This window comes from Rana temporaria, chromosome 1, assembly GCF_905171775.1.
Source record: "Rana temporaria chromosome 1, aRanTem1.1, whole genome shotgun sequence".
Lineage (NCBI taxonomy): Eukaryota > Metazoa > Chordata > Amphibia > Anura > Ranidae > Rana > Rana temporaria.
In genome coordinates this window covers 157534998-157823355 of record NC_053489.1, presented here as the reverse complement: position 1 = coordinate 157823355, position 288358 = coordinate 157534998, and the positions used below count along the sequence as shown (strand labels likewise).

General features: G+C 43.5%; 2 protein-coding genes across 4 annotated transcripts; both read right to left on the bottom strand.

Moving 5' to 3' along the window:
* Positions 1-28851: 28851 nt before the first annotated feature.
* On the bottom strand, positions 28852-59557 carry PRRC1 (proline rich coiled-coil 1). Of its 2 annotated transcripts, XM_040344767.1 has the most exons (9): positions 59399-59557; positions 57113-57237; positions 55712-56116; positions 42453-42589; positions 38792-38894; positions 37400-37563; positions 34766-34869; positions 33965-34067; positions 28852-29940 (listed from the first exon to the last, which is right to left on the bottom strand). In XM_040344767.1, the coding sequence occupies exons 2-9, from the start codon at positions 57219-57221 to the stop codon at positions 29731-29733; spliced, it is 1335 nt and encodes a 444-aa protein (XP_040200701.1). In that variant the 5' UTR covers positions 57222-57237; positions 59399-59557; the 3' UTR covers positions 28852-29730. The 2 variants fall into 2 exon arrangements, with proteins under 2 accessions (XP_040200701.1, XP_040200706.1); XM_040344772.1 differs by lacking the exon at positions 55712-56116 and having other exon boundaries at positions 59399-59556.
* Positions 59558-105262: 45705 nt separating this feature from the next.
* On the bottom strand, positions 105263-285730 carry MEGF10 (multiple EGF like domains 10). Of its 2 annotated transcripts, XM_040344756.1 has the most exons (25): positions 285499-285730; positions 226588-226722; positions 222155-222256; positions 220543-220643; positions 214148-214240; positions 177671-177917; positions 174731-174851; positions 172288-172424; positions 169140-169352; positions 157259-157433; positions 151305-151425; positions 149383-149546; positions 149160-149262; positions 140390-140536; positions 138231-138365; positions 135267-135395; positions 132581-132709; positions 132203-132331; positions 129507-129635; positions 126280-126516; positions 124403-124530; positions 117223-117346; positions 115559-115765; positions 112855-112883; positions 105630-105715 (listed from the first exon to the last, which is right to left on the bottom strand). In XM_040344756.1, exons 2-24 carry the CDS (start codon positions 226698-226700, stop codon positions 112876-112878), a joined length of 3192 nt encoding a protein of 1063 aa, XP_040200690.1. In that variant the 5' UTR covers positions 226701-226722; positions 285499-285730; the 3' UTR covers positions 105630-105715; positions 112855-112875. The 2 variants fall into 2 exon arrangements, with proteins under 2 accessions (XP_040200682.1, XP_040200690.1); XM_040344748.1 differs by lacking the exon at positions 112855-112883 and having other exon boundaries at positions 105263-105715; positions 285499-285729.
* Between the last annotated feature and the right edge of the window lie 2628 nt (positions 285731-288358).

Sequence of the window (288358 nt, the reverse complement as noted above, 5' to 3'; positions counted from 1 at the left end):
TAAGAAGTCCTGTTTGCAGTTTGCAAGAAGCCATGTAGGGGACACAGCAAACATGTGGAAGAAAATGCTCTGGTCAGATGAGACCAAAATGACTATGCTTCCAGAGATATGGGGCTCCTCCTGTCAGAAGTTAAATATAGAGCGGCCACTTTAAATACAAGCTGACAGACTCTGTTTGCAGCAGACTGAGAGGTTGAGCTCACAGTGCCTCTCACTTCTTGTCAGAGGCACTGAGCTCAATGGACAGCTTGGAGTCTTGGACCAATAGTAAAGTACCATTGGTACCAGCTTTCCAATGAAAATGCTGCAGAGGAGGCATGCCGCAGACTGCAGTGTCCTAGAAGGGGCATGTGTCTGAAAGACAAATGCTCTCTTTAAGCCCAGCCTTCTTAACTACAAGGAAAAAAACATTAGCTAGATTCAGAGAGACGGGCGCATTTTTAGTTCGGCGTAACGCATCCCATTTGCATAGTGAGGCAAGGCCAGTATTCACAAAGCACTTGCTCCCTAAGTTACGTTGGCGTAGCGCAAATGGCCCGGCGTAACCCCGCCTAATTCAAATTAGGCAGGTAGTGGGCATGCTACATGTAAAGTAACCGTGACCCCATGTAAATGAGGGCCGTTGGTAGGGCGCATGCGCGCGCATGCTCAGAAAGTTGCAAATACTCAATGCTTTCGACATGAACGTAACCTACGCCCAGCCCCATTCACGTACGCTTACGCAAACGACGTAAAATACGACGGCTGTTCCGTCGTCCATATCTTGCATGGGCTGCGCCATCTTTTTGGTGGTTTATCTTTACGCTGGAAAAACGCCTTACGTAAACGGCGTAGCTTACTGCGACGGGTGTACGTACGTTCGTGAATCGGTGTATCTTGCTCATTTACATATTCAACGCGTAAATCCACGTACACGCCCCTAGCGTGTAAAGATGCAGCCAAGATACGACGGCGTAGGAGACATACGTCGGTCATATCTTGGCCAAATTCAGGCGTATCTGGTTTCCAGAATACGCCTAAAGATACGACGGCGCTCATTCGGACTTACGACGGCGTATCTACTGATACGCCGTCGTAAGTCTCTCTGAATCTGGCTATAAGTGTTTATGGGTATACGATTTACCCATAATCCCATGATTTTCTCACACAGTTAAGGGGGAAAAACTGATTCTGTTGAAAAGGTACTGTTATATTCAAGCTAAATCATATATTTATATGCTATATGTTATAACATAATAATTTATTATTTATCTATTTACTGTGAAATTACTGGTTGGAAGGCATAACTTCAAACTTCAGTAATTTGGCCGTTAAGCAGACTGCTTGAATATAGATGATGAAAATATAGTAAATGACCTTAAAAACAATATATAATAATTATTGTATATTACTTATTTATCGTAATTAACCCCTTACAAAGAAGGCCAATTCTGACACTTCTCTCCTACATGTAAAAGTCATAATTTTTTTGCTAGAAAATTACTCCGAACCCCCAAACATTATACAGTATATATACATATATTGTTTTTAGCAGACACCATAAGGAATAAAATTGTGGTCATTGCAACTTTTTATGTCACACGGTATTTTCGCAGCAATTTTTTTAACTCTGATGTGGGGGAGATGCTTAACTAGCACACAAAGGGGGTGATTTAGTAAAGACGTACTCTGTATAAACCTTTTTTCACTTTGAACACCCAATTTACATACAGAGGAATTTAAAACATATGTAATCTTCTTTTCGCAGTTGGATGATTAAAGTGAAAGCTTTAATGACAAGCAAAAAAAATATTCCTATTAAGGTCAAGTACAAAAGGTCAGGCAATGCTCAGGGTATGCTGTGATGAGAGAAATATGTACGCTGCCACTGCTGATCTCCATCTATTATTGTTAGATGCCTGGCTGTCTCCGGCTTCAGTACCTTTTGAGTCACTAACCCAGAACTACAGACCAAGCATGCAGATTAGAAGGCCAAAACTAAATTCGGAGTGCCTTTTCCAGGCCAGTACCTCAAAATGTACTGAAATCACTGGATCAGCATGACAGCCAGAAAATTTGCATTTTTTTTAGATGGAAAATCCATCCATCATGGTGCTGGGCAGGTGAAAGGCAGGGCCAGGACAAGGGGTGGGCAGAAGGGAGCACTTGCTCTGGGCGCTGTCTTAATCTGTGGTAAGGGGGGCACACTGGAAGCTTCAGCCACTGCCTCACTGACAGGAGTGATTGTGCCTTATATTCACAGCACAATGTACTGATTCCTCCATTTGACCCAACTCTTATCTCTGCTCCGTTTTGTGTGACAGACAGGCAGCTCACTGTTTCCCCGCCATTGCCAGCACACTGCCCAACTTCCCCATCCCATGCTGCTTTCGGTCCTCCACCCTGTTCATGAAACCCGGGCACACATGGCATCTCCCCAGCCAATGAGAGTGGAGGAGGGGTGTTAACAGGGAAGAAGGCAAACTTGAAGCTGGTTACTGGATTACAGAGCTTGGCTGGGTTCCTATGGGACACAAGGCGGATCAGAGCTGGACTCAGACCCAGCACACTCAAGACAGTGCAGGACTCATTTCTGCGCCCCTCTAAATGTTGTGCCTGGGACAACCACACCGGCTACCCCCCAATGCTTTTCCAGTGTATGTAGTGAAGATTTTTGGAGGGGACAGCAGATAGGAGAAGGAGAAAGGAAAAATGAACAGGGGAGAGGAGCAAGAGGGATCGGTGCTGACTTACTGATTGTGCAGGAAAGGTAGAGTGAGAGGTGTAGATGGCGGCGGGGCTAAAATGAGACGGACCAAGTGAGAGTAACAGGAAAGAAGGTAAGGAGTTCTGGGAAGGAGAGCAAGTTGAGGGCAGGAGTGTAGCTTGCTGGAGGAGAGAGTGATTAATAGCAGAGATAATGAAGAGTTGGATTGAATGGAGGTGTCAGGGAATCAGGAAATATAAGGCACAGTTACTCCTGTAGGTGAGGCAGTAGCAGTGGCCGAAGCTCCCAGTGTGCCCCTCTTACCACCGATGAAGACAGCGCCCAGAGAAAGTGTTCCTTCTGCCCACCCCTTGTCCTGGACCTGCCTTTTACCTGCCCAGCACCATTATTGATGTATTTTCCATCTGAAAATGCTACTTTTTTTTTGGCTATCATACTGATCCAGTGATTTCAGTAAATTTTGAGGTACTGGCCTGGAAAATACATGCATAATTAAGTTTGGGCCTTCTAATCTGCATGCTTGGTCTGTAGTTCTGGGTTAGTGACTCAGAAAGTACTGAAGCCGGAGACAGCCAGGCATCTAGCAATAATAGATGGAGATCAGCAGTGGCAGCGTACATATTTCTCTCATTACAGCATACCTTGAGAATTGCCTGACCTTTTGTGCTTGAATTAATAGGAATATTTTTTTTTTGCTTGTCATTAAAGCTTTCACTTCAATCATCCAACTGCCAAAAGAAGATTACATATGTTTTAAATTCCTCTGCATGTAAATTGGGTGTTCAAAGTGAAAAAAAAGTTCATACAGAGTACGTCTTTACTAAATCACCCCCTTTGTGTACATGTTAAACACCCCCCCACACCTCATATCAGAACTACCACAGCGGCTGATCATGTGGGTGCTGACAATCAGCAGCTTTATGGTTAGTTTGAAAACCTGATAGGTTGTACTACTTTTGCTCCAGGTCTTGCAGGAGACTAGCAGTGTTTTGTATTACAGCGAACCACACAGGGTAAAAATATTGAAGCTGTTATTGCCTACTCATTTATGAGTGTGTATGTTTTTAGTCTTGCATGCTTAACCTTGCTTTACCATTTTTAGCGAGTCATTAAACCAAAACAAGCACGTACCATTGATAGACTGGGATACCCAATATGCACATTGTTGCTATGCAGGTCAGTTGTTATTGATGAAAGGATAAGTATGAACAGGGCTTTTTTCTTCATAGGTGCAGGTACTCCCCCCTTCCAAGTCACCCATTGTCTCCCCCCAACTCCACCTCCACCTCCGAGGACCGTCTCTTGGTTCCACCCCCTACCCACCTCCCAGTACTGCCCCTTTTAGAGAATGCGAAACGAAGTATCATTTTGTGGTGCTAAGTAATTTGTTTGGAATGTATTATAAAAAAAAAACAGTCAAATAGATCCCAGAGCAACAAAAGATCCACTCCAGCAACAATAGATCTCCCAGCAGCCAGCATCAGTAGACAACTCCCTCAAGAACTGATCCCCAGCAACATAAGACCCATCTCCCAGCAACAAAAAATCCTCCATCATCAACAATAGATCACCCATTATCAACAATAGATCACCCATTATCAACAATAGATCACCCATTATCAACAATAGAGCCCCCAGGAACCAGCATAAACAGACTCCCCAGCACACCCTAGCACCACTTGCTACTGAATATCTTCAGTGCTGGAGGTGCCACAACTGCCACGTTCCTGCTGAAAAAATCCCTCAGTATGACAACCTAAAATCTTGAACCATAAAAAAAAGTCATTAGCAAAAGTCTGCATATTTGTTTGTTTTTTTGTTTGTTTTTTTACACATTGCTGTTTAAAACAGCTAGATGATGCAATGCAGGGTAACACACTAAACATGCATTAGCCCATTGTGTTATCATTCATTTCCAATGGCACCTGTTGATTTTATGTACTTAGGTGTGAATGGAACCTTATGGAAAACCTCACAAAATGTCTTAATAAGGCTGCATTCACATCTAGGCGGACAAAATCGCGGCGTTTTGTCCCGCGAATTGCGGCGACAAATAGCGGCGTTTTGTACCGCGATTTGCGGCGACAAAACGCCGCGATTGTCCGCCTAGATGTGCCCCTAGATTGTCCCCCTATGGAGATGGTTCCCATCTCCTATGCCGAACGCTGAAAGCCGCCTGAAAAAAAGGTCCCGGACTTTTTTTCAGGTGGCAGGCGGCAGGCGGCAGGCGTGGAGATGTGAACCATCTCCATAGAGGGCAATGTTAAATCATCCCTCTGGCGTGTCAGGGCGGCAGCGGGCGTCACACTACAGGCGACAAAACGCCTAGGTGTGAATGGGCTCTAACTAGATGAAAAGGTACAAAAAATACTAGACTATTAGTAACAGACAGGGCTTTTTTTCAGGGGGAACGCAGTTCCGGCACCTCCAGCAATTAATGTATATAATAGCAAGGAGTGTTGGGGTGTGCTGGAGGGTCTATTGATGCTGGCTGCTGGGGAATCTATTTTTGTATGGAGGTCTATTGTTGTTGGGTAGGTTTATTGCTGCTGATTGGGGTGTTATTTTGCTGGGGGGGGGGGGGTCAATTGTTGCTGGGAGGGATCTACTGTTGAGGGAGAGGTCTATTGTTGCTGGCTCCTGGAGGGTCTATTGATGCTGACTGCTGGGGATCTATTGATGCTGGAGTGGTATTTTGGTGCAGGGGGCCCATGGTTGCTGAGGGGGTCTATTGTGGTGTGGGGGATCTATTGATGCTGGGGTATCTACTGTTGCTGGGGTGGGGTCTATTGTTGCTTACTATTTTACTGTCTTCCTTGTTATCATTAACAAATTTAATGCAAATCACTTAGTAGCACAAGATGATACTTGGTTCTGTATTCTCTAAAAGGGTTGGTACTGGGAGGTGGGTAGGAGGTGGAACCAAGGGACAATACTCAGAAGTGGGCAGGGAGCAAAAACAAAGGGTAACTTAGAAGGGGGGAGTTCCTGCACCTATTTTTTGAGGAAAAAAAGCCCTGGTAACAGATAACAGTTGTGTATATTATTTGGCTATACTTGATGCTTCAAACAACTCACATTTGTAAGTAAGAGATTTATAAATGTGATTCTTAATAATTTCTCATATTAAAACAATGGCATCGTTTGTATGCTACACAATAGACTTTTTGATGAGTGGAATATGTTTTGCAATATGATTAATACACAGTTTTCCATTATCAGAATTCTGAAACTTTGTAGTTATGGCCCTCTGTAAAGTACATAACAAGGTCACTTACATAGGACTTGAAGGAATGTCTCGGACAATGAACATTCTGCATGCTAATTCCAAATGTGTGAATCATGCTCAAATATATTTGCAAATTGAAAATGTCCTCATGTATTCACTATAAGCCCTATCAACGACGTCCTTTAGATATCCAGGTCAGTTATACAAAGGAACATCTCAATGTCCCTTCGGCATCTACAAGGTCTGTATTTATTTATTTATTTATTTATTTATTTATTTTATTTTGAAGTAGGAAAGGTTTCAACTGTCAGGTATGTATTGTTGTGTTTCCATGTGTCATTCCTTTCATTTCTTGTCCCCTGGTTAGAAACACAAACTACAAAATAACAAAAAATCTCACCACAAATTGACTTTTTTTTCTGTTGCTGTTCTACGGATTGGCTTCGCAGGCTAGTCTTGCCATCCACATGGTTGATCTGGGTATATGGATGTGGTAAGCAGTAAGCAAATTGGGAAAGTGTTGCTATATGAAAAGATTTAAAGTAAAAATCATTTTTTTTTTAAACCCAACTCCAACCAAACTTTTTTTTTTTAGACTTGAATAACAGGAGAGCTAGAAACTCTGTTACAGAAAATTTTCCCTTCTATTCCTATCTCATGACAACCTACAAAAATTGGGACAAATTCCAAGGGAAAGACAGGGAGTAGAAAAGCCTAAAAGACAGAAAAGCCTAAAGGTAGAAAAGCCTAAATGACTCACCAGTCTACAAAAATGTGTTTTTCAGTACCACTAAGTAAACCAGTTACACCAGTAGTGCAACTAATGTAGGTACACAGAATTAGGGTCCTTAAACATGATTTGCTTGGGGAGGCTTCCAGTGTAATCTTCCCCCAAAAAATGAACTAGAGGAGTCAACAGAAGCTTATGTAAAAGTAAAGGGAATTGTGGAAGTTTTGCCGAAGACATGTTATATGGAATAAATGGCTGTATAATATTAGGCTGAATCTGTACTAAAAAACAAAGGTTCTGGGTGTACAGTACAGTTGGCTATGGAGCAGAAGGAAATTATGTCAATGGCTCTACTCACTCTGCTAAAATTAGGAATAAACCCCTTGTGATGGAAGCAAGACATATAGCTACAGTACGTGTGTTTTAGACTCTACTGTTCTTTATTCCTGAATCTGACATTTTTACTTACATTTTCGTGCAGATGATGGTGCCAAATGGACTATTTAAACTCAGCCAGTGCTGCTTTGTCTTTCAGCCTTCCCTGAATCCTGTTATCCTGTATTCTAATTCTAGTTGCTGACCCGTCTTGTCTGACCACTCTCTGAACTAAGCCTGCACCGACCCCAGCATGTCCTTGACCTCTGCTTCTTTCTGCTCCATTTGCTTCTATTCCATTGGTTCCAGACCCGGCTTGTACCCAGACCACGCTACTGCCTGCTCCTCTGTACCTCATTTGTGCTGCCAGTGCTTAACCCACCTTACCCGACTCTGCATACTGACACATCCTGCTGTGACTGCTGCTCTACAGCCTGCTACCAGTGCATGCCTCACCTGCCCGCTGTTGCCAGTACCAGTCTGCTTCAGTCTGCCATCCTCCAGCTGTCTACCAGCCCATCTGCTTCACTGAAGGCTACTAATTACCTCTCCTGCCTAGAATGGTTACCCGCTCTGCTACTGGCAAGACCTACAGGCACTCGTGCCACTCTGCACTCCTGTTCACACTACCAGGGGCCTCGAGTCAGAGGTGTAAGAGAGGCATTTCTAATCCTTTCTAATCCTTTCAGGCTCTGCTACCAGGTACATGATAAACATATTATTAACTCAGCAGTATCCTACCTATCGGAAATTTAATAAGAATGTCCCAATGATGTAAGTTAAAAGGAATGTAAAAGATTCAGTCTAACAGCCCTCACTCAGTATGAGCCCTGCTGTACAGTGGATTGCAAAAGACTAATACCAAGTGAAATTCAGGTACTTGCACTGCTGGCATTTAGGATTACAATTAATTATGCAATAAAGAAACATTAATTTGTGTATTCTTGGGATGAGCTTTATGTTCGAGTCAAACATGAGTTTGACTCGAACATTGGCTGTTCGCCCGTTCGGCGAACAGTGAACAATTTGGGGTGTTCGCTGCAAATTCAAAAAGCCGCGGAACACCCTTTAAAAGTCTATGGGAGAAATCAGGGGTGGACTGGGACAAAAATTTGGCCCTGGACTTCATCCAGACCGGCCCACTTAATTTTTGCAAACACACACACACAAAAAAAGTAAACTATACGAAATTGTCGGCGGTAAAAATAGCGGCGACGCTATGGGAGGCTCAGTGTGAAAGGGGTCTAATACATCAGTTACTATGACCAGTGGCAGTACATTAATAAATCAGTTACTATGACCAGCGGCAGTGCATTTACCCCCCCCCCCCGCCTTGCTGCATATTAAAAAAATCACTGACACAAACACTGCCCCCCCCCCTCCTGACACATACACTGACTCCCCCCTCCTTACACATACACTGACCCTCCCTCCTTACACATACACTGACCCCCCCTCCTTACACATACACTGACCCCCCCTCCTTACACATACACTGACCCTCCCTCCTTACACATACACTGACCCCCCCTCCTTACACATACACTGACCCCCCCTCCTTACACATACACTGACCCCCCCTCCTTACACATACACTGACCCCCATCCTTACACATACACTGACCCCCCCTCCTTACACATACACTGACCCCCCCTCCTTACACATACACTGACCCCCCCTCCTTACACATACACTGACCCCCATCCTTACACATACACTGACCCCCCCTCCTTACACATACACTGACCCCCCCTCCTTACACATACACTGACCCCCCTTACACATACACTGACCCCCCCTCCTTACACATACACTGACACCCCCTCCTTACACATACACTGACACCCACTTCCTTTCACAGTCCCCTCCTTTCTGGTATCCTTTACAGCCATCTTCTTTCTTTGCAACACAGTTCCCTTTATGTCAGTGCCCCCTCCCTTACCTTACACAGCAGGGAGAAGACAGAGGCGGCAGACGAGTCCAAGCAGAAGGCGGGAGCTGTTCAACTTTCCATGTAACAGACAGACGATTGGTTGCTAGGACTGCCCCTAGCAACAAATCACAGGCTTTTTAACTTGAAAAGTTGGACAGCTCCGCCTTCTGCTCGGACAGTCTGTCTTCTATTGCAGCCCTCAAAATTTCCACTCGCCTACTAGCATTTGGCGAGTGGATTTAAGCTGGGGGCGAGTGATGACAGGGCTGCATGACCAATCTCCCTCCAATCTGTGCCTACACTTAGAGTCCCGATGAGATTGGCGGCCGAAGAGGAAAGGTGCATGCTCGGGAAAAGTAGTCTGGTGAGCCGCGCACAGGCAGAGCAGTACACAGGTGCTCTCCTTACAATTCTCATTAAGCCATGGGACCTAACAGTATGACCTCTCTGAGCCTGCCTCCCTCCCCCGGGCCCCGACCAATGTAGCTGGAGAGCAGAAAGTAATGAGTGAGGTGGAGGATTGCAAAAATTACCACTCCGGTGCAGCGCTCACTGAAAGTTGCCCTGACATGAGAGCGGCAGCCTTCTAGTTTGTGCAGTTTTCTTCTCCTTGTGCTCTATGTAAGTTTAGCCTGAGCACTGTGAACAGACTGGTCTCAATGTGTGCTGTGCGCTGTCAGTGTGCGCTGTGCTATGGTGTCAACGGCTGTGCAGTTGTGTGGATCTCGGCGCTGGATTGTACTCCCTCCCGCTGTGCTGCAGCTCCTCTCCTCTCTGCCAGCCTGAATAAAAGGGGGAAGTGGGGACATGCAAGCGTGGAGCCGCACACACAGGCTCTGATGATGAGATGGATGGGAGAGAGAGAGAGGATGGATGGGAGTTGCAGAGGAGACAGCAAGAGAATGGGGAAGAGACACAGTTCTAGTGCCCTGTCCCTCTGGTCTGCCCCCAGTGCCCTGTCCCTCTGGTCTGCCCCCAGTGCCCTGTCCCATTTTGTTAAAGTTGTTGTTGGTAATATTTAATTTTGTAACTTGATTCTGCATAAAACATTGTCATTCCATGAGATAATCTACGAGGGCGTGTTTACGGGTGCAATTAGGCGCAGGGCAGTGTATGAATTAGTTGGGGCAACTGGTGGCGAGTAACTCTTGAGGCCTGGCTAGTAGCTCAGGACTTGAAATTTTGAGCCCTGTTCTATTGTATTGTATAGATGAAAGCGGCTGTGGGGGGGAAGGAGGAGTTACACGGGAGAGAAGAGGTGACTGTTGTCACCCTGCACATGCACTCCACCCACCATGCACTCCCTCCAGCAGCGATACTCTGCAGCCTGCACCGGAAAGGTTCACGTGCAGTAGTTGCAACGAGTGCGGCCACCACCTTCCTCCCCAGCCAGCAGTCAGACTCTGCAGCCGCACGACCCGATACCGATGTGCGGGCCCCTTTCGTCCAGTACATAGCAAACACTGCCTGTATACATTCTGACTGTCAGTGTATACAGGCAGTGTTTGCAAATGTACTGGACGAAGGGGCCCCGCACATTGGTATCGGGCTTGCTGCTGCAGTGAGAGTGGAGCTGTCAAATCTAAGCACTGATGTCGGGGATGGGGGTGCCCCCTGCATATTGGCCCCGCCCATCCCCGACATCAGTGCTTCGTTTTGACAGCTCCACTCTCACTGCGGCCGCATGCCCCCGCTTGCCCACCAATCATCACTGGATGTTTACACTCAGGGCGGACTCCGGGCTTTTTGGGGACCCATTCGGGGCTTTAGCCACCCCCTCCCGACGCCCCTGAGTGACAACTGGCCCACTGAGCCATCGGCCGGTAGTCCCGATGGCCAGTCCAACCCTGGGAGAAATCAAAAGTGTTAACTTTAAAGGTTAATATGCAAGTTATTGTCATAAAAAGTGTTTGGGGTAGCTTGATCTTCAGGGTAACTGGGTACCAGGCTCCCCGGTCTCCGTGTGTTGCTCGTCTAAATGCCCATATACCTAAGTTTACCCAAATCCTTATTCATTTTATCCTTACAGGGGCCAAAATAACCAAGGCATGGAAAAAAACAAAACCCTTTCTTTCTGATGTCATTCGGAAAGTCTCGTGGATAATGACTCAAGAGAAACTGGCCAGTATTCTAAATAACACCACCGTGAAATTTGGAAAAATATGGGAACCATGGGCTAATTATATTGGGATATCACTTAGTTGAGACGTATTTACATTCTCTCTAGACTCATCTTTATGGAGCTAGGCATGTACTCTCTGCTCTTCCTATTTCTCTCTTTATTTTCTTCCTTTTCTTTACCTTTTTTTTATTAGTACTCTTTTATAAGTCTCCCGGGGACGTGTTTAAGGATCCTATTTACAGGTTTATCCTTTAGTTTTATTATATTTATAAGCAATCATTTTGGGGAAGTACAGATGAGTTATATTGGATATTTTTCTGTTACTTAATAGTTTAAAGGGTCACTAAAGGAAAACATTTTTTTAGCTGAAATGACTGTTTACAGGGCATAGAGACATAATAGTTAACTGATTCCTTTTAAAAATGATTAAAAATTGATAAAAAAACAATCATATAATGTGCCTGCAGTGTAGTTTCGTTTTTGCTGTTGTTTGCTGGTTCTCTGATGTACAGAGAGCCACTAGAGGGCAGTCAGCCAATAGAGAGCAGTGATACTTTGTCTAAAACTCCTCAGCACCAATCCAGTTTCGTTTTACACACAGTAATCACACCTCCTTGATTAGTGACCACCGTGAGAAATCTCCCAGTACTGTGGTTATCAGGAAAAAGGCAACCAGGAAGTGTCCAGAACAGAGAGGATTTACAGCAACATCAAAGCAAAAACGAACAAAGAGGACATGAAACCAGGACTGCAGCAAGGTAAAGGAAGCTATTTAGCTAAAAAAAAAAATTCCTTTAGTGTCCCTTTAAGTTCATGTGGGGGATTGGAGGTCCTCTCTTCGGGCAAAGCATGATCCCTATAGGGGTGCCGCGGAGAGATAGGGATATCTGTTCCTCATATGGCTAGCATTTCAGGGGCCTCTTAAGCATAGTCTAGCCTCTTATTTAATGCTTAAGCTACCCTAACCAATATTCTTGTGTCTCCGATGTTATTTTTTTCCCTTTTACTTTTTTTATCCTTCCTTTTTATCTTTACCTGTTCTTCCGTTTATATTCGCTTATTGGTTGTTGATTATCCTTTCTTTTTTGTTATATCTCTCCGGGAGGTATCTTGATTACACTAAGATGTATTGTGATTTATTGTCTTTATATTATTTATTATTTCTTGAAAATAAAATACTTTAAAAGTAAAAAGTGTTTGGGGACCTGGGTCCTGCCCCGGGGGACATGTATCAATGCAAAAAAAGTTTTAAAACTGCAGTTTTTTTGGGAGCAGTGATTTTAATAATGCTTAAAGTGAAACAATAAAAGTGAAATATTCCTTTAAATGACGTACCTGGGGGTGTCTATAGTATGCCTGTAAAGTAGCGCATGTTTCCCGTGTTTAGAACTGTCCCTGCACAAAATATAGGGCTAGATTCACATAGAAATGCGTTACGCTGCGGCGGCGTAACGTATCCCATTTACGTTACACCGCCACAAGTTTACAGCGTAAGTGCTTGATTCACAAAGCACTTACCTGTAAACTTGCGGCGGCATAGCGTAAATCCGCCCAGCGCAAGCCCGCCTAATTCAAATGGGGCGGGGACCATTTAAATTAGGCGCGTTCCCGCGCCGAACGTACTGCGCATGCTCCGTCCCTAAAATTTCCCGACGTGCATTGCGCTAAATGACGTCACAAGGACGTCATTGGTTTCGACGTTAACGTAAATGGCGTCCAGAGCCATTCACGGACGACTTACGCAAACGACGTGAAATTTCAACGCGGGATCGACGGCCATACTTAACATAGGCTAGACCACCGAGGGCAGCTTTAGTTTTACGCGGCGTATCTCTAGAGCGACGGGCAAAGCCGACGTTCGTGAATCGGCGTAACTAGTCATTTGCATATTCTACGCCGACCGCAATGGAATCGCCACCTAGCGGCCGGCCTAGAATTGCAGCCTAAGATCCGACGGTGTAAGTCACTTACATCTGTCGGATCTTAGGGCTATCTATGCGTAACCTGATTCTGTGAATCAGGCGCATAGATACGACAATCGTATCTCAGAGATACGACGGCGTATCAGGAGATACGACGGCGTATCAGGAGATACGCCGTTGTATCTCATTTTTGAATCTGGCCCATAGTTTCTAAAGGAAAAAAGTCATTTAAAACTACTTGCGGCTATTCATGAATTGTCGGGTCCCGGCAATACAGATCAAAGTCATTGAAAAAAACGGCAGGGGTTTCCCCCCAAATTTCATATCATGCCCTTCAGGTCTGGTATGAATATTAAGGGGAATCCCACGCCATTTTTTTTTAATGGTGTGGGGTTCCCCCCAAAAATCCATACCAGACTCTTATCCGAGCACGCAACCTGGCAGCCTGCAGGAAAAGAGGGGGGACAAGAGACCGCCGCCCATCTGAACCTTACCAGGCCACATGCCCTCAACATGACAAGGATGTCCCCATGTTGATGGGGACAAGGGCCTCATCCCCACAACTAGGGTTGTCCCGATACCGATACTAGTATCGGTATCGGGACCGATACTAAGCATTTCCCCCAGTACTTGAACTCGGGTAAATGCTCCCATATTTCACCCGATACCTGACTTTCCCTGTATCCTCCTCCATTTCCCCCCATCCATTCTGCTCTCCCCCTCCACGCTCCGTGTCCCCCCTCCATGCCACTGCTATCCTCCTGGGTTCTGCTCTCCCCCACCATGCTCTGTGTCCCCCTTCTGTACTGCTGCTATCCTCCTTGGCTCTGCGCTCCCCCTCCATGCTCCATGTCCCCCCTCCATGCCGCTGCTCTCCCCCTCCATGCCTCTGCTGTCCCATTCCGTGCCGCTGTTGTCCCCCACTGTCCCGCTGCTGTCACCCTCTGTGCCGCGCCTTTCCCCCTCCGTGCCTTTGCTGTCCCATTCCGTGCCGCTGTTGTCCCCCATTGTCCCGCTGCTGTCACCCTCCGTGCCGCTCCTCTCCCCCTCTGTGCCTCTGTCCCCTTCCGTGCGGCTGCTGTCCCCCTCCGCGCGGCTGCTGTCCCCCTCCGTGCCGCAGCTGTCCCCCTCCGTGCCGCAGCTGTCCCCCTCCGTGCCGCAGCTGTCCCCCTCCGTGCCGCAGCTGTCCTCCATGCTCCCCCTCCATGCTCTGTGTCCCCCCTCCGTGGTGTCACTCTCCAAGTCCTCCTCCTCCACCCCCTCTGTCAGGATGGAGAGCGGCGGTAGGAGCCGCTGAACCCGGCTCCTACCTTTTCCGAATGAACAGAGTCAGTGATCACTGACTCTGTTCATTCATATAACTGAAACATCTTAACCTGTGTTTACAATGTTTTAGTTTATGAATGGATAGGAGCCTCTGTCTTCTCTCTATTAATTTTCAGTGCAGCTGAGAAAGGGACTGTCCTTAGTCCCTTTCTCTGTCTCAAAGGGGATATATCAGAGGTCTGTTAAGACCCCTGATATCTCACCAAAGCCCCCCAACAGGGCTGAATGAAAAAAAAAATTGCAATAAATCATTAAAAAATTAAAATGTAAATAATAATTAGAAAAAAACACACTGACGCTACCCCCCCCCCCCTAAAAAAAAAAAAAAAAATCACTGTAAAACAAATAGTAAAAAAAAAACAATTGTGTAAAAAAAAAAAAAAAAATACCGCCACTGTCACATGACATTAAAAAAAAAGTATCGGTATTCGGTATCGGCGAGTACTTGAAAAAAGTATCGGTACTTGTACTCGGTCTCAAAAAAGTGGTATCGGGAGAACCCTACCCACAACCCTTGCCCGGTGGTTGTGGGGGTCTGCGGGCAGGGGGCTTATCGGAATATGGAAGCCTTCTTTAACAAAGGAGACCCCCAGATCCCGGCACCCCCATGTGAATTGGTATGGGGTTTATTGTACCCCTACCATTTCACAAAGAAAAAGTGTGAAAATGTCTCTCCATGTCCAACAATGATCCATTCTCTAGCGATGCTTCAGTCTCCACTCAGTCTCCAGTGAGGAACGAAACCCCCGTGACACGTAAGAGGGGTGGGGTCACCCATCCACGTCATTGGGTAACCCCCGGCTTTCTCCTTGAGTAAGGATAGACATACTATAGACAGTCCCCAGGTACGAAATTTAAAGGAATATTTCACTTTTATTGTTTCACTTTAAGCATTATTAAAATCACTGCTCCCGAAAAAAACATCCGTTTTAAAAAAATTGTACCTCTAAACTCTGCTTTGGTCTAATTAATGACGAAAGGGCATTTTTTTCAAAATTTCCAATAAACAGGTATGTCACAACTATTGTATAAAGTTTGCCCAACCATTAATTGTTTTATGATTAGCTCTTAGCTATTAATCAGTATGAATGTACTACTTTAACTTTAGGTATCTAGACAGCTACCGCTGGGATTTTTATTCAGGTTTGCATGTCCTGCCTAAAGCATTTACTAATAGAAATTCTTTGCTGTCATTAATCACTGCGTAGATATGTCTTCTCCCACGGAGCTATATTTGTAACATTAGTACAAGTTAACCTTTTGATTTATAGAACTCAACTGTAAAAGTGATGTGCGATTAAAATAGCGAACATCATATATACGATTATAGACAATATTTATGTTTGTCAAGTAATACGTCTTATGGGTTTCTTTGACCTACTGGGTGCCATTGGTTAGTTCAGTAAAGACATTTCTATTTGTGTTTGCCAAACTACACATAGTATTGTATGTCTTATCTAAATTTATATTTTCATCTAGAACAAGGGATACACTTGGAATGTTAAATTCAAATCATCTGCTCACTTAGTCCAGTTCTGCTTTGGTACTACCTTTTATATGATTAAATGCTTTTGGCCTCTATCATATCCTATTAGGAAAATAACAAAGTTAATTATTTAAGCCTCTATAAAACTGTACTGTTTACGGTACTTAAAGCCCTATTAAAGCCTTATGTTTTTTACTTGCTATGTAGCCAGACTACTGGTCCAGGTCTTCGGCAACCCGACACTTCCCCTGCAAAGAGACCAATCAACAGTGATTTTATACTTGCATGGAGAATTTTGGCAATTCCCTGTCTACATTTTACCAATATTTCCTGATAGTAGTATTGCGTTTCAGCTAATTCCACCATTATTTCCTCACCATATAAAACATTTCATTGGCCATTACAGCACCTGAAAATATATGTTATGTGAATTATTAAGAAGATAAAAGAAAGCGATATCTCCATATTTCCACTGCTGGTTCTTTATTGTTATGGTATTTTTAGACAATGTTAAGGTACAAAGTCAAAAGTCTCGGAGTCATTTTCGATACCTACATGACAATGGATGCACAAATAGGGTCAGTAGTCAGCGGATCCCACCATCTGCTGCGCCTACTACGCAGACTCACGCCCTTTATCCCGAAAGAGGACATTGCAGTCGTGGTGGGAACAATCATCAATTCCAGACTCGACTACGCAAATGCCCTCTATCTAGGACTCCCCAAATACCAAATCACTCGTCTGCAAGTCGTTCAAAATACGACCGCTCGACTAGTGACTGGGAAAAAACCATGGGAATCAATCTCACCTTCACTGAGATCCCTTCATTGGTTGCCAGTAAAAGACAGAATCACTTTCAAGGCACTCTGCCTAATACATAAGTGTATTCAGGGCAACGCCCCCCAATATCTATGCGAAAAAATAAAAGCCCATAACCCCAATCGCATTCTGCGATCCACCAATCAAAACCTCCTCCAAATACCCAAAGCCAGATACAAGTCCAAAGGAGATCGAAGATTTGCAGTCCAAGGACCTCGCCTGTGGAATGCACTACTAACCACCATCCGACTGGAGTCGAACCACTTGGCCTTCAGGAGAAAGATTAAAACCCATCTCTTCTGAGGTCAAGGGGTTCCTTACCCAGGAAATTGATACAGCGCCCAGAGGCGATTCAGTTCGCATGTGCTGCGCTTTACAAGTCTCTCTCTCTCACAGTAAATGGAACAGTTTGTTCTTCTAAGAGCTAATAGACAAGAATATAGAAGGCGGAAGATGATGAAAAATTTATTGGCTTTCAAAGTTCCTGTAAAAGCACAAAGTGCTGTTTATACCTGTCTCTATAAATAATAATAATACCTATAATTGCAGAAATTACAATAACCTTCTGTGGGCCCAATTCACTAAGGAATATCTCATGAGATAATTAAATTGAGTGACACATTTTTTCTAATTATCTTATAAGATGCTGAAAATGTCAATTCACTATCACCTTATGAGTTTTTCTACCTCACAAACCAAAAACAGTCTCATAAAATGTTGTTAAAGTCAATTCACAAAAGGAAATAACTAAATAAATATATGGGTTAAAGGGGTTGTAAAGGTACAATTTTTTTTTTCTAAAATAGCTTCCTTTACCTTAGTGCAGTCCTCCATCACTTACCTCATCCTTCCATTTTGCTTTTAAATGTCCTTATTTCTTCTGAGAAATCCTCACTTCCTGTTTTTCTGTCTGTAACTCCACACAGTAATGGGAGGCTTTCTCCCTGGTGTGGAGTGATGTGCTCGCCCCCTCCCTTGGACTACAGGAGAGTCAGGACACTCTCTACGTTGCAGATAGATAAAGGAGTTGTGTGTTAGTGGGCATCCTGACTCTCCTGTAGTGCAAGGGAGGGGGGAGCACGACACTCCACACCAGGGAGAAAGCCTTGCATTACTGTGTGGAGTTACAGACAGAAGAACAGGAAGTGAGGATTTCTCAGAAGAAATAAGGACATTTAAAAGCAAAATGGAAGGATGAGGTAAGTGAAGGAGGACTGCACTAGGGTAAAGGAAGCTATTTAGGGATAAAAAAAATTGTACCTTTACAACCCCTTTAAATAAGTAGCAGTCCAGGCATGAGGTAGTTAAGGAATATAAAAATATAATAGCCAATTAATCTCTATCAATTTTGATCAGTTTCTCAACCGTAATGTATAGAAACCTAAATATGGAAAAAGACAGAATCATCTGGGCCGATATACTTAAAGCGGAGTTTCACCCAAAAGTGGAACTTCCGCTCATTTTTCTCCTCTCCCCCTCCGGTGCCTCAATTGCCACCTTTGACAGGTATCCCTTTCCCACTTCCGGGAGTCCGCGCAGTGGCCCATGATGTCACAGCGGGGCTCCCTCCTCCTGTCGCCGGGCTAGTAGGAAAGAGGAGCGGGGCCTCACGCGTGCGCAGTAGGGTTCCCGGCGTGAAGCTGTAAGGCTACACTACCGGGTTCACTTACCCGCAATGGCGCTTCAGTGCCGACATTGCTGGACTCCAGAACAGGTAAGTGTCCTATTATTAAAAGCCAGCAGCTACAGTATGTGTAGCTGCTGGCTTTTATTTATTTATTTATTTTGGGCAGACCTCTGCTTTAAAGTATAACTAAAGGCAAAACTTTTTTTTTAGTTTTAGATAAAGCGGAGAGGGATTAGACCCCATGTCAGGTTTTTATTGCTGTCTGTGTCCCCGTTAGGGAAATTAACCCTCTATTTGTCCTGTTTACTGTTATCACTGAAAGTGAAAGAAAAGCCCAAATTTTGGGTTGTCCCCAGAGAAGTGATAGAGGGGAAATCTTCCAATGGGGACACAAGTTCTGGTGACCTGGGCACCCCCAAGGGATTATTTTAAACTGCAGGTATTCCCTGTCCCTTCCTCTTTTGGCTATGTGACAGAAGTGAAGGGAAATCTCCCTGAATTAAAGTTGTAGGTATTTATATACAGCCATGTGTGTGATTTTTATACTATTTTGATTCAATGTTTGACATTAACCACTTGCCGGCTGTCGCACGACGATTTACATCGGTAGAATGGCAGGGGCAGGCAAATAGGCATACCTGTACGTCCCTTTAAAATTGATGCCCAGCGTCCGCGCGCACGCTGTGGGACCATGACCGCGGACCCCGCAAACTCATTGTTTGCCGGCGACCCGTGATTGTGGCGAGGAGAGGCAGAACAGGGAGATGCCTATGTAAGCAAGGCATTTCCCTGTTCTGCCTAGCAATTTGACAGTGATCTACTGCTCCCTGTCATCAGAAGTGATCTCTGTCATGTTCTAATGGGACCACCCCCCCCCACAGTTGGAATCACTCCCTAGGACACACTTAACCCCTTGATCGCCCCCTAGTGTTTAACCCCTTCCCTGCCAGTGTCATTTATACAGTAATCAAAGGCTATTTGTAGCTCTGATCACTGTATAAATGACAATGGTCCCAAAATAGTCCCAAAATAGTGTCAAACGTGTCCGATGTGTACGCCATAATGTCGCAGTACCGATAAAAATCGCTGCCATTACTAGTAAAAAAAAATGTATAATAAAAATGCCATAAATCTATCCATAAATCTATCCCCTATTTTGTAGACGCTATAACTTTTGCGCAAACCAATACATATACGCTTAGTGTGATTCTTTTACCAAAAATATGTAGAAGAATACATATTGGCCTAAACTGATGAAGAAATCAGTAAAAGATATTGCTTTTTTTTCAAAATTGTCGCTCTTTTTTTTTTTATAGCGCAAAAAATAAAAACCTCAGAGATGACCCACTACCACCAAAAGAAAGGTAGGGGGTAAATTCTTCCGGGCCGGACCATTTTACTGGTCAAAGACCAGGCCACTTTTTGCGATTCGGCACTGCGTCGCTTTAACCGACAATTGCACGGTCGTGCGACGTGGCTCCCAAATAAAATCCTTTTTTTCCCACAAATAGAACTTTCTTTGGTGGTATTTGATCACCTCTGCAGCTTTTATTTTTTGCACTACAAACAAAAATAGTGTGACAAATTTTGCTATAATAAATATCCCCCAAAAATATATAAAAAAACATTTTTTTTCCCTCAGTTTAGGCCGATATGTATTCTGCTAAATATTTTTGGTAAAAAAATAAAAAACGCAATAAGCGTTTATTGATCGGTTTGTTCAAAAGTTATAGGGTCTACAAAATAGGGGATCATTTTATTAATTTTTTGCTAGTACAAATGGCGATCACCAATTTTTATAATGACTGACTTAATGGTGGACATATCGGACACTTTTGACACCATTTTGGGATCATTGTCATTTTTATAGCGATCAGTGCTATAAAAATGCACTGATTACTGTAAAAATCACACTGGCAGTGAAGGGGTTAACCTGTAGGGGCACTGAAGGGGTTAAGTGTACCCTAGGGAGTGCTTCTAACTGTAGGGGGGATGGGCTGTGTGTGACACGTCACTGATCGCTGTTGCCCAGCCATGCCATTCTGTCGACGTAAAAGTGCGTCGGCAAACGGTTAAGATATTTTGTATTTACTTAATTTAACTTGGTTGTATTTGATATACCAGCTGTGTCCTGTGAAATCAACTTCCCTTTGCCTGATATTCCAGTCGCCTTTTTTTCTTTTGTATTAATACATATGCTGCAGGGACTGAACTGACTTAGTGATTATGCAGATCTCTACATTTTAAGGCCCCATGCACACGAGACGCAGATGCAAACTCATCTAAACACACGTTTTCAAACGCAAAAACTGGCGTTTAAAACGCCCGCTTTGCCGCGAATTTCGTGGCGTTTTACGCATTTTAGTTTATAAGCGTTTAGTTGAGAAACATCATAAGACCCCCCCCTAAGCTCAAAAAACAGTATTTAACCATTTCAGCCATTTTGTGAGACCAGAGTGAGTAGCAGCTGAGAGAGCAGCAGTATACTTGTATTTAGCGTGTCACTTGCCACATCACCTGCCACAAGCCGCGGATTGTCCACTTGCCACATCACCTGCCACAAGTTTTGAATTTCCCACTTGCCACATCACCTGCCACAAGTTTTGAATTGCCCACTTGCCACGTCATCTGCCACGCCACCTGCTACTAGAAACACCCACAGGTAGAGAGATGTATGTGATTAGCTCTCCCCTGTAGACCAGAGAACTACAGGGGGCATGAAGTAGACAGCCAGGACAAGAACCTGCAGTGCAATGCTGACAATCACACAACTGGAAGTTTAAAGGGGCTGCTCTCATTTAGAGAAGATGAATAATTGGGGGCAAGGGAACCTTGTGTCAGCCAAGTAAAGATTTACTTCAAGTTGCAATTCTGGTGTACTATGCTTCACGGTCTTTAAAGCACAAACTATCAAGACAAGATGGATATAAACAACCAGCAAATTAATTAGAAAAACATTGTGAAGCCCCTAATCTGACACAATGTGGCAGCTTGCTTGGTATTCAGAGCCAAAAGAAAAAAAAAAAAGTGTGAAAACAAAAATAATATAAATTACCAGGCAACAAATGTAGCTGTAAAAACATTTATTCAAATCTGATCCACAAGGCAAGCCACTAGTGGCAAATATATTAGTGAACGGTTTTCCACATTCGATATAAAAAGTTTTTTGTTTTGTTTTTTAAAAAGAAGAAAAAAATTGACAGAACAAATCATTGAAAAGAAGTCTGACTGCAATACAATCTAGTATTTAAGGCAAAGCATTTAAATTAAAAATTAAAGTGGCAGACAGGTGCATTGGAAACTTTTTTTAGTATCATATAAATGTATTAAAATGTAAGCGTGCAAAAAAAATAAAAATAAAAAAAACCTTGCCCATATAATTGAAAATGAAATGTGTACCTGTACGTACCACCGTTTATGAAATGGCAATTGGCAAAATACACAATAAAAACTGTAGTTAGGTCAGTTTTATACGTCTATAGATATAGCAAAACCATCTCTTTTGTACAAGTATACTAAAGTCAATTTTATCAGAGTAGCTTTGTGAGATGTTTTTGGTTCATATATTTTGAATGGAATGTAATCAAGTTATTCTCAAATTTATTTAAAAGAGGTAAATTCATTCCAAGTTGAATTCTGTTTGGGATCCTTCTCTGAAGGAACATGTAAAGCATCCATTCTGCCAAAATTCCATTCACTCCTAAGAACTACACAAACTATATCCATCTTCAACAAGGTAAATTAAAAGTTTATTGGTCCATTTCGAATATATTTTTCACCCAACGTTTACACTGGATTAGAACAATTTTCCAACTGAATCCAAATTTTAAAAATGTGTGAATCTGGGTGAACAGTTGTGTGACAAAAATTATAAAATAGACCCTTAGTGCTGTGGCATGCCCCTTCTGACACAAGTGTTTTATAAATGTGGTCGGCTACACAAAATAGATTTTATTTCATTGGCATAATTTTCATAATGTTATTATAATGCCATGTGTATAATAACTGACTGAGTAGTAATCAGCGCCTCTGCCTCACAAGAGTCATAACAATGCAATGGCACTCGATGGAACTTACTGTGGCTAAGGAGGGAAGTACCTCAGCCCTCAAACTAGAATTGGTAATTAGGCAGCAGCTGGAAGTAGAGCACCTAGTCAAATATAAAGTATAATCCAATCCACACCCCCTTGCCATCTTCTACTGAAAGAGTCCACATTAAGAAGAGCTCCAGTGTTGAATCCTACCTGGGTGGATGATCTCACAGCCCTCTCAGGTGACAGCTTTTAGGCCTGATAGCCGGTGACTTGTCCTTAAGGTTCCCCTAACGGGAAAGTTCCTCCAAGGACTGCGCAGGCGCAAACTTGCCGACGGAAATCTCCGAACCTCGTCCGGCATCCATGCTCATTCTTTAACATCCCCGTGGATTGGAGGATGTTAAAAAAAAGAGCCCGGAGGCCAAGCGAGCCGTCCGAGCGAAGCGAGGACGTGAGGCCGACTGCCCACTTTCCTCGAAATCCACGTCGCCCTGGTTGCCGGCCGAGGTTCGGAGATTTTCGTCGGCAAGTTTGCGCCTGCGCAGTCCTTAAAGGAACTTTCTCTTTAGCCGGAACCATATCGGCAGATCAGATTACGCCTGCGCAGGAACTTTCACGATAGAGGGAACCATATCGGCAGATCACCGGCTGCACACAATAGGTTTCCTTATATGCACATGTTCTCCCAAATGAAGCAGCAGAAAGACAGCTCCAGCACAGTGGGGAGGCTGCCAGGGAATGCAGATGAGAGAGTAGATCTTGCTGGGAAGAGGAGTGCTATTAGCAGACACTATCACTTTGGCCCAAATACAAAGGTGACAGGGTCTCAAAGGTTTAGAGTCAGGTGTCATGAGTCATGACAGGTACCAGAAGACTATGGCACCATTCACAAGGTGCAGCCTCATGCGCAGTAGGAAACAAGCTGTGGAGCCACAAGGCCTCATTTCTTGTTTGCCTCACTTGCTATGCAGGCACCTGCACCCAAACCGATTGAAGAATCGGCTCATGTGAGAACAATGCTGGATCCCTGGACAGGCAAGTGTCCTTATGTTAAAAGTCAGCAGTTATAGTATTTGTAGCTGTTGACTGAATTTCTTTTTTTTTTGGGGGGGGGGGCACCAAAAACATCCAAAAAAAAAAAAGGGCAATATTTAATCTCCCCATTCAACCTCGTATTGCCACTGCATCACTGTCATTTTCTTTACCACAGACACATTTAAAAAAAAAACAAAAAAAAAAACAGTATCTACCTATACAGTATATGAAACTGCTTAGCAATGTTGTATATAAACACACGCATCTTGCATCTGTTGTAAGAAAATTCTTTTTATTTTGAGGTCATGTGCATATTTGTTACATTTACCAAGAGATACTATGGAAGAGAACGGTTAATAATGTATACAATTATGATGTTATAATTTCACATATTGTATATGTGGATGCACTTTATGTCTGTATGATATTTTAAGTGTTGTCGCACAGTAAAAAGCAGCATTCCATACCCCTCTAAAACTACAAATACTAGCCCATTACAATGGAATTAAACTGGTTTTCTGTAGTAATTTGCCATAAAATATGATCTGATCCATATCAAGTCACAATAGACAAACACAATGTGCTTAAAGTGATACTAAAGGTTCCTTTTTAACCACTTAAGCCCCGGACCAATATGCTGCTAAATGCCCACAGGCGTTTTTACAGTTCGGCACTGCGTCGCTTTAACAGACAATTACGCGCTCGTGCGATGTGGCTCCCAAACAAAATTGGCGTCCTTTTTTCCCCCACAGATAGAGCTTTCTTTTGGTGGTATTTGATCACCTCTGCGGTTTTTATTTTTTGCGCTATAAACAAAAATAGAGCGACAATTTTGAAAAAAATGCAATATTTTTTACTTTTTGCTGTAATAAATATCCCCCAAAAACATATATACACTTTTTTTTCCCTCAGTTTAGGCCGATACGTATTCTTCTACCTATTTTTGGTAAAAAAAAAAAAAAAAAAATTGCAATAAGCGTTCATCAATTGGTTTGCGCAAAATTTATAGCGTTTACAAAATAGGGGATATTTTTATTGCATTTTTATTAATTATTTTTTTTTTACTACTAATGGCGGCGATCAGCGATTTTTTTCGTGACTGCGACACTTCGGAAAATTTTGACACATTTTTGGGACCATTGTAATTTTCACAGCAAAAAATGCATTTAAATTGCATTCTTTATTGTGAAAATGACAGTTGCAGTTTGGGAGTTAACCACAGCGGGCGCTGAACGTGTTAGGCTTCACCTAGTGTGTGTTTACAACAGTAGGGGGGTGTGGCTGTAGGACTGACGTCATCGATTGTGTCTCCCCTATAAAAGGGGATGACACGATCGATGCGCCGCCACAGTGAAGCACGGGGAAGCCGTGTTTACATACGGCTCTCCCCATTCTTTAGCTCCGGGGAGCGATCGCGACGGAGCGGCTATAAACGAATAGCCGTGCCGTCGTCCCGGATCGCTCCCCGAGGGAATCCGCCCGCCGCGGGGGGGGGTCCCGATCGAACCCCCCACCCGCTAGAAGGCAAGGATGTATATATACGCCCATCTGCCTGTACGTGCCATTCTGTGGACATAAATAGGCGTGCGGCGGGCGTTAAGTGGTTAAAAAAAAAAAATTAAACAACATGTTTATACTTGCCTCCACTGTGCAGCTTGTTTTGCACAGAGTGGCCCCAAACATCTTCTGGGGTCCCTCGTGGCTCCTCCCCGCTTTAGATAACCCCAGTCCATAGGCACCGAGTGTATGACTTGGCCCAGCTCCCCGCGTCATTGGATTTGATTGACATCAGCGGGAGCCAATGGCTGCGCTGCCATCAATCTATCCAATCAAAGCCGGGACTCCGTGGAGAGGAAGGCGGGACTCGCCGAGGAGACAAACATGCTCAGATAAATAAAACGAGGGGGGGTTGCTGGCGATTGCCAGGTGTTTTAATGCATTAAGGTGAAAAAAACAAGATGGAACATGAACCTTTACAACCCCTTTAAGATGATAAACACAGGAAATTTGAATTGTTTGTGTATTTTTTAACACACCCATTATTTACAGTGCTGGAGGAAAAGCAAGTGAATTCATAGACTAAATTACTTTACCAAAAGCTAATTAAATTCAGTCATTTGCACACCTGGAGTCCAATTAATGAAATGCGTTTGGCAGTCACGTTTAGTGCCATTTTGATTGATATAAAGACACGCAAACATTTTGAGATTGCTGTTCATAAGAAGCATCAGCTGATGTGAACCATGCTTCACAAAAAGGAGCTCTCTGAAGACATACATCAAGAGTAGCTGATCTTCATAAGACTGAAAGAAGATAAAGACCATCTCAAAAGTGTGTAGACATTCATCAGTTGACAGATAAATGGTCTATAAAATGGAGACCGTTTAGTACGGTGGCTAATCTTCCTAGAAGTGGGCACTCATCCAAGATGACTCCCAAGGCACAACACAGAATCCTTAGTGAGGTAAAGAAGAATGACCTCAAGAGAGCCATTCACACCAGATATCCTACAAATGTGTTTGAGTTGAAGCAATTTTGTAAAAGGAAGAATAGTCAAAAATTCCTCCTGAACATTGTGCAGGTGTGATCCACAGCTACCAAAAATGCCTGCGTGTTATTGCTGCCAAAAGCAGGTTCTACCAGCTATTAACTCCAAGGGTTCCCTTACATTTTCCTCCAGCACTGTGAATGTTCAATGGGTGTGTTCAATAAAGACAATAAAATTAGAATGATTTGTGCGTTATTATGTTTGTCTTATTGTGACTTAGATCAGATCACAATTTACTGCAGAAAATTTAATTTCCAGGAGATCACATATTATTTCTTGCCACTGTATGCAACGCCTTTTATTCTTCAGAATTACACAAAAAGTTTGTGCATACTGCTTTTCCTAAACTTAAGTTTTTGGGGCTTTGGGCATTTTATTTTGCCTAAGCCCACGAACACCTCTCAATAGACATGCAAGGCACTAAGAGGCAGTCAAAGCTCCTCTCCTGAAAGCAGAAGAATTGCGTTCAAGAGCTTTTGGGCATAGGAAAATGAGAATTGCACCCAAGCATTACCCAAATTTAAAATGTTTGCCCCGAAACCCCAAATTACACAAAATAGGTGCAGAATATATACAATACAGAGCTATTTTGCTTTTTTCTGTTACTAGTACATACACCATGACAGTAGGATTTGGAGAGAGACAGGAGTAGTCAAACTTAACAGATAAACATATTTGTTGCCCATCACAGTGACAGCTGCAGAATAGGCGAGTATGCACACTACAATAAAAACCTTAGGACTCTTCTCTCAAACAACATTTATGTCAACAGCACTACAACTTACTGTCCTGCTCATGTCAACACACCATGACTCCACCACACAAAACAAGCACCACAAAACACAGAATAGAAGCAGTGTCTTCCAAATGATAACTGGTTGGTATACGTTTTTAATAAATGCAAGTGGTAACAAAAATACAGACTGTCTGGGACTGTGGGTGGCCCAGTCATTACTGTGGTGCCCAGGGATAAAAGGACTACTAAAGAATATTGTAAGTACCCTTTCATACCCATAAACTGAGAACATCCAACCCATAAGTAGCTTCTACAAATTTGTTCTTAAGATGTTCCTCTTTAAACTGTTAAAAGGCATTTACCATTTTGCACATAAAATACAAAAAAGTATCCGAGTTTGCAACCTCCCCCGATATAGTGTGCCGTCAGCCTTGCCAACAGTAGAAATTCCCTTTAAGCTGTCAATATTTGTACAATAATTAAAATAAATTTAGCATATTAAAGTGAAATCCACCTTTAGGCTCGGTTCACATTTATGTAAATAGGATGCATTCTGAACTGCATCCATTTTGCATGTTGTGAACTGGCAGCCTTCTCTATGGAGCCGGCTCATAATATCAGCATTCTGGCTGCAGCCCATTCTTAAAAACAGTCATGTGCATTTTTCAGTCCGGTTCAGGTGCGATTTTATGTAAAAATTCACACCTAAATGGATGAACAAAACTGCACCGGACTCTTTTTTAAAACATGGAAACCCACGGCCGAACATATGCGATTAGAGTCTTAACTTTAGTTTGTTCTAAATCATTCTGAAAACATTGTTTAAGCTTTTTCTCTTGGTAAAAAAATGTAGGCAGACAAACAGCAACAAAAACAGTACAAGCATAGGAAAAAGAAATGGCAGCAACAACAACAAAATGGTACCCCCAACATATTCTTACAATATACATTCTAAGCCTGACAAACCAATGCAGTAATTTAGGTCACAGTAACCTGGAAATGTGTCTTTACTTATTGTGCCCTGTACAGAATACACTGAATAGTTTTATTTTCCAGAATACATGAATGCAGATTTGTCCAGTTTTAAAAAGAATCACTCAACGTATGATTCCAAACAGGATTTCAGAATTGAAGGATTTCCGCTGGATAAAATCCAAATCAGCAAGCGCATATTTAAATGTTGAGGCTGAGGCCCCATACACACCATAGAATCTATCCGCAGATAAATCCCATCAAATGGGTTTCTGCGGATAGATTCTATGGTGTGTACACTCCGTCGGATATTTATCCGCGGATAAATCTCCCCTGGGATGGATTTCCAGCAGATGGATATTTGCTGACATGCTCAACAAATCCATCTGCTGGAATCCATCCCAACGGATGGATCCGCTCGTCTGTACAGACTTACCGGATCCATTCGTCCAAAGGGATTCCCCGCACGCGTCGTAATGATTTGACGCATGCGTGGAATTCCTTATATGACAGCGTCGCGCCCGTCGCCGCGTCATAATAGCGGCGACGGCGCGACACGTCATCGGCAGAGGATTTCAGCGCGGATTTCAATGCGATGGTGTGTACACGCCATCGCATAGAAATCTTCTGAAATCCTCGAGAGGATTTATCCGCGGATACGGTCCGCTGGACCGTATCTGCGGATAAATCCTCTCGTGTGTATGGGGCCTGACGCTATAGAAAGGATCCGTTTGGAAGATTGATTCACTCATCTAGTTTGTCGTGTTTGTGGACCCCAACCAATTCCCAGAATGACGCTGTGCTCTATCCATAGTGATATCACATGCACAATGCCACAAGGGCACATACCCTAGCTATACTTTCCTCACGGTCATACACACCTCAGGAATAGAGCTAGCAGGCTTTGCACAGATACAATTATTCTTCCAGCAATTACAGAAACAGCATCTTTGAAAGCAAGCCTTCTCAACTGAAAGTCCTGGAGAAAAATAAATAAAAAATTGCCATAGCCATCTACAGGCTTTAATAATACAGCAGGCAAGAGCCAAGAGCTCAAAGATCTTCCTAATGAAAAACAAGGCAACAAGCATTATGAGAGTGCAATGCTGACATCTACAGCAATGGGAGAAAAAATCTAACCAGGTCAATCAATAGTCCAGCCCAAAAAAAAAAAAAAAAAAAAAAAAAACGTAGGAAGCAAGATATTTGTAGTGACTAGCAGCACCTACAGAAAAACCATCCCTTAATGTCTCTAGGTACCTTTATTTATTAATTACATCAAATAGAATGGTACATAAAAAGAAAATGTGATGCCCCTTACTTGCATTCTCAATTTTCCCTTAAAAATCAAATACAACGGTAAACTTTTGTAGTTCTAGGGGACATTCGCTCTGCTACTGCTTTCTAATAGCACATTATGCTTGCTTGGCATAACCAATATTTTCCCACAAAATTATGAACAGATAACTGGATGTTGTTTCTAAACTATTTCTGTGTAGTGATAACCAAGAATACAGAGCTGAGATTTGTAGTACAAATGTGTGACTTAACCTGCCAACAAAGCACCATAGTTATTAGTCTCACATCCAAAATATTCTAAGATCTCCATGTTGATGATAGCAAAACACTACAAAATCTACTATACTAAAAAGAAAAAAAATTAAAAGGTGAATCAAAGCCAATATATTTGTCCAGGCTACAGGATTTTCGGATATAAAAAGTGAATGAACATGTTGTTTTTTTTTTAATAACAAATGCATTGAAGAACAGTAATTAAAGCTTGATAAATACATATAATTAATTTTATACATGTTCAGGTTAACCTAGATATTGATAGGAGTCTGCCTATGAATATAAAGGCAAAGATACAACAAACTACTGGACTTGGTCAAGCTAGGCACATTGCAGGCTAAAGGGGTGGCATTTTCAAAATGTATACGTCTTTCATAACCATGATGTAACCTCTTGATTGTACTGCAAAGGTGGCATTTCCATTGAAGGCATTCTTGCAAGGTTTCTGCGTTTTCTTATAAACCTGAAAACTACAGTTTGTGCCATGTTGTTAAGTCTACTTTTCATATCTACAAAACATTAAAACAAAAAAAGCTTCATGTCCTGCTGCTTGTTTTCAAAGTATTCTTGGTGGGAGTCGCTGCTTGTACATTCCTGCCAGAGCTTTGGCTGCGCTGAAAATCATCTGCCTACGGGACATGCCTGTGAAAGCCACGTGCCAATCAGTCCTACTGACTTGTGGTAGATTTCTCTCCAGTACCTCACCCACTGTCACCGAAAGGCCAGACCACCTGAGGTTGTAGTCTTGCGGGGTAAGATTTTGGGCCTATAAAATAAAACAAAACAGTTAACTATAAAGACTCATCTGAGACAGTGATAATTTACACCTAGATTCTAAAACTGCGGGCTCCATTCACAGAATCAGATCACATGCAGTACTTAGGCGTTTTCCCCAAATACCGCATGTGACCCTGAAAATGTCAATTTACTATTTCTTTATGTGGCATTTACCGCATAAAGCAAAAATGCTTGGTCAATACTGCATAAAACAGGAGTGAAAGTCAATTTACGAAAGGAAATAAAAAATATGCATGCAGTAAATAAGTAGTGGACCCGGCATGTAATATTTAAAGGAACCGGCAGCCTCAGGTATCCTTAACATGGTTAAGGAGCGGGTGGCCGCTGAGTCCTTGACTAATGAGTCATCGGCTGTCACCAGGTAGCTCCGCCTCTAAATAATTTAAGAACTGTTGAGAGCTGTCACCGGGTGGCACGCCCCTTAGTTATTTTAACCGCTTGCCGACTGCCGCATGCTGATGTACATCGACAGAATGGCATGGGCAGGCAGATTGGAGTACAGGTACATCTCTTTAAATCTGCCGCCCAGTGCACGCGCGTGTTCGCAGGTCCCGGGAACTCGATGTTCCCGGGTGGCCCACGATTGAGGTTGGCAAAGGCAGAACAGGGGGATGCCTTTGTAAACAAGGCACTCCCCTATTCTGCCTAGTGACACTGTCACTGATGGCTGTTGCCCATGATCGGTCATCAGTGACGTGTCACCACGCCCGCTGGGGAACTCCCTACCCCTACAGCGCCACATAGTGTTATACCTTCACTGCCATTTTCACAGAAATCAGTACATTTTTATAGCACCGATCTCTGTAAAAATGACAATGGTCCCAAAAATGTGTCAAAAGTGTCCGCCATAATGTCGCAGTCACGATAATAAAATAAAAAAACGCTGCCATTACTAATAAAAAAAAAAAAAAATTGCCTACTGGCACACCTGGACCTTGGAACCATTTCCATATAGCACTACCTGCGTTTCTAGCGCTCCATCTCTAACCAGTGTGCATCATCCGAGGCTGTTCATTTCACTGGATATATGTTGTAAGGGTTTACATCTGCTTGCATAATGGTCCGTTATGGATTTTGGCGTGAGGGTTCCCCTCAAAATCTATAATTCAAAGCTTAATTTTTTCCAAGTCGGCATTTTTTTTTCTTCATTTTACATTCAGCTGCCAACCCCACTGACAGCTGATGACTCATCGGTTGTTAAGGAGTGGGCGGCTGCCAGCGTCTTTAACAACCAGCTATTTACAGCCTGTGTTAAGGATACCGGCTACTGCTGGCGGTAAATTACCGCAGGCTCATTACTAAAATACTTCATGACTTCATTAAATAACTCGAGCAGTATTTTAGTAGCGTTTAGTGAATGCCCAAAAAACTTTTTTGAAAAACCTAGCCGACGTTAGGTTCCAGTGGAGTAGTGGCACGGCACAGCTAACCAGCCAGCATGAGCACAGTCCCACCGATGCAGGATGTCCCTGATGTGCCCGTTTTATGCTATTCAAATGCGAGTTGTTATTGTATTATTTATTTTAATAAACGCCATATTATCTACACTTAGAAGAGCTACAGAGGTGTTTTCTTTCTTCAGGTTTGTGGAGTGTGCTTCTTCCTAGAAGAGGCTTGCCCCGAGTTATTGGACCATTTACATCACCTTTAGGACCTGATCAGTGGATGGACCATTCTCTATGATTTATGGCATTTTTGCCCTTTGCTTATATAAAAGGACCAATTTAAAGACTGATGGTTCCATGTCACAGCAATTACTACTGTGCGCCAAACCATACCCCCTTTTTTTTTTTTTTTTTTTTAGCAAGAACAAACACAAATACAATATTTTTTGATTGATCACACCTTAAAGCGGAACTTCACCCTCTCAATCAACATTGATTATTTTTAATCCTCATGCTGCTAGTATTAGTAAATAGACAGGAAAGTATATCATTACTTGTATTAAACTTATTTTTTTTACATTTGTGTGCAAATACTTTCTGGTTTCTTGGCTTGGCAAATTATGTCATACACAGAGTTTTTTTTCTCAGAAAATAGGTGCAGGAACTCAACCACGACCCCGTTCATATTTCACAAACAGTAGAAGGGTCTTAAAGGGGCATTAAATACCAGGATTGCATTACATACAGATTGCAGAGTTCAGGGGGGTTACACACAGAGTGCAGAGCTGTCACTTGTAATCACAGAAACCAGACTTCTGTGTTTACAAGTGATTGTGGTGAGCAGGCACCAAAGGGTCTGAGCCAGAGGTGGTGGAACCGAGTTCCCCCAAGTTCCCCCTGAAAAAAAGCCCTGGTCATACATCCCAGGAGTCATCAGGAGTGAAGGAGAGAAGGAGGGATTTTCGCAGCTAAGCACACTCTCCTGCATGCTTGAGCTACAGTACCTTGAAAAAAAAGAGTATTCATACCTCTTGAAACATTCCACATTTTTTCATGTTAAAACCAAAAACGTAAAATGTATTTTTTGGGGATTTTATGTGATAGACCAACACAACAATGAGAAAAGTGTGGTGTGCATTTGTATTCAGCCTCCTTTACTCTGATACCCCTAACTAAAACCTAAAATAACCAACTGACTTCAGACGTCACCCAATTAGTCTACCTGTGTGTAAATCTCAGTATAAATACAGCTGTTCTGTAAAGCCCTCAGAGGTTTGTTAGAGAACCTTTGTGAACAATCAGCATCATGAAGAACAAGGAACACACCAGACAGGTCAGGGATAAAGTTGTGGAGAAGTTTAAAGCAGGGTTAAAAAGCATCAGCACGACTTAGTCATGCCAATATGAATGGAAGTCATTGAAAATCGTGGAGAATGACTTTTGCAGTCCAAAATCGTGGGACAAGTCTTATGGGTGTGAAAGGGGACTTAGTCGTGCACGCCACAAATCTGGCCTTTATGGAAGAGTGGCAAGAAGAAATCCATGGAGAAATCCTGTTTTCATTTTGCGCGAAGCCATGTGAGGGACAAAGCAAACATGTGGAAGAAGGTCCTCTGGTCAGATGAGACCAAAATTAAACTTTTTGGCCTAAAAGCAAAAAACGCTATGTGTGGTGGAAAACCAACGCTTCACATCACCCTGAACACCCCATCCCCACTGTGCAACATGATGGTGGCAGTATCATGTGGGGATGCTTTTCTTTAGCAGGGACAGGGAAGCTGGTCAGAGTTGATGGGAAGATGGATGAAGCCATATACAGGGCAATCTTAGAAGAAAACCTGTCGAGAGTCTGCAAAAGACTTGAGACTGAAGCAGAGGTTCACCTTCTAGCAGGTGAATGACCCAAAACATACAGCCAGAAGTACTACAATGAAATGGTTTAGATCAAAACATATTCATGGCCCAGTCAAAGTTCAGACCAAAATCCAATGGAGAATCTGTGGCAAGACTTAAAAATTGCTGTTCGTAGATTCCACTCTAGATGTGAAAAGCTGGTAGAGAGATCCCCAAAAAGACTTGCAGCTGTAATTGCAGAAAAACATGGTTCTACAAAGTATTGACTCAGGGGGGCTGAATACAAATGCACGCCACACTTTTCACATTTATTTGTAAAAAAATATATATATATTTTTTTAATTTATTAATGTATTTATTTATTTATTTATTTATTTATTTATTTATTTAGATAGATAGATAGATAGATAGATAGATAGATAGATAGAGACTTGTTTTCCTTCCACTTCACAATCATGTGCCACTTGGTATTGGTCTATCAACATAAAATACATTTACATTTTTGGTTGTAACATGACAAAATATGGAAAATTTCAAGAGGCATGTTTAAGTGTCCCTGAACTGCATCATTTTAGGCACAGAATAAGTCTCGGAAGACAGGATAGCGCGATGAGGCATTTGTTTTACCCTGTATGCTGATCACTTTTGCTAAAGGTTTTGGAAATTTTTAAGGTGTCACAAAAGTTATTACATTTATCCACACTATTTTTAACAGTGGCTACTATACCAAAAAGAAAATGGGCGTAAACAAACCTGCTGTACATATTCCATAGGCAAAGGTGTAGCTTGTGTAAAGTTTTCTAAACGAATGCCATGAATTGGATCATCCAAAATGACGCAACCGATATCAAACCACCTAAAACACATCATCATATTTAAAATCTCAATTGTACTTCATTTCAGTGCAAATAATAAAGTAAACAATTAAATACATAGAAGGGTAACAATTTAGTTCTGCAAGCAAACAGTGAATGTATTTTAAAACCCAGACAAAAAACATTTACATTTTAGGTTTCATTTTCTTTTCTGAAAATTAGAACTATGAACCGGGTTAATTACACACAAAGTGCTGTGTACATGAGTATGTCTTCTAATGTTGCTATTCATAAGAAAGGGAATACCACTCAAGAGGAGCCATAGTGACAAATGTACAGATGACAGCATTGGATTCCCTACAAAGATGAATATAATATATATCTTTGCTTAAACTAAAGCTGGATACACACTATACAACTTTCGTTATTTGATTTCCTTTAGATTTACCTTCAACTATGTAGTGCAAGGGTCTGCCCGATTGCATACAAATTTAAAGTGTTTAGGTTTGACCTTATATTATATGGTTTTGGTAAATCTAAAAAAAGGAAAAAATAAAATAAAATGTATAGTGTGTATCCAGCTTTAGACCATAACACTTGGAAACAATCTTTCAGACCTGGGACAAAGCGTCTCACAGAGAAGGAGAATTGCTTGTCTGAAACATTCTGTATATGACTGGCTTGAAACAGTAAACTACATTCTACAAGCTGCAATTCAGCATCTCTGACCAATTCTTACTTGTCAGGCAGCAGCTCTGCAATGAAGTTTTCTACTGACACAGCAGGTTGCTTCTCATGGATCACACCACTTCTGCGTAATCCGTCTATTCTTTCCTGGGCTCCCTGAAAATAAATTGGAAGGAAAAGTGTAGACTGTCAAACTACACACCCCATGTGACCACAACAACCAGCAATAACAAGACACCGGGAAAAGCATAATCTAGATACACCTATGGCTGCTATATAGAAAATTAAATAATATTACCAGCTTTAAGCTACAGTATATCTGCACATCAACTTTCAGACTGCATTATAGAATCTCCCAGCATACAACATTTTGTATGCATTAGTGAAGGGCTTTATGGTTCCTTTAACAACTTGCCACCGCCCACCGTCTCCTCTCAATGACAGAGTGAGGAGAGCTGATCAGTGGCATCTCTTCACAGGGGGACATCTAGGTATGTAATCAGGGCACTGATCATCGGTGCCCTGATTACAATTAAGTGCCCAACAGTGCCAACAATCAATGGCCATTAGTGATGCCAGTCAGTGCGGCATATTCGTGCAGCCTCATCAGCTAAGGAGAAAAATTACTTATTTACTGACAGAAATTAATTAAGAAAAAATAGAGATAGATAGAGCCGAAAAAAAAAAATCTTTCTCAAAAGAAAGCTCTATTTGTGTTAAGAAAATAATAAAAACTGCACATTGCATGACCACGCAATTGTCATTCAAAGTGCGATATCGCTGAAAGCTGAAAAATGGCCTAAGCAGGAAGGGGGTGCCATGTATTGAGGTGGTTAAAGTGTATATTACCTTAAAGCGGGAGTTCACCCGAAAAAAATGTTTTAACATTAGATTGATGCTCATTTTGTCTAGGGGAATCGGGTGTTTTTTTTTTTTTTTAAACCGAAGCAGTACTTACCGTTTTAGAGATAGATCTTCTACGCCGCTTCCGGGTATGGTCTTTGGGACTGGGTGTTCCTATTTGATTGACAGGCTTCCTACAGTCGCATACATCGCGTCACGAGTAGCCGAAAGAAGCCGAACGTCGGTGCGGCTCTATACGGCGCCTGCGCACCGACGTTCGGCTACTTTCGGAAAATCATGACGCGATGTATGCGACCGTCGGAAGCCTGTCAATCAAATATGAACGCCCAGTCCCGCAGCCCATACCCTGAAGCGGCGGAGAAGATCTATCTCTAAAACTGTAAGTACTGCTTAGATTTAAAACAAAAACACCCGATTCCCCTTGACAAAACGAGCCTCAATCTAATGTTAAAAATTAACTTTTTGGGTGAACCTCCACTTTAACATTTTACATTTCTGATATGTGTCTGTTATGTACTAGTATGAGAAAATAACCTGTTCTCTTTGCGTTTCTTCTTGTTTGTGAAATCCCTGGTTATCCTGCCAGTCCCCTGCTTTCCTATTTCTGACTGACCATAACAGGCATGGAAGCGCATCCAATCAAGAATGGTCAGGTTGCTTCTCTGTTTAGCACAGCCTGTCTATGCTCTAAAGGTCAGACTTCTTGCACTTGTGTGTGTGTGCCCGTGCACACACACAAAAAACACGTTTTGTTTTTTTTCTATTTTAAACCGAAGGCAATCCCAACATTCCAAGAATGTAACCATTTTTAAAACGGTTAAATCGGTGTGTTTAGTTCTACTGTATGATTTCCTGCTGTTCAGCAAAAGGACAGCCTCCAGCAAGAAGAAACAGGAGCGACGCAGGCAATTTACAACACACACTAATTTTGGTAACAGAATTATTTGTGTGGAATGTATTAGTGCTGCACAATTAATCGTTAAAGAATAGAGATCGTGATTTTACCCGCCTCCTGATCTTAACCACTGAAGGACCGGCCTATTTTTCAGACTTGGTGTTTACAAGTTAAAATAATTTATTTTTTTTGCTAGAAAATTACTTAGAACCCCTAAACACCCACACCCACACTATTTGTGGCTTAGTAAAACTATATAGTTAAGCCAGGCTTTTACTGACCCAAACTCACCTCCTTTAGCTGCAAAAAGCAGCAGAGAAGTGTGAACCCATGCTGCTGCCCCAATGCTTTGCATAGTAGCATGGCAAACAGTATCCCCACTGTTGCATTCAATAGACAATACCGCCTACTGAACACAACCCATGAAACTGATGCTATTGCAGGGTTCAAGCAGGTGGTGAGGAGGAGATACATTGCCTCCTTACCACCCGTCAAATTCGCTATGAAGAGCAATCTGAATACAGATCACTCTTCAGAGAGAAAGGCTAGTATAAACTAGCCCTTATAGTTCCCACACAACTGCAGAAATGTATTCCTTCCTCACCACCCTTTAAGTCTTATGCTCACCTGTCCCTAATCCAGTGAAAGTCACATCGATACTTGCCAAAATCATCCCAGCCAGTCTTTTATACACTCTGCGCTCTCCATTCATTCCCATGGTGCATCCAAGTACTAGTTCAGACTCTGAAATCCACAGGAATGAATGCAAGTGAAGAGGACACGCACAGGCCCAACTGGGAAGAATATATGACAAAGGGCTGTGAGGTCTAGACAGCAATATCTCCCTAAATTATAGAAAGAAGAAGACAAAGATGGTTCTGGGTGCAGATGGCACGAAGATACGAACTGAATAGATCTAGCACTTACCTTTAACCCAGCAGCATATCCAACAGGCTGTGGTGCAATATTTGACTGTCCATCTTCCCCTGTTACAAGAGCCATTCCAAACACCTCCTGAAAAGCATCACGAACAGCTGCAACCTTCACCTCTTTGTTAGATGTCACTATTAGGTCAAGCTCTCCTCCAGATCCTATACAAAAATGGAAGCGTTAAAAAAAAAAAAAAAAAAAAAAAAGCTGATAGACGCACAGGTTATACTAAGTGTCAGCAACAACCACAATACCACTCTCTTATAATCACACAGGGGAACAAAACTAGCTAAAGAGCAGCCAGTGTTGCATTCCCCTCAATAGAGTAAGTAACAAGACAGTAAGCACAGTCTTCCTCCCTAACCCAACATTTGTTCCCATAGAAATCAATTCAAACAGGTGAATCCTATGGTAATGCAAAAACATACAAATATCTGCATCAAACTGCATAACCCCACTTGCAGGTGACATTGAAGAATACAAACCGTTTGCCTACAGTGTGTGTAATAAAGTTCAAATTTACAGACTAAAAAAAAAAAAAAGAAAACCAGACATTTAAAAATCTAATTACTAAAGCTGGGAACATTTTAGAACTAAAAATGGTTATTATATGTAACAGTCTAAACAAAACATATCACTGGACATGCTGTGAGCATTTATTAAAGCGGACATGATTTCCCAACCATAATTCTATCCAAACATTAAACTTCTTTTCCCATTTAGCTATCCACTAACACAGTGCTCTATACAGACTAATTCAGTTCAGCAACACTGCCCTCTAATGCCAGCACTTGTAATAACCGTCTTACTGTGTGTAGATAGGACTATCCGTCACAGGATGGGTTATTACTAAGGCCCCATACACACCATCTGAAAATTGGACGACAGATCGTCTGCCTTTTTTCACTTGCTAGTCTCAAGTAGAAATTGAATAGGTTGCTAAATTGACAAAAATTCTAGTACGACAGAATAAAAATTTAATGGTGATGCAATGTGTTTTAGTGAATTAGTATTTTCAAACAACTGTACTGATAAAAATGAAAATTGTGCGATCTGGTATCGTACCAGAAAATGTCATGCTTGGCCGATTGGATAATATTGGATGAACGGTCGTGATCGGCTATCAAATGCTGTGTACCAACAAACAGATTATCGTACAAACGCTTAGAAATCTATTTTTCTTACGATTTTCAAAACGCGTGTACGGGTCATTCTATCAAAAAATGCACTACAAGCTAAACACTGTAAAAAAAAAAAAAAAACACAACACAACTACTGGCCACAATCATTAGTTAAAAGGGCAGGTTTTCTTTATCTTCATGCATTCTATGTTGTATGCTGAAAAAAAAAAAAAAAAACGTATGCGTCTGTATTTGCTGCATCACTTACGGATATAAGGAGCCATGCCAGGGTCCAGCGTGGTGATCACACTCTCTACTGAATGTTTGGTCTTATCCAGTACAGACTTCACCATAGGATTGCCAGCCACTCCCTATAGTGATCAGAAAAGCATATTAGAACACCTCATTAGACCTGCACAAAACTAAAAAAATAAAAAAAAAATAGTTATAAATAAAATAACACTAAATAAAGCCAAAAAATAATAATAATGAATATGCACGGGAGGGAGTGGGGGCTGGTGCGTTTGTAACATGTTACATCCTGAACATGGGAGAAACGTGTTACGAAAGATGAATCTATCCTTTAAAAGTGCTTTATTCCTTTTTTTGGAATAGAACCAGTTAAACTATTATTTTTTCCCTCTCAGTGCAAAACTACATACCGCACCGCCATAGGGGCATACTTATAAAAAGGTAGCAAATCTAACGTTCACCAAACATTGACTGCAAGTGAATTTGCCAGGTGCATGCGTTTTGAAAGACAGACTAAAGTGGTTGTAAAGGCAGACATTTCTTTTTTTCATCTTAATGCATTCTATGCATCAAGATAAAAGCCTTCTGTGTGCCTCAGCTCCCTTAATACTTTACCTGAGCCCATCTCTATCCAGCGATGTGGCACGAGAGACTCGGCTGCCCAGGACTCTCCTCATCATTGGCTCCTGCTGCTGACAAAGTCAGTGAGCCAATGAGGAGGGGGGGGGCCTAGTTGGGGCTCCGTGTCTGAATGAGGGCTTGGGTGTCCCCATAGTAGGCCGCTTGCTGTGGGGGCACTCGTCAGGAGGGAGGGGCCAGGAGAGCCGAAGAGGGACACAAGAAAAAAGGAGGATCTGGGCTGCTCCCCCCCCCCCCCTATAAAAATTAGACTTTAGTATTACCTTTACGTCACCAGCAGTGAATGTTTGGCAACGATCATATTCATTGCTTTATAAATATGCCGCATTGCTTTTGCCTATGCAGTCTGGTCACCCAACCTTTGTTGGACACCACTTCTTCAGGTAGCTTGGTAACCACAGAATAGGATGCATGGATCATATAACTTAGCTGCCAAGCAGCACTGGATAGTAAGCTGGTCATGGTTGATACTAAATTCGGCTAAATATGCACAGGAATTTCTGCTTTCAGGCTACCTCTATGCATCATGTATGGGCAGGGCTAGAGCAGAGGATAGAAGTGGCAATATGTACAAACTGTATCATAGAAGTAGAGAAAAAGAAAAGCGTGATTGTGGAGAGTCAGGCAGGAGGTTTTCTCAGAGTAAAATAGTAGAACTTGGAGCACCACACAAATTTAGTACATGCTGCAGTTTCAGGATCCCAAGTAAGGTGCTCCTATTCTGCACTGACTGTATATAAAAATTGAAAAGAAGAGAAAATACTGCGCTCCCTAATGGTGACTAAACACAATACAAATAAGTGAAAAATCTAACCTAGCAGTAAATGCAATATTATGAATATAAAGCAGCAGTAAAAAAATTGTGCGACAACACAAATGATAAAGCAAAAGAAAATACGGAAACTGTGCTGTAAAGCAACATTAAAATAAAAACTGTGGAAATTATCTTAAATATCAACAATATAAATACCACACTAAGTGCATAAGTGTAAATGTACCCATATGATTTTATATTAAATGGTATAAAAGTCCAATTGCCAACAACTAAATGGCAGCAAAAAGGAAAAAAGAAAGTCCTGATATGCTTCAAACAAAAGTGATTCCACAATGACAGAAACGTGAAGAAAATCCTATGATGGCACCAATATCACATGTGTCCCTTCACCAGAAGTACAAGCCTGCTTACCAGAACACAGGCTAAATAAGCCTGGAAGTCAAACACACTCTGGACTGGAAGAGGTCGTTAGGAAGATGGACACGGGAAATCCGAACGGATCCAAAATCGATCTCCTCAATTTGGACAGCTGGAGGGTGGATGGAAGTAATCCGACCGAGTGGAAACGATTACCTCACTCACAGCAGGTATCTCGTACAGTACCGAGGGAAGAAATACTTGCATAGCATAATATTGTATGCACAAAGTTTAATGTAAAAAAAAAAATCAGATATACTTACAAAAGCATCTGAATAAAATCACGTATAAAAACAAACAGCCGGCCGGCAAGCAGTCACCTGTTCTATGGGCGAAGACGTCAGCGTGTTAACTTCCCGACGATCGTTTCGTCTCACAAAGACGTAGTCACAGGGGCTTCCCCCTGTGACAACGTCTTTGTGAGACAAAGCGATCGTCGGGAAGTTGACGCGCTGACGTCTTCGCCCATAGGACGGGTGTCTGCTTGCCGGCTGGCTGTTTGTTTTTATACGTGATTTTATTCAGATGCTTTGGTAAGTATATCTGATTTTTTTTTTTTACATTAAACTTTGTGCATACAATATGCTATGCAAGTATTTCTTCCCTCGGTACTGTACGAGATACCTGCTGTGAGTGAGGTGATCGTTTCCACTCGTTCGGATTACTTCCATCCACCCTCCAGCTGTCCAAATTGAGGAGATCGATTTTGGATCCGTTCGGATTTCCAGTGTCCATCTTCCTAACGACCCCTTCCAGTCCAGAGTGTGTTTGACTTCCAGGCTTATTTAGCCTGTGTTCTGGTAAGCAGGCTTGTACTTCTGGTGAAGGGACACGTGTGATATTGGTGCCATTATAGGCTTTTCTTCACGTTTCTGTCATTGTGGAATCACTTTTGTTTAAAGCATATCAGGACTTTCTTTTTTCCTTTTTGCTGCCATTTAGTTGTTGGCAATTGGACTTTTATACCATTTAATATCAAATCATATGGGTACATTTACACTTATGCACTTAGTGTGGTATTTATATTGTTTATATTTAAGATAATTTCCATATTTTTTATTTTCATGTTGGTTTACAGCGCAGTTTCCGTATTTTCTTTTGTATATAAAAATTGATTCAGTCTTAATCGTGTATAAAACCATAACATGGAATGGAGCCCGATTACTGTATTGCAGCATAAATTATTATAACACCTACATCTTTTGTCTTAATAGGTGTTAAAATGAGAATTACAGCCAAAGTTCGTTTGGCTGTACTTTTCCTGTGGATCATACGATCACCCGTTTTCAGCTGAAAGCAGGCTGATGCCTGTCAGCTGACGTCAGAGTCAGACAAGATAGTGACAATGAAGTCGGAATCCGCCCACATGCCTGGACCGGTACCTGGTTTAGCCCCTCAGCAAACCACTGAAAGCCTGTGCTGGACACTCCCACAGCACAACGCTCCTGTGAGCGAGGGGGGTGGCAGAGCAGACAGCAGTAACTGACAGTCACAAGCTCTCTGCTTAGGGACCTCTGAGAACCGAGCGATCGGCGGTGTTTGATCGCTCAGTTCTCAGTCTTTGAGCCGGTTGGGGACCAATGCTGCATCCACTTAGGCAAGTATGATTGTGAGAAAAAAAACACAAACACACACCTCATGCTTCTCCTTTAAAATGGACCCTTTGAAATAGCTAGTAAACATGCAAGCATGTGTCATTTATTGCCTCTGGACTATGGGAAATTATTATTATTTCCATACTTTGAATTTTACATAAGCAAGACACAAAAAAGTACATTTACACATGCATAACTGTTACTGTGTTCTATAAAAAAAAAGGAAGTTTTTCCAATGTATTAGCTCTCACCTTAATAAAGCCCCATATCCCACCAGTAGGTCCTTCATTAAGGGGTGCGTGCACCCGGGGATCATCAGGCTCCTCTGGAAAGGTAATGGATGATCCTGCAGTACTAGGACCATGTTGTATAACAGGATTTGGCAGAACTACAATACAGAGAAAACATATTAGAGACAAGCTTTACACATCCTAAGCTAGCCATACATGTCACAGGGGAGAACGTAGGCAATCATATTGTACGTTCCAAATGTGATGTGAGTGCCTATGAAACCAATCTATTCGATTTTTAACCCACTAGACAAATTCTTGCATGTCACAGATGTCAGATCTACAGAAGATTGTATGATCACAATTAAGCCAACTCAGCTTTCAGTATTGTAGGATCACAGCGACACACTGAAATCATTTTTCTATTCTAGATGGTCTTCAACACTGACCAATGAAATGGAGGCTGGCGGGTTTTAAACAAAAATGCATTATACATATGCAGGCTGCCATTTACATCCTCCCAACTATTGCGCAAGTATTTCCTAAGTCATATGCAGAGTATGGACTTGGTGCATATTTCTGGGGTCTGGATCAGCAATTCAGCATTTACAGCTGTCGGAGGATCAGTATTAAAGACAACAAGCACTTTTAAAAGACATTCAATATATATTTCTCTCAAGTTTTTAAAGACTTTACCAATACTGCCTGCAAAAACAAAAATCAATATTGCTTATATAGAAATTTAAAGCGTACCTGTATATTGGGGAAATAAGAGGTGCACTATACAGTAAGGAGAATAAAGTAGCCATAGTTACCCTTCACTCTTTTTTAATACTGATCCAATCCACCACCAGCCTGCACAAGATTCTGGCTCGGATCACACTTGTGCGATGCGGAAAACATGCAAATCCACTGCGAGTTCCCGCATCACACGGCAGTTCACACTGTTATATGCGAACGGCCGGAGTGTCAATACAATGTTAATGACACCCCCATTTCATCTCACATATCGCACTGCAAACTGACAGTTCGGACATGAATAGGTTTGCATGGGTGTTCACACTAATGCGATCCGAGTCTGGTCCGGACCAAAAAAAAACTCCTGTGCGAGTTTGGTCTGAATGCGATGCGATATCAGCCATACGATCTGTATGGCTGAAATTGTATGCGATTTTCACTGCAGTGCGAATCACATGTGATCTCGCAGTGCGCACAAGTGTGAACCGAATCTCAGAGCAAGGTTCCACTTGTGTACACTCCTCCATATGACAGCTCTAATGTCTGGCTTGATAATCAGGCATCAATCACTGTATTTTGGGGAGGCAAAATGAGTGTCATGTTCCCTCATACCCAAACTAGGTGGTTCCCAGACAGGTCCACCTTGAAACAGAACAAGTGATTGAGCAATAGGTAGGGGTGTGTGTGTGTTTTTACCCTATATAGTAAATTAAAACTGAAAAGGGGGAACTGAAGTTTCAATTAAACCAGAATTGTTCAGAATACATGCTTCTACTCTGTCTATGGAATACAAAAAGTAGCTTAAAATGTGTCAAAAGGAAGTTAACTGTACAGCAAAAGCACCAACACATCACTGTATTATCAGAAGTGTCAGAAACAGGTTATAGATACAGTAAACTGTATTTGTCCATTGACACACCAATAAGCTACCTAAAACGATAACAACTAAGCTATCTAAAGATATTACAGTACATCCTCATTCACATTTTTTAGAATTCAAATAGGATGTGGAAAAATGCTACAATTGCGATTTACAATTGTCTGCACCACACTGGATGGCACTGCATAGCAACACAATACACTACTATGAATATAAATATAATAAATAACACTTCAACTAAAAGTAAAAAAAAAAAAAAAAGTGATGCCTAGCTTTGTAAATGGCTCTTGGTTCACTATAAAGTGAATATATAAACCAGGGGTTGACAAATTTGCTTGGAATCTAGGAGCCAGCTAAAAAAGTTAGGAGCCAGAAAACGCGCCCGTCCCGACGAGCTTGCACGCAGAAGCGAACACATACGTGAGCAGCGCCCGCATATGTAAACGGTGTTCAAACCACACATGTGAGGTATCACCGCGATTGGTAGAGCGAGAGCAATAATTCTAGCCCTAGACCCCCTCTGTAACTCAAAACATGCAACCTGTAGATTTTTTTAAACGTCGCCTATGGAGATTTTAAAGGGTAAAAGTTTGTCGGCATTCCACGAGCGGATGTAATTTTGAAGCGTGACATGTTGGGTATGAATTTACTCAGCGTAACATTATCTTTCATAGTATTAAAAAAAAATGGGGATAAACTTTACTGTTGTGTTATTTTTTAATTTAAAAAAGTGTATTTTTTTCCCAAAAAAGTGCGTTTGTAAGACCGCTGCGCAAATACGGCATGACAGAAAGTATTGCAACGATCGCCATTTTATTCTCTAGGGTGTTAGGATAAAAAAAATATATAATGTTTGGGGGTTCTAATTAGAGGGAAGAAGATGGCAGTGAAAATAGTGAAAAATTACATTAGAATTGCTGTTTAACTTGTAATGCTTAACTTGTAATACCAACGGCTCGCCACCAGATGGCGCCAGCTCCCTAAAAAGCTTCCAAGCCAAGTCGCCAGGACCCTATTTCTAGTTGCCATGGCGACCTGGCGCCCGGGATTTGTCGAGCCCTGATATAAACAGTGCTCAAGTGGTTAGCTTTTCTGCCTAGCAGCACTGGGGTCATCAGTTCCAATACCAACCGCTACCTGCTACTAGTTTACATGGTCTCCTTGTGTCTGCGTGGTTGTGAATTGGGGACCTTAGATTGTAAGCTCCTTGAGGTCAGGGACTGATGTGAATACATATTAGTACTGCGTAAATTGATGGTGACACACACCCCCTAACCAAAAAGATAACTCAGAACTTGCTAACAACACTTCTTGGGATTTCTGTGAAGCTGCGGCAACAGTTCAACCAGAAAGATAGAAGCCAACCAAATTTCTGGCAGTATTGATAAGACAAAACACAGGAAGATGAGCATGTATTGCAGAGATATACTGAAGGTTTTCTTTTTCTTGTCCAGACAAACAGCAAACGTTCCATAACTGTAACGATACTAATGCATCTCTAATTTGTTATGAATAGGCTGGGATGCATCTGGTTCCATAATAATGGTGTACTTTCAGCATGAGCAGAATTGTTTGGCACTGTGACTTCTGACAGCACCTGATGCTCTGCCTTGTGGGAATAAGATCATTTTCCCTCTCTCTCTCACACACACACACACAGCTTTTCGATATATATGTGGGCTTAGGGCAAAAAAAATATTAAATAAATGAAACAATTGTCTACCAATGATTACAGTCATTACCTTTAAAACAGGGCTTGACAAATTTGATTGGAATCTAGGAGCCAACTAAAAAGACCGGAGTTAGGCTTACCGGTAACTCTGTTTCTAGGAGTCTTCCAGGACAGCCTCTTGAGACCTTGGGCTCCTCCCTCCGGGACAGGAAACACGTACACCCTTTTCTTTAAAGGGCGGTCCTCTAGATCTCCTCCTCAGTTTGCCCGAGAAATACCAGAAGATCCTGAAAGACATAGTCTACTAACACATCGTTAGATCATTTTATATCTTCACCACAATTACAGTTCCTTAACAGACACCGGGTGGGAAAAACTCCGGCTGTCCTGGAAGACTCCTAGAAACAGAGTTACCGGTAAGCCTAACTCCGGTCTTTCTCTAGTCGTCTTCCAGGACAGCCTCTTGAGATGACAAGCAAGAACTTACTGGTTTTTAGGGTGGGACTACTGTCTGGAGGACCCTTCGTCCGAAGGCCTGATCCTTGTCTGACAGCAGGTCCAACCGGTAGTGTCTTGCAAAGGTTGAGTAAGATGTCCAGGCTGCCGCCTTACAGATCTCTTCCGGGGACGCTCCTGCTCTTTCTGCCCAGGAAACCGCCACTGCCCGAGTAGAATGTGCTTTAACTGTAGGTGGTTCCCTACCCCCTAGCGTATATGCTTCTACAATCAACATCCTGAGCCATCTGGCAATAGAGGATTTTGATGTTCTGTGACCCTTGCGGGCACCTGAGAAGTTAACAAAAAGTGAGTCACATAGTCTAAATTCCTTTGTGACTTCTAAGTAAAATAAAAGACTTCTTTTAACATCCAATAAGGACAAAAATTCCCCTTCATCATTTTCTGAAGAGGAAAGCAAGGTTGGTAGGACAATGTCCTGAGTCCTATGAAAGGTAGAGGCTACCTTGGGTAGGAAGCTAGGATCCGTCCTAAGAATTATCCTATCATCAAATACAGATAGGAAGGGTTCCCTAATAGAGAGGGCCTGAAGATCGCTGACTCTCCTGGCTGAGGCTATGGCCACTAGAAAGACTGTCTTAAGGGTAACATGTTTCAGAGAAGACTCTTCCAGCGGTTCAAATGGTTTGTTAGTAAGAGCCTTTAGTACCAAGGACAGATCCCAAGAGGGACAGGCTCTAATCCTAGTTGGATTAGATCTTGTCAGACTTTTGAAAAAGTTTTTGACGAAGCGATCCTGTTGAAGAGGTACATCCAAAAAAATACTTAAGGCAGCCGCCTGTACTTTGAGAGTGCTGACTGATAAGCCTAAGTCCGCACCTGCCTGCAAAAATTCTAGCACTACTGGGATGCCAGAATGATTCATTCCTTGTTGTATCTTCCAGGAATTGAATTTTTTCCACACCTTAGAGTATATTGCTCTAGTTACCGGTTTGCGACACCCTAAGAGAGTCGTGACCACTTTATCTGAAAAACCCCGTGCTTTCAATAGTTGCTCTTCAGAAACCAGGCAGTTAGTTTCAGGTTCTTTATTTGAGGATGAAGGACTGGACCTATAGACAGTAGATCTACTTTCTCTGGAAGTGTCCAAGGTGGATACAGGGCCAGCCTCCACAGGCTGGCGAACCATGGCCTCTTGGGCCAGAAAGGCGTGATCAGAATCAGATCCGCGGGTTCCCTGAGAAATTTTTGGATTACCCTGGGAATCAACCTCACTGGAGGGAATGCGTATGCCAGGCTGAAATGCCAAGGATGTGAAAAGGCATCTATCCCCTTCGCTTTGTCTTGTGGGTGAATGGAAAAAAATGTTGTAACCTTCCTGTTCTCCTTTGCTGCGAACAGGTCCACCTCTGGTAGTCCCCAGAGTGAGACTATCTGGTAGAAAGTCTCCTGGTCTAGAGACCACTCGTCCTGACATACTACCTGTCTGCTGAGGAAATCTGCCAGGGTATTCAGTGAGCCCTTTAGGTGGACAGCTGAAAGGTGTACCAGATTTTTCTCTGCCCAGATCAAGATCTGTGTAGCTGTTGCCTGTAGGGCTGGGCTCCTTGTGCCTCCTTGCTTGTTTATATAAGCTACTGTGGCAGCGTTGTCTGTCCTGATTTGTAGATGCTGACCCACTAGATAGCCGTTCTAAAAGCCATTCAGGGCTTCAAGTGCTAACAGTTCTTTTTGGTTCGATGACCGAAGAACCTCCGAGGACGACCACTGACCCTGGGTCCAAACTTCTCCCAGGTGGGCGCCCCAACCCCCCCTGCTGGCATCGGTGGTCATTACCAGAGCCACTGGCGGATCCCAGAGAAGACCCTTGTCCAGGTTTTCTCTGGCTCTCCACCACCATAGGTTTCTTTGAATGCTCTTTGGGATAGGTATTGTGAGGTCCAAATCCTCCTTCCTGCCACTCCAAAGTTTGAGCATATGTGCCTGGAGAGGACGCGAATGAAATCTGGCCCAGGGTACCGCCGGAAAACAGGCCGACATCAGACCCAGAACTCGCATAACTTGCCTTATGCTGATCTCCTGATTCGTCTGGAGAAAAGCAACCGCCTGATCTAGTTTGAGAATTTTTTCCTGGGGAAGGAAAATCTTCTTTTCTACTGAGGATATTCTGTATCCCAGGTACATCACCTCCTGTGATGGTATCATCTGCGATTTTTCTTCGTTGACCAGCCAACCCAGGGAACGCAGGAAAGACAGGGCTACCTTCAGGTCGCTCTCTAACTGATGACCAGACGGGGCTATGAACAACAGATCGTCTAGGTAAGGCACTATTGTTACTCCTTGGAGTCTCAGTGGTGCCAGGGCTTCTGCTAGGACTTTGGTAAAAATCCTTGGCGAGGAAGACAGGCCAAAGGGAAGGGCCCTGAATTGCAGATGTTTGGTAGCAGAACCCAGTCTTACCGCTAGACGCAGGAATTTTTGGCATTCCTGACGGATCGGAATGTGTAAATATGCGTCCCGTAAGTCCACGGTGGCCATATAACACTTTGGGAAGATCAGACTGGTGACTGAAAATATCGATTCCATTCTGAACCGTTTGTACCGGACCCACTTGTTGAGGGGACGAAGGTTTAAAATCAGTCTGTACTTTCCTGAGGGCTTTTTCACCACGAAGACATGTGAATACACCCCCTGACCTTCCTCCTCCTGGGGAACTTCCAACAGAACCCTCTGATCCAACAGGTCCCCTAAAAGGAGACCCAGGGCCTCTGCCTTCTCCCGGTCTCTGGGAGGTTGAGTGACCAAAAATATTGGGGGAGGGGGAACTGAGAATTCCAGCCTGTAGCCGTTTTTTATGAGGTCGTGTACAAACGGACTGACTGTTAATTCTGTCCATTGTGAGAGGAACTCCCCCAATCTTCCTCCCACAGGGACCTGAGTGTCACTGGGTTTTGGGGGGAACCTGAGGAGGGTTAAACAAGATTCCTCCTCTTCCACGTCCCTTTTGGCCCACCCAATGTTTTTTAGGATGTGAATCCCGGTCTTTCTGGCTTTGCCTAAACCCTCGAAAAAAGCGTTTATTTTCTTTCTTTTTTCTTTCCGGGAAGGCTTTCTTTTTATCTTGTGTCCTTTCTAGTGCCTCCTGGAGACCCGGACCAAATAAGTGATCGCCAGAAAAAGGTAAGCCGCAGAGTTTTAATTTTGATGCGGCGTCACCCGTCCATGTCTTTAACCAGACCGACCTTCTGGCTGCGTTGACCAACGCTGCAGATCTGGCTGCAAGCTTCACCGATTCTGAGGAAGCATCGGCTAGGAAGCCAGCCGCCTTCAAGAGTAACGGGAAAGATTTTAAAATCTGCTGCCTGGATGTACCAGCAGTGATATGCGCTTGGAGTTGATTAAGCCAACACTCCAAGTTCCTGGCTACGCAGGTAGCCGCCAACGCTGGCTTAAGTGCAATAGTGGAAGCGTCCCAAGCCCTTTTTAAAATGATGTCACCCCTTTTATCCATTGGATCTTTAAGTGTTCCAAGGTCATCGAAGGCCAGGTCAGTTCTTTTTGACACCCTGGCCAGAGGTGCATCTAGCTTTGGAACTTTGTTCCATGGGAGCGTAGTATCTTCCTCAAAAGGATATCTACGCTTTAGGTTCCCTGCAAAAAAAGGTCTTTTTTCTGGTTGCTCCCACTCCAACAAGATCGTTTCCACCAACGACTTATGAACAGGAAAACACCTGGTTTTTACAGCACTACCTTGATAAAGTTGGTCGTGCTTAGATAGCTGGACCTGTTCCTCTCGGATCTCTAGGGTTTCATATATTGCTTTAAGCAAGTCTCCCACATCTTCTAGAGACAGTCTATATCTAGTCCCCCTGGAAGAGTCTTCTTCTTCTAGCTCAGAGCCAGAAGCTGAATCTACCTGAGAGGAAGCCTGGGACCGAGTGGACCCTCCTGCTTCCTCCTCCTCATGCTCATCCCCTTCGACCGGAGTTGCCAAGGACGGGGCACTAGGGGTCCTATATACCGGGGACGGCATCTGCATCCTATCCATCATTCCCCGGAAAGATTTGAAAGTGGATGCTAGCTCATCTTTTACAGATGATAAGACTTTTTGGCATTCTGCCACAGAGTCATCTTTGACCAGACTGGAGATGCACTCTACACATAGAGGCTTTTTCCAGCTGGAACCCAATTTTTCCCCACATACAGCGCACTTTCTTTTAGGGGCTTGTGCTGGCGTTTTGTCCTGAGATTTGACCTAAAATCAAACACAAACACCATGCTTTAGTATAAAAGACAATGCCCCCTGACAACCACCCGTGTGTCAGAAAAGGTAAGTGCTGGGGAGCCCTCCACCACAGGCCCTGCCCAGGGAGGGAGAAAAGGTCCTGAGATAATTCAGACCATGTCCCCCCAAGGTAAGTGAAGAGTCAGCCTAGCCCCCCTTACCTGGGAGACGCCGGAGCCGGTGGACCCGGAGTCTGTAGCCTGCCTCGCTTCCTCCATCGGTCCTGTGTCCTTAAACAGCCCGGCTGCGTATGGAACACACCGCTCCGTGTGCCTTCCTTCCACTGCCGCGCTTAAGTCGAATGGGACTAGGTTTCGACAGCGCCCTTTGATGACGCCGTTCCGGTGACGCACTTCCGCCTTGTGGAACGCATCCGTCCCGCCCCTCAGCGCCGCTCCGGAAGAGGATCTGCAGTGCAGAGCGGCATGGCCAGCCAGCGTCTCTCGCCGCCGCCATAGCTGATGTACCGCGCTGTGCCCTCAGAAGGAGACCAACGCAACAGGTACTGGGTACTGCGGGGGGGGATGCCGACATCAAGGGTTCCCACTCTCTCTGAGCTTTAGACAGCAGTGAAAAAACGGTGACCTTTCTCTTCCTAGCAGGAGCAGAGGGGTACCAGGCAGAGAGGGAATCCAGCATTTTAAAAGTCCCTTAAAAAACGTGCTCCTTCCCTTCTGGCAGGAAACACAATAACTGAGGAGGAGATCTAGAGGACCGCCCTTTAAAGAAAAGGGTGTACGTGTTTCCTGTCCCGGAGGGAGGAGCCCAAGGTCTCAAGAGGCTGTCCTGGAAGACGACTAGAGAAAAAAAGTTAGGAGCCAGGAAAGCGCCCCATCCCGCTGAGCTTGTATGCAGAAGCGAATGCATACGTGAGCAGCGCCCGCATATGAAAGTGGTGTTCAAACCACACACGTGATGTATCGCCATAATTGGTAGAGCGAGAGCAATAATTCTAGCCCTCGACCTCCTCTGTAACTCAAAACATGCAACCTGTAGAATTTTTTTAAACGTTGCTTATGGAGATTTTAAAGGGTAAAAGTTTGTTGCCATTCCATGACCGGACGCAATTTTGAAGCGTGACATGTTGGGTATCAATTTACTCGGCGTAACATTATCTTTCACAATATATAAAAAAAAAAAAAAAAAAAGCCCAAATTCCCAGTGTGACAAAGTGACTGCGCAAATACAGTGTGACAAAGTATTGCAACGACTGCCATTTTATTCTCTAGGTTGTCAGAATTATATATATATATATATATATATATATATATATATATATATATATATATATATATATATATATAATGTTTGGGGGTTCTAAGAGAAGGAGATTGTTGGGCAATGAAAATAGGCAGGGAAGCTCCATTAGCATTGCTGGTTGTCTTGCAATACCAATTGCCACCACAAGAGGGCGCCATATTCCAGAAAGAAGCATCGGCCAGCAGAAGGCTGCAAAGCTGTGGCCTCAATTACCAGCCGATGCGATCAGGAGGGGGGGGGGGGGGGGCGGTCGGATGCACACAGAGACAGGTTAGCCCAGCTGTGCCGCCCCAGGGGCCAGGTCGCTAATTATAGTCGCAATTGTGACCTGGCGCCCGGGTTTGTCGAGCCCTGCTTTAAAATCTATTTTTCTGCATAGCTAACCACCTTCAAAAACGATAAACAGGATTTCCACACGATTGGGATACAGGAAACTGCTGGGAGCATCTTGAAATTCATAAGAGCTCATACTGCCATATTTGAAGGGCACATGGGTGATACAGTAGAGTTTGTAGGGTGTAGACCTTGTGTGCCAATTTTTTTTTATTCATTTACTCCATGCTAAGTAACTACTTTACCTAGAAGAGCAAGGCTACTTTCACAATGTAGCCGCGCCGCAATAACCCCCGCTATCGGCTGAAGAAAGGGTTAAAAAAATGTTTTGAAGATTTACTGGCTTACAAATAGTAAAAATGTAATGAGGGGTATTTCATTTCCTGGCTCACTGCCCTTTCCTTACAATTTATAACTTCACTGATGCTGGGAAGTGTAGCTCTCTCTACAGGAGAGTCCATAAAGAATCTTTTCTAAAGTGACTGGTGATGAGTAGAAAATCATGCAGGTGCTGTAGCGTGGGATAAAGCAGAAACACCTCCACCAATGGTAGCAATGGCCGCTCACCTCACAGATATGACCCTCTATTAGATTAGGTCATATACAGCATTCCCATAAGGGTATCTCCAATAGCAAGGGAAATCCAGCAATGATACAGAGGTCTCCAAAAGGAAGGTCAGCAGTAAAGCATCCAATCCAAATGTAAAAGAAAAAGGCACATAGTGTTTCTCCGTGGAGACAGGGCAGTAAAATTTAATGAGTAAAAATGCACTTACAGAGCAAGGCACTTAGTCCAGTGCCAAGAGTAACAGGCGTGTGTGTGACTGTGATAGCGGGTGACGTCACGCTCTCCCTACCGAACGTTACGTCCCAGGGGCGGGACTTCTTCAGCGGATGTAGGTGAGAAGGAAGACGATCACCCTAATATATGTGCGTCCGTTGCATGGCAACCGCGACGCTATGCCCAGCTACGGCGAGGCAGCAGGAACAAGTACAAAGAGCAAAAAAACAAATCGTTTTTTTGCTCTTTGTACTTGTTCCTGCTGCCTCGCCGTAGCTGGGCATAGCGTCGCGGTTGCCATGCAACGGACGCACATATATTAGGGTGATCGTCTTCCTTCTCACCTACATCCGCTGAAGAAGTCCCGCCCCTGGGACGTAACGTTCGGTAGGGAGAGCGTGACGTCACCCGCTATCACAGTCACACACACGCCTGTTACTCTTGGCACTGGACTAAGTGCCTTGCTCTGTAAGTGCATTTTACTCATTAAATTTTACTGCCCTGTCTCCACGGAGAAACACTATGTGCCTTTTTCTTTTACATTTGGATTGGATGCTTTACTGCTGACCTTCCTTTTGGAGACCTCTGTATCATTGCTGGATTTCCCTTGCTATTGGAGATACCCTTATGGGAATGCTGTATATGACCTAATCTAATAGAGGGTCATATCTGTGAGGTGAGCGGCCATTGCTACCATTGGTGGAGGTGTTTCTGCTTTATCCCACGCTACAGCACCTGCATGATTTTCTACTCATCACCAGTCACTTTAGAAAAGATTCTTTATGGACTTTCTATTATTGGACTTTTAGCGCTGCACTACCTATTTTTTATTTACTTTCAGGAATTTTATTAATTGAATCCCAGTGTTCAGCTGCTTGTTTTATATGTGTTTTTTATTGCGCTGATTATATTTTCTACATTCATATACCTCTCTACAGGAGACTTGGGGTTCGCCTACAGAGCAGCCACCCTGTCATTTCTCCATGACCTCCTATCCTTTTGTCCAATCACAGAATGTTTTGCATTCTGTGAAACCACTTAAGGACCAAGCCTGTTTTTCAGATTTGGCGTTTACAAAAATAAAACAGTATTTTTTGCTAGAAAATTACTTAAAACCCCCAAACATTATATATTTATTTTTCTAACACCCTAGAGAATAAAATGGCGGTCATTGCAATACTTTTTGTCACACCGTATTTGCGCAGCGGTCTTACAAGCGCACTTTTTTTGGAAAAAAAATCACTTTTTTGTATTAAAAAAATAAGACAACGGTAAAGTTAGCCCAATTTTTTTATATATTGTGAAAGATGATGTTACGCCGATTAAAATAATACCCAACATGTCAGGCTTCAAAATTGCGCCCGCTCGTGGAATGGCATCAAACTTTTACCCTTAAAAATCTCCATAGGTGACGTTTAAAAAATCCTATAGGTTGCATCTTTTGAGCTACAGAGGAGGTCCAAGGCTAGAATTATTGCTCTTGCTCCAACGATCGCGGCGATACCTCACTTGTGTGGTTTGAACACCGTTTTCATATGTGGGCGCTACTCACGTATGCGTTCACTTCTGCGCGCGAGCTAGCCTGGACATGGCGCTTTAAAAGTTTTTTTGTTTTCTTATTTATTTTATTCATTTTTACACAGAAAAAATAAATAAAAAATTAATGGATCACTTTTATTCCTATTACAAGGAATGTAAAGCATGACAGGTCCTCTTAAATATGAGATCTGGGTCAAAAAGACCTCACATCTCATATTTAGACTAAAATGCAAAAAAAAAAAAAAAAAAAAATGACAAGAGAATACTGTTTTAAGAAGCATGGGTGGAAGTGACGTTTTGACGTCACTTCCGTCCTGCTATGCTATGGGGACCATCTTGCCCTCACTCGTATCCCAGCCGAGCAGGAGAGCGGCGGGTCGCTCCCTCCGCTGATAATGGTGATCTTGCCGCAAATCCGCCGTGGAGACCACAGTTATCGTTGAAAGGACAGCTCACTGAAAAGATGGATATCTCGGTTGTGGCAGCACCTGCTGCCGTTACCGAGATATCTATCTTTAAAAAAATGACGTATATATACAGTGAGCGTCCTTAAGTGGTTAAAGAATACAAAGCAATCTGTGAATGGACAGGGAGAGGATGTGCAGACAGGATGGCTTCTGTGTAGCTGAACTGGAAGCCTTATGTTGGAGCACTTCCCAGCACCCACCAAATCAGCGAAGTTGTAATCTGTTTTTGTTTTTTAAAATACAAAACACCACACAACCCCACAGGCAGCGATCCAGGAAATTAAATACACCTTACTACACCAGCAGATTTTTTTAAAGGACAACAACTGAACAGAAAGTACATTTGTCCTTTAAGAACTACATTTTACAAAAAGAGAAAAAAAAAAAAAAAACAACACACACACACACACACACACACAGAAGAATTACAAAATATAGCCAGAACCAGGCTCATAGAAATAAAAATCTTATCCAAGCGTGAAGCATGATGATATTTTAAAATATACATATTGGGTTAAAACACTGAGCTTCTTATCAATAGCCATGAAATAACAAATGGCTATGCTGCCCCATAGTACCAAATAAACTCAAACTTATGATAGACAATAACACCAGCTATTATGTGACTAATGTAACAACACAATGGATAGAATAGTGTTATTTCATGCACTCTGATAAAAGTGGCATGGTCTAAAATAAGCCACCTTTATATTCCAGTGATAGGAAACCATACATTCATAGCAAAGCTGTAGGTTTTCTTACTTTGTTTAAAAAAAAATAAAAAAAATTATTATTATTATTAATAATCAGAAACAACATTGGAGCCTGTTACTTGGGAGAAGAAAGGAAGACATGTGAAAGAACACAACCTGTGACAGGGGGTGTAGAATAGGTTGGCATCAGAGGTGTTTGTGGTGCTCGTCCAGCGTGACCCTTTGTGATATCGTAGGTAGAAGACATTGAAAATCCCGTGACAGGAGGACCCATAGGTGGTGGTGCCGCTAAGCCTGGAGCAGGGGTAGAGCTGAGAGGAGGAGGTGGAAAAGAAGCAGGAGAGGAGAAGGACGGCAAAGGACTGCTGAACACTGCAGGTGCAGATGTGTGAAGAGGAGTAGATAGTACCCCTGGGGCAGGAGGAGGAGGACTTGCAAATGGCAGAGGAGCAGAGGTTCTCATTGGAGGAACAGAGGATGGTGGAAGAGGGGAAGAGAAGGTAGGAGGAGCGCAAGACTGAGAAGGTGGAAAGGATGGACCAGCCAAAGGACTCGATAAAACTGGAAAGAAAGAACAGAAACAAATAGTTATTTTCAACACATTTGTAGTTCACACTTTTGTACATTGTAAGAAAACATGTGTAATAAGACAACCCTCTCACTCTCTCCCACCATCGGCCACTTAGGCCCTTTTCAGACATGCAGACCGTATGTCCGCTTTTTCATCCATCCGTTTGCGGATGAAAAAGGGACATACATTGGTCCCTATGTGATTGCGGGTGTCAGCGGATAAACATGTGCGGGGACCGTCGGCTCAGCGGGGATCAACGGAGCGATCCCCGCTGAGCATACGGACACACGGAGGCGGATCATTACTGATCCGCCTCCGTGTGAAAGGGCCCTAAATGTTACTTGTTTTCCTAAATATAGCTGTAAATTTAAAATGATAAAAAAAATAAAAATGGGACATGATTGGGAGGGGCCACATAGTTTTATGCAGTGATGTGGTCTGTCTCATGTGTGACATATTAAGAGGGATGTCTGGAAAGCCTATGACTTTCAAGCCAAGCAGCTTGCAGAGATAAAGCCAAGGGGGTCATAAAGATTCCCAGGTCCCGATGCTTTGCATACACAACCACTTCTGAAAAAGTCACAAGGACACAAAGGTTTGCAATTATAAATGCGTGCAACTTCCAATTTCCAAGAGTTTTGGTGGAAAAAAAAAAAAAATTATATATAATAACATTATTATTAATAAATATTATTATTATTTATTATTAATACATTTTAAAGCCCAACCTCAGCCAAAACGAATTTATTTTTGGACGCAGCTAACAAAAAAAAAAAAAAAAAAAGTTAGAGCCTCTGTCAGATGGCCATCTGTGCATCTACAGGGGCAATTTCTCCATCACCATCTGTCCTCAGGGGCATAAAAATACAAGTAAACACTTTCTGCAGCAGTCATGTTTTCCAGCCACTAGCTCTAGGCTATACCTCTTATCCCCGATACAGGAGCAGCCAGAGTAATCAATTACATTTCCAAGCAACAAATCCTACCTGGTGGAACTGGGGTGGCCACAGGTGTAGAAATACCAATCGATGTCCCCAAGGTACTGGGGGGTGGGGTACCGGGAGGTGTTGTCTCAATGCCACTCTCTTCCATCATTTTCAGTGACGGGGCACTGAGGGGAAAAAAAAAAAAATGAAATAAGTTACTGAACAGTTTAACAATTACATTTTTTTGTACAGCATACGACTTAAATGATATACAATGGATAGTCTAATGTTAACTACAGTATAGCTGTAAATATTTTAGCATCTATTATGGACAAAACAACTGAAATCATAGAATAAGAAGTCAGCATTCTGGTTAAGCAGATGGCACATTTAATATCAGATACTTTTAACAGTACTGAATTAAAGCCTTAAAAAAAAAAAAAAAATCTATTAATAATAATAATAATAATAATAATAATAATGTTTACACTTGTATAGCGCCAATTACAGTGTTGCCGCTGTGTCTAAGCGCTGATAATGGTTGTCATTATTACCCAACTCAATGGTAGACATTTTTCCAATGGACTCTGGATATAGTAGATCCTCTGGTTTCTATTATTAAGGCACAATGGGTAAAACCATCCCCCGCCATGAATGCTGGTCACTCACTGCATAGGTGGGGGCCAGAAGTTTCTGCCAAATTTCCCCTTTTTACTCCACTTGAGAACAATTTTTAGGTTGCCGTTCATACACCAGCCTTCAATGCAAAGTCTCATTCACACCATGAACATTGAGCCACACTGACCTGCATAGCCATAGACCAAAGCAGGCTCAATGGAAGGGCACACGTTAATTGTTTTCTATGTGCCCTGTCCACCTCATTCAAATGCAGTGGTGTGTGTTGTGTAAAAATGCAGCCCAATATTGTTACATAAAAATGAAGGGGGGGGATCACTTTAATAAACCTTAAAGGGGTTGTAAACCCTCATGTTTTTCACCTTCGGCTTCTTCTAGGAGGTTATATGATGCAGGGAGGAGCTGCCAAAGGACCCCAGAAGATGATGAACGGGGCCACACTGTGCAAAACTAACTGCACCGCGAAGGTAAGTATATGTTGTTATAAAAAAAAAAAATCACTTTAAAGCAGTTGTAAAGGCCCCTAGATGACGGAACTGGCTGATCTTGTAGCCTCAGGGTGGAAGGACAGAAAATCAGGGCATGAATGGCTAGCATAAAATACATGTTCATCTTTCTCGCCATGAAAAGGATACCCCCGTATTTAGGATATACCATATAACACAATCAGGTTGTAGACCACCCCCCCCCCCCCCCACAATCTGAGGGTTCTTCTGCTCGCCAGCTCCTGTCATATTTAGATTAGCCACCATGGCGCAGGGCCTTTTAGTTCTCAACTGAGCAAAAGTGCAGTGATGCCAGCCTTGATTTTCCTCCATCCCTGTACCTGGAGGAATAGTCTGCAGGAGCTAGAACATTGCACCCTCAATCCAATGATTCCAGCTGCAATGCTTTTCAGGCTCAAATGCAATAAAATAAAAAATGCACATGGAACTGGGATGAGCAAACATCGTCTGAATACAAGAAACGTATTTTTCCTTGGTGTACTTTTTCTAGATCTATGCAGTAATTTAGTGTTGGACTTTGCTCCCTCTGTGCCGTAGATCCTGTAATAAAGACCGCTCAATCACCTTGTGCAGGGTGACTGGTCTTGTATCCGCCCCCTCCTAAACTTCTCTACAGACAGCCTGTAGTGGGTGGAGCCTGCTGGGCCCCTCCCACAGCCCTGATCAGGCCATGTACAGCCCAGTGGTGATGTCACTGCTACTTTTATATAGTCATATCTGGGCTTGGTGCACAAAAAATTCATTTGTATCCTTTGAGGAATATACTTGAACAAGAATCCTTGTGCCTGGAGTTCACATTTAATCAATATGGGTGCATTTATTAATATTATTGCAATGCTAATGCTGTATAGACCTCAGTAGTACATCATCTCACTGCAGACCATCTCAAGTCCCCTACAGAGGTGTGTTGCTGCATCCAATTTCCCCTGACTTCCTGTCCCAGTGACAACAGGGAAAGAATAGTCATTTCTAGCTAAATAGGGGAACCTCCAGCCACTGCTGTCCCCGTTGCAGACTTCCTGTGTAGGTGACAACACATTGAGTGGATATCTCCCCAGTGCAGTATAAGTGCCCCTTCGTATCTCTATATACAATGGAATGCATGGTGTCGGTGCTGTGCAGGGTGTGAGGAATGTGTAGCTGGAGGAGAGATGAGTGACACACCTGCCTGTAGTCTCTCCTCTATCACAGAGGATGCACTCACCTGCACAATGTCCGTCTAGTACAGGAACAGAGGCTGGGGCCCTCTCACTCACTCTCTCCGCTTTCCGCACACACAGGCCGGTGTAATATGTCCGCCGCCGATTTGCTGCTGACGGCAGCGCTGCCACGTAACCCGGACTGGGCGGGGAGAGAGCTGGACCGGGCCGGGGGGCGGAGTCACTACAGGCAGGGATTCCCCCAGAGCTACCATTGGAGGGCGGTCCGGAGCGTGGTGGGCGTGGCTGGAGAGGAAGCGCTGGTTGCTGGGAGCTGGGTGTACACTACACATACACAGGCTGGATGAGGATGTTGGAGGGAGGCTGAGAGCGCTCATTTCTTTTACTTCCGCTTCCTAAAAACTTCTCAGAGAAATGCTGCGGGGCGGAGAGCAGGAGGACGGGAAGACGAGGCTTAGAACTCTCTCAGAGCTGCAGAGAACCCTGAGACCTGGCTGCTGTGTATGGATACTGTCCCTGGAATTCTGTAAAGGCTCCTTCACACTTGTGTTATTACTCTGTTTAAAGCAGAGCTTTACCAGAACTACTTCATAAAAAAAAATCATGTTCCTAGGCTGCATTCACACCTTGGTGTATTTACGCCCGACGTTCGTGCCGCTGGAGGGGTGATTCAACATTGATGTCAATGGAGATGGTTCACATCTCCACGCCGTACGCCTGAAGCCCAAAAGAAGTCCCGGACCCTTTTTTTCAGGCGGCGTTCGGCATAGACAACAATGTTCAATGTTCTGTAAAAAAAAAGGTTAAAACGACTCGTTTTGTCGCGGCAAATCGCAGTACAATACGCCGCAATTTGTCGTGGCAAAATACGCCGCGTTATAGTGTGAAAAAGCGGGGGTTCACCCAAAAATAAATTTACATTACATTCAGCCGAGTTGTCCTAATGACAATCGGCTGTTTTTTTTTTTTTTTTGTACATACCTTATTTCACTGCCGCTTCCGGGTATGTCTTCTCCGGGACTGGGCGTTCCTATCTGATTGACAGGCTTCCGACCGTCGCATACTACGCGTCACGAGTGACGCGCTGTATGCGACGGTCGGAAGCCTGTCAATCAGATAGGAACGCCCAGTCCCGCAGAAGACATACCCGGAAGCGGCGGGGAAATAAGGTATGTACGGGGAAAAAAACAGCCGATTGTCATTAGGACAACTCGGCTGAATGTAATATTAACATTTTTTTTTTGGGTGAACCTCCACTTTAAGCACTTCCATACAGGGTACTTACAGGGCCGGCCCTACCATGGGACCCGATGGTACCAGGCAGCACTTTCAGGGGGGCAGCAAATTTCCTGCCCGCACGCCATCCCATTCCGCCAGCTCCACTATCCACTCCACTGTGGGGCTAATTGCCGCCCGACCGCTCCTCCCATTCCGCTCTCCGCTCCACTGTGGGGTTAATTGCATGAATAGAGCCATAACAGGTCCTTTTTATACTCCTATATACATGTATAGAGCCATGATAGGTCCACTTTAGTTATCATGATATAAAATAATGGATGTGGGGGCATTTTGGTGGGCGTAATTTTTTTTGGGGGGGGGGGGTAGCATTTCATTCTTGGTACCAGGCAGCACAATGTCTTGGGCCGGCACTGGGTACTTATACACCTTCCTGCCCAGACTAATTTTCAGCGCTGTTGCACTTTGAATGACAATTGCGCGGTCATGCTACATTGTACCCAAACTACATTTTTATCATTTTTGTTCCCATAAATAGAGCTTTCTTTTGATGGTATTTGATCACCTCTGGGATTAAGTATGTATGTTTTCTCCTTCACTGATGGTACTGCACTGAGAGGCGCTGATGGCACAGATGAGGTGGCATTGATGGGCACTGATAGGCAGCACGGATAGGCGACATGGATGGGCACTGATAGGTGGCATGGATGGGCACTGATAGGTGGCATGGATGGGCACTGATAGGTGGCACTGATGTAATGTGTTGTACTAATGGATGCCAATCAGTGCCAAACAATAATGCCTGCCAATCAGTGATGCCCATTGTGGGCACTGATTGGCATCCATTATTCATTTCTGATTGGCGTCCCTGGTGGTCTAGGGGGGGGGGGGCTGCGCTGATAATCGATCAGCACAAATCCCACCTGTCAGAGGAGCAGCCGGTCGGCTCTCCTCTACTCACGTCTAACAGACGCGAGTGAGGAAAAGAGAGTTACCGGCTTTTCCTGTTTACATCGTGATCAGCCGTGACCGTAACTGAAAATTAGTATGTGCTATATATTGCCTCCAGCATTGCTTCTGTTTCTTCTTACTGGAGGCAGTCATTTTGCTGAAGCCCAGAGACCCTGAATAGCAGTAAATCATAAAAAGGAACTAAACCCATCAATTTAAAGATGAACTTTACCTATAATAACTTGATTGTAATAATGTTCTTTAACAAGGATCATTCGTTCAACATTAATATTCACGCAACCAAAATTATTGTGGGGTTGTATATTGCCTCCAGTATTGTTCCTGTTTCTTCTACCTGGAGGCGGCCATTTTGCTGAAGCCCAGAGACCCTGAACAGGAGTAAATCATAAAGTGGAGCTAAACCCAACAATTTATCAGTTTTGAAAAACAGTTACACTCCTGGGATGACTGTCACTTTTGTCCTCAACCATCTGTCACACCATCAAATGACTGGTGTCATAACTGATCACATGTACAGCACTATGGCAGTTGCAGATCATACAGAAAGCAGCTTCTGGTTTAAAGTGGTTTTAAACCCGCAACCACTTTTACCTACAGATAAGCCTAGATTAAGGTTTACCTGTAGGTGCTTGAAAAATCTCCTAAACCTCCACGGTTTAGGAGATATTTACAAAAATGGCAGGCGCCGATGTCTACGGCGCATGCGCACTTTAGCAACGGTGATCAAGTCGTTTCTTAAAGAGGACGTAAACCCCCAGGGACAACCTACACCTACAGGTAAGCCTGGATTAAGTTTTACCTGTAGGTGCAAGAAATATCTCCGAGACCTACACGGTCTCAGAGATATTTGCAATTTCCCTGAGCGATGACTTTAATGGCGCATGCGCCATCTTGAATGGGCACGCTGTGCAGTTTCAAGCCAGGGTCATGCCGTGAAAGGCGACTCAAGCGCACATGCACAGGAGTAACGTCACGCAACTCCGGCCAGTCAGAGAGCTGACTAGAGGGGTGAAGAATGGATGCTCGCTGCCAGCGTGGAAGACGGGGACATTGCGGGCTTCTACTGCAATTGAATTGTAAAATAAAATAAGATTGTAAAAAATAATAAATAAAATAACAAAAATTAGAAACTGCTGACCCTATCCACTGCCCTACTGACCACATCCACTGCGCTACTGACCCTGTCCACTGCCCTACTGACCATGTCCACTGCTTTACTGACCATGTCCACTTCTCTACTGATCACGTCCACTGCCCTACTTACTATGTCCACTTCTCTACTGACCACGTCCACTTCTCTACTGACCAAGTCTACTTCTCTACTGACCACGTCCACTTCTCTACTGACCACGTCCACTTCTCTACTGACCACGTCCACTTCTCTACTGATCACGTCCACTGCCCTACTTACTATGTCCACTTCTCTACTGACCACGTCCACTTCTCTACTGACCAAGTCTACTTCTCTACTGACCACGTCCACTTCTCTACTGACCACGTCCACTTCTGTACTGACCACGTCCACTTCTCTACTGACCACGTCCACTTCTCTACTGACCACGTCCACTTCTCTACTGACCACGTCTACTTCTCTACTGACCACGTCCACTGCTCTACTCATCACGTCCACTGCCCTACTGACCACGTCCACTGCTCTACTGACCACGTCCACTGCCCTACTGACCACGTCCACTGCTCTACTGACCACGTCCACTGCTCTACTGACCACGTCCACTGCCCTACTGACCACGTCCACTGCTCTACTGACCACGTCCACTGCCCTACTGACCACGTCCACTGCCCTACTGACCACGTCCACTGCTCTACTGACCACGTCCACTGCTCTACTGACCACGTCCACTGCCCTACTGACCACGTCCACTGCCCTACTGACCACGTCCACTGCCCTACTGATCACGTCCACTGCCCTACTGATCATGTCCACTGCTCTACTAACCACGTCCACTGCCCTGGCGGGTTAGTTTTGTCTTTGTGCAATTTCGGGACCGTATAGATATTGGGTGTTCTGCACATTTCCGGGATTAAATATTGAGATTCTTTTTTGTTTAGTACTTCTTTCTTTACCCCTAGATGAACCAACTTTTCAAGTCTTCTTATATTGGTTAATGGGGTTCCCTAGTAGTTTAGTATAAGTATCTACATCCTTTAGTTGTCTATTAATTTCTGTCTTATATTATTCCTTTGATTGTACAACTACTCCCCCACCTTTGTCGGCTGGGCGAATCACAATATCTGATAGTTTCATCAGAGATTGGATTCCTTTCTGGATGTGTATTGGATTGTTATTTTTTAAATTTTAATCGAGTCGAGATCTTGTAATACCAATTTTTTTAAAACGTTGATAAAAATGATTATCGTGTACTTGTGGGTTAAACACTGAATTGTTGCATAAATTACTTTGTTTTTACTCTCAATCACGAGGATCCGTTTTTCTACATATGGGACTTAGCCTAAACCGTGACAACGTGCTTAAACAATTTGTTAGCCCTTATTTATATTCATTTGTTTACACTTATTTATGCGCTGATCACTTCTTTATTCAATTCACTATTGGTATATTTACCCCTTTAGATTTAGCAGCATTTATACACGCTTATTTATTTTGGTGGCGCGAGAGCACTTCCCTTTGTTTTGTAAGGATTTAACCACTTCCATACAGGGCACTTGTACACCTTCCCGCCCAGACCAATCTTTAGCTTTCAGCACTGTTGCATTTCTAATGACAATTGCGCGGTCATGCAACACTGTACCCAAACTAAATTTTTATCATTTTGTACCCACAAATAGAGCTTTCCTTTGGTGGCATTTGATCACCTCTGGGATATTTATTTTCTGCAAAAAAAAAAAAAAAATGACCGAAAATTTTGAGAAAAAAAAACGTTTTTTTTTCTGTTATAAAACATTGTAAATTAGTACGTTTTCTCCTTTACTGATGGGCACTGATGGTACTGCACTGATGGGCACTGATAAGGTGACACTGATGGGCACCGATGAGGTGGCACTGATGTGTGGCATTGATGGGCACTAATATGCGGCACTGATGGGCGGCACGGATGGGCACTGATAGGCGGCACGGATAGGCGGCATGGATGGGCTTGGATAGGCGGCACGGATGGGCAAGGATAGGTGGCACAAATGAGCACAGATAGGCGGCACGGATGGGCACGGATAGGCAGCACGGATGGGCATGGATAGGCACTGATAGGCGGCATGGATGGGCACTGATAGGTGGCATGGATGGGCATAGATGGGCACTATCGTATGTGTTGTACTAATGGATGCCAATCAGTGCCAAACAATGCCTGCCAATCAGTGATGCCCATTGTGGGCACTGATTGGCATCCATTGCGGCACTGATTGGCATCCATGTTTTGTGTCCTTCTCATCCCTGGTGGTCTAGGGTGGCATACCTTTTTTTTTTTTGCATCCCTGGTGGTCAAGTGGGCATCCCTGGTGGTCTAGTGGGCATCCCTGGTGGTCTAGTGGGCATCCCTGGTGGTCCAGTGGGCATCCCTGGTGGTCCAGTGGGCATCCCTGGTGGTCCAGTGGGCATCCTCGGGGGGGGGGGGGGCTGTGCTGATAATCGATCAGCACAAACCCCCCCCCCCTTGTCACAGGAGCAGCCGATCGGCTCTCCTCTACTCGCGTCTGACAGACGCGAGTGAGGAAAAGCCGATTACCGGCTTTTCCTGTTTACATCATGATCAGCCGTGATTGGACACGGGTGATCACGTTGTAAAGAGTCTCCGTCAGACTGACACCCTGCAACGATGATCGCAGCGATGCGCGCCCCCCCGGGGGCGCGCAGTGGCTCAAAATCCTGAGGACGTCCAGTCAGGATTCTACAACCACTTTGCCAACGTCAATATGTCATTGGCGGGCGGCAAGTGGTTAATGTTTGTATAAGCACACATGCTAATCCCCTCTTCATTTTGGTTATGTTTGGCCTAATAAATTCTTTGAAATACCTCAAGGTGTGCTGGTAAGTACTGGGTGAGGAAGGTGTGCAGAGAAACCACAAAACAATTCAGTGACTCCTCTAGGGGTATCGCTACATTACCAAACTCGCTGTTCCACTTCGCAAAGGTTCTGGCTCTCTTATTTACCTACAGGGTTAGCAAAATATCTTGTTTGGGGAGGGACATGTGTCATAACCTCCCCAAAAGAGGTCTACATAATTAAAAAAAAAATATTAATAATAATAATATAATAAATAAAATAAATCCATTTTCTATAAATCAGTGGTACATCAGTTTTCTTATTCATTTTCTACTTTGTTCAGACACAAGAATTTCCCTCTCTGTGGCCAAATTGTACATAACCTTACTTTACTGACCAATACATGCATCTCTTTATTTTCTGTCTCTGTATATCAAGAATACTGTCCTCTGCTACCTTGAACAGCACCAATGTAAGTGTTCAAGAAAAACAGTGACTAACACATGTCTGTTTTACATACCTAGCAATTAACATGATTGTTCTCTAAGGCTCAGCACAATTTGCTATTATTAGAAAGAAATTGTGTTTTTATGTAGACAAGAGAAGCAGAGAATTGAGGTTATAGTTCCTGCATCAACCACAATTTATAATGCTTAGCACATACAAATCAGAATTTGTTTCTGTTGCATGCATTTTATTTGCTCCACCAAACAGACCACAATACTAAAAGTCATACATTTGTGTCACTGATTACTTTTATTGTTTTGCAGCTGAACCCCAGTTGACAGTGGCAATGTGCAGAAGGAGTCATTGTATGCCAGGGGCCAGCCATACATTGGACAGTTCTACAGGATCCTCAAGTGATAGAAACCACTGACACTTCCAAACTTCCAATGTTTATTTTGTTGATTTACTAAGGCAAACATACTTTATTTTACCAGGGAAGTTGCGCTTTTCAAATCATTTTTCCCCAGTTGTTGTTGGTCGAATCAAGGAAGTTGAGTGCCCATGCTCCACGTCATATCCAGAGGTTGTCTTTGGAAAATAGACGTATAAGTGCTGCCAGCATTGCTGCAGAGGTTGAAGGGGTGGGGGGTCTGCTGTCTACCATCATCCAATCACGGTTAGACAGAATCCCCAAATCGGGGTAGGGTGTGGGACTTTATAGATGCAAAAGGGTATGTTAAGAATAGGTCACTAATAAATAGCAGTAACCTTTCCCAAACCCACGAGACACAATGGAATGATAAGGTATGTTGCTTAAAAAGTTGACATTTATTAATACAAAAATTGTTTAAATTACAGTACATCAATGTCCAAATCTTAAAATATAACAAGAGAAATGCTACTTTTCCAACATATGAAAAATTGCTTCCTCGTAGGACCAGTGGCCCAGATTCAAGAAGCAATTGCGCCTGTGTAACCATAGGTTACACAGCGCAATTGCTTACTTGCTCCGGCGTAGCGAATGCTCCTGATTCAGGAACATCGCTACGCCGACTGCAGCCTAAAATCTGCGTGGCATAAGGCTCTTATGCCACGCAGATTTTAGGCTGCATTCTAGGGATGACCGCTAGGGGGCGCTCCCATTGTGATCTGTGTATAGTATGCAAATTGCATACTAACACCGATTCACAACATTGCGCGAGCCCTGCGTACGCAAATTACGTAGTTTGCATACGCCGTGTTTCGCGTAACGTTACACATCCTAATAGCAGGCGCAGCCAATGCTATAGCATACCCACGTTCCCGCGTCGCGAGATTTAAAATCTACGTTGTTTGCGTAAGTGATTCGTGAATGGTGCTGGACGCCATTCACGTTTACTCTGAAGCAAATGATGTCCTTGCGACGTCATTTGCCGCAATGCACGTCGGGAAAGTTTCCCGACGGAGCATGCGCTCGGCGCGGGAGCTCGCTTAATTTAAATGAATCCCGCCCCCGGCGGGATCATTTACATTGCGTGCGCTTACGCCGGGCAATTTTGCCGGCGCGCCCTCGCAATTTACGGAGCTACTGCTCCGTGAATCGAGGGCAGCGCAAAATATTTGCATGGGCGCAGGGCAAAATCGTTGCCCTGTGCCTCCGCAAATAAAGCGCAAATGTACCTGAATCTGGGCCAGTGTTCTTAGTTCTACATGTTTCGCCCAACTACTGGGCTTCGTCAGGAGCAAAGTGGTTTCATGAATTAAAAAATAACAAAACAGTAACGTTTTTCTTTTAAAGGTGTTTATTTTAGATTTTTGTAAAGAAAGTTACAAAGTAACAATAAGCCAGCACAGGCTGCTCTCAACACAAACGTAAAACGGCTATATCAGTAAGCAATATACAACTGAAATAACAGCAGTCTACACATAGGGGGAAAAAAACACAGACATTCGTACACTCGAACATACAGACACACACAAGCAAAATTGCAGCATCAGCGACCACATAACAGTAGTATACCTGAAGCACATATAAAAGGAATTACGCTGCATAGAGAGCAATCGTTGCCCAAAAGGGGACAAAAAGAGGGGGGAGGGGAAGGACCACCTGGGAGGTACCGTCCCTCAACATCACCAATTCAATTGGAGAGTTGTGAGGAAAGGACCCCCCCTAGAAGTCCTTGGAGACATCCAACCACGGCTGCCATATTTTTCGAAATTTCTTAGGGCACGCCCTACTTTTATACACCAATTTAAATTTGGGGAGGAGACTATGAACAATATTAAAGAATACACAAATCGAGAGGGGACCCACATCCTTCCAATGAAGCAGTATAGTTTTCCTTGCATAGAATAACAGAATACGTAACAGAGTCCTGGGGGGAGATCGGGGAATATGAACATTCAGCACTCCCAAGAGTCCAACTTCCGGAGTATGAGGCACCTGTAGATGTAACTTGTCAGCATAAAAGGCGAAGATATCCTTTCAGAATGTCGAAAGTCCTGGACACGTCCAGAACATATGAAACCAGCCAGCAGCCACTGTGCCACATCTACAACAGGCTGTATCCCGTCCCAGACCCATTTTAACCAACCGAGCAGGCGTATAATGTAAGTGATGCACAAACTTAAAGTAGTTGTAAAATATTTTTTTTTTTTCCTGAAATGACTGTTTACAGGGTATAGAGACATAATAGTTAACTGATTCCTTTTAAAAATGATTAAAATAGATAAAAATCAATCATATAATGTACCTACAGTTTCAGTTTCGTTTTTGCATGCTGTTTCATGCTTCTGTGATGAACAGAGACAAAGAGCCAATACAGGGCAGTGATGGTTTGTAAAACGAAACTGATTGGTGTTGAGGGGTTTTAGACACACAGTAATCGCACCTCCTTGATTAGTGACCACAGAGAGAAAGCTCCCATTACTTTTTTTCATCAGGAAACAGACTGTTCAGAACAGAGAAGGATTACAGCAACATCAGAGCAAAAATTAACAATGAGGACATGAAACCAGGACTGTAGTAAAGTAAAGGAAGCCATTTAAAAAAAAATCCTTTAGTGACCCTTTAACCACTTAAGGACCGCCTAACGACGATATACGTCGGCAGAATGGCACCGCTGGGCACAATCACGTACCTGTACGTGATTGTATAAAGCCCAGCGGTGGCTCGCGTGCCCGTGACCTGGTCCGAAGCTCCGTGACCTCGGCCACGGGACTCACGGACCCGATCGCCGCTACAGTCCCGCGATCGGTCTCCGGAGCTGAAGAACGGGGAGAGGCGCGTGTAAACACGGCTTCCCCGTTCTTCACTGTGGCGCTGTCATCGATTGTGTGTTCCCTAATATAGGGATGCACAGTCAATGATGTCAGACCTACAGCCACACCCCCTACAGTTGTAAACACACTTCAGGGAACACAAAACCTCTTCAGCGCCCCCTTGTGGTTAACTCTCAAACTGCAACTGTAATTTTCACAATAAACAATGCATTTTTTGCTGTGAAAATGACAATGGTCCCAAAAATGTTTTAAAATTGTCCGAAGTGTCCGCCATAATGTCGCAGTCACAAAAAAAATCGCTGATCGCCGCCATTAGTAGTAAAAAAAAATATATATATATATAAAAATGCAATAAAACTATCCCCTATTTTGTAAACGCTATAAATTTAGCGCAAACCAATCGATAAGCGCTTATTGCGATTTTTTTTTACCAAAAATAGGTAGAAGAATACGTATCGGCCTAAACTGAGGAAAAACATTTTTTATATATGTTTTTGGGGGATATTTATTATAGCAAAAAGTAAAAAATATTGAATTTTTCAAAATTGTCGCTCTATTTTTGTTTATAGCGCAAAAAATAAAAACCGCAGAGGTGATCAAGTACCACCAAAAGAAAGCTCTATTTGTGGGAAAAAAAAGGACGCCAATCTTGTTTGGGAGCCACGTCGCATGACCGCGCAATTGTCTGTTAAAGCGACGCAGTGCCGAATCGCAAAAAGGGGCCTGGTCTTTTACCTGCATTTTGGTCCGGGTCTTAAGTGGTTAAACTGTACTAACAAATCCGCAGTACTAATAATATCCTAAAAACACACCTCCGTAGCCTCCTCCCAATCTTCTTCAGAAAGCTCAGCCATAGACACCAGCCATTTGCGATGAGAGTTCTGAAAGATATTGGGCCCCACCCTTTAAAGGCAGCCATAAAAGGTCGTTACCAACTTAGCAATGTCAGGAGCTGACGTTAGGTTTTCAATGGAAGTCTCCGAGAGCTGCACGGTCAGGGACCCAAACTGTGTCCTGAGGGCATGTCTCAATAATAGATATTTAAAGAAAAATGTATTGTCCAGACCATAATTAATTCTGAGTGTCTCAAATGACATCAACGTATTCTCTACCACAATATGAGAGAGACGCGTTATTCCGAAACGGGCCCACCATGTCGAAAACTGGGTGACCAAAGAGCTCTGGAATATTCCGGTTCCACCATAGAGGAGTCCACGGTGACATACCAGATGTGGCCTGCGACAGCAGCCTCCCACTCTCCCCCCAGGCCATAAAACAGACCTTGACGGGAGAGAGCCTGGAACCCCCAGACCTCTGGAACCTATGCAATTCGTCCCGCAGGGAAGTAGGAGGCTCAAACAAGGATAACAAGAGAGCAGTAGCCGGAGTCTGTGGGTCAGAGTGCAGCCAGTCATGGACATAGGCGAGCTGGGAGGCGAGAAAATAGTGTCGCAGGTTCGGGCAAGCCAGGCCACCCACGGCCTTGGCCGCCTGAAGGGAAGACATGGCTATACGAGGGTGACAACCATTCCATATAAAACCGAAAAGAACCAAATCTAGTTTCTCAAAAAAAAAATTGGTGAGAAAAGCCGGGGAGGCACGAAAACAAAGAAATTTAGGTAAAAAAATAATTTTAAATATATTGATACGAACAATTAAATTAAGGGTCAACGACGTCCAGGTACAGAATTTATCTGTCATTTGCTGATATTTAGGGTTAAAGCGGAGGTTCGGCCGAATTACCTGTCCAGCGCGCCCGTGATGTCAGCAGCCGAGGCTAAGCAATCGCTCGGTCCTCGGCTGCTTCCGCCGCCATCCTCGGTGAGGGAATCAGGAAGTGAAACAGGGACACCGTGGCATTATTGATTCGGAGACTACCCTTCCATCTGGCAGCCCCCAGAATGGAGTCTCGGTCTCTATAATTCAGGAGCCGGATCACCATCGTGCGGGAAAAGTGTCCTTCAGGGAGGGGGCGCCCAGGGACCCGGTGGGCCCTTTCAATCACAAAGCAAGGAGAGAGCTGCTCACGGCCAAATTCCTGTTCAAACCAGCTTTCCAGGAAGGCAACAGGATCAGAGCCCTCCACCTTCTTAGGCAACCCGACCAGGCGCAGGTTGTTCCTGCACAAGCGGTTCTCGAGGTCATCTACCTTATCCTCCAGCGTGGCAATCTTCCCCCCATAGGAGTTACGTTTAGGCAGGATGGGGGTAACCGTGCCACTTGAGGGGGCATAGCAGCGGGGTCCTGGTACTCCGGGCAGGGTGGTGGAGACCCATCCTGGCTGTCTCCAAATAGATCCGGAGTGGAGGCTGGGGATGCACTAGGCCCGAGAACGGTGCTGCGGCGGCCATCTTGACAGGAACGAGTGGTGATGCTCATCTTTGGCGGAGGTTGTTTCTTCCCATGCTGCTTTTCCATCCACCAAAATACCCTCCAGAGATGCAGGAGACACACCCGGAGGTATCAGGGAAGAAAGGAATCGTCTGCCCGGCAAAGGGTAATCAGGATGGAGCAGGTTGCATGGGGAGAGAACGGAGCTGCTCAGGAACACGTCTGTTCACATCCCGTGCTAGGCCACGCCCAACAAAACAATAAAGTTAGCCCAATTTTTTTGTAAAATATGAAAGATGATGTTACGCTGAGTAAAGAGATACTTAACATGTCACGCTTTAAATCTGCGCACACTCATGGAATGGCCTCAAATTCGGTACTTAAAAATCTCCATGTCACGCTTTAAAAATCTGCGCACACTCATGGAATGGCCTCAAACTTCGGTACTTAAAAATCTCCATAGGTGATGCTTTGACATTTTTTACAGATTACCAGTTTAGAGTTACAGAGGAGGTCTAGTGCTAGAATTGTTGCTGGCACTCTAACGCACGTGGTTTGAACGGCGGGACTTACGTGTGCGTTCACTTCTGAGCGCGAGCTACCAGGGCGTTTTAAATTATTATTATTTTTTATTTTACTTTATTTTTACACTTTTTTTTTTATTTAAATTTTTTTTTTTATCACTTTTATTCCTATTACGAGGAATGTAAACATCCCTTGTAATAGGAAAGGTGTGTGACAGGTCCTTTTTATGGAGAGAGGCGGGGTCATTAAGACCCCACATCTCTCCTCCAGGCTGGAAAGCATGAGATTGTGAAAAAAAAATTCACCAATATCATGCTTACTAGCGGCAATTGCGGCTTTGTTTACTTCCGGGTACCCGCGATGTGATTCACATCGCGCCCGGGCCTCCGACAGTCATAGAGATGACTGGTGACCATCTGGTAACCAGTCATCTCTATGCTTCTCATCCAGCGCCAGACAATTCTTTCTCCGGGCCCCCGATGGCACGGGAGAGCCCGGAGAAGCACCGGATGGCGGCGGGAGGGGGGGCATAGCGGAACCGCAGCGACTTTGAAAAAGGTTCCTGCACTACTATTTTCCGATTTCATTGCAACTTGCATAGACTTCTGTTGTATGAAGTTGCAAGCCGCAATTAAATTGGCCGTGTAAATCGCACTGATGTGTGTCTTTGAAATCTCACTAAAGCAAGGCATAAATATGTAAAGTGAAAAAAATATATATGCGTGTGTACATGTGCATGTGGGTGTAATTTTTTGAGTTTTTCCTTGTTGTGATTTGCAGTTATACTTAGCAACCAGCAGAGGGCGATAAATACATTCATTCAAGTAATACATGTAGAAAATATTTTTATATACCTACTGATTTTAAGGTGAGGTCCCAATGAAAAAAAAGGAGAACCTGTATGGAAAAAATACACAGGCTGCTATTGATGTCCTCTCCTAATAAAAAGTCAGTTTCCTGGTTATGTTAATCTAAAGACTTTTGAAACTGTCCACATTTTTTTTTTGCTGATCAAGTGTTTTGATTTTCTCCTGACTTCACTTGCTGCATGATTGTTCATAGTTAGTGATTCTAAAGGATTTGAGGCTAGACACACATATATCTGAACTGTCATCTGTTTACTGTATTGTCAGTGCAAGTCTCTGAGTACTATGAGCAGGCCAGATTTATGTGATAGGCACATTAAAGTGAATTGTAGATTTTCTTATTGCCGATTAATAACAAGTATCTCTATGAGAATCATGGTCCTTAACCACTTCCATACCGGGCACGTATACTCCTTCCCGCCCAAGCCAATTTTCAGCTTTCAGCACTGTCGCACTTTGAATGACAATTGCGCGGTCGTGCTACACTGTACCCAAACAAAATTGGCGTCCTTTTTTCCCCACAAATAGAGCTTTCTTTTGGTGGTATTTGATCACCTCTGCGATTTTTTTTTTTGCGCAACAACTAAAAAAAGACTGGAAATTTTGAAAAAAAATTAAGTTTTTATTTTTTTCTGTAATTTTTTTTGTAAATAAGTAAGTTTTCTCTTTCAATTATGGGCACTGATATGGCGGCACTGATGGGCACATATGAGATGGCACTGATGGACATCGATGAGGTAGTACTGACGGGCACAGATGAGGTGGTACTGATTGGGGGCGCTGATATGCAGCACTGATGGGCGCTGATATGCGGCACTGATGGGCACTCATAGGCGGCACTGATGGGCACACATAGGCGGCACTGATGGGCACATGGGCGGCACTGATGGGCACTCATGGGTGGCACTGATGGGCACTCATGGGTGGCACTGATGGGCACTCATGGGCGGCACTGATGGGCACTGTGGGGTGGCACTGATGGGCACTGTGGGGTGGCACTGATGGGCACTGTGGGGCGGCACTGATGGACACTGTGGGGCGGCACTGATGGACACTGTGGGGCGGCACTGTTTTCCTTTTGTTGCCAGTCAGTGCCCATTTGTGGGCACTGATTGGCATCTTTATTTTTTTTCCAGACTTATTTTTTTTTTTTTCAAAGTTTTTTTTTTTTTTTTTTACTTTTTTTTTGCCCCGTTTTTTTTTCTTCCTGCCCTTCCCTGGTGGTCCAGGGTGGGTTTCCCTGGTGGTCCATGTGGCGATCCGAGGGGGGGCTGCGCTGATAAACAATCAGCGCGACCCCCCCCCCCTGTCAGGAGAGCCGCCGATCGGCTCTCCTCTACTCGCGTCTGTCAGACGCGAGTGAGGAAGAGCCATCGACGGCTCTTCCTGTTTACATCGTGATCAGCCGTGATTCGACACGGCTGATCACGTGGTAAAGAGTCTCCGTGAGAGACTCTTTACCGAGATCGGTGTTGCGGGGTGTCAGACTGACACCCTGCAACAACGATCGCCGCGATGCGCGCCCCCGGGGGCGCGCAGCGGCTCAGAATCCTGAGGACGTCATATGACGTCCAGTCAGGATTCTACAACCACTTTGCCGACGTCAATTTGTCATTGGCGGGCGGCAAGTGGTTAATAAATGACTTGTACAACAAATGTATATTATATAATTAAAGCTGACCTGTCATAACGCAGGGTCATTGCAGTGTTTTCCAGCTTCCACACAGATTAACCACCAATGCACCGCTCCGGGGTACATACACTGCGCCAAATCATGTACCTAGTACGTGATCTGTCACTTCCGGCTCTGGGGCACACATGTGCGCCACTGATGGCCCACTCTCGTGATTCTACACAGCGGGTACGGCAGACCCAATGTTCACTGGCACCCATTGATTGTTCTGTCAGTACAGAAGGCATGGATCCTGTGTTCCTGTAAAGCAGGAACACCGATCCATGCATTCCACTAGTAAAAGCACCTCCCCAACCCTTTGATTGCCCCTGATGTTAACCCCTTCCCAGCCAATGTTATTAGTACAGTGCCAGTGCATATTTTTTAGCATTGATCACTGTATTAGTGTCACTGGTCCTTAAATAGTGTCAAAGGTGTCAGTTATGCCGCATACACGCGATCTGGCTTTTGCCCGGCCAAATCACATCGGAATTCCGATGGAATTGCATCGGAGAAAAATAGAGCATGTTCTATATCTAAACTCCGATGGAATTCATCAGAATTTCAGATGAAAAAACTCTGATGGTGCTACATGCGAACGGATCGTGTGTACAAGGCATTAATGTCCGATTTGACCCCTGCAATATCGTAGTCCTGCTCTAAGTTGCTGATTTTTGTTTATAGCACAACAAAATAAAAACCACAGAGGTGATCAAATACCACCAAAAGAAAGCTCTATTTGTTGGAAAAGGGGACCTACATTCATTTCATTTGGTCTCAGTGTTGCACGGCCGCATAATTATCAGTTAAAGTAACGCAGTGACGTATCGCAAAAAAAAATGGCCTGGTCATGAAGTGGGGTAAATCTTCCAGAGATCAAGTGGTAAGTACTCCAGGAAGAACCATATGTGTGTAATTATGAGTCGCTTATAGGACGCAGACTAATTATTTTATTTGTGATTTTGTAAGGAGAAGCAGAAAATGTCAAAGATACTTTTTTCTGTTCCCGATGCCAAGCTAAGCTCAGCCAAACATTAGCTCAGCCTAGGCTCCTGTGAGAATCATTCTTTTCCAGCCATAATGAAAATACTGCCCCGAGTGAATTTTTATCTATTCCTATGGAGGATACCTGTAGAAAAATATTTTTTTTTATAAAATGTTTAAATATATCACGTATCAAAGAAAAAAAAGAACGCTGTACATCATATTATCAAAGAAAAAATAAGGATGACATTTCTAAGATTTCCTCCCATCCTCTCTCCTTTTCTTTCCTTCCCATTCACCTGTAGAAAAGTTGATGAAGCATTATTTTGTATATATACTGTACATAGAAAACAACAAAAATTAAAGTAAATGTGATTATTTATATTGCTGAAATCCCTCCTCAGAGTAAATTGGACCATTTGTTAGACCAAATGCTTTTCATATACTGTACATACTGTATAAAACTATGCAGACACATTAGGTGAAACACTAATTACTTATGTTTTTAAGGGAATATATAGTGGAGATATTATGGATATGACTTTCACTGAAAACCATATGTCAAAACAATTATTGGAGCCAGAAATATGGCTACTGATGTTATATTAAAGTTTTGCTTTGTATAAAGAACTTTAATTTGCTTCGCTCTTTCCTTCCTCCCCATTGGTTCTTTAAAGTGATAGGTAACTTCACTTACCAATAGGAAGTATAGGGCAATGTGAATAGGCTAGGTTCAACTTTAATATACAAAATGTCAAGAGTTACAAAAAGATACTTAGGCCCAGATCCATGAAGAACTTACGGCGGTGTATCTATTGATACGCCGCGTAAGTTCTACGATGCGCCGGCGTATCTTTGTTTTGTATTCACAAAACAAGATACGCCTGAGTGTGGGCTAGATCCGACTGACGTACGTCTTAGTACGCCGTCGGATCTTAGGTGCATATTTACGCTGGACGCTAGGTGGTGCTTCCGTTGATTTCCGTGTAGAGTATGCAAATTAGCTAGATACGCCGATTCTCAAACGTAGACCCGCTCGGCGCATTTTTTTACGTCGTTTACGTTATGCTTTTTCCGGCGTAAAGTTACCCCTGCTATATGAGGCGTACGCAATGTTAAGTATGGACGTCGGGCCAGCGTCAAATTTTTTACGTTTTACGTCGTTTGCGTAAGTCGTTTGCGAATAGGGCTGTGCGTAAGTTACGTTCACGTATAAAGCATTGACGATTTGCGGCATTATTTGGAGCATGCGCACTGGGATTCTTTCACGGCCGGCGCATGCGCCGTTCGTAAGAAACGTCAAATACGTGGGGTCACGATTAGTTAGCATAGAACACGCCCCCAACCAGCCTCTTTTGAATTAGGCGGGCTTACGCCGCCCGATATACGCTACGCCGCCGTAACTAAAGGCGTAAATTCTTTGTGAATACAGTACTCGCCTTTCTAAGTTACGGTGGCGTAGCGTTTCTGAGATACGCTACGCCCGCCTAAAGATAGGCGCCTGTACGTGGATCTGGCCCTTTATTTATAAATGTTAAAAACATGTTAAATGCATATAAAAATACCGAGCAGTTTACAGATCACTGAATAGTGTTGGTAAGTATGTGAAAATAACCTCAGTTTTAAATCTCTCTAAATCTCTGCATCCAATGATTGTTCTGACATGGTTGTAAGTTATAGGCACTGGGTGGTGAGCCTTGCTTGCATTGTTTTTCACCTTTAGCGATAATCTTTTTTTGGGATCTTTTTTTTGTGTTCACCAGTGCTCGGGTTTCCCTAGCAGTGGCGTCTCCAGCTTTCATATTTAGGGGGGGCACATGGGGGGACAGGGACAAAATTAGGGGGGCCAACTATAAAATGCAATTATATATATATATATATATATATATATATATATATATATATATATATATATATCCTGGGGCCCTTTACTACAATCCCACTATGGGCCCTTTCACATGTTCTGCAGTGAGCTCCCTTCCTACTATACTGGGGCCCCCCAGGGTGGCAGAAAACAAGGGATATATGTCACCAGCACACCAAGAAAATATAAGGGTCCAAAGCAGTGGGAGAACTATCATTGTTTCAAAGGTTGTCTTGCCACCGGGCCCTGGTGTTCTGCCACTGTGGGGTTCCCAGCTGTCCTGTCCCTGCTATTTACAGCGCTGGTCTGGCATCTGTCTCCTTGGCAGCGGCAGCAGTCTATTAGGACCTAGTGCTGGTGACATTATGGGTGCATGCAGGGGAAGGCTGGCACTATTGGTTATAGAGAGCCGAGCCCCCAGCTGGTCACCTAGCAGCAGTAATGCTGTATAACCTTCTCTGTTGACATGCTGATCGGCATGTGATCCAGGTGATGCTCCCAGTCAGATCTAATAAACACAGTATTTATTAGCATCAAGAGTATAACCACATAAATATAATCAACCGTATGATCAGCAGCCATGTGGGCTCTATGCCTGTAAAGTGTGGGCTTTGATCAATAAAATCACTGATATTTAACACTAGAATTTGACTAGGAGCATCACCTGGATTGCATCCCGATCAGCTTGTCAGAGAAGGGTCCACTGCTGCTAAGCAACCTGCAGGGAGCTCAACTGTCTACAACCAATAGAGATGGGCTCGGGTGTGTTTGAAATCCCACATGTCCGATCCCGCCAGGAAGCCGACACTCCACAGTGCTAATCAATGTATGGGCTGCCTAAGAGCTAAGACCAGCCATAGACAGTTTAAATCTCAGCTGGTTCAGCAGAAACTGGCTGAGATTTGAACCATTAATGAGCAGATTCTCTTATAATTATCACTAGTGGTTACTGTATAGTCACTAGTGATAATCACTGTTTGTCGGGAGAATATAATTGCTGGGCAGGAGGGATATTCCTGTCACCACTGTCTGTTGATGGGGGAATCATGCAAGTTTCTTTCCTGCAATCTGTGGATGCAGGAAAGAAAATTGCACCGTATATTATCTGCCTAACTGAAAGTGAAAGTAAATTGTGAATGTTTTGAAAGAACAGAAGAGGGGAGGGAGACAGATGGGGGAGAGAAGGGATGGAGATAATGTAGTTCAGTGATTACAGTGTACTGCAGTCTGCAGTGCACACACTTATACACGGTCCAGGCTAGAATATCTGGTTGTGTGAGCGCTCGCATTATGCAGTGATGGCGAGCAGAGGGAGGGGGAGGAATCCCCTGCAGAGCTGACTGGGGACGCTCTCCCTCTCGGGGAGCAAAATACAAAAATTGCAAAAAAATAAAAAAAAATAATAATTTTTTTGGGGGGGCACATGGTGGGGCACAGCATGATGTTGGGGGGGGTCAGGGCCCCCTCTGGCCCCCCCCCTAGGGACGCCTCTGTTCCCTAGGAATGTATACAGCAGACTATAGAGCCCAGGCACATTGGCCATAGTCCCATCATGGTAAGCTAGGGCTAGCAGATGGACCTAAAATACACGGAAAGAACAGGACACTTGCATAAGGCGAAATAAGTTGATAAATTAGCAGAGACTAAAACCAGCACAGACAATGGCAAAAGATCGAACAAAAAAATAGTCTAGAATAACTCTGTTTGACCATGGCGAAGCCTGTTCTGAGTGGAACCTGTCCTGTTAAACTGCTATATGGTCTTGGCCACCATGCTGCTGCTCAGTTTCAGGGTCTTAACAATCTTCTTATAGCCTAGGCCATCTTTATGTAGAGAAACAATTCTTTTTTTTTCAGATCCTCAGAGAGTTCTTTGCCATGAGGTGCCATGTTGAACTTCCAGTGACCAGTATGAGAGAGTGAGGCCTCGTACACACGGCCGAGGAACTCGACGTGCCAAACACATCGAGTTCCTCGGCCAGTTTAGCACTGAAGCCGCCGAGGAGCTTGGCGGGGCGAGAGCTCCCATAGAACAACGAGGAAATAGAGAACATGTTCTCTATTTCCTCGCCGAGCTCCTCGTCGGCTTCCTCGGCCGAAAGTGTACACACGGCCGGGTTTCTCGGCAGAATTCAGCCAGAAACTCGGTCGGAAGCTGAATTCTGCCGAGGAAACTGGTCGTGTGTACGGGGCCTGAGAGCAATAACACCAAATGTAACACACCTGCTCCCCATTCACACCTAACACTAACGAGTCATTCGAGAAAATGGCTAATTGGACCCAATTTGGAAATTTTTACTTGGGTCGCTTTTGTTGCCAGCGGTTTAGACATTAATGGCTGTGTGTTGAGTTATTTTGAGGGGACAGCAAATTGACTCTGTTATACAAGCTGTACACTCACTACTTTACATTCTAGCAAAGTGTAATTTCCCCAGACCTAAACCCTATTGAGCATCTGTGGGGCATCCTCAAATGGAAGGTGGAGGAGCGCAAGGTCTATAACATCCACCAGCTCTGTGATGTCATCATGAAGGAGTGGAAGAAGACTCCAGTGGCAACCTGTGAAGCTCTGGTGAACTCCATGCCCAAGAGGGTTAAGGCAGTGCTGAAAAATAATGGTGGCCACACAAAATATTGACACTTTGGGCCCAATTTGAACATTTTCACTTAGGGGTGTAATCACTTTTGTTGCCAGCGGTTTAGATATCAATAGCTGTGTGTTGAGTTATTTTGAAAGGACCAAAACTGTACACTGTTATACAAGCTGTACGCCCACTACTTTACATTGTAGCAAAGTGTAATTTCTTCAGTGTTGTCACATGAAAAGATAGAATAAAATATTTACAAAAATGTGAGGGGTGTACTCACTTTTGTGAGATACTGTATATGATATTTTAACTGTTTATCAAAGTAGTAGTAAAGTATTTTTTTTTCGACTACATTATGCCATTGCCTTTGCAGGGATTTCTTTTTTATTTGGCCAGCCACGATTTACTACCGATTTAAGCTGTTTGTAGTTCTGCTAAAATTCCCAGCATGCATTGAAATACATTTGTAAAAAATGTTCTACCAGGCATTTAGCCCCAGCCTGTTATAGACATAGGGCCGGATTCAGATACGAGATACGACGGCGTATCTCCAGATACGGCGTCGTATCTCTGAGTGCGGGCCGTCGTATCTATGCGCCTGATTCAGAGAATCAGTTACGCATAGATATCCCTAAGATCCGACTGGTGTAAGTGTCTTAGGCTGCATAATCACGCTGGCCGCTAGGTGTTGCTTCCGTATAGTTACGCGAGGAATATGCTAATGAGGTATTTACGCCGATTCAGAAACATACGTTCCGCCGGCGCATTTTTTTACGTCATTTACGTTAGGCTTTTTTCGGCGTATAGTTACCCCTGCTATATGGGGCGTAGCTAATGTTAAGTATGGACATCGTTCCCGCACTGAGTTTTGAAAATTTTACGTTGTTTGCGAACGTCATTTACGTTCACGTCGAATCCAATACGTCCTTGCGGCGTACTTTGGAGCAATGCACACTGGGATATTTCACGAACGGCGCATGCGCTGTTCAAAAAAAAACGTAAAAAACGCGGGGTCATCCTAAATTTAAATATAACACGCCCACAACATCCCCATTTGAATAAGGCGGGCTTACGCCGCCACACATACGTTACGCCGCCGTAACTAAGGGAGCAAGTTCTTTCTGCATACGGAACTTGCGCCCAAAGTTACAGCGGCGTAACGTATCGGAGATACGTTACTCCCGCAGAAAGATGCGCTCATCTATCTGATTCCGGCCCATAGTTGCTGCGCCTTTCCCTTCTCGGGTGCAATACAATGACAGCAAGGGATGCACTGCTCCCAAATGGCCCTGTGTGCAAGAAATCCAGAACCTGATTGGCTCCCAAGCTGTCCCTTCTCCCAGGGTGGGTCCTGCTGTACTTAGGATAGCAGTGTCCTTGACAACTTAAAGCAGAACTACACTGCATCTGAGCACCACAAACCAAAAATGCTATTTAATTCATTTTTAATATTCAAAGCAAACACACCCATCCATGTCTCCATGCTTTATTTTGCTGAGAAATTACTTTGAAAAACACCCACCAGCATTTCTGTCTGTCGCTATCTTTACTAAGGGCACATGATTCATTTAACATTTCCTCTTGGAATCCATCTTCCCTTAGCTCATGCATGCAGGTGTTTCGTCAGATTTGGCGACCCGTCAGAATTGGTAACGGAAGTGACATTCCGTCACTGCTATCTTGCTACACCCCGCACTCCTCCATTGTAAGGATACTCTGAGAAGGGGGAAAGCGGACATCTTATTAGACCCACCAGAGTTTTCAATTTTACACTTATTTTTAAAAGGAAAGTGAGTTTATATAGTGTAATACAGTGTAATACAGTACTTAGAAGTCCGTCTGACTGATTAGATATTTAATTTTAAAAGCAGCAAACTTCTGTCAGATTAGCAAACCTGTGAGATGAGCAGGCTTGCCGCTGCTTTTAAAATTCAACATCATAACAGTCAGACGGAGTTCTAAGTACTGGATTTCAGTGTATAAACTCACTTTACTGTTAAATATAAGTGTAAAATGCAAAACTCTGGTGGGTGTAACAAGATGTCCACTTTTCCCTTCTCGGTGTATCATTACTATGGTGGAGTGCGGGGTGTAGAAAAATGGCGGCGACGGAACGTCACTTCTGTTACCAATTCTGACCGGTCACCATATCTGAAGAAACACTGACATACGGGTGGATGTAGCCAAGAAAACCCCTCCTCCCCTCCTGAAGACTCCTGGGATGTATGGCATAGTTTCCCTATGCCTGGAAACCAGGAAGTAACTGAAGAAATTTAAAAAAGTTTAAAACAAGTAAATATGATATACTTTCCTATCTACCGTATTTATCGGCGTATACCGCGCACTTTTTTGCCCTAAAAATCAGGGCAAAATCATGGGTGTGCGATTTACACCCATACCCGCTTTCCCGCGCCGAGTTTCAACACTGCGCCGGCATATACCGAGCGCAGTACACTTGTGTATAGTCGGGCAGGCTCGGCTCCTCTCGCACTCACGTTCTGAACGTCCAGGACGTGAGCGCGAGAGTAGCCGAGCCTGCCCGACTCTACACGAGTGTACTGCGCTCGTTATATGCCGGCACAGTGTTCAAACTCGGCGAGGGGAAAGTGGGGAGGACACCGCAGAAGGACGCCGGACCCGAAGAAGAGGACACCCGAAGCCGCAGACGGACACCGGACCCGACGAAGAGGACCCCCGAAGCCGCAGACGGACGCCGGACCCGACGAGGCCGCCGATGGACGCCGCGCAAGACACCAAAACTGTAAGTACTAAAATGTTTTTTTTTACAGGAATGCGGGTTCACTTTAGGGGTGCGCGCTATACGCCGGAGCGCGCAATACCCCGATAAATACGGTATTTACTGATGCTAGCAGCATAGAGATTAAACATGTTGATTAAGAGAGTAAAGTTCCTATTTAATGTCTTTGTGTAGAACAATTCTTTTTATACTAATGAAGAATTGTGAAAAAGACCAGTGCCACATTCATGTTAAACTTTGATGAACAGGTTTTAGACATGATGGGTTTTTAATTGGAACACACGCTGCCATAAAGGGTTCATTGTCCCCTGCGTCATCAGATATCAGTGTTTTTCCATCATCAGATTTAACTCACATGAATTTGTGGACACAAGAGTCTGTATTTGCACTTGAAGGGTGGTTATTGATAGGACTATGCCCCAAAAGAATGTGAAGTTTACCATTGCTAAAATAATTACGAAACACAAACAGTTCAGAAGAGATGAAATATCATCTGTCCAAATATCCCCGGCAGCTGGCAGGAGTGTGCCTTTAATTTTAATTATGTCATTGCAGATGACGGCTTTACCATGAATAAAAAACCTAACAAAGGGATTACAATCAATCCTAATTTTGCTTTCTTCCCTCTATCTAGACTGCACACACTTTTACCATGAATCTTATTTTTAGAAGACTTAAATGCTTTTGTTCCGTCAAGTTAATGCATAAGTTGACCTTTTGACAGGAACATTTTTTCGATGAATCTGTGCCTTCGTTTTTATTGTCGTATTTTAGATATTCTATACCATGCTGAACAAATGTATTGCTAGACAAAATAACATTTGCCATCAGGAATCTATCAACAGATGTAGAAAGATGATGAGAGATAAAATAGTTTAGTGAATTCTCTCAAGTTTCAGCTTTGAAAGCAGGGAAATATGGTGTACAGTTACCGCTATTTAACTTGTTCATAAGGCTGTTTAAAAATGCTTTCTTTTTTTATTGATGCTAAGTTTTTAAACAGTAGCTATTAAATGATAAGCAAAACAAAGATCGGCTACAAGTTCTAAAGGCATATGAGGCCTCGTACACACGACCGAACATGTTTGCTGAAACTGGTCCGCGGACATGTTCGGTCGTCTGTACGGCAGACCGGACAGGATTCCCGGCCGAGCGGGCAGGTTTCCAGCGGACAAATGTTTCTTAGCATGCTAAGGTACATGTCCGCTGGAAGCCTGTCCGTCGGACATGTTCGGTCGTCTGTATGACTCACCGGACATGTCCGCTCAGCCGAAAGCCCTCGCATGCGTCGAAGTGATTCGACGCATGCGTGGAAGCATTTACCTTCCAGGGTCGGCCATGTCACCGCGTATCCTGTCCGCGGGAAATTTGGTCTGATGGTGTGTACAGCCATCAGACTAAATGATCCCAGCGGACATGTCCGATGAAAACGGTCCGCGGACCGTTTTCATCGGACAGGTCCCGTCGTGTGTACGAGGCCTGAAGGCAATTTCTCTAGACCAGCGTCGGCAATGACGCCTTTCCTGCTGGCCCAGGACATGCCTGGCCCACCCGCCTCCCTGAGAAAAAGATGTTGGTGGCTGAGGCCGGGTTCACACTTGTCCTCTCCGGCATTGGGAGCTCATGTAGCATGACGTGTGAAAATCAATGTTTCCCTATGAGAGCTGTCTTAACTGATCCGACTCAAGTCAGTCCGACTTTGAAAATGCTCCCTGTACTACTTTGGTTCCGACTTTGATCCTACTTCAGCCCATTGAATATCATTGAAGTCGGATCAAAGTAGGATCCTTGTCCTAACCATCCAACTTTTGACATCCAATATGGTGATTACAGCAGCAGTAAAAGGAATTTATCTCACACTGGGATTGTTTTGATTGGTCAAAGAACAAGTCAGACTATCACAAAGTCGATCAAAGTAGTATCCTGTTCGTGAAAGTCAGATGCATGTAGGACCAATGTGGATGTAGGACCGATGTCGCTGTGCAAAGTAGGATGAAAGTCGTACTACTGTCGTGTAGTATAGTGTGAACCCAGCCTGAGAAGCTCCAAGCTATGATATAAGGATGTCCACCTGTGTTGTGTCAAGAGTTCCCCTTTCCAAAGCTGCTGGATCTAAGAGGTATGACTGCCCATAGGGGGTACAGATAGTACCTTCTGTACTGGGCCCCATCGTGTAAGCAGAGGGGCTTGGCCAGAACACACACAGAAGATGCACAACACTGTAGCTGGACCTGCAATATGTAGGGGAGAGTGTCAGGCTGGAGAAAAAGCTGAAAAAGAGGGGGAGCCAAGAACATAGCCTTTCCTGTCATCACTTCTATCAGCATACCAATATAGAGAGAGGCCTACCTGCAATCTGGCACACTGTGGCACAGCAACCTTTTCTAGCCTCACCTTGGATTACAAGCAGCACTGGTGGTGTGACAAACCTCCACATTGGTATTTCTCTGGAATTTCACCCCTCAGCTAGGGTTCCCAAAACAGGTAGTTGGAAAAGGGGAGATTAGAGTTTGAATTTAAAAAAATATCCTTTGTGCTGAGGTTTATGTGTGTCTGTAAGTCTCCTTTGTGTGCTACATTAATTAGGGTTTATTTTTTTTGGCATATGTGTGTAGTGTAATCATGAGTAAGTTTAGACTCTCTAAGCCACTCCCAGTGTTCAACATAATTTAACCACAGTCACTTTTCACTGCAGTGTGCTAAGCACACCTTAAAAGAGAAGTATGTTATATTTGCTAATCATTTTAACAAATGCTAATTATTTTTTCAAATTTGTCGCTCTATTTTTGTTTATAGCGCAAAAAATAAAAACCGCAGAGGTGATCAAATACCACCAAATGAAAGCTCTATTTGTGGGAAAAAAATTTTGTTTGAGAGCCACGTCGCACGACCGCGCAATTGTCAGTTAAAGTGACACAGTGCCAAATCGCAAAAGTGGCCCGGTCATTTGGCTGCATAATGGTCTGGGGGTTAAGTGGTCAATTAGGGAATCCCTGAGTAAGAACAATAGTCATTATTCACACCGGTGCGATTTGTCACGTCGCACCTTATTGTCGACAATAGAACCATTCAAAGCGCAGCAACTCATGTTGTAGCGATTCTGAAAAAGGTTCTTGCACTGCTTTATTCTGACTTTATTGTGACTTGCATGGCCTTCTGTTAAATGAAGTTGCAATCAAATTGCACTGATCTGCGGGTTCTAAAGTAGCACGATTTCAAAGCCAGATCAGTGTGAACCAGGGCCAAGAAGAAGATTGTGTTTCAGTGCCTGATATGCACATACTTGTCCCAGAGCAATGAGGTCTGATTCACACCTATGCAGGTAGCAGTTTGCATATTCCAGGTGCATTTTGCATTTTTCAATATATGTTTTTCATCCATTGAAGTCTTTGGAACCAAAAACCAGAAAAAAGTCCCTGGCCCTTTCCATAAAATGCACCGATGTGAACTACGTCCATAGAAACCATTTTAAAATTGACTGTAGTGTGTTTCTGCAAAAGTTAAAACGCACTAAAAAATGCAAAGGTGTGAACCAGGCCTTAGGGAAGAAAGGATACGAATAAAATCTCTGAACATTCACCTTCAAAAACAATGGCAGCTTCCATATTTCTAAGCTGACAGATTCCTTTTAAATACATCATATTTCAAACTGGAAAAGGTCACTTTTGTGATGTGTGTGCCATTTCTCTCTGCTGCCTAATTTTCCCTGTGCCTGCCTGGACTGAGTGTGTCTGCATGCATAATCTGTAATTATGACTCTAGCAGCTTCCAGTCTGGAAATATTGCATGCATTTTTTTTCCTCCTCTTTATGCTACTTAATTTTTCAGTTTTGTTTTCACACATTGCAATCAATTAAAAAGAAGGTTTTGTTTGATTTCTCAAACATTTACCTACAATTTAGCGTATTCACAAGGAAATTAAAGAATCATTTTCATAATTGTTTTTGAAGAAACACATTGCAAAGCTGTTTTTTTTTTTATCAGAAATTGTTTGTTTCAGATTTTTTTTTAACAGCACAGTAGTTGTAAAGTCAGTGAGCACAATTACTGGCATCCCCTCTGTTAAAGCCAGCTATACATCATAGTGTTTGTGTTTCTTGAAATTTTGAAGCTAAATACCTTATTTCACAGCAGTGCTGTGCGGTTATGTGACCTCCCACCTGTCAGGGAGCCAGCCTGGCCAGTCACCGAATGGCGCACATGCACAGAGGAACAGCTCTTTGGCGCATGCCCGTGTGTGAACGGCGCATGCTCATGCCCGTTCCAGAGGCATGGCGCGCGCACAGGCGTGCACACGCACGCGCACACCCCTGAACCAATCAGAGGCCTGGCCGGCCTATTTAAACCAGCCTCTGTCTCATGACAGGTTGCTGGTTTGTCGTCAGCTCCTGCCTTGAACTTCCTGTTACTGCACCTGACCTCGTTTGACCCGGATTTCCTCACGACTCTGCTCTCTCTCCTGAACCTGACCTCTGGCTTGCCTCTCTGGATTTGCTGCTGTCTCCAACCCCTGACCTCTGGCCTGTACCTTGCTACCTTCTCCAGCCCTTGACCTTCTGCTTGCACCCCGGATCCGCCTTCGGGCCTAGCCCTTGAAACGTGCTCTGTGTACCTGAACTGTCTTACTACCTGATCTGCAGGCTATCTCCAGTGAACTACAATCTGCTAGCTTCTTGTCCGGCACCTCCTAGCAAGCTTCAGCTGCTCTGCTGGTACTGGTGCCTCCTTGCGCCTTCCCCCTCTGTCTCAACTCCAGGGGGCGGAGTGCGCCAGGTCGCAAAGGTGAGCCGCCCTCAGCATCTCGGTCTCGGTGAGTACGTACCTGACAGTACAAACCAGCCAGATGTCTGAGACCCGGTTCTAAGAATGGGAAGGCGGATGCTTTCTCTAGGATGTTCCCCGAAACCTCCGGTACATCAGAACCCAGTACCATCCTGTCCTCCCGGAATTTTTTTCTGGTCTCTCAGGCTGACTTACTAACTTCTCTTAAGGCAGCATCTAGGCAATGTTCCGATCAGGAAGTCTCTTCTTTGGAAAGGCGTGATGACCTACTCTGGTCTCGAGGTAAAATCTTCTTCCCAGTGGAAACCAGACAGTTGGTCTTGAGCACCTTTCACGATCACAAACTGGCAGGTCATTTTGGGACATGAAAAACTACCGAGTTGGTCTCCCGTTCCTTCTGGTGGCCAAAGTGGAGGCAGGATTGCAAGACCTACGTCACATCATGTACCAGTTGTCAGCGCAATAAGGGACCAAATACCCAGACCTGGGGGTTACTCAAACCATTACCCATTCCGGAGCATCCGTGGGCGGAAGTTTCCATGGACTTCATCGTTGACTTGCCTTCCTCTGGGGGCTTCACCACGATCCTGGTTGTGATCGACCGTCTCTCTAAAATGGCACACTTCCTGCCCATGGTGGGTACTCCTTCCGCTGCAGACACGGCCAGAATTTTCTTTAAAGAGATTGTCAGGCTCCATGGGGTACCTAAGAGCATTGTTTCAGACAGGGGCGTACAATTTACATCCAAGTTTTGGAAGGAACTTTGTAAATCCCTGGAAATTAGGATTTGCATCTCTTCTGCTTACCATCCTCAGAGCAACGGCCAGACAGAGAGGACGAATCAGATGTTGGAGCAATATCTCCGTTGCTTCTGTTCAGTCTCCCAGGATGATTGGTCGTCTCTGCTACCGTCTGCTGAATTTGCCAACAACAATTTTACAACAATTCCGTTCACTCCACCACTAATCAAACCCCCTTTTGGTCCAATTTTGGCTTTCATCCGTCCTTCCTTCCAGATTCTATCCCTGAGACATCCATTTCAGCCGTCCAGGAGCACATAACCTCCATCCAGTCAAATTTTCGGAAACTCCAAGAAGTGATGCAGCAGGCCCAGGAGGACTAAAAAAAGTTCTATGACAGGGGGAAGAAGGAGTGCCCGGCTTTTGAAGTCGGGGAGGAGGTCTGGTTGTCTGCCATCAACCTTAAACTGCTGCTTCCCTCACGGAAGTTGGGCCCGAGGTTTATTGGCCCCTTCAAGATTAAGCAGAGAATCAACACTGTGGCCTTTAAAATAGCCTTACCTAACTCCTACAGGATCCATCCTGTTTTCCATGCCTCCTTGCTTAAACCTGTCATCAAATCAAATGTACATTACAAACTAAGGGCATTGCCTCCTGGAGCGCCAGATACCTAATTTACCTTCACTTTAACCACTTAAGCCCCGGACCATTTTGTTGCTAAAGGACCAGGCCCCATTTTGCGATTCGGCACTGCGTTGCTTTAACTGACAATTGAGCAGTCGAGCGAAATAGGGGGAGTAATAGTGCCTCATCATTGGTGTCAATGGGAGGATTACTGTCCCATTATTGGTTTCATCATTGGTGTGAGTGAGAGGGATAGTACCCCATTATTGGTGTCAGTGGCAAGATCTATGCCCAACTGTTGCTGACAGTGGGAGGAATAAGGCCCCAACAATAATATAAAGCCGCGTACACACGATCGGTCCATCCAATGAAAACGGTCTGATGGACCATTTTCATCAGTTAACCGATGAAGCTGACTGATGGTCAGTCGTGCCTACACACCATCGGTTAAAACGATTGTGTCAGAATGCGGTGACATAAAACACAACGACGTGCTGAAAAAAACGAAGTTCAATGCTTCCAAGCATGCGTTGACTTGATTCTGAGCATGCGTGGATTTTTAACCGATGGTCGTGCCTACTAACGATCATTTTTTTTCTATCGGTTAGGAATCCATCGGTTAAATTTCAAACAAATTGGCTTTTTTTTAACCGATGGATAAATAAGAAGGCCAGTATGGTGGCCTGAGTTTATGGGAGGAGCCCGGAGGGTATTTTAGCAGCCCACTCACACATGCTCTTTGTCGGTTCAGTGTGCAGTACTACACGTCACTGGGCCGACTCTTCCCAGCTCACCTCACGTCCGTGAGTCTGCGCATTCAATCGCATTCGACATCGCAAGCGCTTTGCGGCTTTTTCCTTCATGGTCTTCGCCGGCGGTTCCCGCTTACTGTCGCAGGTAGGCTTCAAACCTTTTCATATCTTGTGCAATCTTACAATTCGTTATGCTTCCTATCCTGCATCCCTTTTGGGAAAAAATCTGCCTGAGTTACTTTTGCTTATGATCCAACATCATTTGGCTCAGGCGTAATACATTTGCAACTTTCTTCTGCCAAACATACGATTCATTTGTAAATCCATTTGGAGATTGACATGTGTTTGTATGGGTTCTTTGGCAGATTGAGGTGGTAATTGGACTCACATGGTGCCTTCTCTGCACTTGATTAGCCTGGGGGGATGGGTGGTTGGTAGGTGTTCGGTTTCAAAGCAAGGGGTAGCATACACTCTACAACCAATTCGTATCAGATTCGTTCAATACTCCTTACTATCAATTCGTATCGGATTCATTTCATGCATTTTACAACCATTTTGTATAAGATACATCGCATACTTTCTACCGTTGTCATTCATTGTTTCCCCCATGTCGTGTGTTTTAGTTCCCGCAGCGGAACTTACGAATTGCTTGTACACGGCTCTTCTCTCTCATTTATTTACCAAAGTTATTGCCTGTGTGTCATGCATGGCGCCACACCACACTCTTGGGATGTGTTGCACATCCACTCCAGTCCAAAGCAAACCCAGTCGCACGTTCACTGTCCCAGGTAGGATTTGTTAGCTTGTTTGTCATGTCAAATTTGTGGCCACTCATGGTGTCACCTGTACCATATGTTTGGTTCCCGCAGTGGAGCTTACAAAGCATTGATACGCACTTCTCGCGTTCTATTTTCTACACCAAACCTCGTTGTTTTGCCCCATGAACGGCATCACGCTTCACGTTCCCGACATGTTTCACTCCAGCCATAGTCCGCCGCAAACTCACCCGCATGGCCCACTGTCGCAAGTAAGATTTGTTATTACATTCTTTATGTTCTATCAATTTGCTACCATTCGTTGTCTCCCATATCGTTCATTAGTGGCCCCTATGGAACCTACGATTCAAACAGGCGTTGTCCTTCTACCTTATACTGCTTGCTTAAGGTACAAACAAACCAGGTGCTTCTATCCTTTCTCAGTAACCCAATTCTTATTGATTGAGACCTTGCAACCATGCAAATCATCTCAGCAGTCTGATACCCTTGCTGAGACCCTTGCAACACATGACCCTTACAAAATGCAAAAAAAAAAAAAAAAACGCAAAAAGGAAAAAAACTATTGCCACCACATAATCTCAGCCCAGCAACCAGACACCTGTTGAGACCGTTGTAACGATGCAAAATTCGTCTCCACAGCCTGACACCCTTGTTAAGACCCTTGCAAACGCAATACCGTCTTAGCAGCCCCACACTCATCGAGACTCTTGCAACCACACTAAATCGTCTCAGCAGCCTGACACCCTTGTTAAGACCCTTGCAACACATGACCCTTACAAAACGCAAAAAAATAAAAAAAATAAAAATAAAAAAATAAAATAAAAAACGCAAAAAAAAAAAAAAAGCAAAAAGAAATATAAAAGTGCAGAAAAAAAAAAATGCCACCACACAATCTCAGCCCCGCAACTTGACACCTGTTGAGACCGTTGCAACGACGCAAAATTCGTCTTCGCAGCCTGACACCCTTGTTGAGACCCTTGCAAACGCAATACCGTCTCAGCAGCCCCACAATCATGGAGACTCTTGCAAGCACAGAAAATTGTCTCAGCAGCCTGACACCCTTGCAAACGCAATACCGTCTCAGCAGCCCCACACTCATGGAGACTCTTGCAAGCACGCAAAATCCGTCTTCGCAGCCTGACACCTTTGTTGAGACCCTTGCAAACGCAATACCGTGTCAGCAGCCCCACACTTATGGAGACTCTTGCAAGCACACAAAATTGTCTCAGCAGCCTGACACCCTTGTTAAGACCCTTGCAACACATGACCCTTACAAAACGCAAAAAAAAAAAAAAAAAAAAAAAAAAAAAAAAAAAAAGCAGAAAATAATAAATTGTCACCACACAATCTCGGCCCAGCAACCTGACACCTGTTGAGACCATTGCAACCATGCAAAATCGTCTCAGCAGCCTCACACCATTGTTGAGATCCTTGCAAACGCAATACCGTCTCAGCAGCCCCACACTCATCAAGACCCTTGCAACCACGCAATACCGTCTCAGCAGCCTTACACCATAGTTCAAACCCTTGCAAATGCAATACCGTCTCAGCAGCCCCACACTCATCAAGGCCCTTGCAACCACGGAATACCGTCTCAGCAGCCTCACACCATAGTTCAGACCCTTGCAAACACAATACCGTCTCAGCAGCCCCACACTCATCAAGACTCTTGCAACCACGCAATAACGTCTCAGCAGCCTCACACCATTGTTGAGGCCCTTGCAAACACAATACCGTCTCAGCAGCGCCACACTCATCGAGACCCTTGCAACCACGCAATACTGTCTTGAGCAACCTCCCACTCGTCAAAGACCTTTGTGACCATACAGTCTCGCCCCAGCAACCTGGCATTCATTGAGACCCTTGCAGCCAGACAAATCATCGTTGGCCTCATGTACACTGCTGTTGGTAAAAAAAAAAAAAAAAATGGGTTCAGACGGATGTTCAGAGGCATTCGAAACGCCAATGCCTGTAACAGCTTGTAAACACTGCCAGATGCGGTAACTCATGTTTACCAGCGTTTCATTCAGTCGTTTTCATAAAAAAAATTTAAATAAAGGGGAATATTGTCTCAGCAACTTGACACTCATTTGAGACCCTTGCTAAATGTAATATCATCTCAGCTACCTCACACCCGTCTAGACCTTTGCAACCACACAATCTCATCTCAGCAACCTGACACCCGTTCAGACCTTTGCAGCCATACAAAGTCATCTTCGCAACCTGACACTCATTTGAGACCATTGCAAAACGCAACATCGTCTCAGCAACCCCTCACTTGTTGAGACCTGTGCAACCACACCATGCCATCTCAAAACAAACCTCATAATCATCGAGACCTTTGCAACCACGCAATATCATCTCAGCAAACCAGACAGACCCTTGCAACCACCAATACCATCAAACCTTCATACTCAAGGCCCCTGCCACCACACAATATCGTCTCAGCAACCTGACACTCACTGACACCCTTGCAACCGCACAATATTGTCTGCAGTAGTATAAAACACTTAGCGGCACGCACCTACGTGCAAACCCGAATACAAACTAAACTTGCAAACACACCTCAGTGACAAACAATCAGCCACACAAACACACAGTGGCACCCAGTTGGCCATTCATCTTCAGTGGCACGCGGGCCACTCATCTTTTCTCAGTTTTTTCCCTGCGGTTAGTTCAGGTTTTCATCCAGCACCAGCGAGTGCACGTTGGCCTGCGAGTGCACATTGGCCTGCGAGTGCATGTATATCGTCTTGTTGAGCACCTGTGTATTGTCTTGATTTTCTCACACCAATGCAAGATCCAGTCCAAGTTCTCAAACTAGACCAAGCATCAGTAGCAGACTTAGCTATGTGGGACAACTTCCCCACCTGATAGAACATCATTTCAATCTTCATCCCGGCAGTGTCAGCCGAGCCACCAAAGGCTTTTGCAGCCATTTTTAGGCCGCCACTGGTTCTCCAAAACTTGGCCCCCAGAAATTCTCTTAAATTTTTGCTTCACCCAGTCTTCATCACGCCTCGTGCTGCACCCCATCGTGGCAGCTGCCCAGGTTTGGGACCACACTTGAACAGGACAGACACTGTTCTTCACCACAGACAATCAGGCCACAGCCGACATCATCAATTAAGATAGATCTAAGTCACTCCCCATCACTTCCTGCGCAGGCTCGCGCAGCTGTCACTCCGTCACCAGTTAATATCTTATGTAGACCTTTTTCAGGCAAATGCAAAAAGCAGCTGATGCGCTTTCCTATTCCAACCTTGGAATGGATGTTTTTTCCAGCAAGGGCCTGGAGCCGACCCAACAACTATCCCTGTCCCACCATGGACATTGCTGACGATGGACTGAAGTCGCATCTCGCCAACGCAATCCAACTTATTAACCACTCCTTGGCACGCAACACACTGAAGGCCTATCGCACTGCTTGGAACACTAATCGCAAATTTTTGGCCCCTTGCCCCGGAGCAGCAATAGGCAACGTTGGACACATCCTAGCCTTCATATCGTATTGCCACATGCAGCTGACCATTTCTCAATACTATCACGCCATATCTAGATGGCATCCAGCATTTCCTGTCCCTGCAGACCCCCAGTAAACCGTCAGTATTCTCGAGCCCATGCAGTCAAGTCCCTCCTACAGGGCATACAGAAGCACCAACCTGTAGTCAGTGGCAAGCGCCTACCTTTCAAGAGTCCCCTCTTTAGGGACATGTCTGAAATCCTTACTCGTTCCCTGTTTAGGGCTTTGCCCAGTCTAGTCACCCAACAGCCATCTACCAGGCCTTCTACGGTTCCCTACAACCTAGTGAATTTAGTCAGCGGCTCCGGCAGTCACACACTGCTTCGACGCCACCTGACTCGCTTTCGAACCACTACACTCTCACAGTCTGCAAACGCAACAAACAGGCCCCTGGGGTTGACATCAACCTGTTTCAGACTGACAACGCCTGACGCCCAGTGACGGTGCTCGACCCACTACTGCTCCATCTACCCAGCCAATCTGATGGTAGCTCGTTGCTACCCTTTCTAAACCAGCACGAGTGGCAGCCAGTGTGTCAAGCATGTCAGAATCCTCCTAAGTAACTTGGGCTTCAAACCCCAGTCAGTTCTCTGGACATTCTTTCCGAATTGGAGCAGCCTCAGTTGCCTCCCAACAGGGAGTACCAGACTACGTAATCAAAATACCAGGCTGATGGAAGTCTCCTTGTTTTGCCACATACATCCCAAATCCTCATGAAGGAATGGCACAAGCCTTTACCAAGCTGGCTCAATAAATACAAGAAATCAATATAAACTATTTCCCTATCTGATTCTTTTGCCCCCTTTTCTTGGCATACTGACCAGACCACCAAGGCACACTTCAGGTCTATTTATGTTGTAAGTCTTGTCGCGTGTTTATGTGATCCACATCTCTCTCGGTCAGAGGGTAACGACCATAAATAACCAATGGCGCCCACACACGATCGATTTGGACCAATGAAAATGGTCCATCAGACCGTTCTCATCGGTTTAACCGATCGTGTGTACGAGGCCTAACAGCAAGCATAGGGCTGCAGTTTGGAGACCACTGATCTAAGGTATGCAGGAAGCTTTAATATAAATTATTTCTGTAGCAACTGTTTCTGAATAGTATAAGTAATGCTTTTAGACATATTAATTTAAAATAGTAATAAACCCAAAACAAGCATTTATTATAGTGCAGCTTACCAATTCTTAGATGCGATGGCTACATTCATTTTCTATTTCAGGTTTTCCTACCTTTATTTTTACCTGGTAATCAAGCCAGAAAGTCTGTTGTTTTTCAACAGAACAAGCTCTCCTGTGAATATAGCAGCAGTGTGCTGAGACAAACCATAAAGTGTTAACTGGAGTTTGGCTTCAATTTATTAGTGTATCTAAATCTGATAGTCCGTCTAAGGCCCCATGTACACGGGACGCTGGTGCAAACTCTGCTGAACAAATTTTTTTAAAAGCTGAAACCGGCGTTTAGAAACGCCCGTTTTGCTGCGTTTAGCGACGTTTTACCGCATTTGCGTCTAGAAGCGTTTAGTTAAGAAACATCATAAGGACCCTCCCTACCCTCAAAAAACAGTATAATTAACCATTTCAGCCATTTTGTGAGACCAGAGTGAGTAGCAGCTGAGAGAGCAGCAGTATACTTGTATTTTGCGTGTCACTTGCCACGTCACCTGCCACAAGCTGTGGATTGTCCACTTGCCAGGTCACCTGCTGCAAGTTGTGGATTGTCCACTTGCCACATCACCTGCCACAAGCTGTGGATTGTCCACTTGCCACGTCACCTGCTGCAAGTTGTGAATTGTCCACTTGCCAGGTCACCTGCCACAAGCTGTGGATTGTCCACTTGCCACGTCACCTGCCGCAAGTTGTGGATTGTCCACTTGCCACGTCACCTGCCGCAAGTTGTGGATTGTCCACTTGCCACGTCACCTGCCACAAGTTGTGGATTGTCCACTTGCCACGTCACCTGCCACAAGTTGTGGATTGTCCACTTGCCACGTCACCTGCCACAAGTTGTGGATTGTCCACTTGCCACGTCACCTGCCACAAGTTGTGAATTGTCCACAATGCAATGCAAGCAATTACATTTTTTTTTTTTTTTTTAATAGTTTTTCATCATTTGCCATAATTTTTGAGAATTCTAATGTAAAAAAATAGGTCACCTTTAAAAACGTTTATAAACGAAAACGCGGCAAAACGCCGGTACCGCATTTAGCATCTGAAACGTGGAAATCTTTGGCGTCTGAACTCATTGAGTAAAGTAACAAGCAAGTAACAAGCTGCATCTGGTGACAAGTGAGTGCTGCATCTTGGTGACAAGTGAGTGCTGCATCTTGGTGACAAGTGAGCGCTGCATCTTGGTGACAAGTGAGTGCTGCATCTTGGTGACAAGTGAGCACTGCATCTTGGTGACAAGTGAGTGCTGCATCTTGGTGACAAGTGAGAAATGTAACCCATTCATGACAGTACAAAACTTTGCTTTTACAATGATCATCATTGTAACAGCAATCAAAGGGTGACACTGAACTACTAAGATAAAAGTATGTAAAAAAACAAAACAAAAAGAAATGTAAAAAAATATTTTTTAAATGTTTAAAACAATTGAATATATATATATTTTTTTTTTAACATACTGTTACCAGTGTCCCTGATCATCACCACTGCAGTCATATGATGACACTGCACTTGTGACAGTATGTAAAAAAAAAAAAAAAGAGAAAAAAAATGTCTTCAGTTTCAAAACAATTATGACAAAAAATGTACAACTTTCTAAAAACTCGCCATGATCTTACTAAATGCCTCAGATGGTCTAGTTTCCAAAAAGGGTTATTTGTACTGTCTTGGCATTCTACGTGCCTCAAGAAATTAGATAGGCTGTCAGTACATCAGAACTGATACATTAGTAGATGCCGCAGTAGAAATCCTAGTAGGACAAAACGCGTCGGACTTGGTACACCGCTCCCCATATTGCTTTTAATCGTGATCACCATTTTATCCTATGTATGTCGGTTTTTATCAATTAGAACCTACATTTTTGACCTGCACCATTGGAAGCTTCTTTTCTCCTTTACATACCTCCTTGGGTGTGAGTTTTTTGTGGCTATTCCATTCGGTCACCTGCCCTCCAGCTGCTGCTGTCACCACGGAAATTCCATCGAGTGGATTGTGGAGTTCCCCCCGGACCCTTTGGATCGTTGTGGCGGACCTGCCTACCTGGATACCTATGCCTTACTGACCTGTTGTCATTGACATCCGGGTCCACCGGTTTCGGTAAGAGTAAATAATCCACTTTCACTTTGGATGACATATTTCCTTGGATATCCTATGCATCTTTCTTAACATCTGATTCCATATGAGAACATATGTGGCTGTGATGGTCTTTGTCTTTTTCAAGGATTGTCATCTCTTGGGCTTGTTGTGTTCTTCTATTTACATATAGATGGGATTTAGATTTTCTCACATTTGAGTTTTTTCAGTTACACATTGTCACTGTTTTGACATCTGATATTTTCACCTTTTTGTATATATACCATAGTTTGTAGATGCTTTAACTTTCACACAAACTAATGTAATGTAACACAATACATTTTGGCATAAATATATTAAGAAATTAGACTTCGTTGAATATGTTTCATAACAGAAAACATACGGTAATACATTTTTTTTGTTTATATCACAAAAAAAAAAAAACTGTGGTGATGAAATGCCATCAAAAGAAGGCTCTATTTGTGTGAGAAAAAAAATGAAAATTACATTTTCATACAGTGTGCAATTGCCAGTTAAAGTAGCTCAGTGCAAAATGATGCCCTGGTCATGAAGGGGGTAAAACTTTCCAGAGCTGAAGAGGTTAAAAAAGATGACACCTTTTTCTGTAGGACAGGGTTCTCCAAACTCCGGCCCTGGGCCGGATTTGGCCCTTTGCTTGCCTTAATGCGGCCCTTGGGGCATTATTCCATCCAATTTAAATGGGGCATAATTCTTGTTGCTGACACCAATTGGGCACTATTCCTCCAACTGACACAATCAATTATTTCCATTAACACCAACGATGGGGCACTAGTCCTCCCACTGCCACCAAAGAAATGGTATTATTTACTCCCACTGGACACCTGGACATTTTTTACTCCCAATGGCCCTAGTCTGGCCCCCCTAAAGTCTGAAGGGCCGTAAACTGGCCCTTTGTTTAGAAAGTTTGGAGACCCCTGCTGTAGGAGAATGGGACTGCATGAAATTAAATGTAATCAATCACAGCAAGAATGCTACATGGACAATTTCACAGATTTAGTTTAACAATATATATTTTATTGTGGTAAAGAAATACAAAAATATCTTAATAAAGAGTTGAAAAAAGTTTTTTTTGCTGAACAAGAGCATCAAAACAATAGTATCACACTTCCTCAAACCGGCTGAAGCACAAGTAGTGTCCTCCATCTTGTAACATATTAATTGCTGTATATACACGCAGTGGGCTACACAAGGCTAACACAGAAAAACACCCTTGTACAATAACATCATTCCACATGAACTATACAATAAAATCACAGGTATGGCTTCACCGTATTATTATGTTGGAAGCAGAAGGCTGCATAAACACAGATTGGTATTTATTAAGGCTTGAAGTGTAGCACAGGCATACGGTACAGTCTTATTGCTGTGTTACAACACAGTGCCATAGTGTGTAGCACTGGACTAACGGGCGCTCTATAAGCCATAACACTGCGCAATGGGCTGAAAAATACAAAATAAAACTGTAAAGAAATAAGTTTGTCTGCTACATTATCATGAAATTCCCAAAGGGAATTTTATTACTTTTTAACTTTATTTCATATACAAAATACAACTTTATTTTACAACAGAAGCATGAAGAGGAACAGAAAACACACAGATGAACAGAGTCGACGTCTCATGGCAGCGGCCATTTTGTTGGCTAATCAGAATTCATGTAGTGGCTTCTCTTAAATTTGTGTTTGAAAACTGTCGGCTTGTACTACCATGATTGCCGTTACTGCCCACTGCTCATGGTTGCTTCCATGGTTTGCAAGCAGTTGAAAAACTTTATAAAGAGTGAAATCTGAAAACTGATCAGGGCTCATTCACATCACCAAAGTGTTATTCCCACATGTTACCTATGAGGTAAAAACTTCTAAATGGGTGGAAAATGAATTCTTGATGTGTTTATTGTGATGTGAGCATAACCCTTAAATAAATACAGCAAATATTTGTATGCATTTGGGGCTAGGGGAAGAAAAGCACCTTCCTAGTCACAATAGAAAATAAGCCTTAAAATGTATCACAGGAGTCTTATATGCCTTGGGCTTTGGTTTTTCATCCAGGCATGTATGTATTGCATTAAGCCACATTACATCCAAAATTCACTGTCCCACCAAGAACCTGATGTTCTGGGAACACTGTTTTGTGACATCAGGAATTTCCAATATCTACACTTGTGGACTTTTTTTGTTTTTGGTTTGCATATTTTAACATGATGATGTCATCCCACTAGCACACCACTTCATTCACCACAATCTAACCGGCTCTCCTCTCAGTTCCTTTGAGGCACTCTTCATACCTGCTCCTCCTTTCTGGGCCTCTTACTACTACTCCCAGCATCCAATACCTTGGCTTTCTTACCTGCAGCCCCTAAAAGGTAGGCTACCACTCAGAAGCTGTTTTTAAAAGAAGTTCCCAGTTCCTACCATCCACCATCTTCTATTCTCTGCAACAAGCACTTCCTCCTTCAAGTTATATTCAACCAGCTCTCTGCATTCTGATAAAGCTTCAATTACACTTGGCTGGTGGTCAAAACGTTTCTATTCTGAGCGCAATTCTTCCACATTCAGGAGAGGGAGGTTGAACCTCGCCTAAGCGCAGCAGCTCCTTAACTCTGCTAAAAGCCTATGTGTACATAGACACACTGGGGTTGATTTACTAAAGACAAATAGGCTGCAGTTGCTCCAGAGCTTAGTAAATGAGCAGAAGCTCTGATGACTTCCATCATCCAATCATGTGCAAGCAAAAATGCTGTTTTCATTTACTAAGCTCTGGAGCAACTGCCTTTAGTAAAACAACCCCATAGGGTTTCATGGAGTTGAGTTTAGGAGCTTCGGCAAAAAAATGCCAAAAACTCAAGTCTAGTAGCTGCTAGTGTACATGTAGCCTTAAGGCCCGTACACACTATCGGATATTCCGACAACAATTGTGTGATGGAAGGGTTTTGTTGGATAATCCGACCATCTGTATGCTCCATTGGACAATTGTGGTCGCAATTTCCGACAACAAATGTTAGATAGCAAATGCTCTCAAATTGTCCGACAACAAATGTGTTCCGTCAGATTATCCGATCGTGTGTACACAAGTCCATCGGCCCAAAATCCAAAGTACAAACACTCATGCTCTGAACCATAGCTGACCATAAGACAACATTAGCAAAAGTTGCCCAAAGGGTGGCGCTAAAGAGACAAAAAAAAACACATAGTTTTTTGTATGTTGACTGAAAAAGTTCTGCTGTCTGTATGCAGAACAAGTTCACGGCCAACGCCCTTCGGACAAAAATCCACGGATTTGTCCGATGGAAATCCGATCGTGTGTACGAGGCTTAAGGCTGTGTTCACACGTCTGGCTGCGGTATGCAGTCTGGGGTCAGGTGTGTTTTTGTTCACCGGTTCAGGCGCAATTCAGGGGCACATTTTTCCCTGAATTTGCACCTGAACCAGACCCAAAAATGCACAGGACTCATTTTCAAACCGCACAGCAGCCGTCCCGGACATGTGTGAACCGGCTCAATTGACAGCCCTTAAAAAAGCATCCAATTCGCATATACGTAAACCCAGCCTTAGTAAAAATGCAGTGCTCACAGTTATGTGGTGAAACAGTGGCATGGTCGCAGCGCTGTCATGTGGGTGGGACTGCCACACAACAATCAGCGCTCTCCATAATATATGCATGCTTCATGTCTGCTCCGACAACTACTGCAGTTGCACTGTGCTCCAAATAGGCTGCTCTCCACCGTGCATGCACAACCACCCCCCCCCCCCAGCTGTTAGAAGGCAAGCGATTAGCCACACCAGAGCACATTCGATGCCAACCATGGGCAATCAGAACAAAGGTTCAGAGAGAGGGTGAAGAGCGGTATTCCTATTCTACATAATGCGTAGCAGTGAAGGGGAAATCGTAGTTTTGCATCCTCACCCTGGGCAGAATCAGACACGTTGTGTTATGTTTCACTAATAAAGTATGAAAGAACTTTGTATCACACCACCGGTGTGGTGCAATGTCTGTATTAACTGTCTGACTTGTATCAGACTGACTCCAGTATCACTTGTTGGAATGGTTTACTATTGAACTACTTCCTTTAAATCACTCAATTGTCTACTTACAAACAGCAACAACTAAAACAACAAACACATAATAATAAAATGAAGGTACAGCGCCTTATTCTAAAAACATAATTAAAAAGGATAAGAACAATGTAAGAGCTATGCAAAAGACCTGCTTAAGCATAAAGCATAAAGTCTCTAACTGTAAAAGAAAAAAAAACACAATAAAAAAGGTGCCTTTAACAAATATGCACAAAAATTGTTCAGCTTTCAAACATTGAAATACATCTACATGGCACTGTTAATTCCCTATATTACAGCTTGAATGCTCACTTTTCTAATGAACTATTATTAATAACACTGCTAATGTACATCATTCAGCAATATCCTGACACAGACACTCTGGAAATAATGAGAAAATAAGCAAAAGCAATTTCTGATATGCACCTTGCATCAGAGCACAAGAGATCATTCAAACCTATGCAGTTTTGGCGTTCTGAATGTCGGGATAATCCCTCCCTTACCACAGATGTACCATGTGCGGTTTTCTGCAATAACTCAGTAAACAGTTAGCCCCGGGTTCACACTAGAACACGATACGGGAAACCCCAGATCCATGGGCATTTCCCACACTGCTTGCATAATGCACTGCCCTTGCGATCTTCAGCGGGTGTCAATGAAATGTTAACAACACCCCAAACGCAGATTGCAAATGCAGTGTGTTTTCCTACACCGGATCGCATAGTACCACGTGATCAGGTTGCAGTGCGTTTCCAAAAGTAGTGCAGCCACTACTTTGGTGCAATGCGGTTCGATTTCAGCCCTTTCAAAATGAATGGACTCAAATCGCACTGCACTGAATCGCATGTGAATGCAGTGTGAGATTCACAGAGGGAACTTAACCTTAGACTTATTACCAACTTGTGATAAATGTGGGGTCATATTTTTTCATTTAAAATAATCTTGCAAGTTTTCAGTTACATTACAATATAATCTGATAGAAAACTGTAGTCTGAGCTCTCCATAATGTTAGAGGGGGCACAACACTTTGGGTCCAACTTTGTGGGACTGCGGCCACCCCCTTGCCCTATCTTTTTGCCCCTCGATTTAGTTGTATTGTAATATTGGTGCGTAAGAATTTTTGGCTGTGCTGCCCCTTTAAGAATTTGGAAGGACTTGCCTGAGGTTAATTCTAGACAACTTGGAAAAGTCTGGGATGATACATAAGGAGTGGATGGATCCGGGTCCTTTCCACATTGAACCACCTATCTCAAAAGAGTTCCCTCCTGCCCGCCCGCCGCTGGTACTTTATGTGGTTATCTGCCGAAGGGGGGGGGGGGGGGGGGGGTCATTGTGGTATTTTCAGTAAAATTCTACTCAAGTTCTAATAACTGAGCACAAATAGTTATGATATTGGAAGTATTTTTAATTTCAATAAATAAGAGATTTCTTGGTATTATTATTTGTCTGAATATTTGGTAAACCAATAAAGGGCCACAGCCATTTTCATGCCATTAATCTTGTTCTGGTTTTTATTTATTGGCCTATAATGATTGTGTATTAGTCTCTGGGATTGCAGTCTTATGTTCATTTATAGTATTCCAGATTCATACTTATCTTCCAGAATTAGATTAAGGAACAAATATTTGGAGCTGCCATATACTTTAAAATGTAGGTAGAGGTTTCCTAGCTTTATATAGAGTGGAGAAGGGTTACTCTCTGTTAAATATTTTATTGCATTCTGTGTGTTATTATTATTATTATTATTATAATACAGGATATCTATAGCACCAAGAGTTTGCACAGCGCTTTACAAAAAAAAGAAAAGACTAAAGCCCCGTACACACGACCGGTTTTCCTGCCAGGAAAACTGCGGGGACAGCTTTTGGCCAGGAAAACCGAACGTGTGTATGCTTCCCAACAGGAAAACTGCCAGGAATCCCGGCGGGAAAATAGAGAACCTGCTCTCTATTTTCCCGCTGGGATTTCTGGCGGTGTTAAACCTGGCAGTTTTCCTATGGGGAACATTGCGAGGGAGCATAATCCCGGCCGTGTGTACACGTGGGAAACTTACCGAGCAGCTTCTCGGTTTTCCCGTCGGGATTCCCAGCAGACTTTATACCGCCGGGAATTCCGGTCGTGTGTACAAGGAGAAACTTACCGAGCAGGTTCTCGGTTTTCTCGTCGGGATTCCCACCGGACTTTCTACCGCCGGGAATCCCGGTCGTGTGTACACAGGGAAACTTACTGAGCTGGTTCTCGGTTTTCCCGTCGGGATTCCCGCCGGACTTTTCTGCTGGGATATGCCCTGGAACCCCCAAAATACAGAAGTAGGATGTCTATTTTAACTGTCATGTCAGCATGCCTAAATAACGGAAGGATTGGTTATTTTTTATCGTCTAAATCAGTGGTCTCCAAACTGTGGCCCTGGGGATGGATGCGGCCCTTTGTTGGCCTTTATCTGGCCCTTGGGGCATTGTTCCATCCACTGATGCCAACAGTGGGGCATCATTCCTGTCATTGACACCAATGATGGGGCACTATTCTTCCTACTGACACCATCAAAAGGGCACAATTCTTTCCATCGACACAAACGATGGGGCGCATGTTCTTCTATTTCCAAAACAATGGGGTACAATTCCTTCCATTGACACCAATAAAGGGGCACAATTCCATCCATCGACACCAACGATGGGGCACTAGTCTTCTCAATGACACCAAAGATACAGCATTGTTTACTCTCACTGGACACCAGGACATTTCTACTCCAAATGGCCCTAGTCTTGCCCCCCCCTAAAGTCTGTAAACTGCCCCTTTGTTTAAAAAGTTTGTAGACCCCTGGTCTAAATGGTCAGTTTTTTTTTAATGAGATTTATGGGTAGTCCTTCAGTGTACCCGGAAATCTTTATCATCTAACTCAGTGGTCTCCAAACTGTGGTTCTGGGGCTGGATGTGGCCCTTTGCTTGCCTTCATCTGGCCCTTGGGGCATTATTCCATCCACTGACGCCATCAGTGGGGAATAATAATTCTTGTCATTGACACATATGATGGGGAACTATTCTTCCCACTGACACCATCAAAAGGGCACGATTCCTTCCATTGACACAAACGGTGGGGCGTAATTCCTTCCATTGACAGCAAAAATGGGGCACAATTTCTTCTATTTCCAAAACAACGGGGCACAATTCCTTCCATTGACACCAATGAAGGGGCACAATTCCATCCATCGACACCAAGGATGGGGCACAATTTCTTCTATTTCCAAAACAATGGGGCACAATTCCTTCCATTGACACCAATGAAGGGGCACAATTCAATCCATTGACACCAAGGATGGGGCACAATTCCTTCCATTGATACCAACGATGGGGCACAATTCCTCCCATTGACACCAAGGACAGGGCTCTAGTCTTCTCAACGACACCAAAGATACGGCATTGTTTGCTCCCACTGGACACCAGGACATTTTCTACTCCCAATGGCCCTAGTCTTGCCCCCCTAAAGTCGGAAGGACAGTAAACTGCCCCTTTGTTTAAAAAGTTTGTAGACCCCTGGTCTAAATGGTCGGTTTTTTTTTAAATATAAGATTTATGGTTAGTGGGTACCCGGAAACCCACCTTACTGAAAATATGCATCGATACACTTTTAAAACAGAGAAGGAAAATAAAACCTCATGACGATTACAATGGCTACATTATTTATCATTGAATAAATCATTTCAGATGCGTATTTATACACACATACGCACACACATCCACATTCACACAAGTAGTGGTTTACATTGTGATTTAAAGTTAACACTTTTAGCACACTCTCTTAGAAAAGCTCACTGATTTGTATACCCGCTGTAGGACACAAGTGGGTCAGTGCAAATCTCTGAAAATGAAGTATAGGCTGAGCATTGGGAGGACAAGGAATGACGCATCGTGTTGCTTCCATCTGTAAAAATCTGTTAGTGGTATGTACAATTTCTCACTAACTGGAAATATCCTGACAAATGTCACAGAGCATAGAATGAGAAAAAGAGTTCAATCCACAGCCCTTGAATCTCAGTTGAAGGAAGAACGTTCTCCATGCTGCCCCCTTATTATCAAGTCTTTGTCTATTGCTTGGCCATGTTTCCACTTCATGCAGATGACCGTAGTCACATAGGGCATCAGTCCCAAGAATCAGCAGCTCAAATACAATTCCACCTGTACACTGCTGTTTGACTGATTGTTGCTGTCATTCACTGCTTGTGTCTTGCTTAGTAGGTAACGTGCTGTCCCGGACAGGGAGAAGGTCATAGTGGCATGGAATGTGGCTGTTCTTTGGAAGGTCATAGAGATCTTGGCTGGCTTTACAGTTGTTGTTGAATCCTCCTTGCGCTGCGTTGCCTGTGGGTTCTGTTGTAAGACAAAAAATGCAGTACTGCCATTATTAAAAATATGCGGCTAATGTACTTGTAATGTTTTTACAACACTGCACTTGAAGAAGCTTTACCAGTGTAAATGTAGGTTTTCTATGACAAACGCATACAGCATATTACCATATATAAAACTCAGTAAAACATTGCTCACTATACGGTCACCACAGAAGACACAAGGGCATTCCAAACAACTGCATCCTTCACATGCAGGCAGGGTTCTTTACTGTAAGAGCTGTGAAAATGTGTAATTGTCTTCGGTGGGAACTGGTTCTAGCAGACTCAGTTTTTTTTCTTCAACTGGACAAATTTTAAATGGCTGCAATACTTACCTATACTTACCTTATCAGCGATCCCCCGCCACTCTTTCCTTCTCCGCAGGAAGCACTGAATTGTCTTGGAAACCTGGGGGGAGTGGAATTGTGAAGGACCTGGTCGCACAGGGGAGGTATGCCAAGTATTGTGTACAGCTACTGAGAATGAAAGACTAGCAGGAGAGTGCTGTGGGGTGAGCAGGGCCGCCATCAGGGGGGTACAGGAAGTACACCTGTAAGGGGACGGAGGTCCCCAGGGGCCCGGATGGCAACCCCCTTAAAAAAATAAATAAAGAGGTTTATTTTTATTTTTTTTATTATTATTAAAGGGCCCAGAGGTCCCGGATGGCAACCCCCCTTTTTTGTAATTTATTTTTATAAAAAAATAAAATAATTTGTATATATATATATTTATTTATTTTTTATTAAAGGGCCCAGAGGTCCCCAGGGCCCCGGATGGCTACCCCCCTTTTTTATATATATTTTTCTTTATTTCTTATTTTTTTTATAAAGGGCCCCCCCCGCTTCTCAATTCGCAGCAGCCCCCCCCCCCCCCCGCTTCTCAATTTTAGGCGACAGCACCCCCTACCCGGTTCTCTGCTCCAGGGGGCCCATGCCTGAAGCTGTGTAAGGGGCCCCATAATTCCTGATGGCTGCCCTGGGGGTGAGTACAAGTGGATTGAGGCCTTTGCAGACAGACTGGGGTATTTTTACTAAAGGCAAATAGACTGTTCACCTTACATTGGAAGATGCACTTTGCAGGGGAACTTTTTCCCAGCTCTTAATGAATGAGATGAAGCTCTGATGACTTCCAAAATCCAATCATGTGCAAGAAAAAATGCTGTTTTTTTTCCTTGCGTCTAATTGGGTATTTTTTTCAAAGTGATCATTCATTAACCTCCCCGGTGGTATTTCCGAGTGTGACTCAGGTTTAAATTTCAGTACCATTAGTGGCAACCCCAAGCCAAACTCAGGATTGCATCTCAGGATCCTGGTCCAGGTTACTTACCTTGTCCCGAGGATCCTGCGATGTCCCCCCGCTGTGTCTGCAGGCTGTGTCCTCTGCCCGATGTCTCTGTGTGCCAGGCTCTGTTCCCTGCGAGCGTTGCGACGCATGGGGTGGAGCCTGGCAGCAGATTCAAAAAGTACAAAATTCATAACACATACAGTACACTGTAATGTTACAGATTACATTACTGCATGAAATCATTTCACATCCCTTTTGTCCCTAGTGCTTTGTCCAGTGCCCTGCACCGACTTTTATATTATATATACTGTTCTTTCTGCCTGGAAACTTAAGATTGTCCATGGCAACCAAAATGCGTCCCTTTATGTCAAAAGTGATTTTAGACCAGCTAGAAAACAGCGATAGCAAATTAAAAAAAACTTGCAGAATTGAGCGATAGTGAATTGTAGGGAAATTCATTTTATTATTATTTTTTATCATTATTTATATTTATTTATATTATAATTTATGATTTTCATGTTTCAAACTTTATCATACCCGGGATGTCAACTACTTTTGTTTGGACAGATTTAAGTGTGTTATTACTAAGATTTACAGGCCTACAATATAAAACGCCAAATTTCCATTAAAAACAATTGTACCGCTTTGAGACGCAAAAATATGACATAATCATACCGCCAGGATGGCTACACTCTGGGGAAAGTTCCCACTTTCCTTACAGGGTGAACAGCCTATTTTGCTTTTGTAAGTCAACCCATTGTCACTTTGTTCAAATGGGCATAGTGACAGTGTTTCTTTGAACTAGTGTGTTCACTCAAAAACAAGTGAGGTATAAAACTTGCATTAGGATCAGCAATCGACTTGTGATGTAATCCCTAGTACAGATGTGTATTATATGTAATATTCTGTACGTTTTGTTTCAGTAACACACATGGTACAAGCATTAAACAAATACCATGTTAATATTGTTAATATAGGCATACAATATATAGTTAAAACGTAGGAATGGAAATCTCACTCACTTCAAACAGGCTTTCCATTGAGGTTAAGGCCATGGCATGCATGCACAGGTGAAATATTTCGCAGGTCTGTAGAATGCAGGAGAGGGGCTGTGCTGTGCAGGGCTGGCTGCACAATGATAATCTGGGCAGTGACAGGTAAGTGTGATCTACTAGAATAGTAATGAAGGCGCAGAATATGATGCTAATGCTAGGTAAGCATTATCAGATTTTGTCTTGTTCAACCCAGAGGGCTGAACAAAAAAAAAAACAAGAGCTCAGGAGAAGCTCGCTGAACCAACGATGCAACGTTAGTACATCGATCTCCCCGCTGAGCTATTGTGTTCTAACAGGGGTACTGCCCCCCCCCCAGAACACAGGATACTGATCTGATGCTGGTTTTCCAGCATGCCCGTTCGACAAAAAGACGGCCGTTTCCTTGTTTCTGTTGAACTGTCTGATATTCGGCTTGTGCGTACCAGGCTTTAAATTGCAGAAGTTCTTCCACTGTTGCAAATGCAGTGAGGGATTTATAAAGTCAACTACTGACAGAATCAGGCGCATATCTAGCCTATGTACATCCATCACTTTAAATTCCTTAGAGTGGATGTAAGCTACTGAGAAAATGGAAAATAGAAGTTGTTGGCATTTGAGATATATTCAACTTTTAATCTATTTCTATGCATTGTGACCATTATAGAGTTTAGAAAATGAGGCCCTTCTGCTGGGGTATGCCCTGGACCCCCTGATGTATAGTAGTAGGATGTCTATTTTAACTGTCAATTACTGGCAGAATCAGGTGCATATACAGTGTAAATAAACTAGTCCATCATTTAGCAAAGGCTTTGCAACCGTATTTGCAAGCAATGTGCCAGAAAACCTGGACTGCAATAAGGACAGATCCACATTGGACTTTTAGCCCCTGTGAGGCTCCAGCATTTATTTGCGGGTGGAAGGTACAGGCACACCGTCCAACCTCAAGCTCAGCAGCCTTTCAAACTGTATGAGAGACTGCCAGCTGCTACGGTAGGACGATGCACTGAGTAATATTTATGTTTAGTGCAGTATATGTCTAGGGAAGAATGCCCAGAATGCAGAGTGCTTGAGTTCCAAACATTCGTTCCCCAAATGCATACTGCCCTAAACTTTCATGGGGTTGGACAGTGTGCCTTTATCATGTACCCATACCTAAACACCGGAGCCTCATGCACCAACGCTAAATGCCCAGCGTGCATGAGGCCCTACAGATATATCACTGCAGGCTAAACTGTTTTCCCATTAAAAAATACATACACCTAATGGGACTGATTACTAATGAAATACGGACTGTTCATTTAGCAAAATGGAAGTTTAACTTAGTTCAGCCAATAAGGTACAGCTGTGTTCATTTTGAATACCTAATCAGGTGCGAGGAAAATTTAGCAAACATATGGACAATTAAAGTGGAGCTCCACCCTAAAGTGGAACTCCCCCTGATCGGAACCCTCCCCCCTCTGGTGTCACATTTGAGGGGGGTGCAGATACCTGTCAGGTATTTGCACCCACTTCCGGCCACACAGTCTAGGGCAGACTGCGGGCATGACATCACCCCCCCAGTACACGGCTCCCAGTACACAGCGGGAGCCAATCGGCAGGCGTAGCGTGACTCGCGCATGCGCCGTAGGGAACCGGGGCAGTGAAGCCGGAGCGCTTCATTTCCTGGTTCCCTCACCAAGGATGGCGGGGGGCAGCAGAGTGACGAGGGATTACTCATGCTCTGCTGCGAACGGCGCTGGTCTCCAGGACAGGCAAGTGTCCTAATATTAAAAGTCAGCAGCTGCAGTATTTGTAGCTGCTGGCTTTTAATATTTTTTTTCAGCGGACATCTGCTTTAAAGTGAAAATTGGTTCACCTTCTTCGCTAACATAATTTGTAACATTTATCTTGTAAAGTGAACAGTTTCTACTCCAATAAGTGGTCAGATGCACATTTTATATTGGTGTTGTACTACTTATGAACAGCAGAGGGCAGAATTTTTGAAGAAAGCTGCAACCGTATAGTAAATGTGTCTCATAATCAATCTCACTGCTCCCATTAGCTGAGTAATAATTGGCTAAAGCTTGTCAAACTCTGATCAAAAAACTATTTGGCAGGAACTGGCTGAATTTTCAATCAATTTGTGACCACCCCTGCTCAATAGAAGTTAATCATTTGATTGACTTCTGTCAAAGGGACATTTTTTTCCAATCAGCGGCTGCAGCCACTAATCTCTGCATACTGACAGAGGCAGGTCATGATTTCAGAATACAATGTCTTGTCTATGGCTAGCTTAAGTCTCTCTGGTTCGATTCAAAACTATTCTGCCTAGATACAAGGTACAACGTGCTTCTGAAAATGCATGTATTGTAGCTTACTTAAAGTGGGGGTTCACCCTATCGACGAAAAAAAAAAATTTTTTTTCTTTTACCATAAAATCAGGCATTGTAGCGCGAGCTACAGTATGCCTGTCCCGAATTTTTTACCCCCGTACTCACCTTGTACGCGTAGATCGAAGATACCGGGGAATGGGCGTGCCTATGGAGACGGAGGATGATTGACGGCCGGCTCTGGTGCGTCACGCTTCTCCGGAAATAGCCGAAATAGGCTTGGTCTTCACGACGCGTGCGCATAGCCTGTGCGCAGGCGCCGTGAAGAGCCGAGACCTACTCCGGCTGTCTTCGGGGAGAGTGACGTGCCAGGGCCGGCCGTCAATCATCCTCCCTCTCCATAGGCACGCCCATTCCCCGCGGGAGCCGAAAAATACGATCTCCGATTACAAGGTGAGTCCGGGGTTAAAAAAATCGGGACAGGCATACTGTAGCTCGCGCTACAATGCCTGTCTCGATGGTAAAATCGTGTCGGGGGGGGTGAACTACCGCTTTAAAGTGGTTCTAAAGTCTTATGCTGCGTACACCTGACCGTTTTTCATGAGGAGAAAAATGCAATTTTTTAAATTGGTCATTAAAAACGACCGTGTGTAGGCTCCAGAGCATTTTTCCTGATGTGAAAAATGGGCATTAAAAATTTAGAACATGCTCTTTTTTTTCTTGTCGTTTTTCATGTTGTGAAAAACGGTCGTGTGTAGGCTTTAACAACAGGGAAAAAAATGTGCATGCTCAGAAGCAGGTTATGACAAGGGAAATTTGCATAATCAGCCCAAAGGGTGTCGCCAATCGAATGGAACTTCCCCTTTATAGTGACGTCGTACATGTTGTACGTCACCGCGCTTTGCTCGAGCATTTTTTTTTCTCGATCGTTTGTATGCAAGGCAGGCTTAACAAGAATCACGTCGAAAAAACATTGTTTTTTTCCATGACATGAAAAATGGTTGTGTGTACGCGTAGCTTTAAGGTTCTTTGCATTAAAGGGTCACTAAAGGAAAAAGAAAAATTTTGCTGAAATGACTGTTTACAGGGTATAGAGACATAAAAGTTAACTGATTCCTTTTAAAAATGATTGAAAATAGATAAAAACCAATCATATAATGTACCTACAGTTTAGTTTAGTTTTTGCTGTTGTTTCCTGGTTCTCTGATGTACAGAGACAAAGAGCCAATAGAGGGCAGCCATGCTTTGTCTAAAACCCCTCAGCACCAATCCAGTTTCCTTTTACAAACAGTAATCACACCTCCTTGATTAGTCACCACAGTGAGAAATCTCCCAGTACTTTGGTGATCAGGAAACAGACAACCAGGAAGTGTCCAGAACAGAGAGGATTTACAGCCACATCAAAGCAAAAACGAACAATGAGGACATGAAACCAGGACTCCAGTAAGGTAAAGGAAGCTATTTAGCTAAAAAAAAAAAATCCTATAGTGACCCTTTAAGGTGAAAAACCTTCTGTGCTAAAGCTCCCCCCCAGACCCCACCTTTTCCTTAAACAAGCCCATCTGATCCAGCGATGTGCACGAGAGCAGAGTGATAGCAGCAGGAGCAAATGGCTCCCGCTGCTGTCTATCAAATCCAATCACATGGAAGCAGGGGATGGGGACGAGTCCCTGTCTGTGTCAATGGAAGCAGCAGAGGAACTCAGGATTGAGCCCACATGGGTGCCCCCAGGGAAAGCGGCTTTCCGTGGGGGCAACCGATGAAGAGGAGGAGCCTAAAGCATCGGCCGGGGGGACCCACAGAAGAAGAGGATTGGGGCAGCTCTGTGCAAAACCATTGCACAGAGCAGGTAAGTATAGGCATGTTTGTTATTTTTAATTTAAAGAAAAAACATAGGTTAACAACCGCTTTAAGCTGGCCATAAACTAGTAGATTTTCAAAAGAAGGTTCGTACGAACATTTGTACAAAAATTCTCAGTATATTCAATAACTTGACAAATGATGTCTAATAGTAATTTTTTTTTTTTTTTATTAAAAATTTTAATTGAATTTGCTTTTAGTATTTGATTTTGGATCAAATGGACCTTTCCTGAAAACCACATACTCTGTTAGAAATTGGTTTGTTTGAGAAACAATTTTCTATCACGCTCCTTCAAATTTTCTCATCACTGCACTCGACAACAAACATCAATTTGACCCCAATTGATGATTATAAAATCCTACAAATGTTCTTAAAAAGAAAAATTCCAGTAAAAATTCTACAAGTGTTTGGCCAGCTTTATGGTGCTCGTGTGCCATTTCATTCAAGTCCATTAGTCAGCCTAAACCAGACATTGTGCCTTGTAAGCAGCATTGCCTTCCGATCAAAGATCAGTTTGTAAAACCAAGTTCTTAAACTCCTGCCTGCAGGCACAAGCAAGAACATACAGAGACTGGATCAGTCTGGAAAAACAGCACTCTGGAAACATAGACAGTGTTATCTGAATATAGCTTACCATTTTGGGAGCCCTTGTAAATTAATATGCTGTAACAAAAAGTAATATTAATATAACTACCTAAAATATTATCTGTCCCTCGCAATACTTTCATATAAAAATACGATTCTTTATAAAGCTTATCTTACTTTGTGTTTTGAATATTGGATTGGCATGTCCTGTTGGGGAGATTACCCTTTAAAGTGATACTAAATGCACATTTTTATTTCTTTATTTAAATAAAAAAAATATATGTTATACTTACCTGCTCTGTGTAATGCTTTTGCACAGAGTGACCCCTTATTTTCTCTTCTGTAGTCCTGTGGCTGTAAGATCTCCTCTCCTTCCTCTTCCGAGTGCCCACCTAGCAATTCATATGAGAAGGGGGCACCCATGTGGGCGCACTCCCAAGCCAGGTTATGTGCAACCATAGACAAACACAGCACTTATAAGCAGGGGCGGACTGACAACTCATGGGGCCCCCGGGCAATAGAAGATTATGGGGCCCCCGGGCTTACAGATGGCCACCACGCCAGGAGGCAGTGCAGAGGCAGGGCAGCTAAAATCTCAGGATTTTCACATCAAAAGCATGTCGGTTTCAGACATATCAGGGACAGATGTAAAAAAAAAAAACACAGATTTTGACATACTGTCCCTGGTTTTATTGAGCCTGGCAACCCTGATGGGGCCCCCTAGTGGCATGGGGCCCTCGAGAGCCCCAATGGTGAGTCCGCCCCTGCTTATAAGCCATGCCCCCACCTTCTCCTCACAGGAGTTTGACTGAAAGCAGCAGGGTCCTAGGACTCCTGCTGCTTTCAGTGTCTCCTGTGAGACAAGGAAGAAGGAAGATTTAAAAAAATAAAAGTTAGTATGGGGAACTCCTCCCTGTTCTGTCACTGGGGGTGGGGAATTGGGCAGCAGCTGCAGCTTTGGGAACATATTACATGTTCCACCCTAAAAATGGGTGAAACATGTACCATGTTCCCAAAGGTGAATTAGTCGTATCTCCTATCCTGAACTGTTAAGCCACGTACACACGATCAGTCCATCCGATGAGAACGGTCTGATGGACCGTTGTCATAGGTTAACCGATGAAGCTGACTGATGGTCCATCACTCCTACACACCATCGGTTAAATAACCGATCGTGTCAGAACGCGGTGACGTAAAACACAACGACGTGCTGAAAAAAAACGAAGTTTAATGCTTCCAAGCATGCGTCGACTTGATTCTGAGCATGCATGGATTTTTAACCAATGGTCGTGCCTACTAACGATCGGTTTTGACCTATCGGTTAGGAATCCATAGGTTAATTTTAAAGCAAGTTGGCTTTTTTTTAACCTATGGTTAAATAACCTATGGGGCCCACACACGATCGGTTTTGACCGATGAAAACGGTCCATCAGACCGTTGTCCTCTGGTTAACCTATCGTGTGTACGAGGCCTTAGAGGTTCTCTAGTCTTAGAAGGCAGCAGTACGCCAGACGGAGAAGGTCTTTTCTGCTGACGGTGTACATGTGTGTGTGTGTATATATATATATATATATATATATATATATATATATATATATATATATATATATATACACACACAGTATATATATACACAAAGCTTGTCAAGTTTTCTACTCTCTTATATCCTCTTTGTAACCGGCCTCACAATGTCTTTGGTGCCAGCCTCTCCACTAAACTAGGACGATCTGGTGGCACAAGTATTCCCATTTAGGATAACAGAGAAGGGTGGGGGGAACCTCATGAAAATGATCCTCGCAACAATTTATCCAGGTAGGCATAATAGCAATCAGGCACATTTTAGTAACCTTGATTGTTTTTTTTTTGTTATTGTTTGGGGAATTTATAGGCTGATATATAGGGGTTGATATTAATGGAATTTGAACTATGCAGGAAATCTTTGTGGGGAATGTGGTGAAAATTCACGTTGCAGAGAATACCCAATCATGTGAAAGTCAAATAAAAAAACTGAATTTTTGCTTGCACATGATTGAAAAATAGATATATGTACAGCCTCTTCACATTCACTAAGCTAAGGGAAATACCCTTGCAAAATGTAAAGTCTCTTGCAAAGTGAACAGCCCATTTGCCAAAAAGTGGTTGTAAAGGCAGAGGGTTTCTTGTCCTAATGCATTAGGATAAAAAAAAGCCTTCTGTGTACAGCAGCCCCCCTCATACTTACCTGAGCCCCATCTGGATCCACCGATGTTGCACGAGAGAATTAGCTGTCTGGGACTCTCTCTCTCCTCATTGGCTGAGACAGCAGCAAAGTGCCTGCTGCAGTCAGTGAGCCAATGAGGAAAGAGAGGGGCAGGGCTGGGCCGCAGCTTTGTGTCTAAATGAGCTGTGGTTCGGCTTGGGTGCCCCCATAGCAAGCTGCTTGCTGTGGGGGCACTAAACAGGAGGGAGGGGCCAGGAGCGCCAAAGAGGGACCCGAGAAGAGAAGGATCTGGGCTGCTCTGTGCAAAACCACTGCACAGAGCAGGTAAGCATAACATGTTTGTTATTTTTAACAAAAAAAAAGAGACTTTAGTATCACTTTAAGTAAATCGGCCCCATAGACATTAATAAGACACTACTGTAGCTTTTATATTGCCAGTGTGCAGGATAGATACATCTAAATACTCTGGCTGGCTTATATGGTTTTCTTTTGATATCATTTCCTGCTATGTATTAAAGGAAAAGAGAAAAAAATGAAACAAAGTAAGACTTACCAACTTCATACACATTTTTATTGGCCAAGCTGCCGTTACTTATCTCTGCGTAAGCAGAGTCCCTCCGCACTGGTGACTTCATCTCTACGTAGCCGCACTCTGTGTGTTTGGGCAGAAGAGCTGGCGGATCCTTGATGGTGGCATACGGGTTTTCAGTGCTGCTCAGTGAACAGCTGCTTATGCTATATGCAGAGCTTTTCAGTAGACCTGAGCAAAAGAAAACATGAGTCATTAGGATCTGCTCTGATTTTCCAGTGAGTGTAATCCAGTACGTGTTAGCCAGTAACGATCGTAAACTAATGGACGTGGGCTGCTCTGGAAACATCCTATATTTTGGATTTCCTGTGCCTCAAACTTATTTTGCGGCAGAGCTGTAGGAGTCTCACAAAACTGGTTGAAAAAATGTCAAATCCTCTCGAAGGTGGAATAGTAAATCTTCACGTCTTTCAGCTAGGTTTTCAGCGTTATGCCTGAATTTCTACTTTAATTGGTAACATTCCCACCATGGCCATATGAATAAACGCATGCCAAGACGTATCTGAGATGACTGCTGTCTAGTATTTTCTTACCAATAAACACTCACTGGAGATCCTTTGGTATTGGATCATCTTTATTTTGTATCCAGAGAGAATGGAGAAGCTTTTTTTTGTGTTTTATGATGTCACTCATAATGACAAAGCAGATTCATGTGATATATTTTAATTAAATATTAAAAAAAGTGATTATGTTGCTATGGATAACATCACTCTCCTTTCTACTGAACTTTGTAACTTATCTTCTTACCATCAGGGCTTTTTTTTCAGGTGGAACTTTGGTCACCACAATCACTTGTAAACACAGAAGTCCGGTTTCTGTGTTTACAAATGACAGCTCTGCAGTCTGTGTGTAACCCCCCCTGAACTCTGCACTCTGTATGTAATGCAATCCATATTTAATGCCCCTTTAAAGTGGTTGTAAACCCTTTACAACCACTTTTACCTACAGGTAAGCCTAGATTAAGGGTTACCTGTAGGTGCTTGAAATATCTCCTAAACCTTCACGGTTTAGTAGATATTTACAAACGGCGCAGGTGAGATTTAGCAATGCCGATCATGCCGTTCCTGAAGGAGGCCGTGCCGTGACTGGTGGCTCCCACGTGCATGCGTGGGAGTGTCGTCATGGCGGCTCTGGCCAATAGCTATGAGTAAGCACTGAGTATCAATGCGAAATGTCAGCTGTGTATCCCGTTTTCACCTTTAGCTGTGGATTGTAGTGTATTCCATTTTACCATTAAAGGACAATTTAGGAATCTTTTCCAGGAGTGCGGCTGTCCAAATATTTTCTTTTTTGTTTACAGTCCTGGAGCCACGATACCCAGAAGTAACCCCTGGGAGAGATGTCGGCCGCCCGAGCGGTGTGAGAGGACGGCTGCGGGGGCTTCGATCTGAGGTGAGTATTATATAATGCCTTTGTCTTGCAGGTGATGTTTTTTTTTTTTTTATATATATACCGTAAAAGTGGGTTTACTTCCTCTTCAAGGCCCTCCTACTGTTTGTGAAATCTGACCACACCCACTATTTGATGTGATTTTGAGTTTGTGTGTGGGGAAGGTTTTTTTTTTGGGGGGGGGGGGAGTCGTGGTTCAGTTAGAGCACCTATTGTTTGAGAAAAAAAGCCCTGCTTACCATGCTCATTGAGATATCCTGCTTGTTTCCAGTCTGCTGGCAGAGTACCCGTGTAATCTATAGTGTGCGATCGCTTTCCTGGATCCAGGCCCTTCAGGTTCACAAAAAACTGGCTGCTTTTAGACTAATGGAATAAATTCATTTAGAAACAATATATTAATATCAAATCAGATGTACTTTGGTGCATCACATAAATCAATATAATAGCATTAGGTGCCCACAGCTCTAGCATGCTTGTGTGAAGCAAACACCACATTAAGTTTACGTAATCCCTAATAATGAATGTCTCTTTTTGGATCCCCTTGGTTCTGTTACATATTGTATGACATTAACCCCCCTGGCGGTATTCCCGAGTCTGACTCGGGGTGAGATTTTTTGGCTACGATCGGTAACCCCGAGTCAGACTCGGGCTCGCCTCACTGAATCCTTCTGCCTGCAAACTGTAGATTGTCTATAGCAGCCAAAAGTGTCCCTTCATGTCAAAAATGGTTTTAGAGCAGCTAGAAAACAGCGATAATAAATTATAATCACTTGCAGAATTGTGCGATAGCGATTTGTGGGGAAATTCGTCATAAAAAAATAAAAGTAATGACAGCGACAATTCTGCAACTGAGCAAATTTCAGTGATTTTGAGTTGATTACATTATTGAATAATTTTTATTTTAATTATATTATTATTTGTTATAATTATTTATAATTATTTATTATATTATAATTTATAATTTTGTTTTTAAAAAAATTTCATACCCGGGATGCCTACTAGACTCTTGTTTGGTCAGATTTAAGTGAGTTATTCCTAAAAATTACAGACCTACAGTATAAAACGCCAAATTTCCTTGCAAATAATTGTACCGCTTTCAGCATGTTTTTTCTGAAAGAATCATACCGCCAGGGAGGTTAAAAGCATCTGATTAAAAAGTAAAAAACAAAACAAACAAAAAAAACCTGTTGATTCTGCCAGAAATCCAGTAAGCTGGTAAATTCCTGTGCACTCAGAAGTGTTATCCTAAAGAGGGATGCCACACTACCTACCCAAATGCCATTTTCCCTAACATTTGTCCCTATATAAAAATACATTTAAAAAAAGATACTAGTCCATGAAGGCCAGCATTGTCTTGTTGTCTTTCTTGCAGGCAAAGTTCTCCCTACACTGCTCTTCTTCAGGCCAGAAATGCTAAAGGGTTTCTTTTCCAGGTCTATATAATCTGGAAGAGACCTGTGGCATGTCTACGCATGAGCCAGGTCCCCCAAGTATGCACAGTTCAGCCGCTGACAAGCTTTCAGAGACCCCACAGCAATTCTGTGCATGTGCAAGATCCTGCCCATTGTGCCTCAGCATGTGGTATAGGTGCTCATACATGCATTTTAGTGACTAGAATAAATGAATATTTTAGCCAAAAGAATGAGTTTATGCGCATAGGCTCTTACACGCCATGCGCACATAAATGCTTGTAATTATGTGCCAAAGTGGGCATTTTTTTAAGCTGGATTTTTCTACCAGCTCCTAGCAGAAGGATCCAAAGTACACAGGGATATTTTAATAAGCCAGTGTGTATGAAGCCTAAGTTATTCTGCAGAACCTTTTCCAAAATGTAGTTCATTTTGAATAATTTTTCTTTTCATTATACGGTTTATTTAAATGGAAAACTATGTTATGGAGAGGGAGAGGCGTTTTGTAGTTCTGACTCAATTGTGTTCTAGGCTGCCACTGCTGCTACTTCACATATACAGTACACTGAGCGAGCATTGTCACTCTAGGGCAGGGATATTCAATTAGCGGACCTCCAGCTGTTGCAAAACTACATGTCCCATCATGCCTCTGACTCCTAGTGTCATACTTGTGGCTGTCAGAGTCTTGCTATGCCTCATGGGAATTGTAGTTCTGCAACAGCTGGAGGTCCGCTAATTGCATATCCCCGCTCTAGGGCAAGAAATGTATTATTGGTAGTATCGCTAGGTAAAAATAAAGGGGGAAAATCCTGAAAAACACGAATGCAACCACCACATCTAAGGACTGCTAAGCTACCAGTGGCGGCCCGTCCATTAGGGGTGCCGCCCCTCTATCCATGCCACCCCCTATATGTATAATAGATAGATTCATGCATAGCATGAATCTACCACGGCCACCGCGGCCATCCCCTATTCATGCGTCCGGGTGCCTGAATTACAGCGGCGGGAGTGTTTTTTTGAAGCAGCTGATTAGAGCTATAGGTTCTAATAAGCTTCAAAATAGGATGGGCTCGTGGCACAGAGCATTGCTCCATGAGCCCACCCAGGTGTTACGACAGCAAATGAATATTCGCTGTTGAAACACTGATCCTCAATCCGGCCAATCAGCAGATGTGAGACCCGCTTTCCGATTGGCGGAAAAGAGAAGACTCCCGATTGGCCGCCCGCCGAGGAGAAGGGAGGAAACAGAATCTGCTGCTGCCGTGATGACCTGTGGAGAGCAGGGAAACAGGAGACCGCCGCTGCAGTAATTACCCCGTGGAGAGCAGGGGTACTGGAAGCTGCCGCTGAGCAGGGGAAGCCGCCGGTGAAGCATTGGGTTAAGTGCTACCGACCTTCCAAGGGGGTGTTGGTGGCATACTCTTTGCCCCTCCCAATTAAAAAAATTACCACCAGCCACCACTGTAAGCTACAGTTTTTTTCGTGCTGTTTAGATACACTTATAAAGGGATGCCCCAAGTAAATACTGTATAATGAAAAAGAAATGAGATGTCACATATACAGTATGTGTAATATTTATGTAACTGTCACACCATATAGGAAATGCAGCTAACACAAAACATTACATCAATCTAAGCAATCTATGATTCCACACAACAAAAAGGTGGTAAAAATTCGATATGGCAAGATGAATAACTACTTTATGCAAAGAAGTAAGCAAAAAGAAAAGAAAAAAACGTAAATTCTTCTTTTACTGAGAAAATAATACCCCCAAGTGAACTATATACACTTCAGGGACATCATTACTTGTTTGCAAATTCGTACATTTGTCTGCTGTGAATAAATTGCTGTTTTCTTTCTCTCACTGATTCCTAAATGGGAGTCTGCCTTCACTGTAACCACCCAAGCAATTTCAATGTTGCATTATGAAAAGCTTCACTGCTGCTACTTTAACTGGTAGCTCAGTGGGAAAAACAATGAGCCCATGCCATAAAATGAAATATAAATTCTGGGGTAGTGCACAGAATGCCTTCTTATTGTAAGGGAAAAACATTCAATTACAGCTTAGGAAAATCGCAGCTGCAGTCTTTATATTATTACTTCATTTTAATTAAAAAAATGAATAAATAGAAAAAAAATGCTGCCCAAAAAGATAATAATAATGCCCGCACATGCTTGGAGTTATTTTATATGATCCATGTGTGATTCAATCAAAACGCTCAAATCTGCAAACTTCCCTGCCAATCCATTTAGACTAAATTTTTATTGGATTTTATCAAACTGAGTCGATTGGCCAAGGCAAAATGTTATGAAAATAAGAATGGCTGGACTGTGGTCATCAGGAGTAGAAAAGGTCCTGACGTCAGTGGGAAAAAACAATGCCTCATCTTTGCTGTCAGTGGGAGGCCCCTGTTCCCTATCGTTCCTGTCATTGGGAGAAATTGTGCCCCAACTTTGGTGTTATTGGGCCCAATTGTAGGTGTCATTGGGAGTAATTATGCCCCATCGTTGGTGTCACTGGGCCCAATTGTAGGTGTCATTGGGCAGAATTGTGTCCCAACATTGGTGTTATTGGGCCCAATTGTAGGTGTCATTGGGAGGAATTGTGCCACAACTTTGGTGTCATTGGGCCCATTTGTAAGTGTCATTGGGAGAAATTGTGCCTCAACATTGGTGTCATTGGGCCCAATTGTAGGTGTCATTGGGAGGAATTTTGCCCCATCGTTGGTGTCACTGGGCCCAATTGTAGGTGTCATTGGGTGGAATTATGTCCCAACATTGGTGTCATTGGGCCCAATTGTAGGTGTCATTGGGAGGAATTGTGTCCCAACATTGGTGTCATTAGGCCCAATTGTAGGTGTCATTGGGAGGAATTGTGCTCCAACATTTGTGTCATTGGGCCCAATTGTAGGTGTCATTGGGAGGAATTGTGCTCCAACATTTGTGTCATTGGGCCCAATTGTAGGTGTCATTGGGAGGAATTGTGCTCCAACATTTGTGTCATTGGGCCCAATTGTAGGTGTCATTGGGAGGAATTGTGCCCCAACATTGGTGTCATTGGGCCCAATTGTAGGTGTCATTGGGAGGAATTGTGCCCCAACATTGGTGTCATTGGGCCCAATTGTAGGTGTCATTGGGAGGAATTGTGCCCCAACGTTTGTGTCATTAGGCCCAATTGTAGGTGTCATTGGGAGGAATTATGCCCCAACATTTGTGTCATTGGGAGGAATTGTGCCCCAACATTGGTGTCATTGGGCCCAATTGTAGGTGTCATTGGGAGGATGTGTGCACCATCGTTGGTGTCATTGGGCCCAATTGTAGGTGTTATTTGGAGAAATTGTGCCCCAACATTGGTGTCATTTGGCCCAATTGTAGGTGTCATTGGGAGGAATTGTGCCCCATCGTTGGTGTCATTGGGAAGATTTGTGCCCTTTCATTGGGGCCAGTGAAGAGGGGGCATTGTGCATGGTTTAAGTGGATGAAATAGTGCCCCAAGGGCAAGATAAAAGTAAGCATATGGCCACGGTTTGGAGACCATTGATATACATCGATCGACAGCACTGAGATACTTTGTTTAGGAATACATTTGTAATTTAATTGATCAGATTATGAGGTTACATTGTGGAATAAGATGGGCGCACTAATTTATGATCGTCAGTTAGAATTGCACTTAACTACTGATTGAAATCCACTTTCCTGTGTGTGGCATATCAATCAAATGGGTTATTGCCCAAAAATTTATTATTATTTTTTATATAATTTATCAACACATTTATGACCACCATAGGAGTCACGGGGTCCAGTGCTGCTTCATTGGGAGTAGCTGTACTAACATTAACCACATGGGAAGATTGTGGATTCTAGGTGACATCCAGAGGAAAATTATTACTTTCAACCAACGTTACATGAGTAAAGTAATTTTTTAAATGAAATGTTACTTAAGTCTTGAAGTCAGAGGGAAGATTTAATTAACAAATGAAAATCTACATGTTTTAATAATTAAATGGCACCATTGATTTATTGATTGAAGGTTCCTTAGAGCTTAGTCATCTTCTCGTTTCCTATTAATATATAAATAGGTAATGTTGGCATCCTACAGCACAAGTCTGGTAAAAGAAGTAAAAAAAGATTTTAAAAGACAGGCTGTGAATGAGTCTCCAGTGTGTAAAATTGATGACTGGAGTTATGCCCTTAGGTCAGATCTTCCATTTTTCTGTAATTTTTTCAAGATCTTAAATAAATTATGGGTTATATATATAACATCTGATGTACATCTGCCATGCGCTTGGCAGGGAAAACAATCTCGGCCAGGTGAAAGGCTTGTAAGAGTTGACCAACTTTCTTCTGCAAACCATAACAGCCTTCATTAACCACTGCATCTGATAGGGGGAGGACTCTGGCTTACAATATACTGTGATCAAGTGAAAGTCACCTAATTGTCACACACAAGCTGCTAGCGGATATAGATTGCAGTCATCGGGAGGTGCTACGCTGGCATAACTATGCGCCGATGTATGTGAATCCGGGCCATTATCTACATCTACCTTTTTAAGCTCTCTTTGCGAGGACATAAAACTAAAAATGATATCAGTTGAAAAACTACCACTGTAAATAAGGGAGTGCACAGCTGTTCACATTCTATATCTATTATAAAAGAATAAAAAAAAACTCCACCCAATGTGCAAGTCTATACCAGCACGTCACATAAGTTCCATCTTTATCTGCTATCGGCTGGGAAGGACCGTTTCTCGAATATGAGGTCACAGTTAGTGAGTGGTTGGCTGTCTGGTATACAGGGCATGCATAGATAGTGGTACATCTCAATCCTGGAGCTGTTTCTTCACCATGGGCAGCATGGCCGCTGTTTTACCTTTTAACCCGTCGCTAGCGGTGGAAGAAAAGGTTAATAGCATCTGTGTTGCGGCACTTTGGAAGTGCTTTTCTGTCTTTTCATTCATTCCTCCTACACGGCCCTAAAGATGCTGCTTGCGGGACTTTTTCTTCCTGTCCCGCAAGCGCACCGCCCCATTGTGAAAGCACTCTGCGTTTCATGCTGGGGGAACATGAGAGGCAGTTTTCAGATGCTATTTTTAGCGCTAAAAAAACTGAAAACTGCTAGTGTGAAAGTAGCCTAAGGGCTCGTACACACTACCGAGAAACTTGTCGTAAAAGAAACATCGTTTTCCTCAACGAGTTCCTTGTCAGGCTTGTCGAGAATCTTGTCAAGCTTTCTTTGCATTCACACTGTAAGACAAAATCTCGTCGTTCTCAAGCGCGGTGACGTACAACACGTACAACGGCACTATAAAGGGGAAGTTTGATTCCACTGGCGCCACCCTTGGGGCTGCTTTTACTAATCTCATGTTAAGTTTGGTGAGAAGCGATTCACGCTTTTCAGTCTGTTACAGCATGACGAATGTGCTATCTCCATTACGAACGCTACTTTTACCGAAGGTGCGCTCCCGTCTCATACTTTATTCTGAGCATGCGCGGGTTTCTAAGCATATACACCAACGCGTTTCTCGTCGTAAACCAGCCCGACGAGAAACACGACGAGGAAATTGAGACTCACGACGAGAAAAAAGAGAACTTGTTCTATTTTTTTCTCGTCGAGATCCACGACAGTTTTCTCGACGAAAAACATACACACGACCATTTTCCTCGGCAAAAAAGCTCTGCCACCAAGTTTCTTGATGGATTTTGTCGAGGAAAACTGTTGTGTGTACGGGGCCTTAGAGCTATGGGGCTCTGTGTGAGGTTGGTTAACTCACAATAATATTATTATATTCATTATATAGAATTCTAAGAGGTTGATTTGCTATAGCTGGAAAGTGCAAAATGTGGTGCAGCTGTGCATGGTAGCCAATCGGCTTCTAACTTCAGCTTGGTTAATTAATCTTTGACAAAAAAAAAACAAGTGGAAGCTGATTGGTTTCTATGCAGAGTTGCACTAGATTTTGCACACTCCAGTTTTAGTAAATCAACCCCTAAGTTAACATACTTGTATTACCTTGGAAACCATCATCCTGTCCATACTGTTGATATGTGGACCGGTTGTGCACTGGCTCAGTGTGTGGTAACTCGGGTTTGAAAAGTACTGACTGTTCGGATTTCCCCCATTGGTGTGCGGAAGGGTATCTGCAGTTAAAAAAAAAACAGGTCACAATACATTTTTTCTGTCTTTTAAATACATACCATATGTTCTATCTATCCCTAACTCTCTTTATATAACTCAGCATTTTTTTTACACTTGGTTTAGTTTAGTCTAATTTAAAATGGTTGTAAACTGCTGGTGATTAAAAAAAAAAAAATCCCTGCAAGGCAATGTCATATTGTGCTAGTATGCATCACATACTAGCACATTATGATCGACTTACCTTAAAACGAAGCACTCCAGCGCCGCATTGTCACCACTGAGACGGCTGACATATTTCCCTGGTTCCTCTTCCGGCTTCACTGGGAGAACACAATCTCCCACACAGAGTCCAAATTCAGCAGGAAAAAATATATTGTAGAAGGTTCAGAAAAACCCAAACAGGGCTGGCAGGGATGCAACCAAACCGATGCTAGTTACAGAGAGTAAAGCCTTGTACACACGATAGGTTAACCAGAGGCCAACGGTCTGTTGTCCTAGGTTAACCTATGAAGCTGACTGATGGTCCGTCGTGCGTACACACCATCAGTTAAAAACACGATCGTGTCAGAACGCGGTGACGTAAAACACGACGACGTGCTGAAAAAAACGAAGTTCAATGCTTCCAAGCATGCGTCGACTTGATTCTGAGCATGCATGGATTTTTAACCGATGGTTGTGCCTACTAACGATCGGTTTTGAACTATCGGTTAGCAATCCATCGATTATATTTTAAAGCAAGTTGCCATTTTTTTAACCTAAGGTTAAATAACCTATGGGGCCCACACACGATCGGTTTGGACCGATGAAAACGGTCCTTCAGACCGATGTCCTCTGGTTAACCTATCGTGTGTACGAGGCCTAATAGCGAGGTGACAGTTGTCTGGAGACCCATAAATACTGACAGCGTCCGCAAAAAGGAGCAGAATGTGGCCTGACTGGTCTGTACCTAAATGGGGAGGCATATCCCTGCACTTTCCCTACTCCTCCGGAACCTTTGCCCGATGCTAAGCACTGTCCCTGACAGACGGGTGTCCTGTCCCTATATTAACCACACACAAAAATGTGTGCCAAACCTGGGAGCCAGGGACCTAAATAAGACTATGCCTTACCCAAAGTGGCCGCCAAAGTCACATGGGGAACCAGCATCCAATCTGATAGCTGCCTCCTTGTGACTGAGGAAACCATAGAGGAACTATACTTCTCTTGACTTCCTCTCCCCTATTTGCATTGCCGCTGTGGTTGAGTGCCCCCTGCAGTGGAGACAATAGGCTGCACCTGCCTACATGCAGACCTGGGAACTTGAGTGCAGACATCTCATGCTACAAACACCTAACCATATGAAACTATTAAGTGATCCACAAGATACCAAAATCTTGGGTGGACAGGCCTTTTAAAAATAAAAAGAGAGACACATAGTAAAATGCTGCTACAACTAACAGCAATAAAACACATATTACTCTTAAAAGATAACTTCTGGTCGGTTGGTATGGGTTACTGCACTTAGTACATCATTATTGCCTTTTGCACTGATTTCTTGAATAAAGTCGAAAACTGTCATCATGATTATCATCAATCACATGCTTCCATTAGCTTACTATGTAGATTCTTTTCAGGATAAATGAAAATCCTGTTCTCCACCTGACACTATATATAAAATCAAGATTAAATGCCCCCACCTGAAATGATTCATGATTAGTAATACAGAAATGAATAGAAATTGTAAGGAGTGTAAGAAGCCCTGGGTTCATTACCTGAGATGGTGTAGTCTGTGCTGAGGACTCGGACGGTGGGGGTGTAGCTTACAGCTGGCATAGTTGTCTTTTTGTCCTTCTGTTTGTTTCTATAGATGATGAAGAGCGCTAGCAGGAAGAGGACGACCAGGACGAGGATAATTATGCCAGCAATGGCCCCAATCTGGTAGGTGTCAGCAGGGATCGCTGCACTAGTGCGGGTCAGGCTGTTCAAATTCCCGACAATTATCATTACAGCTAGAAGTGAAATAACAGTAAGAATGAAGAGGAAATAATCTCAGATTTCAGACGGTGCACAGGAGAACAGAGGGCATTATAGAGGATAATCCATGTATTTATCATTGACACTAATTCACAATACAGACAGCTCAGTGTGTAGAAGATTATTATATATGCTGTGCATATCAGGAATTCCCTATTCATATAAACCAGCTAATGACAAATTGTTTAAAGCTAAAAAGTTTTAATCTGTTTTATTTTTTACCAGCCATAAAAATTCAGTGAACTACTTTTATTGTGAAGATTATAATATATTAAAATTAATTAGCAGGCTGCTTGTGAGGTACACTGTGCCTCACACCCTCATGTCCTCCTCACTCTCCCCCCGGCCTCTTTGTGCCATCTTTGATTTCCTTCATGCCAGTCTTGAGCTCCCTCATGAACGTGTTCTTCACCCTTCCCATCTTCCGCCCTATGTCCTCCAGGTTCCGGGGAGCCACGTCCTTGGTGAGTTGTCGGACGGTATCAGAGCGGAGCAGGCGCTGGGCCGTGTCCTTACTAGTCAGCTGGGCCTTGGTGATGGCGAAGGGGGTAATCTGGGCGGCTCTGCGGATAGGCCAAAACTCGGAGAGCTTCTCAATCAGCTGAGGGTTATTCAGGAGGTTGAAGAGAAGCCACCGGAGCACCATGTCTGCCCTCCTGTGTCGGGCACAGTCTACCAACAACGGAGCCCCGCCCGTCTCAGCACACTTCCTGACCAGCCATAAAAATTAAACATTTTGGGAAAGGATCTGTAAAATAAGGCCCCTTTCACACTGAAGCGGGAGGTGCGGGGGCGGTAAAGCGCCGCTATTTTTAACAGCGCTTTACCGTCGGAATTGCGTCAGTATTTGGCTGCTAGCGGTGCAGCTTTCCCTTGGCTAGAGGCCGAAAAAAGGTTATTACTGCCCGCAATGCGCCTCTGCAGTATAGCTGCTGTTTCTCATTACTTTCAATGGGAAGAAGCGGCATGGGAGCGGTATACACACCGCTCCTTCACCGCTTCAAAGATACAGCTAGCAGGACTTTTGGAGCGGTCCTGCTAGCGCACCACTCCAGGGTGAAAGCCCTCTGGCTTTTACACTGGAGAAACAGCAGTCGCTGTTTCTGGTCGGTTTGCAGGCGCTATTTTTAGTGCAATAGCGCCTGCAAACTGCCCCAATGTGAAAGGGGTCTAACCTATGGTTGCTTATGAACCTGCAGACCATGCCTATTTACAAATCAAATGAAAATGTGTGTGTTTTTTTTAACAATATGAAAGAAAAAAATGAATACCTAAAGTGTTACTTAAATCCACAACAGTAAAATCAGTTTGAATCTTCAGTAAAGCATGCTTGTTATACCCACTGTGGAACCTAAGGAGTTAATCCTCTGCATTGTGTCCCTAATCCATCTGCTGATAGTATAGAGTCTTAGGCCCCTTTCACACCAGGCGGATACGTTGCAGCGGAGTACGCCAGCTTAGCGGGAGATCTCTCCGTGGATCTCTGCTGACCCGGCGGATGACAGGTCCCTCTCTACTCACTGAGAGGGGAGGGGCTTGTCCAGCGCTGCTGTCTCCTATGGAGAGATCTGATAAAAACAGACAGCATGTTCGTTTTCATCAGATTTCACCCGATCCGGCATGGACGTATCGCCATCCATCGGATCGGGTCGGATGTCAGTGGACATGTCACCGCTGACATCCGACGCTCCATAGAGATGTATGGAGCGGCCGTTCAGGTCCGTCGACAAAACTGACAGGCGGACCTAGAGTTGCCACCTCATCCCTTTAAAACAGAACACATATGAATTACACAGGTTCTGAGGCTAATTTAATGCAGGTAAGGCACCAAATGAGTCTAATTACCACCTTAATTAGCCACAGAACCTGTGTAATTCATATGTGTTCTGTTTTAAAGGGATGAGGTGGCAACCCTAGGCGGACCTGAACGGTCCCACCATGCGAAAGGGGCCTTAGGTGCACACTTTTTTTTTTTTATTATTATTATTTTTTGTTTCACTTGACCCTCCTTTCTAGATTGTAAACTTTAAAGAGCAGGGTCCTCTGATCCCTTCTGTATTGAATTGTATTGTAACTGTACTGTCAGCCCTCATGTTGTAAAGTGCTGCGCAAACTAGTAATAATAAAAAGACTCTAGAATCAGGTTTCAGTCAGTTTCTAACAGCTTAGTAACACCTGCTGTGTTTTTCCATTAGAAGCTGACAGTCTGCCAAGATCTGCTACACATAGTTAGCTGAGATGTCTGTGCTTTTATGTTGTGATCTTGAAAATTAATTTCTCCAGAACACCTATAGCTATAGAGGCAAATGTGGGCTTTGTAAAGCTTTTACTGCTTATCCAGAATATGCAAATACTGGTGTGTGCATAGTCTGGACACAGGTTCCCTTCAAATACAGTGGAACCTCGGATTGCGAGAAACGCGGTTATTGACCGTTTCGCAATACGAGCACTGTAATTTTAAAAATTCTAACTCGGTTTGCAAAACGAGCAGGATTCAGGCCAAATCGGTGTGCAGTACCGCGTTTGGCCTGAGGTGGGGGGGCCCCGGAGCCGAGCAGCGCCATTTGGGAATGTTTGGAAAGACTCGCAAAGACACGGAAATACTCCATTCCCGAGCCTTTCCGAGGTTTGCCGAGGTCAGCCGAGCTGTCCTCGGGCCTTTCCGACCGTTTCTGAGGCTCTCTGGTGCCGCCCCACCTCTGGCTGCATGCGGTATTGCATGCCATTGAAGTCAATGCGGAACAAATTATTTTAGTTTCCTTTGACTTCAATGGGGAAACTCGCTTTGATATGCGAGCACTTTGGATTATGAGCATTCTCCTGGAACGGATTATGCTCGTACTCTGAGGTTCCACTGTACTGGGACTTGTCTTGATGTCAGCCTCCTGTACTAGTCCTAACTATAATGATGAAGTCATGTAAAAATCTCCAGATGGGAAGAGCTAAAAATGTTAAATACACTCACCTTGATCACATCTTGTACCCTTCCAGCCTGGATTACAGTAGCAAGTTCCAGTGATGTGGTCACATGTGGAGTTGTTAAGACAATCGCACACTTGCCGACAGCCATACCCATAGGTTCCTGGCGGACACTCTAAATGCAATACAGAGCACATAAAGAATACATAGTCAGGAACAAATGCAGGTTTGGGGGGAATTATTGACCTTAATCATTTTACATTTCCTGGACCTACTACAGCATACCTCCCAACATTTTGAGATGGGAATGAGGGACACCTACTAACAAACGTATGTAGGCATGGGACACGCCCCCTGCCACACCCCCTTAAAGGAGAATAAACCAAAAAAAGGTTAATTAAATCCACAATGACTTTTTTTTACCACAACTATTCCTTTATATTGGCTTTTAAAATGTACAAATGCAGAAATGTATAAATTGGATCAAAAGGGTTTAGCACTGGGAAACACTTTTTGAAAGATTAAAAGTGCATTTAATTTACAACTATATAGATCAGACCAAAATGAGGGACAAATGAGGGGGAAAGAGGGACAGGGGGACTTTGTTCCGAATGAGGGACAGTCCCTCGAAATCAGGGACAGTTGGGTTGTGTATGCTACAGTGTGTGTATGTGTGGGGGGAATAGATAGCATTGTAACTTGACTTATGTCCACTGTGGCAGGGTGACCCCATGCCACTCTGTAAAAGGGTGGTTTACGCCAGAATCTTTAAAGTGGAAGTAAACCCTCCTATCTTTTTCAGCCAATGAAGCTGCCATCTTGGCCTTTGTTCAATCTTCAACTGCCATGAAGCTGCACATGTGATCAGTTATGACACCAGCCATTGGATGGTTTGACAGTTTGGTTGAGAGCACAACCAATGTGCAGTTAGCATTCCCGACATGCCGGGAATGTTAACAGTTTTTTAAGTGTTACATCGATGGGTTTACTTCCGCTTTAAGTAGCAAACACACTAATTGCACAGGTGTGGGCTGGCTTCATATGAGAGCCAGAGGTAGAGCTCAAGGCAGTGCCCACCTGAGGAGGTCAGTGTGTGAAGGGAGCCGTGAAAGGTGCTGCTATGAACCATGCTGTCCAGGTTGGGACAGACCAAGGCCTGAGCCTGAGAGAGAGTCCAGGAGGGACAGAGCAGCTAAAGAGCTGCGAGGAAAGATGCAGAGCTGAGGTACAGCGTCTGTGCATGAACACTGGGACACGTTTGACAGTTAGGAGGACCACTGCGGTACAAATCAGAGAAGTAAAGCTGCCACAGAAAAGCCAGGAGGCTGAATGTTATGTTTATTGCATTGATGGTGAGAACTCCCTGCGTGGGAAGACATACCAGTATGAACATCGCCTTTCTTTTTAATAAAAGTGATATCTGGCGTGGAGTAAACTCACTGTTTTGGTACTACAACTGAGCTAAGAAAATCCGATGGGTTACACCACTTTAAACAAAATTATACAATGTATGTAAATATTTCAGAAATTCTAAATGAAAAAAATAACATTGAACATTAGGCCTCGTACACAGGACCGAGGAACTCGTCGGAAAAGACACATCATTTTCCTCGACAAGTTCCTTGTTAGGCTTGTGGAGGAACTCTACAAGCTTGCTTTGCGTACACACGATCAAGACCAAATCTCCTCGTTCTCAAACGCGGTGACGTACAACACATACAACGGCAGGGGAGGTCCGATTCCACTGGCACAACCCTTGGGACTGCTTTTGCTAATCTCATGTTAAAGCGGGGGTTCACCCTATATAAAAAAAATATATATATTTTTTTCCTCTAGCATTAAATTCGGCATAGTAGCGCGAGCTACAGTATGCCTGTCTGTATTTTTTTATCCCCGTACTCACTGTGCTATTGTACATTGAAGATTCCGGGGAATGGGCGTTCCTATGGAGAGAGAAGGTGATTGACGGCCGGCCCTGGCACGTCACGCTTCTCCGGAAATAGCCGAAATAGGCTTGGCTCTTCACGGCGCCTGCGCATAGCCTGTGCGCAGGCACCGTGAAGAGCCGAGATCTACTCCGGCTGTCTTCGGGGAGCGTGACGTGCCAGAGCCGGCCGTCAATCATCCTCCCTCTCCATAGGAACGCCCATTCCCCGCGGCAGACGGAATCTTCAATGTACAATAGCACTGTGAGTACGGGGATATAAAAATACAGACAGGCATACTGTAGCTCGCGCTACTATGCCAAATTTAATGCTATACTGTTGTTAAGGAGGGTGAACCACCGCTTTAAGTAAAAGTTTGGTGAGAGACGATTTGCTCTTTTCAGACTGTTACAGCCTGACAAATGTGCTATCTCTATTACAAACGCTACTTTTACCGAAGGTGCGATCCCGTCTCATACTTTATTCTGAGCATGCGTGGGTTTCTTAGCATATACACGATCGTGTTTCTCGTCAAAAACCAGCCCGACGAGAAACACGACAAGGAAATTGAGACTCCCGTCGAGGAAAAAGAGAACTTGTTCTGTTTTTTCCTTGTTGAGTTCCTCGACAGTTTCCTCGATGAAAAACGTACACACGACCGTTTTCTTCTGCAAAAAAGCTCTGCTACCAAGTTTCTTGATGGATTCTGTCGAGGAAAACGGTCGCGTCTACGAGGCCTAAGACAAACTAATGGCTCTACAAACTCTGTCCATACAAAGGCGATATCTCCAATACATAGCACATCCATAAGACTTACTCTGTTCACAGTGTTTTCCCATGAATCCTGTACGACATGTACATTGTCCACTTATGTGGTCACAGTCTGCGCCATTCTGACACTGGCATACCAAGGAGCATTCTTTTCCAAAATAACCTAATGGGCACCCTAGGGACAAAAGTAACAACATTTTACAGACAATAGAACATAATCTGTATCTTGTCTACTTATGACTGAATGTCATGTATGTCCTACAGTGATGTGAACTGTTTGTAGTTAACTGATTAGTTACTATAATATGTCAGAATTGTGTATAGTGATCACTTTACCAGTGTTGACCAATCACTGCTCATCCTGATACTCATTGTCATACATGGCTATACACTCTATTACTTTTATCTGAATAATAAATCTTACTCTGAGTACAGTAGAGCCCAGTCCATCCGGGGGAACACTTGCACTCTCCATCATATGCACTGCAGTATGCTCCGTTATGGCAGTTACAGGTATGAATACAGTTGGGGCCCCAGTGTCCAGGAGGGCAGGCTAAAACACAAAGAGTTTCTATTAACATAATAAAAGAAATTCTCGATTCTCACTTCTACAAATATAAGGAGAAACATACAGTATTATGCATTCCGCATTGTAATGGTATTTGAGCAAATTTAATAATATAGTGCAATTATTTGCAGTATCTTAGAGGATGTGAGTAGTGGCAGTACATGAACAGTAACCACGGCAACCACTCAGAAATTCTCTTCCACATCCTAGAATGGGCACATGTCTTTTAAGCAGAACTTCAGTCATTTTTTCATCTTTCCATCTATTAAATCTTCTGCCCTTGTTGTTTTAACTTTGGATAGTAAGGCCGCATACACACGATCGGTTAAACCGATGAGAACGGTCTGATGGACCGTTTTCATTGGTCCAAACTGATCGTGTGTGGGCGCCATCGGTTAAAAAAAAGCCAACGTGTTTTAAATTTAACCGATGGATTCCTAACCGATAGAAAAAAAATGATCGTTAGTAGGCACAACCATCGGTTAAAAATCCACGCATGCTCAGAATCAAGTCGACACATGCTTGGAAGCATTAAACTTCGTTTTTTTCAGCACGTCATTGTGTTTTACGTCACCGCGTTCTGACACGATCGTTTTTTTAACCGATGGTGTGTAGGCACTACTGACCATCAGTCAGCTTCATCGGTTAACCGATGAAAACGGTCCATTAGACCGTTCTTATCGGATGGACCGATCGTGTGTACGCGGCCTAAAACATTTTTTCCCTGTCAGTAAGTACCTTATACAGCCCACTTCCTGTTTCTTGTCTGGTCATTAACCTAGGCTTATGACATCATGCACAGCTCTCTCTCATCCACTGGTTACCTCCCTTGTCCCCCCCCCCTTTTCCCCCCTATCAGGTTATTTCAGCTTAGTTTAGTACAAAGTTCACATATACCGTATGTATTTATATATGTTTGTTTGATTCTGTATAATATTTTGTGTATTTTAATGATTGCAGCCATCTATTTCCAGGCGTGCATCCTGAGGAAGCAAAGTTTGTGAAATCCGTTGATTTCACATGCCTGTTGTAAACCAATGCTATGATAACTGTATGATGTTGCTGGAATTTTGCTCTTTGGCCGGTCAGGAAAGGAGTGGGGATGAGCAAATGCCCCCCCCCCTCATGAACTGTACCAGGCCGCATGCCCTCAACATGGGGGGGTGCTCTGGGGCAGGGGGTGCCCTGCGGCCCCCCACCCCAAAGTACCCTGTCCCCATGTTGATAAGGACAGGGCCTCTTCCCGACAACCCTGGCCGTTGGTTGTCGGGGTCTGCGGACGGGGGGCTTATGGGAATCTAGGAGCCCCCTCTCCGGGGGGTCTTCTCCGCTCTCCGGGGGTCTTCTTCCATCTTCTCCACTCTCTGCTGTCGTCTATGCGTTCCTCGGTTCTTCTCCCGCTCGCTCTCCGGGGCTGGCCACTGATATCTTCTTTGCAGCTCTCTTACTAGTGGCGGCCAGCCCGGTCTTCTTTGCCGCCTTCTTCCTTCTTCTTTTCTTCTTATGTTGACGCAACGCTTCCTCCCGCTGTAATGCCAGGTGTACGAAGCGGCTGGGATTTATATAGGCCTCTTATGACGTCACAGTCCCAGCATGCTCCGTGGGTCCCAAAGACGAAGACAGAAGAAGGCAGAAGGCGGCAAAGAAGACCGGGCTGGCCGCCGCTAGTAAGAGAGCTGCAAAGAAGATAGCGGCGGCCACCCCCGAAGAAGGCACCTGAGAGCGAGCGGGAGAAGAATCGGGGAGCGCCTAGACGACAGCGGAGAGAGGAGAAGATGGAAGAAGACCCCCCGGAGAGTGGAGAAGAGATTCCAGCGAGTGCCAGATGACGGCACCATGTCGCCAAGAATCAACGCAATGCCGTCGTTCTGGAAACACATTCTCGGCGACAGGTACAGTATTTAGAAAATAAAAAACAAACCTTTACAACCCCTTTAAAGCCTGTTAAATCATGCCCAGTCTGAATATATAAAACCAAAATAAAAAGTACTGTATAACAATTTCAAGTTGTTTTCAAATATGTTTTCCTGTCTAAGAAATCCAACAGAAAGACTGAAATGTCAGTATACTTTAGATCACATCCTCTCGGAACATCAGGACATAGAAAACGTGAAACAGAAAGATCTTTTATTTTCCACATGAATTGGATTATTTTACCCAGATGTAGAATGCCTTTGTCTACAGCGTGCTCCTTTCAGCTCCCACAATTAGACGTGTGTCATAACTCTTCCAGCTTCCTTCCTTGTGGGCAGTAAGATTGGCTGGTGAATCTATCTCCTACTTCTTATTTGGCCTCAGATGACGTTGAAAAATGTGTAAAATGCACACAAGTGCCTGGCTCTTTGTGTCCTACTTTCCCTGCTAATTGCTCACAATTTATTACTGAATTTGATGCCTCAATTGTTCCACATCATCTCTCGGAAAAATTTGTTTAATGATGTTTTGTGTTGTAGCCATAGTAACCCCAGACAAACATTGTTCATTTCTACTTTCTTAGCAAAATAATTTGTACAGGGACAAATATACATTTTGATACACTTACGTTGGGAGCAATCACTACCAATCCATCCAGGGTAGCACTGGCAAGAGCCATCTATGGGGTTACAGGTGCCATTGTTAGTGCATGTACATATGCCAGCACAATTCTTCCCAAACCGGCCGCTGGGACAAACTAGTAAGACAAAAACATGTTTTAGCTGTAATTAAAGTTTACCATGCTTTTCAATAATGAGAAAACTGCATCTAAAGTGTAAGTTTAGCAATACAGAAAGCTCGCTACAGTAAAACCTTGGATTGCGAGCATAATTCGTTTCAGAAACATGCTTGTAATCCAAAGCACTTGTATATGAAAGCACATTTCCCCATAAGAAATAATAGAAACTCACATTATTCGTTCCACAATCATTTATTCATAAGTCCTTTAGGTTATAGTCTATATAAAAAGATTATAGCAATGTGATTGTGATTATGTGCAACCACAAAATGTCCATCCAGAAATGGCAGCCTCCACAAGGGCATTAGAAGCAAAATCCAGCAGGAGCTACAGAGTATAAAAGAAAATAGAGACGCCTCTAAGTGTAGCAACATGTTGCCAAATGTTGTACCTTCAAAAATGTAAGCATATTGCTACACTTAGAGGCGCCTCTCTTCTCTTTTATACTCTGTTGTGACATGATGCTACTTGTATATAAAGACATTGCTTGTATATCAAGTCAAAATGTATTAAAAAATGTTGCTTGTCTTGCAAAACGCTCTCAAACCAAGTTACTCTCAAACCAAGGTTTTACTGTATGTTGTTCCATTTGGGTACAGCAGAATAGTGTGTCAAAATCACCTACCAGCTAGGGCTACCTTTGTGTTTAACAATGTCCCCATCCACGTTTAGAAGCAGCTTCTTTCAAATCATCTGCAACCACCAATGACTCTATCTTAAAGGGGTTGTAAAGGTACAATTTTTTTTCCTAAGTAGCTTCCTTTACCTTAGTGCAGTCATCCTTGACTTACCTCTTCCTTCGATTTTGCTTTAAAAATTTCGTTATTTCTTCTGAGAAATCCTCACTTCCTGTTCTTCTGTCTGTAACTCCACACAGTAATGCAAGGCTTTCTCCCTGGTGTGGAGTGCCATGCTCGCCCCTCCCTTGGACTACTGGAGAGTCAGGATGCCCACTAACACACAGCTCCTTTCTCTATCTGCAATGTAGAGAGCGTCCTGACTCTCCTGTAGTCCAAGGGAGGGGGCGAGCACGACACTCCACACCAGGGAGAAAGCCTTGCATTACTGTTTGGAGTTACAGACAGAAGAACAGGAAGTGAGGATTTCTCAGAAGAAATAAGGACATTTAAAACCAAAATTAGGTAAGTGAAGGAGGACTACACTAAGGCAACGGAAGCTATTTAGGAAAAAATATATTGTACCTTTACAACCCCTTTAAGTTACTGTATGGACAGAGAGGCTGTTAGGGCCAAGGAAAATTCATCATAGGCCAAAGCAGAAAAGTACACACTGCACAGGTGCAGCTCAAAAGAAAAGGATGGCTCTCTTTCCCATGGCATTAGGGCCATTGGTCCCAGCAGCTGCTTCATCTCTACAATAATTCAGGACAGAGCCATTGCTGGCTGCAAAGGATTTTAAAAAGCTTCTTCTAAAAGCAGTTGTGGACTTCATTATTTTAAACAGAAAGGGAACCTTGGTGGGTTGTTGCTATACCCATATGTTGCTATACCCATATGGACAGCATAGTGCTTTTTGTAAAGCTTAAAGTGTTACTAAACCCAAAATAGTAAAATCAGTCTGTATATGCAGTAAAGCAGTGGTTCTCAACCTTGTCCTCAAGCACCCCCAACATGCCATGTTTGCAGGTTTTCCTTTATCGTGCACAGGTGCTTTAAATTAGAGTCAATGGCTTGGTATTTTGGACAGCTATTATATCCAAGAGAAATTCCCTAAACATGGCCTGTTGGGGGTACTTGAGGACAGGGTTGAGAACCACTGCAGTAAAGCATGCCTGTTATACCCACTGTGGAACCTGATGGGTTAATCCCTCACGTAAGTCATGTAAAACGACTATTTGATCCTGTCTTTTCTGAGGGTCAGGGGTTATGCAGCCTCACGGAACAGTCAGAGGAGAATGAAAACTCCTCCCACATACTTTAGCCAGTGCTTGGCTGGGCACTGATAGAAGTCACAAGACTGCTATATACTTCTGATGAGAAAATGTATTTAGCCATTTATATTTACAAAAAATATTGCATTTCCATGTTCTGTGTACTGTGGGAGACCAGATATAGTGAATACAGGGTCATGGGTTTAGTAATACGGGAATACCGGCGGGAAAACTGCGGGGAGAGCTTTGGCTGGCAATCCCGGCCGTGTGTACAGGGCTTATATTCCCTCGGCACTGCCTCGCAGTTTTTTCCATTGGCATATAGTAAATCTGGTGAAAAAAAAAAAACGCCGGGAATCCCGGTGGGAAAATAGAGAGCAGGTTCTCTATTTTTCCTGCCAGGATTCCCGTCAGTTTTCCCGGTGAGGGAGCATACACACGCCCGGTTTTCACAGCTCAGGCCCCGTACACACGACCGAGTTTCTCGGCAGAATTCAGCCAGAAACTCGATCGGAGCTGAATTCTGCCGAGAAACCCGGGCGGGTGTACACTTTTGGCCGAGGAAGCCGACGAGGATCACGGCGAGGAAATAGAGAACATGTTCTCTATTTCCTCGTTGTTTAATGGGAAATTTCGGCTCCCCGAGATCCCCCGCGGCATCACAAGGAACTCGACGAGCATAACGATGTGTTTTGCCCGTCGAGTTCCTCGGTCGTGTGTACGGGGCCTCACAGTTTTCTTGCCGGGAAAACTGGCCGTGTGTACGAGGCTTTACAGTTCAAATCAGGAATGATTAAGGCCTCATGCACACCATGAAAAAAGGAAAATTACCCTGGTGGGTTGGCATTGTGACTTGAGCCTAAAAAGTGCTAAGCAGATTTCATCTTGAGCTCTAGACTCACCTTCATTGCAGAGTGAGCCCATGAAGCCAGCAAGGCAGTCACACTGGCCGGTCACATGATGGCACGGACCATTGCTGTGGACACACTGTGGACAAGCTTGGCTACACCGATGTCCAAAGAAGCCTGGCGAACAAACTGCATATAAACATAAAATGATGATTAATAAAATTGATCCATATTCCAGGTCTGTGTGTAAAGTATGTGCGTGATGAATTCTTAGTGCAAGCGTATCTATATCTACAACTTTTTTTTCTATCTGTAGGAAATAATCAAAATCCCAGTCAATAATGGTATTGGTGTATTCCCCAGAAACTGAGGGAAATTGCCTCTTAAACAGTTGTCATGAAGACTTATTCCAGTGACAACCCTAACATTTTGGATTTCCCATTAAAGTAGCAGTTCAGCCTAAAGCGAACTATCTCTAAATCTACTGGCAGCAACATTCTAAGACTAATCTAGCCCTGTAAAGAAGGCATCACAATACATACCTTTTCTGAAGCCCAGGGCCGCCATCAGGAATTTTGGGGCCACTTACACAGCTTCAGGCATGGGCCCCGTGGAGCAGAGAATCGGGGAGAGGGTGCTGCCACTGCAAATTCAGAACCAGGGGGGTGCCGCCACTAATTGAGAACCGGGGGGTGCCGCAAGTTGATAAGCGGGGGGCGCCACCGCGAATTGAGAAGCTGGGGGGGTGCTGCCGCCACAAATTGAGGTCAGGGGGGGCTTTGGGTGCTGACAAAAAAGTAAAAAATATATAAAAAAAATGGGGGTTGCGATCCGGGCCCCTGGGGGCCACCAAGCCCCTTAGAAGTCAGGCGGGGGGGGGGGCCTTGGGTGCTGGCGAAAAAAATATAAAAGGGGGGTGCCATCCGGGCCCCTGGGGACCACCAGGCCCCTTAGAGGTCGGGGGGCTTTGGTTGCTGACGGAAAAAAAGGGGGATGTCATCTGGGCCCCTGGGGACCACCGGGCCCCTTACAGGTGTACTGCCTGTACCCCCCTGATGGCAGCCCTGCTGAAGCCACTCAGGTCCAGTCTGCAGGAGAAGTGACGTCACTCATAAAGTTACTATGGGGCTTCCTTTGTCGGCTGCTTTTTCTGCACATGCCTTCACAGAGCTCAGAGTGGGACCGGAGCAGCTTCAGAAAAGGTATGTATAGCGATTTCTTCTTTACAGGGCTAGATAACTTAGTCTCAGGCCCCGTACACACGACCAGTTTCCTCGGCAGAATTCAGCTTCCGACCGAGTTTCTGGCTGAATTCTGCCGAGGAAACTGGTCGTGTGTACACTTTCGGCCGAGGAAGCCGACGAGGAGCTCGACGAGGAAATAGAGAACATGTTCTCTATTTCCTCGTTGTTCTATGGGAGCTCTCGTCCCGCCGAGCTCCTCGGCGGCTTCAGGGCTGAACTGGCCGAGGAACTCGATGTGTTTGGCACGTCGAGTTCCTCGGCCGTGTGTACGAGGCCTCAGAAGTGGATTAAGGCCTAGTTCACACCATGATGCAGAGTTTTTCTGCACACGTTCTGCAAGGGCTCAAAATAACAATGGTTCTCTATGTCCCCCTTTGGATTGTTTCTGCACAGGAAACTGCAACATGTATGCAGTTTTCTGCATTGGAAAAAAACTGACATGAAGTCAACATTGGTGTAAATAGGGCACACAACTGACGTGCACAAAAACTGAGGTAAACTTTGATTTGAAACTGATGTTTCTGTAATTAAAATTTGCACGGTTTTCCCATTAGTTCCAATCAGTTTTCATGCACGTATGGTGTGAATGAGCCCTTAGAGCTAGTTAGTTTTAAGCTGAGCTTCTACTTTAAGTTCTGTCCTGGTGACAATGGCCACCAGGGCAAGTAGAGAGGGTGAAATTCCACAGTGGAAACACAGACAATAAAAAAAACGCAACAGAGGTTCTAATCATTTCCCACAGGGCCGCCATCAGGAATTTTGGGGCCCCTTACACAGCTTCAGGCATGGGTCCCCTGGCAGAGAACCAGGGGGGGTGCCGCGAATTGAGAAGAAGGGGGGGGGGGCGAATTGAGCCGCAGGGGGGGGTGTTGCCTCCACGAACTTGAGGTGGGAGGGGGGGTTGGGGAGCTGACAAAAAAAGGGGGGGGGGTATACTTTAACGGATGTAAACCTAGAGAAAACACTTACTTCTTTGGCATGTTGGCCCTCTGTACCCGGGTGCACATTCACAGATGCCCTCATCTGGTGAGCAGGAGGCCCCGTTCTTGCAGTTGCAGGACAGTGAACAGTTTGGTCCCCAGTGTCCCCCAGTGCACACGCTGTCACAGTGCATGCCTGAGTAAATAAATATTAGAATTATATTGTGATTTAAAGTGAACATAAAATTGTACTCACAGTGATTTATTTATGTTGCTCTTTTCATCCAAAGACCCCACCATTTTTTCAGCTTGGTCATACCTTTTAACTTGTTTCCAGAATTTATTTTTAATGAATAATTAGTACATAATAAAAATTGCACAGTTCAGATTGTCTTCAAGTCTATAGGGACGCAAACAGAAATAAAAAAACGTTTCTTTTTTGTCCATGTTGGTTTTGGAAAGTTCCTCTCACTTCCTGTCTGGTAAAATGTCAGAAGGGCAGAAAGTGAGGATTGGAGCTTTGGATAGAAAAAAAAGCATGGATGGAGGAACCTTTTAGATTTCAGCCGCAGGCCGCATAAAAGAACTGTTTGGATCCTAGTCCAACCCCACCTAAACGATCCGACCAAAAAACTGTAACTGCACTTGGCCAATCATATGTCGCCTAGGCAATTCCCACACCACAGCTGCACATATGCATTCCCCTTGTATACATGCGGCTGTGGGGCAGGGCCTTGGCCACCTACAATTGGCTCGGTATAGGGTGTCCTTTTATGAAACTGCGGTAAAATACCGCTTTTTCGTTTTCAGGTATTCTCAGAGGAGATCCAGAGTGCCTGTTTATGAGGCTCTGTAGATCGGTTCTCATGTTGAGATGAGAAGCGATCTACAAATGCCGGGAACTACTGAGAACGGCTCCTCTCACTATAATCTCACGTGATGTAGCGGGATTACAGTATGAGGAAGTGAAAAATACAAAAGTTGAACACAAATCAGCACACATAAATAAAATAATAATGTTACATTCCCACCAAACAATATACATTAACCTAATTATTAAAAAACATTGTTTTTATCAATATTTAAAGCTCATACATGTGCCTATTTATATGTGAATGGTGTATAGTAAATGAATGGAATAATGCAGCTATACACCATTCATATAAATGAAAAATACTCTCTGACTGTATGGCTGCTTGTGTGTGAAGCATGGAAGTCAAATCACTTCCTTCTTTCTCCACAATACTCGGCCAGCTTCATGCTTCTTTCTCTCTGATTCTCCACCTCAGAGATGGTGAATCAGAAACTGAGAATTCTGTCACAGATCGCCAGGGAGGTGCTGAGATCGCACCTTCATAAACTGGCCGTTTCTGTGACAGTCAGTAAGACCCCTTTCACACTGGGGCGCTCTTCAGGCGCTTTAGTGTGAAAGCACTCTGGTTTTCACATTGGTATTGCAGATGCAGCTTCGTTCAGGCACTTTACAGGCGATATTTTAGATATCTCTAAAGTGCCTGAAAAACGCAATAGAGAGAAGATAGTCACCGCTCCAATTTGGTATGTGGATAAATCTGTATCCTCTCAGAGAAACCCAGGTGCCGGCAATGCACGAAGCAATTGTAGAAAGAAATGTTTAGACAGCCGCACTGATTGTAGTGCGAAACGTCAGCTGTATGCCCCTGTCTTTGCTGTGATGTATGGTGTTTGATAACTGTGACGGTATTAAGATGATATCCCCGTCAAAGTCTTCCCTTCTCCCCATAAAAGCAAATCACCCCAATATTCCACGAGGAGGGATATTCCTGGAATCGCCCAATAAGCCACACATGAGCCCAAGCTTACTGCTGGAACAAGACAGCCTTTAATGGTATAACACACAGCTTATATGTAATTTCCAAAACTGTTACAATGACAAATCTCCGCCCCCTCACACTGGGGCTTCCATACAGATCATAGGCAGACATTTCGGAGCCGACCCTGAAAACACATTTTCTTTAGATAATGACATCAGTGGAGTTAATTACTAGTTGTACAGAATACATTATCTAGACAGCCTGGCCCCTGCATATAGAAGAGATCATTACCACAATGAAGCAATCAGAATAATTAACATGAGCCACTTCTAATCACAGTAGACAGTAACCACAGGGCTCCTTCACACACACAATTACCCTTTGAAATAGGACTGGCTGAGGAAGGGTCATTAACATTTCAAAAGCCTGTTAGCAGAGGGGTGAGTCACACCTGAAATCACCTGTTACACTTAACACACACACAATATTACTTAGCAGGGAGAATTTAAACTGAAGCATCCTTCACAATGGCCCCCCTTTTTCTCCCTGCTCCGGCAACACGGTTGGACCTTCCCTGGTCCAGTAGGGTTGACGGGTTCAGAGCTTTTAGTCCGAGGTTAACTCCGTTTGGCGTGACTGACCTCCCTTGGCAACTGCTTCCGTCAGATCACACGCCGGTCAGTCCCCAAGTCTTTGTGCGATCTGCAGAGTCACCAGAAGTCAGTGTGAAGACGGCGAATGGGTCTGTGCGCAGCCGTCTAGGTGTCCCGCTATGGGAGGGGGCAGGTTATGGCTCTGAAGTGACAATCACAGGAGATTCATAAAAAAGAAAAAGTTATATTTGTTGAAATGCTGTAGCACTGGTGCTCAGAGTCCGGGGGGGGATCAGTGTCCCATAGGGTCAGCCACCCCCTGCTCCCTCCGCAGCCGCCGGTTCTCCTCTTTGAGCTTCTCCAGCTCCATCTCCAGTTGATGGAGCCTGGGGGGGTCAGCCTGCTGTGACCTCAGGTGGTTGTTCTCCTCCTCCATGCGGCTTATGCACTCCTCCAGCTCCATGTACTCACGGATCAGCTCCTGCTTGCTCATGTCCTGCAGGCTCTCCACGTGATCCTTCATCATCAGGAACTGGGTGGTGGTGTAAGGGGCCACCGGTGGGCCCTTGGCAAACATCTCGGCCCGCATCTGGGACGCCCGCTGCGACTCCTTCTCCTCCAGTCGCTTCTTCTCCTCCCAGGTCAGCTTGTTATACGGCTTCCAGGACCTCTTCTTCTTGGAGGGTGGCCGGCGGTGCCTCTTTCTGCCCAGCTCCCTCCAGGGCCCCTCCGGCTCATGGCTGACGCCCATGACCAGCTGACAATGGTGTTCCCTGTTGTCCGTAATAACAGATTGTACCATGAGGGCTTTGTAAGGGGTGCCCAATGGTTCTTCCGGGGGATCCCAAGCCGAGTCTACACAATGGGCTGCTGCTGGTGGGCAGTACTCAGGTTGAGACCAATTTGACCTGGTGTTGTCATTCATGGGGCAATTCTGCTTGAAGTGACCCAGCTGTTTGCACCGGAAGCAGCGTTGTTCGTTGTCCTCCTGGCGTGGATAGCGAGGGCTAGATGTCATCGGTCTGTTAGGAGGTTGGTATCTAGCGGCTGGTGGGTGTGAGGGCGCCGTTGGTCATGGAGGTTGTACCCGTGGTGTGACCTGGTTTGTCTTGCGAGTATCCGCACATTCATCCGCCAACTTCGCAGCCTCTGGTAGAGTCATGGGCCTGCGATCTCTCACCCAGTCTTTGACGTCCGTCTGGATGTGATTGTAAAATTGCTCCAGGAGCATTAGTTGCAAAATGTCCTCTGCGGTGGTGGCCTGGCTGCTGTTAACCCAGTTAGAGACCGACAGGGATAACTGGCATGCCCATTCCGCATAAGAGTCTTTCGTGGTTTTGCGTGAGTCCCTGAACTTCTGTCGGTGGGACTCTGGGGTTACTGCATAACGAGCCAGGAGCACTTCTTTAACCCGGGCGTAGCTATGGATATCCTGATCTGGCACGGTCCGGAAAGCATCAGAAGCTTTGCCTGACAGTTTGCCTGACAATATTGCAACCCACTCTCCTCTAGCTATTCGGTGCAGGTTACATTGTCGCTCAAAATCTGCCAGGTAGTTATCAATCTCACAGTCCTTTTCATCAAAAGCTTTAAAAGCGCTAAATGGAATCTTCCTTGTGTCTGCTGTGCTGTACTCACTGTTTGGAGAATGTGTGGCTGCTTGTTGGACTGCTGCCAGTTTTAACTGTAGTTCTGCTTCTCTTATTTGTTTAGCCCTCTTTCGCTAACAGGTCCATCACTTTCAGCACCACATCCGCCGTTGGGTTCGGACCGAACCATGCTAGCTTCTCTATCATTAGCTTGTTGGCTGGAGATTCCTCTTCCTGAATCACTGGTGTCTCCATCTCTTGTACTGCTGGCGTTGCTGCAACCAAGTTCTCCTGGTCTAGCTCCATTAATTCTGCTATGATGACCCGCTTGGTTTTGTTGCTAGCAATCCTTCCACGAACTTCCTGTAGTTCTTCCAGTGTCTGCTTGGAATCCGGGTGTAAAGGAGAGTAGAAGGGAAAATCCCGCTGCTGCCAACCAATTGTGACGGTATTAAGATGATATCCCCGTCAAAGTCTTCCCTTCTCCCCATAAAAGCAAATCACCCCAATATTCCACGAGGAGGGATATTCCTGGAATCGCCCAATAAGCCACACATGAGCCCAAGCTTACTGCTGGAACAAGACAGCCTTTAATGGTATAACACACAGCTTATATGTAATTTCCAAAACTGTTACAATGACAAATCTCCGCCCCCTCACACTGGGGCTTCCATACAGATCATAGGCAGACATTTCGGAGCCGACCCTGAAAACACATTTTCTTTAGATAATGACATCAGTATTCTGTACTAGTTGTACAGAATACATTATCTAGACAGCCTGGCCCCTGCATATAGAAGAGATAATTACCACAATGAAGCAATCAGAATAATTAACATGAGCCACTTCTAATCACAGTAGACAGTAACCACAGGGCTCCTTCACACACACAATTACCCTTTGAAATAGGACTGGCTGAGGAAGGGTCATTAACATTTCAAAAGCCTGTTAGCAGAGGGGTGAGTCACACCTGAAATCACCTGTTACACTTAACACACACACAATATTACTTAGCAGGGAGAATTTAAACTGAAGCATCCTTCACAATAACTTTTATCAATAAAGGCAACCGAGAAGGTTTTTCCAGAGTGCGGCTGTCCAAACATTTCTTTCTACAATTGCCTGAAAAACGCCTGTGAAAGGGGCCTTACAGATTCTCACTGTGCTGCGATAATCATGTTCTCCACTGATTACCTCAGCTTCATAAACTGTTTATGATCTGAGATTAGCTGCGAGACTCGGGATCGCCGCTGATCTCACTTTCATAAAAGGACACCTACAGTGTTTCCCCAAAAATAAGACACCGTCTTATATTTATTTTTCCTCAAGAAAACACACTATGGCTTATTTTCAGGGGATGTCTTATTTTTATTACCGGCAAGTATGGTACAACAATTTACATTTATTCAAATACAGTAGCAGACTGTTTGCTGAAGCTTTTCCCCTATCCCCTGGTGTTTGTGTGGGGTGAGAGACTGTTGCTGGTCAGTGCTGGGGAGCAGCTTTACTTCTTCCCCTGAGGACAGAGCATCCTGCTCCTCACTTCACTGAGGAGACTTTTTACTTTCACTTTCAGCGGGACCTGACAGGGGGAGCCGACCTTATTGATGGGGCTGCCGACACCTCTCCAGTCACCTAGAGATACCGTAGCAGCTGTCACGATGGAGCAGATAAGAAGGGCTGCACAACTTCTTTACAGCTCTGCACCAGTACACTACGGTACATACGCCTATCAAGTCTTGTTTACCGCTACGCATAGTCACGCCCATCACTACGTCTTATTTTCGGGGGTATGGCTTATATTTCGGAAATGCTTGGAAATCCTGCTACAGCTTATTTTAGGAGTACGTCTTATTTTCGGGGGAAACACGGTAGGTGACAGCTTCCTGTCAGGATCACTTAGGTGAGTTTGGACTAAGATACAAACACACCTGAGCTAATCCCTAATGGCCACTCCTTAGCAAAATACGTTAACAGCAGTAGGCCAAAAAACAATGTGGTTCTCTACCCATTTTGCCAAATATTCTGTCATACAAAAAAAAGATACAAAAATATAGTTATATTTATTGCTGCTTGTTGCATTTACCATATAAACTGCTCCTTAACGACCCAACAAAATCTTTCACTTTTTATCACTCAGCTGAAATATACTGACAACTATCAACACTGTCTCCATTAAATTAGGCGCACTAAAGCTGAATAAGCCTGTGTAATCCTGAAACTTTCTTTAAAGATACATTTTGGCCATTCATACTCTCATGAGAAAAGTGTCAGTGTTATATAAGAAGGGAAGGCCTTTAGTAAACATCCATTTACCATCTGGTTTTATTTCAAAATTATACTGCCCCTATCTAACAGACAGAAAATAAATCATCCAAAGTAATTATATACACTGGCAAGGTATTCTTTAAAACATATATTACTGCTGTTACACAGCCATGGGGTTAATTTCCAATTAGCTCTGAGAAGATTACGATTAATCCCATAACAAACAATAAAGGCCGCAGAGGAAATCACGTCATTTCACCGCCACACAGTGCTGCACTGCAGAGCTCATTCACAGTCCCGTGTTTTGTTAAGGTTTTTTTTCCCTCCTTGTGTTATAGTAGAAAATCCCTAACTGAGCCACTAATTTCAAGCCAAGAACAAATCTATAATGTGAACTCTTAATTATGGGCCCAGACCTGCTTTCCAATCTTGAGATAGCAATAGATGTAACTTTTGTGCTCTAGAGACAGAATGGATAACATATTCTGCTATTAACAGTCATGCTAGCCAGCATCCCAAATCTCATTGTGTCTGCTTCGCATTAACAATCAAAGCTGCTGGACCACTGAATAGATCATTTGTTTCTTTTTGTGGAAGAAAGAAAAAGTTGACAAAATGTTCAACTCTGACGGTTTTGGAGTCACGAACTGCATGAAGTGTCTTTTTTCAGACCCAAAAGCAAAAGGAACCTGATAAGGTGCGGTGATTCTATATGTCATGGATGTTATATACTGTATGTAGAAGTTACCATGCATTGTTGATGCAGCAAGCTGAGATTTGGTCTGTTCTAGTGTCGATAAGGAGATTTGTGAAGGAATGTTTTTGCCAGGGCTCTGGACAAAGAGGCCTTTGATGGTCTGGACATGTTGCTAGGCAATTACCAAAGGCTCATGATAAAACTTTACCCAGCCGCTCAGAAGTACTCAGGTCTTTATGCCTTCTGCACTTGTAGCAGCCGTCTTGTGCAATCAACATTCCCTCTCAAGAAGCAGCTCGAAGAAATAGCACTCTTTTCCTACAGATTATAAAGTAATCCCACTCACTCACCCAGCAAGAAAGAATATATGCCAATAGCATATTTTGATAGTTTTTATATTAGAAAACAGTATGTTAGGAAAGTTGTACACAAAGAGAACAATCTGTCTCATAATGTTAAAAAAGTAAAGGGTCCAGTGTGTGATCTTCCCTGCTCAACAGAATTGATTGCTTAATGGACTTCTGTCAAAAGGATGTGTTGGAATACTTTCCATTGATCAGTGGCAGTAGCCAATCAGCCGCAGCCACTGATCAGTGTATTCTGACAATAGCAGATGCCTATATTAGAATATAATGTCCTGGTAAATCAGTCGCAGCCATCGATCAGTGTATTCTGACAACAGTGGATGCCTATATCAGAATACAATGTCCCAGCCAATCAGCTGCAGCCACCGCAGCCACTGATCAGTGTATTCTGACAGCAGCGGGTGCCTATTTTAAAATACAATGTCCCAGCCCATCAGCAGCAGCCACTGACCAGACTATTCTGATAGCAGTGTGTGCCGTTATCAGAATACAGTGTCACAGTCAATCAGCCACTGATCAGAGTATTCTGACAGCAGCAGGTGCTGTTTTTAGAATACAATGTCCCAGCCAATCAGCCGCAGCCACTGATCAGTGTATTTTTACAGCAACAGGTGCCATTATCAGAATACAATCTCCCAGCCAATAAGCTGCAGCCACTGATCAGAGTATTATGACAGTAGCTGGTGTCTACCTCAATATACAATGTCCCAGCCAATTAGCCGCAGCCACTGATCAGTGTATTCTGACAGCAGTGGGTGCCGTTTTCAGAATACAATGTCCCAGAAGGTCCCCCATTAACCTCAATTGTGTGAACTGAGTAAAAAAAACGTACTTACAGTGTATGGCCAGCTTATTGATGACAAAGATCATCAGGATTAATAGAAGGGCTAATCTTTCCAGAACAAACACATACCACAATAAAAACTGGGCAGAGGGTCTAACAAGAGATTTTTGGTGGTAGTTCCCTTATGGGCACCTAATTCAGGCAAGCATTTGTGTTGGCGTCAGTAACATTACTGACAGGAGCAGTGGCTTGAAAGGGGGTGCAGGAGTGCACTGAGGAAGGAGTATAGTATGGACAATCTGACCTCAATGCAGACATGGACAGAGTCATGTCTCTGACAGGTACATGAATCAGGTAAAAGCACCGACAGTGTTGCACCCATCAGAATTCTAAAGGGGGGACTATATCAATCTTTATGAATTCCTCTCAATGAGCACATTTTGGATTAAATTTATCATTCTAAATCCAACAAATCCTAGATTTTTCAAAAGTGTCCACATCTTTGACTACAAGTGTAGTCTGAACCTGAATACTTGGGTGCCACCTAGTCCAACTGCTTCAATAACGTTGTTTTATGAACTCTAAAGTAATATGTATAGTCTTCAGTGCTGAATACCTACATTTGTGCACAGTCAGACAAACAGTTGCAGCGAATAAACATAAATGGCGTGAACAGACCCCATAAAATACAATTTCACTTAAAAGATCATTATGGAGTCATATCATTTACCTGCCCACCCTGCCAGGCAACGGCAGTACCCTGTGGCTGCATGACAGCCATCAGCATGGCTACAGTCACAACGTTCGGAGCAGTTCATTCCATAGGTGCCATCCTAGAAATATGTAAATAAAAAACATTTTAAAGTGTTACTAAACCCAGTAATATGAAAATAGTTAAACCGACCCCCACCCCACAGTGCCCACAGCTTATAAATCTTCAAATGTAGTATTACCTGGCATGGGAGTCCACAGTTTACACCTCTCCAGCCAGGAGCACATGTGCAGCTTCCATTCAGAGCATTGCAGGCTCCTCCATTCTGACACTGGCAGGTGAGATTACATCCAAGACCCCAGCTCCCTCGAGGGCAGTTAATGGAGCAATCCACTCCATACCAACCTGGTGGGAAAAATTATCACAATCAAGGGACCCACTGGATAATTGACAGCAACTGTAATTACTGAGACAACTACGGTATTCAACAAAATACAACATTCATGCAAGCGTAATGAATAATACCTGTAGCATTTCTAATAAGTGTGTTAGTAGTATAGTTTCTTTGTTGTCTTTCCTTAGGCGAATGTTCCCTAACATTCGAAACTAACATGAAAATAGCCATAAAAACTTTTAATCATAAAGGTTGATTCACACTGGGGTCGCACTAGAACACGGTACACATTCCTGTGCGATTTCAGCGCATTCCCATGCAGTGTGATTTTGCAGCCCATTCATTTTAAAAGGGTGAAATTGCTCCAGGACTTGAAGAAGTAGTTCATGCGCTACTTTAAAAAAAATGCAGTACTATTCGATTTGGTTCCCTCAAACACACTACAATTGGGGTGTCGTTTACATAGGCAGCCACAGCAGAGCATAAAGGTAGTGTGTTTTGATCGCATTTGGTCAAATGCCCATGGAACGTGCCTTTCTTGCACCTTGTTCTGGTGTACACATATTAGGGTGTATGTGACAGCTTCCTGCCTGACAGGTGAATGTAAGCAAACAACAGACCTTTAGGACTGATATAGAATTTAGGGAGCACCCTTAAGTGTAGGGTCTCTCCCAAAATCCATACCAGTCTGGGAGGCCAGGAAAGAGAGAGGGGAGCGTGGAGGCCTTCCCCCCTCTTAAACCATACCAGACCACATGCTCTTCACATGGCGGCGGGGGGGGCGCACCTTGCCAAGAGGGACCTCCTGTCAAAAGACCTTATCCCTTTGTTAATGAGGACAAGGGCCTTTTCTCTATAACCCTGGCCCAGTGGTTGTGGGGCTCTGCGTGTGGACGGATGGATTATCGCAATCTGGAACCCCCTTTTAAAAATAAGGGAGCTCCCAGATACCACTCCCCCCCCCCCACTTATTCACTCAGACCAAAAAGGTCAGTAGCAAATAAACACACACACTTTTTGACAAGTCCCATAATGTAAATCCACCAAAAATTATGTCATCCAGTGAAGCAGATCCACATCAATTACAATGCCCGCCACAAGAAAAGAAAAAATTTGGACCTGGCGCCTCACTCTCGTCAAATGTCATCTCCCGAAATTTAAGCAAGGGGGTGGGGTCTACCGGTGACGTCATTGACCATATTTGGTCAATGATATCATTGGGAATTGGGATCTTTAAATGATATCAGCTCCTGGGCTTTGCACTCAACCAGTCACTATAGGCTGGTCTAGATTTGCTGGAGCTCAAAGCTGCTATTTCAGTATAAAAACTGTTTTTGAATTGCTCCAAAGTGGTTTGAATACTGGACTTTTTTTTAAAAGTGATTGCAAATAATTGTTTTTTTGTCATGAAAATCTGAAAGTCACATACTAGCCCAGTGGTTCTCAACTCCTGTCCTCGAGGCGCCCCAACAGGTCATGTTTTCAGGCTTTCCATTATTTTCCACAGGTGATTTGGTCAGTTTCATTGCCTTAGTAATTACCACAGCCGTTTCATCTGAGGGAAATCCTGAAAACATGACCTGTTGGAGCGCCTTGAGGACTGGAGTTGAGAAACACAGTACTAGCCTACTGTTTACAGAAGCAATGGATCCAACAAACTCAAATTTTCCATAGCTTTTTAAATGTATTTCAATTTAAGATTAAGAATATCAACTATCTCTTGTTTAATATGGGGACTTCTATAAACTGACATGAAATGGGACTCTCACCTGCTTTACAAGTACATGAGCCATCCACAGGAGAACACACAGCATTGTTCTTACAGTTACAAACAGACGAGCAGTTACTGCCATATGTACCGGCTGGACAAGGTATAGAACAGTATTCACCCTAGAATACAAAAACTTTATGAGTTGACAAACAGAGAAAGTTCTCAAAAGACTGTTGAAGCTGACAAAAAAGTATAAAGTATTGAAAGGGTAAAACAATGAAAAAAATACTGTATACTGAAGTTCCAAAGATTGAATAATGATAAGGTGAAAGCAAAAAAGTAAAGGAGATCAATGTCCCAGGGAGATTCATAAATGGTGTGTATTTTCCAGTTAGCTGGAAACCAAATTTGTTTTATTATACTAAAACCCTTTTTTAGTCATTTTTTTATGGATGCTGAGAGATATTGACTTTAAAATATACCAGCCAAAAAGCTATAGGCAAATAAGCAAGTACATATAATAAATAGCAAAAAAAAAACAATATTAAGTAACCCATCTGCAGTAACAAATGTGCCAAACGTGATTATGAAATGGACATTTAACATTTTGAATTTTAACCTTTTTTCAAGGTTATAAGTGTATAAAAAACACAAAACAGAATTGCTATTTTTAGTTTCATTTGTTTCATAAGTAGACATGAAATGTAGCAACTCATACCAATCAGATATCTGATTTGACTACTGATTTAGTAAACTAAAATGTGATTTGTTGGTTAATATTTAGTATTTTTGTTGGTTAATAATGTTTGGGTCAATATTTGTATTTATGTAAATTCCTAAATGCTTGGTACATGTACCCTCTATACTACACAGGATGTCCTAATGGCATAGATAAACAACATTATTTACATGAAAAAAAAAAATCAAACTTGATATACTGCTTACATTTTTTTTTTATAATTGCACTTTTTTGAAAATTTTCAATAAAATATATTTTTTAGATATCCAATTTACTTATTTTGTATTTTTTTTCTGCCTTAAAGCCCCTGTGAGTTTTTGTCTTTTTTTGGTTTTTGGTTTTGTCACATAATTTGGGGTGAGCAGCACTTTTTTTTCACCCATATGGATGGGCTAATCTATCTATTCTTTAAACTATTTTATATCAGTTAATATATGTAAAAAAATTTTTTTAAAAACAGATAATACATTACAAATGATTCCCAGAGCACTGTGGGTTAGCTAAAAACAAACAAACAACACATGGTCATATGGTCAGACAGATTGCCTTTCGCTGAAACTATGAACTGGGCTGTCTGTAAAGCAATAAGTCTCTGCGATGAGGCATTCTGCTTTATGTGTAAATTTCACCTTGAGCTACTGATCTCTGTTAACAACAGGCTTTATGCATCAACAAGTTAAAGAGCAACAAATTGCCACTTGAAAAAAAAAAGGTTGAAGCTCCAACTATTGGCTCAAAATGAAAACAACATATTTTTGGGCAATATATTATACTTACTCAATTATAAGGGCTACGGGAAATAGGCCTCGTACACACGACCGTTTTTCTTTTTGGTGGCAGAGCTTTTTTGCTGAGGAAAACGGTCGTGTGTATGTTTTCCGTCGAGAAAACTGTTGTGGATCTCGGCGAGAAAAAAAGAGAACATGTTCTCTTTTTTCTTGTCGGGAGTCTCAATTTCCTCGTCTTGTGTATGCTTAGAAACCCGCGCATGCTCAGAATAAAGTATGTGACGGGAGCGCACCTTCGGTAAAAGTAGCGTTCGTAATGGAGATAGCACATTTGTCACGCTGTAACAGACTGAAAAGCGCGAATCGTCTCTCACCAAACTTTTACTTAACACGCAGTAATATGAGATTAGCAAAAGCAACCCCAAGGGTGGCGCCATTATAGTGCCGTCGTACATGTTGTACGTCACCGTGTTTGAGAACGACGCGATTTTGTCTTGACAGTGTGTACGCAAAGAAAGCTTGACAAGATTCTCGACAAGCCTGACAATAAACTCGTCGAGGAAAACGATGTTTCTTTTACGACGAGATTCTCGGTCGTGTGTACGAGGCCATACAGCAGCTACCATATCAGATTTTTCCTGAAAATGCTATTTTTTTTTGGTTGTTGTGCTGACGCAGAAATTGGTCCTGGAACCAGTATGCACATTGGGAGTTGTCTGCCTTTATTTGCAGCCTATTTAATAAGAATCCACATTTATACTTCTCTATGTTATATTGTCAATTTGATGCTTACTGATTGGTATCTAAAACCTGCCATGTAGACAGTGAAATGTGTACCAAGCACTCACTATCCACCCCAGTTTAAATGAAGCCTGGCTCAATGGAGCAGGTTGTTGATCTACATGCCCGATCAAGCATCTGTCTGGAAGTCAGAAAACACTGAGACTTTACTCATATTTTGAGAGGTCCAGTGTGCCATGAATAAATACCAGCTGCTTGTCAGCTTCCAGGCATATAGCGGGGGTCATAGACAAGCAGATCAGTCACAGAGAATGTCAAGCAGTGAGAAATCTGCTCGTTGTTCCCATTTCCACTGAGAAGAGGAAAAGGTCTTTCATTAGCTGCAATTATTTTCCAATAGGCCTGAAGATCTGAGTTGGATAACAAGAACTCCCAATTCTCAGAATCACTTTTCAACCCTTGCAGAGCCAAATGATGGAATACGATGTTTGAATGTGTAGCCTGAATATATATCCTTCTATGGCACACTTAGATTATGTTATAATTCTCTTCCCTAGCTCTTTACTTAATTCAGTGATACAAAGAAAATGTAATCATTAGGAAAACATCATCACCAAAATGATGTTTTATTCCCTCTAGTCCACACTTGGTGAAATACAAATTGCAATCAATGTCAAACCACAATCAGTAAGTAGCACTCATCAGGACAATTTGCAAATTAGGTTCACAAACAAGAGACGCAAGAGAATGAATTGCAGTTAACAGTCGGAATTCCTCAGAGGATGGATGTTTAGAATTTTAGATTTTAGCATTTTATACAAGGGTAACATGCAGGTATGCACTCAGTTATCGTGGAGATATGGTAGGTTTTGCAACCTAATGCAGCGGACACACGATCTATATTTAAACTCCGATGGAATTCATCGGAATTTCCGATGGAATTTCTCCGATGGGGCATACACACAGTCGGAATTTCCGATGGAAAAAGTCAGTCAGACTTTTTCCATCGGAAATTCCGTTCGTGTGTACGCGGCATAAGGGGTCTTTATGTCATTTGGGAAGGTATGGCCAAAACACGTTAAAGCTGTATACTTTGAACCTTATGATGGCAGCCTAACCATAGGTTCAAACACTCTGATCTCAGGATCCAGTCGTTTAATGATTTCCAGGTTCTGCAGGATCCAGTCGTTTAATGATTTCCAGGTCCTGCAGGATCCAGTCGTTTAATGATTTCCAGGTCCTGCAGGATCCAGTCGTTTAATGATTTCCAGGTCCTGCCATTTTATTCTAAACATTTGTGATCCCTAAAGTCGAAGTAAATACTTCTTTTTGATTTATACCTACAGTTATAAATCAAATATAGGTAGGTACGGTAAATATCTCCTTTAGCTGAACCGGTGATGTCACCGGTGCATACGCACTGCAATCTTAGTGGACAGAGTGCCGTCCATAGAAAGAGCCATGCTGCGGCCGTGACCCTGCTCCGCCAGTCAAACGGCCGCTTTCCGTGAACCCAGGAAGAAGACCAGTTGAAGATGGAAACCCTGTCAGCGGTGAGGGAGGGTTATAATCCCTTTGATTTTTTTTGCTATCTGTGTAATATTGGGGAGATTTACCTTTACTTCCTGTCCCAATGCCAAACAGGAAGTGAGAGGAAATATCTGCAAATTAAGGTAATCCCATTTGACCCCCCAAGTCACCAGAACTAGTGTTGGAAAACTTCCCCTCTATTACTTTTCTGGAAAGAACCCAACATTTGAGATTTTCATTTACTTTTGCTTTCAATGATAATTATAAATTGGATAATTTGAGAGGACGAATCTCCCCAAAGGGGGCAGAGACGGCAATAAAATCCTAATAGGTGTTCTAATCTATCTCTACTTTGTCTAAAACAAAAAAAAAAGTTTTTCCTTTAGTTATACTTTAATTAATCAATAAATCTATTTTTTAAATGTAATCAGTTTAAGCAGCTGTAATTCATTTGGTATCAGCCTCCTGCAGTCTCTGAACAGCAGAGCCCAGACCAGGGGAGGGAGAAGCAGCATAAGGAGCCAATCAGTTATGCTGAAAAACCAGGACAAAATTTAAAGATTTCAACAGTCACCAGCATAAGGGACACCTCTCATTCAATGTAAATACCATTCCTTGTGCTGATTTAAAAAAATCAACTAAACGTAGGCTTTAATGCTGGGTCAGCACAGACTGTAATCAGAGACTCCCAGAAGAGGAGAGGGTTATGATGGGAGGGGCTGTGCTGGGGAATAGACTCTTCTGTAGTAGTCAAGTAAGCATTTAAAAAATTTGATTTAAGACTGCGATCATTACGATGATAAAAGGTTCTCTTTAAAGCGGAGTTCCACCCAAAACTGGAACTTCCGCTGATCTGCGAAACCCCCCCCCCCCCCCCCCTCCAGTGCCACATTTGGCACCTTTCAGGGGGGAGGGGGGAATGGGTACCTATTTTTGACAGGTGCCCCCCTCCTCCTTCCCCCATCGCCTGGCCAATTAGAAAGCGCATGCGCAGTAGGGAACCAGCTTCAGTGCCAGTTTCATTTACGACAAATGGCGATGGCAGCACCCAACAACCGATCCCATTGGAAAAAGTCAGATGACAGTTTTTGGTCGGGAATCCCGACCGTGTGTATGCTCCATCAGACTTTTTCCAACAGAAAAACTGCTGAAAAAAGATAGAGAGCAGGTTCTCTATTTTCCCGTCAGGAAAAAATACGATCGAAATTTCCCACCGTGTGCACAAATTCAAACGCGCAAAATTCTGCCGCATGCTCGCAAACAAATCGACGCATGCTCAGAAGCATAGAACTTAATCTTCTCGGCTCATCGTATTCTTTTACATCACCGCATTCTTGGCAGTCGAAAGTTCACCGAACTTCTGTGACCGTGTGTATGCAAGGCAGGCTTGAGCGGAATAGATAAAACTCAAATTTCACACACAGAAATTCCCTGTACACACGAGCAGAGATCCCTGTACACACAAGCAGAATTATCGTCGGAAAAAAGTTAGATGTTTTTTCCTACAGGAATTCCGCTCGTGTGTACAGGGCATTTCTGTGTGTGAAATTTGAGTTTTATCTATTCAGCTCAATGCGCAACAGCCATTTTTTCAACAAAGCAGTTAAAATTAGCCTGGTAAATAAGCAAATAGGTGTAAGAAAAGAAATGGCTGCACTTCCAGGAATTCCGATTGCCTTTTATTGTTCAAAGTGATAACACCAAAGACACCAACACAAGGTCACGTAGACGCGTTTCACACAAACATCTTGTGCTTAATCATTACCATCATTGGTAATGATTAAGCACAAGTTGTTTGTGTGAAACGCGTCTACGTGACCTTGTGTTGGTGTCTTTGGTGTTATCACTTTGAACAATAAAAGGCAATCGGAATTCCTGGATGTGCAGCCATTTCTTTTCTTACAAGTTTCCCACGGAGGCGGGCCGGGGCTGGCACTCTACGAGATATTCCACCTCAGGTTATCATCATACACCTGGAGCAGCGGCTCTTTTTCCTTGTAAATAAGCAAATCGGTGCAACAGCATGTTGTTGTTCTGAACATAAGTCACAAGCCTTCAATTTAAATAAGTTCCATACTAAATGTTTCTACATGATCCTCAGAAAATGTTACACGCAAAAGAAATGTCATTCCACTTCTGAGGCGCCATTTAAAAATGTAAAATAATACAGCAATGTCATACCTCATTGTCATTAACTAACATCAACAATCAGACTTCACCATTCTTCTAAAACATATACAGTGAGGAAACAGAGGAGCTTAAATTCTAATTTACCGTAAAGCCCGGGGCGCAGATGCATTTCCCAGTCACACTGTCACAGTCTGCACCATTTTGGCAGCTGCAGATCTGCTGACAGGATTCGCCATAGAAGCCGGGAGAACAAGTCTCATTACAGTAGAGTCCAGACCAGCCAGGCTTACAGGAACATTCTCCAGACATTGGATGACAGCTGGGAGGACAAGATGAAAGAGAAAAAGAGAACAAATGATTCAACCACTAAATATGACACCAAACACACAGTTATGCCAATCCTATTCTCTTTGTGTACAGTTTATTAACATATACTCTTATCACTGCAAAGAGGCAACAAGAGGTGCTGGAACATGGAAAGGTGGATGACAACACCCATAAATACCCAGATTATGACAGGAGGAGCTCAATATTGGAGGAGTTGATCTCAGTCCACCAGACTCCATCTACAGCCTAGTATTCACATCCATTTTGATGCAGAAAAAACGCTTGCATTTTGATGCAGGAAAATGCATGTCAAGTAGAAATCTCATTCTTTCCTATGTGGCAGGTTCACATCTATAATAATCCCAAATAACAGTCAACTATAGAAAATAAAAGCTTGCAGGATAGGTCAGTATACAAAACTTACAAAAGAGCTAAAAACATAAATATGCAGCACCAATAAAAAAGACTTTTTTAAAGTGCAACCATTCATGCGCAAAAAAAAACCAACACAAACATAAAGTGCAAAAAGTGACAAATACACAAGGGGTTATTTACGAGGCAAATCCACTTTGCACTACAAATGCAAACTACAAGTTCAGAGTGCACACACATATACGTCTTCACAATGGCACGGGCAGGCAAATGGGCGTACCTTTATGTCATTTTAAATTTGCCGCCCAGCGAGCACGCACGAGCGTGTGCTTGATTTTCCCAGGCGGTCCACGATTGCGGTTGGAAAAGGCAGAACAGGGGGATGCCTTTGTAAACAAGGTATTCCCCTGTTCTGCCTTTTGACATGTCACTGGTAGCCCCTCCCCCTAACAGTTAGAATCACTCCCTAGGACACACTTAAACCCTTCAGCGCCACCTAGTGGTTAACCCCCTTTACTGCCAGTATAATTTTTATAGTAATCAGTGGATTTTTATAGCAGTGATCGTTGTAAAAATGACAATGGTCCCAAATGTGTCCGCCATAAAGTCGCAGTCACGATAAAAATCGCAGATTGCTGCCATTACTAGTAAAACATAATAATGATAATAATAATAAAAATGTCATAAAACTATCCCCTATTTTGTAGACGCTGTAACTTTTGTGCAAACCAATCAATATACGCTTATTGCGATTTTTTTTTTACCAGAAATATGTAGAAGAATACGTATCGGTCTAAACTGAGGATTTTTTATTTATATATTATTTGTGGATATTTATTATAGCAAAAAGTAAAAATTATTGCTGTTTTTTCAAAATTGTCGCTCTATTTTTGTTTATAGCGCAAAAAATAAAGACCGCAGAGGTAATCAAATACCACCAAAAGAAAGCTCTATTTTTTTGGGAGTTACGTCGCATGACCGCGCAATTGTCAGTTAAAGCTACGCAGTGCCGAATTGCAAAAAGTGGCCCGGTATTTGGCTAGCCAAATGGTCCGGGGCTTAAGTGTTTAAAATGCACTTGGAAGTGTAGTCGCTGTAAATCAGAGTGGTAGATCTGAAATGAGGGGAAGCTCTGCTGATTTTATTATCCAATCATGTGCAAGCTAAAATGCTGTTTTTTATATTCCTTGCATGTCCCCCTCGGATCTACAGCGACTGCACTTTCAGTGCAATTTCAAGTACACTTTGCACTTGTAGTTTGCACTTGTAGTGCAAAGCGGATTTGCCTTTAGTAAATAACCCCCAAAGTGTACTATATAAGTAGTCCACAAGACTGAAGTGCCAATATTATAGTTCACATCTATGCACTGAATGTGAAAGTGAAGGACAGAGGGAAACTATGGGTTTATTCACACCTACACATGTTTGTTACCACAAGTGCTGCATGTACATGGACCAGTGTAAGACCACTTTTAGGTGGACTAACACTTGATTATAGAAAATAAGAGTGTGGCCATAAGGACCCCATAGAGTCTTCCCCAACCCTTAAGCCAGCCACCGACGTCTTGACTTTTGCAGTACAAAATGCCAACCCTGGGTAACCCTTTAGGTATGACCTCGTTTTGCCTGAGTTTTTTTATTTTGCAGTATTTTATCTTGAAACAACACATATATGAACGTATAAACTATTAACATAAAATAGATCTATTTACTTGTCTACTCAGCCCTACTAAGAGTTAGGACTTTATCACTTTGTTGACCTTTGTGTTATAGGCTCTATCCATATATCCCGTACCTGGCTAGAAGACCATCTGTCTCTACCTGAAACAGCGATCCCATTGAGTGTGCGTTTAGAGGCAGCTGTTCCTACATAACAAACTGACAGGGTCAGCTGTGTAGAAGGAGCGTGTTAACAAGAGCAGCACAATGGGGCCCTTGTACCACTTTCCACGATAGCATTCTCCCTTCGACTACAAGGAGACTTCTAAGAACCAAATCAAATGTCCTGTCAATGTAAAGACTATTTTATGAGAATTTACTGTCAGTTAGGCTCCTCTGGGCATCCTTAGAATGAACTGCCAAATGGAAGGTAGAGTCGGGGAAATGAAAGCAGCAAGAATTATTACTATGTGCTGATATACCAATACTAATTTGTATATAGTCTATATAGAATATCTGTTATATGAGGAATAGGTAAGCTGACATTGCTGGCCTGCTTCTGGATATGCTTATTCCTAGCTTTCATGCTGAGCTTACATCTTCTCCCTGATTTACTGAACCATAACACATATTCAGAATGATCTAACTTATTATTTATAGGTATATAGAAACTCTACTTCCAGGAGAATGGGGTTAATTCAATAAAAGTAAATAGTCGGTTCACTTTGCAAGGGAAGTTGCACTTTGCAAGGGAATATTCCTCAGAGCTTAGTAAATGGGGTCAAAGTTTGCTGACTTCCATCATCCAATCATGTTCAAGCAAAAATGCTCTTTTTTATTTTCCTTGCATGTGTTTTTTTTTATTTATTTTTTGGAACTTCACCTCATTCACTAAGCTCTGTGGCAAATTCCATTGTAAAGTGAACAGCCTATTTGCCTTTAGTAAATCAATTCAAATGACCCATTGTATGCATTGAAGCCATAAGATCTGTCATATTTCCCCAAGCCTAAGGCCCCGTACACACGGCCGAGGAACTCGACGTGCCAAACACATCGAGTTCCTCGGCCAGTTCAGCCCTGAAGCCGCCGAGGATCTCGGCGGGCCGAGAGCTCCCATTGAACAACGAGGAAATAGAGAACATGTTCTCTATTTCCTCGCCGAGGTCCTCGTCGGCTTCCTCGGCCGAAAGTGTACACACGGCCGGGTTTCTTGGCAGAATTCAGCCAGAAACTCGGTCGGAAGCTGAATTCTGCCGAGGAAACTGGTCGTGTGTACGGGGCCTAACTCTCTTCTGTATGACAGAAAAAAATAGAACATGTTGTAAACCATATCCATTGCAATAACTAAAGCTATGCTGTTAAAAAATGACAATATAATACATAAAAAATGACAATATAATACATAAAAAATGACAATATAATACATAAAAAATGACAATATAATACACAAAAAATGACATTATAATACATAAAAAATGACATTACAATACATTTCAGTATTTCATTCCAGCTTCCACAATCCATATATACAAACAAATCACAGACACGCTGGGAGATCTTTCTACAATGGCATATTAACAATGGAACAAAAAAAAACAATGGGGATATTTATTATAGCAAAAAGTACAAAATATTATGTTTTTTCAAAATTGTTGCTCTTTTTTTGTATAAAAAAGCGTATATTCATTGGTTTGCGCAAACGTTATGGGGTCTACAAAATAGGGAATAGATGTATAGCATTTTTATTTTTATATTTTTTTTTTACTAGTAATGGCGGCGATCTGCGGTTTTTATCAGGACTGCGACATTATGGCGGTCACATCGGACACTTTTGACACATTTTTGGGACCATTGGCATTTATACAGCGACCAATGCTATAAAAATGCTGTGTAAATGTCATTGGCAGGGAAGGGGTTAACACTAGGGGGCAATCAAGGGGTTAACTGTGTTCCCTAGTGTTTGTTCTAACTGTAGGGGGAGGGGACTGACTATAGGAGATGACAGATCGTGGTTCCTAGTTATTAGGAACTCACGATCTGCCTCTCCTCAGCTCACAGAACAGGGATAGATGTGTGTGTTTACACACACACACACACGTCCTTGTTCTGCCTCTCGTGCCCGCAATCGCTTGTGGCCGGTGGTCATCGCAACCGCCGGTCATGAGCATCGCCACTCAGCTGTACGTCGGCTCCTTTAAGTGGGATAGCAGGCACTCAGTGCGCCTGCTATCCCACTTAAAGGAACCGACGTACATCTAGGACGGCTCGTGGAATCGTGCCGACCTGCCACCAGGGTCGGCTAGGGGTTAAAGTAACGCAGTGCCAAAAAGAAAAACATTGCCTAGTCATGAGGAGGGGCAAACCTTTTGGAGGGCAAGTGGAAATACAGCAAGGTATTTGTATTTACTGGTATTTCAGTTTTTTTTAAGCTGCTCTCAATGATGAATACTGACTGGTGGTGTGTTGTTGACCACAGATCTGTCTCTGCATGTAAAGGGTGGCTTGACCACAAAAATGACTGTTCAGAATTACAGGTAACACAGTAACAGATTTAAATACTTTGGGGTTAATTTCTAAACCATTTTCACAGCCATTCACCCAGTGAAAGTGCATGTACATTCTGTAAAAAGGTGCAAAAAAATTAAAATGGTCTATATTCAGTGCTGTTTCAATGTAAATACGGTAATTGATTTTTAATGGAAAATACTACATTTGGCCACCAGATGGCTATGATACTTAGCTCCATTAAATAGTCAAATGCAGACATTCCCATTTTAAATCAATGATTTCCATTCGAACAGCACAAGATATAGCATATTTACAATTTTTTGTTTTCATTTGCAGAGAATGAATGTATGTACATTTTTACAGGGTGAATGACTATACAAATTCTTTATAAATCACCCTCTTATAAATATAACTAAAGGCATTCTAATTACCCAAATCATTAACACCACTGGGAATGAATGTGAGGCCCCGTACACAAGACCGAGCTTCTCGGCAGAATTCAGCCAGAAACTCGATCGGAGCCGTATTCCGCCAAGAAACCCGGTCGTGTGTACACTTTTGGCCGAGGAAACCGACGAGGATCTCGTTGGGCCAAATAGAGAACATGTTCTCTATTTCCTCGTCAGGCCCCGTACACACGTCCGAGAAACTCGACGGGCAAAACACATCATTTTGCTCGTCGAGCGCCTTGTGAACCTGCCGAGGATCTCGGAGAGCCAAGTTTCCTCATTGACTAACGAGGAAATAGAGAACATGTTCTTTATTTGGCTCGAAGAGTTCCTCTTCGGTTTCCTCGGCCAAAAGTGTACACACGACCAGGTTTCTCGGCAGAATCCAGCTCCGATCGAGTTTCTGGCTGAATTCTGCCGAGAAACTCGGTCGTGTGTACGGGGCCTGAGGGTAGATCCAAACTTTTGAGTTGCTACCAGGACAGCAATAGAGAAGAGATTTTGCAATGGGGAAAGCTGTTCCCATGACAATTGTCTAAGGGCGGGATTTCCTTCACATTGGAAAGATATCCTCTCACTGTTGAATGTAAGTATTAAAAGAGAAATTTCTATATCATACAAGGGTAACCTTTTAATAACATGCAAAAAGGAAATCCCTAATAGCACATGTAGACATGTAAACATTGAGGACTTACCATGCAAGCCCCTACATGTTTAACCACAGAAGAGGCAAGTGTTGTTACTAATAGTGCTGGGACAGGTGATAACTTAATATAGTACATTATAGTCCACATATCAGCTGGCAGAAAGTGTTGTAGTTTCTTAATTCAAAAATGTAAAATCATGTAATATGAAATGATGCAATTAGGATCAAATCAATTCAAGTAAAAATATTTAATAAAGTTATAATCAAGTCATATTCACTTGGTATTTTTTAATGTAAACTTTAGTTGTTTTTTTGTTAAATATTACTAAAGTGGTTGTAAACCATTACATATACCCAGTGAGGTGGCTAGCCTCAGGTGAAACAAATCCGCCTACATAAGTTGTACATGTTTATCTGCAGTACTCTCTTCTCAACATCTGTTGAAAGTGCTGCCTTTTAAAGCTTTTAAACCTGGAGACCATTCCCAGTCAAAGTCTCCTAAGAGGAAACGTGTTTGATCGGAGCTAGCTACATGACATCCATCTGTGTCGGTCTTCAGGCGGCCAAGCACTAACACTGTATGCATCGCTTGATTTTATCCTTTCAGATGTAAATGCAACTTTTATTTCATAAACCCGTTTTATATACAGTGATACACTATTAGTTTCTTTTATTACCTTACACATTGCCTGATACTATGTGGGAGTAAGGAGTCATTCATGCCCGACTCTGCATCATGTAGCCGGCTGACCCCTGGATCTATCAGGAGGGCTCATACACACATAGGGCCAGATCCACAGAAGAATTACGCCGGCGTATCTCTTGATACACTGCGTAATTTCAAATTTTGCGCATCGTATCTTTGTTTTGTATCTACAAAACAAGATACGACTGCATCTCGGATAGATCCGACAGGCGTACGTCTTAGCACGCTGTCGGATCTTAGGTGCAATTTTTCGGCGGCCGCTAGGTGGCGTTTCCGTCGAGTTCCGTGTCGAGTATGCAAATTAGCTAGTTACGACGATCCACGAACGTATGTCCGGCCGGCACATTTTTTTACGTTCGGCTTTTTCCGGCGTATAGTTAAACCTGCTATTATGAGGCATACTCAATGTTAAGTATGGCCGTCGTTCCCGCCTTGCATTTTAATTTTTTTACGTTGTTTGCGTAAGTTGTTCGCGAATAGGGATTTGCGTAGAATGACGTCACCGTCTTAAACATTGGCTTGTTCCAGTTTCATTTTGAGCATGCGCACTGGGATACCCCCACGGACGGCGCATGCGCAGTTAAAAAAAACGTTGTTTACGTCGGGTCACGACGTATTTACATAACTCACACCCCCATCACAGAGATTTGAATGCCGCGCCATTACGCCGCCAAAGATACACTATGCCACCATAACTTACGGCGCAAATTCTTTGAGGATTCGAAAAAAAATAAAAAAAAGTTACGGCGGCGTAGTGTATCTTAGATACGCTGCGCCCGGCGGATTAATGCGCGGAGGTACGTGGATCTACCCCATACAGTATATTATTCCTCATTCTGTCTGGTAAGTGGCTTTTGTTACCTAATCAGCAATGTGGTGGCATTTGCTTCGTATGGAAGTCATTGATTTTTATCAAGACTATTCAATTGTAATACCATATGGGCAGTTGGATTTATCGACCCAGATATCCCTTTGTTCATCATTTTTTAACAAGAATTGTGGAACATTGTTTCCATTTTTCCTTGCTGGACACATTTGTTTTTCTACATATGGACTATTTGCAATAGGTTCCTTTTCTGTGTGTAAATTTTTATTATCTATGTCCATCGTTGTTTCTCTCATTTATTGTCATAATCATTGTACAATACATCATTGTGTTAATATTTTTTATTTTATTTATTTATATATTTTTAGTGGCAACATTTTTATTCACATATGATGACAGTCCAATAAAGTGCATCCTAATGATTGCTTATGCCTCATACACACGACCAGTTTTCCTGTCGGCAAAACTGCAATGACTGCTTTTGGCCAGGAAAACTGGCCGTGTGTATGCTCCATGGCAGTTTTCCCGACAGGAAAACCGCCGGGAATCACGGCAGGAAAAATTAGAACATGTTCTCTTTTTTCCTGCCGCAATTCCCAGCGTTTTTTTTCACAGCAGTTTCCCTATGTGAAACACTGTGGTGGAGCATACACATGGCCGGGATTCCTGGCCAAAGCTCTCACCGCAGTTTTCCGGACGAAAAAACCTCTGGTGTGTGTCCCGATCGTGTGTACAGGGCCTAACACTTATTTCTTCACTATTCAAGGATTTTTTTGATAGCAGCAGTATTTGACTTTTCCTGAATTTTTTTATTACGGCTGAGCGCAACTTTCTCATTACTTTAATAAGTATTCACAGCCTTTGCCATAACACTCAAAATTGAGCTCAGCTGCATCCTGTTTCCACTGATCATTCTTGAGATGTTTCTACAACTTGATTGGACTTCACCTATGTCAAATTCAGCTGATTGGACATAATTTGGAAAGGCACACACCTGTCACAGTTAACAGTGTATGTCAGAGTACAAATCAAGCCATGAAGTCCAAGGAATTGTCTGTAGACCTCCGAGACAGGATTTTATCGAGACACAGATCTGGGCAAGGGTACAGAAAATTTTCTGCAGCATTGAAGGTCCCAATGAGCACAGTGGCCTCCATTATCCATAAATGGAAGAAGTTTGGAACCACCAGGATTCTTACTAGAGCGGGCCATCTGGCTAAACCACGCGATCGGGGGGAGCAGGGCCTTAGTCAGAGAGTAGACCAAGAATCAGATGGTCACTCTGACAGAGCTCCAGCATTTCTCTGTGGAGAGAGAAGAACCTTCCAGAAGAACAACCATCTCTGCAGCACTCCAACAATCATGCATGTATGGTAGAATGGCCAGACATAAGCCACTTCCCAGTAAAAGACACATGACAGCCCACCTGGGGTTTGCCAAAAGACACCTGAAGGACTTTCAGACCATGAGAAACAAAATTCTGTGGTCTGATGAAACAAAGATTCAACTCTTTGGCCTGAATGGCAAGTGTCATGTCTGGAAGAAAACAGGTACCACTGATCACCTGGCCAATACCATCCCAACAGTAAAGCATGGTGGTGTCAGCATCATACTGTGACGATATTTTTCAGCGGCAGGAACTTGTAGACTAGTCAGGATCAAGGGGAAAATGAATGCAGCAATGTACGGAGACATCCTTGATGAAAATCTGCTCCAGAACGCTCTGGACCTCAGACAGGGTTTAAGGTTCATCTTCCAACAGGACAAAGACCCTAAGCCCACAGCAAAGATAACAAAGTAGTGGTTACGGGACAACTTTGTGAATGTCCTTGAGTGGCCCAGCCAGAGCCCAGACTTGAACTGGATTTACCATCTCTGGAGAGATCTGAAAATGGCTGTGCACCTACGCTCCCTATCCAACCTGATGGAGCTTGAGAGGTCCTGCAAAGAACAATGGGAGAAATTGCCCAAAAAAAGGTGTGCCAAGCTTATAGCATCATACTCAAAAAGACCTGAGGCTGTCATTGGTGCCAAAGCTGCTTCAACAAAGTTTTGAGCAAAGGCTGTGAATACTTATGTACAGGTGATTTTTATTTTTAATACATTTGCAAGCTTCTTTCACATTGTCATTATGGGGTATTGTTTGTAGAATTTTGAGAAAATAATGAATTTAATCCATTTTGGAATAAGGCTGTAACATAACAAAATACTTTTCGAATGCACTGTATGTAATAAAATGGCAACAGTAAGCTTCTATTTAATTTTCATGACTATGCACTGCAGGGAAAAAGTGTCATTACTAAATGCGATTGCGGCTTGTTTTGTGTTCAGGTTGCTTTGCCATGCGTAGTATGTGGGCATCCAATATTGTTTTCTCTCAATTTGTTATAGAGCCAGGGAAGCCTGAGGGTGTGTGTGTTGGGAATTAGCAGTCACAATCATTCATTGCTGAGATGAGCAAGTAAAGCATTAACTATCACCTTAGCGCTGATTAATCACAGCACCCAAAGTCAATACATGGAATTGCTTTCCCCTCTGGGCTCTGTTGGGGATTCTGTTTTATTTTTACTACATGCTGATGAAATCCGGGAAGAGCTGACTACACAGCATGTATTCAGGAATCTAAGTCATTTTTAGAATAATAACGTTATATCATTACTGTAATACCATCCAGAATTATAATCCTAGGTTTTCTATATAGTTAGGCAGTGTGTTGTCTTTTATCAAATGATAAGCACTGTATCACAAACATATTTATATGCTTTCCCCAGTTCCATTAGGCTTCATGTACACGGGATGTTTTTACAACTGCTCCTGAACAATTTAACTTGACAGATAGTAACCCATGTTTAAAACGTCAGTTTTGGCGCATTTACATGCCGCGTTTAGCGGCGTTTTGTTGCGTTTGCGCTTAGAAGCATTTAAAAAAAAAAGTTTTTTTTTAAATGGCCAAAAACGAAAAACGCCTGTAAACTAAACACTGCTAAACGTGGTTTACCGCGTTTAACTGTGTTTGGCATCTGAAGCGTGGAAATCCTCGGCGTCTGAACCCATTTTTTTGCTTTCAAAGAAACGCTGTTAAACGCAACTGCCTAAAAACGGCAATAAACGAGACTGTGTACATGGTCACATAGGATAACATTGAGTTTAAAAAAGCATCCAACTGCCTCTGAACCTACATTTAGCAGCGTCCCGTGTACATGGGGCCTAAGATGCAGCATATAGAGTCCATGGAGCATCCCAGAGTTTGTATCCACCACAGCACATGAGAGCTTGGTCAGCATCCAACATAAGGCAATAGAATGAGATTTATTGCTTTGTCCGGGCACACATACATTTCAGCTGTGAGGAATATGGAGATGTTGGTGGAGGACTATGCCTGCTGGATTTTTCTCATACTTGTAAACAGGATTCAAAGTTTTGGCAGTATATATGTCACCAGCTGCAATGTCTCCCAGTGGAAAATCCTGGACCTTGAATGTTAAAGTGATTGTAAAGGTTCCCATTTAAAAAAAAAAAAATAACATACTTACCTCCACTGTGCAGTTTGTTTTGCACAGAGTGGCCCCGATCCTCCTGTTCTGGGGTCACACGGAAGCTCTCTCGGATCCTCCCTGCAATAGATAACCCCCTCTGGGAAGCTCTCTCCCGTTGGGGTTACCTTGCGGGCGCGCTTCCGTGTCATACACTCTGCGTCCATAGCCGCCGAGTGTATGACTCGGCCCCACCCCCAGGCGCCCGCATCATTGGATTTGATTGACAGCAGCAGGAGCCAATCGCTGTCCTGCTATCAATCTGTTCAATTAAGAGCCGAAAAGCTGCGGAGAGAGCGACGTAGGATCGCGCCCATGGAAATTCAGGGTTTAGGTAAGTAAAACGGGGGGCTGGGGGTCCGGACACTGCAAGGTGTTTTTTTCACCTTAATGCATAGGGTGAAAAACACTAAGGTTTACAACCCCTTTAGACCCCTTTCATACAGGCGCGGTTTGCAGGCGCTATTGCGCTAAAAATAGTGCCTGCAGACCGACCCTAAACAGCCACTGCGGTCTCTCCAGTGTGAAAGCCCGAGGGCTTTCACACTGGAGCAGTGTGCTTATCAGGAAGGTATAAAAGGTTCTGCTAGCAGCATCTTTGGAGCGCTGAGGAAGCGGTGTGTATACTGCTCCTGCCCAGTGAAATCAATGGGACACCGCGGCTATACCGCCAGCAATGCGCCTAAAGCATGTAGTTTTCTGTGTGCTAAAAAGAGAAGAGGGAATTGATGTGCGGTGCCAGCGTCTACCCGCCCACATAGCTCGGGGAGAAAGGGTTGATATACAGTACAGATAGTGAGCGTTGTCACTCTAGGGAAGGAGGTGTGGTACTGGCACAATCACCAGATAAAGAAATAAAGTGAAAAAATGTACTAGAAACAAGGAGGGTTACTTTTCCTTAAAACACAGACAATAGCATAGTTGTAGTTATTAATCAATGATAACGTTTCACAGAACACATCACAACAACCATCCATTTGATGCCATTCTCTGAATTACCTTTGCGTGGTCTTTACATGACACGGACACTTTTTATCACACTTCATCCCATAGAGACCTTCTGAGCACAGCCGTGTTTCACAGTATATCCCTGTATAGCCCGGCTCACAAAGACACGCTCCGCTGATGTGGTAACATTTACCGCCATTAACACATTGGCATGTCTCTGCGCAGTTCGCTCCGTACATCCCAACTGGACATTCATCTTGACATCTAAAACATTCAAGATCAAAACTATGTTAGTAATTCTTTCATCTTCACTTTAATTACCCCTTCAACATTTCCAGACCTTGCATAGGCCACAGATCAGACAGTGATGGTTTTCTGAATACCACAGCCTCTGCCAAGCAATTTTTAATCTGTTCCCTGAGATCCAGACTGCATGCTACTGCACATATATATATTTAATGTATAAAGTGTGTTAAAGTGTGATCTGAGGTCTATGCACGGACTATAGCCAGGGCTGCCGATAAGGCTGCCCTCCTGTACCAGGCCCAGGCCACATTAGCTCAACAGGGGGGCCCAGGAGTACCGGCTGTACTACCTTATCACTGGAACCAATCCTCCTGTGGCTCTCCCTGCAGACCAGCTGGCTTCTCCTCTTCTCCACCCACTGCACTGTAGGGACAGCCACCAGAGGATCGGTACCAGAATTTGCACCCCCCCCCCCCCGACTCCCATTCCCTGCTGCTCTGAATACCCCTCTTTCCCCTTGTGTCCAGATCCCCCTACCCTGTGTGAGCACCTCCCACTCTACATTCAACCTGTTATATCCTCTGTGTTGTGAGAGACACAAGACTCTGGTCTGGAACAATGGATGTTTATTCAGTACAGGCTGTACACTGCAACATGTATCTCAGGACAGTACATGTTATCTCTTCCTACATGTGCTCTCTCTAAGAAGGCTACTATGCCCCTTGACCCTTGTCATCACTGCTGGGTGGAGCCAGCCTTAAAGTGCCAGTACATGTGGAACCCTTCAGGTATAACACAACCCACCTGTGCTCTCCCTCCCATTGGCTTCAGCTGCTGCGTGGAACACAGGAAGATTGTTTCAGGATGGGGAGTGAGGCTGTTAAATATGTCATATTTATCAGCCCCTTTCTTCCTGAATGAGCACAATAAGTGATTGGTACTGATCATTCACTGTGTTTATTCATAACTGAAGCATAGTAAACTATTGCCCTATACACACGATCGGTTCGTCTGATGAAAACGAACCAATGGATTTTTTCATCAGATATCCGATGAAGCTTACTTTCAGTCTTGCCTACACACCATCGGTTAAAAATCCGATCGTGTCCAACGCGGTGACGTAAAACACAACGACGTGCTGAGAAAAATGAAGTTCAATGCTTCCGAGCATGCGTCGACTTGATTCTGAACATGCGTGGATTTTTGACCGATGGATTTCCCCACAGACGATCGTTTTTTTCTATCGGTTTTTTAACCATAAGAAAAAATTTAAAACAGATTCTATTTTTTTTCACCGATGGGAAAAAACTGATGGGGACCACACACGATCGGTTCGTCTGATGAAAACGTCCATTTTCATCAGACGAACCGATCGTGTGTACAGGGAGGGCATAAGTCTTTCTTGTGAATGAACAGAAAGCCTACTATTAGTGCTTCCTATTCATTCATCACCAGTGCAGCTGATATTTCACCAAAGCACACCCATCAGGGCATTTAAAAAATGTAAAACATTTATTTTACAAATTTTTAAAAAATTTAAGAAAAAATGCAATGAAGGGCTCATTCACATGTGCGTTGTGCTCTGTAAAGCAATCAGCATTTAGAGCACTCTTCAGACAGCATTTGACAGGCAGTGAAGAGACATATTGCCTCCTCACCGTTTGCTTGAACCCTGCAATAGCACAACCATGTGGCCGCAGGGCACTTGCAGAGCAGTATTATTCACTTGATTGGGTCGCATTTCACAGGGGGTATACAGTAATTCCTGCAATGGCTGCATATATACACCCTGCCCACTGCCTCTTCTGCTAAAGTAGGGTAGCGGTTGGGGGTGGTCAACTGTGGGGTTTTACTGCTCCTTAATGTAAACGAACCCTAAGGGTACTCTGGCCATGTGGTTTGCTCATGCGGTTGAAGACATCTGTTACTCTACAGGGACACAGTGGCTGTAAGAACAGAGCCACGGGTACTAATTTGACAGGTGTGGGCGGGTGGCCCTGAATGCACACTGTCTATGTTTAGGGTCATACACTTGCACCCACACACCTGTGTTCCTACAGCTGCTGTGTCCCCATAGCTTAACATAGGCTGCCTGCACACAGCTTCAAGTGGCTCCAGCCACGGAAACAAACTGCTGATATACACTGTAGAGGCCACAGAGCCTGTGATTGAGCTCCAAGAATAGAGCTTTATTTATTGATTCAATACATTGTTATTTTTTAGATATGGCAGGAATTTTGTTGTGTTTGTGCCAGCTAATAGTGATTTTAGTGTATTTTTAGCATGGGGGGACTGAGGACCCTATAAGGTAGGCTGTACAGGACCCTGTGATTTCTAACAGCAGCCCTGACTATAGCAATAGCGTGATAATAAACCTTTACATAAGCCCAGTGAAGTCTACAGTCCTCTCTCCTCCTAAAGTACACAGATCAGATTGTATTTCTTGGGCTCCAGGGGGCAGGGGGCATAATCCGATGTCACACATTGCACAGCACAGAGCAGAGGGCCTCTACACAGTCTCATAGGGAAACATGCACATCTGAGGCTATCAATCACCTGTTATGTGCAGAGGGGATGTCACCACGAAGTGATAGATGACAGATGCAGATTGCAAGAGAAGCAGAGATCAGCCAGGATCTACACTAGATGGTATAGATTGAGGCAAGTACACTTCATCCCAGATTTCTTGAATGTGTAGTTATCCCTTTGACAATACGCAAGGACTCTGTGAAGCCCCATACACACTATCAGTTTTCCTGACGGGTTTCTCATCAGGTTTACCAAAACCATGTAGTGCAAGGGCCTGCCTGATTGCATACAAATTGAAAATCTTGAGGTTTGACCTCATATTAGATGGTTTTGGTAAACCTGAAGAGAAAACCGTCAGGAAAACTGATAGTGTGTATGGGGCTTACTTGTTAACATTTAGAGTGGAAGAATGTAATTTTCTCACCTTTCACCATTGTATCCAGGGCTGCAATGACATTGGCCTGTGGCAAAGTCGCATGTCCCTCCATTGTGGCATTGGCACTCCTGAGTACAGTTCCTGCCGTAACGACCCTCGGGGCAAGGCTGGCCACAAACTGTGCCCTAAATTAAAACAGAATGGTATCATGCAGCTTAAAGGAATTGAGGCAGCAGCTAATTAAAATGAACGCCTGACCTCATAGGTTTATAACAATTTTCCAGAAGCACAAAATAGTACAAGCTTAAATCTGACAAAGTCATTAATTACAATAATGTAGTTTCACAGATTAGCAGATGATATAGTTAAAGCCATACTTCACCCAAAATGGTAAGTTTCCCTTTTCCAACTCTTCCCCTTTTCCTCTACCACTTTTGGACATGTTAATTTTTCTGGGGGAAGTGGGTACCTGGTTTTAAAAGGTACATGCTCCCACGTCCGCTTGGATTGCCTAGGCAATCTGAACGGAAGTTCGTCCACCCCCCTCCCCCCTCTTAGCCGGCAGCCTTATGTGACAGGTCACAGAAGGCTGCGGGACCATTCACAACCCACAGCGCGGTTCCCCTGCATTTGCAGTTGGAAGCTGACTGTGAAGCCACCAGGAGTCACAGCCGGCAAACACGCCGACGCTGGCCCCCAGATGAGGACAGCACTGAATCCCTGGACAGGTAAGTGTCCTTAAAAGAGTTGTAAACTCACTAAGGTGAAAAAACATCTGAAGATGCCACCCCCCCCCCCCCCCCGAGCCCCCGTTTTACTTACCTGACCCCTCGAAAGTCCCGCGCTCGGTCCCGAGATCCTCTTCGCCGCTCAGCCTGGCCGCTGATTGGCTAGAGCGGATGGATTGAGAGCAGCGCAGCCACTGGCGCTGCTGTCAATCACATCCTGTGACGCGGTGCGCCGAGAGGTGGGGCCGAGTGATACAGTGAGCGGCTATGGCCGCTCGCTGTATCACGGGAGCGCGCCCGCAAGGACTCACCACTGTGCGAGCTCTCTCGCATGAATGTGGTGAGTTCTTGCGGGGAGGACCAGAGACCCCCAAAGATGTGGATCGGGGGCCACTCTGTGCAAAACGAACTGCACAGTAAAGGTAAGTATAACATGTTTGTTATTTTAAAGAAAAAATAAATCCTATAGTGACCCTTTAAATAAAATTTATGAAGGTACGGTCCTTTAATTAAAATTCAGCAGCTACTGTATTTGTAGCTGCTGACTTTTTTTTGGGGGGGGGCAACTGAAGATCCTCTTTAAGTTTGTGTTACATAGACATTTTTTAATGATATGCACATAAAAGCTGAATACCATCCAGATATATAATCCACCCATGTAATCATTAAAAAGTATAAAGACTGTTGCTTAAATCTTTATATTTTCTTCTGTTAGTCCCCTGTAGAGAAAAGGAAAGCCAGGCTCCTGGGCCAGTATGGTAGTACTGCAATGCAGAGTGCTGTCAGTCTGAGGCCCCGTACACACGACCGAGTTTCTCGGCAGAATTCAGCCAGAAACTCGATCGGAGCTGGATTCTGGCGAGAAACTCGATCGTGTGTACACTTTTCAGCGAGGAACCCGTCAAGAAACTCGTTGGGCCGAAAAGAGAACATGTTCTCTATTTCCTCGTTGTTCAATGAGGAAAGTCGGCCCGCCGAGCTCCTCGGCGGCTTCCACACTGAACTCGACGGGGAACTCGATGTGTTTGGCACGTCGAGTTCCTCGGTCGTGTGTACGGGGCCTAACACTGGAAGCTTGCTGACTACAAGGGACAGCAGATGCATCACCTCATCGTTGTGCTGCTCCTACTTGACTGTCTGACCAGCAGACTGGAGGCAGTGAAGTGACCAAGTCAGCAGAATACATTTTTCCAACAATTACCCATTAGAAATGTTGGTACCAACACCACTGTTCTGGTCTGAGAAATGGTCAACTATACAAATCGATATTAACAGAAGTAAAACCAGTAAGAATGATTTTTTTTCCCATTTTACAGTTATATATGAATGGCTAGAGTTAATTGCATGTTGCTTACGGAAGATTTACACTCTAAGTAAAAGTATAATTGACTGTGTTCAATATTTTAGATTGTATGCCCAAACCTCAATTTGTACAGCACTGGAGTATATTAATAGCCATAATACAATTAGTTCAAAATTAATCCCTTTTGAAGCAAATAATGGAAAAATTTACCCTAGAGATTCCTTTTAAAAGTAATTATCGCTTCCTTGGTTTTAATATAATAGAATCCCACTCCTTCAGGCAGTGAAAAGATTAAGAAAGCACTCTGCTGCATTGTGTCACTTAATTAATTACTATTTTTACCAAAGGTCATTGAGCATAAAACAAAAAGGGTTATTGACTGAATTAGTTAATTATCTTTATTGATCAGACTTCAAATGCCAAGCTAACCAAAACAGTGTAATGAGTTCATGGGACGTACCATCCATCCCGCAGGACATGAGCATTCTCCAGTGACGTGGTGGCAAACTCCGCCATTCTGACACGGGCATCTCTCTTCACACTGAGGGCCATGCTTACCCGGCGGGCAAAGGTCCTCACAGCTGAAACAATAGGATAGGCAACATGACTGGCTTTGCATATTGTGAACCTTATTATTCCCACTATTTTAGGAGCCTACATTTTCCTTTTAGAAGATCTTGTTTAGATTTATTGGTCAGAGAAAAAATAGCTTTGTGATCTGCTGATTTCCATGTACATTGGCACTCTACATTGGCTGAATTGGGTATTTTTATTTATTTATTTAATTGGAGGTTCAACAAGTTTTTCTTATTCCTGAGCCCTCATTTACAACCTAAGGCCTCGTACACACGACCATTTTCCTCGATAGAATCCATCAAGAAACTTGGTGGGAGAGCTTTTTTGCCGAGGAAAATGGTCGTATGTATATTTTTCATCGAGGAAACTGTCGAGGAACTCGACGAGGAAAAAAGAGAACAAGTTCTCTTTTTTCTCGACGGGAGTCTCAATTTCCTTGTCGTGTTCCTCGTCGTGCTGGTTTTCGACGAGAAACACGATCGTGTGTATGCTAAGAAACCCGCGCATGCTCTGAATAAAGTATGAGACGGGAGCGCACCTTCGGTAAAAGTAGCGTTTGTAATGGAGATAACACATTTTTCACGCTGTAACAGTCTGAAAAGTGCAAATCGTCTATCACCAAACTTTTAGCAGTAACATGAGATTAGTAAAAGCAGCCCCAAGGGCTGTGCCAGTGGAATCGAACTTCCCCTGACATTGTATGTGTTGGATGTCACCGCGTTTGAGAACAAGGAGATTTGGTCTTGACCGTGTGTACGCAAAGCAAGCTTGTCGAGTTCCTCGACAAGCCTAACAAGGAACTCGTCCAGGAAAACGATGTGTCTTTTCCGACGAGTTCCTCGGTCGTGTGTACGAGGCCTCACACTTTATTACTGTAAGCAAAGGAAAAGTATAAATACTGTTCCTCAAAGATTGGTGTCTACGGCCAGCAAAAAATACTAAAAATGCCACACATATGGTCTAGTTGGACAAGTTTGGAAACAAGCCAACCACTACAATATATTAGTGGGCAGTAACCCATAGTGCTAGAACAGTAAAAAGATATAAGGTTCATCATGAATTTACCTTATATTTTCCGGCCCTCCCAACCCAGTTCCTTGTACATGTACCAAATGCATTAAAAAGGATCCCACCCACAAACACAAAGTCAACAGATGGGCTACCAGCTGAGTACAGAACAATGCATTCACATATTTTTAACACAATAACAGAAAATTATCTAGCTTAAAATGGACAACATCAGTAAACGTTCTTATAATACAACAAATATGGTGAGTGTTTGCAGTCACCAACACAGGGAAAAGTAGGTTCAGGAGATATCACATTTTCCATATTGTGATGGCTGCAAAATATTTTTTCAAGTACATTGGATCCCATATTAGTTTCTATGCAGACAGTTTTCTTCTGCACATTAGGTGGTTGAATGTGAAATGGTTGAATGTGCAGGCACCATGACTGCAATACTTCAGTCTACTAGGGAGTACATAATAAAATTGAGTGGTAGGTTCAGCCCAATGCTATATCTTGGCCTAGGCCAACAAGGTCCAGGCCTAGGGCAGCACTTTGCAGGGGGGCAGCACGAAAAGAGTCCCTTGCGTTACACTGTTAGGCAAATTAGTCTAGCGCTCCTATAAAATGGCCACACTGCTTCCAATATGCGGGCGGCCGGCATTCCGCAGCCGTGGGGGAGGGGGGGGGGGCGACTTTTCTAATTTTGACTATCCTATCATCCTGGACCACAAACCTTCCTCACTGTGCTATATGTTTCTGCTGCACTATTGGCATGATTTTGTCTTCTTATGCTGCGTACACACGATCAGAATTTCCAACATGAAAACCGTGGATTTTTTTCCGATGGAATGTTGGCTCAAACTTGTGTTGCATACACACGGTCACACAAATGCGGTCGAAAATTCCGACCGTCAAGAACGCAGTGACGTACAACATTACAACGAGCCGAGAAAAATGAAGTTTAATGATTCCGACCATGCGTAGGATTTTTCTCCGTCGGAATTGCATACAGACGATTGGGACTTTTCCCGCCGGAAAATTTGAGAACCAGCTCTCAAATTTTTGCCCGTCGGAAATTCCGACAGAAAATGTCTGATAGGGCCTACACACGCTCGGATTTTCCAACCAAAAGCTCACATCAAACTTTTCTTGGAGTCCTCTCCATAAAATTATCAGAAATTTGTAGAACTATAGGCAACACTTTTTTTTATTTTGGATAGAGTAAGGGAGGGTTATAGCCCCTGTCAATTTTTTACCATCCCTGTCTTTTGCAGAGCTTTCCCTTCACTTCCTGCCCCATAGACAAACAAAGTGAGTGGAAATATATGCAAATTAAGGGAATCCATTGCCCCCCCCCCACGCCCTAAGAACTAGTGTCCCCACTTGAAAATTTCAGGGCGGGTCTTAAACAACAAGGGGTGTGGCCTTGACAGGAAGGGGTAAATTGTATTGGAATTAGGGGGTGCATGAATTTAGTCAGGGCTAGGGCAGCACAAAACCTAAATACACTACTGGTTCAGCCATGTGTTTATTTCTATGGATGGGCAGCATTGAAGCAAAATAATGTCACGATAGCTGATCTATAAAGGAATAATAGTTATCAGAACAGGATTTACTACCATGTCTGATTGTTGTACTTCCTATATGGCTGCCGTCTCCCCACCTCATAGATGCAAAATCATTTGTTGTCATTTCATGCCCATGAGAATTTTTATGCTACTGTGGTAGGAATTGCTGATATCATCATTTGAAAAAGTAGTCATGCTTGTTGATGAACACACCATATAAGGATTCTCATTTAGTTCATACTTACAATGCACCGGTGTATCCAGGAGGACATCGGCACTCTCCAGTTACATGATCACAAGTTGCTCCATTTTGACACTGACACTTTTGTTGGCAGTCATTTCCATACGTGCCTGGATTACAGAGAGCCTCGCAGCGCCAGCCCTTGAAGCCAGAAGCACAGTGACACGCTCCTGTAATGGGATTGCACAGTGCGCCATTTTTACACTGACACCGACTACTGCAGTGTGGGCCCCAATGGTCAACATCACAAGCTGCAAAATAATGATGAAAAAAGAAGCTGTTTATAACATGTTTACAGGAGGATGATGGATGACAGTGAAAAACACGACTTGCACTCAGTACGTGACTTGATCAATAACATCATCTGCAACAAGGCATGCAACTCCAAAAAATTGGAAGGATTGATTGCAGGATATCTGGAGCTACTGACTAAGCAGGAAACAGTATTGGATGTTGAAGTATACCTGTCTTCGGAAGAGCAACAGCAATCATTATTAATGATACTCAATAAAAAGTAATTTATGGAGGCTTGTTCAGAAGAAATAGTAGGGTTACCCAAAGTAGCCAATCAGATGGCAGTTACTGTCTATCTGCACTAATTATACTAAGTAGCGCCACAAAACTGGGCTATTTATATATTTTACTAACAGGAGTTAGGTACAGTAATGCATAAGAACCGATAATATTTGATGTTAATGAAGTCAATGAGTGATAGACTATTTTGATTGGCTGCTATAGGTTTTTTCACTTTGCAGATTTCCCTTTACCTGAAATAAACCCACCCATGTTGTAGAATAGAATATAGAGGGCCAGATTCAGAAAGATCAGCGGATCTTTCTGCTGGCGTAACGTATCCCCGATACGTTACGCCGCTGTAACTTTGGGCGCAAGTTCTGTATTCTGAAAGAACTTGCGCCCTTATTTACGGCAGCGTAACGTATGTGTTGCGGCGTAAGGCCGCGTAATTCAAATGGGGATGCTGGGGGCGTGTTTTATTTAAATTTGACTTGACCCCGCGTTTTTTTTACGTTTTTTTTGAACGGCGCATGTGCCGTCCGTAAAATATCACAGTGTGCATTGCTCCAAATTACGTCGCAAGGACGTATTGGATTTGACGTGAACGTAAATGACGTACAGCCGTATTCGCGAATGACTTACGCAAACGACGTAAAAAATTCAAAATTCGACGCGGGAACAACGGCCATACTTAACATTGAGTACGCCTCATAATAGCAGGGGTAACTATACGCCGGAAAAAGCCGAATGCAAACAACAACAAAAAATGCGCCGGCCGGACGTACGTTCGTGGATCGCCGTAACTAGCTAATTTGCATACTCGACGTGGAATTCGACGGAAACGCCACCTAGCGGCCGGTGGAAAAAATGCATCTACGATCCGACGGCGTACTAAGACGTACGCCTGTCGGATCAATCCCAGATGCAGTCGTATCTTGTTTTGTAGATACAAAACAAAGATACGACGCGGGAAATTTAAAATTACGCGGCGTATCAATAGATACGCCGGCGTAATTCTTTTATGAATCTGGCCCAGAGTCTATAAAATGTATGTTGCAAGGTAAACTTTGACATCTTAACTAAGATTTGAATTGGAAAGTGAAGTTATCTTTAACCACTTCAGCCCCTGAAGGATTTACACCCTTCTTCCTGACCAGAGCACTTTTTGCTATTCGGCACTGCTTTGCTTTAACTGACAATTGCGCAACGCTGTACCCAAACAAAATTGACATCCTTTTTTTCTCACAAATAGAGCTTTATTTTGGTGGTATTTGATCACCTCTACGGTTTTTATTTTTTGCGCTTTAAACAAAAAAAATAAGTACATTTTGAAAAAAAAAGCAATATTTTTTACTTTTTGCTATAATAAATATCCCACATTTTTTTCCCCTCAGTTTAGGACGATATGTATCCTTCTACATATTTTTGGTAAAAAATTTGAAATAAGGGTATATTGATTGCTTTGCGCAAATGTTTTAGTGTCTACAAAATAAGGGGTAGTTTTATGGCATTTTTATTATTATAATTTTTTTTACTAGTAATGGCAGCGATCTGTGATTTTTATCGGGACTGCAACATTATGGTCGACAGATTGGACACTTTTGACACATTTTTGGGACCATTGACAATTTTACAGCCCTATAAAAATGCACCGATACTGTAAAAATGTAATTGTCAGGGAAGGGGTTAACACTAGGGGGCGATCAAGGAGCTAACTGGGTTCCCTCACTGTGTTCTAACTGAAGGAGGATGGGACTTACTAGGTGAGATGAAAGATCGCTGTTCAAAATTTGTATTAAAGTGGAGGTTCACCCAAAAAATAAAATTTTAACATTAGATTGAGGCTAATTACGGGAAGCAGAAACGTTTTTTTTTTTTTAAATCAATGCAGTACTTACCGTTTTAGAGATAGATGTTCTCTGTGGCTTCCAGGTATGGGCTGCGGGACTGGGCGTTCCTATTTGATTGACAGCCTTCCGACCGTCGCATACAGCGCATCACGAGTTTCCGAAAGTAGCGGAACGTCAGTGCGCAGGCGCCGTATAGAGCCGCACCGACGTTCGGCAACTCGTGACGCGCTGTATGCGACCGTCGGAAGGCTGTCAATCAAATAGGAACGCCCAGTCCCGAAGACCATACCCGGAAGTGGCGGAGAACATCTATCTCTAAAACGGTAGGTACTGCATTGTTTTGAAAAAAAAAACACCCGATTCTTCTTCCCGTAATTAGCCTCAATCTAATGTTAAAAAAAAAATTCGGGTGAACCCCTGCTTTAACACACGACCAGTCATTTCTCCCCTGAAAAAAACAGGATACACACACAGATCCCGGTTCTCACTCTGACAAGAGTGATCGCGGGTGCCCGGCGGTCATCGCATTGGCTCCGGCGGCGAAGCGACGCAAGGTAATGTCGATTTGCCCAGCTGAACCAACCTGCCGCTGGAAAACTGTGGCGGCTAATAAAAATGCAATAGATAAAAACAAAATGTTGACTTTTTTTTTTTAGTATAAATAAGGAACTAGTTAGAGGATAGGAAAACAGTATAAATTCACGTTTTATTTCTTTCAACGGGGTAGATGAGAGAATGGCACAAAGCATTACTTCAGTAGGGCATTGGCCCAAATATAATTTAGTGAAGCAGGTTTATACCAAGCCAACATAACACACACCACCCAATCAAGGAAAAAATGACTTTACTATTCTGGAATGCCAAATTGTTCCATGTTACAGTGACAAAGTATGAGTTTGCCTAAAATACCATGTTCTTGGGGCCGTTTAAAGTAGAACTAAATGCATTTTTCATTTTGGATAGAATAAAGAAGTCGTTTTGACATCTATGTCCCATTGGAAAGATTTCCCTTCACCTCCTGTTCCATACCCAAAACAGGAAGTGAGAGGAAATCCCTCCAAAGTGAGGGAATCCCTTGTTGTCACCAGAATCACCAGAACTAGTGTCCTTATTCAAAGATTTCCCCTCTATTACTCTTTTGAAGACAACCCGAAATTTGGGATTTTCTTGCACTTTCACTTTTGGTGATGCTGGTAAACCTGACAGATAGGGAGAGTGAATTTCTCTAATGGGGGAGCAGAAAGCATTAAAAACCTGACAGATGTTCTAATCCCTCTCCGACCTCAGGTACTGCTGCTCCTGACTACTAGTATTTGGAGTGAGATTTGGTGACTTTGGACTTGATAAAACCCAGTGGACCAACACCAGCAGATGACATGGCTCCCCAAGTCATCACCGACTGTGGAAACTTCACACTGGACCTCATACAACTCAGATTCTGTGCCTCTCCACTCTTCCTCCAGACTCTGGGACCTTGATTTCCAAATGAAATGCAAAATTTTCCACAGTCCGTGATGATTTAGGGAGCCATGTCATCTGCTGGTGTTGGTCCACTGTGTTTTATCAAGTCCAAAGTCAATGCAGCGCTCTACCAGGAAATTCTAGAGCGCTTCATGCTTCCCTCTGCTGACTAGCTTTCTGGAGATGCGGATTTCATTTTTCAGCAGAGCTTGGCACCTGCCCATACTGCCAAAAGTACCAATACCTGGTTTAACCACTTAAGGACCGGACCAATATGCTGCTACATGACCCAAGGCGTTTTTATAATTCGGCACTGCGTCGCTTTAACAGACAATTGCGCGGTCGTGCGACGTGGCTCCCAAACAAAATTGGCGTCCTTTTTTCCCCACAAATAGAGCTTTCTTTTGGTGGTATTTGATCACCTCTGCGGTTTTTATTTTTTGCGCTATAAACAAAAATAGAGCGACAATTTTAAAAAAAATGCAATATTTTTACTTTTTGCTATAATAAATATCCCCCAAAAACATATATAAAAATAGTTTTTCCTCAGTTTAGGCCGATACATATTCTTCTACCTATTTTTGGTAAAAAAAATCGCAATAAGCGTTTATCGATTGGTTTGCGCAAAATTTATAGCGTTTACAAAATAGGGGATAGTTTTATTGCATTTTTATAATTTTTTTTTTTTTACTACTAATGGCGGCGATCAGCGATTTTTTTCGTGACTGCGACATTATGGCGGACACTTCGGACAATTTTGACACATTTTTGGGACCATTGTCATTTTCACAGCAAAAAATGCCTTTAAATTGCATTGTTTATTGTGAAAATGACAGTTGCAGTTTGGGAGTTAACCACAGGGGGCGCTGTAGGATTTAGTGTTCACCTAGTGTGTGTTTACAACTGTAGGGGGGTGTGGCTGTAGGAATGACGTAATTGATCGAGTCTCCCTATATAAGGGATCACTCGATCGATGCAGCGCCATAGTGAAGCACACGGAAGCCGTGTTTACATACGGCTCTCCCCGTTCTTCAGCTCCGGGGAGCGCTCGCGACGGAGCGGCTATAAACGAATAGCCGCGCCGTCGTCCCGGATCGCTCCCCGAGGGAATCCGATCGCCGCATGTAGCGCGGGGGGGTCCCGATCGGACCCCCCACCCGCTAGAAGACAGGGACGTACAGGTACGCCAATGTGCCTGTACGTGCCATTCTGCCGATGTATATATACATGCGGCGGTCGGGAAGGGGTTAATGATCATGGTATCACTGTGCTTGATTGGCAAGCAAACTGGCCTGACCTAAACCCCATAGAGAATCTGTTATGAGGAAGATGAGTGACATCAGACCCAACAATGCAGACAACCTGGGCTTCCATGACACCTCAGCAGTGCCACAGGCTGATTGTCTCCATGCCACGCCGCATTGATGCAGTACCGGTAATTCATGAAAAAGGAGCCCCGGCCAAGTATTGACTGCATACTACACTGTACATGGACATACTTTTTTTAAGTCAACATTTATTTATTTAAAATCCTTTTTTTTTTTTTTTATTGGTATTATGTATTCAAATTTTCTGAGATACTGAATTTTGGGTTTTCACTAGCTGTTAGCCATATTCAAAATTAAAAGACCGAAATGCTTGATATACTGTATATCATCTATATAAAATATATGAGCTTCACTTTTTAAATTGAATTACTGAAACAAATGAACTTTTTGTTGATTTTCTAATTTTATGAGATACACCTGTATGTGGAAAAAGGAGCGATGTTTTTTTTTACATAAATTTAATTCGTCAAGTTTTGATGGTGTACTATTTTAATGTAATAAATATTTCTAGGGATTTATTACTTTTACAGAAACAAAGAAAACTAAATGTATACGGTTTATTTTGTGAACTGATAATGATACTTTTATATCACTGAGCTGTAAAGTAAATATGGTGGTTTTGCTTAAGGACACATTTTTGTTTTGGATGATGGGTGGATCAAAGTATTATGTGAACACAATAACAGCAATGAAATGTTATACCTGATGCAGGGAAAAAAGGGTGAAAAAGGGATTTACATTCCAAGTGTGTAGCTGAAGTCCTGTGTTGCATGAATATATCTGAATTATGGTAGATGAAAGCAGAACTTTACTCTCTCAATCAACACTATTTTTAAATTGTATGCTGCTAGCATTAGAAAATAGATAGGAAGGTATATTATATTTACTTATATTACATTTGTTCAGTTACTTCTCAGGAATCTTCAGGATGGGAGATGGTGTTTTCTCTAAGCACACCCTCCCACCTGTATGCCTGAGCTAAGGGCAGATGGATTCCAGGAAGTAACTGCTACATGAATAATCTGCCCTTGATTTCTAAGCAAAATAAAGCATGGAGACATGGGGGTTGAGTTACTAAAATGGACAGTGCAAAATCTGGTGCAGATGTGCATGGTAGCCAATCAGCTTCTAAGTTGAGCTTGTTTAACTACTTAAGACCCGGACCAAAATGAAGGTAAAGGACCCGGCCAGTTTTTGCGATTCGGCACTGCGTCGCTTTAACTGACAATTGCGCGGTCGTGCGACGTGGCTCCCAAACAAAATTGGCGTCCTTTTTTTCCCCACAAATAGAGCTTTCTTTTGGCGGTTTTTATTTTTTTTCGCTATAAACAAAAATAGAGCTACAATTTTGAAAAAAAATCTATTTTTTTTACTTTTTGCTATAATAAATATCCCCCAAAAATATATATAAAAAAAAAATTCCTCAGTTTTGGCCGATACGTATTCTTCTACCTAATTTTGTTAAAAAAAATCGCAATAAGTGTTTATCGATTGGGTGGCGCAACATTTAAAGCGTTTACAAAATAGATGATAGTTTTATTGCATTTTTATTATTTTTTTTTTACTACTAATGGCGGCGATCAGCGATTTTTTTCATGACTGCGACATTATGGCGGACACATCGGACAATTTTGACACATTTTTGGGACCATTGTCATTTTCACAGCAAAAAATTCTATAAAAATGCATTGTTTACTGTGAAAATGACAATTGCAGTTTGAGAGTTAACCACTAGGGGGCGCTAAAGGGATTAAGTGTGACCTCATATGTGTTTCTAACTGTAGGGGGCGGGGCTGGACGTGTGATTTCATTGATCGCCTTTCCCTATATCAGGGAACACACGATCAATGACAGCGCCACTGTGAAGAACGGGGAAGCTGTGTTTACACACAGCTCTCCCCGTTCTTCAGCTCCGGGGACCGATCGTGGGACTCCAGCGGTGATCGGGTCTGATGGTCCCGCGGCCACGAAGCTTCGGACCGGGTCGCGGGCGCCCGCGACCCACGGCTGGGCACTTAAAGTAGACGTACGTGCTTGTGCCCAGCCATGCCATTCTGCCGACTTGCATTGACTTCTGTTAATAAAGTCGCATGCAAGCCGCAATGAAGTTGCATGGCAAAGTCTCACCTTAAGCGACTTTCTGGGAGTGTGATCCAAGGCCAATTCTGATTTGGCTTTACCTGTGCAGAGCCAAATCTGGGAAATCCTTAGCTAACCAGACCTGGGCTGAGATACAGCAAACGTATTACTTGTTAACATCATGAGGATATTAAGCAATAGACCTTGTCCCTAATGCCAGATAGGTGGGTGAGAATCAGATATTTACAGACACACAAGATGTCTGTGGCCAGGGAGATGATACATACTTGCATTAAATATTAAATCTAGAAATATCACTGCTAGAAAAAGGAAATAATGCCATGGATTTCCAAAACTACTACAGCACAGTCACATCAAACTCTAATAGGAGGCCATGAACATCACCTAACACACAACAGAAACATAACTCCTCCATGCCACTATGTCTCCTTTCACCTAACAAAAAAGACTAACTACAACCATTTTTTTTTCCGCTTTGGATAGTGTAGTTAAAAGTTTCTTTCTATTTGTGGCCCCACTTCCTGTGACATCAGAACAACAAATTGCACAGCTGTCCAGACAGGAAGTTAGGGGAAAACTCTACAATAGGGACACAGACAAAAATAAAAACCTGCAGGAAGTTGTAATTCTCCATCATTCTAAAATAAAAACCTGCAGCAAGTTGTAATCCTCCATCATTCTAAAATAAAAACCTGCACGTTTCTAATTCTCCATTGCATTTTGGAATATAAAGCAGAGAGCTGCTGCTCCTTCATTATCCAGTCTCAGTCTTAACAGAGCTGTATTGTGAACTGCTGGTGTGGGGAAATGTAAATGGCCAGGACCATGTATGGAGTTTGGCAGGAGTATTAAACTGCTGAAATAGGATGACAACATGTTTTGGGAAATTACACAGTTCACAGGATTGTCCTTCTGCTGTCCATTCAGCTGTTTGCCTACACCTACACTCTAAACAAATGACTTCACTACACTATTAAAAGCAATTTAACCTGGATCCTGATCTAAGACATCAACACCAAGCAAGCAAGTAACTTAGATTATTATGAATAAATTGTCCATTACAGCTATATTCACTTATTTCCAACAAAGACTATATAGACACATGATCATCAAACCAATAGTAGCTTGTTGGCTATCCCATTCCATGAGTTGTTCCCCTGCCTCCCTTTGTAACTACAAACAGTCTCCACTCCTCTGGGAAGGCATTCTACAGGGTGGGCCATTTATATAGATACACCTTAATAAAATGGGAACGGTTGGTGATATTAACTTCCTGTTTGTGGCACATTAGTATATGTGAGGGGGGAAACTTTTCAAGATGGGTGGTGACCATGGCGGCCATTTTGAAGTCGGCCATTTTGAATCCAACTTTTGTTTTTTCAATAGGAAGAGTGTCATGTGACACATCAAACTTATTGGGAATTTCACAAGAAAAACAATGGTGTGTTTGGTTTTCATGTAACTTTATTCTTTCATGAGTTATTTACAAGTTTCTCTTTGTTTACAGCCATTGACATGTCGCCGAGGTTAACACGTGCAGAGCGGATAAAAATTGTGTTGATGTCTGGTAAACGCAGTAACTGGGTCATTGCAGCAGATTTCAATGCAAGACAGCCTACGAGACCACCCATCTCCAATGCTACAGTTAGCAAACTGCTTGCTAGGAGCCCTTTCACACTGGAAACGCCTATAGCGGAGCGTTTAAATAGCGGTAAAACACCACGATTTTTCCGTGATTTTACAGCGTTTTCAATTCATTTCAATGGAGGGGGGTGTTTTTGGATGCTGCTTGCAGGACTTTTCTCAACGCTCCTCCAGCGCAATGCCTCAGTGTGAAAGGGTCCATTGAGATGCATGGGGAGCATTTTATGAGCGTTTTAATAACAATATTTTTACCGCGAAAACGCGGCAAAAACGCAGCAAAACCGCACCAGTGTGAAAGGGCTCTAAGTTTTGTGAAACTGGTTCAGTGTTGGATTTGCCAAAATGTGGACGCATGAAATCTGTCACTAATGAAGAAACATCAGTGACTGTCCTAGCTTCATTCAGCAAGAGCCCACAGCGTAGCACTCGCCGCATGTCACTGGAGAGCACATTGAACACATTTTATAAGTGGTAAGAAACTTGTAAATAACTAATGAAAGAATAAAGTTACGTTAAAACCAAGCACACCATTGTTTTTCTTGTGAAATTCCCAATAAGTTTGATGTGTCACATGACCCTCTTCCTATTGAAAAAACAAAAGTTGGATTCAAAATGGCCAACTTCAAAATGGCCGCCATGGTCACCACCCATTTTATTAAGGTGTATCCATATAAATGGCCCACCCTGTATAAGAATTTACAGTGTGCCTGTGGGAATATGTGTCCATTCAGCCAAAATAGAAATGGTGTTGTCAGTATTGATTTTGGACATGAAAACCTGGCTTGTTTCAATTCACCACAAAGGTGTTCAATAGAGTTGAGGTCAGAGTTCTGTGCAGCCCACTTAAAGTGGTTCTAATGGCAGAAGGTTTTTTACCTTCATGTATTCTTTGAATGAAGGTAAAAAAATACTTTTAGGTAAATCTCCCCCACAGCCCCCCCCCCCCAATACTTACCTGAACCCCATCTCGCTCCAGTGATGTGCTCGAGAGTCTCGGCTCCCCCCAGGTCTCTCTCTCCTCATTGGCCCCCCGCAGAAGCGGGAGCCATTGGCCCCTTCTCCTGTCAATCACAGCCAGTGAGCTAATGTGGAGAGACCAGGGAAGGGCAGAGCCAAGCCAAGGACAATATCCATTCACAGGTATACGGCTCTCCTGAGTCTGCTCGAGTGCCCCCATAACAAGAGGCTTGCTATTGGGGGCACTCGGTAAGGTGGAGGAGCCAGGACCACTGGCAGGGGACCCCAACAAAAAAGAGGTTCGGTGCTGCTCTGTGCAAAACCATTGGACAGAGCAGGTAAGTATAACATGTTTATTATTTTTTTATTTTTTTTATTTTAACCTTTAGAATTACTTTAATTTACTATACACCAAACTCATCCTTATGGACATGGCTTTGTGCACCCAAACTCAATAATTTGAAGGGCTGTCAACATATTTTTGGCCATATGGAGTAGGTGCTTATCAACTGATGAGCAATGTTTTTATCTCTGAGGCCTCCTACACACGTCCGAGGAACTCAACGGGCAAAACACATCGTTTTGCTCGTCGAGTTCCTTGTGAAGCCGCGAGGATCTCGGCGAGACAAATTTTCCCATTGCGGTCGGGGAAAAAGAAGACGTGCTTTCTTTTTGGCCCGACGAGATCCTCGACGGTTTCCTTGTTGAAAAGTGTACACACGACCGGTTTCCTCGGCAAAAAAAAAAAACAGCAAGTTTCTTGCTGGTTTTTGCCGAGAAACTTGGCCGTGTGTACGAGGCCTCAGTGCTATATTGTTAGTAGAAGATGCTCAAATTATGGATCATTGTTTCCAAAACCCTATGTTGTTAGGGCACAGGTGTCAAACACAAGGCCCGCGGGCCGAATCCGGCAATCCAGACCATTTCATGTGGCCCTCACACCTCTCCTGCAGCCCTCCTCTGGTCCTCCTCCAGACCCTTACTTTCTGCTTTCTAGCAAAGCATCCAGCTTCTTCCCAGCAGCAGCATAAGGAAAGGGGGGTGCACTGTGATGTAAGGGAGAGTGGGGGACTCAATTTCTGATGGTGGGGTGGCTCTGGACATCTAATGTAAGGGGAGGGGATGCGCTGGATATCTAATCTTACAGATACAACCTTCCCTTTTGAGGGCAATCATTATGCTGATGTGGCCCATGATGAAATTGAGTTTGACACCCCTGTGTTAGGGGAGAGAGAATAGTTGGGACTAATCCCAGTGATGTGTTTCATTCAAAGTCCCGCTGTCCCCTTGTCCCTATTTTGCCCCTTGTTGTCCACCCCTGTGTTAGGGTATTATCAGTTGCTGGTGTTAGCACAAATAATTATGTTTTCTTTCCAATAAAAAATGATACTGTTTATAATATTTTTTTTTTTTTAAATGAATGTCTGATAAATTGTGTTACTTACATATCAGTGTAACGTAAAATAAAAGGCACAACATTTACGTGAAGAATGTTTTTAGTACGGCAATCTGTAATCTACTAATTACGTACGCATTTTTCTAGTGATAGTTCTAATTATTTATTCAATGAATAGATGTTATCCAGTCAGCAGTAAAAGCAAAGCTCATTCATCCCACAAGGCTTAGACAAAACGTTGGCGATGACAGGCTCTCCGACAGAACGATTCCACAATTGATTACATAGAGAAGTTAATTTAGTCTTTAGGCAAAGTCTGTTTTGTGCGACATGGAGAAATCAAGCTATTTAATGGACTTTACGCGAGGTTGATTTTAAGGCAGATAAACATTCTTGTAGAGCTTAGTTGCAAAGACTAAAAAAACGATGACTTTATTCCTTTATAATTCTTCATATACAGTATGTCCGAGTCTCAGAGAAAAGAGCAAAACAGTGACAGAATGAGACACAGGAAATATCTCTGACCAGCCCAGTCTGAGCAATTGAGAATGACCTCCGGGCAGCAAGTCCAGCTGTTCCAAGAAAAATATCAAAACCACCGATGCCCAAGAAATGATTCAGTGGTAGTGGAGGGTTAGGAGCGTGAGCTTCCATGTAGGTGTGGTACTGGTATTATACACAGTATTCAGGCACCACTTTAAACTCTCCACATTACTTTCCTGACACTAAGGTTCAGGAGTATTTAGAGCCGGTTCACACTGGGGCGACCTGGGATCCGACTTCAAGTCGCCCCAAGTTGCGCGGTCGAGAAAATGAATGGAAGTGAATGGGAGCCGTCTTAATGTACACTACTGAAGTCGCTCCGACTTCAGAAAAGGTTCCTGTACTACTTCAATCCGACTTCTAGGCGACCTGTACCCATTGATTCCAATGGAAGTCGCCTCCAAGTCGTATCCCCGTTCACAGTGAGGCAACTTTACAGGAAGTTCCCCCCAGTGTGAACCTGTTCTAGGGCAAGCCCCTCCCTCCCACAGGGGAACTCCACGCCAAATTTTAAATAAAAAAACGGCATGGGTTCACCTCCAGGGGCATACCTGGCCCCTAGGTCTGGTATGGATTTCAAGGGGACCCCCCTATGCCGAAAAAATGGCGTGGGGTCCCCCCCAAATCCATACCAGACCCTTATCCGAGCACGCAGACCGGCCGTCAGGAAAGGGGGCCGTCAGGACAGGCAAGCGCCCCCCCCCCCCTGAACCGTACCAGGCGGCATTCCCTCAACATGAGGGGGGTGCTTTGGGGCAGGAGGGCCCTGTGGCCCCCCACCCCGACTTCGGCTCAATAGCAATTCTTTTACTTTTTTGCACATATGTAAAAATCATCTGCATAAAATTACTCAAGAACATTATATATTTTCTGAAAGTAAAGACCTTGTAGAATAAAATGATAGTAGTTTTTTGATGCACGATATTTATTAATTTTTTTATTTATTATAGATATTTATATAGCGACTACAATTTACGCTGCACTTTACATCTATATTGTACATTCACATCAGTCCCTGCTTTAAAGAATCTTACAATCTAAGGTGCCTAAAACCTAGTGCACACGGGTCAAATGTCGGGGGACATCGGCGGGTTTAATGAAAACTAGGCAACATTTGGCCCATGTGTAAGGCAGCCGGTCTGACAAGCTGGCCGTTTGGCCCTTTTCTGTCAGACGAGCATGCTGAAAAACCAGCACCCGACTGGCTCCCGGCCAGCTTCTGTCAATGGGGCATGACCGAAAAAGGTCAAAACACAAAAGAACAGCAGAGGAGGTTGATGTACTAATCAGATCTGTGTTGAAAAAAAAAGAACTAGTGATGTACCAGGCTTAACTCACATTTACATGCACAATAAGGACAGGTTAGACAGGCAGGAGCTAATTAACCTATGAGCATATCTTGGAGTGTAGGAGGTAACCCACACAGGGACAGAGAGAACAGGCAAACTCCAGGCAAGTAGTGCTGATCTGATCTCTGCTCGCCAGCTGCGCGAATTGTCAGACCGTATCCTCGGCTTGCCAGCAAAAACGATAAGCCTGAGAAACACCAGTGATCGGCAGGGGTTGGGGAACGACCCCTTCTGCTTCTAAAAGTAATCCAGCAGCTAATTATCCGTTTGGATGGCTTTTATGAGAGAGACAATCGCCGGCTGAAAAAAATAGCCACTTCCCTGGCTGTATCAGACAGAAAATGACAGCTTTTGACCGGAATTAAGGAAATCATCGTAATTTCCCAGATTCCTTTACTGCAGGGGAGATTGAGGAGCAGATGTTCATTGGTCTCCTCCTGCTCACAATTCTGAACCCCTCAGATGTGGTCCCCAGAAAGAGCATGAGAGCCTGATAACTATGGAGGGGGGGTACCAATGGGGGGTAGCCTACACCACCTGCACTTTAAAAGTGATTAGGCAACTATTCAGCCGTCCCTATCACTTTTACTTTACAACAGGCAGCCTGCTGAAGAAAACAAGCACAAGCTTATGGCTGCTTCTGCTTAAAGTGGTTGTAAACCCAACCACACAACTTTCACCTACAGGTAAGCCTAGACCTACAGGGTTAAGGAGATATTTTCACAAAGAACGTCACCAATATCTACGGCACTGAGTGTGCCGTTTTTGTGAATGGCATCATTGGGGTTAATGCCCTGTTTTTTGCGAATGCGCGGGGATCTGCCGGTGCCACGCGCATGCGCGGGAGTGACGTCATCGCCGCTCCGGTCAATCACAGCGCCGGAGCGGCGATAACAGGAAGTAGCTACGAGGGGACATGGTGGCGCGGTGGACGGGACCGAGGAGGACTTTGGGGGCTTCGATCGCAGGTAAGTGCCACATAATGAGCTAGTATGCTGTGCATACTAGCTCATTATGCCTTTCTCTTGCAGATGTTTTTTTGTTTAAAAAAAAAATTGATGAGGGTTTACTTGCTCTTTAACCCGTCACTCTCTTATTATGTACATTCCAAGAGCTGAAGTAGTTAAAATGACCTGTGCAATGGTTTTCCACACAGCCTCTTCTTCTGGGGTCCCCCCACCAGCGTTCCTGGCTCCTCCTCTCTTCTGAGCACTTCTGCGGGCTCACTTCTAAGCCTGGCTATATGTGTCCATTACCACACATAGCGCAGCTCGGCCCTGCCCCCTCATCTCACTGTATATGACTGACAGCAGCAGAAGCAAATGGCTCCCTCTGCTGCCTTCATGTCCAGTGAAGAGAGAGAGAGAGAGAGAGAGAGAAGCGCTGCTGATATCATGCACATTGCTGGATTAAGGCAGGATTCACACCTTTGCATTTTTTGTGCTTATGCAGTTTGCGGATTTGCACTACAGTCCATTTAACATGGTTTCCCATGGAACACGTTCTGTAGTGCCAATCTGCAATATGCAAAAAGCACTAAAGATGCATAGGTGTGAATCCAGCCTCAGATCGAGCTCAGGTAAGTATCTAGGAGGGGGTGGAGGTGGGGGAACTGATCACAGAAGGTTTTTTAACTTAAAGTAGATGTAAACCCACTCTCATCATTTCTAAACTACTGACATAGTGCTAATCTATAAGGATATATATGCCTCCTGCATGTATCCTTGCCTGTCAATTGTCTCCCCTCTGTCTGTTATAAGAACTGAAAAACTTCAGATTCTGTGGGTGGATCTGTTGTCTGGAGCTCGGTGGGTGGAGTCATGATGTCAGTAGACTCTCCGCCCTCCTCTACACTCTCCTTGTCAACATGCATTTTCCTGTGTATTCCTTACACCAAATTCTGCTATGATCACCAACATCCAGTCAAAATCCAGAAAAGTAACCACATGACTTCAGAAAAGGAGTGGGGGTGGGAATTAAAAAATAATCCCTTTCCGAAGCGCATGAGATATGTAAATAACCTGTCACTCACAGCAAAGGGGCGGAACGGACTAAGGTTTTTCTCTGTAAGTCTGTTTTATTTCACTGAACAATAAAGAGGATTGCTCAGAGCTGGATTAACTCTTTGTGGCAAGACTGGGCACAGATGATTGGAAATCTTATACTCTACATTGTGACAGCAAAAAATAAATAAAAATGTTTTGGTTTACATCCACTTTAAGGTAAGAAGGCCTTCTGCCTTTACAACCACTTTAATGATGCTATTTTGCATGACTGGATGGTAACAGCAGAACACAAAAAATAAACTTTTCGGCAACTTTACATCAGACCAGCTTGGCTTAATGTAATTATCCACATTTGATATCTAGAAGGCCACTGGGGATGTCATACCAGGCTACACATTGTATATACTAATATTAACTGAGCATTTAACAACCAAGACCCAAATGACATCACCCGCTGAAAGACTTCTAATGACTTCTGTGCTGAAGATTAATGCAGGAAAATCTCATTTTCAGAAATCTGTCTAATATATGCAATCTATAGTGACTACAAAGTAACGCAAGAAGCACAGCTGTTTATCTCAAACGAAGATGTATTTGGGTTTCATGCCGTCAGATGGAATTCAAGCTCAACTGAGACTATAAGGTCTGCTTTGTAACGTGAAGGTCAAACTTATAACCAATTGTCTCTGCCCAGGCGACTTGTAACCCCATTTTCTAGCTAAGCACTCCATTAAGGTATGGTAATGTATCCTCTTGGTGAGGTTATATCCCCATAAGGCACCTCCTGTTGCCTGATTACCACCCAGCACTGCCTAGTCTTATTTCACATGCTTTTATTTCTAACATTTATTGTTGTGTTTTCTTTGGCAGTGTGGAAGAACCTTGGAAACGACTCTCCAGTTATGATCTCTTAAGGAATATAAATGTCATTTGCACATTTCCACTTATGCTTTTCTGTGAGGGCAACTCCTCCAAATTTCCATCTGCAATAGTCCAAGTTCCTCCCAGCTTCCAGAATACTGTGCTACACAAAACTATCATCACAATTTCTCTTTCAACCTTAATAATATACATGGAAGCTGGGTAATACAAAACCACACCGTATTAATTTGTTCTTCGGACACATTTTTTAATTCCTACTTCTGCTATATACTGTATGGAAAAACTGACAAGAAACTTTATAATGAGATGTACTCTAGAGAATCCCTCCGCATGAAATTTTCTTAAAGGGGTTGTAAAAGTATTTATTTTTTTTCTAAATAGTTTCCTTGCCTTAGTGCAGTCCTCCTTCACTTACCGCATCCTTCAATTTTGCTTTTAAATGTTCTTATTTCTTCTGAGAAATCCTCACTTCCTGTTCTTCTGTCTGTAACTCCACACAGTAATGCAAGGCTTTCTCCCTGGTGTGGAGTGTCGTGTTCACACCATTCCTTGGACTACAGGAGAGTCAGGACACCCACTAACACACAGCTCCTTTCTCTATCTGCAACGTAGAGAGCGTCCTGACTCTCCTGTAGTTCAAGGGAGGGGGCGAGCACGACACTCCACACCAGGGAGAAAGTCTTGCATTACTGTGTGGAGTTACAGACAGAAGAAAAGGAAGTGAGGATTTCTCAGAAGAAATAAGGACATTTAAAAGCAAAATGGAAGGATGAGGTAAGTGAAGGAGGACTGCACTAAGGTAAAGGAAGCTAATAAGGAAAAAAAGAAAATGTTATTCGGCGGGATTCTCTAGAGTACATCTCATAAGGACATTTAAAAGCAAAATCGAAGGATGAGGTAAGTGAAGGAGGACTGCACTAATGCCGCGTACACACGATCGGTCCATCCGATGAAAACGGTCTGATGGATTTTTCCATCAGTTATCCGATGAAGCTGACTGATGATCAGTCGTGCCTACACACCATCGGTTAAAAAACCGATCGTGTCAGAACGCGGTGACGTAAAACACAACAGCGTGCTGAAAAAAAACGAAGTTCAATGCTTCCAAGCATGCATCGACTCTGATCGATTCTGAGCATGCGTGGATTTTTAACCGATGGTTGTGCCTACTAACGATCGTTTTTTTTCTATCGATTAGGTATCCATCGGTTAAATTTAAAACAAGATTGAATTTTTTTAACCGATGGATAAATAACCGATGGGGCCTACACACGATCGGTTTGGTCTGATGAAAATGGTCCATCAGACCGTTCTTATCGGTTTGACTGATCGTGTGTACGCGGCATAAGGTAAAGGAAGCTATTTAGGGAATTTTTTTTTTGTTTTACCTTTACAACCCCTTTAACATCTAAATCTGCAGATTAAAGTGGAGTTCCACCCAAAAGTGGAACTTTCGTTAATTTGTCTCCTCCCCCCTCCAGTGCCACATTTGGCACCTTTCGGGGGGGAGCAGATTCACGTCTTTGACAGGTACACTGTCCCAACTTCCGGGAGACCGGGCCGCGGCAAATTATGTCAGCATCTCAGCTCCCTCCCCCGCGGCCGGACCAGTAGGAGAGTGCAGCGGTGCCTCGTGCATGCGCAGTAGGGATCCGGTGTGAGGCCGTAATGCTGCACTGCCGGGTTCCCTTACCAGCAATGGCGGCGGCAGCACCCGACAGCTGATGGAAATATGCAGTGCCGACATCACTGTACTCCAGGACAGGTAAGTGTCCTATTATTAAAATGTTAGATTTAAAAAAGTGTTTTGCTGGGATGGACAGACCAGTGCTTTAAGTCCTGAATCTGTGCTGCTCTAGCACAATCATTTTTTTTACATTGGTGCATGCATAGATGTACTGCTTTGCAATGATGCTTATATTGCTAAAGGCACAGATGAAATGCATACAGTATATGAGAGCTTTTTGACTGTTAAAAGATTGGTATTTTGGATTGTCCATCCAACCCTGACATTTACATGGCCCTGCCATATAGCACAGACATGTCTGGCAGGGCAGAAAGCATAATTTTTCGCTTCTGCAGTTCAGTGATACTTATGGTTCGTGTCCCTCCCCCATTGGGCAATGAAATGAGGAGAAGCGGACTCATAAGCTTCTATTATTCTACGCTCTCCTCCTATCAGCATGCTCCTTGAGCACGCACAACAGCAAAACAGATTGGTTCCCTCTACTGTTTTCCTTCCCCAGCCTATGCTGTGCTCAACAGAGGCTGATAACAGGTAACATTAAAGCCGGGTTACGGCATAATTATTTTTTTTTTTTTTTGTGGCCGTTTTCATTATAGCTGTGGGCATTATAAAGCCAAGTTCACGTTTCTTCCTGGATTTTCCGAGAGAGGTGCATGCTGGGATTTTTAGGCACAGTAATGCATATGCCTACGTGGGAGTGGCAAAGTTGCTCTGCTTCAGGAGCAGTGCAGCATCATTGCCACACCATCACAGGAGGCGGCCTTAGGTGGACCTCACTTGCAGATACACTGATAATAAAGTGCTGCTGTATGTTTAGTTCTACATTAATTTGCTGCAATCATTAGATCTAATTCTCTCGAGCGGGAACGGCCGTAGGTGGATCGACATTCGATTGGTCCCTGCTGAACTGGCCAAATTTCCATCTATTGTCACCCTACCAGTGTATGGCCAGCTTTACACAGCACAGGCTTCAGGACTCCTACTCACCCTATATAGAGTTGTGTGTGCTTTTTCTTTATGGGATTACACAAAACGTATAAAAACATAAAATAGCATGAAATGTCTGACTTAAGTATAGTTGCCGTGTTTACTGGATAGCTTTAGTAGCTCACTGAAAGATTCACCTGTTGCCTGGAATTTGTCTTTTAACTTACCCCAATGTCCCATGCAAACACAGCAAACCAGTGGCCAATCAACATTTTAGCAGATCCTAAATAATTCTAATTTTTGTGTATACTACTTCAGTATATAGTACTGAGCTGTTACAGTCATTGACTGTAGGAAAATCTCCCGACTTAGCCAAGTAAAAAATACATGCCATCATCCTTGTGGGAAGGATGAAAGAAGAACTGGTAGGGTCAAGGACAAAGTACACAAATGTTCTCTACGGGATCATGCCGGGAAGTCCAGCTTGTAGCCAAGCCAGCCAGAGATGAGAGTGTTTTCATATCTAGAGCATGACATGTTTTTCTCAAAACAAGAAACACCAACCCTCTTGCCCTACATAAAAGCCCTGGATGTTTTGAAACCCAGTACAGTAACAAATGTGGATTTCATTTCATCCCTTTTGTTTCTCCAAGATTCATTTAGTGCATTGTGGATTCTCTTCCCCTATGGCGACTGTGCTCTCATGCACGCAGTCCTGTTTTGTAAGGGAGCCTCTCTATTGAGGAAACTAGGACATTTTGTCATTTTGTCAATGCTTTCTGAGCCATGAAGATCACACACAATAGAAATGTGTAGTTTTGTCTCATTCTTTGAAGATTTGCAGCTATTTTTCTGTAGTGTGCACTCCAGACCTTTCTGTGTCAGGATTCATATTCCCCGAGGTGGAAGCTTACTACTCAAGCACGCACATATCGTAATACAATTCCACAGTATGGAAGAATTATCTATGGCATCTTTGCATTGAAAGGAAAACATACAAGACACACTATGTTTTATTATAATAAAACAAACATTTGTATAATAACGATCATCATCATCAGCTAAAATATTATTATTATTAGTAGTAATTAGTATTATTATTAAGAGGGCTGGGATGAGGCTACTGAAGTTTGTTTTCAAGATATTATTAGTACCGCTGATAAATGAATACAATTTAAGTTCATTCATCATTTTCAATATACCCTGACTAGGTTGGCCTGTATGCGGTTTGGGTCTAGATTCTCTTGCCACTTTTGTGGCCTTCGGGATGCGGACCTCCTACATATGTTTTGGGTTTGCCCAATTCTGTGGACCTTCTGGGAAGATATATTTTCTTCTCTGGAAACTACTTTACAACGGAAGTGGGGCTTTTGAGGCTTCTTAATGTTCTCACCCTACGTACCCATGCACGACTTTACAACGCTTGTCGTTTTTCTATACCGGAAAGATTATTCTGTTAAACTGGAAGACATACCTACATTTAAGTTGATCTATCATGGCCAGGCCTGTTCTAATACATTTTTGAAAATCTGGCAGCAATGGCTTGATATCTCGGTTTCTTTCTGGGGGGAATAGTACTGTATCACAATTGTCTTCCTCCCTCATGTAACTTTCCTTTATTTAGTTATTTATTTATAATATTTAGTAATACAGGGGTCGATAATATCCAGGCGCCAGGTCGCATTGGCGACAAGAAATTGTGACTTAGCGCCCACGCCCGCCAGTAATTGAGGCCGCAGCGGGTCCGCGACGGCCAGTAATTGAGGCCAGCGGCTTTGCGGCCTTGTGAAGTCCCAAGCTCTTCGGAAGCTTCTGTGAGCTGGCGCCATCTGGTGGTGGCCGTTGGCATTACATTACATTGGCATTGGCATTGCAGCAATTATAATATGTGTCATTTTTCACTATTTTCACTGCCATCTCCTTCCTCCTAATTAGAACCCCCAAACATTATATATATATTTTTTTATTCTAACACCCTAGAGAATAGAATGGCGATTGTTGCAATACTTTCTGTCACACCGTATTTGCGCAGCGGTCTTACAAGCGCACTTTTTTGGGAAAAAATACACTTTATTTAATTAAAAAATAAGACAACAGTAAAGTTATCCCAATTTTTTTTTATATTGTGAAAGATAATGTTACGCCGAGTAAATTGATACCCAACATGTCACGCTTCAAAATTGCGTCTGCTCGTGGAATGCCGACAAACTTTTACCCTTTAAAATCTCCATAGGTTTAAAAAAATCTACAGGTTGCATGTTTTGAGTTAAAGAGGAGTCAGGGTCCCCGATGAGCAGGCAGATGACAGGTCTGTCTCTGCACACTGCACACCCTATGGGGGATCGGATGAAGACGGACCATAGAGTCCGCCTTCATCCGATCAGATCCGCCAGACGGATGGAAAAGGGTTTCCATCCGTCAGACTTTAGCGGGTTGGATGTCAGCGGGCATCTCACCGCTGACATCCGTGGCTCCATAGAGGTGCACAAAGCGTCCGTTAAGGTCCGCCTAAAAAACTGACAGGCAGACCTGAACGGTCCGCCCGTGTGAAAGGGGCCTTAGTGTAGGGTCTCCACTAGGGTTGTCCAGATACCGATACTAGTATCGGTATCGGGACCGATACCGAGTATTTGCGGGAGTACTCGTACTCGCGCAAATGCTCCCGATACCTAAATAGAATACTTTTTTTGTATTTATCAACATGTTCTATGAAAATTCTTTGAGTTTTTTACTACTGCGTGACAAGCAAATAAAACATTTTTATTCATTTTTACTCATTTTTATTCTTTTATAATGTCTTGAGTTAGAGTTCTTCATAATTCTAAAGAAAATATCCTTAGTCTGTATTGTGGTTTGAAAACTGTCACATGACATTTAAAAAAAGTATCGGTATTCGGTATCGGCGACTACATGAAAAAAAGTATCGGTACTTGTACTCGGTCCTAAAAAAGTGGTATCGGGACAACCCTAGTCTCCACTACTGTGTGTAGGTGAAGCTGGGGCGTAGTTTACAGGACATTCACTGGTCAGTTATATCCTACATCACTCTAAGGTTGGCTATACATGTTTGAAAGAATATTCTTTTGAAAATCAGAAATGTCATGTTTTGTGATCCAATGGTGCTACCATTGATTTTGAAATTCGACCAACCAAGCCTTCAATTTCACCTCATGTTGCTACAGAAAATAATTTTCATGGCTAGGAATCTTCTTTTCTTTCCGGGAATTTTCTTTTCTTGCACATGCGCATTTCTTTTTCGATTGGATTTCTTGAAAGATTCTCCCATCACTGATAAGAAAATCATTTGTTTTTCAAAAAATTTCCAACATGCCCGATCACTCAAATTTGATGGCCACACGAAAATCATCTGTTGCTGCAGCCAACTAATGGTGCCAAATTCGAACTAAAATTCTTAGATAAGATTCTCAAAAGAAAATAATTTCGAAATTCGACCCATGTATGGCCTGCCTAAGCTTTAATAATAACAAACAGGTTCTGAAATATCCATGTTTTCTGCTAAGGATACATAAACATTGCAACTTTGAAATATCATGAACAGTATTTTAAAAGTGATCCTGATCATGTCTGATGGATGGCTTGATAGAGTAGCTCCAGGCAATACGTTCAACACATCTGCTATCTGGTCAGATTACATTGACTACCCCATTGTGTTTGCTCAATAAATCTTTATTACACTAATTTAGTGCACATGGATGTCAGCGTGCATATTCCCGTGTAGTACACAGCATAGCATAGTACAATCTAAACCTTTAGCCAGGGTTTACAGTATAAACAAAAAAGAAGGGCTATCATCCTGAAGCATAAATGGTTATGATTATGCCAGACAGTTAATGCCAAGATAACTAATATTTTCTCAGAAATCTCAGTATTACATTATTGATATGTGTGTAATCTGAAATTTCAGCAGATGTCATCTTAACCTCTGTGGCAGATAACATCACATGCAGCAAATTAATGTAGAACTAAACATACAGCAGCACTTTATTATCAGTGTATCTGCAAGTGAGGTCCACCTAAGGCCGCCTCCTGTGATGGTGTGGCAATGATGCTGCACTGCTCCTGAAGCAGAGCAGCTTTGCCACTCCCACGTAGGCTGTGCCCCCTTGCACTACAGTGGAATGAAAAAATGTTTGAGGGGACGAGACTATTGGCATTGTCACTGCTAATTCACAAGCCTTTCAATAAGCACCTAGCTACGCCTAGTCCCACTCACTGCTTTCTGGATATGATGGCAATGCCACTGTTGAACAATTCCTCCCACTGTGAGCTTCCGTGCCTGGGAAGGGGAGAATGTGAGACACAAAGAAAAATTATTTGGCTCTCACTTATTGATCTGGGGGTATGTCATCTAATGACCTCGTATCCCTCTAGAAAATAGCAATGGTAAAATCTAGTATCGTAGTATTTTGCTCTGTCCCTACCCACTTTAAAGTCGCCTTTCTTTCGCTACAACACAAGGCCCCCCGTTACATTTTCCATAACTGAGTACTTGCTCACACTATATGCAGTGACCTGTGCTTTCCTTTAAAAGAACAATGCAGATCACCACTACGGCATATAGAAATCATATTCAACATGCCCAGTTCACTCTAGAATGCATCAGTGATGTGTGCTGCAAAGCAGAAAACAACATTTCTGCAGTGCAACTTATCGTGCTGCACGTCACCACTTGTAAATGCTTCACAGCTCAGCTGCAGTGCATGAATGTTAAAAAGGGAGTAAACAACCATGTATGATTTTTACCTATAGGTAAGCCTATAATAAGGCTTATTTATAGCTATAGAAACAGTAAATATCTCCAAAACGTGCACCGTTTAGGATATATAGATGCTGCTGGATATGTCACCAGCGAATGTGCTCTGAAGGAACGGCATACCCGTGCCATTCCTTTAGAGCCATGCCGTAAACAGGGACATGACAGCCATTCATATCGCCAAAGCCTGCAAACCCAGGAAAAAAGACCGGGTGAAGATGGAAGTGACTTCAGCTGTGACAGAGCGCCACTGATGGGCTTCGTTTTCAGGTAAGCCTGGCATAATATGCTAGTATGCGATGCATATTATGACTTAAACTGCCTGGGGCCTGATTTTTTTTTTTTTTTATGCAGTTTACTACCGCTTTAATGAAACAGGCATCACACTGCCTCCTCACCACTGGTACACAACAGACACTAGCCTAAAATGAGGGCTGGTGTGAACAAGCACCTAAAAATGAGCTCCATTGATAAAAAATCCTTACGCTTGCATTGGTTCCTTCTTATACTGCAACAGTTGACTGCTGTTTTTGCCTAGGTAATGATGAAGAAGATGATATTACCTTACACCCCACTCCCCTAACAGCCTAATCTCTGGAATGTTGGCAGGCCCTTGGCCTCCTTACGTACAACACAGGACTGCAGGTCCTGCATTGTACAGGATGAGGTCAGAAAGCTTCAGCTGGTCCTCCAGCAAAGGGGAGAGGTTTTGAGGGTCAGGTCACACAAAGAGGAGGAGGCCTGCATAAGCAAAAGAGCAGTTATCTCTTGAAATGGGGAGTAGGACCTACCGCAACAGTAGATATTTTCTAGTCAAAGGAGTTCAATTTAAAAGATCTATGAGATAGTGTGGGAAAGCTCTATTTTGTTGTACAGACCTGGAAGCTCAAGAACAGAGATCTCACTTCTGGAATCTCAGTATTTAAAAACTCTGGGCCAGATTCAGGTAGGACTTACGCCGACGTATCTTCTTATACGCCCTGTAAGTCCACGGATGCGCCGTCGTATCTATGCGCCGTATTCTTGAAACCAGATACGCCTGAATTCTGGCTCCATCCGACCGACGTAAGTCTCCTACGCCGTCGTATCTTGGGTACATATTTACGCTGGCCGCTAGGGGCGCTTCCATTGATTTACGCTTTGAATATGTAAATGACCTAGATACGCCGATTCATGAACGTACTTGCGCCCGTCGCAGTAAGCTACGCCGTTTACGTAAGGCGTACGTCCAGCGTAGAGTTATCCCACCTAAAGCAGGGGTAAGTCATGTTAGGGTATGGACGTCGGAACAGCCGTCGTATTTTACATCGTTTACGTAAGTCGTACGTGAATGGGGCTGGGCGTAGGTTACGTTCACGTCGTACGCATTGAGCCGTCGTATCTTAGGAAGTATATGCAACGTGATTCTGAGCATGTGCGCGCATGCGCCGTTCGTTAGGCCATTCATTTACATGGGGTCAAGGTTAATTTTAATACAACACGCCCATTACCTTCCTAATTTGAATTAGGCTGGCTTACGCCGGCCCATTTACGCTACGCCGCCGTACCTTAGGGAGCAAGTGCTTTGTGAATACTGGTCTTGCCTCTCTATGTTACGTCGGCGTAGCGCATATGAGATGTGCTACGCCCGCTCAAAGATACACCGCTGTCTGTGAATCTGGCCCTCTATATTTAGCATTTACCCTAATCAGATATTTCATCTTTGGGTCGGCTAATCCTTTTTTGGATTTATTTTTTTAAAATTGGTGGCAACAATCACATGCTGAAGTAGATTGTTTTACTTTTTTGCTGACTTGGATAGATCAGAAAACTATATATACAGTATATAAAACTATATAGGTCGCATGTGAAACAATGTGAGGCACAGCAGTGTTCTAAAAATTTCCAAAGGCAATATGTGTAAGTGAAGGGAATAACAAAATTACCATAAGGATATAGCAATGCATTAGTAAAAGTCTGTAGCATGTCCAAATCCTGCAGATTAGAATTCATCTGGAGCCAACCAACCTCTTTAGCTTTCCGGTTTGTGTCCATCAATTGTGTCCAGCTTGGTCATATGGAAAGGATGAGGGGTATTAGGCAGTGTGTAATCCCCAACATCCTCTATTTTGTCACATTCCTCCTCTCCTGTGATCACATTCCTTAACATTGTCAAAGATGCAGTTCTGTTGCCCTATTCTACAATACATGTACCTGAACCCATGTCTGCAAACCCTATTATCATATAGAGGATTTTGCCACACAGCCGGACCTTATACTGTATGTGCATAGAAAAATTTCAACATGCTAGCTCCATCATCAGGGTCAATGGCCCAGTCTGCAAAAAATGCTATTCCTAAACTCTGATGGCTACATCACGTATGCACTATACATGGGGATTGAAAGGACCATATTAGATACAAATAAGGATACATTGAGATTCTATAAATACAATAAGGGATATCTGCTGGACATGCTCCACATATACACTGTCTAAACTGCCCTCCCTTTAAAAACCACCCAATGTTATGTTACAATGTAAAATGTACAAAAAGTAGATTTATACTTCTTCCACCTGCAGAGACTAGGCAGTGATTAGGCAAGGATGACATCACATCCAGAGCAGCCCAAATCTTGCAAGAAGACGCTCTTGCAGTGAAATCTTGTGAGGTGTCACCTGCTCTGCATTTCCCAGGAATGGTCCTCGAAGGATGGTCATGCCACACCTGGCAAAGGTACATTTTGCACCTAGTAAAATTGGGTGATTTTAAAGGAGGAGAGGGCCTGGGCAGTATACGTGGACCTTGCATTTTACTGCATTGTACTGCAAGCTTCACTACAAAGGGGCTACAAAAACCTCTTTGCAATAGATATCTTGTTTATTAAAAGTTTGAAGGATATACAAAATTAAATAAATCAATTGTTTCCTGCAAGCTGTTCTCAGGAACCAGGGAGCGCTGATCACTGAAAGTCTATAACCCATTAAATACCAAGTACTAGCTGCCTGCCCACCACCAAGCAGGACATACCCAAAGAAGAAGAGGAAAATCATTTTTAAATAAGCTACAGCATGACATTTTGAATCCAGCTAGAACTTTAGAAATGTTGGAGAAAGGGAGAGGGGGGACTAAACCTATACGTAAATATGGAATTAACTTTAAAACTGAACTCCAGGCAAACAGAGATGAAAAAAAATATATATATACCGGTATATATATATATATACATACCATATTTATCGGCGTATACCGCGCACTTTTTTCACCTTAAAATCAGGGGGAAATCGTGGGTGCGCGATATACGCCTATTCTGTTGCAGCAGTGTTTGTTTTTTTTAATTAGGCGCCGAGCGCTGCAGCCTAGAGCCGAGACGAGCCAAGCCCGAGTGTACTGCACACTCAGCTACGCTCGGCTACGCCCGCAGCCATCCGAGAGAAACCGAGAGGAGCCGAACAAACAGGAAATCCGGCTCCTCTCGGCTCGGCGCCTAATTCAAAAACGAACACCGCCGCAACCCCGGGGCAACGTGCCGATGGAGGATGAACCCCGCGAGGAAGCCACAGACGGACACCTGGACGGATGCCGCGAGGAAGCCGCAGACGGACACCTGGACGGACACCGCAAGGAAGGCTGGACGGACCCCGCGCACGGCCGCAAACGGACGCTGGACCGAACAAGGCCGCCGATGGATGCCGGGCAAGACACCAAAACTGTAAGTAATTCATTTTTTTTCCAGGAATTTCCCTTCTAGATTAGGGGTGCGCGCTATAGGCAGATAAATACGGTAGTTACTATATAATAAACATAACACAAATAAATCATCTGGACCAGATGGCTTACACCCGAAAGTCCTCAGAGAACTCAGGTTATTGCCAGGCCATTGTTCCTAATCTTTGTGGACAGCATAATGACAGGATTGGTACCAGCTGATTGGAGAAAAGCCCATGTGGTACCAATATTCAAAAAAGGACAGATACAAATTCCTTGGAAATATAGACTAGTCAGCTTAATTTCAACAGTGGGTAAATTATTGAAAGGGATGATTAGGGACTATTTACAAAGATTTACAGAGGAAAAGAATATCATTAGCGGTGATCAGACTGGGTTTACGAAAGGTCGTTCCTGCCAGACCAATCTGCTAACATTCTACGAGGAACTGAGCTGCCATCTAGATAGGGAAGGGCTGTGGACTTAGTTTGCTTGGATTTTGCAAAAGCATTTGATACAGTCCCCCATAAAAGCTTAGTATACAAGCTGAGATCTACAGGCACGGACCATAAGGTTTGTGCTTGGGTCAAAAACTGGTTACAGGGACGTGTCTAAAGGGTATTGATAAATAACATGTACTCAGACTGGTCTGGAGTGGTGAGTGGAGTAGCCCAAGGTTCTGTGTTGGGCCCAATTCTATTCAATTGATTTATAAATGATATAGAGAACAGGATAAATAGCTCAGGGGGTTCTTCACTGTCAGGGCAATAAGGATGTGGAACTCTCTCCCACAATTGGTGGTGGCTGCGGGGAGTATGGATATTTTTAAAAGACTCTTGGATGTACATCTTAAAAACACAACATATAGGGATATGGGAAATCATTATAGACACTGACACACGTACATCTACACAGGTTGAACTGGATGGACTATTGTCTTTTTTCAACCTTACCTACTATGTAACTATAAACATTCTTGTACAGCACTTAAATATTTTATTTATTTTTTATGTATAAAACCATTGTCTTAGTGTAAAGTAATTTGAAGAAGGAGAGGTTTAGATGGCGTGGGTTACATAAGGTTACCTGGGGTATATGGGTAACGGCCATTGACCTCAGTTTTAAGGTTACGCTCTCTTACTTCATGTGCAAAACAATGAAACCAATGTAAGCAGACAGGGATTTTATAGAACTATAACATGTTGGTGACGTTACACACTGTATAGTCCGTATTTTATCCCTGTAATTTTACACTTCTATCACACATTCCAGACTGGTCCACAGAAGTTCAGCATTAACACTTTAAGCCCAAATTAGGAGTCTCTTCTGTCCACATGCTAGTCATGTTACTTGTGGATGGCATGATGAGATTTCGAGCAACCATTGAAACTGGATCTCATTTTGTACGTCTGCATGAGCCCTGGAATGTTTCCAAGTCAATGTCTCGAACTGTGATTCAGCACCCGGCGAGCAGTTTGCTCCCTCATGGATAATCCTCTCTGAATGACAAGATGTCAATGCAAGACTCAGACTGGTATGTAGACACATTACGGAGGTGCCACGGAATCCCTGTGGCTGGAGACAGGCATGTATGTCTTCTAGGTACCTGAATTCACACTTAAAGCATTGTCAGCTCCTGATCATATATGATTTTTTCCCTGACAGCCATCTGTTACTCTGATATCATGGACCACTTACAATTTTACATCTGTATTTGTCAGTTTACTTAAAGCGTTTGTTACCCCAACACTTCATATTGCTGATATGTGCCTGCTGTACCATGTCCTTGTATGAGAAAGTCTCCTGTTCTCTTTGTATTGCTTCCTTTATGTGAAATCCCTGGCGTTCCTGCCAGTCCCCCTGCTTGCCTATTAAAAACTGACCACACTAAGCAGGAGAGCACACTACGGTCAGTTCTCTAGCTATGCTGGGAACTCAGCCTGCTCTCCTCCAATGATCAGACTTGTCCTGACACGTCCCTGTGCCTAAGCCATTCACTAGTAGGCTTAGGCTGGCCATACATTATACCATTTTCATACAATTTTCTTTAGATTTACCTTCAACTATGTAGTGCAAGAGCCTGCCTAATTGGATGCAGTTGAAAGTGTCGTTTCGTTTTGACCAAAGAAAATTGTACAAGAAAATTGAACATGTATGGCCAGCCTTAGTGTGCTGCTGCTGCTTCTCCTTCCCTGTCTCTAATGCAGCTGAGAACAGAGGGAATGTGATCACTTATCATTGGTATCAATGTCACTCCAAACATTGTTAGAAGACACACGTTTTGTCTCACAACAAATGCGCTAAAATGCACAAAGCTCTACGCTCGCAAAGGTGCGTGAGCTTCTATGGTGGATTTGTGGCACATAGGGAAGTCCTATGCACGATGTAAAAAACATGCAAAAAAGTGTGAATGGGGCCTTAGATATGTTCTGCAAAGTTTGTTGTTCACAGATTTAATAAAGGAAAACATAATAAGATCCAGAAGTAGACATCTCCTTCTATATTAGCATCCTGGACTGAACTTTACAATGCAATTGAAGAATACGAGGGGCTTTTTTAAATGAATAGACAGTGTTAATAAATAGTAAAGGACTGACAAAAACAACTATACTGCCTAAAACAGTGGCTAAGTGGTTAGCACTTCTGCCAAGCATGACTAGGGTCGTTGATTCGAATCTCAATGACTTGCCTGGAGGTTGCATGTTCCCCCTGTGCCTGCGTGGGTTCTCTCCCACACTCCAAAGACATGCTGGTAGCAGTGCCAGGACAAGGCCATCTAGCGCCCATGGCGGATATGCCAAATTGCGCCCCCCAAGATGTTTTAGCATTATGTGTCAGCAAAGATCCCCTGCCTCCCAAAAAATGAGTGCTAATCTGCATGCTTAACTCATATCCTCTCATTCCACAAATGCTCCCAAAACACCCCCCCCCCCCCAAATAAATACCCCCTTTTTAGCACATACTCTACCCCTCAAATTTCTTCTCTAAGCACAAATCCTCTCCCCCCTCCCCACTCCAAATCCCTGCTCCGAGCACAAATTCTCCTTCCCAATCCCCCATCCTAGCACAATCCCCCCCCCCCCTCCTAGCACAAATGCCCCCAATCATCCCTACTAGCCCAAACCCCCCTCCTGAAAATGTTAACCCTCCTAGTACTAATCCCCCTGCCACCATTTTACCTTCTCTTGCACAAATCCTCTTCCTCATCTCCCCTCTCAACACAAATCCCCCCAAATCACCACTTCTAGCACACCTCCCCAAGTTTCCCCTCCTAGAACAATCCTTACCTTCTGCTGCTCCCTTCCCTCAAATTCCCCCTCCCAACACAAACCCCCCTCCTCTAAATCTCCTTGTGGTGCCCCCGATCCTCACATGATACCACAGTTCCCAGGCCAGCCGTCCCTTCTGCCCACCCCTTGTCCCGGCCCTGGCTGGTTGGTTAGTTGGCTCCTGTCTAAATTGGCCCCAGTGTGTGTATATATGAATGTGAGTTGGGGACCTTAGATTGTAAGCTCCTTGTGGGCAGGGACTAATGTGAATGTATAATATACTGTATATGTAAAGTGCTGTGTAAATTGATGGCGCTATATAAGTACCCGTAATGCCTTGTACACACGGTCAGACTTTTGACCATGCAAAAGTCCGCCCTGAGTCCGTCGGAAGTTTGACGGAAAGATAGAGAACGTGTTCTCAATCTAAGGTCCGTCAGACTTCCGACAAAAAACGTCAGATGGAGGCTACACACGGCCGGACTTTCCGAGAAAAAAGCCAGTCGAACTTTTTTTCTCGGAAAGTCCGGCCCTGTGTACGAGGCATAACAAATACTGGAAACGATATTCACTAGATTATAGCTGGAAGTGTTAGGCTGGGTTCACACTACGATTTTCCCGTCCGTCAGCCGCATACGATTTCAGTATTGAAAACGTACGGGCCCGGACGGGAAAACGTATAGATAGACAATGCATTGCTAATCGTATGCACTCAGATGCATCCGGGTGCGTACGATTTGCTGGCAAAACGTTTTTTAAACGTACGCAAAACCGTGTTCAACCACGGTTTTGCGGCCATTTTTGAAACAGTATGGCAAACGCATACGTTTTTTTTTTAACATTAATGTCAATGGAAAACGCACATATGTGCGGTTCCATACGTTTACGTCCGTTTCAGCCGCATACGTTTTTTCATATAAATCGTATGCGGCTGACGGACGGGAAAATCGTAGTGTGAACCCAGCCTTAGCTATACTTTGGACAGACGGAATTGTTGTGTATTAACAAACAAATCTCTTGAGCAATCAAACACATACACAAAAAACACATTCTAACGTATAATCTTAAACAAATCATTTTCCATAATATGAAAGCTGTTAAAGGCATTGGGAACAACTGGACACCCACTCAAGAAGAAAAATGTGAATATAAATGCCAGCTGTGCACCCAAGACGGACGATGAATATCAGATTCTAATCTGACCTCCAGGAAATCTGTTGGTGCCCTGGCACAGCCTACAGACATACTGATTTTGTGGCCCTTTGTGCACTTTGGGGGGCAAGAAAAAGAAGGCACAAAAACTGACTCTTTACCAAGATTGAGGTCAAATCAGAATAATGTTATATTGTAATGTAAACCAACTGGAACAGAAACCCATACAGTACCTACTGTATGTAACAAAAACATCTAGGCTTCTTTAAATAACTCAGTTGAGTGTAGTGGGTTTTTTTCAGTGTACAGTATAGCTCTAAGTACATCTACATGCAGGTAGGTGTCTGCTATGGCATCAGAAATTTAAATTGAAAATGTTATTACAGCAGATACACTATATTGTCAAAAGTATTGGGACACCTGCCTTTACACGCACATGAACTTTAATGGCATCCCAGTCTTAGTCCGTAGGGTTCAATATTGAGTTGGCCCACCCTTTGCAGCTATAACAGCTTCAACTCTTCTTGGAAGGCTGTCCACAAAGTTTAGGAGTGTGTCTATGGGAATGACTAGCGCATTTGTGAGGTCAGGCACTGATGTTGGATGAGAAGGCCTTGCTCCCATTCTCCACTCTAATTCATGCCAAAGGTGTTTTATCGGGTTGAGATCAGGACTCTGTGTAGACCAATCAAGTTTCTACACCCCAAACTCACTCATCCATGTCTTTATGGGCCTTTCAATTGTGCACTGGTCCAAATCACTTTATGGGGGGGGGTTTATGGTGTGGGGTTGTTTTTCAGGGGTTGGGCTTGGCCCCTTAGTTCCAATGAAGGGAAATCTTAAGGGGTTAGCATACCAAGACATTTTGGACAATTTCATGCTCCCAACTTTGTGGGAACAGCTGTGGATGGCCCCTTCCTGTTCCAACACGACTGCGCACCATTGCACAAAGCAAGGTCCTTGAATGTTAAAAGCAAAATGAATGTCTACATTATTTCCAGAATGTTCCCCAAAACTATGCTCATTTTTTTCCACTCTTTGCTCAATCGTCTGTTAGTACCATATCCTGGTTCTCTAATAAGTGACCCTATAAATATGACCCTTTTATAACCAACCAGTCCTCTATAACCAACGACCTACGTGTGACCATATTAAAGTGGTGTTTCACCCTGCAGAACAACTTTTTAGCATAAAATTCGGCATAGTAGCGCGAGCTACAGTATGCCTGTCTTAATTTTTTTATCCCCGTACTCACTGTTATATCGTACATAGAAGATTCCGACTGCCTGCGGGGAATGGGCGTTCCTTTCAAGAGGGAGGGTGATTGACGGCCGGCTCTGGCATGTCACGCTCCCCGAAGACAGCCGGAGTAGGTCTCGGCTCTTCACGGCGCCTGCGCACAGACTATGCGCAGGCGCCGTGAAGAGCCAAGCCTATTTCGGCTATTTCCGGAGAAGCGTGACGCGCCAGAGCCGGCCGTCAATCACCTTCCGTCTGGATTGGAACGCCCATTCCCCGTGGGCAGTCGGAATCTTCTATGTACGATATAACAGTGAGTATGGGGATAAAAAAACTAAGACAGGCATACTGTAGCTCGCGCTACTATGCGGAATTTTATGCTAGAAGATAGAAGATTTTATAGGGTGAACCCCCGCTTTAAGGTAACCCTTCTATAACCAAACAGCCTTTTATAGCCAACAACCTGGTGTTCTAATGAGTAACCCTAATAAGGTGACTCTTCTATAACCAACCACTTGGTGCTCTAGTAAGTGGCCCTATTAAAGTGACCCTTCTATAACCAAACAGTCTTCTATAACCAACAACCTGGTGCTCTAATGAGTGACCCTGAAAAAGTGACCCTTCTATAACCAATCAGTCTTCTATAACCAACAACCTGGTGCTCTAATGAGTGATCATATAATAGGTGACCCTTTCATACCCAAAGAATCTTCTATAACTACTATAAATACTTACAACTACTTACAAAGCCATCCACAACTCTGCCCCCAGCTACATCACTGACCTAATCTCAAAATACCAACCTTATTGTTCTCTTAGTTCTTTTCTCAAGCCCTCCTGCTCACTAGCTCTTTCATCACCTCCTCTCATGTTCACCTCCAGGGCTTTTCCAGTGCCTCTCCAATCCTATGGAACTCCTTATCCCAATCTGTCCGATCATCTCCTACTCTATTAGCTTTTAGATGATCCCTGAAAACCCTCCTCTTCAGAGAAGCCTATCCTACCCTCACCTAACAACTGCATTTTCATTTTCTCCATCTGATTATCCCCCACAGCTATTACCTTTTGTTCAACTTGACCTTTCCTTCTAGATTGTAAGCTCTAACGAGCAGGGTCCTCTGATCCTTCCTGTATTGAATTGTATTGTAACTGTACTGTCTACCCTCATGCTGTAAAGCGCTATATAAATCCTGTATAATAATAATAATAATAATAATAATAATAATAACCAAGAACCTGATGCTCTAATAAGTAACCCTATTAAAGTGACCCTTCTATAGCCACCCTGTCTTCTATAACCAGTGACCTGGTGCTCTAATGAGTGACCCTATTAAAGTGAACCTTCTATAACAAAAAGTCTTCTATAACCAACGACCTGGTGCTCTAATGAGAGACCATATTAAGGTGACCATTCTATAACCAACCAATCTTCTATAATGTACAACCCGTTGATCTAATGGCCCTATTGTTACAATGCAGGGCACCACCCCTCACTGCCACTACACAACAGTCAACAGCCCATATACTAAAACAGCCTGAACAAGCCAGTTAAATTGTTTCCGAGCATGCAACGGAATTTTGCGCGTCGGAATTGCTGCAGACGATCGGATTCTCCAACCAGCTCTCAATCTTTTGTTGGCAGAAATTCCGACAGCAAAAGTCCTATGTAGCATACACACGGTCGGAATTTCCGATCAAAATCTCACATCAGACTTTTTCTGTCAGAATTTCCAATCGTGTGTACGGGGCATTAGTCCTCTCCATAAAATTATCAGACATTTGTAAAGTAGAACTATAGGTAAGACTTTTGGTATCAGAGTATAGTGCTTAGCTGCGGATTGTGAATTACCTCACCACAAGCGCAGATTACATTTTTATTGGTTTATCAGCTTTATAAGTACTCATAGTAACTATTTTGCCCCTGGACACACAAAATTCTAACTGAATGCACCTTAGGGCAAGTAAACACACAGTGCGAATTATACTATTTTAAATAATTTTTTGCAAAGTGGGGACTTTGACTGAAGCATGTAGGTGTAAAAATGTAAAATGTATTGTATAGATCAATAATATTGTACAAAATGGTAGTCATGAATCATTATAAAATATCCAATACAATTCATATATATATATATACACATATACATACAATAGAGGTAAAATACCACACAATTGCAGACAGTTACTATCACCTAATACACATATTGAAAAATATTTAATGAGACACATGATGATTTGAAACACAGCATTTGGTAGCTCTACGCGTTTCGTGAATAAATCCAAAGTTGAGTGTGTAAAGTAATATGATAGAAAGAATTTCTATATGGTCTGACCCTATCAAGGAAAAATAAATATAAAACATTTTAAATAAAATTTGACTATGAAAACCCCACTCTCTGAAATACTTACAAACATAGCTGTATGATTAGAGTGTGGCACTAAAGTTCGGAGACCCCCTAAGGGCATCAATTAAAGTCCCATATTGTTTTTGTTTCTACATTGTTTGCATTCAGATATGATCTATAATAAACGCATATAATCACATGTATGTCATTGCCAGTGTGAATAAGGGCTGTGCAGCACATAGATCCATGTATAACCTACTTATACATATAGGGGTAGATCCACATACAACGGCGCATTATTGCGCCGGGCGTAGCGTATCTAAGATACACTACGCCGCTGTAACTTACTTGTTTTTGTTTCGAATCCTAAACGAATTCACGCCGTAAGTTACGGCGGCGTAGTGTATCTTTTGCGGCGTAAGGGCGCGGGATTCAAAGGAAGTGATGGGGGCGTGTTTTATGGAAATACGTTGTGACCCGACGTAAACAACGTTTTTTTTTAAACTGCGCATGCGCCGTCCGTGGGGGTATCGTAAGCCAATGCTTACGACGGTGACGTCATTCTACGCAAATTCCTATTTGCGAACGACTTACGCAAACAACGTAAAAAATTCAAAATTGTACGCGGGAACGACGGCCATACTTAACATTGAGTACGTCTCAGAACAGCAGCTTTAACTATACGCCGGAAAAAGCTGAACGCAAACGACGTAAAAAAATGCGCCGGGCCGACGTACGTAACTAGCTAATTTGCATACTTAACACGGATTTCGACTGGAACGCCACCTAGCGGCCGCCGAAAAATTGCAGCTTAGATCCGACGGCGTACTAAGACGTACGTCTGTCGGATCGATCCCAGATGCCGGCGTATCTTGTTTTGTGGATACAAAACAAAGATACGACGCAGGAAATTTAAAATTTAAAATTCAGTAGATACGCCGGCATAATCCTTTTGTGGATCTGCCCCTTAAAGTACATATACATATACGCGTATGCCATCAGAAGTACACAACTCAAGCTCTGAAAACCTTTGCTGAATCATTCTCAATGCTTTAATGTTTTAATACAAGCTTTTGCGTAATTTCAATGAAAAACGGGAACTAACGGGAAAAAAGTACAATATGCGTAAAAAAAAAAAAAAGTAGCCACAGATTTCAGAAGGATGGCTGCAAACAGTTAACCAGCATAAAGTAGCTCATCCCTGGCTAAGTCAGCTAGCACAGCCATATGCATGCTACCACTGATTCCCAGACAGAAAGGACAAAACAGAAGAAACATTTGGAGACAGGCAGCAGCAGCTGGACACTTACCACTGGAGCAGTTGGGTCCTCCCCATCCCGGCTCGCACTGACAGGTGTTAGGAGCTATGCAGCGGCCGTGGACACATTTATCAGCACAGTGAGCTGTCACATCAAAAAGAGAGAGAAAGCTGAATAAATGAAACAGAGCCAAATCTTCTAACCAGCTAATCAGTATTTTAACTAAGGAGCTCTTTCTGGATGTTCATACTTTGTATTTCTTTTCTAATATAAGAGGAAAAATGAAAGTAAAATATTTAATGCTAGCAAAAAACATTTTATTTCGTAAAATAAATATACACCCATTAACAGAAATGCATAAAATGGAATTTTTTAGATTCAATTCATGATTTTAAAACACCAAAATATAGGTCATTACTTTCCAAAATATACAGTTATTTTCATCTTAAGTCCAATGGGATTTAAAAAACACAGTCACATGGCTAAAATAAACATTCGTTTGCTTGTGTTTGGGCCGTATCACCTTGTCGGGTCTTATTACATGCATTAACACATTGTGGTGCCATTTATTCTGAACTGGACCCCAATGCACCCAGGCAAAGCAGCTCCAACGCACATGTGTTGCAGCACTACTGTGCGTTGTGATGCGCTGCATTGGAAAAACACAGCTTGCACATTTCTATATGTTCTTGTGCATTGGCAGGCAGTTATAGCAATGCTCAAGACGAGCAACAAACTAGGAATGGACCCTTAGCCTGTTGCCGTACACATACTGTATATGAGGCTCCACAGTGGTGTTTTTTAACACCATTTTGAAACATATAGGCAGAGCTTTTTTTCTCAGAAAATAGGTGCAGGAACTCAACCACGATCCTGTTCAGATTTCAAAAACAGTAGAAGGGTCTTAAAGGGGCATTAAATACCAGAATTGCATTACATACAGAGTGCAGGGGGGTTACACACAGAGTGCAGAGCTGTCACTTGTAAACACAGAAACCAGACTTCTGTGTTTACAAGTGATTGTAGTGAGCAGGCACCACAGGGTCTGAGCCAGAGGTGGTGGAACTGAGTTCCCCCAAGTTCCCCCTGAAAAAAAGCCCTGCAAATAGGTATACAGCCAGGGCAGCTGTATTGTGCTGGGAGCATAGGTGTGCGCACAGGGTGTGCCAGGTGTGCCCAGGCACACCCTAATCCCCTTGTGCAGCACAGATTCCCCCTACTGCCTATGTCCCCCCCTCCTTCCCCTTGCAGCGCTTCTGGCTTCCCTACTCTCCTCTTCCTCTGACTGTTGCTGCAGGAATGTTTTAGGATGAGTGGGGGAAGGGGTCAATAAATATGTAACTTACCGTCCCCTTCCCTTTCATCATGAGCGATCGGTAGTACGTGTTTGAGCTTTGGGTGCACACCCTAATGCAATAGGCTGCACACACCTATGGCTGGGAACATGCCCACTCACCGCCCCCAGCACTGTAACTGTGTTGTCGCTGACAACTCCCAGTCATTATTTATATTCAAAAGCTGGTAGGGTGGGCTCCCCACCATGTGGTCGCTGTGATAGCCAGTCACAGTTGCCATACTGTTATGTTCAGGAAGCCCAGGATACGCTATCAATATTAAAGAATAATTCCTGGCATCGGTATGTTGCCATACATACATAGCTACCCTGGTCTAGCTTGGCCTAATATACCTATGTATATATGGTACCTGGCCAATGCCCCGTGAAGCTGGAAATCACTGAAGTAGACACTACACTGCTACTACGCCGCTACTTTAACACTCTCCACTTGCATCTGTGTCCTGTGCTCTAGCGGCTAGCCTTAAAATTTTTGAATAAAGAAGGTCGGCTGCTTTGCACGGGGGACATTAAGAGAATTGTTTGCATTTCAGGACACCATAAACATATTCATTGTACAAAACTTACAAACAGCACATACTTAAAGTGGATGTAAACCCAATTCATAAAATTTGAGCTGGACACATATATCTGCAGTATTATGTTACCTCTCTTCAAAGAGCTAAGTCCCATAGCTCTCTCCTGAACCGTTCCTCTGTTATCAGCCTGATAACTCCTAACAAATTCTCAGACACATCAGATAAAATCAATCTGAAATTTCTGTCAGAAGAGGTTGCTAAAATAGATTAGCAGGGAGCTGCCCCTGTTACAAAACACCTCTGAGAGTATCTGCCTATGATGAGAGGGGGTGTGTGCCTTTCCTCCAATCAGGGTGTGTGTGCCTTTCCTCCAATCAGAAATGTTAGCTATCTTGGCTGTATGCCCAGACATCACACTCTGTGTTAAACAGGAAGAGAACATTTCCTAACATGGTCTGAACTTTCTAAACAGTATACAAATGTGAAGACAGCAGATATACATGTAAAATCTATGTAGGGAGGTTTGGTTCATCTCTGTGTATCATCTGAGGCTGTTCACTTCACTGGGTGTATGGAGGGTTTACATCCACTTTAAATAATCTCAAACCAATTTAAAAAAAAAATCACTTTTAATACACATGGATAAAATTGTCAAATTTAACTACAGCTTCACTAAAAAAATATCTAAACATGCCATAGATTCCCCACAACATGAAATTTGTACGAAATATATGAAATCACATTCCATCATTTAACTGTGCAATATTCAAAATACCCCTCTCCGATGAGCAGAGACTCAAACTACATTTATTAGGTGAAAATCTGATAAATGAGTTTACAGAGTACAGTATAGTAACAAAGTAAACTGTATAGAAACCTGCTACAATGTACAAGGCATAGCTGTACAAAGAATTATATCAGTCATTAAATATGATTCTATTTGTACATTTTGCATCATAGCCTAGGAGCAGAGGCGGCTCTTTAATTAGGCAAATTAGGCGGTCGCCTAAGGCCTCGCACTCACAGGGGCCTCGCGGCCGCCTAACTTGCCCAATGCATTACTCCAGTTTTGAGGGACAGAGACCTTAACGTTGCTGTGCTCAGGCAGCGTTAAGAGCCCAGCGTCCCTAACATCCAGTGAATATCGGTGACACCACCCCTTGTGACGTCAATGACCCAGCATGCCCTAAGTCAATGATGTCACAAGGGGGCGGGTTCACCAGGTGACCTCATACTGGGTGGCCCCTGCCCCTTAGTTATTAAAGAGCAGGATCTGGGGGCCGCCTTGTTAAAGGGGGCTTCCAGATTCCGATAAGCCCCCTGCCCGCAGACCCCCAAAACCACCGGCCAGGGTTGTGGGGAAAGAGGCTCTTGTCCTTGAATTATTTTTCCTATCATGGGAGTGAGTGGGGCCCCATATCAAGTTTTGCCTAAGGCCTCACAAAGCCTAGAGCCGCCTCTGCCTAGGAGCATTCTGGATATCAAAACATTCCTTTAAATGTGATTTTATATGGTTCCTACAACATACATTTAGACTGTAAGCTCCGAGGAGCAGGGCCTTCTGGACCCTTTTGTACTGATTTGTATTGTAACTATTCTATCTTTCTTTATTTTGTGAAGCTAAAAAAAAAAATACTGTATAATGGCCAAAATGTGTCTTTTAGGACTAATAATTATTTCTCTTTTCATCTTTATTAACCGAGACACTTCCCCTCTAAAGTCTGCACTTCCTACTATTGAAAGAGACTTGAGCAAGTCTCCTGTCGCCCTCCTCATTTTACAGCTCATATTCCTAATAAAGCATGAAGTGTTGTATTTGAACAGCTGCTTATAAAATAATATCAACAGTGCCAAATTCAAATTGGGGAAACATTTGCTAGGAATTTGCTCTGAAACTCAAGCTGAAAACAGTGATCTGCATTTTTCCATGGTGGGGGGACACTTATCACTGGAGGGTTAAATTATATCCAAAACCAAAAGATTTTTCTGCTTTGTATAGAGTAGGGAATGGTTACAACCTGGCATTTTTCATTCCATTTAAGAGATTTGCCTTTACTTCCTGCCCTGTATATATAACAGTCTCTACAGAGATGTACAGGCTCCTGTCTAAATTGGCCCTAGTATGTGTATGCATGCATGTGTTATAAGGACCTTAGATTGTAAGTTCCATGATGCAGGGACTTTGAATTTACAGTGCTATGTATATTGCCTGTGCTATATAAATACCTCTACATATTGTAGGCTGCAGCCATTAACCACTTGCCGACTAGCCGCCACAGTTTTACTGCGGCAGAATGGCATGGCTGGGCAAAACAATGTTTCCTTACGAGGCTTTGCCTTTTGACCACTAGGGGCGTGCCTGCATGGAAGCCGATGTAAGTGCCCGGCGGGCGCGATTACTCGTGATAGAGCGAGAACCATAATCTGTGTGTAAACACACAGATTCCGGTTCTCTCAGGGGAGAGGAGACTGATCGTGTGTTGATAAAATGTATGAACACCGATCTTGCTTCCCCTAGTCACTCTCATCCCCACTACAGTTAGAACACACCTAGGGAACACAGTTAAGCCCTTGATTGCCCCCTAGTGTTAACCTCTTCCCTGCCAGTGACATATTTATACAGTAATCAGTGCATTTTTATAGCACTAATCGCTGTATAATTGTCAATGGTCCCAAAAATTTGTCAAAAGTGTCCGATGTGTCCGTCGCAATATCGTAGTCCCGATAAAAAATGCAGATCGCTGCCATTACTAGTAAAAATAAAAAAATTATAATAAAAATGCAATAAATCTATCCCCTATTTTGTAAACGCTATAACTTTTGCGCAAACCAATCAATATACGCTTATTGAGATTTGTTTTACCAAAAATATGTAGAAGAATATGTATCGGCCTAAACTGAGAAAAAAATGGAAATTCGACGCGGGAACGACGGCCATACTTTAACATGGCTGGTCTAAATCTAAGCCATGAAATAGCAGGCTTAAGATTGCGACGGGAAAAACCGACTAGCGACGACGTAAGAGAATGCGACGAACGCGCGTACCTTCGTGGATCGCCGTAAACAGCGAATTTGCATACCCGACGCTGGAAAACGACGCAAACTCCACCCAGCGGCCGCCGGAGAATTACACCTACGATCCGAAGGCGTACAAAACTGTCAGATCTATGCCAAAAGCCGTCGTATCTTGGTTTGAGGATTCCAAATCAAGATACGACGCGGCAAATTTGAAAATACGCCGGCGTATCAGTAGATACGCCGGCGTATTTCTGCTGTGAATCTGGCCCAGAATTACTAGAGCCATGATTCATGCCAAGGTCGAAGCAATTCTGATCCATAAGGTCAAGAAATATGAAATTCAATGGAAACCCTGGGTAGAGCAATACCTCCCAGCCGATTTTGACACTACACTACCATCTCCCCAATTGTTCTCATTATTACTAGCCAGGACCCTCCTTTCAGGGCTCCCTTTACGTCACCCCGTCACCCCCTTACGCCAAAAAACGGCACTTTGAATGCGATTTTCGGGCGTTCAGAAAAAAGCCCATAAACTCCACTGCTCACTAACCACTTAAGGACCGCCTCCTGCACATATACGTCGGCAGAATGGCACGGCTGGGCACAAGCACGTAACTATACGTCCTCTTTAAGTGCCCAGCCGTGGGTCGCGGGCACGCGTCCGCAGGGCGCTCCCGCTACCCTGTCCGAAGCTCCGTGGCCGCGGGCCCCGCGGACACGATCGCCGCTGGAGTCCCGCGATCGGTCCCCGGAGCTGAAGAACGAGGAGAGCTGTGTGTAAACACAGCTTCCCTGTTCTTCACTGTGGCGCTGTCATTGATCGTGTGTTCCCTGATATAGGGAAGCACGATCAATGATGTCACACGTCCAGCCACGCCCCCCTACAGTTAGAAAAACATATGAGGTCACACTTAACCCCTTCAGCGCCCCCTAGTGGTTAACTCCCAAACTGCAATTGTAATTTTCACAGTAAACAATGCATTTTTATAGCAATTTTTGCTGTGAAAATTACAATTGTCCCAAAAATTTGTCAAAATTGTCTGATGTGTCCGCCATAATGTCGCGATCATGAAAACATTTGCTGATCGCCGCCATTAGTAGTAAAAAAAAAAAATATTAATAAAAATGCAATACAACTATCCCCTATTTTGTAAACACTATACATTTTGCGCAAACCAATCGATAAACGCTTATTGCAATTTTTTTTACCAAAAATAGGTAAAAGAATACATATCGGCCTAAACTGAGGAAAAAAAACGTTTTTTTATATATTTTTGGGGGATATTTATTATAGCAAAATGGAAAAAATATTGTTTTTTTTTTTCAAAATTGTCGCTCTATTTTTGTTTATAGGGCAAAAAGCTTTAGAATATCTAACGCCTTCAGCACAGCTATGTATCTCCTCCATTTCCATTCCTTAGTTATTTATTTTCTAGCAAATTTTTGTGTAACATGGACCAGACAATGAGCCCCACTGCTCAAAACATCTGAACCACAAAACTAACTGTTTTATGACAACAGTCAATCAGATTCAATAAAAAACAAGATATACTTACGGACACACACATCCTTGCTTTCATAAAATCCCGGACAGCACTGGGACTTGCGTCTGTACATAGTTTTTTCTCCACGCCTATATGCAGTTCTATAGCTTATTCTGCCACAGAAAAAGAAACAAGCAAGGAATTAACATGGACCACACTTGTGGCAGCAAGCTTGCACTACATACCTAGCTGTATGAGTATGTATGTATGTAAAGCACATTACAGGTAAAATTCAGTAATAATGAAAAAAATGATACTGACCCAGGTGACAAAGCCTAACTGTGACCCTGTGTTTTATCCTAATATTCTATATGTATCTGATGACCATACTCCATAAATCCTTATGGCTCTACCCTTCCTTTTATAGTATAGTCGTAAATTTAAATATGTAAAATGCAGGCCAAAGCCCCTAGATCTGCCCTCTGTTTCTGACAGAGGGAGGATGCCCAGTGGCAAGAACCTATAGTTCAACACAGAAACACTGAGAAAAGGCTTGCTTAGTACAGCCATGTCAGCTGATCAGGGGGTTTACTCATTCCAACCTTTGGGACATTCATCATCTCTATTTGTCCTGGTGGCTAAAATCACCAGAAAAGAAAGTGATTAAAAATACATCATTGCTTCCGGGTCTCATGCTGAGCAGCCAGGCTTGATGTATTGTAAACACAGGAGGTCTTCCTCTCGGCTCGGGTGACATTCAAAGAATGCTTTGCATTTTCTGAATGAATGCAACGCATTGTCTGATTGGATGAGGTGGAAAGTGTGATGTTTCCACCCCTCTCCACCTTGTCTATCAGAGAACGCTTTGCATTCATTCAGAGAATCACTCTGAATCACACCATTGCCAACAGGGGTCAAGTCCTGGGGGGAAAAAGTGTGGGAACTCCCACCCAAGATCCACACCCCCACCAAAAAAAAAAAATGATAGCTCACATGTTTTTTTTTTTTTTAGATCCACTGTTAGTGATCCTTGATGTTACTGCCCGCTTCCTGTATATGGATTCATCAGGTAGTGTGCGGGTATTCCGTCACTTCCTCGATGCCGCAATGTCTCCTGGGAGCTTTTGTCATTGTTCCCAGGAGACATTGCGGAGGTCTGCCGCGAGTTATCGCGGGATTTAGAAAGAAGCACGTTTTTTCTAAATCCTGCGATAACTTGCGGCCAGTAACAAAGGATTACTAAGGTTCCCCTGCCCCTGACAGTGACTCGAGCTGGGCATCGCCGCTTAGTGAAGGATTGGCTCGGGCGGCTTGGCTGCTCTTGGCTGCTCTAGTCCTGCAAAGGGAACTGAGTTCCTGCTGTGAAAAAAGTGCAGGAATTCTGTTCCCACGCGTTCCTGATTGCCAAGTTTCCAGCTTCCTGTGCTCGCAATGCAGCAGACCTGGTCCTCAGCATGAGACCTGGAAGAACATGCAGATCACTGGAGTAGCGGTGTCTGTCCTTCAGTGATTTCCAGCTTCCAAGGGAATCGGCCAGGTATGGTTTATACATAGTTACCTTGGTCCAAGCTGGAGAAATGTAACTATGAATAAAATATGCCATGCCTGGAATTAGTCTTTAAGATTGTCACAGCAATATAGGGTTTAAAAAATATTTATCTGAATTATTGGAAACAATACATACCTGTGCCTAGTGCATTTGAACCAGTTTAGTATATCTGTGCAGCTGGTGTAGTAGACTTGATCAAATGGATGTGCATAGGACTCCTGAACAGTAACAGAGTAGCTGAAAAGACACACAATAGTAATATTACATGTCACCTTATATTACCCAAACTCTGAGATTTTACTGAGCAATACAGTCACTTTTACAGCAAGTAAGTAACTAGAAAAAAAAGTTTTGGGAAGTACACTGTTATTGCAGCACCCAGAGGTGCCTCTCATATCTTCTAGAAGTCCCCAAAACCTGGGGTGTTTCTTATGCAAATACCAACTTCAGCTAGGAATCATTTTAAATGACGTTTTTTAAAACGAATGAATGACAGCTTAGCAATGCATTTATTTTGAATACTTGGGGAAATTCTTTCCTAGGATGTTTTAAGTGTCCTTGATTGTTATAAAGGAATCAAAAGGAGGACTAAAACAATGCAAAAGAATGTTATCATATTCCTACCTACATGGTATTAAATACTAACTGATCATCAGTAGTAAATGATAACCACTGACAAATAATGTTCAGAGTTTTCTTACATAAAGTGATCATATAAGCAGAATGATCAGCCAGATGAATGGGTGAGGACACAGAGAAGGACAACTGGTGCCTCCTCAGTGACTCTTCTCACACATGCTTCATGTTTACGGACATTTTCACACACATCACCCCCTGAGAAATAGCAGAACAGATGGAACGCAAGATAATAAATTACCTTTTTTTACCTCCATGATGAAAATACATCCATATGTAGTGATGGGTAAGAAATATGTTATGTAAGAGCTAACAAAAAGGCTACTAGACTCACACATATACACATTCACATTTCTGCACATTCGCTGGCCATCCACTGTAACATCACCTCACTGTTATTAGAACTTATAGAAGTTTGGGGTGTTGCATGCAGGGGGTACATAGCAGCTCAGGCAGGTGAGAAGAGATTAACGTGGATGGATCAGTCAAGCATGTGAGCAAAATATGTTTTTAAATGTTGTGCATCTTGCAACATAGTGATGGTGAAAAAAGCAGCAATTGAATGGTGAATAAATAATTTGCCACTTTAAAATGTTCCCCTCATGGTGACCCCAGACCATAAAGAATAACCTGTTTGGATGGGGACTTCTCTGAGGACCCCATTATGTACAGACTTGTGGCTTTCTCTCTCTTTCTGAACACTACTGGCATCAGCACGCTGTCACAGGAGAGGAAGCTAACGGGCATTAAAAATACTGGATTGGCCCAGGAAGTAAAGCCCCTTACACTGGATTGGCCCAGGAAGTAAAGTCCCTTACACTGGATTAGCCCAGGTAGTAAAGCCCCTTACACTGGATTGGCCCAGGTAGTAAAGCCCCTTACACTGGATTGGCCCAGGAAGTAGGTCCCATACACTGGATTGGCCCAGGTATTAAAGCCCCGTACACTGGATTGGCCCAGGTAGTAAAGCCTCTTACACTGGATCGGCCCAGAAAGTAAAGCCCCTTACACTGGATTGGCCCAGGAAGTAAAGCCCCTTACACTGGATTGGCCCAGGAAGTAAAGCCCCGTACACTGGATTGGCCCAGGTTAGAAAAGCCCCATACACTGGATTGGCCCAGGTTAGAAAAGCCCCATACACTGGATTGGCCCAGGTTAGTAAAGCCCTGTACACTGGATCGGCCCAGGTAGTAAAGCCTCTTACACTGGATTGGCCCAGAAAGTAAAGCCCCTTACACTGGATCGACCCAGGAAGTAAAGCCCCGTACACTGGATTGGCCCAGGTTAGTAAAGCCCCATACACTGGATTGGCCAAGGTAGTAAATCCCTGTACACTGGATCGACCCAGGTAGTAAAGCCCCGTACACTGGATTGGCCTAGGAAGTAAAGCCCCGTACACTCGATTGATCCGGGAAGTAAAGCCCAGTACACTTGATCGATCCAGGCAGTAAAGCCCTGTACACTCGATTGATCCAGGAAGTAAAGCCCCATACACTGGAATGGCCCAGGTAGTAAAGCCCTGTACACACAGGCCGAATGTCAGGCTGCATCAGCTGCTTCAATGGAAACCGGCTGACATTCAGCCTGTGTGTGCTGCAGCCAATCGGACAAAAGCCGGCCATTCCGCCAACTTCTGTCGAAAGAGCATGACCGAAAAAGGTCTGCCAACCAGCTACCAATCAGCGCTCTCTGCACTGTCCAGAGTGCTCTGGCGGGGGGAGCATCCCCCTGTCAGAACACAAAAGAACAGAAGGGGAGATTGCTGTACTAACACCAGCTTGTTAGTACATTGGCTCTGACCTGAGCTGGGTTGAATGAAAAAAAAAATTGCAGTGTGTACTGGGCTTAAGGATTAGGTTGTGTATCTTTCTCTCTGCCACCAATCTAGTATATATACAGCTAACGTCTAGGTCCGGTTTGGAGTACGCCATTCAACACAGGCTTTTTGAATAAGGTTCTCCTTTTTATAATAATAATAATAATAAAAGAAAAAAAAACACTATTTTAAAGAAGAATATTATTTGTTTTTATTGAAATGCTGCCATACTTGTTTCTTACATATTGCGTTTGAAAGTAGTGTCATGCAAACTTTTATTTTCACTTTCAATTTGTCTTTTTTTTTCTCTAAAATAAACTGCATTCAATTAGTTATTGTGCTTAAATATGTCTAAATGGTTCTTTCAGTGAGTTTGCTTCTGCTTCTAACTTGGTTCCAGAAAAATCTGACCCTTTTATGGGGTGAAAAATGTTGAGTAGCTATAAGCTAACCAAAAGCCTTTTAACTAATTGCATGCTTACACAAATGTATTTAAGTTTAGCAATGCTTTACCACAAAACCCATCGCCATTTACATGTTGGCTTCCTACTGGGCACATTGGTGACCTAGCATACTCTGGCACTGCCAACCTCCTGTTTTAAGGTTTAAACCAGGGTAGTTGTATGCACACTGTGACATTTTCAGCACACATCAAAACAAACTCAGATGCATAAAAAACACAGAGCAAAAATTTATTTTTTATTGAGACTTTTTGGGAAGAATAAATACACCTGTCAAGATTTTCCTACTATGACCTCACTGGGGAGATTTAACCTCCCTTTGTTATCAGGACAAGAGGGGTATGCCTGTCACTGAGAGGGAAAACAGTAATAATAAACTGAATAATAAAAATGTGCAGGACTTTGAATATACCACCCAGGAAACCATAAGCTGTATGGTTTGTGGAGTAGTATGTCCTGATGAAGTGGTATCCATGAAACACTTTGACATACCAATATTGTATTAGACCACTATATTTGCAATTTTTGTGTATTTTATCATGTTCGAAGTGTTTTTTTACCTCCATTTTATACAGTTGATTAAACAAATTCTTTGTAGTGTAGTCTTATATATTTGTGTATCTATGTGTCATATACTATATACACTATATTAGCAAAAGCTTTGGGATGCCTGCCTTTACTCGCACATGAATTTTAATGGCATCCCAGTCTTAGTTTGTAGGGTTCAATATTGAGTTGGCCTACCCTTTGCAGCTATAGGAAGCTTCAACTCTTCTGGAAAGGCTGTCCACAAGGTTTAGGAGTGTGTCTATGGGAATGTTTGACTTTTCTTCCAGAAGCACATTTGTGAGGTCAGGCACTGATATGGACAAGAAGACCTGGCTCACAATCTCTATCGGGTTGAGGTCAGTACTGTGTGCAGGCTAGTCAAGTTCCTCTACCCAAAACTCGCTCATCCATATGGTCAAAAGTATTTGGTGGAGGGAGGATTATGGTGTGGGGTTGTTTTTCAGGTGTTGGGCTTGGCTCCTTAGTTCCAGTGAAGGGAACTCCTAAGGTGTCAGAACACATTTTGGACTATTCCATGCTCCCAACTTTGTGGGAACAGTTTGGAGATGGCCCCTTGCTGTTCCAACATGACTGCGCACCAGTGCACAAACGTCCATAAAGACATGGATGAGCAAGTTTGGTGGAGGTGGAGGAACTTGACTGGGCTGCACAAAGTACTAACCTCAACCCGAATGAACACCTTTGGGATGAATTTGAGGAAGGACTGCGAGCCAGGCCTTCTCGACCACATCAGTGCCTAACCTTACAAATGCGCTTCGGGAAGAATGGGTAAACATTCCCATATACACACTCCTAAACCTTGTGGACAACCTTCCTAGAGATAAGAGTTGAAGAGTGGGCCAGCTTACTACTGAATCCTACGCACTAAGACTGGGATGCCATTAAATTTTCATGTACGTGTAAAGGCAGGTGTCCCAATACTTTTGGTAATATAGTGTATGTTTTCCTGGGTGGCATATTCAAAGTCCTGCATTATACTTGAGATTTACTGTTGGGATGATGCCCTCAAGACATTATATTTGGGGCAATTTTTTAATTCCACCTCCTCTTTGCAGCAATTTATTGTATAACAAACAAACACTTACCTTTCCCAGTGACTGCACACATTGGGATCCTCAAGATTCAGTGACAATGACACGCCAAACCATCGGCAGAGAAAAAATGGAAGCAGGCCAAAGGAATGCGATAACTGTACCATTTTTCCAGCATCAAGCAACCTGCTGAAAAAAAAAATGTATTCTCCTTTACAACATAACTATAAAAACATAATACTCTTGCAATCATGATTATATCATAATTCTACTATACAATATTTATGGCATGCTACAGACAGTCACCTGTGAGAATATAAGGATACTACAGAGTCTACCATCTGGTAATAATGAGGTATGAAGATTCACACACAGCTAAGACATAAGGGATCTCACACTCTCACGCTAGCACTCTATTGCCTTCTGCTGTAAACTCACTTAGTGACTAGACCACACAAAAACTGTCACCATACATAAAATAATACATTTATGACAATGATCCCACACATACAGCTCAATAAAAACAAGACCACACTATCAAGACTCCACCTAAAATCATATAACTTTTAAAGTGGTTGAAATTTGTAATCTGCCACTGCAGGCTCTAGAACTGTTGTTCAGAACGTAGACTCACTGCTACGGGTGGGTAGAGTAGATTTGCAAACAAAAACTTTAATTTTAAGAACGTTCGTTAAATTTTCTCATCATTATTGGGGTGAAATTGATGTTTGCTTCAACCACAGTGACGAGAAAATTTAAAGGAGCAGGATGGAAAATTTTTTGCTCAAACAAACTTTGCCCCGTACACAGGATCGGATATTCCGCCAGCAAAATTCTGATGTGAGCTTTTGAACGGAAATTCTGACCATGTGTAGGCTCCATCAGACTTTTGCTGTTGGAATTTCCACCAACAAAAGATTGAGAGCTGTTGCATCTTATGCATCTGTAGCAAATCCGACGTGCAAAATTCCGACGCATGCTTGGAAACAATTCGACGCATTCTCGGAAGCATTGAACTTAATTTTCTCGGCCCGTCGTAGTGTTCTACGTCACTGCGTTCTTGATGGTCGAAAGTTCAGAGAACTTTTGTGTGACCGTTTGTATGCAAGCCAAGCTCGAGCGGAATTCCGTCGGAAAAACCTTAATACGATCGTGTGTACGCGGCATTACACTCCAAAATTGAAAATGAAAAGCAAATGAAAAATTTTGAAGTACTTTGGAATGACATTCATCAAGCCATCGAATGTACTGAGATTTCTCCTATGAATTTTCATTTAAAAATCTACTAGTGAATACCAAGCTTTACTGAGTTAGGCCCAGATTCACATACAGCGGTGTATCTTTGAGCGGGCGTAACGTATCCTATTTACGTTACGCCTCCGCAACTTAGACGGGCAAGTGCAGTATTCTCAAAGCACTTGCTCCGTAAGTTGCGGCGGCGTAGTGTAAATAGGCCAGCGTAAGCCCGCCTAATTCAAATGTGGAAGATGTGGGCGTGTGTTATGTAAATGTTATGTGACCCCACGTAAATGACGCTTTTTACCCAGTGTGCATTGCTCCAAAGTACACCGCAAGGATGTATTGGTTTTGACGTGAAGTAAATTATGTCCAGCCCCATTCACGGACGACTTACGCAAACGACGTAAAATATTCCAAATTCGACTCGGGACCGCCGTCCATACTTAACATTGGTACGCCGCATGTACGCCTCATATAGCAGGGGTAACTTTACGCCGGGAAAAGCCTAACGTAAACGGCGTATCTGTACTGCGTCGGCCGGGCGTACGTTTGTGAATTTGCGTATCTAGCTGATTTACATATTTCTAGGCGTAAATCAGCGTACACGCCCCTAGCGGCCAGTGTAAATATGCAGTTAAGCTATGACGGCGTAACAGACTTACGCCGGTCGGATCTAATACAAATCTATGCGTAACTGATTCTAAGAATCAGGCGCATAGATACGACGGCTCGGGCGCAGAGACACGCCGGCGTAACTGGAGATACGCCGGCGTAACTCGTTTGAGAATCCGGGCCTTACTGTCTACTCTAGAACAAGCTTGCAACCATTAAATCGGAATGTGTTATGTTTTTACTTTCAAAAGTTTTAATTCTTTTACTAAATGACAAACATGTTAAACAAAATAATCACAAGGCAGGTGAAATGAACAAAATACAATATATGGAAAGGCAGATCAGAGAAGAAGGATATATAAATATTCAAATGCCAGTAATATGGCAAAAATTGGGTGAATTTCGTCATTCAGAAGGAATGAAACAATACGTGTTTTAGTGATAAAGTAATTTGTATTCAACAAGATTTGGTATATTGAATGGATTATGTGAATAATGTATACTGTAAACAAATCTTGTATAAATGTAAAAGTTTTATATTTTAGAAATTTAATAAAAAAGAAATTGAAAACAAAATAATCACGAGGCAATGAGCCTATCTCTATAAGCAGAGCATGAAAAGACAACAGAAATAGTAAGGCTAGAAATCTTAACACGGTACCTTTATCATAACCTAATTCTCCAACCTCAGATCCCTATCATACCAGATCCAGGATCCCGGTGAGACCTCCCCAGCACCCCAAGTGGGCACATACTGTGCTAGGATAGCCACCCCCGCGACCCTGGAGTGTAATGGTCATCATGGGCCTACCATGAGCTTTATGGATGTAAGAGTGGTATAGGTACCTAGCCTCTATTCCTCCATGGGGGGGGGGGGGGGGCATGAGGAATGTGTTATGTTTTACATATATTTTTTTTTATTATAGTCAGGAAATCAAAAATGAAAAATCTAAATACAGTACATTTTAGTCAAGTAAATATGAATTCTCGCATATGAATTTTATATAGTCTTTTATTCAGCCACAGGTGGCTATTCCCTATAGGACAGCTCAGTCTGATGTTTCAGAGATCATGTTTGAAATTAAATGATTACTGCTGTGCTGTCTCTTAACTAATCTATAGTTTTCGTTTAAAGGAGAACTAAAGCCTCCTATCCTTTACAGCCAAGGAAGCTGCCATCTTAGCCTTTTTTTAATCTGCCACTGCCCTTGTGCTGCACATGATCAGTTATGACACCAGCTAGAGCTTCACCATTCTGGCCAAAATGAGAATCCTGATTGTTTTGCCTAGAATAAAGATCGCGATTCTCGCGCGGTAAAATCTTTCACATTATACAACAAAATTTGGGCTAACTTTACTGGTTAGTTTTTTTTTTTATTCACTAAAGTAATTTTTTTCCAAAAAATTGCATTTGAAAGGCCGCTGTGTAAATACAGTGTGACATAAAATATTGCAACAACCACCATTTTATTCTCTAGGTTATCTACTAAAAAATATATATATATAATGTTTGGGGGGTAATTTTCTAGCAAAAAAAAATATTTGAACTTAAAACCAAAAAGGTTTAGGCCCGGATTCACAAAGACTTACGCCGACGTATCTAATGATACCCCGTGTAAGTCCACGGATGCGCCGTCGTATCTATGCGCCTAATTCACAGTACAAGATACGCCTGAATTTTGGCATTCTACGACCGACGTATCGTCGTCGTATCTTGGGTGCATATTTACGCTGGCCGTTAGGGGCGCTTCCATTGATTTACTCGTCGAATATGTAAATGAGCGAGATACACCGATTCACGAACGTACTTGCAGTGCGCTCAGCCTATCAGCGGCCGCGACGGGACATTGCTGCGGCCGCTGATAGGCTGAGCGCACTGTGAGTCACCGACCTGCAGGAAGTGGAACAGACCGGGACCGGAGAACGGGACGGCGATATCGGAACAACGGGGGATCGTAGGCAGGTAAGTGAAAGTTTATTTTGTATAGTTTTACAGCCCGGGCACAGCGGGGGTTAAAAGTTTTAGCTCAGAGAACTCCTTTAAGTGGTATTTTTTTAAGCCTGGTGGGCCTTACATGTGACAGCATGGGGGGGGGGGGGGGGTTACACCAGAACGCCTACAGGGGACCCCAGAAGAGGAGGATCGGGGTTGCTCTGAGCAAAATCATTGCACAGAGCAGGTGAGTATAACATGTTTGTTATTTTAATAATTAAAAAAAAAAGCTTTACAATCACTTTAAAAGGTAACTAGAGATAAATAGTGTTTTTGCCCCATGCAATTTCCTGCAACAGAAAACATGCTGCATTTTCAGATGCATGGGGTGCCATTAACAATGAATGGCAGCCCTATGTGTCTGCAATAGGGCAGTGCAGTTTGGGTATGAGTGGTTGTTGAAGCTGGAACAGCAAACAGTGTGAGCCTAGCCTTAGGCCAGCCAGAGGAATCAAATCTTGGCTGGTTCATCGATCGACTTCAGTACAACCAGCCTGTCTTTATTTTTTGCATGCGATCACTGCCGCCGGTTATAGCCGCCAGCATTGACCATCGTGTTCAATAGTGCTATAGTATGTATTCTGTCCTGGTGGGAGGAAATAAAATTTGCATAATCTATGGGCTCCACGACCTGGGATCCGACTTGTGTCGTGCGACATGAGAAATTCAATGTAAGTGAATGGAGCCGTCTTAATGCACACTACTGAAGTCGCTCCGCCAGAAAAGGTTCCTGTACTACTTCAAGGCAGCTTGTACCCATTGATTTCAATGGAAGTCGCCTCCAAAGTCAGATTGTGTCTTAAAGCAGAGGTTCACCCTTAGAGAGCACTTTTTAGCCTTAGCTTCCTGCTCGTTTTGTCTAGGGGAATCGGCTATTTGTTTTAAAATATGAGCAGTACATACCCGTTTACGAGATGCATCCTCTCCGTCGCTTCCGGGTATGGGCTGCGGGAATGGGCGTTCCTTCTTGATTGACAGTCTTCCGAGAGGCTTCCGACGGTTGCATCCATCGCGTCACGATTTTCCGAAAGAAGCCGAACGTCGGTGCGCAGGCGCAGTATAGAGCCGCACCGACGTTCGGCTTCTTTCGGCTACGAGTGACGCGATGGATGCGACCGTCGGAAGCCTCTCGGAAGACTGTCAATCAAGAAGGAACGCCCGCTCCCGAAGACCCATACCCGGAAGCGACGGAGAGGATGCATCTCGAAAACGGTAAGTACAGCTCATATTTTAAAACAAATAGCCGATTCCCCTAGACCGAACGAGCAGGAATCTAAGGGGAAATTTTTTTTTTTTAATAAATGGGTGAACTCCCGCTTTAACTGAAGCAACTTTACAGGAAAAGAAAATAGTTTACTCAGGCAAACCCCTCCCACAGAGCTGATTATTCTGTGATTGGCCACAGCCAAAGTCGCCTGTCCTGAAGGCAACTTTAACCACCTGAGGCCCGCGCTATAGCCGAATGACGGCTACAGCGCGGACCTGAAAATTCAACTGGACGTCAATTGACGTCCGCCCCTTTCCTCGTTCCCCGCGCGTGCTCCCGAGCGCGCAGCGGGGAAACTCTGTGCTGGCCGTATCCCTTGAACACAGCCAATCACAGATCGCCGTGAACGGCCAATCGGAGTGGCCGTTCGGTAGGCGATCTGTGCGGCCAATGAGAGATGATCTCATATGTAAACATATGAGATCATTTCTCATTGCCGGCTCTCACAGACAGCGTCCTGTCAGGGAGAGAGGAGACTGATCTGTGTCTCTTGTACATAGAGACACAGATCGGTCACCCCCCCAGTCACCCCACTTCCCCCACAGTTAGAACACTATATAGGACACACATTTAACCCCTTCCTCACCACCTAGTGTTAACCCCTTCAATGCCAGTCACATTTATACAGTAATTAGTGCATATTTATAGCACTGATCGCAGTATAAATGTGAATGGTGTCAAAAGTGTCCGATGTGTCTGCCATAATGTCGCAGTCCCAATAAAAATCGCAGATCGCCGCCATTACTAGTAAAAAAAAAAAATAATAAAAAATATTAATAATTCTGTCCCCTATTTTGTAGGCGCTATAACTTTTGCGCAAACCAGTCGCTTATTGCGATTTTTTTTTTTTTTACCAAAAATATGTAGAAGAATACGTATCGGCCTACACTGAAAAAAAATAGTTTTTTTTAAAAAAAATTGGGATATTTATTATAGCAACAAGTAAAAAATATTGTATTTTTTTTCCAAAATTGTCGTTCTTTTTTGTTTATAGCGCAAAAAATAAAAACCGCAGAGGTGATCAAATACCACCAAAAGAAAGCTCTACTTGTGGGGAAAAAAGGACGTCAATTTTGTTTGGGAGCCACGTCGCACGACCGCGCAATTGTCAGTTAAAGCGACGCAGTGCCGGAAGCTGAAATTTCACCTGGGCAGGAGGGGGGTATATGTGCCCAGTAAGCAAGTGGTTAAGTCATGTTGTAAGTTGCTCCAAGTCGCGCTGAAGTCGCCTTGCCCCTGTGTGAACCGGCACTTAGTGTATATATCGCACTGTTAGCTCATAAAACATGGACACTAGTTTCACTTGCCTAGTTGAAATATCACAGTGAAGCATTTCATGACTCTGCTGTCTGTCATTAGGTTTACCACTAGATCTAAATGACAGATCATTCTGCAGCATGCTGACATTACACTACACACAACTCAAATTAGAAGACATTATAGGATTTGTGTTGTCTGTTCACAGCCGTAGCATACATTTACCAAAGCATCTGTTTATTATAATGACATTCTGGTATATGTGATCACAGTGATGGAGTTCCAACACTTAGCAGTATGTGAATTACCCAAGCTGGAGATGATTAGCCATTCTTTAACATAAAGTGGAACTCCAGGCAAACAGCTAGAATTATACAGTATTATACTACCTGGCAAAGTATTTAAAATTCCGTCCAGCCATTATGATCCTTGGCGCATTGTATAACCAGGCAAACCTATTTCTCAGCTCAGTTTAGCAACTTTCTATGCCACCTCCCCTCTTCTCTTCAACAAGAACCTGGATAGCCAATCAGCGATAAAACCCAAAGGCCTTATTCAGGCTGGGACCGCAAAGCAAGATGATTGCATTGTGGATGTGTGTTGCAATCAGGCGCGGACTGACAACTCATGGGGCCCCCGGGGCAATAGGAGATTATGGGGCCTCCAGTCGATAGGAGATGATGGGGCCCCCAGGCAATAGATTATGGAACCACACAGTGTAAACACACACATACACAGTATGCACACAGAGACACACAATATACACACACAGTATACATACACACAGACACACAATATACACACACAGATTACACATACACACAGAATACACATACACACACTGAAAAGGTACTGGAAAGGCGGGGCAGGTATAATCTTGATATTTTCTTTTTTAAACACAGATTTTTACATACTGTACCCGGTTTTACTGAGGCTGGCAACCCTGATGGACCCCCTAGTGGCATGGGGCCCTCGGGCAGTGCCTGAGTGCCCGAATGGTCAGTCCGCCCCTGGTTGCAATACAAGGTCGATTGCACCCCCACATACATCTACAGTGCACTGCAACACACATACAGTAAAGTGCAACACAACCCACTGTACAGGTTAAAAAAAAAATTCTACTGGACCTGTTTTTGGGTGCAGCACAATGCTCATTTGGCTGTACTTCTCCTAAGAATCACAGTAATGCAACTAGTTCTGCAATCCTGTGACCCATTTTCAGCTGACAGTGGGCTGTAGCCTGCTGCCAGCTGATGTCACAGAGCCAGTCCAGACTCTGGAAAGATCCCAAACCATATGGTCAGCCACCCAAAAGCCTGGATTGGCACCTGGCTCATCCTCTCAGCCATCCACTGAGAGCCTGGAGGTGAAGAGCAGAGAGCCGCTGGCTGACATTACCAGCTCTCTGCCCAGAGCAAAGGGGAGAACTGAGTAATATTTGATCACTCAGGTCTCACTACAGAGCCAGCGGGGCACAGATGCAGCATCAGATCGATGTTGCATTCATCTAGGCGAATATAAATGTTTTTTGTTTTTTTCAGAAAGCCATACTTTGCGTTTAAATTCTTGCCAACTGCCCGCCAGCGGCAGAATGGCTCCCCTGTGCGAATCCCTGTAGCAGTATGGTGGCCGATTTAAGGGGTATAGAGGGTGTGCGCATGCCACCGTGTCACTGAGGAGCCAATGCGTTGCCCGGTGGCGCTGATGTCTGCCGGGCAACCGCAATCGCACCTGACAGAGCCAGAACGGGGATGTGTGTGTGTAAACACACACATCCCTGTCCTGGTAGGGGAGAGGAGACAGATTGTGTGTTCCTAGTATATAGAAACACTGATCGGTCTCCTCCTCCAGTGAGTCCCACCCCCCCCCCCCTACAGTTAGACCACACTGAGAGAACACATTTAACCCCTTGATCGCCCTAGTGTTAACCCCTTCCCTGCCAGTGACATCTATACAGCAATCAGTGACTATTTTTAGCTCGGATTGCTGTATAAATGTCAGTGGTCCCAAAAAACTGTCAAAAGTGTCCGATCTGTCTGCCGCAATGTCGCAGTCCCGATCAAAATCGCAGTAAAAAAATAATAATAATGTATGTAATAATGTAAAAATCCACTATTTTGTAGACGGTATAACTTTTGCGCAAACCAATCAATATACGCTTATTGCGATTTTTTTTTTACCAAAAACATGTAGAAGAATACATATCGGCCTAAACTGAGGAAGAAATTTGTTTTTTTAAATTGGGGATGTTTATTATAGCAAAAAGTAAAAAATATTGTGTTTTTTTTTTTTAATTGTCGGTCTTTTTTTTGGTTATAGCGCAAAGAATAAAAACTGCAGAGGTGATCAAATACCACCAAAATAAAGCTCTATTTGTGGGAAAAAAAAGGGTACAGCGTAACTGTCAGTTAAAGCAAAAAATGGCCCGGGCAGGAAGGGGGTAAATTCTTCCGGGCGGTTAAAGCTATGCACCTAGACCTAAAGCAACTAATTTTGTAAAATAACAAGCTTCTGCTGAGCCTATCAGTGTCCAGATAAACGTAAGGTCATGACCAAATTGATTGATTATCTGCTTTTTTCAGTCAAATAACAGTGTCACGGGGGTTGATTCCATTAAGCTTTTCGTTATAGGCTTTAACAAAAGGTGCTACACTATTGAATAATTCATAATTATTCGTTATGAAAAGATTTAAATGGTTAAGATTTTTCTATCTTGCATTTTAGGTGCAAGATGTGCTACTGTAAGTAAAATCAAAACATAGCAGTAGTACATGGCAGACCCAATACAGACAATCAGGGTGGATAAAAATCAATGATTTAAAAAAAAATCAATGATTTAAAAAAAAATCAATGATTTAAAAAAGTAATAAAAAAAAATAGATTTTTTTTATTATTTTGCAAATTTATTTTAATAAGAAGCTTTTGGAGTAAAAATCTATCTAAAGATAGTTTTCTATTTAACCACTTAAGAACCGAACCTGTTTTTCAGACTCAGTGTCTACAGTTTTTTTGCTAGAAAATTACTTACAACCCCCAAACATTATACATTTTTTTTCTAACGCCCTAGAGAATAAAATGGTGGTCATTGCAATACTTTTTGTCACACCGTATTTGCGCAGCAGTCTTACAAGTGCATTTTTTTGGGAAAAAAATAACTTTTTTGAATTAAAAATTAAGACATCAGTAAAGTTAGCCCAATTTGTTTTATATTGTGAAAGATAATGTTACACCGAGTAAATTGATACCCAACGTGTCACACTTCAAAATTGCGCCTGCTCGTGGAATGGCGTCAAACTTTTACCCTTAAAAATCTCCATAGGCGAAGTTTAAAAAATTCTACAGGTTGCATGTTTTGAGTTACAGAGGAGGTCTAGGGCTAGAATTATTGCTCTCGCTCTAACGACCGTGGTGATACCTCACATGTGTGGTTTGAACACTGTTTTCATATGCGGGCGCTACTCACATATGCGTTCGCTGCGAGCTCGTTGGGACGGGGCGCTTTAAAAAAATAAATAAAAATTGGGTCACTTTTATTCCTATTACAAGGAATGTAAACATCCCTTGTAATAGAAAAAAGAAGACTAAAGTGCAATAAAAAAAAAAAATGTGTAATTTGAAATAATGACAAAAATAAAATGACCCTTTAAAGCAGTGGTTCTCAACCTGGGGGTCGGGACCCCCCTCGGGGGTCAAATGATGATTTGCCAGGGGTCACCAAATCCTGGGCTGTTCATGAAGCCCGCACCTCTTTTGCAGCCACCCAGCAGGGCTGTCCCTGGAGCCCACAGCTGCCTACTCGATCTCTTTGCAGCCACCCATTCAGTTCACAACATGGCTGGGGGGGCAGAGACTTTAGGTCAGCAGACTGGTGAGGAATGTGAAGTGGGAGACAATGAGTAACACTACCTGTGATTATAGTTCCCATTAAAAGTCTCCACTACAGTTCTCAGATCAGCAAATGACCTTGATCAAGAGCACCTATGTTGGCTGATCAGAACTCTCCCACCAGCACTGCCACTCACCCCAACTCTCCCACCAGCACTGACACTCACCCCAACTCTCCCACCAGCACTGACACTCACCCCAACTCTCCCACCAGCACTGACACTCATCCTAACTCTGCAACCAGAACTGCCACTCATCCTAACTCTCCCACCAGCACTGACACTCACCCCAACTCTCCAACCAGAACTGCCACTCATCCTAACTCTCCCACCAGCACTGACACTCACCCCAACTCTCCCACCAGCACTGACACTCACCCCAACTCTCCCACCAGCACTGACACTCACCCCAACTCTCCCACCAGCACTGACACTCACCCCAACTCTCCCACCAGCACTGACACTCACCCCAACTCTCCCACCAGCACTGACACTCACCCCAACTCTCCAACCAGAACTGCCACTCATCCTAACTCTCCCACCAGCACTGACACTCACCCCAACTCTCCCACCAGCACTGACACTCACCCCAACTCTCCCACCAGCACTGCCACTCATCCCAACTCTCCAACCAGAACTGCCACTCATCCCAACTCTCCCACCAGCACTGACACTCACCCCAACTCTCCCACCAGCACTGACACTCACCCCAACTCTCCCACCAGCACTGCCACTCATCCCAACTCTCCAACCAGAACTGCCACTCATCCCAACTCTCCCACCAGCACTGACACTCACCCCAACTCTCCCACCAGCACTGACACTCACTCCAACTCTCCCACCAGCACTGACACTCATCCTAACTCTGCAACCAGAACTGCCACTCATCCTAACTCTCCCACCAGCACTGACACTCACCCCAACTCTCCAACCAGAACTGCCACTCATCCTAACTCTCCCACCAGCACTGCCACTCATCCCAACTCTCCCACCAGCACTGACACTCACCCCAACTCTCCCACCAGCACTGACACTCATCCCAACTCTCCAACCAGAACTGCCACTCATCCCAACTCTCCCACCAGCACTGACACTCACCCCAACTCTCCCACCAGCACTGACACTCACCCCAACTCTCCCACCAGCACTGCCACTCATCCCAACTCTCCAACCAGAACTGCCACTCATCCTAACTCTCCCACCAGCACTGACACTCACCCCAACTCTCCAACCAGAACTGCCACTCATCCTAACTCTCCCACCAGCACTGCCACTCATCCCAACTCTCCCACCAGCACTGACACTCACCCCAACTCTCCCACCAGCACTGCCACTCACCCCAACTCTCCCACCAGCACTGACACTCACCCCAACTCTCCCACCAGCACTGACACTCACCCCAACTCTCCCACCAGCACTGCCACTCATCCCAACTCTCCAACCAGAACTGCCACTCATCCTAACTCTCCCACCAGCACTGACACTCACCCCAACTCTCCCACCAGAACTGCCACTCATCCTAACTCTCCCACCAGCACTGCCACTCATCCTAACTCTCCCACCAGCACTGACACTCACCCCAACTCTCCAACCAGAACTGCCACTCATCCTAACTCTCCCACCAGCACTGCCACTCATCCCAACTCTCCCACCAGCACTGACACTCACCCCAACTCTCCCACCAGCACTGCCACTCACCCCAACTCTCCCACCAGCACTGACACTCACCCCAACTCTCCCACCAGCACTGACACTCACCCCAACTCTCCCACCAGCACTGCCACTCATCCCAACTCTCCAACCAGAACTGCCACTCATCCCAACTCTCCCACCAGCACTGCCACTCACCCCAACTCTCCCACCAGCACTGACACTCACCCCAACTCTCCCACCAGCACTGCCACTCATCCCAACTCTCCAACCAGAACTGCCACTCATCCTAACTCTCCCACCAGCACTGACACTCACCCCAACTCTCCCACCAGAACTGCCACTCATCCTAACTCTCCCACCAGCACTGCCACTCATCCTAACTCTCCCACCAGCACTGACACTCACCCCAACTCTCCAACCAGAACTGCCACTCATCCTAACTCTCCCACCAGCACTGCCACTCATCCCAACTCTCCCACCAGCACTGACACTCACCCCAACTCTCCCACCAGCACTGCCACTCACCCCAACTCTCCCACCAGCACTGACACTCACCCCAACTCTCCCACCAGCACTGACACTCACCCCAACTCTCCCACCAGCACTGCCACTCATCCCAACTCTCCAACCAGAACTGCCACTCATCCCAACTCTCCCACCAGCACTGCCACTCACCCCAACTCTCCCACCAGCACTGCCACTCACCCCAACTCTCCCACCAGCACTGCCACTCATCTTAACTCTCCCACCAGCACTGCCACTCACCCCAACTCTCCCACCAGCACTGCCACTCATCTTAACTCTCCCACCAGCACTGCCACTCATCCCAACTCTCCCACCAGCACTGCCACTCATCTTAACTCTCCCACCAGCACTGCCACTCACCCCAACTCTCCCACCAGCACTGCCACTCATCTTAACTCTCCCACCAGCACTGCCACTCACCCCAACTCTCCCACCTGCACTGCCACTCATCTTAACTCTCCCACCCACAAGGAGTAAGAGAAGGAATAAAAATAGAGAATACATGGAAAGGAAAAGGAGGGGGAACAACAAATAAAAACGGGAAAGAAAGATTGAGAGAGAGCAAGAAAGATGGCTAGATTGAGGGATGGGGGAAAAAGAAGAAATTAGGATAGAGAGATAAAAGGGAAAGAAAGGAGAACAAAGAGTGGTACATACTAAAAATGTACCATAAGAGGTTTTAATACTTCACAAATATAAGGGTTAGGGGAGCAAATTACTTGTTTTGCCTTAAGTGTTGACAACCCACGCTACGAAAATTGTTAGGGGTCCCTACAACTTGGGAAATTTTATCAAGGGGTCACAGCACTAGAAAGGTTGAGAACCACTGCTTTAAAGCCTCTTACACACGACCGAGTTTCTCGGCAAAAACCAGCAAGAAACTTGCTGGGATTTTTTTTTTGCCGAGGAAACCGGTCGTGTGTACATTTTTCGACGAGGAAACTGTCGAGGATCCCGTCAAGCCAAAAAGAGAGCATGTCTTCTTTTTCCTCGACGGGAATGGAGAAACTTGCCTTGTCGAGTTCCTCAAAAGCCTAACAAGGAACTCGACGAGGAAAACGATGTGTTTCGCCTGTCGAGTTCCTCGGTCGTGTACACGAGGCTTAAGACGTATGGGCGGAAGTGACGTTTTGACATCGCTTCCGCTGTGCTATGGTATGGAGACAGGTGGGGGGCAATATCACCCTCACTCGTATCCATACCAAGGAAGGAAAATGACCCGATCGCCTCCACCACTACCGACGGCTCCGGTAAGCGGTGGAGGGCGTGGAAGAGCGGGGCCCTCTCCCGCCGCCGATTAAGGTAATCTTGCAGCGAATCTGCCGCAGAGACCACCATTATCGTTTACAGGACCGCCGCCTGAAGAGATGGATACATTGGTTGTGGCAGCAGCTGCTGCCTTTACTGAGATATCCCATTTCAAAGTAAGGATGTAGATAGTAGTGCAGCGGTCCTTAAGTGGTTAAGATGCATTATTCGTTTTGTTTATTCAGCATGACATGGAACTTAGTTATGTAGCATGAGGCTGCATAATCTGCAATATTAAAATTTTTTGTAAACTCATTCAATGAATCCAAGCTCTGCAAGCTGAGATAACATGCATTACATTTATGCATTCACACAATTTCACAGTAACCATGAGATAAAACAGCAATATTCCTTTAGACCCCTTTCACACGGAAGCGTTTTTACAGCGTTTTAGCGTTAAAAATAGCACTATTAAAACGCTCATAAAACGCTCTCCATGCATCTCAATGGACCCTTTCACACTGAGTCCTGCAAGCAGCATCTTTGGAGCAGCTTTTGGGCGCTGAAAAAAACGCCCCTCTCCATAGAAATTAATTGAAAGCGCTGTAAAAACGCCTTACCCTTTCACACTGAGGCACTGCAAAAACACCCTAAAAAACATTAGGGTCTTAGCAGTGCTTTACCAGCACATTGGGAAAAGTGTCAAAAGTGTCCGATGTGTCCGCTATAATGTCGCAGTCCCGAAAAAAAAAACGCAGATCGCCGCCATTCCTAGTAAAAACAAATAAAAAAAATCATTATGTCCCCTATTTTGTAGGCAATATAACTTTTGCGCAAACCAGGTTATTGCGAATTTTTTTTTTTTTTTACCAAAAATATGTAGAAGAATACGTATCGGCCTAAACTGAGAAAAAAAATATATTTTTTTAAAAAAAATAGGATATTTATTATAGCAAAAAGTAAAAAATATTGTGTTTTTTTTTCAAAATTGACGCTCTTTTTTTGTTTATAGCCCAAAAAAGAAAAACCGCACAGGCGATCAAATACCACCAAAAGAAAGCTCTATTTGTGGGGAAAAAAGGACGCCAATTTTGTTTTGTTTCGCGCAATTGTCAGTTAAAGCGACGCAGTGCCGGAAGCTAAAATCTCGTCTGGGCAGGAAGGGGGTGTATGTGCACAGTAGGCAAGTGGTTAAGATAAAAAAAATAATTCCTTTACAAACCCTTTAATTTGGCGCATTCATTGCACCAAAGTAATGCCTCGTTTCCACTGAGCGGATCGGTTCGGTACGCTATTTTGGGTGTTTCCATTATGAAAGCGTGCCATAAAAGCGAACCGTACCGGACCATTCTGGGTCCTGCTTCAGATGTGGGGCCATAGAAATGGAACGGTTCCATTAGGGCGGACCTACAAATACATCTCACTGATTGGTGGACGCGCTAGGCATTTTTCCTAAATCCTGTATGGTCCCGACGTTCCGATTTGCAGTGGAAACACTCACGAGAATAGACCGGTCCATTCTAAACCGTTCCAAACATACTGACCCGAACCGTTCCGTTCAGTGGAAACAAGGCATTAATGTGGCGCATTGTAGAAGTACGTAAATTTGGTTCCTGGTCTCTGTCAAAACCAAAAGTGTTGCGAATGCTTCATGAATTTGGAGCAATACATTAACAAGAAGAAAGCCACCAGAAAAGTGGCGCAGCTTTAGTCAGTTTCCTCCAATATCTTTGCACATTTATCACAGTCAGCACATTGTGGCTTGGTACATGATAGGACAGTACGTGGCACCATAACACAGTACATACAGTAAGCAAGTGAATTACAAAGGAATGCTTTTGGTATCTTGGGAATATCGGGGCCCTCTGTGATGACAAGCCCCAAGCTACTTTTGGTTATTTCCCACTTCACTGACAGTGAAAACAGCTGCCGGCAGCTGCTACTTGTTTTCTTTCTTTTGCATGAACACATTCACAGCAGCCACACAACATAATAAGAGTAGCAACTGTATAAATGTATCAAGGAAACAAATAAGAGTAGCAACTGTATAAATGTATCAAGGAAACAAATAAGAGTAGCAATTGTATAAATGTATCAAGGAAACAAATAAGAGTAGCAATTGTATAAATGTATCAAGGAAACAAATAAGAGTAGCAATTGTATAAATGTATCAATGAAACAAATAAGAGGTCATTTGTATATTTTCAATAGGCCATCTCGTCAAGCTTGTTTTCATGGTCAGGGTGCAAGCTTTACATACAGAGACCCCGCCATTGCGTCCATCTACATATGCCAAAGCAACTGTTCATTACCAGTGACTTGCTGCGACTAAGTGACACAAATTTTACAATAAGCCCCCTGTGGATAAACTGAAATTATGATTGATGGGACAAATGCCCTTACAGCAACAGGTTTCTTGGAAAATCAGAAGCACTTCTAGAAATTGGTGCCGAAGATAAAGAGTTAAGTATGTTACGTGTATTAATGAGTTTGTCTGGACAGACTCAATAAAAGAAAAGTAACAAGTTGAGCTGACAGTGCTGCTAAAATTACACAGGTCCTACGGTCTAATGACGGAACAACTGAGTCCCCTGGACAAACACTGCACTGTACAAACACGCTTTATTTACGCACAACTGCAAATCACCCCCCAGGTTCAGATCTATTTATTATCTCCTTAAAGTGGAGGTTCACCCGAAAAGTTAATTTTTAAGATTAGATTGATGCTCATTTTGTCTAGGGGAATCGGGTAGTTTTTTTTTAATCGAAGCAGTACTTACCGTTTTAGAAAGCGATCTTCTCCGCCGCTTCCGGGTATGGGCTGCGGGACTGGGCGTTCCTATTTGATTGACAGGCTTCCAACGGGCTTCCAACGGTCGCATACATCGCGTCACGATTTTCCGAAAGTAGTCGAACGTCGGTGCGCAGGCGCCGTATAGAGCCGCACCGACGTTCGGCTTCTTTCGGCTACTCGTGACGCGATGTATGCGACCGTCGGAAGCCTGTCAATCAAATAGGAGCACCCAGTCCCGAAGACCATACCCGGAAGCGGCGGAGAAGATCGCTCTCTAAAACGGTAAGTACTGCTTCGATTTAAAAAAAACTACCCGATTCCCCTAGACAAAATGAGCATCAATCTAATCTTAAAAAAAAAAAATTCGGGTGAACTCCCGCTTTAAGAAACAGAAGAAACCTTCATAACTGGCCAAAGGTCTTCGTGTGACCATTTCAGTAGGAACAATCAAACCTTTGCGAATTACAGTATATCTAAATCCAAATCTTTGTTTAGTATTGGATAGAGTAGGAAGGGGGAAAATGTATTTTGGGTTTGTACTGCTGTCTGTGTCTGCAATGGGGAGAAGCACCCTCTCTTTGTATCTTGGTGACCATCATCAAGTGTGGAAAATCCAAAAATTTGAGTTGTACCAGAATAGAATAAGAGAGAAAATCTTCCAAATTCTAGACTTGTTCTGGTGACAACTGGGAATAATATGATTTCCCTGATTTTGGAGAGATTTCCTCTCATTTCCTGTTGTGTCTGCAGGAGAGCAATGCTGCCAAGTGGTACACAGAGGGCAAAAATATCTGACAGGGGTTTTAACTATTCCCTACTCTATCCAAAACGGTATGTACTGTACAGCAGGGGTCTCCAACACTACTGGGCCCCAGCCTGTTTCCCGGCGGGGCGCAAAGTCTGCGCTATCTGAGGTGTGGCGGGGAGCAGAGAGATCGCCGCCATCACCACACTTCCGCCCACACAGCCTCGCCACACTTCTGCCCACACAGCCCTGCCGCTACACTGTTAGGGGTGAAGCAGGTGAGCAGAGAGATGACATCATCTCCCACCGCCCGCCCGCATCACCGCTGTTCTCTCTCACGCGGAACTCACTGTGCTTAGTGACAATTTGCATCTAGGAGGCAGGAGACAGTGGCATGTGCAATCTGCATCTGCTGGGATGTGGCAATCATCTGGTCAAGTGACTGTGGTAATCTACTTCTAGTGGCATGTGGCAAGTAACTGTGGCAATCTGCATCTGGTGGCATGTGGCAAGTGACTGTGACAATCTACATCTGGTGGCAATCTGTATCTGGTAGCATGTGACTGTGGCAATCTGCATCTGGTGGCATGGGGCAATCTGCATCTGGTGGCATGTGGCAAGTGACTGTGGCAATCTACATCTGGTGGCAATCTGTATCTGGTAGCATGTGACTGTGGCAATCTGCATCTGGTGGCATGGGGCAATCTGCATCTGGTGGCATGTGGAAAGTGACTGTGGCAATCTGCACCTGGTGGCATGTGACTGTGGCATGTGGCAATCTGCATCTGGTAGCAGGCGATGTGGCAAGTGGCAATCTGGTGACAGGCACTGTGGCAAGCTGCATCTGGTGGCAGATTCGGCATTATGGTGAGTTTAACTATCTAATTTTATATTACAATATAATAATAAAAATAATGCGCTTCAATCATCCTGACACCATATTAAAGTGGAGGTTCACCCAAAAACTCAATTTTTAACCTTAGATTGGGCCTAATTACGGGAAGCAGAATCGGGGGTTTTGGTTAAAATCAATGCAGTACTTACCTTTTTTGAGATAGATGTTCTCCCGCCGCTTCCGGGTATGGTCTTTGGGACTGGGCGTTCCTACTTGATTGACAGCCGTCCGACCGTCGCATACAGCGCGTCACCAGTTTCCGAAAAGTAGCCGAACGTCGGTGCGCAGGCGCCGTATAGCGCCGCACCGACGGTCGGCAACTCGTGACGCGATGTATGCGACTGTCGGAAGGCTGTCAATCAAATAGGAACGCCCAGTCCCAAAGACCATACCCGGAAGCGGCGGGAGAACATCTATCTCAAAAAAGGTAAGTACTGCATTGATTTTAACCAAAACACCCGATTCTGCTTCCCGTAATTAGGCCCAATCTAATGTTAAAAAAAAAATGCATCGTCACCCAGACCCCCCCCCCCCCCCCCCCCCGCCCATTCGCAATTTTCATCCACAATGCCGGTCCCCAGTGCCAAAAAGGTTGGGGACCACTGCTGTACAGGATATATTTATACAATCATATCTAGTTCTTATTGATTCCATGGGATTGCCAGGTCTTTCTTGAACCCTCCTCAATTGGTCAGGTTGAGTACCAGCATATAGAATGTGACAACAAATGGGCATTGCCATTTTGTACATAAACACACACTAGGGCCAGTTTAGTGAACGTCACAGCGAGCATGCTGACTAACCCCCAGCTAGAATGGCTCAGATGATGGGGGCAAGCTTACTGAGAAGAAAAAGGAAGTGAGAAATTCAGACAAAGAAAAAAACATTTAGAAGGGAAATGGAAGGAAAAGGTAAGTGAACCAACAATGCACTAGCTTAAAGGAACCTATTTAGAAAAAAAAACAAAAAACCTTTACAGCCCCTTTAAATAAAAGCTAGAACAGGAGTTTTAATTCATCCAAAACTAGAAAAAAAAAAACGAGTTTGACTACACACTTTAAATAATGATTTTCAAGTAAAGTGTCATTGTAATAGTAAGCTAAAACAGAAAAAAAAAACTTCTGTTCTTTCTACCACTTATATTTTGTTAAAATGTGAAATGTTTAATGGCTTTGAATGTTTGACAGCAAGTACAAGATCTAAGAACGTCTAGTGCACCTGGGCATTGTAACCAAGATCAAACACAGGAGACACCCACTGCTCATACAACTTCACTACTCTATGGGTGAAATAATGCATTGTTCTCACTGAATGTCACAAGGCTCTCATAACATGATAAACCACCCAGGTTATACATTCACCAAGATGTTTTTTTATCTGTGGTAAGCTCATCCAAAGTTACATTGAAACACAGTTGCCAACTGTCCCGATTTTCCACAGAAAGCCTTGGTATTGTAAAACCCAAGAGCTTTCGATTTATCAGTTCATGCATTCCAGGTGCATAAAAAAGCATTTGATGTCTTATAGTTTGTTATCTTTGAAAAACAGTCATAGCCTGTGTAGAAAAAAACATTCTACCTTCTAGTATCATGAAATGAAGGACCCTTGCTCTTTGTGTGGAAGCAGCAGTTACTCTGAAGAGGCCCGGCATGGCTTTTGTTCTGTCATGCCTCGTACACACGACCGGTTTTCCCAGCAGGAAAACTGCCATGAGGGCTTTTGGCCGGGAATCCCGGCCGTATGTATGCTTCATCGCAGTTTTCCCGACAGGAAAACTGCGGGGAAAAAAAGAGAACGTGTTTTCTTTTTTCGCCCCGGGATTCCCAGCAGACTTTTTCCCGTTGGGGAAAACCGGTCTTGTTTATGCTTTTCCGAGGAAAAAAAAAAAAAAAAAACATGCTCAGAATCAAGTTTGAGACGGGAGCGCTCGTTCTGGTAAAACTAGCGTTCGGAGTGGAGATAGCACATTCATCACGCTGAAAATGTTTGCATTGTTTAATTTAATGCATTCTTTTCTTCTTTATAATGCTACAATAATGAACTTGTTTTTCTGCTGATATTCACACAGAGTTATGACAAACTAGTTTCTTTATTATTTCTCAGGATCTCATGAATAATCTTTTGTTTTTGAAAGCCAGATCTCCATAATAATGTTTTTTTTTTTTTTTTATTGTAATTTTTTATTAAATATTTTAATCAAGATCGACATTTTTGTGTATTTTTTCAATTAATTTCTACTGATCTCCATATATATTTCTATACGTTTTGTGTGTCAAGTTACCACAACAACATTATTATCTTTTATTTTTTACCCTCAAGGAGGGTGTTGGTGTCCCTTGTTAATTACACATTGTATTTTTTAAATTTACCTGCCTACTCACAAACAAACTGTCATATTTGAAGGAAAATTCATAGTCAAGTATTAACTGTAAAAATAAATTCCATTTATTTTGGCTCATAAAGAAAATAAAGAGGAAGGCAATGCTGGAGAACCTGCTGCAATTTGTTCAGCCTTGGGAGCCCAGGGCACACATCAAATAATAGAAAACTAAAATTGTGAGCTTGAGAAGCACATACTATTGGGAGCACAATCTGGTCCTGGACTACCAGAGATCAGGAACAGCAGCAGATGACATATATGTCCCCAGTGGTATAATGATCCCCAGAGCCTGGGGGGAGATGCCTGTTGAGAACTTGAGTTCCTGCAGACTTCTCCCAGTAGCCAGGTATCTCAACGTGGCGACTAGAGTTTGCTCGGCAGTGATAGCTTCCTGCATGACAGTGTCCTGCCTCCTGATGTAGGGGGACACCAAAGCCAACAGACGATGAAAAAACGGGTTCCATCATCTGGAGAAAATTCCTGTAATCATCAGGGTTATTCTCCTGGATCTCCCGCAGCAGAGGCATATGACAGAATGGGTCACGCTAGAGCAACCAATTATTCATCCATGAACTCCTCCTCACCCTGTTCATGGACTGGACTTGGGTTAAAGCATAAACCCCCAAACCAAACCCCTGCACAGCACAAAGTCTACGACGAGTATGCACCCACAACATGGCTAGAAAACGGTCGGCTGGTCAGAACGAACTAACAGAACGCACTGAAGAACAGCAAGGCCTATGAAGAACGACCTGAAAATCTGAAACGAGTGGAAAAGAATGCACTGAAAAAACTGATACAAACTCACTACACGCACTGAAAGACAGATACGATCCCACAAGCACCTACTGAACAGCAGAAAACTATGTGGAAAGCACGAAGACTGAAAAGTGCTAATCGTCCCTCACCAAACTTTTACTAACACGAGGATCAGCAAAAGCAGCCCAAAGGGTGGCGCCGTTTGAATGGAACTTCCTTCACTCAATGCAATGAGCTTCCTTCACTCAATGCAACAAAACGTGAACATTATCACAACGCTTCAGAACATGAAGGTGCAAATGGCCCCAAAGCTTACTAAAGCATACTTTTAGTTCTCCCCCATGTTGTCCTTTTTGTCTAATCACAGAGAAATGTGCATAGGACATCCCTGCTCGATGCACATATATATTGTATTTATATAAAAAAGTGAGGTTTTCCTTAGACCCGAGCGCAACATAATGTGAAAATAGATAGCTGGCAATTTATTAATCTGAATGTGATAATTTATTGATGAAGGTCGAGTACAGAAGTCCTACTAGTTAAGCACAGAGACTTACGCGTTTCGGCACACAGCATTAGTCATAGCCGTAATGTATCTATAGTAGTAATACACATATTTTAAGAGAAAGGCTTCATGTATTCTATGTATGTAACCAGTAAATATAAATTCTATAAATGTTTTGCTCTTCATAGTGTTGTGTCATCTGTGGAGTCAGAACATTGCTTTTGATAATAACAGAATGCACGTGTAGATATTAAAGGCAGCAATTTGACTCAAACCAAAGCCAGCTGATCCAGCAGTCTAATGTTTGTTTTCTATTGATCTTCTTTCATGGTCTTTTCTTTCTTCACTACAGAAATGTGGAAGTACATTCTTTTAAAAGTCTGAATTACAGTTGGTTTGAAATACATAAAGGCTTGTTCTAACTCAATGCAAATGTGAATGGCAATCAATGATCCCAGGCGTCTTTGAAGAGTGATACATCACAGCTAAGGCAACCAAAGCCACTTCAACTCCAAAGTGTTTTTGCCAGTTCAGTTGCCTCTTCATCGGGGAATCTGACAAAGGTGTTTGTAGTCGGATTTGCACTTAGTAAAGGGCATTCTTAAGAAAATCCAAAGCAGTTCGGTGACAGTAAAAACATGCAGCCACTAAATACTAAAACTGATTAGCTTTACTCTTACAATTTGAGGTTAAACAGTTGTGGATGAGAAATGATAAATAGTAAGAATATGTTATGGGGGAAATACAGATAATGCTGGGAAAAAATGGTTAAAGTATAACCAAAGGCAAAACTTTTGTTTTGGATAGAGTGGAGCCTACAAGTAAGCCTATAAGAAGGCTTACCTATAAATACAGTGAATATTTCCTAAGCTTGCATTGTTTAAGAGATATTCACACTGCATGCAGCCGTCGGAGTCAGCGGCGCATGCGCTCTGAAGGGATGGTATACCCGTGCTGTCCCTTCAGAGCTCTGTGCCGTGGCCGTGACCCGCAGGCATGCGTGGGAGTGACATCATCATCATTGTGGCTCAACCAATCAGACGGCCAAAGAACATGGACCCAGAGGGAAGATCAGGTAAAGATGGAAGCCCTGTCAGAGGTGACAGTGTGCTGCTGGAGGGCTTCTTTCCAAGGTAAGCATCTCATAATGTGCTAGTATGCGATGCATATTAACACATTATGCCATTGCCTTGCAGGTTTTTTTTTTTTTTAAAGGATGTGGTTTACTGCCGCTTTAAGGTTTTAGAACCACTTTATGCTAGTGTGAAAAAAAAAAATCCTGAAAAGTATATACATATTCTAGGTCTGTGATCAAAAAGGTTTGAAAGCAACAGACAGCGGAGCATCTATCAGCTAGGCTTAGAAAATTAAATGGATAAAAAAATGGTTTAAAGGGGTTGTAAACCCTTGTGTTTTTTCACGTTAATGCATCCTTAATGCATTAGTAAAAAAAACACCTGGCAGTTACCGGTCCCCCAGCCCCCCCCCCATTTTACTTACCTGAGCCACGATTTTCTTCAGCGGGGACCGCGTGGTCCCGGATCTTGATTGGATAGATTGATAGCAGCCATTGGCTCCCGCTGCTGTCAATCAAATCCAATGACGTGGGTGTTGGTGGCGGGCCCGAGACCGGCATTCGTGTCTATGGATACAAATGCTGGACTCAGAAGCGTGCCCGTAAGGTAACCCCCCCAGTGAGGGCTTCTCCTAGAGGGTTATCTGATGCATGGAGGAGCAGCGAGAGCTGACGAGGGCCCCCAGAAGAGGAGGATCGGGGAGACTCTGTGCAAAACGAGCTGCACAGAGGAGGTAGGTATGACATGTTTGTTACTTTTTTTTTTCAAAACGAGCCTTTACAATCACTTTAAAGACGACATTAAAAGAAAGTCATGAGCAGTGATTCATGCTCTTATTCATCTAAAGCTTTCAATACATTGTTCGTTTTTTAATCAGCCAGCAGACTAAAAAAAAACGGATTCCTCCATCCATACAAACAAGGTTGTTAGAGAACCCACCTGCCGGGACATGGTATTCTGACATCTGCACCCACCCAGCAGCTGATCGAGAAAAGTTTTCCTTTTGACAGAAGTTAATCAAGTGATCGACTACTACAGTATGGGGATCACCACACACTGAATAAAATGTGGCCAGTCCATGCTGATCCGGCTGAATTTTCGATCAGTTTATGGTCAGCTTTAGGTTGTTAGCATATCCCTGGGTTCAGTTTTGGGACCATGACTTTGAACCTGTCTAATGGTACTGATTGGGTAACAGTCACTGCCTCCGGCAAAACAGACCTAAAACAGAAAACTTTGTATTAAAGATGGCAGAAAAAAGTAAAAAGGCCAGGTTGAAGCTGTAACCTATAGCTATTGTTTAGATACAGGTGTGTATATAGAAGTTCTAAAGATATATTTGTCTAGAGATTAGTAGTAACCTTCCATTCACCACATGACACAGTTCAAATACAATGGGAAATAAAGAAAAACTTTTCTATAGTTACTAATATAGTAGAGTGAAAACAATTTTGGCTCAGTTTGCAGCAGACATTAAACAGCAGCTGGACCTGTATGCATGAAACAGCTATGAAACAGCTACTTAGAGATTTTTCCCCAACACAATTATTCTACAAACATGCAGGTTCACACTGAGAAAACGTCCATGTTTGTGCCTACAGAGAAAGACGGTGGCAGCTGTATAACAGGAACCTTAGAGACTGCCCAAGAAACGCCATCACAAGCGATCCACTTTTTCTTCAAACAGACTAGGTGGGTGACTATCATATATTATCAGAGTGAAGCTCTCAACAAACACAAGAACATTCTCCAATCCAGCCATAATCTGCCACATTGGATTAAAGCTGAATTCCAGGAATTCCGTGACTTTGTGAAAAACGCAAATACACTATGAGTTAAATCCATGGTGGTGCATGACATCTCCTGAACTTATCTCTATTATTCAAATCTAACAGGTTTATGGCTCTGCCCGAGCATACACTTACACCTGAAGCCGTGAAAGAGGTGAAAGAGGCACCCATTTGCTACCCATTCAGAGAAGCCTTTGTATTTTGTGAATGATTTCACATATTATAAAGGCTTCTGTGATTGGGCAGAGGGGCAGGCATAGCACTTGCAGTGACTCTAATTTTAAAGTTGTTTGGACCTGAAGCATCAGTGCAGAGATCCCAAAAATACAGCAATAGCTTTTTTTTTTTTTAAGGAGTGCAATAAAATAAATAATGTAAATAATAAAGAAAAGCCCAGGAAATATCACGCAGCTCCTTGGACTTAACTCATAGTGTGCCTTCACTTTTTACAAAGGAGCTGAATTCCTGGAATTCAGCTTTAAGGCTGGTACGGTTGCTAATATCGAAGTTACTCTCCTAAACTAGAACCCAATGACCATCATAATCTGTGGTCACCATCAGTAGTGTATTTAGGTTTTGTGCTGCCCTAGGCCTGACTATACTTGTACACTCCCTAATTTAAATATGAACCACCCATTCCTGTCAATACCACACCCCCTTGCTGTTTAAGACCCACCCTGAAATTTTCGAGTGTTGACACTAGTTCTGAGGACCTGGGAGATGGCAATGGATTCCCTTAATTTGCATAGACTTCCTGTTTGGCTATGGGGCAGGAAGTGAAAGGAAAACTCTGCAATGGGACAGGGATGGTAAAAAATAAACTGACAGGGGCGATAACCCCCCCTACTCTATCCAAAATGAAAACAAAAGTATTGCCTATAGTTCAACTTTAAGCATACATTTCTGATAATTTTATGGAGAGGACTAAGATGATAAAACCATGCCAATGGTGCAGCAGAAAACATAGCACAATGAGAAAGGTTAGTGGTCCAGGATGATAGGACAGTCAAAATTTGAAGCGGCACCCCCAGCCCCCCCCCCCCACACACACACAGTTGTGGAGAGCCGATCGCCTGCATACCGGAAGCAGTGCAGCCACCTCTAACAGTGTAGCGCAAGCCGTCTGGGACTCTTTCTGTGCTGCCCTGCAAAGTGCTGCCCTAGGCCTGGGCCTTGGATACAGCGTTGGTCACCATGATGAAGTAGGAATAGACAGTCATGGCACTGAGCTCCTGAAATAGACTGCATTATTTAAAATCATGTTCAAATATTAGCGAGCCGTAGTGCACAATAGGCCTTTGCTACTGGTTTAATCCATACCACATGCAGATGACGTAAGTAAACCCCCTTCAGAAAACAGAAAGTTTGTTGTCTACATAAGGAACAGTTGCTAAAACCCAGCAGAGGCAGCTGTTGTAAGGCTTGTTAGGAAATAAAGGGAAACTTGATCGTTTAATCTTTTCTGTTTTTCTCTCAGACAGAGATTGCAAGTGCCAACTGTTTTAGTCTTTGGGGCCGTCCATATTCAAGTAGGTACTCCAACATTTACCTAAAAAATGGAATGTGTGACAGATACGACCTGACTAGTAAGAGAACAAATGGAACATAATGAACTATAAGCTTCACAATTTGCAAAATGTAGCTTAAAATGAGAACAGTAACAGTAACAAAACAAAAAAGGTTTACGCCGGCGTATCAGTAGATACGCCGTCGTAACTCTGAATCTAAGCCGTTGTACATTTAAGTGTATTCTCAAATTGAGATACACTTAAATGTAGCTAAGATATGACGGCCTGCGCCGTCGTATCTTAGCTGTCTAGTTCCGCTGGCCGCTAGGGGCGTGAACGCTGATTTACGCCTAGAATGCGTAAATCAGCGAGATACGCCTATTCACGAACGTACGCTTGCCCGTCGCAGTAAAGATACGCCGTTTACGTAAGGCGTTTTCAGGCGTAAAGTTAGTCGAACAAAAAGCTGGCCTAGCCAATGTTAAGTATGGACGTCGTTCCCGCGTCAAATTTTAAAATATTTACGTTGTTTGCGTAAGTCATCCGTGAATGGGGCTGGACGTAATTTACGCTCACGTCGAAACCAATAAGTCCTTGCGGCGTACTTTGGAGCAATGCACACTGGTATATGTCCACGGACGGTGCATGCGCCGTTCGTTAAAAAACGTCAATCACGTTGGGTCATGATTTATTTACATAAAACATGCCCACCTCTTCACAATTTGAATTAGGCACGCTTACGCCGGCCCATTTACGATATGCCGCCGTAACTTAGGAGGAAAGTGCTTTGTGAATACAGCACTTGCCTCTCTGACTTACAGCGGCGTAGCGTAAATACGATACGCTACGCCGGCTCAAAAATACGCCGCCCTACGTGAATCCAGCTAAAAGTCATTAGCAATCACTATTTTGAACTGGCAAACTCAGTGATTTTCAGTTCACATTTGCCTCACATTATAGACCGTTTACTTTGTATGGATATGTGAGAGAAAAATGAGGAGTCATGTGTGGTCATTCCTGGTAAATAAACATTTTACATCACAAATAGTCCTATATTACTATCATTCTGGAGTTAAAAAAATGCAGCCTGTACAGCTACATAAAATATATTTATCAGTTTTGCTGCTTTAGTATACGACCCTATACAAGTGTTGGAGGCCTGGGACTCCTTGCTGCATGCTGTAAATCCACTAATCACTAGTATGCGCCATTTAGAGCAGCGAGGACACGCTGGTGATGTAGTGATCAGTGGATGGGACCACGATGCACAACAGGGATCCAATACCGCCAAAAGTGTTTGATTTCTAAAGAATCAAGTGGTGGTACTAGCTTCGCAAGATAACATATGTGGAATAATTAGAATCTTCATGGAGTTTAAATGAATGTTTGTGTCATATAGAGCAAATTTCATCTTTATATCTGTACCAGAATAGGGTTTTCTCAGCAGGGACATAGACAGCAATAAAAAAACATCAGTAAAAGATTTTTTTTACGTACGAAAACCATACTAATGAAATGGAAATTGGACGTTGAGTTCACATCTGACAACAATTTTATAGTCTGCACATCCAGCTTTTGGTTGGACTTGGCCCCTTAGTTCCAGTGAAGGGAATCCTTAAGGACGACGATTTGGACAATTTCATGCTCCCAACTTTGTGAGAACAGTTTGGGGATGGCCCCTTCCTGTCCCAACATGACTGAAAGCAAGGTCCATAGAGACATGGATGAGTGAGTTTGGGGTGGAGGAACTTGACTGGCCTGCCCAGAGTCCTGACCTCCTTTGGGAAGACTGCGAGCCAGGTCTTCTCATCCAACATTAGTGCCTAACCTCGCAAATGCGTTTCTGGAAGAATGGTCGAACACTCCCATAGACACACTCCTAAACCTTGTGGACAGCCTTCCCAGAAGAGTTGAAGCTGTTACAGCTGCAAAAGGTGGGCCAACTAAAAATTGAACACCATGGACTAGGATCAGGGCTCAAGTCCTCCATGATCGCGTGGGAACGAAGTTCCTGCACTTTTTTCACAGCAGGAACGCAGTTCCCTTTGCAGGACTAGAGCAGCCGAGAGCAGCCGAGCCACCCGAGCCAATCCTTCACTAAGCGGCGATGCCCAGCTCGAGTCACTGTCAGGGGCAGGCGAACCTTAGTAATCCTTTGTTACTGGCCGCTTCCTGTATAAGGATTCATCAGGTAGTGTGCGGGTATTCAGTCACTTCCTCGATGCCGCAATGTCTCCTGGGAGCTTTTGTCATTGTTTCCAGGAGACGTTGCGGAGGTCTGCCGCAAGTTATCGCGGGATTTAGAAAGTTCTTTCTAAATCCCGCTACCCGATGAATTCATATACAGGAAGCGGTCAGTAACAAAGGATTACTAAGGTACAGTGGATCGGAAAAAAAAACATGCGGTTTAGTAATTATGCATATGAGCGTATCATTTTATTTTTTTTGGTGGGGGAGTGGATCTTGGGTGAGAGTTCCCACAATTTTTTCCCCAGGACTTGACCCCTGACTAGGATGCCATTAAAGTTTATGTGTGTGTAAAGGCAGACGTCCTAATACTTTTGACAATATAGTGTAAATAACAAATAATGTAGGTTACTTCCAAAACAGTTATCACATTTCCACTTCCACATGGAAGGCAGGATGGGTTTGACAAATGCCCCTGTAGCCCATTATTTAAAGTTTTGAAATATCTACAGCTCTTAGCAGCAATAAAACGGTACGTATTCAAGTAGAGAGGACTTGTTTCTAGTTAAAAATAAGAACAGTGTGAAGTGTTTCAAACAAAGGGGCAGGAGCAGGCACCAGAATATAATTATATGGATAATTAAAATCCACTGCAGCAATAACTGCACTCAGCGGTCTAATGAGAATTTCTTTCCTGTGGAGATCTCCCAAGAATGATTTGCATCATGACATGAATAGAGGGGAGCTGTCTCCTTCCACACTGCTTGGCACAGCTCGGTAACTATCTGCTTTTAAGAAATGCCTAAGAAAAGAAGCCTTTGCTTTAGTCTTGGCTTACACAAGATAGAAGAGTCTCTTGCTTTTATTTACTTGTGGTAAAACTGTTATTTTTTTTTCTTTATACAGTGAGCTCTGTATTGCCACTGTACTGGATTGTCATTGGTGTAAAGAGCGATTTCCACCTGTGTTGTATCACAGTTTACGCCTGGTGCTTCATTTCAGACACGTCAGTGAATACCAGAACTTGGTGGAATGCATGGGAATGATTAGCATGGCTAATGATGAGAAGAAAGATGAAGTTACAGATCACACAACTACTGTTAAAGCAAATGTGCAAAGAGAACTTGAAAATAAATGTTTAAAGCAAACCCGATCTGGCCTAAATAATTTCTAAGGTAATAATACAGTGCCCTTGTGGTCTGCAAACTGATCCCAGAGACCATGAGGAGCCCTTTGGGAACCTAGGCCCAGTTAAAGTGGAGGTTCACCCTAAAAACACATTTTTAACATTAGAGCCAGCATAGTAAGGGCATATACTTTCGGCAGTTTTTTTTATTTTTTTCTCCGTACTTACCTTTATATTCTGATTTGGTCCAGGGCTTCCGCGTTCTGATGACTCCGGGACTGGGCGTTCCTATCCCTGCCTCAGGGTTCCGTTGACTGCGGGACTGGGCGTTCCTACCCTTTGGTTCGATGATTGACGGCTTGTGAAACAGGTGACCTGTCACACAACGCGCATCACCAGATTTCTGGAAATAGCCGAGCTGCGAGTCGGTACTATACGGCGCCTGCGCCCGCCGAGTAGAGCTAACTGCGCAGGCGCCGTATAGTGCCGACTCGCAGCTCGGCTATTTCCCGACATCTGGTGACACGCGTTGAGCGACAGGTCACCTGTTTCACAAGCCATCAATCTTCGAACGGAAGGATAGGAACGCCCAGTTCCGCAGTCATCGGAACCCGGAAGCCCTGGACAAAAACAGAATATAAAGGTATGTACTGGGTGAACCCTCGCTTTAAGGTTGATAGATATAAGCCTGCAACTATGCATTGCTCTGAGTAAGGCAACAGCAGGCAAAACGCATTAGCACTGTTTTACTGGATGTACTTGTGTAGCCAATAAACATTTTTAATGTTTAAGTCCACCAAGTTGCCAGTTTATTTACTTGCCGACCACCCTCAGTAAATATACGTCATTACTTCAACGTTAAATACTGGCGTTATGGCAGCAGGTAGATGCCATAACACCGGTATCAAATTTTATTGCAATTTTAATCGGCGTTGGTCTGTAATGACTCTGCAAATATTCTGGGTTAAGAGGTTTAGTTTTGGATCTCAGCTGCGGAGGATACTCAGGGTTCAACCACCGGTTCACTCTCAATCAATAGTAAGAGTTTGGGGTTTACTCATCACAACCTCCAGTGAGAAAACGGAACTTATAACCAAGGTAGCTTATTAACTCATAAGCTAATTAAGCAGAAAGCATAAGACAGTCTCTTATTATATCTATTGACAGGACAGCATTCAGTTCAGGCAGAGTGGCTGTGTTTGGATGCAAATAATAAACTTATGTTTCAGTACACTAGCGGAGGTGTGTGCATCAAGTGAATTTGGTTTAAAGGAAAATAGACTACTGACTGGAAGTTACTGAGGTTTAAAGTGTACAGTCCTTTTAGTAACAGAGATGAACATATGCAGTAGTCTTTACTATTGTAACATGGTACTTGCGGTTAAGTAGCAGCTGCTGGAGAAGGTTTCCAGGTAGTTAGTTTGTGATGTCCAGATTGCAGGGATTTCTGTAGAGCTGCTTGGTCAGCTAAGCTGGCTGGAGCTGAGAAGGTGAGAGAGGGTACCGTGGAGCTGAATCCCAGAGACAGGGTGGATGATAGGGCTGCTGGGCAGACAGGTGCTACAGGGAGAGGCTCCAACAGGCGGTTCCGAATCACAGGTGGCGGCAGGCGTCCAACAACAATATCCGAACACCCTGCCGCCGAACCTGGGGATTTAAATAGCCCGGGCTTGTGAGAGGAACCGGGCGCCGTACGCTGGAACGCACTTCCGCGTTCCAGCGTGAATCGCAGACGTCCGCGCACCGGAAGTGACGCGGACGTCTTAGTGAATGGAGCGCAGCTGTTAGGGAAAGATACAGCTGCGCTCGTAACGAGTGTATTAACGCTAATAGCGTTACATACTCCCCTCCTCAAGGGGGCACCACCGGTGCACCTAGTAAGAGATGGTCTATTAGGGTATCTGTGATGGAATTGTTTAATGAGTCGAGGAGCATGAATATCTGAAGAACATTCCCAAGAATCATCAATGGAGGAATAGCCTTTCCAACGTATCAAATATTGGAGAGAAGAACCTTTTTTCCTAGAATCGAGAATTTTCTCTACTTGGTATTCGGTCTCACCAAGGACTTCAACTGGAGGAGGAGGTTGAGGATCTCTGTTAAGAAATGGGTTAAGTTTGTACGGTTTGATAAGTGAGACGTGGAATGATGGATGAATCTTCCAATCTGGAGGTAATAGTAGTTTGACAGCGTTAGTGTTTATGATCTGAGAGATTGGGAAAGGACCAGTGAATTGACGTCCTAGTTTCTTTGAAGGAATTTTAAGACGTAAATTCCGAGTGGATAGCCAGACTAAATCGCCTATGTTGTATGAGGGAGGTACTGTTCTATGGGAATCATAATATCTCTTTTGTCTTTGTTGTGCAGCCTCAAGGTTAGAACGAAGTATAGTCAGAGTGTTCTTTATGGTTGAAAGATATGGTTCAAGAGCAGGAACATTAATTGGATGGAAAGTAGATGGCATACTGTTGGGATGGAATCCATAGTTGGCGTAAAATGGTGAAAACTGAGAAGAAGAACTGGTGGCGTTGTTATAAGCAAATTCAGCGTGTGGAAGCAGATGAAACCAGTCATCTTGAAGATGTGTACAATAACAACGTAAATACTGTTCGAGTATCTGGTTGACACGTTCCGTTTGACCATTTGTTTGAGGGTGGTAAGCGGTGGACATGCGGTGATCTATTTGTAAGTTTTGACAAAGTGCTTTCCAGAATTTAGAAATAAACTGTGAACCACGATCAGAAATAATCTGGGAAGGCAATCCATGTAGTTTAAGAATGTTGGAAATGAAGGCTTGTGCTGTTTCTTGAGAAGTTGGTAAATTTTTTAGAGGAACGAAGTGAGCCATCTTTGTTAAAAGGTCCACTGAGACCATGATGGTATTAGCTCCGTGAGATCTCGGGAGATCAACAATGAAATCCATGGATATGACGTCCCAAGGTCTATTAGGTATTGGGATGGATGTTAATAATCCATAAGGAGGCTTCCGTGAATGTTTATTGGTGGCACAGATATGACAGGAACTGACATAATCTTGGACTGTCTTTGTTAAATGGGGCCACCAGTAGTCTCTCTTAACAAGCTGGACGGTTTTACTGACTCCTGGATGTCCTGCGAGAGGAGAGTCATGGAGTTGTTTGAGTAGTTTGAGTTGTAACTTTGGTGGGATGTAAATCTTGTTATTGAATGTTAATATCCCGTTAGATTGTTTTAGTATTCCTTTAGGTAATTGGGAACCCTCTTTAGATAGGGTTTGAATGAGTAATTGTTTGAAAGATAAAGTGGTACCGATGAATCGGTGAGATGGGATAATGGATAAAGGGGGAATCTCCATAGATTGGTCTTCATACATGCAGGACAAAGAGTCAGCTTTAATATTTTGTGTACCCGGAAGGTAGGAGATTATGAAATTGAATCTATCAAAAAATAAACTCCATCTAACTTGGCAGGCGGAAAGGGTCTTACATGTTTTTAGATGTTGCAAATTGCGATGGTCTGTGAGGATGGTAATGGGATGTGTGGAACCCTCTAATAGATGTCTCCAGGTAGCCAAGGCATCCCTTATTGCCAGGAGTTCTTTTTCCCCAATTGGGTAGTTCTTTTCAGCTGGCGATAAGGTTCTGGAGTAGAAGGCAACTGGGTGCAAAGGGTCTGATAATGTTGGTCGTTGGGAGAGTACCGCACCCAAAGCAAAAAGCGAGGCATCAACTTCCAGTGTAAAATGATATAGTGGATTAGGCAATTGAAGGATGGGAGCAGAAGTATAACTGACTTTTAGTGTATCAAATGATTCTTGTGCTTCCTTAGTCCAAGAGAAGGGTGATTTTGAACTAGTCAAACTACTAAGTGGTTTCACAATTGATGAAAAATTCTTGATGAACTTCCTATAGTAATTTGAGAATCCAAGGAATCGCTGGAGAGCCTTCCTGGATTGGGGAACCGGCCATGACAATATGCAGTCTACCTTGGTGCTGTCCATCTGAATTCCGTTAGGCGTGATTAGGTAACCGAGGAATGAGATGGTAGTTTGACCGAAAACGCACTTCTCAAGTTTTGCATATAAGCAGTGTGTTCTGAGCCTAGCCAGAACCCAACACACATGCTTATTGTGTTCTTCAGGAGTGTCTGAGTAAATTAAGATGTCATCTAAATAAATCACAACACAAATGTCAAGAAGATCACGAAAAATGTCGTTAATGAACCACTGAAAAGTTGCTGGAGCATTACAAAGCCCGAAGGGCATAACAGTATACTCGAAGAGACCATATCGGGTCTTGAATGCCGTTTTCCATTCGTCCCCCGGACGGATCCTTATCAAATTGTACGCACCCCTGAGGTCTAGTTTTGTATAGATCTTAGCGGTCTGGAGACGTTCAATCAGTTCTGGAATAAGTGGTAGAGGATATCTGTTCTTAATGGTGATATTGTTGAGAGAGCGATAATCAATGATTGGCCGAAGAGATCCATCCTTATTTTTTACAAAGAACATAGCTGCGCTTGCTGGAGAAGTGGAGGGCCTAATAAATCCTTTCTTAAGATTTTCATCTAGGTATCCCTTCAAATGTACAAGCTCTGGTTGTGAAAGAGGGTAAATCCGGGCGGTAGGGATTGGACAGTCAGGAATAAGATCTATAGGACAGTCATAGATCCTGTGGGGAGGAAGTGTATCAGCGTTTGTCTTACTGAAGACATCTGCAAATTCATGTAGGTAAACAGGAAGTTTAACATCGTGAATTTCTGAGAAAGAGATAGAACAAGTAGGATAGCAACTCTCTTTACAATAAGTGGATTGCAAAGAAAGAGAATTTGTGGACCATACGAATGTAGGCTGATGAAGAAGAAGCCAGGGGAGACCCAAAACTATAGAAAACACAGGAGATGAAATAATATCAAAAATGAGGGTCTCAGTATGACCAGTGGCAGAGGTAACTAGAAGAGGAGAAGTTTGAGAGGAGACTGGACCAGAAGAGGAAGTAGAACCATCAATAAAAGTAAGAGACACAGGAGTATGCTTGAACACACAGGGAATTTTATTTGATTCTACAACACTTGAGTCAATGAAGTTGCCGCAGGCTCCGCTATCGACCATGGCTTCAATGGTAATCTTTTCTTGATCCCACTGTAAGGTAAGAGGTATGTAATGACTCTGCAAATATTCTGGGTTAAGAGGTTTAGTTTTGGATCTCAGCTGCGGAGGATACTCAGGGTTCAACCACCGGTTCACTCTCAATCAATAGTAAGAGTTTGGGGTTTACTCATCACAACCTCCAGTGAGAAAATGGAACTTATAACCGAGGTAGCTTATTAACTCATAAGCTAATTAAGCAGAAAGCATAAGACAGTCTCTTATTATATCTATTGACAGGACAGCATTCAGTTCAGGCAGAGTGGCTGTGTTTGGATGCAAATAATAAACTTATGTTTCAGTACACTAGCGGAGGTGTGTGCATCAAGTGAATTTGGTTTAAAGGAAAATAGACTACTGACTGGAAGTTACTGAGGTTTAAAGTGTACAGTCCTTTTAGTAACAGAGATGAACATATGCAGTAGTCTTTACTATTGTAACATGGTACTTGCGGTTAAGTAGCAGCTGCTGGAGAAGGTTTCCAGGTAGTTAGTTTGTGATGTCCAGATTGCAGGGATTTCTGTAGAGCTGCTTGGTCAGCTAAGCTGGCTGGAGCTGAGAAGGTGAGAGAGGGTACCGTGGAGCTGAATCCCAGAGACAGGGTGGATGATAGGGCTGCTGGGCAGACAGGTGCTACAGGGAGAGGCTCCAACAGGCGGTTCCGAATCACAGGTGGCGGCAGGCGTCCAACAACAATATCCGAACACCCTGCCGCCGAACCTGGGGATTTAAATAGCCCGGGCTTGTGAGAGGAACCGGGCGCCGTACGCTGGAACGCACTTCCGCGTTCCAGCGTGAATCGCAGACGTCCGCGCACCAGAAGTGACGCGGACGTCTTAGTGAATGGAGCGCAGCTGTTAGGGAAAGATACAGCTGCGCTCGTAACGAGTGTATTAACGCTAATAGCGTTACATGGTCCTGCGGGCAGATTCGTCACAGGATCACTTTTAGAGGCGGCCTCTGTTTCCCCGCCGCTTCCTGTTAGTTTCCAAGCTTACCGGGGGCCCTTGAGGCGATCCGATAAAGCCATTCGCTGGACAGGAAGTCAAGTGAGGGCAAGATGGCCCCCACTCGTCTCTATGCCCTTGGAGGACTGGACTGACCTCCACTTGTTAGTTTCCGATCTTACCGAGGGCCCTGGAGGCGATCCGATACAGCCATTCGCTGGACAGGAAGTCGAGTGAGGGCAAAATGGCCCCCAATCGTCTCTATGCCCTTGGAGGACTGGACTGACCTCCAACATCACTTCCAGTTCTCGGACATAAACAAATTATTATTTTTTTTAAGTAAAAAAATAAATAAATAAATTCTATTGCTTTTAAAGGTAAATTAGAGATCTGCAATATTTTTGACCCCAGAACTCTCAATAAAGAGGACCTGACATGCTTATTTCTATTACAAGTGATGTTTAAAAAAAAAATTAAAAATATTTCTAGACTACTCCTATTAATCTGAATAGTCTTGAAGTTTGTAACCTTACTTTGCAAAGATTCACACACATTTACTTATTTGAAGTCTGTGACACATATTCAATATGCCTTGTCAGTAGACAATGCTGTGTCACACATTTCACAAAGCCCACCTTATGAACAACAGAGGTGCTGAGAGGAGGAGTATTAGGAGGCAGAGTCAATACAGGAATCACTGCTTGCAGGCAGCAAGGTACCATGGGATATATAGTCCATAGAAACTGAAAGAAAACAGCAGAGAAGAAGCTCCCATGCATGCAGGGAATCGTGTAAGTTGTGGAAAGAGATGGCCAGCAGACAGGCAGCACTTACAGCATGAAAGTTGATTATTCAAGTAAGCTTATACAGTGGAACCTCAGATTACGAGTAACACGGTTAATGAGCGCTTCGCAATACAAGCTTTTTTCAAAATCCTGACTCGGTTTACGAGTGTTGCCTCGCAAAATGAGCAGGATTCAAGCCTCTGCATTTGGCCAGAGGTGCAGGGGCGCCGGTGACACTTGGAGCTGTTCGAAAACACTCAGAGCGGTCTCCTAGTATTTCCGAGTCTCTCCAGTGCCCCCCACCTCTGGCCACATGTGGTATTACATGCAATCAGGGGCGATCCGCCCTATAGGCTCACTATGCAAGCCGCTTAGGGCCCCGCAAAGCTGTGGAGGGCCCCCCAACTTAAGTAGAAGTAATTTTCGGCCCCTCACCCCGCTTCGCTGGCTGCATGGGAGAAGTGGTAAGAAATCAGCACCCCCCGCTTCTCACTTTAACGTAAGATGACATTTCTGTGACACATCATTTTTGGCAGGAGCCCCCGCCCCAGGGAGGTCATCTTCATTTCCATTGACTTCTATGGGGAAACTCGCTTTGATATGCAAGTGCTTTGGATTACAAGCATTCTCCTGAAACTGATTATGCTAATAATCCGAGGCTCCACTGTATTAGGTTGTCAAAAATAACTATTATTTGTATTGCTATTACAACATTGTTGATGTTCCTTCTTCCCTGATGCCATCTCCTCAAAGCTTCCACTTCCTGCCTTTTTTTGGGCGTGTTTATTAGAGCCTGGACCCGCAGGAAGTGGGTTGGAAGATGTGTGCGCCATTGATGAGGTGTTAAGTGAAAAGCATAATGATTAGGTCAAATTTAGGGATCACGATAAGCAGGAAAGTGGGTTCTTAGAATTGGATGCTAGACCCAAGCACTGTCACATAATAGGAGGTCACATGCCCCACCATGCCGGGAAGTCCTGGATATTGTCACTGGTTCTGATGGAGAAAGGAGCAGTAAGGCTCCACTGGCATGCACAGCTGCAGCAGATCCTGTGTGTGCCAGTTTTAGAAAATCAAGCCGCCCCCCCGCCTCTATTGTGTGAGAAATTCTTGGCACTGAAACCTAATGTATCAATAAGCTGTATGCCCTCCCTAGAGTTATTAGGTAGTACTATAGGTAGTGGTTGGGTAGCTGTGATAACTGTTGTGTTTACGTAGGGAAAGAAATGTTCTCTTTTATTACAGACTTTAAACTAAGAACTGCTTTTATTTTGTAGCCAATCATATTCAGATTGTCAGAGTCCATCTGGTATTTTCCAGTGTGAATTTGAATCTAGCAGCTGTTGCTGCAGACAGTTTTATGGGACGCTCAAACTAATTGTAAAAAGAACTGTCTGTGTTTCCCTAAATTACCCAATAAGATTCAGAGCTATAGCTCTTTTGCAGTGCAGGCTATCACTTTAAATGCTGACAAATGATGCCTAATGCAGCATTCACATATGTGTATTTGTGTTTCTGTTACAACACTAGGAAGCCAATTAACCAAATGATATTTTTTTTCCACTTTTAAAAACCGAGATGCGCCATCATTCAAGCAATAACTCACAGAAAGGCAGCAAGTCAGACATAGAATTGCAGGAAAGTAATATGATGCTATTTAGGATACCCAGCCTTTGATATGCACATTTAAATAAGGTATTAGCTGGTCCTAATATATAAATGTCAGTAAATGTTTACATTACCATCATGTTTATCTGCACCTGTCAGGAACTATAAGACAGGCGGAGATGGATAATGCAGTTAATATCACACCTTTAATAAAATAGCAAAAAATAACACAGTTTAGGAATGTATTTAAACACTGAAGCCACGGTTTGGATGCCAGAGCGGGTAATCAGATGAGGCGGGGTCAGGAAGCCAGAAGTCAGTGTAGTAAGGAGCAAAAACAGGAACAGGTATTGGGAGAAAAGTCAGCCGGGCCAAGTTATACACAGGAACACACTAGAGATCATAGACCACACAAGGGCATGACGAAAATGAGTAAAGCTGTTTAAATAGCCAAAAGGGGCTGGCTATAGGCTGGACCAATGAGGCAGGTTAATGGTAACCAGCTGAGTTACCGTGGAAACAACGAGTGGGTGGTAATTAACTGACAGATGAGTGTCAGGTCACCTGCGGGACCAAGTGACTGGGAGCGACTGCATAGGTTGTGGACGTAACAGCTGCTGAGGGTCGATGGTTCTGAGAAGCAGCTACACAGGGTCGCAGTCACGGTCCTGGAGAGAAAGCTAAAGCATAAGATTCCCACAGTTACGTCGTTTGCGTAAGTGATTCGTGAATGGCGCTGGACGCCATTCACGTTCACTTTGAAGCAAATTACGTCCTTGCGACGTCATTTACCGCAATGCACGTCGGGAAAGTTTCCCGACAGAGCATGCGCACTACGCTCGGCGCAGGAATGCGCCTAATTTAAATGATCCACGTCCCCTACGGGATCATTTAAATTGCGCGCGCTTACGCCGGGCATTTTGCCAGAGCGCCCACGCAATTTACGGAGCTCCTGCTCCGTGAATCAAGGGTAGCGCTGGTAATTTGCGGAGGCGCAGCGGCAAAACAGTGCGCTGCGCCTCCGTAAAAACTGCGCAAATCTACCTGAATCTACCCCATTGTTAAAATATATATATGTGATCTGTTTCATATTGTGATCCAAGTACACTTGCCAGACACAGCCAAGTCATCACCTCTCTGCAGGCATGTAAGCGATACAGCCTGATTAGAGACCTGCCCCAGCCCGTAACAGTACAACAAAGCAGTATTAGCACACTATGCTCTCTCCTCCTGTAAGCATGCTTAGATTTTTAGACTAAAAACACTGTGGTTAATTTACTAAAACTGGAGAGTCCAAAAATAGCTTCTAAGTTGTTCAGCTTGCTCAGTTAAGCATTGAGAAAAAAAAAAATGGAAGCTGATTGGTTTCTATGGAAGTTGCACCAGATTTTGCACTCTCCAGTTTTAGTAAATCAACTCCACTGTGTCAAGTTTTAATTAGTTAAAGTGGTTGTAAACCCTTAGGCCCCGTACACACGTCCGAGAAACTCGACGGGCAAAACACATCGTTTTGCTCGTCGAGTTCCTTGTGAAGCCGCCGAGGATCTCGGCGAGCCAAGTTTCCTCATTGACTAACGAGGAAATAGAGAACATGTTCTCCATTTGGCTCGACGAGTTCCTCGTCGGTTTCCTCGGCCAAAAGTGTAAAGGGTTTCTCGGCAGAATACGTCTCCCATCGAGTTTCTGGCTGAATTCTGGCGAGAAACTCGGTCGTGTGTACGGGGCCTTACACATCACTTTGATCTACAGGTAAGCCTAGATTATGGCTTACCTGTAGGTGCATAAAAAATATCGCCTTAACCTACATGGTTAAGGAGATATTTCCAAGAAAGACGGCACCGATGCGCCGTAGACAACGGCGCACAGGCGCACTGAGCGTGCCGCTACTAACGGCGATCATGCCATTAATGGTGGCTCCCGTGTGCATGCCAGTCACAGCGCTGGAGCATCGATACTCCGGGTATCATGGCCGGAACAGACGAGGTGTCCGAGGACCCCTGCGGGGGCTTCGTTCTCAGGTAAGTAATTCATAAAGCCATAAGCTCATTATGCCTTTGTCTTGCAGGGATTTTTTTTTCTTTTAGGAGAGGGTTTACTTTCTCTTTAAAGACCTTAAAGCAGGGGTGTCAAACTCAATTTCATCGTGGGCCGCATCAGCATTATGATTGCCCTCAAAAGGGCCGGTTGTATCTGTAAGATTAGATGTCCAGCGCATCCCCTCCCCTTTACATTAGATGTCAATAGCCCCCCCACCATCAGAAGTTCAGTCCCCCCACTCTCCCTTACATCACAGTGCACCCCCTTTCCTTATGCTGCTGCTGGGAAGAAACTGGATGCATTGCTAGAAAGCAGAAAGTAGGGGTCTAGAGTAGGAATGGAGGAGGGCTGGAGCTCTCCTGCTGCTGCAGGAGAGGTGCGAGGGCCACATGAAATGGCCTGGAGGGCCGAATTCGGCCCGCGGGCCTTGTGTTTGCCACCTCTGCCTTAAAGGGGCACTAAAGGAATTTTTTTTTTAGCTAAATAGCTTCCTTTACCTTACTGCAGTCCTGGTTTCATGTCCTCATTGTTCGTTTTTGCTCTGATGTTGCTGTAATCCTTCTCTGTTCTGAAAACTTCCTGGTTGTCTGTATCCTGATGAAAAAAGTCATGGGAGCTTCTCTCTGTGGTCACTAATCAAGGAGGTGTGATTACTGTGTGTCTAAAACCCCTCAACACCAATCAGCTTAGTTTTACAAACCATCACTGCCCTGTATTGGCTCTGTGTCTCTGTACATCACATAAGCGGTAAACAGCATGCAAAAACGAAACTGAAACTGTAGGTACATTATATGATTGATTTTTATCTATTTTAAATGATTTTTTAAAATGAACCAGTTACCTATCATGTCTCTATACCCTGTAAACAGTCATTTCAGCAAAAAAAAATGTTTCCTTTACAACTCCTTTAATTAGTTGAAGTGTTGATCTCTCCCTCCAAGTGTGCTGCTGTGCAGGAGATTAGAGGAGGCTAATATCAAGAACGATTCAAGTACTTATGTAAAAATACTTTTACATGTTTTTAATACATAGCTGAATTAAACTGTGTTTTTTAACATCTGTGTACAGTTCAACTTTAACAATCACAAACATTTTCGCAATCTCTATAAGAGGCACAAATCAGCGAAGAGTCACAGAGAAATACTCCAAAACATATGTTAAACATATTTTGTGACCTATAAAATAAGGCATACTTGTAACCCCCCTGGAGACCTCAGGCTAGCTTAAACTATAGCCCTATATATAAGCAACCTTGTCAGCCAACCATTAATGATGCTTCTTTTATATAGCTGTCACTTCAATTGTATTGTCCATCCATTGCTTGCCATTGAGGCTCAATAAGAAACGCTTAAGGAAAAACTGCATTCAGGACATTCATAGTAAGATCTATATTTTACCGCCTGTATTTAAGGGGTACAATCATAGATAAAGCAGACTGAGCAATCAACTAGCTGGATAACAATTTGGTATTTAAAGGAAAACACCAACATAAAGTTTTATCTGGGGGGAGTGTGCAGAGTTGGGTGTCTAATGTGCCACTGTGGCCCTAATCCATCATTTTGTAAACTAAATGCACTGATCTAAATTCAAAATCCTTGTGCTGTCTACTGGCTGCACTTTGACCCATGCACACTTTTATGTGATGACTGTCAGTATACAGGGGCGGATTGACCATTCAGCCACTCGGGCACTGCCCGAGGGCCCCATGCTACTAGGGGGCCCCATTAGGGTTGCCAGTCTCAGTAAAACCAGGGACAGTATGTAAAAATCTTATTTTTTTTTAACATCTGTCCCTAAAAATGTCCCTTACCGACATCCTTTTGGTCTAAAAATCCAAAGATTATAGCTGCCCGCGCCTCTCCAGTACCTTTTCAGTGTGTGTGTATGTGTATTCTGTGTGTATGTATACTGCGTGTGTATACTGTGTATGCATACTGTATGCATGTGTGTGTATACTGTGTGGCCCCATAATCTTTTGCCTGGGGGCCCCATAATCTCCTATTGCCCGGGGGCCCCATAATCTCCTGTTGCCCGGGGCCCCATGAGTTGTCAGTCTGCCCCTGTCAGTATGACAAGTATACAGACATCAGGCTGCAGCAGGACTTGAAATACATTAGAAGACCAGGGGCACAAACAAGTGTGACATTGCCACGTACAATCCCACCATATATAACATATTTCTGGAAAAATATTATAGGATTATGAATAATTTTAAAGAGGATCTTCACTGCATCTGAGCACCACAAAACACGATTTAAAGCATCCATCCATGTCTCTATGCTATATTTTGTTGAGAAATCACTTTGAAACCCCCCCTAGCATTTCTGGCCATAACCATCTTTAGTAAGGGTAAATGGTTCATGTAGCATTTACTTCCTAGAATCCATCTGGCCTTAGCTCACACATGCATGCAGGAGAGTGTGTTTAGCTGAGAAAACTCCTCCTCCTTTCCTCCCCTCCTGAAGATTCCCAGTATGACCTCATTTGTCAAAACAAGAAACCAGGAAGTAACTGACGAAATTGAGAAAAAAAAAGTTTAAAACCAGTAAATATGATATACTTTCCTATCTATTTACTAAAGCTAGCATACTAGCATACTAGCTCATTATGCCTTTTTCTTGCAGGGGGTATTTTTATTAATTTTTTGTTTGGTGGGTTTACTTCCTCTTTAAAAAATGCTGTTCAGTCTAATTCAAAAGTATATTTCTGTAAAACATGGAGCTAAATTCAAAGAATATAACCTATTGGTATTTCCAGGAAAATAGTTACAATTTGCAAAGTCATTCAACCAGTGAATCTGCATGTACCTTTGTTGTTTTGGGCCAAAACGATTATTCTTTTACAATGAGTAGTAGTGAAATGCCATATTATGGAGCTGGGGAACCCAAGAAATACATATGTCTTAGTAACAAGATACAATGTAACAATACATAAGTACACTAGAGAGAAATAGCAAATAAATGTAACCATTGGTCCATCCTAATTAGGCCCCTTTTACACCTGCAGACCGTATGTCCGATTTTTTATCCATCCGTTTGCGGATGAAAAAGGGACATACATTGGTCCCTATGAGATTGCGGGTGTCAGGGATGAACATCCGCTGACACCCGATCTCGTCCGCCTCCACAATGATCCGATTCTGCAGACGGAAGAAACCCCTATTTTTCTATCCGTCTGCGGATCGGATGAACACGGACATACGGTTCGTGTTCATCCGATCCCCCCATAGGGGAGAGCGGGAAAAAGACAGGGCGGTCCCTGCAAAATGTGCGGGGACCGCCCTGTCATCCGCCGCCTCAGCGGGGATCAACGGAGCGATCCCCGCTGAGCATACGTAGAAAAGAAGAGGGGTTTGGGATTTTAAATGAGGTATGCATGGTTTTCCATCTCTTATTGCTTCCCATTATTTGGGTGTTATGCTAAAATGTACATATTATACTTGTGTCCTTCTGCAGATCTTACCCCAATACGCATCCGCCCCTTAAGATTGGCTATAAGGCTCGATTCATACCTATGCATGTTGCTTTTGAGCGTTTTTGCAATGCTTTTTGCGGTGCTTGCTGCGTTTTTTGACGTGCATTTTTACCGCGTTTTTACCGCGATTTGCGCTTTTTTTTGCCAGTAATTTTTATTTGTTTACATTTCCTTTAACAACCAGCTATGAACAGGTTGAAAAAAAAAAATGCAAGTCGCGGCAAAATCACGGCAAAATGCGTTTTGGATGCAGGTTCATTGAATTCTATTGCATGCAAAACGCTGCTTTTTGCTGGAAAAAAAGTCCCCGACCCTTTCCAAAAATGCAGATGCACAAAAAGCATTGATGTGAACATGTTCCATAGGAAACCATGTTAAAAAATTTCCTTGCATTTCAGCAAAATGCACCAAAAAAAGCATTAGTGTGAATGGAGCCTGATGCCTAGTACACACGAGAGGATTTATCCGCGGAAACGGTCCGGGGGACCGTTTCCGCGGATAAATCCTCTGGCGGATTTTGATCTCATGGTTGTACTAACCATCCACGCGGTGACGAGGCCGCGCCGTCGTCGCGACGATGACGCGGCGACGTGCACGGCCCTGGAAGTTCAATGCTTCCACGCATGCGTCAAAGTGATTCGACGCATGCGAGGGATGGCGGCCGCTCGGACATGTACAGTAAGTCTGTACAGACGACCGAACATGTCCGACAGGTTTCCAGCGGACATGTTTCTTAGCATGCTAAGAAATTTTTGTCTGCTGGGAAACGGTCTGCTGGACAAATGTCCGCTGGAAAATAATACGCTAGGCCCTACACACGACCGAACTTGTCCGCTGAAAAGAGCCCGCGGACCAGTTTCAGCGGACATGTTCGGTCGTGTGTACGGGGCCTAAGAAATAAGGCTTAATGACTCAACTATACACAAAAACATAGGAACTTCCAGAAACCAGTGGGACCTGAGTGCACCCATCTACTGTCTGGAGAAGTCTGGTCAGAAGTGGTCTTCATGGAAGAATTGTGGCCATCCCTCATAGAAACAAGGCTCAACGACTCAACTATACACAAAAATATAGGAACTGGGGTGCAGAAAAATGGCAGCAAGTGCTCTGGACTGATGAGTCAAAATGTGAAATAATTGGTTGGAGCAGAAGGCAGTTCATTCACCAAAGGGCTGGAGAGTGGTGCAATAATGAGTTTCTGCAGGAAACAGTGAAACATGGTGGAGGTTGCAAATTTTGGGCTGCATTTCCGAAAATGAAGTTTTGTCAGGATCAATGATGTCCTCAATGCTGAGAAATACAGATAGATATTTATCCATCATGCCATACCATCAGGGAGGCATGTGATTGGCCCCAAATGTATTCTGTAGCAGGACAACGACCCCAAACATACAGTCAATGGGCCATATTCTTGAATAAAGTAGGCGGGCGGCGCGTAAGCCATTTACACTCCGCCGCCCCAACCTACAGGAGCAAGTGCTGTATTCCCCAAACACTTGCTCCGTAGTTTGGGGCGGCGTAGTGTATTTGGCCCGGCGTATCCCCGCGTAAATCCAAGGGGGCGGCTTCTATTTAAATTAAGCGCGCCCCCGATTCGAACAAACTGCGCATGCGCCGGGCTTAAAATAGCCCAGTGCGCATGCTCCAGTTCTCGGCGTAAAACGTCAATGACGCCGACGTGTGCGTCATTGACGTAAAGTCGTATTCAAGAACGACTTAGTAAAACGACGTACCCGACGGGAAAACACGACGCGGACCCGACGCCATACTTAACATGGCCTACGTGGGACTGGCGTAAGGTTACCCCTCATATAGCAGGGGTAACCTTACGCCTATGCAAACGACGTAAGCGACGGTTACGCGACGCAAATTAGTTGGGGAATCGGCGTATCAGGCTCATTTGCATAAACAAATGAGACCTGAACGTAAACGCCACTTAGCGGCCGGCGGAGTAATTACATTTAAGATCCGACAGTGTAAGTGACTTACACATGTCGGATCTTCAGCGTATCTATGCGAAAATGATTCTAAGAATCACTCGCATAGATACACTGGCCAAAAAAGAGAGATACGATGGAGTATCCTGAGATACTCCTTCGTAACTTTACTCAGAATATGGCCCAATATCACTAAGTACTATCTTCAGCATAAAGAAGAACAAGGTATCCTGGAAGTGATGGTTTGGCCCCTGCAGAGCCCTGATCTCAATAACAAGGAGCCTGTCTGCGATTATATGAAGGGTTTGACGCAGGCTACATTCACAGAAGATCTATGGTAAGTTCTTCAAGATGTTTGGAACAGCCATGCCAAATTCCTTCAAAAACCGCGTGCAAGTGTACCTAGAAGAATCAACGCTGTTTTGAAAGCAAAGGGTGGTCACACCAAATATTGAACAGATTCGGCTTTCTCTTCTGTTCATTTATTTTCCATTTTGTTAATTGATAAAAAAAAAAAAAAAAAATAACTATTAATGCTTCTATTTCTAAAAGCATTCTTAATTTAGAAAAAAAATTCACAACTGCCTAAAACGTTAACCTTTGCAGAGTAGTGTAGGTGACATGAACGCTTCTGCTAGGCCATCCTTATAGCTGATATTGTATTATCTGTGTGAAGAACTGTATCCTATATTGCCAGACATTTTCATTATTTTGCAGCGCTTGTGTTTAGTGGAAAAGCTGATTTAACAGGTATACTTTTTCAAAGTGACTGCTGACAAAGCAAATATAGGCTGAGATTGGAAGAGCATGCATGGCTGCTCCTAAATCTCATGCTTTCACAGGTTAATGTATAAAGCAGGGCGCACCGAATCTCCTTCAAAATCATGACTAATTTACTTGTAAAATGATCCGGATGGAAGAACATTATGGACTTTCCAATGATTAAATTCCATTTATTTTCAAAAGTAAAAAAAAAAAAAAAATGACATTCTTTAACAATTACATGCTAAGTAAATCAAATTTTGCTACTGCCATTTCCAGATAATCTCCAAGTGTGTGAAAGCCAGACTGAATGCTTCTCCATTAAATCTGGGTTTACACATAAGAATAGGAAGAGATAATATTGGAGGATGGTCACTACAGGAGGATGTAACACTATGAACTCTTTGCAACCTCTATGAGCTGCAAAAAAAAAAAAAAAAAAAACGTATTACAGAAGACTGCTGAGCAATATGACATGATGTGCTACTACCTGTGATCCATGGAACTGCACTTACAGTATGTATGTGACCAGAGCCGGTGCTACCACTAGGCAGGGCGCCCTGCCACTGGTGTTCCTACTCTCTTGTCTCTGCAGCAAGCAACTAAGTCTCAGCATCAGCAGACAGTCGCCACTCTGTTCGCACATATAGGTAGATTCACAAAGAGTTAGGCCGGCTTATCAGCAGATAAGCCGACCTAACTCAGAATCTACGCCGACTTATGTTTAAGTGCATTCTCAATCAGAGATACGCTTAAACATATCTAAGATACGACGGCTTGCGCCGTCCTTTCTTAGGTTGCAATATTTCGGATGGCCGCTAGGTGGCGCTTCCATTGCGGTCGGCGTAGAATATACAAATTAGTATATACGCCGATTCACGAACGTACGCCCGGCCGACACAGTACTTTTACGCCGTTTACGTAAGAGATGGGTCGCGTAAAGTTAGAGCTAGGCCCTAGTTGGTATAGTAATGTTAAGTATGGCCACCGTTCCCGCGTTGAAATTCGAACTTTTTACGTCGTTTGCGTAAGTCGTCCGTGAATCGGGATTTACGTCGTTTACGTCCACGTCGAAATCAATAGGCCCGTGCGGCGTACTTAGCCGCAATGCACACTGGGAAATGTAGGCGCCTGGCGCATGCGCAGTTCTAAAAAAAACGTCAAAAACGTAAGGTCAAGCTCCATTGACATAAAACACGCCCCCTTACACACATTTGAATTAGGCACCCTTACGCCCGCCCGCTTTAGGCTACGCCGCCGTAACTTAGCAGGCAAGTACATTGTGAATCATGTACTTGCCTAGCTAACTTACGGCGGCGTAGCCTAAACACGCTAAGCTACGCCGCCGCAAGTTTAAACCATTGTACCTGAATCTACCTAATAGTGTCAGAGGCGCAGCGACGGCGGAGGACTGTGTCTGTGTCCCGACTCCCGAATGAATGTAAGCAAGCAAACATTCATTAATGGGCACTGGTAGGCTGCATTGATGGGTGCTGGTAGACTGCATTGATGGGTTCCCGGTAGGCTGCATTTGATGGGCGCTAGTGAGGCTGTATTTGATATGCACTTCATTAAAAAGTCGGGTTATACATGATCAGGGCAAAAGGGGGTGGAGTCAGGGGTGGAGCCAACTGGGGGTGGCAAAATGAGGTTTCGCCTAGGGTGTCAAAAATACTTGCACCAGCCCTGTATGTGACAGTATGGGTATCATGGACCTGATCTGTTTTCTAAACACAACCTCTGATCACATGGCCACTGGTCTGCGGTGGGAGGAAGCAGTGCCAATTCGCCAATCCAGTAACATTACACTGTTTATGTATTTTTTTCATTTTTTGTTAGAACTTTATTGAATGTCACAAGTTTATTATAAAAAACGATTGCACTTACAAAAAAGTGGTTAAAACATGCGTGAAATAATGTGGCTGCCCAAATGCGGTGACGTCAGCACGAATTGTACATCCTTAGCAGATCCTCCGTGTTGTTGGAACTGCATGCATGCGCAGCGGGCTCTGTCTCTTTCTAGCCAAGCCCAGCCACTGCAGCTGGAGATGGAGATATGCACACAGTTTGAATGGCCTTGAGAATTTTCTAGGGGTGCACATATGTAGTGTTCTGCAAATGGCAGGATGGAGGGGGATCGAGAGGCCAGTGGTTTTTGCACAGACATACTCCCGCAGCTACATGTGTAATGGGGGCAGGTGCAGCATTTGAAAAAGGAGTTCCGGTATGTGGCTTTTTGGCAAATGTTGCTGAAGTTGAACTTACACTTTAAAAGAGAAGTTTGGGGTCCCCCGCCAGCTCTAAGGCTGAGAACTGAGCAATCGAACACCGTCTTTTGGTCCCTTTGTTTGTGTCATTTGGAGAAATTGAGCCCCATCTTTGGTGTCATTGGGAGGAACTCTGCCCCCTATTGGTGTCAGTGGGGGGAATAATACCCCACTGTTGGTATTAATGACTATCAAAATAGTGCCCCAAGGGCCGCAGAACAGCAAGCAAAGGGCAGCGACTGGTGCCCAGGCCGCAGTTTGGAGACCACTGCTCTAGGGAGCTCAGTGAGGAGAGCTGAGAGATGATTGGAGGGAAGGGAACACCCCCCTTCACACAGCGCACAGGAACAAAGCTGAGTCTGTCAATCACAGGCTGTGTGTTGGAGCTCCCTTCCCTTGTCACCTTTTTACCTATTCAGAAGTGACTCATGCTGATAGCAGAGGAGCGAAGCACCAGACAGAAATGATACTTAGTGCTTTTAATTGAGACACCTACACACTATAGAAGGCTATGCTTTGTTTACAGTATATTTCATGTCTGGGGTTTACAACCACTTTAATAAAGATCAGCTACAGTAGCCAATCAGCTATCAGCTCTTAGTTGCAGCTAAAATCTAATTAGTTGATGTGGGTTATTTCCCTTTGCACTCTGTTATTAAAGCCCAAAGTGTTTCTCCTCAAAGAAACGTTGTACAACCATTTCTATATTCCCAGAGATCAGGCTTGGCACTTTCAGCCACAAAGAACCCCTCCCTGACAACAGAAAATTACTTACAGCAGTGGAGACATCAAATTAATGATTCCCCATGGAAAATAAGATCAATGTACAAATGGTGTGAAGTAGTTACATCACAGCTCATGTAAAGTTCCCTGGAAGAGTTTCCAGGACCTAAAATGAAACATATAGCATGGCACATAATGGTCTCTAATTCATCCCCACCATCATCACATCACCATGCTGTTCAACTGTAGGTGACGTATACACCCAAAAAAATATATATATTTTAGAGCAGCCATTCTCCACTACCTTGAGCTGTGCCTGCTTAGTTCCAGAGCTAACTCCACTTGGCACAACCAGCAGCATGGTGCCAATGATCCTTTTGGCCTGGTTTACAAAGGTGTACTACAGCGTACACCCGTTTGAGGGCTGTGTTTGTCCTTTCCTACTAAAAGGGATCATTTTTCATCCAGAGTTGAGATTTAGGCTCCATGCACACTGAAGCTCATAAACTGTAGTTTATTGGCGTTTTTGGCTTTTTTTTTAAAGGCCCATAAACTGCACTCAATGTTAGCCTATGGCCCAGATTCACAAAGCACTTACGCCGGCGTATCTCGAGATACGCCACGTAAGTGTAAATATGCGCCATCGTATCTATGCGCCGGACTCTGAAACCAAGATACGCCTGAAAATAGGCTTCACCCGACCAACGTAAGTTTCCTACGCCGGCGTATCGTGGGCGCATATTTACGCTGGCCGCAAGTGGCGCTCCCATTGATTTCCTATTCAAATATGGAAATGAGGGAGATACGTCGATTTACGAACGTACTTGCGCCCGGCGCATAATATACGCGGTTTGCGTAAGTCGTACATCCGACGTAAAGTTATTCCCCATATATGAGGAGCAACTCATGCTAAGGTATGGACCAGGGAACACAACCGTCGTATTTTACGTCGTTTACGTAGTACATGAATAGGGCTGGGCGTAGGTTACGTTCACGTCGTAGGCAGTGATCCGTCGTATCTTAGGGAGTAGTTCCGACGTGATTCTGAGAATGCGCACTGGGATACGTCCACAGGACGGCGCATGCGCCGTTCGTTTTAAGTACTTGTATGGCACTCGGCCCATCATTTGCATGGGGTCACGCCTCATTAGCATGGCTCACGCCCACTTCCACTTACGACGGCTTACGCCAAGGGAACCCAGCGCAGTTTGGAGTTTGGGAGGCAAGTACTTCGTGAATTCGGTGCTTGCCTCTCTGCGCTGCTTCGGCGTAGCGTATATTAGATACGCTACGCCGGCATATATATATGCGCCGATGTATGTGAATCCGGGCCTATGTGTCTACATGGATGTTTTTTAGTGTTAATGAGCAGTGGAGATTATGGGCTTTTTTCTGAACGCCAGAAATTTGCGCTCAAAGTGCAGTTTTTCGGCGGGAAATAATGATAAAAAACGCAAAACGCCAGAAAAAAATTAATAAACGGTCAAAAACGCTGCTCACCAGCGTTTTTTGCGCTTTTTATATCCACTGAAAAACGCTAATAAACGTTTGCAAAAACGCAAAAAAACTTTGAAAGGCTCCCTGCAAAACTACTGGCATTTTTTATAGCTTTTTTTTTTAGCTCCCAGTGTGCATGGAGCCTAAAGTAAAAGCTACCAAAGCTATTTAGAAAACAATATTTCAGTATTTAAAAATAAAGCATGTCATAACACATGAAGGTATGGATAATAACAAAGCAGAAATGACAACAAATAAAGGGTACACATGGCTTGCTGCCATTTGGCAGGCACATTGTATAATCTTAGTGTGACATCCCTAGTTCCTTCTTGACGTAGAATAGGGGTTTCCCGACCTTCTACACAAAGGGCCAGTTTACTGTCCTTCAGGCTTTAAAGGGACCAGACTGTGCCCAGTGGGCATAGACAATGCTACATCATTGGTTTTATTGGGAGGACTAGCACCCCATCGATGGTGTCAGTAGGGGTAAGAGCGCCCTATTGTTTGTGTCAGTGGAAGGAATAATGCCCCATCGATAGTGTCAGTAGGAGGAAGAGTGCCCCATTGTTGGTGTCAGTGGAAGGAATGGTGACCCATCTATGATGTCAGCGGGAGGAATAGTGCCCCATCAGTGGTGTCAGTGGGAGGAATAGTGCCCTATGAATAGTGTCAGTGGGAGAAATGGTGCCCCATCGATGGTGTCAGCTGGTGGATAAGTACCGTGAGCATAGGCGTGCACACAGGGTGTGATTGGGTACACCCTAATCACCCTGTGAGACGCAGATTTCCCCTGCTGAATACTCCTACTACTGCAGTAGCGGAGGCTTCAGAGAAATAAACTGGGGAATCTCTGTCCTCAGTCACATTCTCTGCTATTTAACCAAAGCCTTTTAATGGGGCTCCTAACAAATTGTAAAAAAAAAAAAAGGATTTTTTTTGTTATATATATATATAAATAATAAAATTGTAAAAAATAACAATATAAGATGGTAAAAACTACTGACACCAATTTCATCTCTACTGACACCATCCACTGCTCTAGTGCTAATTTGTGTTTGAACTTTGGGGTGACTACCCTAATGCAATAGGCTGCACACATCTATGACCCCAAGGGCCAGAGAAAGGAAAGCAAAGGGCCAAATATGGCCCCTGGGCCACAGTTAGGATACCACTGACAGAAGATAAGACGGTAAAGGGAGATAAGCAGACTAATCTCACATTCTATAGTGTGTACAGAATGAAAATTGGATTTAAACAAAAACATTTGGCATGAGGTAATGATAACATGAGGTAAAGTTTATCTTGTGGCAGCGGTGAGGCAGCTGATATGAGTGTCACATTATGTGAAGAGCTCTTTTCAAGGGTCAAGACCTATATTCACGTTCTATATCTGCCTTCTTTATTGTAGACATTTGGTTCCTTCCCTGCAATGTTCTACTATTACTACTCCCTCCTAGTAGTCCCCGCTATGACACTAATTACACAGCCGAAGGAAACCTAATGTATTTTACACCTGCTTCTCCACAGTGGGTGTTTCTAATTTACTTTCCATGTCTTGCTCAAGACTTCCCATGTTTTTGCCAAAATAGAAAAAAAAGACAGCAGTGTGGCCGGTCAGTTGGAGGCTTTCCATGGAGGAATCTCCAGCTGTCAGCCAGCAGGTGTAAACACAAACAAAGTCCAGTCAGCTCATTCAGCGTATACAGAACGATCGTCCGGGTTTACTTGTTATGCCTAAGAAAAGTTACACAGATTTATCATATATAAGCTACCCATACACATGGGCATGTGTGATTTTTTTTTTTACGTAACTCTTGCAACTTTGCATGACACGAGGAATCCCATCCTTTCCTATAGTGCCTAGTACCTGTGCAATTTTCCCTTGTCTGTTTTTGAAAATGCTTCTTTTGGTGCGACCAGGCGCAATTTGGGCCTCTTCAAATTGCATAAAAAATGTATGTATATCCACTTTCTTGTGTTTTGATGCATCTTTTGGAATAAAAACAGGCTCCCCTGGCAGCTTCTACTCTACATAGGCTGCAGAGAGGATGGAGAGACAAGGCCGCAGAATGCTGAATGTCAAGGCCTTTATCCACCGCCTGGTCAGCGTGAGGCCATTGATGTATGATCCCATCCAACACCAACACAAAGATCACAGCAAGCGTCATATGGCATGGGAGGAAATCGCCCATGGACTGTTGGAGGATTTGGATGTTTTACCCCCTTCTTTATTTTAAATTACGGTAATAACTGCTACGCCTGCCATAAACATCGGCACAGCGGCCATGACACAAGACTGCAGTGCAACAACACAGGTAAAAACAGACAGAGAAATCAGGAAGCTTAAAAGGTCGACAATGCCTAACGATGTCACAGGAAATATTGCTTGGCACTGGCCAAAACAAAAATGCACAAACCATAAAAATGTATGAAAACGCACAAAAAACACATGAAAAATGCATGAAAACCGCAGCTGGGCTGATTGTTTTTTGTTTTCATTTTTGGAGTGGGGCTCACAAAAGATTTTTAGTTGGCTTACAAATTCACAGAATGGCAGTCACATGCTTATTTCTGAAGTATCATTATAAAATATTGATGAACTGGACAAACATATCTAAACCCCCTCGTTGATATTTGCCCAACACTGGTACCCTGAGATACTTTTATTCTTCATGTTGTTTTAATATATCATTATAAAATAATTGTGGGGGAAATTAGATGCCAGGTATTGATAACCTAAAGCAGCCAATAGAGGCACCATCTGACTGCCCTTAGGCAACGTATTTGAATGCCTGGCCCTACCAAATGTTTGCGTATATGCTTGTGGAGATGAATGGGCGAGGTAGGTACAGAAATCCTACAAGCAGACCCAACACAAGCTTGCTTTGGGGAAAACAATGGTGATCAGACCATGTTTTCTAATCTGTTTGATCATTTTCTCAGCAGCTCAAAATAACTGACAACATTGACTTGATGCCTACATGAACTTCAAAGGTACTTCAGTTTACAGCAGCAGTGACTGTGACCAGCATGTATGAGGGCTAAAGTTATCCACAGATATTAGACGCAGAAATACGCCATATTGCCATTTTCTTTCTCTGTGCTATACAAAAAAATGTGAAGGCCTCAAGCTGGATAAAAAGCTAACTCTCTTAGTGAACCCCAATGCTCCCCATCAGGGGTGCCTGTACATTTTGTGTGTTTTTATGTAGGATTGATAGTTTGTCTAATATCAGATAAGTAGTCGATGTGCCAGAATGATTTTCCTTTCATAAAGGGTACTTAAGGGACCCATTTACGCCATATGCATTCAGTTGCAATGGGCAGTACAGTATTGACCAATGCAGCCCCAACACAAAGTATACAAAGTAATTTGCCGTATGTTACTGTTTCAGCTTACATCAATGTGCTGCATTGTTGTGAACTGAAAAAAATAGGACTGGATGCAATTTTATGCAGTGAAGCACTACACTGCATTACAACATAATAAAGTGCATTAAGTTGAATGAAACATCATAAAATAAAGTTAACATAATGGTAAACAGTGCAATGACTTGTAACAAAGTATTGCTATGCCCCCACACAATGAACACAAGTGGGTGTGAGTTATACACAGTGTGAATAGCTCCTAAAGGAATCATATAAAAGTGGAAAATGCCGTTGTTGACTTCTTATTCTAAAAATACTATTTGCCTGGCTGTGGTGCTGACCTTTCCCAATCTGTACACTTGTTCTGGCTTAGGGACTCAGAAGCCGGAAGGTCAGTATAAGAGCCAGGCAAATAACAATGAACTCTTAAAGGATAAGTACCCAAGGCTGTACTTCTCCCATGGATCACAAAAAGCGGGCTGAAGTCTGCTGTCGGCTGACATCACAGAGCCGGTCCAGGCTCAGGAAAGATTGCGACATATGGTCTGTACCAGCACCCGACTCAGGCTCTCTGAGAGCCTGAGCCAAGCGCTTCCACCCATCCACAGCCCAGCACTCCGATGAGCGTGGGGGGGGCAGAGCATAAAGCTGCGACTGACAGTTACCAGCTCTCTGCTCAGGGAGCTCTAAGAACCAAGCGATCGGCGGGGTTTGAGCGCTCTGTTCTCAGTGTTAGAGCCGGCGGAGGACAGATGCAGCATTGGACTGATGCTGCATCCAGCTACAGTTAGTTAGTATGATTCTAAAAAATAAAAAAACATTCCCATTTAAGCCGGTCATAGTCGTGTGACTTTCTTGCAATCACAAGATGCAGGAAGGAAAATTACTCAATTCCCCCAGCGACACAGATGTTGAATGCCTCCAGCAAAGCTATTGATTATTGCTAGTGGTTTATACCCACTGGCAATAATCTCATGAAAAATCTGACATGACGATTGTACTCAAGTTGATCGATCAATCAGACTGCCCATGCATGGTTTAGAATCTTCTGCTGAACAGGTCGAGATTAGAACTATCTATGACCAGATTTAGGGTCACCATACACAAGGAGATCTCAGGGAGTCTCAGGGAGTGTAAGAGGACACAGGGCCACACAATTGGATTGGAGGAGAAGCTGTTTAATCCTAAACCACACAGGGGGGTTTTCACATAAGGATGTGGAACTCTTCCACAATTGGTGGTGTCAGCGGGAAGTATGGATATTTTTAAGAGACTGTTGGACGTGCATCTTAAAGAACACAACATACAGGGATTAGGGAAATTAATATAGACACTGACACTCATAGGTTGAACTGGATGGACTATTGTCTTTAATCAAGCTTACCTATTATGTAACTATGAGATTGTACAATCGGATCCTTTATTGCGCATAAGGCCTCGTACAGACGACCGGATCTATCCGCTGGGATTGATCCGCAGATCAGTTCCAGCGGACAATCCTGGTCGTCTGTACGGCCTAGCGGATATTTATCCGCGGAGATTCGTCGGGCCGATCGATTTCAAGCGGATAGAAATTTCTTAGCATGCTAAGAAATCTATCCGCTTGAATCGTTTCCAGCGGATTGATCCGGTCGTCTGTACAGACTCACCGGATCAATCCGTCCGCTCCCCTCCCTCACATGCGTCGTAATGATTCGACGCATGCGTGGAAGTACTTACCTTCCAGCGTCGCACACGTCGCCGCGTCATCGTCGCGTCATTCCGCGTCATTCCGCGCGGATTTTGATCCGATGGTGTGTACAAGCCATCGGATCAAAATCCGGAGGAGGAATCTCTGCTGGAAACGGTCCGGCGGACCGTTTCCAGCGGAGATCCCCTCGTCTGTACGAGGCCTTAGGCAGTCAATTCACTTCAATGGGCTGCCCTCCTGCTCCTTTCAGATCAATGATATTCACACGTTTTTTCAAGGTACGTTTTGCCATGATTTCCACGCGATTCTGTCGTACGACAATTACAGCAAAATCGCACTGTACTTGGGGTGCCATTAAGAATGATGTTGCGCTTTGCAGGTTGTATGCATGAATTTAAAAGAAATTTGTGAACAAAGCCTTATGCCGTGTACACACGATCGGTCAAACCGATGAGAACGGTCTGATGGACCGTTCTCATCGGACCAAACCGATCGTGTGTGGGCCCCATCGGTCAGTTATCTTTCGGTCCAAAAATTTAGAACTTGCTTTAAAATTCAACCGATGGACGCCTACCCGATAGGTCAAAACCGATGGTTAGTACACAAAAGCATTGGTTAAAAACCTGCGCATGTTCAGAATCAAGTCGACGCATGCTTGGAAGCATTGAACTTCAGTTTTCTCTGCACGTCGTTGTGTTTTACGTCACCGCGTTGGACTTGATCGGTTTTTTAACTGATGGTGTGTAGGCACATCAGACCATCAGTCAGCTTCATCGGTTAACCGATGAGAACGGTCCTTCGGACCGTTCTCTTCAGATGGACTGATCGTGTGTACACGGCCTTAGAGATAAATGTAAATTTCCACCATTTTTTTTTTTGTTATTGTGTTACAGTATATTATTGCTATAGTTTATTTCACATTGCATTTGTCTAGCATACGCTGCGCATGTACTTTAGGTGGAGAAAATCGTTAAATATTTACTCATTCCTAAACAACCAATTAGAAGTCCTTTTCTATCAGCAGTTTACCGCTTACTGATTAATATACATATTTTTTTTTTTTTTTTGTGAGTAAACAGCAATGTCTGTAAATATAGAGATCAATTATAAAAGAGGCAAATACTCAAAAGAGTGCAAAAGCCATCCAAACAAAGTACAGTAAAAGCTGGGATCTTTATCTTACAGAATATTCATTTCACCAATGTTCATTTGTATCATCTTCTCACAAAACCCACATTCAACCTGGTGTCTTCTCTTCTTACACACCAATCTACTTCCAATGATGTCTGCATACAAGGAGCACAATCCGATCTTTGATGAGCAGTCACAAAAGTAAACCAGACACACAAAAGAAGCTCTTCAGACAACAGTAACCAATAAAGAACGTTCATCCTTTCTGGTCTCAAAGTGGCGTTCCATCAGACTTTATGGGGGGATTGTAATGTAAATATCAGTGCATTTTCCATGCGCCAAATCAACAATGCCGTTACACCAGTTCTGTGTGTTGTTGCACCGGCCACACTAAATCACTTTAAAGCTCAGCACACACGTCACAATTTGATTGTACAATCTCCTTTAGATCTTCCAACAACTATGTAGTACAAGGGTCTGCCTGGATACAAATGGACTGGCTAACGTAGGTAGGTCCCCATAGTACATAGTTTTGGTAAGGGCCAGTTCACACCATAGAAACGCAGTCTGGATGCTTTTCTGCATGCACATTTTTGCTGTGTTTTGGTGCGTTTTTGATGCAGTCCAGTACTTTCCCCCCCCCCCTTGTTTTTTCTTAACCTTAAATAAGAAAATGTGTGTTCCAGTGCATTTTTGGTGTGTTCTTGTGTGTTCCAGTGCGTTTTTGGCGCGTTCTTGTGTGTTCCAGTGCGTTTTTGGCGCGTTCTTGTGTGTTCCAGTGCGTTTTTGGCGCGTTCTTGTGTGTTCCAGTGTGTCTTTGGCGCGTTCTTGTGTGTTCCAGTGCGTTTTTGGCGTGTTCTTGTGTGTTCCAGTGCGTTTTTGGCGCGTTCTTGTGTGTTCCAGTGCGTTTTTAGCGTGTTCTTGTGTGTTCCAGTGCGTTTTTTATGCATTTTACAGTGTCCCAGTACAATCCAGGACAAAAAAAAAAGCAGCATGTTTTACTTTTTTTTCTGAAAACTGGAACGCACTGAAACTGCAGGCACTGGTGTGAACTATGCCATTGAAAACCATATAACCGACTTTTTTTGATGCAGAGAAAAAAAAACGCACTGGACTGCATGTGGTGTGAATTGGCCCTAAATCTAAAGTTGATTGTACTAAGACGGTACAGTCAGGTTGTGAAGTGAAAAGTTGGCCCTAAAGAAGAAGAATCTGATTGTAAAGAATAATTAAGGGCTCATTCACATTTGTCATCGTCGCCCCTCCACAGTGGATCACTTTTCAGAGGGTTGTTGACAGGCATCTTGGAGGTGAAAATTTGCCTCCGCGCCACCTGTTTTAACCCTGAGAAATTTGCATGGGTTGCAGCGTGGCCCTATTCACTTGAATGGGCTGCGTTCGGTGGTGGTATTGCCCATCCAGTGAGACATGGAGCAGAATTTTTGCCGAGGCATGCGTACAACCCTGCAGGGCCCCCGTTGTAGCTAAAGGGGTGCAGTTCATTCGCCATTTTTACGCCCCCTCTGGTCATCCATGTGAATGAGCCCTAAAAGTGATATGAGACAGTTCCTGGTAATGTCCGATAGCGTGCGCCAAACTAAATAAGCACTTTTGCCAATGTTCAAAATAAATAATTTATTTTTGTTTTTGTTTACCGAAGTCGCAAAATTAGCATAACAAGCAGGAGCGGACGGCGGAGAGAGGGGTCTGTGGGCGGACAGTACGCCACTACCAGGGAACAACTTTACAACACTTTTAATAATTTAACACATAAAGCGTGCATATGGAAATCAGTGCGTTTTTTCTCCCTGCGCCAATCTTTCTTAATCCTTATTTACAGCCCACCGATCTTTACATGGACATGGGCTAAGAATTGTGGCTGAGCCAAGGAAGACTCATCTATCACATTCACACCAATCAATGCATCACATTAGCAGAAGAGGTATGTCAGCACATCAGTAATCATTACCAATAGAGGTAAGTGCCAATCATCCATCCAGCTAGAAGAGGGAATGCAAGTCTATGGATCACCCCTACAAGTTTCCACAATCCACCCCAATCAGGTTTATCACTCAGTAATAAGAAGATTCTATGATCATAAGGCATGCACAATACAAGATCTGCCTCCCAGCCTGCTCAGGAAACTTTCTCCTACTTTCAAGAGTCTTACCTGGATGATTCTGATGACTCTCCTCCCTTGCTCTGGATCCTGAAGATCCCACAAAAGTTCTCCAAATTTTCATCAACTCTCAATCATAATAGTTAGGCGATGCAATGCTTAGAGGAGGGTCCTGTAGCTGGCTTGTCTCCTGCTGATCCTAGGCAGTGGCGATGTATTGTGCAGCCCCCTCCAGAGCTCAGCCTTGCTCAGTGTCTCCTCTGACTGCTGTCACTGCAGCCCCATTCACAGCTCAGGGGGCGGGGACCTGCCATTGTCAGAGCTGGCTATGGGATCGCTTCTTCTTCCCCTATTGTCTGCTATTGGAGACTGCAAGCTTTGCTTGTTCTAGGATTTCTGGACACAAACTTACTACTACTAGCCTGAAGTATAGCAGAGCTTAACCACTTAAGGACCAGGGCATTTTTTGCCTCGTTTTAACAATTGCGCGGTCGTGCGACGCTGTACACAAACAAAATGTATGTCCTTTCTTTTGGCGGTATTTCATCACCTCTGCGTTTTTTTTTTTTTTTTGCACTATAAACAAAAAAAAAGCCATCAATTTTGAAAAAAATATATATATATTTTTTTACTTTTTGCTATAATAAATATCAAAAAAAAATATTTCTTCATCATCATAGGCCAATATGTATTCTTCTACACAGGGCCGATCTGCCCTAAAGGCTCACTATGCAAGCCGCTTAGGGCCCCGCAAAGCTGCGGAGGGCCCTCCAAACTACTACAGAAAACGCCTGGTGAGAAGTCATTTTCGGCCCCGCATCTCAACTCGCTGGCTGCATGGAAGAAGAGGTAAGAAGTTAGCAACCCCCTGCTTCTCACTTTAAAGGGGAGGTTCACCCTATAAAAAAATTCTAACACTACATCCAGCCCAGTTCTGCATATAAAATTACACTGACCTTTTTTTTTTTTTTTTTGCCTTAGATAGCGTTTAGCCTTAGAATTCGGGAGTGGGCGTTCCTATTGACATGCCAATTGATTGACATGCTAAACGACGGCGCACACAGCGCGTCACGACTTCCCGAAGGAAGCTCGGGTCGGCTCGGCTCAATTCGGCGCCTGCACACCGGTGCCGAATAGAGCCGAGCCGACTCGAGCTTCTTTCGGGAAGTCGTGACGCGCTGTGTGCGCCGTCATTTAGCATGTCAATCAATTGGCATGTCAATAGGAACGCCCACTCCCGCGGGATTCCCTACCCGGAAGCCGCGGTGAATTCTAAGGCTCAGTGTAATTTTATATGCAGAACTGGGCTGGATGTAGTGTTAGAAATTTTTTATAGGGTGAACCTCCCCTTTAATGTAAGATGTCATTTCCGACAGCAGAACACCCCCCCTCCTCCCCCTTCTCAACTTTAATAACTTTAATCACTTTAATGTGACATGTCATTTTAGGCAAGCCCCCCCCCCCACCCCTGCTTCTCAACTTTTAATGTCACATGTCATTTTGCTTAGGGCCCCAGGGAGGTCAGGATTGGCACTGCTTCTACATGTCTTTGGTAAAAAAAAAAAAAAAAAAAAAAAAATCACAATAAGCGTATATTGATGGGTTTGCGCAAAAGTTATAGGGCCAGATTCTCAGAGACTTACGTCGGTGTATCAGTAGATACGCCGTCGTAAGTTCGTATGTGCGCCGTCGTAAATTTAAGCGTATTCTGGAAACCAGATACGCTTAAATTAGGCTAAGATACGAGCGGCGTAAGTCTCCTACGCCGTCGTATCTTAGGGTGCATATTTACGCTGGCCGCTAGGTGGCGCTTCCATTGAGTTCGGCGTAGAATATGCAAATGACTAGATACGCCGATTCACGAACGTACGTGCGCCCGTAGCAATTAGTTACGCCGTTTACGTTAGAGATACGCCGGCGTAAAGATAAAGCTGGTCTCTAGGCGGCGCATCCCATGCAAAGTATGGACGTCGGAACAAGCGTATCTTTTTACGTTGTTTGCGTAAGTCGTACGCGAATAGGGCTGTGCGTAAATTACGTTCACGTCACAGGCATTGAGCCGACGTATCTTTGGGCGTAAATACGACGTGATACTGAGCATGCGCACGCATGCGCCGTTCGTTCGGCCATGCATCTACATGGGGTCAAGCCTCATTTAAATACAACACGCCCCCTACAGCCTACTTTGAATTACGCGCGCTTACGCCGGCCCATTTACGCTACGCCGCCGTAACTTAGGAGGCAAGTGCTTTGTGAATACAGCACTTGCCTCTCTAAGTTGCGGCAGCGTAGCGTAAATACGGTACGCTACGCCCGCGCAACGTAGATCGGCCGTACATGAGTCTAGGCCATAGAGTTTACAAAATAGGGGATAGATTTATGGCATGTTTATTATTATTTGTTTTACTAGTAATGGTAGTGATCAGCGATTTTTAGCAGGACTGCGACATTGCAGCAACAGATCGGACACTTTTGACACTTTTTTGGGACCATTGGCATTTATACAGCGATCAGGGCTATAAAAATGCACTGATTACTGTATAAATGACACTGGCAGGGAAGGGGTTAACACTAGTGGTGATCAAGGGGTTAAATGTGTTCCCTGGGGGGTGTTTCTAAAGCCTTGTACACACGATCGGATGTGTGATGGCAGGCTGTTGTCGGAAAATTCAACCGTTTGTGCGCTCCATTGGACAAATGTTGTCGGATTTTCCACGGACAAATGTGGGATAGCCTGCTTTAAAAATGTCTGCCATCAAGTGTGTGTTGTCGGATGCGCAGAAGCAATGCTCATCATAACAGAACATTAGCAGAAGCTGCCCAAAGGGGGGCACTAAAGAGCAGAAAAAAACACTAGTAACAGACTAGTTTGTTTACATTGACAGATCCCTGTTCTGGCTCTCTATGGAGC

Excerpts from the sequence above, each read along its gene's own strand:
- PRRC1 (XM_040344767.1), bottom strand. The coding sequence starts at position 57,221 with ATGATGGAAGAGAGTGGCATTGAGACAACACCTCCCGGTACCCCACCC. Across the intron at positions 42,590-55,711 it reads TTCTACACCCCCTGTCACAG|TTCTGCCAAATCCTGTTATA; the intron begins GTTGTGTTCTTT and ends TCTGTATTGTAG. Across the intron at positions 37,564-38,791 it reads TGGCATGGCTCCTTATATCC|GATCTGGAGGAGAGCTTGAC; the intron begins GTAAGTGATGCA and ends ATTTTTGTATAG.
- MEGF10 (XM_040344748.1), bottom strand. The coding sequence starts at position 226,700 with ATGGTACAGTTATCGCATTCCTTTGGCCTGCTTCCATTTTTTCTCTGC. Across the intron at positions 138,366-140,389 it reads AGGGCCAACATGCCAAAGAA|TTTGTTCGCCAGGCTTCTTT; the intron begins GTAAGTGTTTTC and ends GTTTATATGCAG. Across the intron at positions 132,710-135,266 it reads TGGTAGTGATTGCTCCCAAC|CCTGCCCTCCTGGACACTGG; the intron begins GTAAGTGTATCA and ends TTTGTGTTTTAG.